The sequence below is a fragment of the Pygocentrus nattereri genome, chromosome 16 (assembly GCF_015220715.1).
Source record: "Pygocentrus nattereri isolate fPygNat1 chromosome 16, fPygNat1.pri, whole genome shotgun sequence".
Lineage (NCBI taxonomy): Eukaryota > Metazoa > Chordata > Actinopteri > Characiformes > Serrasalmidae > Pygocentrus > Pygocentrus nattereri.
Genome location: NC_051226.1, coordinates 23418070 through 23669055, shown reverse-complemented (window position 1 = coordinate 23669055; position 250986 = coordinate 23418070). Strand labels below are relative to the sequence as shown.

Genomic DNA, 250986 nt, shown 5'->3' with positions numbered 1-250986 from the left:
AGCCACGCCCACAACAGCCCAACGGCCAAAGCGCTCAGAGATTTGGAGCGGAGTGAGTAACCCAGTTAGGGACAGGCCGGCCAGCCCAGGCGCTTTGACGTTTTAATGTCTAAAACAGTCCGCGTTGTACTTCTGGCACGACTTATACACTGTTCACGAGCACCGAGGTTAATATAAATATATATATATATATATATATATGAAAGTATGATTAAAAAAACCGGGACACATTTTTCCTGGCGTGGTCTGTCAGGGCACCGAGTCTTTTCTAGTTCGTAGTTTGTTGCGTAACCAAAGGGTGCGGTGAGTGCACTGTTAGCGTACAGTGAGCACTGTGATCTCTCTCTCTCTCTCTCTCTCTCTCTCTCTCTCTCTCACACACACACACACACACACACAAGTCTGGAATTTCTGAGAGAGCACTTTGGCTTGAATGCACAGCTGGTAACGAAGATAAAGATCAGTTCGCATTATAATGGCAGTGGTGGTCCCTCAGGTATTAAAGGGGGATTTGACCGATTTTTAAACATTTATGAATAATTCAACGACTAAGATTTAAACAGAGTTATTCGGAGATGTTTGGTGTCTCTCAGTGTTTGACTTTTTATGAGGTTGACGTCGCTTCTCATCCTCCAGCTTCTCGCTCGAATCGTCCCGTTCCAGAGCTGGACGAAGTGCACAGATCATGTACTTGAGTTAAAGTCGAGCTACCCAAGGTAAAATATTACTCCAGTAAAAGTAGGAGTTCCTCCCTTTAGACCTCCACTTGAGTAAAAGTACACAAGTGTTTGCCTTCAGATGTACTTAAGTTTTGAAAGTAAAAGTACTAAAAGATTAATTCTGGCTCTAATGTCCTGTTATCATTTTTGTAATAAGACTCGCTTCATGAACTCATTTTAGGTGAAAGTCCTCCAGCGTCTCTCTTGGTAAACCAGTCTTTTTATAGAACGTCATTAATTAGTAACGCTGACATCTATTAAAATTATCATAAGCACAAAACACTGAAGGTAAACAGTTTCCATCAGGGAGAACCGAGTGGCTCTGAAATCACTTTTTACAAACAAGCAAAGTTTCAGTTTCAGATTACTTTGTGAATTAGTCATTTTGTTAGTTAAGTTGAATAAAAACTTTCTTTAAACTCAGGTTCACAAATAAGCTTCCTTTTCTATATTGATCTGTAGGCCTCTGTTCATAAACATAAACTAACCAAAACTAATTTACTATAAAATGAAAGTGTTTGTATGAATTTAGAAAAAAAAGAAACATGCCAGTCACGACTGCCTATGTGTACATATTTCTATATTGTGGTCTATTTACACAAAGTTAGGTTAGTTCATCATTTAGGTGACGTATGTGCTCCCAAATTTTTACACTGCTGGACCGTGTGCTTGCACTGGGTTGGTATGACCAACAGGTCAAAACAAGCTCAGAACAAAGTGACCGCTGCGCCCTGATTGGTGCTCTGGCATTGCACTTCTTTTGTTTGACATGTTACATTTTATACACACAAAAACCAAAGGAAAGGCCGATTTCTCAAAGTGTAGTGGAGTAAAAAGTAAGATATTTGATTTTGAAATGTAGTGGAGTGAAAGTAAAAAGTCGCCCAAAATGGAAATACTTAAGTAAAGTACAGATACACGAAAAAACTACTTAAGTACAGTAACAAATTACATTTACTTAGTTACTGTCCACCACTGTCCAGTTTCATCTTAAATTGATTGTACTGCTGCGCCATTTAAGGTGGAACGGGAGAATCGAATGAGAAGCAGAGGAACGTGAAGCTGACTTAAATTTCGCGAGTTGCTGCAGATTAAACGCATCAAATCAGCAAACCAGAGTGATTATAAATGTAAATAAGTCCGTTCGTCTCCAAATGATCGGTGTTCGCTCTCTCTCTCTGCAGCTTCATTCTCTGCGTTGCTGTGTGTCCAGCAGTCTGTGCGTCAGTCTTCAGCCTTAAAGGTTGGTGAATTAGCAGTTATGCGTTAAGTCCAGCGTTTAACACCATTTATTGTGAAAACTGTGTTAGAATTTTGTGTTATAACGATTTTACAGCACAGGAGGATTATTATGTTATTTTACCTGGAAATCTGGTTCTGCTGTGGAGCAGCTCTGCAGCAGTGGAGAGATTATTCAGGCCTGATTCTCACCCCAAACAGAGTCAGAGTCAGTGATGAGGGTTTTGAGGCTGAAGTGTTGCTGAAGTTTAATAAAGACTCTGAATGTGAATGTTTGTACATATGATGATCAGGAATAACATTATGAGCACCTCCTTGTTTCTATGGTCATTGTCCATTTTATCAGCTCCACTTACTGTATAGATCCACTGTGTAGTTCTACAGTTACAGACTGTAGTCCATCTGTTTCTCTGCATACTTTGTTAGACCCCTCTTACTTTGTTCTTTAGTGGTCAGGACCTCCATGGACCCTCAGAGCAGGTATTGTTTGGGTGGTGGATCATTCTCCACACTGCAGTAACACTGATGTGGTGGTGGTGGTGTGTTAGTGCGTGTTGTGCTGGTACAAGTGGATCAGACACCACAGTGGACTTTTAAACACTGTGTCCACTCACTGTCCACTCTATTAGATGCACCTGCATTGATGGTTCACCCTGTAGATGTAAAGCCAGAGACGACATCTCTTGCTGTACAGTATGAGGTAATCATCCTCTAGTCCTTCATCAGTGGTCACAGGACACTGTTGGCAGGACATTTTTGGTTGGTGGACTATTCTCAGTCCAGCAGTGACACTGAGGTGTTTAAAACTCCAGCATCTCTGCTGTGTCTGATCCACTCAGACCAGCACAACATACACGAACACACCATCACCACATCAGCGTTACTGCAGTGCTGAGAATGACCCACCACCCAAATAGTACCTGTTTTGAGTGTCCATGGGGGTCCTGACCACTGAAGAACAGGGTAAAAGGGGGCTAACAAAGTATCAGAGAAACAGATGGACTACAGTCTGTAATTGGAGAACTACACTGTGGACCTGATAAGTGGAGTAAGTGGAGCTGATAAAATGGACAATGAGCGTAGAAACAAGGAGGTGGTCATGATGTTATTCCTGATCAGTGAATCTTGCTCAAATGTTGAAATTGGGCAGTTTTATTTCAACAGTTGACAACACTTTGCATAAAACTCTGGTTTGATTTTTGTTAGGAAAACCAGGAATGACTGACTTTGCTTTTAGTCTTAATGTTTGTTGGATATCACGCCTTTGGCTGTGTCAGTTTGATTGTTGGTTAAACTTTCTGCTGATCTTTTTGTATATTTGTAGCTTTTCAACTGAATGTTTCTTTCTGGCACAGGTTTAAATGCAGTGTCTTGTTCACACTGTCAGTTGGGCCTGTTTGGTGTGTCAGGTGGAGATTCACAAACAAACGTTCTGACAATTGCACTATGAAAGTAGCTAAAAAGTAACACACTACTTATCAAAAAGTAGCTAAAAAGTAGCCACTACTTATCAAAAAGTAGCTAAAAAGTAGTGCACTACTTATCAAAAAGTAGCTAAAAAGTAGTGCACTACTTATCAAAAAGTAGCTAAAAAGTAGTGCACTACTTTTCACAAAGTAGCTTAAAGTAGCCACTACTCTTTCTGGAAAAGTAGCTAAATTGTAGCTAGCTACAAATTTTGGGAAAGTAGCTACAAAGTAGCCAACTACTAATTTTTTAGTAGCTATCCCAGCCCTGCTTACCAAGTCAGTATTGTTCACAGTGGTGGTGATAGGAACCAGATGTCTGGAGAGTTAAATACCTCTAAGTTATCTTACTTACAGATATACTTCCTGATGTCTGAGGCATGTTTTATGATCATTTGGAGATAAAACCTAGTTTGGCCTAAACGTTTTGTGGGGATATTGTAGAGGTACACACAGGGTATTATAAGGAAAAATAGCCCCCAAACAAAATACATTTTGAGACGTTACGCTATTTTACCGTTATCAGAGTTGTATATAAAAAACTCAGAACACGCATGTAGTTGTTTTAAATAGTAAGTAAAATGGCTATATTTGCGTTGTCGACATCCTGACCCCTGGTTCCCATCACCACCACTGTAAAGAAGAATTTTCTCTATGATTTTCTATTGTAATTTTATATCATTAGTCAAAACCTATATTCATAGATGTATTTTAGCCAAGTACTTTTAATCAGAAGTGATTATTGACTGTGTTTATACATGAAAACAGTTTCATTTGAAGTGTGATACTTGTTTGATGGCTATGTTTGAATCGTAAAATCCTAAAAAAAATTGTGTAACTGAATTGGGTTCATGTTTGACTCTCATAGCTTCTTAGTTTTCTTGCTGCTGGTCACGCAGACTGTTTGTGTACCTGTTTTTATTAGACATTACTAGGCCTATTTATTGCACTGTCATACTTCCCATTATCTCTGCTGACCTCAGTTCCTCGGTTCATTGCTTCTGGTTAGAGATATGGGACACAGCCTTACAGCCTGGTGGGAATTCTGTAAAATGAGCAGGCCATTTCTTCTGATTAGAGCTGTTTGCTTTATAGCATGATGTACCAGCACAGACAGTGTGTCTTAGCAGCATTAGAGAGAGAGCTTAGCAGACACATGTGGAGTCACTCACACTGACCTAAGACCTGGCCAAACGGTCAACTGACTTTTCTCATCTCACATACATGAGAAGTGAGGCTCAGAGGCTGAGGAGCAAGTTGTCTGAGGTTGTCATCTTGAAATGTATAATGTTGATTTAGGACTATAGAATAAGTCAGTTGGTTTGCACTGTTTTCCATGTAATTACTGAATAATAAGCCTGATAATGTAAGTAGTGCCAGGGCATTTAGACAAAAGACCTAATTCACACAATTTCTCCCTTACCCTGAATGTTGTCACTCAGCTAAGACATATTCGTTGTCCAAAGTTTGCATCTTTAGTTTCGCACTGGAGCTACGAGGCTTATGTAGCTAACAAGTGATGAAGACTTAAGTAAAGCAGTTATCGTCATGCAAACTGCGTTTCTAAATCCTTGCATATTTGCCTCAAACCACATTAAAGTCTTAAGTGATCTCAGTTAGACTAGTTTATGTGGTTTTGACACTGTACGGCACACTGTCGTCTATAAATGGGCAAAATTATGCTACATAGCAAAAGGTGCTATTTTAAAAACTGAATTTTGTTTGTACATTTTTCTTAATAGCAATATTTACAGAATACAGAAACAACATAATCAAGTCTTCTTGGGATTACTTAACAACCGAAGTGTGCGATGCAGTTTGTATGATGGTAATTGCTGAGATATAATCTTTCATCACTTGTTAGCCTTGTAGCTCCAGCTCAAAACTGAAGAAACTTCAGGCATGTCTTAGTTGATCAGCTACATTTGAGAAATTGTAAATTAGATTTTTTTCCCCCAAACTGTAGCTTTAAGCTGTGGTAGGAGAGTTTGTACTTTCACAGCACTGTCTATGAATGGGGGCTGGCATGGTAACAGTCTGTGATAGGCTGGCAGAAGGGAAAACCCTGGTCAACCAGGAAACACTCAGAGAGTCTTATCCAATCAGTACTGTGCTTGGAAGAGCGTAAGACCTGATCTTGCTCTAGTGCACACACTCTCACACACAGCAATGGTACACATCTGACATGCTCACGTAAGTGTACTCATACGCTAAAAAAACCCAAATGGATGCAGTAATGTATTTTGCACATTGGGTACAGAGACGCCACATGCTGGCTATTCTAAAAATAGGAACTAATAGTCGTTTTGCATTCATGCATTACAGACTTTGTCTTTTTCTCTCTCTCTCTCTCTCGCTCTCTCTCGCTCTCTCTCGCTCTCTCTCGCTCTCTCTCTCTCTCTGTCTATATTTTATATATTATATATTTACAAGGGTTATGTTATATTCTAAAAGCATTAATAGAGATGGTAATAAGCTAAATATATACAAAATCTTAATTTATAGGGTACCGTCTACTGCTAGTTTGATAGGCAGAGCCTTATTTTAGCCACGCTCCTGCATTTTAGAGCAGGAAGCTGATTGCATCCCTGTCCCTCTTGGCCACATGATGAGTTGTTAGATGCCATTGTGTTGTAAAGTAAATGTCTAAAGTAAAAGTGAATGTGCCACAAATTCTGAAAATCAGTATGTAACATTAAGAATGGTCAGTACCAAAACACAGATTTGCTGCAGTAAATAAAGTAAACTTAAATAATCCTATTTGTGTTTTAATAAAATATTATGATTTTGTGTGTGTATGACTGTTTAAAGTTGTGTTTATTAGTCGAGTACTGGGTAACATTTTTTTCTTTAAAATGAGCTAAAATGGTCACTACTAAAACGGTCACTACTGAAACAGTCACAACTGAAACCTTTATGACTGAAACGGTCACTACTGAAACGGTCACTACTAAAACGGTCACTACTGAAACGGTCACTAATGAAACGGTCACTAATGAAACAGTCACAACGGAAACCTTTACGACTGAAACGGTCACTACTGAAATGGTCACTACTGAAACGGTCACTAATGAAACAGTCACAACTGAAACCTTTACGACTGAAACGGTCACTACTGAAACGGTCACTACTGAAACGGTCACTAATGAAACAGTCACAACTGAAACATTTACGACTGAAACGGTCACTAATGAAACATTTGGTAAAGCTTTGTTAGTCTTATGATTGTTTTGGCAGTGACAAAGTGGAATGTTGAATAATTTATTTTAATTAAATAAACATAATTAAGCCACAGGTTAAAGCAAAAGTAATTTAATCCAAGTCCAAGTCGGTTAGAAGTCTGTAATGTGTTTTTAACTGGCTTTTAACCAATCAGACACTGCTGGAGTTTTTAAACACTTTGTCCACTCACTGTCCAATCCAGGTCCGGAAACTTGATCTACGGTCTGTATTTGAAGACCTCTGCTCTATACTGTCATCAGTGGTCAGTTTCTATTCACAGGAAGCTTTCGGCTGGATGTTTTTGCTTCTCAGTCCAGTAGATTCACTGAGTTCTTTAAACACTGCAGTGCTGAGACGATCCACAACCCAAATCATACATGCTCAGGGTGATCCTGTGTGGTTCCTGACCATTGATGAATGAGATTAACAGGACCTAACAAATGTACTACAGTCTGTAATTTTAGAAGTTTAATGTGCACCTATATGGCGAGTAGACTTGATAAATAAAGTGGACAGAGAGTGTATATGCTAGCGATTAGATATTTAGCATCACATAATGGTCTTGAATGGTCTGTATTAATATGTTTGTTGCAAGCATGAGCCTAACCTGCGCTCAAGAACTCCCTCATGTGGTGGAATCCAGTAACTGCCCACAGAGCCTTGTGGCGCATGTTTCACCCAGCCTGGACCAGGACAGTAGTGCTGTAGGTCTGGAATGTATTGACCTGAAATGGTCTGAAATTTCTCAGTGGGCAACCTAGACCTAGATAAAAAAAACAGCAACATATTTAGCAGCGGAATTTAAAATGTGTGTTTTTTTGTTATGTTTTGATTTTGATGCTTTGTAAAGTGACATTGAGCTTTAGAAATGCACTATAAAGTTATTCTTCTTCTTCTTCTTCTTCTTCTTCTTTTTCTTCTTCTTCTTCATATTATTATTATTATTATTATTGAACTGTCCATTGTGTTTCCTGCATTCTGACCAATGACGTCTGGGATGGGCTCCAGTACCTTCTGCGACCCAGAAGGATAAGCAGCTGAGAAAACGTGTGTGTATTATTATTATTATTATTAGTATTATTATTATTGTTGTTGTTGTTGCTCCCTGGAAAGCCTAACCCCATGCTTGCTTTTGTTTCTTTGTAGCTCACATGAGCCAGATAACCAAAGGCTGGGCGCAAGCCTCTTCTATAAGACCTAGACCAAAAAATAAAAATTCAGGTAAGGTAAGCTGGGACCTGGATTGAGATTTCTAGGTTAAGATGCCAATTGGTCAGCAATATAAAAAACATGGCCAAGTACAATGTGCTTCCTTAAGAAACTTCCCAGCCCATTGCATAATGATGAACATGAGCGCTAAAACCCACCTAGTGTGCACTGCAAAACACTACTCTCCGTGTGTCTCTATTTAGTCCTAATAAAACTGGAACACATTTGCTACTAATATTATTACAGAGCTGAGGTGTGTGTGTGTGTGTGTGTGTGTGTGTGTAGTACTACAGTAAAAGCCTGTATACCCCATGGCGCTATGCGAACTGCTGTCATAGCCTGTGGCAGAGTAGATGATGTAATGCAAGTTCTTTGTGCAGAAGACATCCACTAGAGGGAGCACCCTCAAGACTTACAGCTCCTTCCCATGTGTCTTAGCACTACACATGAGGCCTAGAACAGAGGAAATACACATGTGCATAAGTATCCAGACACTAGTGAATTCAGCCAATGGTGTAGTCTTCTAGCCACCCCAATTATTTTAAAGTGGAACAGTCAGTCATCATCAATAAAGTATGAGGTATGCTTTAAGGTAAAAATCTGCCTTGACACTGCATTTAATAATTAGCGTATCTTGCTGTGATGGGCTAATTTCCAGATCAAACAGGGAATTGAATGTGTGCTTGGCCCCTTAATGATTGCTGCTCTGTCTGAGCTACATCATGACGTATGCTATTCAATGGTATGATGTGTTAAGTATGAAAAACTAGTCAGACGTAATCATCTATCATGCTGACTAATTTCTTTTTACAGTTAAATGCATGCATGTATCATAGGTTAGCTTATACAGTGCTGAGTCACATACAATTTGTGGTAAATACAACCTATAACTCATATGACCTGTGTATATGAAATATGCTTTTCTTTAAGTTAACATTGTGCACTGAAAAAAATGATGCATTTAATTTACTCGTTTCCTCATAAATGACTAAAATATGTTACATCAATACATTTTTGTTTTTCACTGTAGTTTTTGTAGTAGTTGTATTGATGTACTGTTTCCTTCATGTGGAAATGGTGGACAGAAAAAACAACAGATCACTTTTTACGTCATTTTAATACAGTAATGCTGTTTTATTATTTTTTTATAGCGGAGTGCTACACTCAAAATGAACCAATGGGGTTGTTTGACTTACAAACTGAAAATATAATCCCTGTTAAGTAAAGGAATTGTGTTGTCTTCAAGGGAGAACTGATTTTTCAAAAGATTTGCATAATTAAATAGTTGAGATGTAAACAAAGTCATTCATAGTGGTTTGGTGTGAAATGCTCTGTTCTAGTGAAACTTGCTGAGTCATCATTTTTCATGGTGGTGGTGATAGAACCCAGACATCCACCTCTGAAAGCTCCTACACAGAATGTTATTTGCGCAAAATGGTTAGACTTGATGGGCTACACAGAGGGTGTTGTAAGGCAAAGAGTCCATAAAGAAGACCTTTTTTTTCAGATTTATGACTATTTTACCGTCAACATTACATATAAAAACTAAAAGACTTCTGTAGGTTCACTGGTAGTTTTGAATAGTAAATAAAATGGCTATGTTTGTGAGCCCTGGTTCCTATCACCACCACTGTAAAAAAACAAACATGAGTCTGTAAGTTTCTCTACAATTAGCCAGTTCATGTCAACCTGCTCTGACTCGTGATTTTGACAAATTGGTGGAATTCCTCTTAAGGTAACAGGTTTATGTAAAATGGACAAAAATATAAGAATATAGGTGCATTTCAATATACAAAAACTGTAAAAATTGATTCAAAGAGACCTTAACGCTAGTGAAACATGAATAATTGCACTGAAAGGTTTCAGTTTTGTTCCTTCAACAACTGAACTTTATGTTGAGGGAACAAAGTCTATATACTGACTGACTAAATCGAAACATGGCGTAATTGAATTAAGTTCTGTTTTTGTGTGTGTGCAGTGAAATCTTTCGGTCTTACCTGGCAACCCCATTCCAAAAGTTCTAGCTAGCCACTCAGCTGTTTCAAGGTGCCCCCATTATTAACACAGGCATTCAATTGCACGCACACAGCTTGTATAATCGCCATAGAGAAGCATTACCAGTAGTAGGTTGCTCTGTACTAACAGTGCATGAGCCTGTATTGCCTTCTCTGGCGTGACAGAGCACCATCCATTACCTTTGGGATGAGTTGGAGTGGCGTTTGTGATCCGGAACAGATCATCAACATCATGTCTTTCCTTAAAACTTGTATTTATCAGAGTAAAAGTGCTGACCTGTAATCAGCTGTCTTGTGAAGAACAAAGCATATCTGAACACTAAAGAGTTTTCTCATATCACTCCCTGAATGAATCAGCTCAACTTCTTGCAGGAGGAAGTCAATAAGAAAGTTCTTTGGGCCTATCTGGAAGATTGGGATCAATGTGCAGTCTTACCGTCTTAATGCAGTCTTGTTTGGTTCTTACCATTAGAAAAGTCAATATTCACACCTGAGATTAAAGCTTTAAAGTGAGTGTAACATCAGAAGGCTTATCACATGAAATGTCTTCATTAGCGTTGAAAGATAGCATTACATCTATAAGCATATCAAAATTAGCACGACATATATAGCAGGAAATCTCCTTTTGTGGCTATAGTCCTCATCTTTATATATTAGGTTCGCTAACACTATAACATCAATTAATGCAGCAACAACAGATGGTAATGTGTAGTAAGTACTGCTCAGCAATGTCGAAATCTTAGAAATAGCTATTTGGGTTTATGAATATGCTGAAGTGCTTAAGAGTAGGGTTTGTATTAGAAATCATAATACAGTTTGTTTTTGTTCTGTGATGCATTTCCAAGTGAAACACGGTATCAGCGAGGGTCTCTGAGCAAGTTAAGCGTTTTGGTAGGTGGAGGTGGAGGGAGGGTGAGGTTAAACATAATATTATTGGTTAATAGTGTAGCGACTCGCAATTGGCATGTGCTGCTGTAAAAGTGGGGAGGCTCTTGGGAGGAGCTGGATGTGTGTAAATAAATAGTTATTGTAGGCTTAGAGATGTGTACGTGTTACTTGGGCTATTCTGTGCTGAGCTATGAGCGTCAGAGAGTTGTATGGCTAGAAGTGACCTGCCCCACTTTCCAGGCCACTCAGTAGTGCTGGGCCACGGTCCCCCCTTGCTGTCTGTTCAATAAAGGAGCATTTTGTTAAAGTGCTATGTTTCTCATGTGTCATTCCCTGCGGACACCACATTGGTGTCAGAAATGGGACAGAAATGTAACTACATGTGTAATTGGGATTAAGTGTATGGTGAGACACAACAAAAATACAACCAGCTTCTAAGACTAAACTTCAGTGCATTTTTTTGACAAACTGAAAGCAAGTCTTCTGAAGAGAAAATAAGCTGTATAAAAGCAAAGGCTGGACACACTAAATATGGAAAAAAATATTTAATTGTTGAGGTAATTATTTATTAAATATGTTTTCTGTTGATGTTCCTGACCCTGGATAAATAATAACTTGTTTAGACTGACAATGAAGTATATGAAAGGTTAAATTTTGGAGTCTACTGTGTAGGCCCGGTATGTGAGAATAACAAATAGCCCCCCATTCTACATGGCATGGTTGACTCTTTGTGTTCAATGCTCTCCAGCCATGCTCTGGGGTGCTGAGGTGAGCTAATGGTCTTTTTCCAACCGCACCGGAATTGTGCTTTGCTTGCTTGTGATGATGTGCACACACACATACAGACACAGTTACTGTTGCCAGGATACAGAGCATTGGAAAGCAGTGGCTGGTGGATAAATGTGTCTGATGCAGTGGGCTGAGATGCATTATTGAGTAACGACCTCAATCCCCCTCTGATTATAGCATGTGCGTTTGTGTGTGCTGTAGAAAATGTCAGTCAGACTGTCTGAAGTATCACAGATCATTTTCTTGATTTTGATCCACATATAGTGGGGCTTGGTTTTAGTTGTGGTTGTTCTTTTGCTACTTTTGTCTAGAATATTGATGCTGGCACTAAATGGAATAATAACATTCCCTTCTGGGCACGATGATGTCTTGTCAGTAGGTGTGGCATGTTCTTACTGGAAGTGGTGTGTATTGACTCCTTCTCTCAACTTGTAAAACAACATTACAGTAAAGAGTGGAAATGGCAAGAAGATGAAAGAAACTAATTCAAAATGTTTATACAAGCACAAAAATGAACTATTAGACTAAATGGTGTTTTTAGATTTCTGGCAGTAATGTCACTTCACACGCCATTTTCATGGGAACTGTTGCTATGATGGAGCTGGGCAAGGATATGTGTGCAACAAGGGGAGGTCAAGGCAGAAATAGCATCACCAATCTGAAAAATCAATGAGCCACATACTGTTGTGCATACAAATACAAACAAGTCTTTTGGTATAAAAGATAAACATGCTTTTGCACATTGCTGAAGGGAAAGCAGGTCTGAGGCTGATCAGGTGATTGGCCTGTCTCACAGTTTCGGGGTGATGGGGCTGCAGCACTCTGCATTTTTCATACCCCACTGTCCCAGATAGCAACTCAGCCTTGCAGCGCTGAGAGACACTCATGTGACCACTCACCCAAATCAAAGCACAGCAGTCTGCATCTCAGCTGGAACCATACAATTTCATTAAGATACATTTGAACTTACAAAATAAGCTGCAACTAATTGTAAAATGTCACCACATCCAATTTTTATAGTTTATGCGAAACCAGGTCTACATTCTGGCCTATGTCTACCATTTAATGTGTTCATTGTATGTATTCTGTAGTACATCATTATATTTCTTTGCCTCATCAGTTTACAAAGTCATTAATTCTGTCAAATTTTAATTTTACTGCATTTTCATTGATCAGTGTTCTCTTACTACGATACCCAGTATGCGATGCCCAAATACATCACACAATCATTTTGAATCCCAACATTGATGAACAAATCCTGACTGCTAGCCACTGATCTAGGATCTGATAGGGTAATAAATCTGTAGCGCTAGTTAGCATTAGTGACAGAAAAAATTTTAAAAAATGCATAAATAAATAAAATAAAGTCTATCCACAAACACTTTCCTTTAAAATGTACTTCCATCAAGACATTAAAAGTGGGTTTCCCAATATTTAAAACAAGACTTTAGAACAGGGATGGCCAACAGTGGTCCTGGGTAGGCTGGTGTTCAGCAGTTTAGTGATTTTCCTTCACCTACTAAAACTTGGCAGTTGGTTCTTCAAGGATTTTTTTACTAAAAGCAACGGCTCTATATAGAACCATTTCATGCTTAAGTAGTCATTTGCCTGGTGAAATGGTTCTTCAGACTGATTGAGAACATGTTGTATATGGTTCTATATAGAGAAAGTGTTCCCCTGTACAAGCAAGATCAATCTTTTAACAACCTTTTTGGTGCTATATAGAACAATTTTCAAAAATGTTCTACAATAGAACCATATACAACACATTCTCCACCAATCTAAAAAAAAAAAAAAAAAAAAAAAAATTTAAGCATAAGCTTTTATTACAAGTAGACTAAAAGACTACAAATCAAACTGAACCCTTCAACGTTGAACCCTTTAACAATAAATGTACATACAAATGGATTGCTTTATATTTACAGTTTTTATTACTCTTAATTATGTTGCAAACAATGACATCCAGATATATTGGAACACAATTTATATTTTGTGAGTGTGTGTGTGCGCATGTGTGTGTGTGTGTGCGCGCGCATGTGTGAGAACAGTGAGATCACAAAAAGCAGAATGAAGTTCTTTACGTCAAGGGGACTTCAGTATATTAACAAGGCATAGAAAGCAAACAACAGAACTTCGAGCTTTACTGGATGCACAAAGCTACTGCACATACAGAGAAGCTCTAATATCCTTTTTCACAACGTCCATTGATACTACATACACAGCTTTGGAATAGCAGTCTACACACCTGCTGTTAGAAACAGTTACAGCTGCGTGCACCACCGACATAACCCCTTAAAGTCTGCTAAACGCTGCCTCACCATCCTATCCTTATGCTGGAGAGGTGTTTTCAATCCACATCGATGTTAAACGGTCCACCTTTTTACCTCCCTCAGTTTTCCAACTCACAAAGGAGGCTTTTTCCTTACAAACGTATTTATAGTGTGCACACAAGACACATACATACCTTTCTGTCAACAGTTAACATAGAGCAGCCTAGAGTTATTGCACTTGTTGATCTACCTGGGAGGCATCTTCCCATTTCCACACACAACCAGACTCTGCAGGTCTGTCAGAGATATTTCATCTGCAAAGTGTCACCAACCTCTCTGATTCGAGAGAGCCTGACTAGATAGCTCATCCAGCACAATGACACAAAGCAGAACCACTGAGAACACGTCAAAAAGCTGTCTTCAATGGCAACACCTTCAGCGGAATCACACAGATAGACCACAGCTATGATCATGCAGTCAACAAATTGTCTAGGAAAGAGGGGCATATAAAAAAAAAAATAAAATCTTGGTGAGTGAATTACTATCTGAAAGTTGCTAAAGCTTTGTGCAGACTACAAAAAAAAAAAAAAAAAAAAAAAACACAAGTTGATGTTCAGGACATGCCTGTTTGTGGTGATGGGAATGAAATGTGGGTGGCTGCTTTTAAACTCTCCAATTTAAAACCTTGGGAGGTGAATGTGCATTAGCCCATTTGCTACAAGCATCTAAACAAAAGAGATGCTCTCTTAACCCTCTAGCTGTGAATCAGGTTGGGACAATCATGGTAAAACAAAAAAGGTGAGGAAAAAGGTGCGTTACAGAAGGTTTTCCATGAATAAAATGGAAAAGAATGAAAGGATCAAAGCATAAATCCAGCACACCATGTACCTCCTTCAACAAGTGCACTTAAACAAGCCAGTTCCAGTCGTACTGTTGATTCGTCTTCTCATTATCTTCTCATCTTGTCTTTTTTTTTTTTCTTCACAAGGCATCTCTTGTCTGATATCACAGACAAAATTTGCTGGCACGTGACTCGGTCCTGAAAAACTTAAGCCAGTCAAGTCAATCTGGAAAGGCAGATTATGCCAAACTTGTCGTTGCTGACCTTGGATCAAAGTCATCTTCAAGGGCTACAGCTCAGGTCAGACTCAAATCCTAAAATTCAGGAAAAAGCTAGAAGACTTCACCAAGGGCATCTGTGCCATATACCTGCGTGGCAAGAGCTAGATAAACATTTAAACGTGAGATTTCCTACATCCATTAAAATGCATCATTATAGATTTTATGACTACAGCATTTAGCACCTAAAAATGCATCATATAGGTAGGTCCTTTGGAGTATGTGAGTGGAGAACAACGTATCCAACCCAGTTCATTTTTGTTGCATTAACTGAAAGCAGGGGGAAAAAAAATAAATTAAAAAAAAGTACATGCAACTACAAGTTATATATAGTAATCCATGAAGCACCAAGCTGTTTAACTGTTTCATGGCAGGCCCAAAAAAATAAAAATAAATAAAACAAGGAACAAAAAAGTGAGACTGGCTGTATTTGAAGTGCCCTATATTTGAATTCCCCAGACAGGATCATTCTGCCTTCTGTAACGAGATGCTTGATGCCAGAGCACCACTGATGCTCTTTTTAACTTTATTGGTAACTTCTACACGATGGTAAGCAAAATTTATTATCTTTTTTTTTTCCTTTTGTTTTTAACAGTATACAAGTTTTGGATTCACCATGCAAGAATACGTTTTTTTCTTTTTTTCTTACTTTTTTCCTCTCCTTATGAGGGTGTCTTGTGTAACATTTAATAAGCTCAAACTACATCCAGAATAATTTACATAAAAGGACAATAGGTATTAGAAGAGAGCTGGATGAGGTGGTAGCCATGGTGATGAGTGCATCCTGAAGGACAAGTGTCAGGGCAGGGAAGAGTGATGGTATAGAGGTGGGGCAAAGGGCAGCAGGGCCTGCCAAAGGGAGATCAGCGGCATTCCCATACTTTAACTGTTTGATCTACGCTTCCTGTCACCACGTAGGGAGAAGTCTTGTGGAAATCTGCGGGGAGAAACAAATCATACTCGTAAGTATGACCAAAAAAAAAAAAAAAAAAAAAAAAAAAAAAAAAAAAAAAAAAAAAAAAAAAACACCAGTATAAACTTCAAGAGAGGTTTTGAAAATACCAATTTCTTCCACTATGCTTTTCTAAGAGGCTCTTACAGTACTACACACACTTACACCAGAAACAAAACCCAAGGTTTGCTGCTAATCATATACTGAGGAATGGTACTGTGAGAGTAATGCTCTACAATTGAGACACCAAAATCATTGATAGACTCAGCCTACAGCTTGTCAATATCAAAGCACTGCTCTATGATTTTTAAACTTATTAGGTGAGGCACAGGGACTGGTGTCGCTAAGCAACAGTGGATTTGCTACCTTACCCAGAGAGGTAACAAAGTGTTCGTGGGCACTCAGGGTCTTCATGCAGCGCTTGTTCTTATAGTCCCAGATGCGCAGGGTCTTATCATCTGCACAGCTCACAATGAACTTTCCTCCTGGGTGGAAAAGCACTCCGCGCACCCAGTTATCATGGCCAACCTGAGACCGGGGTGGGGGGAGGTTGAGTGAGTTCCATCATGCAGAAAATTGACGTTAAGGTATGTCTGGTAAACTCCAGCCTGTTATTAGTAAACAGTCTCTTTTTAAGTTCTTATGTTATTGTAAACAGTCATTTTCTGGGTTGAAATACACAAGAACTAAAAGGTGTCATGGTTAACTCACCAGTGTCATAAGGCACATGCCAGTACTGACATCCCACATCTTAATGGTCTTGTCTCGGGATCCTGAAAGCAGGAAGGGGCCAGGTTTTCCAGACTTCTTGTTCTATGGGAAGCACAGGAAAAGGAAAAACACCATAATTAACAATCAAACTGAGCAACAAGTAATGTTTCCTGTTTGCATAAAGGAAGAAAACAAACAAAATCAAAACAATAAAAAAAGGTATTCTGGGATATTCCTTCACATTAAGAATCATCTTTACTGAATAAACAATGATTAACATGTAGATATTACTTTCCAACCCTATATACAAACTTTGAGGCCCAGCAAAAAAAAAAAAAAAAAAAAAAAAAAAAAAAAAAAAAAAAAACAACACACACACACACACACACACACACAACAACATTACTAAGACATCTGTGACACAGCAAATTTTGCTAAATGGACTAACATTAACACGTTCTGCACTGCTTGTAGGTAACATTATCTACACTTGTGCATTCTTGTAAATGTTATGGCAAAATTCATACATTAGGAAGAAAATCTCATTTCAAACTTGTATACTTAATAAAATGGTATACTTCCCACTACTTCATGAAGGTATTCCTACCACATGCTTTGAGAGAAATGCGCATCATATTGTGCATGAATATTTTATCACACACAAAGAAAAAAAAAAATAATAATACATGCATACAAACCTCAGAGCCAGTGGCCTCCAGTATGGTGGGGTGTGCGCTCTCTGGAGCCCAGGAGATGCACTCCACCACATGCTCATGCTCCCTTAGTTCAGCTTTACACTCCTTAGTGGCAGCCACCCACACACGCACCGTCTGGTCATTGGAGCAGCTGGCCAAGAGTGTGCCGTCCTGGTTGGGCCGCACCATCCTCACCCACTCCCGATGGCCAGTGAATGTCTTCACACAGTAACTATAAATGGAAGACAAGAACAAAGACTCACTGCTACAATGCTGCATTTTAACTCCGCCTTTTTCACTATACCATCATGAAAATGATACAAATGAAGAACCAAAGATTACCAATGTAAACATCAATATGAACTTTTAATTAAGTTGCCAACTTATTAGCAGTGAAAGTCACTGTTAATCATATTCTGTAAAGCGAATAAAGAACGATGCTTGATTTTAGATACTCAGCATCATGACTCAAAAGTAAAAGCAATGGGATCATTCTCTTCTCAGGTGAACTATTCGGTCCATTTCACAATCAGGCCTATATCACAGGCCTAATCAGTGAGTAGCCTTCTTAACTCACCCAGTGGCCACCTCCCACATTTTAATAGTCTTATCCCTCGAGGCAGATACTATATGATCGCCATTGGGCATGATGGCAACTGATGACACGTTGTGGTCATGTCCTAAGAGAGGGGAAGAAAAGGTCCATGAAGAATGCAAAAAGCTAAAACTAAGATTTAAATTTATATTAATCAAATAAAGATGGCTTGTTATATAACACAAAACTGTGGTGTTATTCGATAGGACAGTTTTTCAAGGCAGTGTCTTAAATGCAACTTCACAATGTCAGGTTCCAAACAAATCAGAGGCATTACAAGAGAAGACCTTACATGCTTTATTCAGGTTGCGCATTGTTAAAGTAAATAACCAACCTACTTAAATTGTGAGGAAAAGGAATCCCGGTAATCTAACTGAGAGGATTTAAGCTGTCTCCTTAAGTTTGCTAATCCTGCCCCAAACAAGCTTCAGCTCTATTCACAGACAAGCCGTACAACCCACAGATCTTCATGCAGACACAGAATGTAAAGTATCTTTATTCTGAGATACCTGTAACGAGGAATGCTGTTTTGGATAAGACAACATCCACATGATAATGGTGTCTGTTAAAATGTTAGGGATAACTAAAGAGTACCGATGACTATGTTATGACAGTGTGGTTCTCTCACCATGCATGGTCCTGATGCACTCAAAACCCTGGAAGTCCCAGAGTTTGATGGTCATGTCTGCTGAACAGGAGGCCAGCAGCTTTCCAGTCTGGTCAAAGGAGATGTCCTGCACAGAGTCTGTGTGTCCTTTGAGAGTGCGCTCAAAGTCTCCTGCCTCATAGTCCCACACCTACACACACAAACAAACATGCCAGAGAAGCTGAGTTGCTCATACTGTTGACAATGTCTGTGTTTAACATTAGAAGGAGAGACAAGACTGCCTCATTGAAGGACTCTCTAAAATAATGTTCTCCAGTGCCATGATAGATAGGAGACGTGGCTGGAGATTTGAGCATAGACACTATAAGTGAAGGCCGTTTTATTTCAAGTAATACTTTTCTGTTAATACACATTTTACCACTTCTCATGCAAATGCCTCAGACTGGTTTCCTGGTCAGGGTGACAGAGTTCATAACCAGCCGTTGTTACAATTTTCTATATAAAATTCTGATTTCCTCCAGGGCTGCAGTAACTAGCTGACAAAACTGATTAGCCATCAATAGCATTTATTATGGAAAGAAACTGATGGGTCATTTAATTAAATTTAAATTTAGATCACCTGAAACATTAAGGGTTATATGTTTTCTATTGTTTCGGTGCACCATAAAGAAGCACTTTTCAGAATTTTGAATTACAATGGCACTGTAACAGGGTACAGAGAGGAAATGGCAGAAGGCAAAACAGTTTAGTTATTTGATTACTCAAATAACAGTTCATAGGTTAACCAATTACAAGAATAATCATTAGTTGCAGCCCTAATACGCTAACATTCGGTAATTCTTAGCTTCATCAGATAACTGTATTCCTGAACAGACAGCACTGTATTGGAAACACATGAAAAGGGCCCATATATTTCAAGTATGGTATTCAACCAGATTAATCCAACACATCAGTAAGAGACACAAAATGGGATTACTCTTTTGCATGTGTAGAGCATACAAAAATATCTCTGCTGAATTAATTTCACAGACAAACTGCACTGACTACAGCTCTAGGAGTAGCCATAAAAGTAAGGTGAGATGTGATCTGACAGACTAAAGGTAAAGGTAAACCCATAGCCATGGCAAAAACATTTCCCTAGAATGCCCAACATTCTCTACCCATAACGTTACACATGCAGCTGTGACAGATTACAATCTTAAAGACTCAGAAAGGTCAGGCAGCTTCTCTGTTCATTAGAAGCTGTTCGCAGTGGAATGTCAACAGAGAGAACAGGGAGGTGAAGAAGCCTCTGGCACTACAACACGTGTTCTTATAAAAATAATAATAAATAAATAAAAGATAGCAGCACTGATCTCTTTCCAGTCTTTGGATGAATGGATCCCCAGACAAAAGATGAAAATCAAGAGAAGCAAAGAAACAGAAAACAACAGTGCTTCAATTAAAAAACAGGGAGTAGCACTGATGCTCCGAGAACTGCTGGCTGTGCTGTTGCCCTGGGCAACCAGTGCATCACAGCTTCTCCATGGAGACAGTCAGTGACTCAGCATTAAAGAATGAGCACATTCTTGTAAGAATCAAAACACAGCAAAAGAAGATTACAGAGAAGAAAACAAATCACAAACAAACACTTACTCCAATAGCAGCCCTTCACTCAATTTCCTCATTTATAGAATGAAACCAAACCACACCTTGATAGTGGCATCTTCTGAGGCAGAGACCATAATGCTGAACACAGGGTGGAAGATGACGCGTGTGACGGGACTCCTGTGGCCACTGAGAGCGTACTTCTCTGGGGGGCGTGGGATCCACTCTTTGGGGTCCCTCTTTTGTCCCACAGGGCCTCCTAAAGTGATCTCCTCTTTAGCTTCATTTAACTTGGATTCCAACTCCATCACCTTAGCAAACAATACAACACAAGAAACTTTTGAATGGCAATAGGGTCACAGTAACAGCAAATGTACTGTCCTGATGATTTTATGTTTTTTTGCTACTGAAGAGAGGTCAGTGTGAGTTAAGGTAAACATTGCACTTATTTGTCTTTAAAATCAATTAATTTAATCTGATGCAAATATGACCATGAGTACTTAGAACTTAATTATGTTACATGATACATTTTCAGTGCCAAATTTTGCCTCAACGCAACAGACAGGTACAATACCACTTTTGTCCATCAAGCGCTCTAAAATCATTACTGAACCACTTATGTTTGTCGAAATGAGAAAAACACTACGACAGATTTTAACAAACCCTTATTAGTTGTTTGAAGTATACATCCAAATGTGTAACAGTATTAGACTTATAAATTACATTTTATATTTATACAACATTTAGTTCCAGCCACGCAAGCTGACTGGTTGAGAAGCGTTCTATATGTGTGTCATGTATGAATGTGAAACATCTTCAGTGATTACACTGTAAATGCAGTTACTGTAAACCATGTTTACTAAATACAGACTAACAATGTAGGCCTACTGACCTTCTTTTGTAATCTGATGACTGAGGTCCATTTCTTTTCCAAAAGGCCTGCATACTTCTTATCTAATTCTTCATTCTGCAGAACAAAAAAGGAGAGACTGTTATTACCATGTCAATCTTACATACTTCAAGAGGTAAGCAATCTATTTTAATTTATCCAACAAACTACATTTGGGAAACATTTTCCAGACACAGGTTAAGCAGAGATTTGAATCTTTGTTTGGGAAACTGATCTTACCATATCCAACTCTGCCTCCTTCTTGAAAACAGAGTAGGCCTCTTCATAACCATTAGAACGGAGGTAATCCGCTATCGCTCGGTTTCTGAAATGACAAGAGTTTCTGCTCAGCATACACCAAACAGCATACAGAACATACTAGACTTGTAAGCATTCATATTCATAGCTACACTGATTTTTTCCAGCCATACTGAACAAAAGAAATAATTTCAACTGACTGAATTTACCACAAATACAAGTAAGTGACAAGAGCTGTGACAACTAAGAGTTAACATCCTTAGTAGTGGGGAAAACAAAAGCCAATCTTCATTTTGTACATGTTGCTGCTGACCCAAGCACTGACACAAACTCTCTCAAACCAATGCAACCCAGACAGGGTTCCAACTAGGAATACATTCAAGCAATGCCCTTTATACTCCTGATGCAATAGAAGTTCTATTTAAATAAATAAATAAAAATATATAATATATCCTATCGGTATCCTATCGGCTTATGTTAACGTCTCTGTGTAGGCCAGTCAAGTTCTTTCCATTCCAAACTTGCTCATCCATGTCTTTTATGGCCCTTGCTTCATGCATTGGTGCACAGTCATGTTCGAACAGGAAGTGGCCATCCCCAAAATTTTCCCACAAAGTTGGGAGCAATAAATTGTCCGAAATCTCTTATTCTGCTGAAGCATTAAGAGTTCCTTTCACTGGAACAGTGGCGGCGCGTTACAACACTGCATTCGATGCTTTGCGTCATGCTTGGTGATGTAAGGCTTGGATGCAGCTAGTTGGACATGGAAACCCATTCCATGAAGCTCTCTACGCTGTTCTTGAGCTAATCTAAAGGCCATACAAAGTTTGGAGGTCTGTAGCAATTGACCCTGCAGAAAGTCGGTGACCTCTGCGCACTATGCACCTCAGCATCTACTGACCCCGCACTGTCATTTTACGTGGCCTTCGCAGTGGTGGACAGTAACTAAGTAAATGTAATTAAGTAGTTTTTTCGTGTATCTGTACTTAAGTATTTCCATTTTGGGCGACTTTTTACTTTCACTCCACTACATTTCAAAATCAAATATCTTACTTTTTACTCCACTACACTTTGAGAAATCGGCCTTTCCTTTGGTTTTTGTGTGTATAAAAATGTAACATGTCAAAACAAAAGAAGTGCAATGCCAGAGCACCAATCAGGGCGCAGCGGTCACTTTGTTCTGAGCTTGTTTTGACCTGTTGGTCATACCAACCCAGTGCAAGCACACGGTCCAGCAGTGTAAAAATTTGGGAGCACATACGTCACCTAAATGATGAACTAACCTAACTTTGTGTAAATAGACCACAATATAGAAATATGTACACATAGGCAGTCGTGACTGGCATGTTTCTTTTTTTTCTAAATTCATACAAACACTTTCATTTTATAGTAAATTAGTTTTGGTTAGTTTATGTTTATGAACAGAGGCCTACAGATCAATATAGAAAAGGAAGCTTATTTGTGAACCTGAGTTTAAAGAAAGTTTTTATTCAACTTAACTAACAAAATAACTAATTCACAAAGTAATCTGAAACTGAAACTTTGCTTGTTTGTAAAAAGTGATTTCAGAGCCACTCGGTTCTCCCTGATGGAAACTGTTTACCTTCAGTGTTTTGTGCTTATGATAATTTTAATAGATGTCAGCGTTACTAATTAATGACGTTCTATAAAAAGACTGGTTTACCAAGAGAGACGCTGGAGGACTTTCACCTAAAATGAGTTCATGAAGCGAGTCTTATTACAAAAATGATAACAGGACATTAGAGCCAGAATTAATCTTTTAGTACTTTTACTTTCAAAACTTAAGTACATCTGAAGGCAAACACTTGTGTACTTTTACTCAAGTGGAGGTCTAAAGGGAGGAACTCCTACTTTTACTGGAGTAATATTTTACCTTGGGTAGCTCGACTTTAACTCAAGTACATAATACCACTCTGTTAATACACAATAATACACTCTGTTATAATACCACTGATAGTTGACTGGAATATTTAGTGGTGAGGAAATTTCATGACTGGACTTGTTGCCCAGGTGGCATCCCATCACGGTACCACACTGGAATTCACTGAGGTCCCATTCTTTCACAAATGTTTGTAGATGCAGTTTGAAGGCCTAGGTGCTTGGTTTTATACACCTGTGGCCATGGAAGAGATTGCAACACCTGAATTCAATGATTTAGATGGGCGAGTGAATAGTTTTGGAAACTGTATGTGCGTGCGTGTGTGTGTGTATATATATTTTATATTTTAAAAAAATCTCATTAGAGGAGACATGCGTAGATAGGCTCTGTCCTGTATCAACCTCTCTGATAGAGCCTCTGACAGCTGAAGAGAAAAAATAAATTCAAAAAATACAAATACACAATACAAACTGAACCTTCCATCCCTAAATGAACAAAAAATACAGGGTACACTAGCCAAGCAAAAACAGTCCACTTGTTGTCATAGTTACCATCCCACAGTTAGAGGATGGAAATGTTCTCAAATGACACAGTGGGAAATGCAGCCAAACCTTGGCACTAACCAACGTGGTGAACCAAGCACAGACGGATGGACACATGAAACAAGTGCGCACATACAGGGAAATAGTCTGTCTTCCAGCGTTTCATCATTACGTAAATGAGCTTTTCACTTCTGAGATCGTGGTGAATATTTTATGAGCTGGCCACGTGGCTAAATTTAGCCAGTGAAGTCAGAAGTCTTGCCTTACCCTCATTCACTCTGGTGTTGGTAACTGTAGCTTTGGAGAAACAACTCAGCCATCAGGAAAAGCAGTTAGAGTAACAAGCAGACCACCACAGAACTACACTACAGAATTACAGAACACCAGCAACAAACAGCGTGCTATGAGCAGGCGTTTTTATAAAAAAAATAAATAAATAAAAAATCTGAAAAGAAATGTTACTATATGTAATGCAACCTTTACATTACATGCCCAACAAAAGGTTAAGGCATATTCATTTAAAATCATGCTATACATCATAAACAAGCCAACTTTGTGTGTGTGTGTGTGCACGTGCATATGGGGGAGGGGGGGTCTGTATGTCTTATAGGGATGTCATATGGCCCTTTTTCTTATAGCACACATCTGATTCCACAGGGTTACCAGCCAGAATCTGAAATTAAAGTTCACAGCAGTCCCCTTCACCAGTTGAAGCATGAAGAAAGGACCAGGCTGGTCACGCAATTATCAACGATCCTTATTCCCTCAGTCATATGAAGGTTTATGAAATATTAAAGCTAACTAGCTGCCCTGTGAAGCCCCCCCAAGGACAGTGCTCCTTTGCAAGACAATTCTTTATGTGGACACTTGGCAGGAAGAAATGTGGATACTTCTACCTATTAAAAAGGTACCAATAATAATTAAAAGAAAGGCCATCCAAATTATGAATGAGTGCATAATAACATCTGGACTTGAAATTCAGCAAATATTTAAATTGTATTTAAATCCCCACACATAAATATATGAGCAGAACAATATGAAAAATCAACTACCATATAAAAATATGAAGCCTCAACCACCACCCCCCACCCCTCGGCGTGTTATGCTCGGGTGTGTATGAAGTTCAACTTGTTTTCAGTTTTCTCCAATTTTCTACATTTGCTGCGAACTCACAATTCGTCTCGTTGCCTCTGTGACAGCACCATGGCGGTGGATGTGAAGGGGCGCTGTCTCTGCCCCAGGCAGGGAGCCTTTGGACGGTCTTCAGCACGCTCAGCAGCTCCCCAAAGGAGAGATACAAGAGAAGAGAGATACACAAATGGGGGCAGACGTCACTCCAGCACCTGCAGCCTTCCAATCACAGACTCAGAGCTCACTGTCTCCTTAAGCTAGACACCAGAGCAGAGCTGCAAAGATGACTTTCAACAGTGTGATCTTCCTTTCATCTAGAGAGAGAGAGAGAGAGAGAGAGAGAGAGAGAGAGAGAGAGAGAGAGAGAGAGAGAGAGAGAGAGAGAGAGAGAGAGAGAGAGAGAGAGAGAGAGAGATCAAAAATTAAATCATTATAAATGCTGTTCACCGTTCACCTTTAAGACAACAGATTGCAGACTGAAGTCCACTGTCATACAGCAACAAAAAGATAAGACTCTGGACTTGTTTAATTAGAAGATAAGCCAAGTTTATCTTGTTACAGCAGTCCACTGACTTTCGCTCTCCTGCACAGTTTCTGCTAAAAACTGCAAGACCAGTGTAGCCTTCCAACAGTGCAAATGTAGAGAGCACAGTCCTGCCACCACAACTCCAACTCAGAGCACTGGAGGAGAGAAGAGCATTAAATCCTGTCAGCTAATCTAGAGAAGATGGTGGTCCACTAAAAACAGACCACCAGACAACCAAGGAAAGGAGTCTTGGTGAAGTGGGGTAACAGAGAGGAGGGGTTTAGGAGACAGAGACATGGCTTTTTAATCCCCTCAGTCTCAGCAAGGCTGCAAATATCCTCTCTAATCTGGAGGGTGCTCACTAGAATAGCTTGGTAGAGGTGAAAAATACATAATCTGGCCTGAAGCTGACAGACACAACATAAAAGCCAAGCAGCCATGCTTCCAGACATAGTGAAGGATTTGTAAAGCAATGCAACTTTCTAAAAATTTTGCCCTTCATGTACAAAACCACACAAGCCAACACCTGGAAAAACTGCCCCGAACAAGTGTGGCCAAACCTGGCAGTTTTTTGGACTCGGCATACATCTTCACGTAATAGCGTCACACACACACAGGCTTAAAAAGAAGGTCCCACTCAATGTTTGGTCTCAAATGCAAAATCAACATTATACTAACAAAGATATGACAACAAGTAGATAATTCACTCAAACCCTCAGACGACATCTTTTTTCAGTTTTTACTGAAAGTTCAAGTTTTCTCTTCCAATCCACTTTCAACGCATGCATAAAAGTCAGGGGGGTCCGAAGCACAACCGATGTTACAAAATTGTTCTTCCGCACGTTGTTTTAAATTACACGTCCACCAGAGAGGTTGTACATAGTGTTACTTTAAGGCAGTCTGCACCAATCTTGCTCATAACGCAAAGGTTGGCCAGAAGAGCTGAGCGGTGAAACGGTCCTCACATATATGCCAACTCTGACAACCAGATAACAGGTCATGCCTGAGACAGTGTTGATTTATTTATTTCTATAAATAAATAAATAAATAAATAAAGTGTTATAAATGTGTAGTGTTATAAAGTAAAGTGTTATAAAAGTGTATAAATAAATAAAGTAATAAAGTGGTGTGTGTGTAATATATATATATATATATATATATATACACATATATACATATACACACACATATATACACACACATATATACACACACATATATACACACATACATATACACACCACTTTATAAGGTACACCTTGCTATAAAATGTTGGACTCCCTTTTTCCTTCAGAACTGCCTTAATTCTTCGTGCCATACTTTCAACGAGGTGTTGGAAACATTCCTCAGAAATTTTGCTTGGTTATTTGACTTACTGTTGCCTTTCTATCATCTCGAACCAGTCTGCCCTTTCTCCTCTGACCTCTCACATCAACTAGGCATTTTCGTCCACACAACTGCTGCTCACTGGATATTTTCTCTTTTTCGGGTCATTCTCTGTAAACCCTAGAGATGGTTGTGCATGAAAATCCCAGTAGATCAGCAGTTTCCGAAATACTCAGACCAGCCCGTCTGGCACCAACAACCATGCCACGTTCAAAGTCACTTAAATCACCTTTCTTCCCCATTCTGATGCACTGTCTGCACTTCAGCAAGTTGTCTTAACCACCTCTAAATGCATTGAGTTGCGGCCATGTGATTGGCTGATTAGCTATTTGTGTTAACAAGCAACTGAACCTAATAAAGTGGCCGGTGTGTGTGTGTACACACACACACAGCTCACCCAACATCTACCTTATAAACTTCAATTGACTTAAGTCTCCACAGCTTTGCTCATACCACCTTTAAGTTTACTGCATATGAATGTGAACTTGGAAGCATCTAAATAGTCTGAAAACACATTACATCACTGTTCGCCTGCTGTATATCTTTATTGCTGGTCTTTAATTCCATTAGTGGCACTGGGCTGTGAACTTTGAACATGGCGAATACACTCCTGTCACTATCTAGTACAAGCAAACCAGTGCAGGTTATGCCTGTGGACTGTAACAGCTCTATGATGCAGGCAAATGCAGGCCTTGTTTCTCTATGGCTCATCAGGGGCACTTGGCCTGGGCTGGCCATGATGAGAATCCTAATGTCTCTGAGTCAGTCCGTCAGTGTGAGAGAATGAAGCATCAATGCCCTCTATATTATTTATCTGCCACTATTTGCATGAAGGTGACTTATAGGGAGAGGCCTTTTTTGTAGGGATATGCAGTCATGAACAAAACCTTGAAAACGGGAAGGCATTTAGCATACTTTCCTAGCTTTAACAGAGGACTGAGGAACTAGAACAAGCAGACCATTGTGACTACTGTCTGTGTGAAGTAACACAGGGCTGTACAGTTATAAGATAGTTAGAAAGATGAACAGAAATATGCAGACAGATAAAATAATAGTAAAGTGATCTCAGGAAAGGGTCTCATCACCAGGCATGAGAAGTACACACCCTTTTCCACACATGGAGACGTGAAATGTGTAAATGTTATTAACCATGTTGTCAATGTCCTACCCTTTCACATGCACTCAATACTGGGTCCAATTCAGAAGCTTGGGGTCCCAGGCTAATTATTTGCACATATGTAACATTAGCTGGAATATCATGTCATCTTATAGCCCAATACTTAGCCTAAATATGCACTAAGCCTATCCAGAAAGCCCTCATTTCCACAAACTTAAAACAACTGAATTAAAGCTGTTAAATGTAAGCAAATATGCCTTTCCTATACATAACACAACTGGATGGCATGACTGAAAACCTGACTACATACCATCTATTTTTGTTGCTGTAATTGGATTCAGTGAAGATTTACTACTCAGTACATTTTTGAAACAAGACAAGGTGATGAAGTATACTGAAGATAAACTTGTGTTTATGAAAGTGGCTTTAACTCGTTACAGCAAAAAAAAAAAAAAAAAAAAAAAAAAAAACTTGTGGGTCCCAAGAGATTTGACAAATCAGCAAATAATGATGAGCAAGATAGGACTTTAAATGATCTGAAACCACAGACAGTATGGCTCAGAAGATATGGGCACACCTGTGAACGTGTATGCGCATGTGTTATGATGTAGGCTTATCTACAGACACGTTTATAAGAAACATTACTTGAAATGGGCAACGTCCTGGATAAAAGGAAAGGAGCCAGGATCAATATGCTGATTGTGCATCGCCCCACCTTCACTCTTCATCCAAAAAGGCTCAAGAATCCAGCAAAACAGTTTAGCAAATCCCTCCAACAAAACCTTTTCAAAAGCCAAAAATACCTGACTCATGTATTTTTTGAGAGCAAGTTAAGGCCTTCATTTTGACAGCCAGAAGCACCAATTTCACTGTCTGAAGTGCTCAAGTGGGGTTGAGCGGATTAGGCCTAAAATTGGCTGGGCTTTACTGTGCAAGGTAGGCTAAGCCCAACATAAAAAGGTGTCTTGAATTTTTCTTAAGTGTGCTTGCCTGTAAGGGTAAAGACAGAGACAGACGAGCAGCAAATTAAATAAAGTGGGTCATGGCATAAACCACCATCCATAGAAGAATGAACTCCTAGAGGGACAAACAAACACATACACAAACAACTGATTGCCATCGATAAAAAGCAGGCAATATCAAGTTTCTAATGAGCACTCATCACCTTACAGGCTCTTTACACCTACAACAGGCTAACATACATTCAGGTTAAAGCGCAGGTGTCAAGGTCAACCTGGGGCTTGAAAGAAATTGTAAATAAGCTACAACTGTTAACAGAAAATGACAACGAAAGTGAAAGTTAAATATACGGCCTATGTTGCTTGACATTTATCATGTCATTTTGACCAAATGAGCCCAGTACTGTCAGTATCTGAAGAGTGATAGCATAAATGCAGACAAATTACGTTATGAACTGTGCCGGCTCTGGAGGTACCACAAATGGAGGGACTGGCGAAATTTTCATGTTGACGCACCCCTTAACTTTACATTTAATGATGTCTAGTTCATTCATAACCGAGCTTTGCACAAGGGTGACACCTTCCCACATGGAGTGGTTCTGTCCACTCATTAGTTCTCTACGGTTATTAGTCTGTTGGAAGCGAAAAGGTTACAACCCGAAAAGCAGTCACCAGAGCAGTTAACCTAGCTAGCTAGCGTTAGCTAACCTGGCTAAAATCTACTTATCGCGTTATTATTGACAATTTCTGTGAAAGCTCAGAAATATCAAGCTTTTTTAAATTGCTAGTTAGCAGGCCCTAGTCGTATTTAAGTACAATGTAAATACAACTAAATTCGCTACAGTCGCGGAGCTGGATTAGCCGTAATTTATAAGCAAATTATGAAGCTAACGGACAAACCAGGGATACACGCCCTTGCTTGCTATTTACAGTGCAGGGTGAGCTCCAGTTAGCCAGCCAGCTAGCCTAGCGTTAACGAACAGCGAGAACCAAGCCGGGTACAGAAATCAGACCCACCTTTCAGAAAAAAATCATAGGCACACCCAAAGCACAGCAAAACATACGAGCTGTGCTGGGCCACTAGCCTCTGACATCGTTACTACAGAGGTATGTCAGCGACTGGCCGTGTTAAACCGGAGCCAAGGGAGATAAACACGTAGCCAGGCCTGCGTCCTGTAACATTTTGAACTGGATGACTAGCCGAGCTGCGCTAGCTGGCCAATTAGAGATGCTGCTGTGCTAGCGCGTTAGCTGGTTAGCGAGTACGAACACCCAGCGCTGTCTTACCGAGCCAACGTTACATTAGCCGGACACACCTCAGCGGTGTCGCTCGGTGAAAGCAGAGCCGTCGCTCGGCTGTTTCTGTATCCAGGTGACGGGTCTGTGATGCGGTACTAACGTTACCGGCCTCATTCACTCCCCGCTGTTCTGCTCTAACGGCCTGTCCGCCATTTTGAGGACGGCGCAAACACGTTCGGCCACAAACACCGCCGTTCAGAACGACTCGCTCCCCTCACACCGACCCCACCGAGCCCAGCACTGCTTACCTTGCTACACGGAGCGTCTCTCGTTTTCCAGGAAACGCGAACAGGTAAAATAAAACATATGTAAAAGGAATAAGGGTGAATGTGAGCGGCGAGTCACTTCCGATCCTCCTCCGGCTCGGTCAGCCCGGTTTCTCCTCCCTGATTTCTGCAGCGCTCTCGGCCACGCGCACAGAGCGACGGGAGGCGCGCGCGCCTTGAGGAGCACTGATATTACTCAGCTCTACTGAGTCCGGGGATTTACTACTGAACATCAGCACAGCAGGACGGCGAGCAGCTACATGTGCTCAACTACAGTTAATAGTTACTTCCAGCAGTGTTTTCAAATGATAACAGTCTTACTCAAGTATATATATATATATATATATGAGGAAAACAAGCCCCTTTTTACTCAGTTACATGTTCCATTCAGTTCCAAAAGTTGGGACAGTAGGTGTTAATATCAAGATTAATACATTTTGTTTGACTTGTATTCGATTTAAAAGGGTGAAAGACACATTACTTTGTGCTTTAATTTATGAATACACTGCCCAGCCATAACATTCAAACCACCTCCTTGTTTTTTACAATTATTGTCCACTTTATCAGCTCCACTTACTATATAGGTCCACTTTATAGTTCTACAATTACAGACTGTACACCATCTTTTTCTCTGCATACTTGTTTATCCCTTTTTCACTGTTCAATGTTTTTCAATGGTCAGTACCCCCACATGACCACCACAGACCTGGTATCATTTGGGTGGTGGGTCATTCTCAGCACTGCAGTGACACTGACGTGGTGGTGGTGGTGTGTTAGTGTGTGTTGTGCTGGTCTGAATGGATCAGACACAGCAATGCTGCTGGAGTTTTTAAACACTCACTGTCCACTCTATTAGTCACTCCTACCTTGTCGGTCCACCTTGTAGATGTAAAGTCAGAGACGACAGCTCATCTGCTGCTGCAGTTTGTGTTGGTCATCTTCTAGTCCTTCATCAGTGATCACAGGACGCTGCCCGCAGTACTCTGCTGGCTGGATATTTTCGTTGGTGGACTATTCTCAGTCCAGCAGTGACACTGAGGTGTTTGAAAACTCCAACAGCACTGCTGTGTCTGATCCACTTGTACCAGCACAACACACACTAACACATCACCACCATGTCAGTGGTACTGCAGTGCTGAGAATGATTCAGCACCCAAATAATATCAGCTCTGTGGTGGTCCTGACCATTGAAGTACAAGCAAAAGGGAGCTAACAAAATGTGCAGAGAAACAGATGGACTGCAGTCTGCAATTGTAGAACTACGAAGTGCACCTATATAGTAAAATGGAGCTGATAAAGTGGACAGTGAGTGTAGAAATAAGGAGGTGGTTTTAATGTTACTGGCGGCCGAGCGGTGTGATTGTGGCATTTCCATCACAGCAAGGTGTTTCTGGGTGGTCAGCTCATTCTATAACAGCATAGTTCAACACTGATTCCTGCTTTAATGTTAACAAATATAAAGTAGCATCTCCAATTCTGTGACTGTGTTTTTGCATACACACACACTCAACTGAAAAAATCTGCTGTGGTTCACTGACAATCATAAAGTATCTTTATGACTTTCTCTGTCCTAACTTTCTGGCCACACTGCTGGATCTCCTTAACCATGCAGACTTCTACAATATCATCATGTTGACTTCTCAGCCTCACACATCATCTCACATTATTTACCCACGTTTCATTTATTCTGAGACTGAGTTTAAAATGCTGAATAGTTAATTAATCTTTACATAACCAATATCAAACCTTTCTTTATCCTTTATAATTAAACAGGCTATTACAAGGCTGTTCCTGTACCTTTAAAACTAATATTTGGAAATGATCTTTTTTCTGATTGGCTGCCCTGTTTTATGCCTCTTTAAAAACCAGTCCAGGCTGAAACACTCCTTAAATGTGAATTGGCTGGTTTAAACTGCTGATGGCTGAATGTGCATATACACTACATTGACAAAAGTACTAGGACACCAACACATTACACCTACAGGGAGCTTTTATGACATCCCATTCGAAATCCATAAGCATTAATAGGAAGTTGGTCCCCTCTTTGCAGCTATAACAGCTTCCACTCTTCTGGGAAGCTTTCTACAAGATTCTGGAGGGTGTCTGTTGGGAATTTTTGTCCATTCACCCAAAAAAGTATTTATGAGGTCAGACTGACATTGTACGAGAGGGTCTGGCTCACAATCTCGGTTCTACAGTAGTTCATCCGAAAGGTGTTCGATGGGGTTGAGGTCAGGGCTCTGTGAGGGCCAGTCAAGTTCTTCCATATTAAACTCACCCAGCCATGCCTTTAAGGACCTTGCTTTGTGAACTTTGGCTCAGTGATGCTGGAACAGAAAATATTCTTCGCCAAACCTTTACCAGTTGGAAGCATAAAATTGTCCAAAATGTCTTGGTCTGCTGAAGCATTAAGATTCCCCTTCACTGGAACTTTGTTGGCCAGCCTTGGCTAACACCTGAAAAACAACCCCATATCACTATAACCTCCTCCACTAAACTTTACAGTTGGCACAATGCAGTCAGGCAGGTAATGTTCTCCTGGCATTCATCAAACCCAGACTTGTCTATTAGACTGCCAGAGAGAGAAGCGTGATTCATCAGTCCACAGAATACATCCAGTGGTGGCTTTATGGCGTGATGACTTATTCTACTGCCAGTGTTTGTCTATCAAGACTGCAAGGCTGTTTAATTTTATCCACCTTTTAGCAATGGGTATGGCTAAAACACCGTAACTCAATCATTAGGAGGTGTGTCCAATTACTTTTATCTATATAGTGTATATGCAAATTTTTTGTGACATCACAAAGGTAATTATTAAAAATGGGCTGTTTTTGCAGCTTAGTTTTAAACTGTATGCACTGGGGAAAGGTACGAAAGGTATGTTTGAAGACAAATGTTTACTTACTACATTCTTCATTTCACAAAAGTAAGACAAATGTTTTCAATTACATGAACCCTTAGCCCTATGGCACTTACAGAATTCATGTTTACATACATCATATTGTTTGAAACTATTTTCTCTGACTTTTCCATATTAACATCAGAGTGAACCACGTTTTGCCATGTTTTGTTCAGTTCTTATCCAGTTCCACGTGATATCTGCAATTTGACTCTTTCTTGCTGCTATGCCCTGCTCAATAATGCAAACGTGTGTTGTGATAATATCTCTTATAGAATGTACTACGTAAATTACATTTACTGGAACTGGCATTGTAGCATATTGAAAGTGAATGTTTGCTATGCATATATGGGTTGATACACAATCACTACATACTAGGTCATTTTATTTACTGTATATTTGGAAAGCTTTACGCAATCTTTTGTTAGACTGAGGATGCATATGGCATCATTTCTTAACAAATAACTGCCTTTTATGCTCAAATTAACCATATTTATTTCACAGTACATATAAACTCACTCACTGTACATCTGTGTCCATGTCATCATTTCAAATAACCATTGGCAGGGCAGATTTACCGATTCAACTGCATCCAATTTTATTTATTTTAGAACTTTGCACATTTCACAAAAGCATTTCACACAATGCAGTTAATGGCATTTTCAGGTGCCCAATAAAAGGCAAACAAATTCAGAGTTACATGCATATCCATCCAAAACAAGTACTTTATGTATCCTTACTCTAAACACACAGTTCATTCATACAATAGTTACATATGAAGATAAAAAGTAAGGCATAAGCAGCTACATTGTGGACAAGTGCTGAAAGGTTACATTCACTTCAGTTATGTTTGATTTATAATAAATATTAGTTTTTTGCAAATTCTAAACATTCCAAACATTGCTTTGCTTTAATTTAAAGCTGCACTATGTAAGTTTTTGTTTTGTTAAAATCGAAAGAAGTAGCATTATCGAGTCAAGAAAAAAACAGGCGAAAATATGCTGTGCATGCGCTGTTGCAAGTCAGCCTGTCAAACCTGAAATCTTTATGTATTAATGTCACACGCAGAGGCACAAAAAGAAGGTCTGGCTTGATGTTTAGATCTCAAATGCAAAATTAACATTATGCTGATATGATGACAGTAGTAGATAATTAAGTTACATCCTTGGGAGACACATCCTTCGCCAAGTTATGTCTGAGCGCCCTTTGAATACGCCTTAACGTATTCATCCTCTCGGGGACGGGGACTGAAGTACAATCAGCGAACAACTACGCATTTCCACCAAAGAGGTCTCCAAATCTGCAAATCTTGCAATACTGCAGCTTTAAGGTCCTTTGATGAAGACCAAACATGCAGAAAAGCATTTACAGCATGTCTACAGCTTTGAGCTCAGATCATAAACATGCTGTGGTCAGTGGTTCATACGATTCTCCTTTACTTCCTCATTTATTCATTTATAAACCAAATATGGTCATCTCTTTCCTAACATCATTCTATGAGCTCATCACAGACAACCTACAAATCTCCGCAGATTTTCACTGCTGCACATCCGTCCTCCAAGACATTAGGAGGTGCTCCTGTAGTTTCTGCCTGAGCCAACCTTTGCATTTGCATTTAAGCAGCTGTTTTCTGAGGGTTTACTCTGAGGGTCTCTAGGTCCTTGTTGCTTTACATATAAAGGTGTGTAGAGTAAACAGAGGTTGACATACCAGTGGACCAAGAAGAGAAGAATAACAAACAAAAAGAGAGAATTACAATAAAAAAGTAGAGTCTTCAAAAATGTATTCAGTCATTCACACTTGATTTGTCAGATCTTAAGGTCTGGCCTTTGAATCAAATGAGGCCTCCTGGAATTATAAAAACTCAGCACTTAAATTTTTAATGCTTGTAATTCTTTTAAAAAAATTTATAAAATCAGAGTATGTTTATGACTGGTTATGTGACATTTTGACAAGGTTCCTGCTGGAATCAAGAAAACAACCCAGAGTACAGCTGACTCTGGTTCCCAAATATGGTGAAATCCCCCATTTAATCTGTTTTGTAACAAAGCATTTTAATATGGGCATAAACAAGTGAGAAAAACACCTGAGTAGCCTGTGACTTGTTGCTACCATTACTGCCACTCTCACCAGCTTGCAGCTGCAAACACTTTCGTGAGCCTGGGCAAGCTAGCTAAATTAGCTAGCAAATTCTATGAGCTGCACAGGAGCTCATGATGGAGTAACTAAGAAGTCCCCCCGAAAGGCATCCTTCTGTACACAACAACACTTTCTGTTCACAGCTTACCTGAGTGGAATCAGGACAATGCCAGTCACGAGATTTAGCTGCTCCACAATCCACAGCCGGCTCGGGGCAGTCAGCTACGTTTAGAAGAAAATTAAGACAAGTTTACCACAATTCACTTGTGAAATTGCAAAAAATATACATGACATGTGCTTACTTTGAGAGGTGTAATATTGGCCCCAGAACTGTTTTTGTATATCATATTCATGGTCCTCTGCAGAATCACAGCTTGATTCGTGAGGTGTTTCAGATACTCTGAGCTTTCTCGGGTCTTCTCATGTGCTTCTCCAACCTGTGGTAAACAACAGTCCTAAATATGAAGCCACACTCTCTTCATGCAGGTCGCCCCATTGTTAACTTACTAAACCACATATTCTATTGTATAAGTGTCAAACTGAGTTCTTTCCAGGCTACATCTCTGTAGATACTATCTGACTCATGCTCTAGCAGTTGTGAGTTGTAAATTACTTTATTTTGGTTACTCATTACAGGAGCCATAAAAGGCAATTTCTGCCTGCTTTGGAGGACCATCAGGTGACCTTTTTTACTTCAATAATTTTGATGTATATTTTCTAAGGAAATATGTATGCTTTATAAAACTGGAAGCAAACTGGATTTTTGTCTTCATAGGTAAGTAAGCAGGTCAGCAGGTTTGGTAACACTTTAATTTGGGGCAGTATTCCTAAGACTATATGACACCTACATAAGCTCAGCATCACAGCTGACTTAAACCTACATAAATATTTATCAATATTTATTCTAATAGGCATCATCTGTCATAGACTGTCATAACGATCACACAATTGTTTATGACATTCGGTTGTGTCATGACACTTTTTTGGGTGAAATTACAGCGTGTTGTAACAAGTGACTTTGTATTCTTCGGTATATCACAATGACATAATGCTGATGTGACATCTTAAATCTTATAAATGGCAAAATTAAAGTCACTTCACCAAAGGGCCTCAGAAAAATGCTTGCTTTGGGTTCAACCAGCCTGACTTAGCAAGTGATATTAATAGCATTGTCACTGTGACATTCACTAAGCTACTAACTGAAAAGTCATTTTACCCCAGAAAGTCTCATGACAGAACACAATGTCAGAAAATAATAGTCACCTGACATCAAAGTTGGCAAATGCAACCTTTATGTCATGAAGTCTTTAGGTAGGTGTCATGTAGCCTTGGGAACACTGCCCTAAAATAGTATAAGCACATAGTATAAGGTCACAAAGTGTTTTTACTGTGTTTAAATCCTTTTTTTTACTGTGGCATAATAAAAATGGAGTAGTTGTCTATTTTATAATGGCACAGCTGTCTTTGTGGAGAGATGTGAATAGTTTTCACAGCAGGGGGTTCTCACCCCTCCCCTTTCACTTCTCATTGCTTGCTAGCAGCTCAACGAAGTGCCACATCATTTCACACACAGAGAGCAAACAGTGTCCTAGTTAATCTGATAACAGAAATACGAGAAAAAATATTTGGATTGTATTAATCAAAAACATCCAAGATGATTTCCATTCTGATGCCAGAATAGTCACTTAGGGTGCCTGCAGAATGAGGCCATAGTAATGCATTACATGTAAAGATCCATAATGAAGGCTTGGCCTCTGCTGATGTTGTTAACTGTATTTTCAAAATAACAACAAGCATAGATTCATAGATTCATCATTTAATGATTTGGTGTCTGATGTCAGAAACATTTATTCAATCAGACTAACAAAAAAGAGGAGTCATATATTCCTATGCATTTGTTTGTTTGCTCTAAAATGTAATTAATGACTGTAACCAAATAATGTAATGATGAGAATACCTTAATACATATCATGATGCTGTTTTTTTCTGTTTACCACTCTTTAGTGTTACTCACAGGTTTTACCTCTGCCACGAGGACATGCTTTAGCTAAATGAACCACTCAGTACTTAAGCACTAGAAAACCACCTGGTTCCTGTAAATCATGTAGCGTTCTTTCTCGTGCCTCAGCGCTGAGCGGAAATCTCCTTTGCTCTCATATACCTTTGCCAGCAGGTGATGACTACAAAGAAGAATAGAGAAGTTTTTTTTAGCAGAGGCCAGCAACTGAACATCAGCATATACACAAATAACACCTGAAAGTTGGTGCTATCCATCCTGACTTTCTTTGTTCAGTCATATTTGTGTTGGTTCATTCCTCACCTTTGTGCCACTTTAAGGGAACCGGGCCCCTGATATTTGGAGGTCAAGGCCAGGGCACTCTCCAGAAACCTCAGGGCGAGGTCGCACTCCATCACACCATGCAGTACAAGACCAATTTTACTCTGAACAGACAATCACAAACAAAATCAGTGATGAGCTGACTGCTAGTTACACACAGAAACCACATTCATGTACCAGCAAAGACTAGGCAGAAGGTTTGATCTAAAATTGTTTTCATAGAAAGTAAGTGGTATGTCCTACTGTGCTTGCATAGGATTTAATTAGGAATGTCAAACTCAATCTATGAAAGTGGCATAGTAAAAAATCTCAGAGAACACCTATGTTTTTAGTGACCCAAACTGGCCATTGTTTATTCAAAATATACCAAAACTGTAGCTACATTAGATACAGACAACTGTTAAAACTCTTTTGTCCCCAAGAGGTTTTTAAATCTGCCTACGTGCTTGAACTTGACATCTAAACATGTTTTCTTTTTGTGGTGCTGTCCCATTTCTTGTTGTTTGGGGAATATGGTCGGCGCACATTACACTGATGTGCATGCTGGGGATTGTAGTGTGACGCATTGTGAAACAGGCTAAAAATTAATAGAACATTTTTATAATTTCAGGCCTTGTGTTTGACTCATGGGCTTCAAAAGAATCATATATTACTAGTTGTGAGCGGGACATATCCGCAGCTACCAGACTGAAGTTACCAGTTTTTATTTAGTCATTTCTCAGAGGTGACTCCAGTAATGATGAAAGTAACTGAAATATTTCTTTGAACATGGGAGAAATCACAGAATAGTCCACGAATAGTGCCAAATTCATAGGTTAGAAAGATTCAATTTTCCCTCATAGTATGGTTTAAACTAAGATGAGATAGAAAAGAGCGTGACACTTGCTACCATGTTAGCTTTACTTACATCCAGTAAGGCCATCTCTGGGTGGTCCTCTCCGCACACCACCAGCATGAGGTAGCGGGCACGGTATAGTAGCCGCAGCGCAGTGGCTGCCTGCCCACCCGCAAAACAGTAAAGACCAAGGTGTTTCTATGGAGAAAAAGGGGAAGCTGTTGTAATGACGCACATCAGAGAGAACATGCTTCTCAGTTAGGGCAGACTGAGTACAAGAGTTTTTGTTTCTTGCAATACCCAACAAAAAATGCAAGTGAAAATCATCTGATTTTTCTATATGTTTCTGATTTATCTATCTGATCTAACAAATTTAGGGTCGAAAACAAATGTTCATAGCTCATATTTTCCACAACTGTGGAAAGTGTGTAAAAACACTGAGCCCATTTGTTACAGTTGTCCTCATTCTAAAAAAAAAACTAGTGTACCATCACTTTTTAATAAACTACTGATTCTTTAAACTTCATTTGTAGACTTCTCACTACAGGAAATATTCTAAGCTTCTTTAAGTTCTGTTTTATTTACTATTTTTAAATAATTGCAAAAAAAATATTCAGATGAAAAGTAGCAATAGCGAACAATAAATAAAAATAAATAAAAAATAAATAAAACAATAAAACAACAAATGATAAAATGGTATAACAATATTAACAGTAAATATAAACGACCCAAATTTTAAGGTCAGTGTTGGATAATAATTACAATAAAGTCTGTACATAGAAACACCTGATATTGTAATTTACCAAAAGTACAATAGTAACTCTGTGTGACATTTTTTCAGTAGTCAGATTAATGATCACAACAAAAGATGTTTTATTTCGAGAGTAAGTAAGTGCTGGAATCTACCTAAACTGAGAGAAAGGGAAATTTTCGCTGGTATGTTCACAGCAGTGATGTATACATAGATGAAATTTCTCATATTCAAAAGAGAATGATAATGCATATGCAGCACAAACATGGAACTTCAAGCTTGTAACTCACAGAAAATATTCCACATGTTACTGTCACAACTGTACTCAGACTTCCAGTTACAAATACATGATAATGCTTAATGAAGACACTGAAGAACCCTCCAGCACTCACATATTCCTGTATGGTGTTAGGATGCTCAATCCCCAGCACTCTCTCACTGATCAGTACAGCCCTCTGTTGGTGACTAAGCGCCTGGCAAGATAAAACACAAGCAAAGGTATATTTATGACAAAAGAACAGACAAAATTCAGGCTACAACATTATAGTTACTATTTTCTTAGATATATGACAAACAAACCCAATTCCAGAAAATTTGGTTCACCATCTACAATACATAATATTATTTTAAGATTCAGCAAATGCAGAGAAATATCTGTGTATAAGGGCAAGATCGAAAACCAATTTTGAATGCTGGTGATCAATGATCTCTCAGATGGCACTGTTTTAAACTGAAATGCATCTGTAATGAATATAACCACACAGGCTTGTGAATTCTGTGGGAAACCAGCCATACTTTAACTACATCCAGCAATGCCACTGATTTCTCTGGGCGAAAGCTCATCTGAAAGGGATCGGCACAAAGTGGAAACATGCTGTGGTTTGTTGATTCCAATTTCAAACGGTTTTTAAGAAGAAATGGACATTGTGTTCCACGAGCCAAAGAGGAAACGGACCATCTTTACTGTTACCAATGCAAAGCTCAAAGTCCAGCGTTTGTCATGGTATTGTGGTGTGTTAGTGCCAATGGCATGAGTAACATGGACATCTATGAAGGCACCATTAATGCTGTGGGGTACATACACATTTTGGTGCAACATATGCTGCCATCTAGATGACATCTTTTTCAGGGACGTCTGTGCTTGTTTCAGCAAAACAAGTCACATTCTGCAAGTGGTACAACAGCATGGATTAGTAGAAAGAGAGTGCAGGTACTAGACTGGCCTGCCAGCACTGGCCAGACTGGACTGCACGTCATATCAAGCAAGAATGGGGAAATAATCCACAAATGAAAATAAAATTTCACTACAACTACAACAATGGGGGTCCTAAGTTCTCAAATGATTACTGAACATTATTAAAAGGAAAGATGATGTAACACAGTGGTACACATGTCCCCATACCAAATTTTTGGAACATGTTGCAGTCATCAAATCTAGAATAAGTGTATGTATATATATATATATATATATATATATATATATATAAAAACAGTAAGGTTAATTAATTGATACATTAGCATGTTATACATGTTATTTTGTACTGTTTGCAATTGTATGTTGATAAAAAGAAATGGCCTGCGAATCTGGCTGTCCGTTTGTATTTACTTTTTTCCTACTGTCTCCATTTTTCTGGAAATGGGTTTTATGTATGTGCTTTATATAGATCTTTATAGATAACAGCATGTTACACAGTGTCAGAATACACATAAGCATGTCTATTTAATATTGCAGTGGCCACACACACCCCACGTTTCACAAAGGATCTTTAGAGGCATGCAGAGCTGCACTGCTTCCGGCCCCCCTATGGAAAATGGACATGAAACATTGTTGTTTCGTGTTGTTAATGTTGCTGTTCCTTAGTTTAAAGTTTGGTTATGTGTTCATTTTGTTTTTCTGTGTGAAGGAGTGGGTTTAGTTCGAATGAGTTAATTGTTTACCATGGACTGGAGTTGGACATGACTAGAAGTGACCTTCCCTGTTGTTTGGCCCTGTTTCATGTGCCTTTTCTGTTGGTGTAAATAAAAGAGCTCTTCTTGTGACAGAAACAATGACCTCTCCCAAGTCTACTTCTATGCCGATGTCACTTAACTTGAAGTGATTTGTGATGATTTAGGTATGCAATTTGTGAGATGATACCTGGTTCCCACCAAGTACAAGCTTGTACTACTTTTCTAGTACTAACTACTTTCATCTCACAGCTCAAATACAAAACAAAAAGAAGCAAATTTCTCTTGCCTGATTAACTACCTATTTGAAAAAAAAGTAAAAAATTATATTATTTGATTAAATATTTCTTTAATTTATCAATGCTCAGATGTTTATAGAAACTGCAGGGCAACATTGTGCACGTACTGTATGTAAAGTCTTCCGCAGATGACCTGAAACGGAAGCCTTAATCTATATGATAAAAGTGTACCATACCTCAGAGTAATCTCCCAAGATGTAGTAAATGCGCCCCAGCAGACGGAGACAGGTGCAGACATCGCGGTGTAGAGCCCCATACACATTAGTGAACAGGCCCAAAGCCTGGCTAATCAGCTCACAGCCTTCTTTCAGACAGCCTGAGGAGACATAAAAATAGTGAAATTTAACATTAAGCATTAATAATAATCAATGATTTTGTACAGTTCTATGCAAAAGTCATAGTAACAATCATTACAATGCATCCGTGCTCACTAGTATTACACATAGCTGTAGATCAGGGCCCTCAGGACACTGCAGTACAGCACTGCTGTAACACTGATGTGGTGGTGGTGTGTTATTGTGTGTGTTGCGCTGGTCTGAGTGGATCAGACACAGCAGTGCTGCTGGCGTTTTTAAACACATCTGTGCCACTGCTGGACTGAGAATAGTCCACCAACCAAAAATACCCAGCTGACAGCGTCCTGTGAGCAGCATCCTGTGACCACTGATGAAGGATGGCCAACACAAACTGTGCAGCAGCAGCAGATGAGCTATCGTCTTGACTTTACGTCTACAGGGTGGTGACAGTTGCCAAGACGTAATTTTTTGCTGTGGGGACTGCTGTGCCACTCAAGAGGCCAAACCCTCACCTACTTTACAAATGTGCATCCAAATGTCAATCAAAATACTGAAACTGGACAAATTATGCTCTCTTTGTAATGAAGCATCCTGTTGATGGTATCTGTGATACACTCAAAGGAGCATACTGTTCATCACGATTACAAAATTGATCACGATAATGACAAAATAGTGATTTTATATTTTGGTAAGTGTAAGATCCTTCTGTGCTCACCTTGTTGGACCTTGGCCTGACCACAGTGTAGCAAATAGAGGCCATCACTGGCCCTGGGGCTGATGTGTTTTACTATGGGGAAAATGTTGAGGACATCCTCCTCGGTGAAGACTGGCTTGTGCTTAGCATCAAAGTGGTACTCTCTGATAAGGATCTGACAGGGTGGGGATCAGATGGAGATGGGAGAAGGAGAAAGGTGGGAGAAATATAGAAGAGAGCACTTACCATGCTGCCAAAGAGAGAATATTAAGTGTCAGCAGACTTTGCTGGTTAGGTGGATGCTGTCTTACCTGGATGCCAGTTTTGATGGAAATCTCTCTGAGAAGGGTAATCCTTTGTAGGCCACATTTATCCACTGCCTGTTCTACACTTTCACTGCAGGCACAAACGAGACATTACGTCTGAGTCAGTGACAGAACTATTAATGATTATTATATACACGACAGACCAAAAGTGGAACCTGAACTCACTGTAAAAATATCCATAAAAATCTTTTAAAGACCTAAAAGGCATAATATTATTATCACAGAACAAAGGAGTTAAATGACTGCAGCAATAATGCACAGCTTTTATTGTTAAGTTTTATTTCAGCTCTTATCATTAACACCTGATTGAAGGCTTTATAAACTGGATCAGGTGTGTTAAATATATGAACTTTTAAATAATTAAAAATTGATCAATGTAAGGGACTGTTATCGACATTTGTGACATATGTCAAGGTGAATGCTTTTATGTAATACATTACAGGAGGATAACATCATTGTTTAATAATGGAATTAATTGGAAAACCTCTTTGGTTAAAGCTGCACTATGCAAGTTTTGGGGATTTCAAGACCTTCCTTATGGAAGGTGAAATTGTATGCAACATGCAAAAGAACATTTTCTTATGCCGATTGTGTGTCAGACCCCTTCCCTGAATCTTCAGATTGCAAGTGCTTTGAAAAAGTATTCAAAGGAAACATAGTCAACACTATGTGGAGGACATGTATTACAACAATGTATATGAATTAGCATATCTTCATCAGTATAATGCTGGTTTTGCATTTATGACCTTTTCAAGTCTATTTATGGGTGGTATTAGCACAAACACAGAAAATCTGATCTGACACCTCTGACTTTTGAATTACCCTGGGCCTGGGGTAGACAGTTCCATTATTCCCTCAGCTCTGATGCCCCTCTCTTATACAGAATCTTATGCAGTAATCTTTAGGAACAAACACTTGTTAAATACTTCCTAAAATCTTGTTAGGAGGGTAAAATGTCAAACCAGTGTTCCTCCAGCTCTCACCATGGCAAACAGTAATGGTAGTATTCCAGAGCCTCAGCCTGGACAGTCCTCCAGAGCTCACTGGTGGTCAGGCTGGCCCAGGCTGTCACTGCCCCACCCACTGAGCCCCGGCTCCGCCTCCGCCGGCTCCTACGTCTGGACGCCAGTCTGTCCATCTGCTGTGTCCCTGGCAAATCAGGTGAGGAGCTGAGGAAGCAGTTGAGGAAATGGCTGACTGAGGCAGACAGGGCAGATGGCTCCACAGCCTGATAGCAAAATAGGCAAAAGCAACATTATTGCTCTAAGCTCTGAAATGTCTGCAAGGTATGGCAATAAGACAAATTATGATACAACAAAAAAGATACTGTGCAAAAGTATCAGGCAAGCAATAAAATGCTAATGACTAAAGTTTGGTTCCTGACTTCTCAGTTCAGCCATTGCACGGATTTGCTACATTCCATCAGCAGCACTCCTGATTTCACTTAATGAAGCACATTTGATTTGACACAGTACTGCATATTACCAGTTGTGAAATTCAGAATTGAAATTGATGAAATGTTCGGGCACCTACTAGCAAGTATGTCCTGAAGAGATGTTTTGTGCATCTGGTGATCAGCTCACACAGTGCAATTCTCTACAAGAAAACAAAAGAACACATCACTGACATTCTGCATACATATACACTCACTGGACACTTTTTAGGTATACCTTGCATTGTTTGAGCATTAAAGTCAACAAACCATCAGCAGCACCAACTCACTCCAGCACCCCTCCAGCTCTAGTGTGTTTAAGTTCTACACAAACATGCTTATAGTAACGAGGCAGAATAACTCAGGATAAAAAGAGTAACTAAGGCTTTAATGTTAGAATCGTGATCCAAAACCGTGCTCAGAGAACAGGCAAAGGACAAATCCAGAAATGACAAAAGACAAAAACACAAACATAACCTGGCAACCAGAGTCCAAGGGGCAAAGGCAAAAAAGGCAAAAGTCAAATTAGCAAAACACAGTCAGAACCAGATAAATCACAAAAACAGACGAAGAACGCTCAGTAGCTCTTGGGATAAGAACCAATACCTTGCAACAAACTAATCTAGAAGCCCCGGTTTTAAACTAACACTAATCATATGAAAAGAGGTGTAACAAGTTCATACTCAGGAGACAGAGAGCGGTGATTGGGGAGAGAGATGGAGGGGTTAAGATCACATGAATTCTGGGAAAAATGGAGTCCCTAGAGACCTGTGAGCCCAAGGGATGCATGAGTCATTGTTTTTGTTCATTCGAATTGTGTCGAAAATATGTGAGAATAAATGTAATGAATGTGGGCTTGATAAAATGGACTATGAATAAGAGATACAAGGAAGTATTGGCCAATGAGTGTAAGTCACTGAATAATTTCATGATGGATCATTATGAAAGTCAAAAATGCGACACACTCACATAAACATGATCCAATCTGTGTTTCTGAGAATTCTTCTCAATGCACTCCAGCACTGTACCTAGGTATCGGACATTGATGCCATTTTGATGCAGAGCCTCAGTCAGGGTGACACCATCCATGGGCATTGTGGTGTGATCAAGACAGCTCCTAATCTAAAAGACCACAGGAAAACGCTGTTATTTATCACCCAACCTGTTCTGTTCAGACCAAACATACACACAGACACAAATATGTCTATTTTATTCGCTATCCAAAACCACCAATGATCCTCAGGTGTCTTCTGAATTTTTATGTGTAATGTTAATCATGGTGAAATCTGAAAAAAAATTGGGGTCTACTTTGCCCAGCATGCACCCTCTGTCACAAATGGCTTGTAGAAAAAGTAGAAAAACTTTTAGGGCAAAATTGTATCTCAACTGTAAAATATTTTAGCTTCAGGCAGTGTAATTATAACCATTTCATGCAGTAAATTTTTGATAGAAGGATTTGAGAGAAATTAAACTCGTTAGACGATTAGTTTGATGATGAGACCTATCATGACCAATGTGGACATTTCTGAATCAGTAGGTTTATCTAGAACAGAGCATCTCACATTAAATTACTCTAAATGGCTTAGTTTACATATTAACCATGTTTTATGCAGAGGTTCTGAAAAATAGATAGAATTTTCCTTTAAACACAGATAGATAGACATACAGTGTCAATAAATATTTGATATTAATGTGATTCTGACTAAACTAAAAATACTCACTAAGGCGGGGATTTGGCTGGAAATGAGGAAGGCTGCAGCATCCTTTAAAAGCTGCTTCTGTTCTTGAATATCCTTACAACTTTCCTTTGGGAAACGCACACCTTGAACATGAATACATGCCAAATATAATTGCTATATGTTCATCAAGCCACTGCTATTGCACATTATACTTTGTTGTTATGAGCTGAAACTGACCATGTTTCTTAAGAGTTTGTAGCTGATTCTCATTTCAGTATAGTCATGCTGCCATAGAAACATCAGAATACTAATAAAATTCTGTCATTAGGAGCTTCAAACTAACCAACGCACCTGGTGAGAAAATGTTAGGGTTGAAGCGTATGTCAAAGGAGGAGTTTCTGAAGGAAGAAGGAATACTCTCCCTGGGAGAAGTGTTCTGGATAGCTGTGTCTAGAGTACCACCTATATCCTGGCTGGAAGAGTTTGGAGATGCATTTGGGCTGTGGTTTACCAGAGGAGATGCAGCAGCTTTGATGCAGTTGTCTTCTTGCTCTACGTCTTCAGAGACTGCTTCCATAACTAAGTGATATCTGAAGTGACAAAAAGTGAACAGGTAAATGAAACTCAGACAGTGATAACTGGACAGTTCTCTTATCCCGAGTTACTAAAACATAACAGCAAGGCTTGCTTGTGTTAAATGAGTTAATGGGGAATTAAGACGGTGTTAACATGTAAACAAAATCATTCAGAGTGGTCTCATGTAAAATACTCTAGAAACTTAACAAGTCACAGTGGTGGTGATAAGAACACTGGTTCCTATGACCATCACTGTAAAGTTTCTATGTAATTCAAATCAAAACTTTCTGACCAACTCAATGACTGAATTATGCAAAAATTTTGAAAAATCTGTGGCATTTCTCTTTTAAATGATCTTCTTTTGCAATGTGGCAAAATGATCATTAGGTGTATCAGATTACTGTACCGGTATAAGAAGGTGTTCACCTGTGCTTTACAAAAGCCTCAATCAGCTCTTGCCTCAGACAGGCTAGGCGATGTGGGTGTTGCCGTGGAAAACCGAGCTGTTGACACTCAGGCTTTAGCTCCTCCCCTTCCAAAGGCAGGAAATTGAGGTCAAGCGGAAACGTGAACAGCAGGTCCAGGATGTAGTGGCGGCCATCATTACCCACAATGCCTTTACATTCCACAGAGGAGCACAACTCCACGGCTGTGTCGTCTTTGTTGAGCACTAGGTGGCGCTGCACTCTCAGCTGCTTGCTGGGTTTGTCCAGCAGTTTCAGGTACCTTGGGATGCAAAAAGAGACTTTTATTTTGGGTCTGACAACACAAAGTCCACATGATGAGAATGCCTTCTATTTAGTAGTAGTCTACATACCATGTAGTCTATGGTAGTCTACATATACACTGGAGATCAAAATTAGAGAACGACACACAATTTCCTAAATGTCAAGGTCACTATATAGTCCTATGTGAATTTATCCTAACAGGAGTTAAAGAGGAGTATTTCAAACATATTTCATGAGTTGCATACATTGCAAGGCACAGTATAAAAAACTTAAATGAGGTATTTGAAAAAGAACACTGATCAAAATTAGAGAACACTTTCAGACACCTGCAAGTTGGTGGTGTTAATATGGCACCTGGTGCTAATTTCCTTAATTATCTGACAAACCCTATTTAACTGGCAGCCTAACTTTCCAGTTTTGACTGACTTTGCAAGATGGAAACCCATTCCAAAGTGACTGAAACCCTCCGTCAGCAGGTTGTCAAGATGAAGGCCAAAGGGGTGACCCTATCAGCTATAGCAAGAGAAGTTGGTCGTTCCAAGTCTGTAATTTCCAGAATACTGCATCTTTACAACTCCACAAACTTATTCAAGTCTCCCAAGAAGGCTGGTCGTCCATGAAAGACAAATGCGAGAGAGGACAGGATAATGCGGAGAATCTCCATGGGCAATCGGTTCAACACTGCAGCTGGAATTGCTTGCCAGTTCAGCACTGAACAGGGTAAGGATCTATCTCGTCATACAGTGTCTCGACGTTTAAGAGTGTTTGGACTGAAAGCCCACTCTGCAGTGACCAAACCTCTCATTAGCAGAAAGAATCAAAAGGCTAGATTAACCTTTGCTGAGGAGCATGTTGTGTGGACAGAGGAAACATGGTCCAGAGTTCACTTTAGTGATGAAAGCAAGTTTAATTTTTTTGGGTCTGATGGGAAACATTATGTTCGTTGACAAACTGGGGAAAGACTGAACCCGAGGTGTGTAAAGAAGTCAGTGAAAGGTGGAGGAGGAAATGTCATGGTTTGGGGAATGTTCAGCAGCAGGAGTTGGGCCTCTCATACAGCTACACGGCAGAGTGAATGCAAGTGTGTATCAGAACCTTCTTCAACAATGCGTGGTTCCTTCCTTGCATTTGTCACTCAATCAGCCAGCAATTTTCATGCATGACAATGCCCCCTGTCACACAGCAAAACAGGTAAAGCAGTACCTTGAAATTGAAAACACTGAAACAATGAAATGGCCAGCTCAGAGTCCTGATCTAAACCCAATAGAAAACCTCTGGAAAATCCTTGGTGACAAAGTTATGGCCAAGAAACCCTCTACAGTCACCGAACTGTGGAAGAAATTGCAAGAAGAGTGGACCAAAATCACACCAGAGCAGTGTGAGTGACTAGTGATGTCCTGTGGCCGCAGATGTGCTGAAGTCATTCAAAGCAAAGGCCTGTACACTTCCTACTGACTGGTGACTGTTGTAACCTTCAGAAAATTTAATTGTAATCTTTCTCTATGCTACAGTCATTGCTGTTCTCTAATTTTGATCATTGTGTTTTTTGCAAAATAAAGATTTTTTGTTGAAGTACTTTGGTTATTTTGTTAAACGCTGTTCTAGTGGCATGGTATACCCCTAACAAAAAATCCTTCAAATGTTGACCAATGAAGATGAATGAAAAATGAAAAATCAAGTGTTCTTGAATTGTCCTCTAATTTTGATCTCCAGTATATATGTATATATATATATATATATATATATATATATATATGTGTGTGTGTGTGTGTGTGTGTGTGTGTGTATATATATAGTATATATATATATATATATATATATATATATATATAAAATTCACACAATACTTATTCATTAAACTTACTTTTCATTAGAGTTGACAGTTTTTCCAAAGTCAATGGAACCATACACTACACTCTGTTCCTGACCACGCTCTAGAATGCCTGGAACGATCGACTGGGCGGTGACACGGAAACCTCGATAATCCACCACCACAGTACCAAGCACATACAGGCCATCTGCATCCACCAAGCTATATGCTCTAACACCATTTAGATCAATGGTTGAGGCAGCATGAGCTGCGGCCTCACCACCCAGATCCTGATAGTGTTCTCGCACGTCAAAGCCCAGGCTGAAGAAGATACTGTTCCAGATGAACATCTGATTGCGTGGATCTTCACTAGGGTTAATGGGCATCACATTGCCATCAATCACTGCCATCGCACCTCGTGTAGCAGTGGTCACAAAGTCGCTGTTAGCCTGAAGAGAGTCATTGACATGGTTATTATTCTGTTTCATGTCCCAGCAGTTCCTGGCTGTAAGCAAATATATCATTGCACCCTTCCAAAGGACACAGGTTGCTTCCAAAAGAAGTGGCTGTTGTTTCTTTGCTCCCACACCCCTGAGGATTTCAGGTTGATCTTAACAGTTTGTTCTGTAAATTTCAGCTTGGACTGCAGCCAATTAAAACAGAGACCATTTGCATACATTAATCTTAAAGGCTTAGTAACAAAACACAACCGTTTGTTTAGAGAATAAAGAAAGGTTGCAAAATGGTCATGTTAAAATAAAGTGTGATTGTTTCAGGTGTATTAAACCACTCAAACCTCAAAAGTGAACAAAAAAACCCCCAAAAAAACAAGAGCCCTTTAAAAGACATAGAAAAAGGGGAGGGTGTGTTGACCTCACCTTAAAGATGGCTCTATCTCTCAGTAGACGATCAGTGAGGGTTTTGCGTGGAAGCTCTCTGGTGCTCTGAAGCTCTTCATTCCAGTCACGAATCTGCATTAAACACATTTACAACTGAGTAATGACTTTTCCCATTACGTTTAAATGCACATCTAGTACAGTTTTCCTTTCTCCTTGGAAGTAGTTAACTCTGCTCAGGCGATTCCAAAATTAGCTCTCAATTTTAGAGACCGTGAGACAGATTTACTAATGCTTTGCACTGCTGCAAACCCTAATTTGGTCTTCAATAGTGTCTGTGGAGATTTACTAAATAGGTGCAACATTCCTTTTTCATCCATAAAAGACAATCTTCTTTTCCAAACTGTTAAAAACACATACTGTACATCCTTTGGTTTTGCAAGTGCTGGATTAATACAGTTACTTGTTACCTTGTGCTGTGCATGCTGTGGCTTCTGTTGAAGAAATGTCAGAGGCTCTGATGAACACTTTTCACAATTCTGGCATTTTATGTCAACATGCCTCATTTTCTCTAAATAACGGCTTATTATGTCAAAATGATCATGACAAGAAAGACAATAAGTAACTTTATTGACTTGAGGAGTCATTATTTCTGTACAATAAGCTGTCATTTGAACCAGAATCAGAGAAGAATATCATTTTTTTGGGGGCAGAAATGATTTTCTTACAAATAGTATGTGAGCCAAACAGTGGTTTATATTGAGCTGGTCATATGTTAATTGCAAAGTAGTGCCTGTGTTCATTTACATATAAGCTCTTAGTAAAACGAGAACCCAGTAAAACGGCCAACCCTACCGGCCCAAAGTGTTTGTAAACTATTAGTTATTAATGCCTCTTTTAGTAAATCAGCTCCTATGACAACTGCTTGTAGCTCTTTCTCCACAAAATTCCTGAAAGGCTTTCACCATTAACTTTCGATTAGGCTCAAGCATGTGGTGCTCCTCTCAGTGGACAGATGAAAGTTCTTTGTAAATGAATATTTTAGACTATGTTTTGATTATTATTCAAAATGTAACTCTAGAATATCTGAATATTATCAATATATGAAACTAATATATCAAATCTTGCTTTAGCTTTCAATTCTGAAAGATCAGTAGGCTACCTGTCCAGGCACATGGTCTTCGTAGCCCAGATGGGAGGAGCTGGTATCCTCAGCTCGAACACAGTCCATGGCATGGTCAAGGGCAGGAGCTGTCCAGCCGAACACCTGGAAAGGAGTGGCTATCCTTTCAAAGGGGTGTGTTGATGTTCTGTAAAGCACAGCATGATGCAAAGTACCATTCACAATTAAAAAAATGCCACAACAGTATTAATTATTGCTATTTTCCCAAAGCAAAGCTGCTTTTTATAAGAAGTACCTCTTCTTCAGTAGAGCAATGAAGTTCTTCTTAAAAACTGGACTGATCTGGCTAAGGAGCTCCACCAAAGAATGACTAAGCACACTGGGACTTGCAGGCTTTGGGTTAAAACTGTAAGTAGTGGATCTAGAAAGGGCAGAATAGCAAATCCATATGTATGAGGCCTCAGGTACAAATAAAAAAGCAGGGCAAGGTCATACATAATGCAGTGTTAATCTTTTTCATTCATTTTCATTTCAATGCTCATTTTCAGCATCTCTCATGAGATGCCGTGTTCAAGCATTTTCTAAAGTGGTTACTCACTGATTGATATAAAAGCCCCGTGTTGATGCTGTAACACTGCAGTGTCTGTCCTCCATGGTAACCACGTTCAAGTACATGAGATCACCGTGCATCTTTCTGTTTCCTGGAGGAGGATTCCAGCTACTTGTCGCCAAAACCTTCAGGCACTCAGTAGGCTATTAATACAAGCACCCAGAACATAATAGCTAAGACTGCACATTCGAAGCAAATGTGATCTTTTTTTTTTTACTGAAGTGTACTAATGGCAAATTAAGGGAAATTCCACTGAGCTGAGATGTAAACAAAGTCATTCAGTGTGGTTTGAAGTGAAATGCATTTTAGAGAATCCTGCTGACTCTTTACAACGTGATATGAAACAAGTCTACATGCTTTAAAAAATGTTTAAGAGCAAAACCTTTTCTCTAAGCTATTGTGTCACTATCTAAGTCTCAGACATTAAGGACGTAGTAGCCATTAGTAGCCATGTCATTTAGTAATTTTCTCTGGGGTAGCTTTTATAGACATTAAACACTTGTCTGGTTCATATTACTACAGTTTAGTGATAGTAAAGGTAATAGATTCTCTAGAACAGCATATTATAGTAAAAGTGACTCTAAATCCTAGAAAGTTTTACAGTAAAACTTCCGATATTCTTTTGTTCTCTTCTCACTCAGTCGCTAGCAAAACTGTATTCTGTAGATGAGACTGCAAATGCTTGCATATGCTGTTATACTCAACTATTAGATTTAGCTCCTAAATCTAACATAAAAAATGCAGTTTCACTATTTCACTATTACCTAAATAACCTCACTATTTACCGAAATACGTAAGGTTGTACCTTCAACTTCTCAGTTTGAGGCTGCAACGGTGCCAAAAAACATTCCTTCGTTCCAGGAAGAATGTACTCAGGAGGGCTGCAGCTGAAATGCTTCAGCTCCTCACCTTTCTTCTTCACCTTGCCGCTGTCTAAGAAATTTAAAGGTAGATAAAAATGAAGAAACTGTAAAACCAGTGAACTTAGTCATGCCTTTTAACAGCACACTTTAATACACACAAATCTAAATGCGATCATTTCTTTAAAAGAGAACTATTAAAACATGTACGTATACATATTAGTTAGTCATTAATCTTAAGCCTTATTATTAAGTTCTGCAGTTACGAGAGTGAAACCAAAGCATGAGCCTGTTCTTTTCACCTTCTGTATGTTCTTCAGTGAAGAACCTGAGAAAGGACAGTGAGCTGCCCTCCACTCCATTATAGGCATCCGTGGGGTCCAAACTTTTCAGCAGATCTCTGATGTGACGCAGGTGGATACGAACCTCCCGAATTGTGTATGAGTCTGAAATTTTTGCAAATATCATTCAATCATTTACACCATGCTGGTCATCCTCAGAAAAGGACAGCCAAATCCTGGTATGTTACCAAAGTTTTACAGGTTTGCACCTACTCTAGTTCTTTTTTTCCTATGCTACTTTAATTTCTAACTAAGGTACTTAACTTAATTTCTAACTAAGGTAACTAAGTTTATGTTTATTTTAGTTCTTTATGTTGTTAGAATGAATAATTATTTAAAGATGTAGGTTATGTTAGATGATGTTACATAATGATGTAATGAAGTAATTACATGTAATGAAGTAATTCTGATAATCAATCAGCTCAATTTAATAACGTCAACTTGGCAGTTTAGTCTGTCAGAATATCTGACCCTGGTCAGCATCTGCATTATAATTGATGGTAATAAATGTTTTATATCAATTTTTAAATGTCTTGGGGCAGAGTGACGTTTAACTGAGCAAATATCAGACAATGAGTGATAAGCTAGCAGTAACCTGTGTTCCTTTTGAAACAGCTAATGTGGCTAACTAGCTAGGCTAGACAGCCATTCTAGCACTGCTCCATAGGGAGGAAGGCTAACACTGACTTTTATTTGTTATCTATTCATCTATTAGGTGCTTTGAGGGAGAATGATGATGCTTAAATAAGCAGATCAAATGATGACTGGTAAGTTAGACGGTAATCCATCTTCCTATTTTAGCAACTAAATTAGCTAACTAATCCTTTGTGGCCTCCAGCTGGTCCACCTGATGAAATGCTTGAAAAGCTTAAACCATGAAAAGCTTGAATACCTAGCTAGCTTGATAATAAACACTTAAATACAATAGTGTGTTAAATAAGCTTTCAGAGTTGCAGTAACTAAGTAGTACTTAATGACAACTCCCAGGCCAAGAGACATTTGGGGGAGTAGAGATTGGAGAGAGAAGCGGTCAGAGAATGGGCTAGCTGTAATGGTAAGCAAACCTGCAAGTAGCAAATGCATTCTCTTCTCTTTAGCGTAGTGTAGATCACACACTGAAAGTTACTGAAAGCTCTTTTAGTTCATTGATCCATCATAGTTATATCTAACAGGCATCACCAGTTCTGAAGGCTCTGCATCTTTTTAAATCACAAAGCAAGAAGACTGAAAGGCTTTGTGTACTGTAGGTACCCACAAAAACCATCAAACAATCGTTGTACTGAGAAAGCACAGGAGGTTAATCAATTTAAGCTTATTTCTCACTGGTGAGGTTTTATCCTTTTTTTCTTTTTTTGCTTTGTCTTTGCCCTCTTTTTAAAACAAAGTGATGCCTATGTCTATAGAATATATGTAACACAACTTAAAAGTATTTATTAATTAGCTAACTAATACTAGTTATTTTTCTCATTATTAGAACATGGTGACAACATTGAGTGTAAGAGATAAAATCTTCACTATATTAGATATTCGGGTCTTACCTTCCACAATCCTGAGAAGTGAGCCCTCTTGTAGACCAGCAACTGACCTCAGATGGGCGAAGTTATCCAGTGTGTTTCCATCTAACTGCAGGGAGAAGCAAGTACGGTGGCAAGTCTCCTCGCGGTCCATCAACACTTGCTTGATTTCTTGTACCATGGCTAAAGGTGACACCTGGAAGTCAGGACAGATAGAAGAACAATAGACTGATGAAAAGGGCAGTAGGAAGTGCCCACTCTGTCAAAAAAACCTAATGATGTAATTACAGATGTATTAAAAAGAGGTATGAAAACTTAATTTCATAATATAATATGCACTAAACAGCTACACTGGGGTTTATGCACAGTAAAAAGCCTTTACTTGGAAGTCAGTGGGCTCACTGCCAGGAGCCTGGATCTTGACTGTGAATCCTGTATCTTCAGGGGTGTCTTCGAGAGCAGCAGGGTCATCCTGGTGTTCTTTAGCTCTGTACCTATCCAGCTCTGACAACTCTGCTTGGCCACTGAAGGCATTATCAGTACTTGGTCCTTGAATTAGGTGATAAGGAAAAATGACATACAGTGAGTAGCTTATAATTACTGACAAGAGTTCAGTGGTGTGAACATTTGCTTGTATGATATAATACGACATACCACTGATCCCAAAGTAATGTTACAAAATACCCCATATTTACTAAATCTGTCTTTTTTCAAACGATGACTGTCACGATGGGATGAATCCATGAAGCTAGTGCAGCTAACATGTGCAGCTAAAATGTCATAGAAGCCACACAGTTAGCATTGTGCAAACTGTATTCCTAAAAATGATAGTACAAAGCACAGCTATACCACATAGGAGATACCACAGAAAAGTGCTGATAAACATCAAGCTTGTTTCACAGTACTGGCAAAGATTTAACAGAAGCTTTCAACATCATTTATTGAACTTATTATATTTGGTATGGGCTTATCAGCTTATCAGATCTGATATAACCCTTTACAAAGCTTACTGCTTTCCAGCTAATACATGCAGTGAAATACACCAATCAGGCATAACATTATGAGCACCTCCTTGTTTCTTCATTGTCCATTTTATCATCTCCACTTACTATATAGGAGCACTTTGTAGTTCTACAGTTACAGACTGTAGTCCATCTGTTTCTCTGCATATTTAGCCCCCTTTTACCCTGTTCTTCTGTAGTTAAGACCCCCAGGTTCCCTCACAGCAGTGCTGTTGGAGTTTTAAACAACTGAGTGTCGCTGCTGGACTGAGAATAGTCCACAAACCAAAAACATCCAGCAAACAGCATCCTGTGGGCAGCGTCCTGTGACCACTGATGAAGGACTAGAGGATGACCAACACAAACTGTGCAGCAGCAGATGAGCTACTGTGTCTGACTTTACATCTACAAGGTAGGAGTGTCTAATAGAGTGGACAGTGAGTGGACACAGTGTTTCACTCCAGCAGCGCTGCTGTGTCTGATCCACTCGTACAAGCACAACACAAACTAACACACCACCACCACGTCAGTATTACTGCAGTGCTGAAAATGATCCACCACCCAAATAGTACCTGCCATGCGAGGGTCCATGGTGGTCCTGAACACTGAAGAACAGGGTAAAAGGGGGATAACAAAGTATGCAGAGAAACAGATGGACTACAGTCTGTAACTGTAGAACTACACAGTGGACCTATACAGTAAATGGAGCTGATAAAATGGACAATGAGCGTAGAAGGAGGTGGTCATAATGTTATTCCTGATCAGTATAATTTATGATATGACAAAGTTAGTAGTGTTTGCTTGGAGTTAACAGGTAAGTATCCTGAAGAATTTCCTTTGATCGGCTTTCTTGGTGTTCAAGCCACATCTCACCCACTAGGGCTTTTTTGGCCTGGTCCTGAATTTCATTTAATGAAGTATTAAGACACTGAGCAGTGTTGGAAGTCTGGCTGGAAACGTGCGTAGATGTTGAATGTCTTTGACGGTATGTGCACCTTCATTAAAATCAAATGTTTTCAGTTTCATCTCTATGGGAAAGTTCTTCCAAAACATATTGTTTCTCAAATTTTTCAAATAATGGCTTACAAATTTGAATAGCAAAAGATAACAGGTGTGTTTTTGTGTAATATAATAAAATGCATGTTCATTAAGGTGTCCTGAACGTGCCGGGTTTACCTATCGTCCATAACCCATTAAAATAGAGAATGCATTTATGGAAAGATATTTCTTATGAATTAGCCAGCTGATGTTTTTATGCTCTAATGATGCAAATATAATGTTATCTGTCCATCACTGGTTCAGACGTTTTGCACATTACATCACATGAGTTAGTACCAGGGTAATTAGTTAGCCAACAGCTATGAGAAAGCTTTGATAGTTGCTTACAACACCTAGCAGGGGCACAAGTGCTAGAATTTTCATCCACTTTCTTCATAAATGCAGACAGAATAATTAACCTGTTCCACCCTGTATGTGACATAATAAGCAAACATCTATCATGTAAAAAAGGCAAATTACATACTTGCTATTAATCATTCTCAGCGACTCTTCCAAGGTACATACATCAAAGTTTTTTTTTGACATTTTGAATTAATTGTATGACAATGGACAAACCTGTAATATTCGGGGTGGCCAAGAACAGCTTGTCGACCACAAACAGGGTAAAGCGATCAGTCTCTTCCTTGTCTGTTCCTTGGTCAATAACCATGGCTGTCTGCTCAGGATCCTGCTGTCTTCCAAATGTGTTCTCCTCCTGTTGAATCTGAACCACAACCTCTTTTGTCTGGTCCATATTCTGATCAGCCTCAGCTTCATCTTTTCTCTGCCTTTCTGACCTCTGGTTATGTTGTTCTTCTAAAACAGCTCTTAGCTCCATCCTGTCTTGCTCTTTTGGTAAAACCTCCTGCCCATTCTCAGCAGTATGTTGTTCTATGTGCACTAGTGTTTGGCCCACGGCCTTTACCATCTGTGTAAGGTTCCTTTCTGACTCCTGCTCTAACTTAACCTGTTCTGTCTGTAAGGTCTCCTGTTGATTCTTTTCAACACGCTGCTTAGCCTGCAGTAAATTAAGTACGGGATCCTTTGCAGATAATGGATCATGGTCTTCATCACCATCTGGCTGTGCTATGGTCTCTCTATGATGTGCTTCTCCCTGTTCTGTTTGAATCGGATAATGTTCCACTTGTTGAATTCCCTCCAGATCCAGGGCTACTACACATTCATCTATCTGTGCTACATTTGTATCTGAACATACAACTCTGTTTTTACTCTCACCTGCATTTAGCAGCAGATGTCCTGCTGTCTGTATAACTTCTGGTCCCAGTTGTGCTAAGTTCATGCCCCATTGCACCAAGTTTTGCTCCATCTGTTCTGGAGCAAAACCCTTTGCTAGCTCAGAGGCATCTTGTTCTTTCGGCTCAATATGAGCCCCACCCACTCTCGCTTTAACGGTGTCAAAGTTGTCAAAGTCAGTCTGTGTAGCATCCTTTACAAGTTTTTCCAACAAAGGTGAGTGGCCAGACTGTGGCTCTGAAGAAGTGAGTTGTTGGCTAGTGTTTCCCTGTGCTAGTAACTGCACATCTTGACAGATGGAATTGCTCCAAATTCTTGTTTCCTGTCCATGAGTGTAGATCAGGGTCTGAGAAGTGGAATTAACAGCAGTTGGTTGCTCTGTAGGCCACTGCTGTGAGTATAAGGAAGACAGTAAAGGCCATTCTTTCTCAGTGGCACATAATTGATTCCTGTCCAAATACTGGAGCTCCTGTTGGCTAATGCTTGTGTTTGACATTCTTACTGCATCATCTTCGCCTCCAAAACCCTCATGAGTTTGATCTATTCCATCATTTCTCCCATGTTTTTGCCCTCTCTCTGCTAACACAAGTTCTAATGGCTGGGCTAAGTCTTCTCTGTCCAGGACAGCTCGAAGGTTACTGCTCAGGACTATATCAGGGTAAAGGAGGTGGTCTTGGTCAAGGACAGGAAATGGCAGCACATCAGATGTGCTGGCAGAAGTCTTTGATGGAGAAAGGCTTTCAACATCACTGTTTTGCCTTGACAGAAGAGGAGATTGCTCCTCAGTTTGGCCAGGAACATCCTGACCCCAGATAAAATGAGACACTTGGTAACAGCATTTAAGTATGTTTCCCATTTTGCAAGAGAATTATGGGTAATATTTGCATTCATAGAATCTGTGCTGAAAGAATTCTTGCTACAACTAATCCTGGAATTCTAGTTATCCACAAGTCATTGTAGCCTTTTGCTGGGTGTCCTTGAGTTGTGTTTCCCTTGGTGTGTAGTGATCAGTTGCAGAGCAGACCAGGCTAACAGCTGGTGAAACCGGTTGGAAGCGTGGCACCACGTGGCTGTATGTGGTAGCACAAACATGACATGAACTCTTCTGCAAGAAGAGAGCAAATTCTAGAAGACATAAGCCTGTTTCCATCTAAAAGTGTCATTATTAATTAAATGAAAATGTCTACCTGAATGCGAGAAGTTAATTAAACCTCCAGTTTTTAAGTATTCCAAAGGTAGTAGAAGTTTTGTCCGAACAAATGAAGACAATACTTGCATGAAACACCATAACAGTCTCAAAAAGTTAATCCGGGCCATGGATCAGCATTTTGTCCCATGGCACAGAAACCTACAGAACTGCAGATGCCACTAAACAATGCTATGAGAAAAGAAACCAGTTCTCACCATGCTATCTTCTCCTCAACACAGCTTGAGGTTCATCAACAACAGTTCATGAATTTCTAAGGAAGAATGAGAAAGCAGATCACTATCCAAGGCATAGATTCCCTGTTTTCCCGGCACAGGTTATACAACCTCTGATTCTATCCTCTTCTGCCCTTCATTGTGTGCCTCTCTTGCTATCCCCCTCCTCTCTCTCTCACACACACACACTTTCCCAGGGAGGAGGAGTCTGACTGGGGCCCCCATTGCTCTGTGTAGCCCACTTCTCTTCCCGAGCAGCAAAAAAAAAAAAAAACTCCTAACTCATCTCTCCAGCTCCACATAGAGGCAATTGGTCATCCAATGAATGAATGGATCACGTGACATACATAACTTCCTGGATCCTGTTCAATATATTCATCACGTGCACCTGCTCACTCACTTGGGTCATCTATATAAATAGCTTCGGCAAGTGCTTTACTCCTACATTGTGCTTATCAGGCATAGGGAGAAGGTCTGTGTCAGGCACACCTCTTTTTCTGTCCCCTTTGAATCGACTGCTGGCTCATGGCTGCTCCGGGCTGGTTGCTATGGCAAACTGCTGCAGTAACAGCAGAATGCTGAAGCATTCATTTGTCTGAGAAGGTTCTAAAAAAGCAGTAAGGAAATAAATGTTAACCTAAGCAAAACAATAAGAGCTTAACATAGTCTTTGAATATGTTGCTAACGTGCTGTTATTTCTCTTTGTGCATACGCAGTGACACAAACTTTGACAGTCTGTAATTAATGAGCTGTGCACCACTTAAAGATCAATTGAAAGAAAAAAAAACCTCATTGGGCCAAGGCCTTCTGAACCAAGTCCATTTCCCCTCACAATTCTGTTGGTGAACAGACCAAAGGACCCCTCAAAATGCATTACTTTGCAGTGGGCAATATAAGGAACTGATTCTATGGGGTTTATCTATAAAATTATAGGGGCTTATCTATGAAGTGAATTACATTTTCGAAAATCACCAATTTGTACTGTGTACATTTTCTTCCAAGAGTCGCTGGGTCCTCTCAATTATGTGGTTGTTAAGTATATCTATGCTACACTCCTGCACATTGAAGTGACATCAGATAAAAGTAAGTTTCAACTGTATTCTATAAAAGCAAAAAAACTTTATTCTCTAAAACTATTTAATATGTTGAATTGCTAAACAACCACTTTTGACAAAGCTTGCCTGTTTGCTTCGAGTATCTTTCTCAGGTTGCCAGTCCTGATCAGTTTTATGTCTTAACTTACATGTAGCAAAATTTGTACTTAGGCTACTTAGTGACCTTGTAATTCAGAGGACATTTGAAAAAACAGACAAAAAATTTGAACATTTGTGTCCACTACAAAGCACAATAGAAGCACTATTCATTCTTCCCATGTGCAAAAAAGGCTTAGACCCAGAGGTTTTTATATGGGCATGTCACTGGCTACAAAATGATAACGTGAGTTTAGATATTTATGCTCAATGTGATTTTTGGGCTGTTCGCTGTTCCAAGAAGTGTTGAAAAGCATCAGTATTCATTTCATTGTCAAGGTTTGTCAAAGCAGGATAAAAAGTGATGCAGACAATAAAGCTGACAAAGAAATAACAAATAAGAGTAATTTTATTAACGTGTCTTAGATAACACACCACATTACTTGTTCAGCTTATTAAGCTGGAAAAAAACTGACAGTAAACTTCGACAGTGTGGTTCCAGTTTACAGCATCTATGTGTTTCTGTGACAAGTTTACAAGACCCATAAATATGTCAGTCATCTTAGGTCCTCTTTTAGTCTGTGGTCTTAAAACTATATACACCATATTATGTCTACTGTTAACTAGACAATCAAAAGATCAGCTGCTGTTTGTCTTCATGTGAATGAGTGTGATATTTAAAACTATTTCCTTTATATTAGATTTTAATGCTTATGCAACTCAGTACAACTGAACAGGTTGGTATGCTTGGAGGGAAGCACTGACTACTTAGTTCGTTTGGGCCTATGCTTATTTATTTAATTGGCCAGTATTATTGGACTAACCTACTTCTGGCACCAAATTAGAACACTAGTGGACAACCTCCCCCCCTTTAATGTCCAAATATCAAATTAAAATTTCATCTGGTCCATATATTCTCTAAGCTTGCATAAGCAAAAATCTTTATTTAAATCATCACTTAATTCATCATATTAAATTCAGTCTTTTGGTCACATGATACCAAATCCAACTCTGATTGTGAGTAAAAGTATGAAAATAACAGGTAATCTAACACTCAAGAGGGTACTGTTTATCCAAGGTATAACTACACAAAATGTTATCCCTTTGTTTTGCAGCATTTTTCCATATCATAAATAAAGTTGATATATACGAGTGGGTAATACAAGGTGCAGTAAGTAGTGTATGATTACACATAAATTTGATTTGTTTTCTGGGTTAATCAGGTTGCCATAGATATGGTCGTTGTAGACCGACATTTTAGAACAGACTGGTACTGATAATGTACAACTGAAATATAGTGTAACTCACACGTCTTTTAATAGCAGGATCATTTATCTTAATGTGGCCCTATAATTCTGTAGTCTCTGGTCCAGTATTATCTCTCATTGATCGTGTCCTTAGTCTACCCCTTCGACCATCTGACCTCTCTGTTAGCCCCCCTTCCCTCCAGCGTCCACCCAGTGACGTGTGCAGAGGCAGGAGCCTGTGTCTGAAGGGGTACAGGAATAGAGCAGGGTCGGGCATAGACCGGGGCTCTTCCGGCCCCAGCACTCTTTCACGTGGCACACACTCCCTTGCTCGCTCCGACCTCCTTATCCGCACTGAGGAATGACTGCGGTGTCTCACTTCTGCTCTGATAGGTGAAGCCTGGGGAGAACTACCAGAACAGCCCGGTTCCTGTGCAGAGAGAACAGTGCTTTTTAAGGACAGTGACATATATTAAGTACTGAGAGGAACTATTTCAAAAAGTAAACAGTTTACAGCTAAGATTTTAAAAATATAATGTACAGTGTCACATTACTGTATGTATATTTTCTACATTCATTGTTCATTTTTTCAGCACTACTTACTATACAGATGCACTATACAGAACAGTTCCACAATTACAGACTGTAGTCCATCTCTTTCTCTGCATATTTAGTTAGCCCCCCTTTACCCTATTCTTCAGTGGTCAGAACCCCAATGGACTCTCACAGAGCAGGTACTATTTGGGTGGCAGATCATTCTCAACAATGCAGTAACACTGATGTGGTGGTGGTGTGATGTACTGGTATGAGTGGATCAGACACAGAAGTGCTGCTGGAGTTTTTAAACACTGTCCACTCACTGTCCACTCTATTAGATGCACCTGCGTTGTTGGTCCACCCTGTAGATGTAAAACCAGAGACAACAGCTCATCTCTTGCTGTACAGTATGTGCTAATCATCCTCTAGTCCTTCATCACTGGTCACAGGACATTTTTGGTTGGTGGGCTATTCTCAGTCCACCAGTGACACTGAGGTGTTTAAAAACTCCAGCAGCACTGCTGTGTCTGATCCACTTGTACCAGCACAACACACACTAACACACCACCACCACATCAATATTACTGCAGTGCTGAGAATGATCCATCACTGAAATAGTGCCTGCTGTGAGGGTCCATGGGGGTCCTGACCACTGAAGAACAGGGTAAAAGGGGGATAACAAAGTATGCAGAGAAACAGATGGACTACAGTCTGTAACTGTAGAACTACAAAGTGCACCAATATAGTAAGTGGAGCTGATAAAATGAGTGTAGAAACAAGGAGGTGGTCATAATGTTATTCCTGATTAGTGTAAGTTATGATATGACAAAGTTACTAATTTCTAAAGCAGTTTAACGCTATGGATTATAAACAGCTATGTCTGGCACTATTTTTCGGATTTAAAAAGGGAAATGTGTCTACATTGTCTACAATGTGCCCCTTCAAAGTCTCATTTAACTAACTTCACTTGAAACAATGGAGAGACTCCCTTGAGGGGAAATAACGAAGTGAAATGGACAAGGGCTTCAGGAGGATAGTAAAAGTCCTGCCATACAATGACAAGCTCTGATTCATTTTTGGCTGAACATTACAAGCCTACAAAATCAAATTCAATCAGTTCTCTGTCGTGATATTTCACGGTTCAGATTGTGTAACTGGCCCGTTTCCATGATTAGTGTGAAGAGACATGTGTCTTGAAAGTATCCTCATATACACTTACTCAAAATCAAATGTCACTGCCTGATTAACATGTGTTATAAGTTTATCAGTAGCAATAAAATGAACAACCCTTCACAACAAGCCTTCATTGCAAAGATTATCTGCTCTGGAAGTGCACAGGTTGTCATTGATATGCACAGTAAGTGTGATGCACGGTTGCATTGAAAAGATCTGACTTTAATGGTCACACAGCCCTGAAAAAAATAATCATTTGAACTTTCTCTTACCTGTGTGTCCCCTTCATCCTCCTCCTCCTCATCAGTCTGGTGGTAGAGGCGGAAGCGTGCTGAGTGCAGTTGGAAAGCGAGTTGGGCAGCAATGTCTGTTTGCTTGCGGAGGTCGCGGCTCAGGGCAGTGATTTTGTGACTGCGTCTTTTCAGTTCTTCCAAAAAGCGGCGTTCCTCATCCCGCAGCCGCACCTGCAGCGCCACCGCCTGCGCCCCCTTGTGCTGCAGATTGGCCCTGAGCTCCCTCTGGGAACACTCCTGCTCAGCCAAATGCTGCTCCATCTCAGACAACTGAGCCTGCAGCAACTCCTCTTCGGCTGCTATTTCTGAATAGTACAGGGGATGTTTTGCATCAATACAGTGTTTAGAACAGAGTTGAGTGTGGTTATTCAAATATATGGCTACCTGAACTAATCTCATCATTTGCTCCCTTAGTTGGGTGTTCAATTAAGGCATTGAAATAGCTTGAAATATACTAACGTTCATGTTTTTTATTGAGCATGCAACACAGAATGCCACAGAACATCTGTATTCCAGAAGCTAGGCTGCATCTGAGTCCTTGGTAGGACTCTCCTATGAAAGCTCCTAATTATATTATATAACAAAAAAGGAATAGTACACCAAGGCCACTTGGTCACATCATCAGAAAGGAGTTGAACAGTATTTCCTCTGCAAAATTTAACGGAAAAAAATATTGTTGATGTAAATGATAGTAAGCTGGCAAGCAGAATGCTGATTTATGTAATATGTGGCAGGCAAAACAGTTTCTTTTTAATTCATTTCTGTCCTGCTATCTAAAAACAGTTAAACTGAAAGCAGGTGCATTTCATACCCATGCATTCAATTTACACTCTCTCAAACAGAGACCAACTAAAGAAACAGTGTACTGTGTATGTATGTACTTTACTGACAATGAGTAGTAGCTGATTTCAGCTGCCAGCATTTCTTTTGGACCTTCATGGGGTCAGATGCATGCACAAAAGGGTTATGGGCAACAAAAGACTCTGAAGTATTTTAGTAGTTTCCTTAGGCACCAATTCCTAATCTTTTGATTGGAAAGGCCTTAGATGATGTAACAGTCTAGAAATGCAGCCCACCTGGACCACAGCTACTGTCAGTAAACAATCAGCTGACATTGCATCTCACAATAATTGGTGACATCTAAGTGGAGCTATGTTCAACAAAATATTTCAACAAAAACACAGCAAAACAGTGCAGGCTATGTGTAAACTACTGTTCTGTAGGTCAAATGGTAGTAAATCACACTAAATTACATACACTCAAAGCACATGTTTTGATAAACCTAGCGACATCTGCTGATATGATTCCAATATCATCATGTATCCCTGTTAAAGACAAAAGTCAATATCCCCATCCCTAATGTGAAACTATGTATGTGTGATTGTGTGTGCAAAGGCACTTAGGGGCACACAACTACAGATCTGATCATTATAATAAATAGTCTTTGTAGCAGTTACAAATGGCCTGGCAGAAATATTATTCTGAAGGTTTTACAATGAATAACGCCACGTGTGTAGTAATGAGGCACATCTAAAATGTGTGACTGTTAATCACTGAGCCCTACGATAACAGTCTAACTGGAGTATTTATTGTAATCTCTTCTTGCTTTGCATGTTTCTGTCTGAGACACTTTCATCTCTTTTTCATTTTCTCTGTCAAATCACATTCTTACTCGCTTCCAGCCGTGCCCCCATCTATTTCCTTTAAGCTGATATAATCACATCTTCTCAACATCTCACATTTATGATGTGCCTCTGTGACATTAGAAACATGTCTTGGTGCAGTCTGTAAAGTAGTTAAGACTGGCTTTTGTAGGGCCATCACCTTCACTGCTTCTTCCAGGAGGCCTTTTGCTCAGTTCACAACTCAAATCTGCACAGAAGGAGACAGAGAGCAATAAGACACTATAATAGCACAGCAGCTTTACAAAGTGTCTCCATGTCATTGAGCAGACAGCAAGATACTACAATACATTTCAGATATACTACATAAGGAAACTTTTAAAGGCACCTAGATCGTTGTTTCCAAACTCCAATCTTTCGGACCTCACATGTGCTGCACAAATGAATGTTTTCCATACACTGAATATCACTGAACTCAGAGAGGGCCTGATAATTACCCAGTAATGTTAGAGCTGGTAAAAATGAAACCTCTGAAAATGAAACTGCTAAACCTCTTTTTAATAAAACATGCAGTTGGTCACTCAAAGACCTGACAATACCATTGGCATGATTATAAAAGCTTATGGTAGCATGATTTATCATAATTAAAACATTCTACTGTCATTTAGCACAGTACATGACCAAAAGTGTGTGGATCACATCTATATGTACTTGTTGACCATCTCTTTTCAAAATGGGCATTAATATGTTTTGCTGCTAGAGCAGCCTCCACTCTCCAGGAAAAGGCTTTTTGCTAGATTTGTTTCTATTTAGCCACAACAGCATTAGCAAGTTTAGGCACTGATTGTTGGGTGATAAGGCCTAACTTGAAGTCTTGTAATTCAGGCAAGTCAATTTCTTACACGCTTTGTGCATGACGAGGCAATGTCACACTGAAACCAGAAATGGCCTTTAGTAGATTGCTGCCACATAATTAACCTAGACTGCCTGGTAAATGGTAAAGCACCACTCATAACTCCAGAAAGCGTGTTCATAATGTTTTTTCAAACTAATGTGCTTTACACCACTCCAGCCAACACCTGCAGAGCAACCTGTGTCCATTAAGCCCTACCCCTTAATTTTAAGGGATACTTATTGGTCCCACAAAAGGTGAAATTTCACCTCTGCATTTAACCCATCTGAGAAGTGAAACAACCACATACACACTAGTGAGCACACAGACCTATCCATTGTGCCCAGGGAGCAGTTGGGGGTTAGGTGTCTTGCTCAAGGACACCTCAGATCATGTACTGTCGGCGCTGGGGATCGAACCAGCAAACTTCCGGTCACAGGGCCAGTTCCCTAACCTCCAGCCCACGACTTAACTTTTAATTACTTAACTCTAATACATCTGAACCTGCAAATCAAGGAAGAAGCTGATTAGCTGGAGCAGGTATGGTAAACTGTGGTTGAAACTAGGATGTGCAGGAAGGTAGCTTTCCAGGACCACGGTTGGTTCTAGACGTTCACACAAATAGCACTTACAGTTGACCAAGGCAGCTCTAGCAGGGCAGAAATTTGATTAACTAAATTGCTGGAAAAGTAGCATCCTATGAGACTTACTCTTTAGCACGGCCAATTCTACTGCTAATGTTTGTGAACACACATTAGCGAAAGGCTGAAATACTTAAATCAACTAACTGGAATGGTGTCCACAAACTTCTGGCCATGCAGCGTGCATGAAGCCTGACCCTAACAGATACACCAGCCGAGCCCGATCAAGTGATGTGACAGGAAGTGACAGACCGTTACATCGTTTCTTCAGCTGACGGATTTCCAGGCAGAGCCCGGTCAGGAGGACCTGATGCTCCTTTTGTAGGAACGCAATGTTACGCTCCACATTCTCCACCTGTTGGGCTAGGGTGCTGGTATCCATGGAAACCCCACAGTCGCCCTAGATGAAGGGGCAGAGGGTCTAAGACACGCAAGATATACAAAACAAAGCGTCAGCATGCACTAATAGTCAATAATCACATTTAATTAAACATCCCCACCAAAATGCAGTTCAGTTATATTTCTGTAAACTGGTGAACAGCAGTTTAGTGTTAACATGTAAAAGTTAGCAGTCAACAGAGAACTAAATGAGCTTTATCACGTCTTCTAACTTCTAATTACACTGTAAGTGTAATTCTGCATTAGGCAGGTCACAATCAGGCCATAGTTAAGCATAAACAGGAACTGCGTAACTGCAGTCATTCGTAAACATCGCCATCTAATGTCCTCAAACCTTACACACTCGTTCACACTAAACCAAACGTTCACCAAAGGTTAAAACACCTCATACCTAAATGCTCGGGTTCCTGTGCCGCCCTATAGCTGCTCTGCCGTGTGACTTAACACGTTCTCGTTCTTCTAGAAAGGCTCAGTAGGTGCTCTCCTTTCACGTCTTATCATATACACATTACACTATGGACATGAAACGCTATCGTTAGCCAGCTAAACGGGGGTTAAGTATTCTTTAACACTCTTATTTGGGTGGTTTTAGCGTAACAGCATCACGGCTAACGAGTCTAACTAATAGACCTGCATTCATTCGCTGTCAGTGATGTAATCTCAAATATGTCTTCTTCGCAGTTGACCTCAGACTTACCTCTAAACTGACTGCGAGGCTGAAGTTGGCATCCAATCCGCCAGCTTCTTGTTCGAATTACCCGTTCCACCTTAAATGGTGCGGCGGTTATTATAATAACGCCTCAGGCACCCTAATGCAACTGCTGCACCATTTAAGGTGGAACGGGTAATTGGAACAAGCAGCTGGCGGACGGGAAGCCGACTTTAGCTTCATCTACAAGGCTGAATAATGTAGTCAAATGAAGTAAAACCGCTTTTAAAAACGCTCTGTGGCTGTGAGGGTGAGGAGCGTGAGAAGGGTCAGTGCTGCTTACTGTCCGGCTGAGCTGATGAACGGATGCCAGGCGGCTCCGGAGCGGAGCATCTCTGTCAGGGCGCTTCTCTCACTGCCATGTTGTTCAGCTTCCGAGCGGTTCAGCGACGAGCTGAGGAGACAAACCGGACGGTGTGGTTAATCTCACGGCATTATTTACTCTGACGTACAGGGGGGACTGAACGCCTTCACCTCTGTGCCGCTTTCTGAACTCCTGTTTGAACCTGAAGGGCAGGGCAGGGCAGGACAGGGCAGCCAGTGAGCGGCGTGTGTCCCTGGAGTGGAACAGTTACTGAAACACATTCAGAGAAGCGTTAGGTTACTTTTTCCCTGTGTGGCGTTAATAATGAGTGTTTTGGACAGGAGCACACCGCCCCCTGGTGGTCATGTTTGTGCGCTCTCTCTCTCTCTCTCTCTCTCTCTCTCTCTCTCTCTCTCTCTCTCTCTCTCTCTCTCTCTCTTTCTGTCTCTCTCTCTCTCTCTCTCTCTCTCTCTCTCTGACTAAATATAATCAAATATAACATATTCTTTGTTTCAATCAATGACTTAAACCTGTGTTTGTTCCTACATATATAGATTACCAATGTGGCATGCTTAATGCGCAATCCTTGTAAAGCAGATATCTAACAGGCCCAACCCTGAGTGATCCAGTCACTTGACCTTTTGGACCATGTATATACAAAGTCATTGTGCTGATCAGTTCTTCAGTCAATAGCTTGGGGCACACCATGCTCTCTGTTCCACCACTCACATAGTGGACTGATATGAGTCCATTTCTTTATGTGTGGCCTGGAAGGGCGTCTCCTCAAAGGAGAAGCTTTACACAGCAGCCGTCTTTCATGCAAGATAATGCAGTGTCACACAATTTGCTCTGTGTGTGTGTTTGTGCGTATATGGTCATTGTTGGAAGCTGTTGCTTGGTCAGCCGTTCTCTATTCCCTTGCAATGGCAGAGCTAACTGCACTGAACACTCTGCATATACAGTTCACCCAGTCCCTCCAGCTAATCGAGCTGTACTCTTCATCAGTGGATTTTACCTCATAGAAACTCATATCTTTCTTTATTTTGGAGAGCTTTGGGTAACTATCTTCATGTGCGAGTTCAAGCAGCTCAATGGTGAAATCTCAAAGGGGCTTTTTTGGTCTCCTGGCTTAAGGACATCTGCACTAGCCATGTCAGCAGCCATGAGGGCTTGATTCTGTGAGAACACTATTGTGAAAGAGTTGGTTTTAAAAAGCTGGATAAAGGTTGTCCTCTCGAATTAAACGAATCCTCTGATGTCTGAGAAGAAATCCAGTAAGTAACATGTTTGCCTTTCTTCAATTTGTTCATGTGAACAAAATATTCAAATTTTGTTCCATCTGAGCCTCCTAAAAACAAAAGTTCCTAAATGGTTCTAGGTTTGGACGTATGGCTCTAGGAAAACTGTTTAATTCATAGAGAAATTTTACATAATTAGTTCTTATACTTTTTTTTAAAGCCATCTGTTCTTTAGGGAACTAAAAGTGGTTCCTCAGTGGCACCACAGCAACGAGCCCCTTTTGTCCCCTATTTTAAGAATGTAAACTTAGATGAGTTATCCAAAATCAGACTTTTAAAACAACTTAAGATTAAATTTGGCTGGTTGTAAATGAACTAGCTACATGTAACCTGTTAAAAAGCTGCCCTTCAAGTTCAGTAAATATACTGTAATTCCTTAAGTCTATTAAGAGTGTGTTGTGTACTCAGTTTGGTAGAAAGAAGTGTGTTGTGTTCCCAGAAGCAGCGCGTCATGCTGGCCAACAGGAAGACGAGGAAGAAGCGACTGCGGCTGTGTGTATGGAGTCCGATCTCAAGGATGGAGAGTGAGGCCTATTACGCTTAATGTATTTTTCATAGACTAAGTAAATGCAGTACGAGGGGAAGTGTTCTATCAGTGTGCCATCAGGTCTGAAGAGCTTTGCTTGTTTGTTTTGCCTCATGTTGCCGTTTCATTCATTCTAATATTACAGCCAGCTCCAGTACTAAACTATAGACTATATACACATCCATATAACTTCATCACATATAAGATAGAAGTATATAATTGTGTACAAAAGGAAAGGCATTCTATCTTCTTATAGTGTTTATGTTAATATTTCACATTATCTCACATTTCCTTAGCATGTTATCGCTACATATTGCTGCTGTTAGAACAAAACCTCATATCTCCAGAATGATAACTTTATAGGAGAAGAAAAAAACATACTTTACTTTTAATGTAAGTCAATGGAACCAGAGTTTTTTGCAAGTCATTTTGGGCTGTTTCTTTTGGTCGGGTCATCATAAAAATAACGCACAGTGTAAACGGCAACTAATTATGTAAAACACAGAAAAACGTCAAAAATGGAGATACATGGTTTTGTTCCGACAGCAGCGATATAAATGTTTTACAGTTGATGTTGACTTGCAGTTTGTCATGTTTGTTTGTACACTGATTTATTTGCCCTGTATACATTGCCCTCTATATGTAAATGCTTAGTGTAGCTGAGTTTATTTTTTATGTATTATGTGTGCATTTTATATATTATGCATTTTCTGCCACTGTTGCTATTTATCTATCTGTCTGTCTGTCTGTCTGTCTGTCTGTCTGTCTGTCTATCTATCTATCTATCTATCTATCTATCTAGTGTAACACATATGAAGATTTTGTGTTTACAGGATGTGATATGATATAATGGTGTTCTGATTTGGTACATTTCTGCAGAGGTGGACGAAGTACACAAATCATGTACTTGAGTTAAAGTAGAGATACCCAAGGTAAAATATTACTCCAGTAAAAGTAGAAGTCCTTACTCTAGACCTCAACTTGAGTAAAAGTACAAAAGTATTTGCCTTCAGATGTACTTAAGTATCAAAAGTAAATGTACTAAAAGATTAATTATGGCTCTAATGTCCTGTTATCTTTTTTGTAACAAACCTCGCTTCACTAACTAATTTTAGGTGAAAATACTCCAGTATCTCTCTTGGTAAACCAGTCTTTTAATAGAATGTCATTATTGAGTCTGACACTGATGTCTATTAAAATTATCAGAAGCACAAAACACTGAAGGCAAAAAGTTTCCATCAGGGAGAACCGAGTGGCTCTGAAATCACTTTTTACAAACAAGCAAAGTTTCAGTTTAAGATTTATTTGTAACTTAGTTACAAGTTGAATAAAAACTTGCTTTAAACGCAGTTTTCCTTTACTATATTGATCTGTAGGCCTCTGTCCATAAACATAAACTAACCCAAACTAATTTACTATAAAATGAAAGTGTTTGTATAAATTCAGAAAAGAAACATGCCAGTCACGACTGCATATGTGTACATATTTCTATATTGTGGTCTATTTACACAACGTTAGGTTAGTTCATCATTTAGGTACACTGGGTTGGTATGACCAACAGGTCAAAACAAGCCCAAAACAAACTGCGTGCTGTGCCCTGATTGGTGGCCTTGCTTTGAGCTTCTTTCGCTTTGACATGTTATGTTTTTATGCACACATAAACCAAAAGAAACGACAGATTTCTCAAAATATAGTGGAGTAAAAAGTAAGATATTTGACTTTGAAATGTAGTGGAGTGAAAGTAAAAAGTCGCCCAAAATAGAAATACTTCAGTAAAGTACAGATACACAAAAAAACTACTTAAGTACAGTAACAAATTACATTTACTTAGTTACTGTCCACCACTGCATTTCTGATAATGCTAAGAGTGTGGCTGAAAATGTTACACATTAATATATAAACGTTTCTATTTTCAGTTGTTCCCGCATTTAACTTTATAAAAGTACAATATTTGAAACAAAAGCTGTGCTCTCTAGTGCCCTGACCCAACGTTAAGTTTAGAATCAATGTTTTTAATAACAACATTTTTTGTAAAAATGTATGAAATTATTCTAATACGCTAGTTTAGTATAAAATTTCAAATAATAAACAGCTATTTTTAGTGGTGTTATAATAAAGGTAACATCCAGAATGCCTCATTTGTCAAAAGTGATGATGAGATTTTGAGGGTTTGGTGTCTTATTTATGATATATAAACCTTATTTATGGTATTCAAATCTTACACAAGTTATTACAGGACATAATTTGACAAAAAATGAAAAGTTATTCCAACCTTTGAACAGTAGTTTATCTGTATAAGAATGGTATTGCTGTACAAAAATGTCTGTCTTCTGCATCCCTCAGGATGATGGATGTGGATGTTGGGGACCATAATGTCCTTTTGGTGAGGTGTGATGGGGAATACACTGCCATTGGTAACCAGTGCACCCACTACGGTGCTCCCTTGAGCACAGGTAAGACGTGAAAGACAGAGCGCCCTCTGAACAGTTGTGTTTAATGGCTTATAATGTGTGTGTGGATTGTTGGTCTGACACAATCTTTAAACATTCTCATATAAATACAGGTGCATACATGAGTAGTGATACGTTGGGACTGATCTCTGTTTCTTTGCCAGGAGTGTTGGTGGGTCACAGGGTACGCTGCCCCTGGCATGGTGCCTGCTTCAACGTGAAGACTGGAGATATGGAGGAGTATCCGGCCATGGATAGCCTGACCTGCCACAAGGTATTGTCCGCACTATTCGTGTCATGTTTGTGATCATTTATGATTCAAAAAAGGTCACATTAAGCGTTCCTGGAGGGCTGTTTGTTGGTGGTCAGGGTTTTAGGATTTGAATGGTTTCTAATTATTCTATTAAGATCCTTTAGAGTTTTAGAGGCTAAAGAAAATATAGAATGGTGTTATCGCCTAGCACTACAGAAGTACAGTAGTGATATGTAAATGAAGCAAAGTCATTATATCTATTCTCACAGATGGTATTGGATATCCTGAGTTGTCCGATGTTTTTGATACCTTGGACAAATATAAAGCATCGTGGTTCTTTTCGAGGGATGCTTAATCACTTTAGTAGCTTTATGCTGAACCCCTAATCACATGAACCGCATTAAGAAAAAAGCAACAACAGAAGCCATAATAACGTTTAAAGTAATATCAGCATGCAAGTTTTATTGGAGCCTCTGTTGACTAGCATTTCATTTGACTAGCATATTTATAGCACACATGGCATTTTTATGTTCTTGTGAAAGATCACAAATGTACAAATTATTTCCATCAAAAAATTGTTGAAATTGTTTAATTAATGCAGCAATATACACTCTTAAAAATGATGGTTCTTCAAGGGTTCTAGAGCAGAGAAAATGGTTCTATATAATTGTTATGCTAATGTTACAACATCAAGCTTGTGTACAATAAAATAACTATTTTTGGTGATATTTAAGATTAAGTGACCCTTATTAGTCCCACAACAGGGAAATTTCACCTCTGCATTTAACCCATCCGTGAAGTGAAACACCCCATACACTCTAGTGTGGACACACACACTGGGGGGCTGTGAACACACTTGCCCAGAGTGGTGGGCAGCCCAATCCGCAGCGCCCAGGGAGCAGTTGGGGGTTAGGTGTCTTGCTCAAGGACACCTCAGTCATGTGCTGTCGGCTCTGGGGATCAAACCGGCGAACTCCAGTCACGAGGCTGGTTCCCTAACCTCCAGCCCATGACTGCCCCATATAGAGAACCCTTTTCAAAAAGGTGCTAAATACAACCATCTACAGCACATTCTTCATCAATCTGAAGAACCATTTCACAATGAAAAGAACCCTTTAATCATGCGAAGGGTTCATGGAGCTATATAGAACCACTTCTATACTAGAGGACCCTTGTGTGTAGGTTATATATTAGTTTTCATGTCCCTCTGTAGCCTCTGCATATCCTTTTGCCTTTGTTTAAAGCGCAGATGTTGATAACTGATATTGTGGGAGGCCTCTGATGCCAAGTAAAAGTATGACTTAATAGTTTCTTAATGAAGTTTTTGAAAAACAAGGGCTGTTCTGTGGGCATTATGTTGAAGACTTTCAACCTGGAAGCCATTTTTGTGTGTGTATGTGTGTGTGTATGTGGCTATGGCAAAAGGTAACAACCTCTTTTGGATAAAATGGATCATTAAACTGTCAGAGAATGTCTACGTTTTCATGATCCACAGAGTCATATTCTAACTGATACCAAGCTGTTTTGGCTTTTTGTCTGTTGACAGGTGAAAATTCTGGACAGAAACGTGTATGTGACTGTAAACAAAAAGGTGAGCAGAACTCTTGAGTCTGACAATAAGTAACACTATTTGTGTGAACATGTATGCAGTGTACTCAGTCTGAGGAGCGACTGGATTTAAAACATGTATCAATTTCAGTGTTTAATGTTGTAGTATGTCATCTTAAAATGATATTTGCTTTTTGTAATATGCCAGGGTGATACACTGTAGATTGTAAATGACTTGTGTGCAGGCTCTAGGGCAGGCCAAGAGAGTGAAGAAGATGGGAGCCAGAGATCCCGACGTGAACCACACTGTGATTCTACTAGGAGGAGGTGAGAACAAGAGCAACAATTAAGCGCTACATCCTACCTTTTAAAAATGTTCTACAATAATACAATATAATAATAATAATAATACATTTTATTCATAGCACCTTTTACACGTACTATAGTATATATAGGTTACACACATACCGTGTTTAAAGTGGTTACAGTGTCCTTTATAGAGAGACTGAAAACAAACAAAATGTACAAAACAGGAAAAAGCTGAACACAAAATATAATAAAGGTAAAAAAAATACAAAAATAGTTGATAAACTGGAGTAAAATGCAGAGAGAATAGAGAAAAAAATACTTATCAATGGAACAGTTAACAGCTAAATATTACTTTAAAACAGTTAATGAGGTGATCTTCTGCTCCTAAAGTGATTTATGTCCTATTGTCCAATATAAAACTTGGTATTCTTATGAGGGGATAATCATGCTGAGAGTCTTTTTTTGCTGTCCTCTTTTTTCTGCAGGTTGTGCCTCAGTAATATGTGCAGAGATCCTCAGGCAGGAGAACTATGGGGGAAGAATCATAATGGTGACCAGAGATGACCTCCTTCCATATGACAAAACCAGGCTTAGCAAGGTATGGCTGTGATGTGCTGTTTATGCTGATTACCAGATATGTATGAAAAAAAGCTTTTTCTTCTTGAAATAACTGCTTTAATGCAACATCAAATACGCTCGTCTTTTAACTGCTCAAAGTAAATGAGTCAAACTGGTCACTGTAACACAAAAAGAACGCTTTCAGCGAATCCCCACCACAGAGTGGTGGAAGTAAGGATACACCCTGGACAGGTCACACTCACACCTAGGGTCAATTTAGCATGTCCAATCGGCCTGACTGCATGACAGTCTTTGGACTGTGGGAGGAAACCAGAGAACCCAGAGGAAACCCCACAGATACAGGGAGAATATACAAACTCTGCACAGAAAGGACCCTGGTCGCCTGGCCTGGGAATCGATTATTAATGTAAATAAGTAAATAAATAAACGCTCAGACTCTTAGGCCTCATTCAGCACTATCTTCTTCAGTTTTTTCTTAAATATGTTCTTGAAAAGACCCTAAGGAAAAGTTTACGTCAGATTCATGACGTATGTGTTCCTAAACCACAGAATCGTACACACCCTTGTGCTCTTGAGTGTGTGTAGGTTCTGTTCTCACTTAAGAACAAATCTCAAATAAGAAAACTCTGGTGAGTGTCAGAGTCTTTGTGAAAAAGTGTGTAAGTGGATATTAAGAAGAACTATTTATTTATTTATTTAAACCTGTGGCTTTGCTCGATTTGGTTCCAGGTAATGAATGTTAAGAGTGACAGCATCTTGCTCAGGAGAATGGAATTCTACCAAAAGTACGACATTGAAGTGTGGCTTAAAAAAGAGGTGAGATAAATATACTGCTTCCTCATCTCTTTCATGTTGGGCTGCATGCACCAAACCCTTTCTTCTCCTCACTCTAGGCTTTGTCAATAGACACTGACAGGAAAACAGTGGCATTTGATGATGGCACCACAGAGAGCTATGACCAGCTCCTTGTTGCAACAGGTTGCAGGTGAGTACCTGATGTGATGCAGTAGTAGATGGCCAGTTTTTATCAAATATTCACATGTTAGCTGGCAACTAGCATTTGCTGACAATTTACATTTTTTGTAAACAAACCTACAAACAAAATCTTTCATGTCAATGATCAGAATCAGCAGATTTGTCCTCTAAACACACAGTGACACATTATTTACATCACGACAGTGGTGATTAGAAAGCAAAGGGAATGCACTAGTTTCAAATGTTTACACAGTATGAGCTCTGGGTAAAGAAAAGACCAATAAAAATTGACCAAAAAATCAACCATCGGCTCTTTTTGCTGAAAAGAAACCAGAATTGCAATTGGACATAAAAAAATAATGACCAGTGCACTTTATTTAGTATTTACAGATAAGTAATTCCAAAGCAAAGTATTGTGTAATATAAGTTTTTGTGAGTGAACAGTACTTGTTTCTCAGGGCTAAGGAGCTGGACAGCCCCGGGGCAGAACTGAAGAATGTGTTGATGCTGGAGACACCAGAGGATGCCAACCACATTCATAATGCCTGCATAGGCTGCAGGACAGTCATTGTGGGCACCTCCTTCGTTGGTAAGAAGAACATCTTCAAGCTTTAAAGCAATGTTTCCCAAACCTGGTACTTGAGTACCTCTGTCTTACACATGTTAGTGTTTTCCTTCTCGAACACAACCACTTAAAGTGAGGAGGTACTTGTTAATTAACTGATTATTTGGATCAAGTGGGACCAGTGTTGGGAAACACTGCTATAAAGTCTTATAATTGCCACAAGCTATGTCAAGGAAAGCTGGCTTACAACGTGAATTTGAGAACCTAATGTTGATATGATACAAGGCTATATATTTGTATTTCAACCATTATTTGCATTTCAACCCATTAGGCTCCATTGTATGTCCACATAGTAAGGCTTATTATTCAGTAACAATTGGTCTGTGCACATTTTGAGACAACCTTGACTGCGTTCTCTGATTCTGTAGGCATGGAGGTGGCATCCTATATGATCGATAAAGCTAGCAGCATCACTATCATTGGCTTCAGTGAGCTGCCCTATCTGAAGACGCTAGGGCGAGAGATAGGGAAGTTCACCATGACGGTGAGTGAGAGGTATTTTCCAGTAATGTGTTTTGAGAAAAATTTACTTCAAAAGGGGAGCAAAAGAGAACAGAATACAGATTTGTAGAACCTGATTTCTGTTTACTTTGGTATGTGAATTCATACAGGTGTTGGAAGAGAGGGGTGTGAAGTTTTACATGAATGACAGTGTCACTGAGGTCCGGGGCAAGAACGGAAGGGTAAAAAAAGCTCAAAGTGTCTTAGAAAAATCTTAAGAGAAGAAAAAACAGTTCCCTTTTTTGTATGAGTATAAGCTCAACAAATAAACTAACAAGGCCATATAACGAATATGTTTCAATCTAGTTAGTAATGTAAAACTAAAAGTGTGATATTTCTTTTTATCTTTTTAGGTCAAAGAGGTAGTGCTGAAGAGTGGCACCATTGTGGAAGCTGACGTGTTACTCGTAGGGATCGGTACGTGAAACTTTACAAGCCACAGTAAAGCCAAAGACATTAGTCTAAATATGTGTATTTTTTCTGAAACATGTCGCTGCTGCATCCAGTGATGTTGGAAAATATATTTCTTTTATTTGTCTAACAAGGGATCGTACCTAACTCAGAGTTTCTTAAAGGAAGTGGGATCAAGATGGACTCTAAGAACTATGTCACTGTAGATAAGGTGAGTGTTATGACTTCATTTTATAGTCATACATTAAACTATATAGTACATTTGTCTCAATACAGAAAAAGCTTTGTTTACATATACATGGTGTATACAATAGAGTATTGAGTGTATTGTCATGCAGCCACATGCAGCACTTTATTTATTATTTTTTACATTTTTTTACAGTACATGAGGACCAATGTAAGAGATGTCTATTGTGCAGGAGATTTAACCTGCTTTCCTCTCCAAATGATCAAAGACCAGAGCGTCAGTGTTGCCCACTGGCAAACAGCACAGGCACAAGGTACCTAAAAGCGCATCCTCATTTCTACTGAGCACTGTCAGAAAATGTGAACGAAAGTCTAGTACCTTATCATCAGTAGTGCTGAGCCTGTTAATTGAAGGATTCAGTGAGAAAATACCAATTATGCTTTTTAATATTACATAGACACATTATAACAGTGATAAAAGTCACTCTGACGTTACAGTAAAAATCTAATGGTTTCACTGCTGAATGGTGTGTGATTTATTAGGACGGATTGCTGCTTTGAACATGTTGGGCAAACAAGTCGCTCTGAACACTGTGCCATTCTACTGGACCGTCCTGCTGGGGCAGACCATTCGATACGCAGGTATGTTTAGTCCTTTAGATAAAGACTCAGTTTGATCAAAAACTCTCCCTAAGTGTGACTACTAAAGAAAGACAGATTTCGAGTTAATGCTTTTTGCATAACAGCTAAGTGCCCAAACAGCATGATGTAAATAACAATTAATTAAATAAACAATAACCACCAACATCGTTATTAAAATGAACAGATTTCACTCAGAGATGAGGCTGCTCACTGAGGCATTCACTCATTTTCTATTATATTCTATAACTGCATTTTGCCATTGCTAAAATATTTACTGAAGAAAGTGGGGATGCACTGATCATGAATTTCATGGCCAATTCTGATTCCAGCGTCTTTACAGCTATAATGGCTAATGGCCTAATTTTAATAGCCTTTTTTCATCTGAAGCTCACACTGTTTGGAGTGAATGAGCACATGAAACACAGTAGTCTATTTCCAGTACTTTCTAATACACAAATTTATTATTGACAACATTATTTGCTTTTTAATGGGCCAAGCTGCCATTCTAAGTCTTTCAATTTTAAATCACATGCCTTTTTGAATAACATGATTTAAAGAGCAAAAATAATTGCCTATTTAAATGCCATGCATAATCCTGCCCGAAATTGTTTTCTATAGGTGTAGCAGCAGCATTCAAATACAGTGTGAGTGAATTTACTCACGTAATTTGCATAATTGCAACACAGATCTGCCAAACGAAAAACAATAAACTGGCCGATTGCCACTTTCATGGTTCAGGCAAAAATCTGCTGATTTTGATCACTAGAAGAAAGATAAGAAATGCTTTTGATATAGAATTGTGTCATTTTTATTGAGGTGGACTGATTTTATTTCATGGTAACTGCATTATCCTTCATTATCCAGAAGCCCTCTGTGAATGTAAAGACTGCCTTTGTTTGTTTAAAATCTCATAAGGTTTTTGGAAAGCTGCAGTTATTTCATGCATTTCTTATTATTTGATTCTATGGTTTGTGTCTGTAATGTTCAGGGTACGGAGAAGGATACACTGATTTAGTACTGAAAGGTCGCTTTGAGGACATGAAGTTCTTAGCATTTTACATCAAGTAAGGAGCACAAAATATCAGTTCTCTACATGACTTTTTACAATAAATGGTAATAATACATATTTGATAATAAATATTTTTCCTCATTTCAGAGATGATGAAGTGGTGGCTGCAGCAGGCTTGAACGTTGAACCTGCTGTTTCGGCCGTGGCCGAAAGGTTCGCAGCGGGGAAAGTGATTACGAAGGCGGAAGCAGAGTGAGTGACCCAAGGACACCTACATGGCCAACACATTACAAGACAAAGAGTTTGTACCCAAAAATAGATGTTTGAAACACCACACTGGGCAGTGTTAGATTACAGACATTTACAGTTAGCTTGGGCCAGAGAGAACATAGACAGTACATGGACAGGCACATCATACCCTAGTTTAGGTGATTAGAGGCAAAATCCTCTGCCAGACTGAATCCCATTTTACTCTTTCCTTCTCTTTTAAGGTCAGATGACTTGAGCTGGTTGAAACTGCCGACCAGCAAACAGTGACAGCAACATGAACTTCTTCAGTGCTCTTCTCCTGCTCCTTCTTCAGTTTCTTCAATCCATCATTCATTTGTATCTTCATTCCTTAAGTGGAAACCAATACTCAGAGGACAGCTACACAGAGGGAAGAAGTCTTCTTGAAGTCACTGTGCATTGACAGTTCAGTAGGCAGAATTTAGTGTCTCATCAGGGAGCTTCGTGTATGGATCATACTCTCTTGGTACTCTTACACTCACAGTCAGAGCCATGGATCTGAATGAGAAGGAAGGTATAACTTCGTCATGAAAGAATTGGCACAGCATTGCTGTCAGACATCTGAAGCCACAAACCTTTTAAGAGTTTGAAATTGGAGGCGCATAGATGGTTCCTGAAGGTTGTCAAATTTAAAATTATTTTAGGAACAGTTCATGAGAATAATCAGGGAGAGAGCATATCATCGCTGTCATACGTTGTCATACGGAAGGGTATACATTGTCACCACTAGTTTCTTATAAGATCCACATAATGAACTTTGAATTGAATGACTATAAGAATAAAATAACGAAGAAGTTAATAAGAAGTTTGTTATTGTCCCTAAATGGTCGAGTGGTGGTGTGGCCAACGGATATTGGTCCAGGTTTAAAAAAAAACAAACAAAAAAACTTTTTTCCTCTTCTGTAAAGTTAGTGTTTCATGGTCAAGATTTTCCTATGACAGCAATGATATGGATATTCAATTTCAGTGCACAGTCATTGAGCAGCACCATGAGAATAAGGAATTTCATGGAATCATTGTAAAATATGGAGAAGTCCTTAAGACAAAAACAAGATTAAAAGGGAAAAAGTTTCCACTTAGTTCATAAGTTTGCATTTACTTTCAGCAGCAATACAACACCAGAGATACAAAGTAGAGCACTGGTAGTAGTGGTTGATCAAATATTAAGTACAGTGTCAGTTAAGTAGATTGGACAAATGATGGATCTGGTGTAACTAGATAACCAGTCATCAGGCTCCAAACAGGAGTGTGTACGGTGGAAAAACACAGAGAGACCTCTGACCAGGCCTGTGTTTGGAGTGCCCCACTAGAGCACAGAGGGGGATTAGGTGAACAGTGCGCAATGGGTGGAAAGAGATGCTGACTGCATCGGTGGTCACAAAAGGGGGGTGATAATAGGACTGGACAAACAAGACACAAAAGGGGCTCGTTTAAAAAAGCTTGTTTTACAAAAGAAATGCTGTGCTGCTCTCTCTCATTGCCTCGCTTTACCTCTCTTACTCACAAGCTCACCTTACCTTCAAATCTCTCACTGTCCTTGTGCATTTTTTCTAATGTTTTCATGTAGGAACTGGTATAAACAGTATGCAGGCCATGTAGAGCAGTCAGGAGTCAGTATTTAGGGCAGGGGGTTTTAACCTCATAGCTGTAGGCAGTCCTTTAAAATGTTTAGTGACATTACTATTATATTAGTGAATGATGATATACTTTATAGAGTGATACGGGTCTTGTGTGTTTGTAGAAAGCAGAATTTTCTCTCGTGTACATTTTTAAAAAATCTAAGCAGAAACCAAAGATTGGTCTTAATGGATAAAACAATCGGTCAGATAATGCAAATAGCAAAAATACGCTTTCCAATCGTTGAAGGAATACTCCAGCTTCATAAAACAATCTCTGTCTGCTTCATCTGTATTGTATTTTGAGTTAACATGGTCAGTTTGACACATTTCCCTATACTTAGTAAAAGGACCGAAAGCCCATTGACTTGAAGCTCATTTGTTATAGAAGCCATCGGGCCGTTGCTGAATTCCATGAATAAAAGTTTAAAATATGTGACTGTAACACCACTACTGGTTACCTTTTCTCTTGAAAACTAGGAAAACCTTTTTTGTGAACTCATTAAAGTATTCTACCAAAATATGTTTCACTTAAACTTTTATTGGTGGAATTTACAGTTTCCCATTGGCTTCTATTGCAATGATGTTCTCAAAAGTATTGTCTGTGGTAATCCACTATGTGGTGCACCTGATGGATATCATGTTGAAAAACTCTGGAATAGTCCTTTAAGAGGGTTAAATTTAAAAATGTAGATTTTGTTTTAAACCCCCTTTTTGAATCAGATATCCTGTAGCTGGCAGACAATTGCTATTCAGTTATTTAATGATTATCACTGTGTGGAATTTCTAAATATATATATATATTAAAAAGTAGCAGTGCAAAACTAAGATGAACCATATATTCTAAATGCTTTTAACACAAATGCTCTAGTAGGAATACCAAGTATTCCAAGCAAATGTCCAGTGTGAAGTCCTCAGGCAAAATACCTCTCATGATTACGCTTTATGTTATCCAGTTTTTGCACCAGTGTACTACCGTACTGGCGAGTGTATTGACTTGCAGCAGTGGCGTCCAGTTACAAGGTCCATTTTTCCTTTCCATGAAAACAGCATTCTGCAAAACGTTGTAAAGGTGCACTGTATTTTCAACATGTTACACTTTGCATGGCATATAATCACCATCTACTACAATGCAGTGGTGACTATGTTTCATTTCACAATTTTTCTGTTACTATGGATGTAGCATCACTCCTGTTCATTGCTAGGATGCTGGATGTATTTAAGTGCATTAAAGTAATCACTTAAGATTGTTTTCAATGTCACAACCTGCTGCTAATCAAGTGGGAAAGACCTCACATCTCACACAGTATAATAGCAGTTACAGCCACTATTCCACTATTCATTTATGGTTTTGTACCGACTTTGAAAATAAAGTATTCTGTTGTACAACATGGTTACAAAAAACCAATGCCTTATGACTGTGCCTTAAGTGTCTGTGAGAAAATAAGATTCCTAACAAAGAGATGTTTTTAATCACTCTTCATTCTTCATATATTTATATCCAGTCAAAACAGTGACTTAAGTATTAAGTATAAAGTTATTAATTTTTTCAGGAGATGTTTTGAAGAGATTAGGTATAACATAAAAGGAAGAAATGATAGCAAAACTCGAAATAAAAAGGCGAAATAAAATATTTAAAGATAGAAAGAAATGGAAACTAGAAAGAAAAAAAAACAAAGACAACTAACGGTGATACGAGAGCTGGTAGATCACCAAAACTGTCACTTTGAGTGATAAAAGACAATCAAGCTCCACTCTTGCTTCAGATCTGAAAAAAATGCAGAGGTGTTTCTGTCCATCCTTCCACTGTGAGAAGATAATCAACATCATGAGTGTAAATTAGATGCAAAAAAGAAGAAAATCTGCAAATAAAACAAAGAAGCTGCTGAAAATGCAACCAACTTCTAAGACAAGAACTTTGGAGGTGTGGAAAAATATCCCTGCAGATTTCCTAGAAAAATACTCATATTATATTTAGTTCTTGAGACTTCTGTGTAATTTTCTAGTAAATATACACCTTATTTCCAAAAGTATTCACTCACCCATCTACATCATTGAATTCAGGTGTTCCGATCACTTCCGTGGCCAAATGTGTATAAAACCAAGCACCTAGGCCTGCAGACTGCTTCTACAAACATCTGTGAAATAATGGGTCGCTCTCAGGAGCTCAGTGAATTCCAGCGTGGTATCATGATAGGATGCCACCTGTGCAACAAGTCCAGTCATGAAATTTCCTCACTACTAAATATAATAAATAAAATGACAGAGCGGGATCAGCGGATGCTGACCTCCAAACTTCATGTGGCCTTCAGATTAGCTCAAGAACAGCATAGAGAGCTTCATAGAATGGGCTTCCATGGCCGAGCAGCTGCATCCAAGCCTTACATTACCAAGCGCAATGCAAAGCGTTGAATGCAGTGGTGTAAAGCGCTGCCACTGGACTCTAGAGCAGTGGGGACGTGTTCTCTGGAGTGACCAATCACGCTTCTCAATCAAATAATCCGATGGACAAGTATGGGTTTGGTGGTTTCCAGGAGAACAATACTTGTCTGACTGCATTGTGCCAAGTGTAAAGTTTGGTGGAGGGGGTATTATTGTGTGGGGTTGTTTTTCAGGAGTTGGGCTCGGCCCCTTAGTTCTAGTGAAAGGAACTCTTAATGCTTCAGCAGACCAAGAGATTTTGGACAATTTCATGCTCCCAACTTTGTGTGAACAGTTTGGGGACGGCCCCTTCCTGTTCCAACATGACTGCACATCAGTGCACAAAGCAAGGTCCATAAAGACATTGATGAGCGAGTTTGGAGTGGAAGAACTCGAATGGCCTGCACAAAGTCCTGACCTCAACCCAACAGAACACCCTTGGGATGAATTAGAGTGGTGACCAGGCCTTCTCGTCCAACATCAGTGTCTGACCGAAGAATGGTCAAAAAATCCCATAAACACACTCCTAAACCTTGCAGAAAGCCTTCCCAGAAGAGTTGAAGCTGTTACAGCTGCAAAGGGTGGGCCGACATCATATTAAATCCTGCGGAGTCACTCAAGTTTATATGCATGTGAAGACAGACAAGTGAATACTTTTGGAAATATAGCATATGTTTCCTGATTTTTCCTGATGCTGAAAAGTGTATAACCTGTACTTGTTATTAGTTGTGACTGGACAATAAATAAGGTTGGGTCTCTGACTTTTGCATAGTGCTGTTTGAATAAACAATAATTAAAATTATTTTAAAGTACTGTACTGTTCCAATGCTGCGAAAGATTCATTTGCAGTACTGCTAGTGAAGTCAGATGCATCAACACATAAGCAATAAAGGTCTGTGGGTTAATTATTTGTTTAAATGGAAAATCAACAGCAAATGGCCCAGTAGATACAGTGGGGTAAAAAAGTATTTAGTCAGCCACTGATTGTGCAAGTTCTCCTACTTAGAAAGATGAGAGAGGTCTGTAATTTTCATCACTTCAACTATGAGAGACAATATGAGAAAAAAAAATCCAGGAAATCACATTGTAGGATTTTTAAAGAATTTATTTGTAAATTGTAGACCTGCACCGGGCTGGGAAGAGTGAATCTACAATAGGCAAGCAGGTTGGTGTGAATAAATCAACTGTGGGAGCAATTGTACGAAAATGGAAGACATACAAGACCATTGATAATCTCCCTTAATCTGGGGCCCCACGCAAGATCTCATCCCATGGGGTCAAAATGATCATGAGAATGGTGAGCAAAAATCCCAGAACTACACGGAGGGACCTGATGAATGACCTGCAGAGAGCTGAGACCAAAGTAACAAAGGCTGCCATCAGTAACACACTACACCAAGAGGGACTCAAATCCTGCAGTGCCAGGCGTGTCCCCCTGCTTAAGCCAGTACATGTCCAGGCCCGTCTGAAACGTGCCAGAGAGCATATGGACGATCCAGAAGAGGATTGGGAGAATATCATGTGGTCAGATGAAACCAAAATAGAACTTTTTGGAAAAACTCAACTCGTCGTTTTTGGAGGAAGAAGAATGCTGAGTTGCAGCCCAAGAACACCAAACCTACTGTGAAGCATGGAGGTGGAAACATCAGGCTTTGGAGCTGTTTTTCTGTAAAGGGGACAGGATGACTGATCCGTGTTAAGGGAAGAATGAACGGGGCCATGTATCGTGAGATTTTAAGCCAAAACCTCCTTCCATCAGTGAGAGCATTGAAGATGGAACATGGCTGGGTCTTCCAGCATGACAATGATCCCAAACACACCGCTCGGGCAACGAAGGAGTGGCTCCGTAAAAAGCATTTCAAGGTTCTGCAGTGGCCTAGCCAGTCTCCAGACCTCAACCCCATAGAAAATTTGTGGAGGGAGTTGAAAGTACGTGTGGCCCAGCAACAGCCCCAAAACATCACTGCTCTAGAGGAGATCCGCAGGAGGAATGGGCCAAAATACCAGCTACAGTGTGTGCAAACCTGGTGAAGACTTGCAGGAAACGTTTGACTTCTGTCCTTGCCAACAAAGGTTATGTTACAGAGTATTGAGTTGAACTTTTGTTATTGACCAAATACTTATTTTCCACCATAATTTACAAATAAATTATTTAAAAATCCTACAATGTGATTTCCTGGATTTTTTTTTCTCATATTGTCACTCATAGTTGAAGTGATGAAAATTACAGACCTCTCTCATCTTTCTAAGTAGGAGAACTTGCACAATCAGTGGCTGACTAAATACTTTTTTGCCCCACTGTAGTAGTGACTGTTTAAATACACACATGCCAGTTCACGACTTGTGTGACTTTGGATGTATTTCAGCACCAAGGACATGGATAAGATATTTTAACATCATCAGATTATGTATTTTGAGTGATGCCAGTCATCACTATAGTTCTACCAATAGGCTTTGTATTCTTGAGCTTTGTGCATCAGACAACAAAAACATTTACTAAGAAAATACAAACATATCAGTCAGATTCTCTACCAGATATTTAGTTGCTATGTTACTGACCATCAAAACACCAGACAATAGCAAAACAATGGCAACACATCTGAGAAAGACGCATTGTTTTCAGACAGTCTCACCGCATTGTGAAGCATTGTTTGTAGACTGGTGGGGAGGAATCGCTCCAGGTGTGTTAGTAGAATTAAATGGCAAACTGCCCCTGATTGAAAATCAAGGATGGACATGCCCACTGCACCACTGCTCCTGTCACCACACAAAGGAGCCCAATTAGGCAAGCTGTGGACCAGAGCCCCACTGCTTCATGCATCAAATAGCAATTTAAAGCAATCAATGTAACAGAAGTGCCACAGTGTTAAAGTAGCCCTTACATTGTGTTTACATAATATTTAATTATGGAACAAGATGACAAAATCTGACCCAACACATGCAAACAAGAGGGTGGAGTTATCCAGTGTTCAGAGGCCAAAAACGTGGACTAGAAATGTAAAAATCAATAACAAACCATTTACATTCTTTCAAATATTCCAAAGTGCTTTATTGGAAAATTATCTTTAAAAAGTCTGTATTAAAAATATACAAAATGTTCACTAGTTTCTATGTCTTACTGTAAGAAACATTTCAGGGAAGTTAAAATATGTATTATCACATATAATTGATACCTTTTTAAGTGAGTAACTGAGTCTAATCAAAGAATTGTATCAGCTCTAATGGTAAACAGTTTGAAGCAGTCATGATGGCTCAGTACTGATATAGAACAGAAGTTTACTATTAGTTAATGACAGCCACTAACTGAACTAAAATAAAAAAATCACAGCCAAAATACACAAGCAGTGGATTCTACAAGATCGTTGCTGTAGCACCAGCCTTTTGCACTCTGTTGCCCAGTTTAGAAACATCTGGGTCTGGACCTAACCCCACCCGGATATTTTCTAGAAGCGTCTGCCTGGATGCCATGTAACGTTTGCGACGGTTAGCTCTATAAACCTCCAACCGTTCTGCTTCAGCAGCGGGGTCCTCTAGAACCCCTTCCCACCTCAGGCTCTCCTGTGCCTGGTTGCTCAGTTCTGTTTTGTCCTCTTGAGGTGGAACTGGATCGTCCTCCACAGCAGGCGGAGTTGTTTTGCTTTTCCGGCTCTTCCTGCTGCCCCCCTCTTTGGCATGGCCTTTGGCTTTGTTTGGGTCACCGCTCTTCTCTGCATTTGTCCTCTCTTCTGTGTGGGGCCTCTCTGGAGCACACCAAAACAATGAGCCAGGGCAGATAGATTACAGCTTAAGCCCCCCACTACAAATTAGACAGAATCTGTAAAGTGATGGCGATTGTCATGGATCTTTCTCTTCTAATCAAAGAGAATTTTAAGAAGTCCTCAGAGAAAAGGTTATCATCTTAAGGAACACACACATACTGGGGTTTCACCAGGCCTTGAGGTGTGAAATCCACTCATTTACTGAGCCTCTAAAAGATTAAAGGACTTCACTCAGAAAATCAACAGAACATGTGATTTGACCAGGGGCCCCCAAACATTTGCATACAACTATTATTTAAGAGGTACACTAACTGCTGCATCCGTTCACCTGGTGCCAGATGAAATGCTAAATAAACCATCATGATGGGGGTCTTTAAGCACCTCTTAGGTTGAAACCATGAAGCGGGGAGCTTATGGGCAAGAATGAAAAAAAGAAATATGGGGGCTTTTGATATCAAAACAACAACAGCAACTGTAAAAATAATAACAATAACAATGATAGAGCTGGCAATAGGACTATATTCATCATTAGTATGATAAATTACATCACAATATTTGCATTTCTGAGAATATTGCTGTAAAAAACACTCACCAACTACACGTTTAATTAAAAAGAGAGCATAATTATCCTGTTCTGTCATGTTTAATTGGATATAGTGCATCACAGTTCGCAAAATGTTGAATACAAATAATTGAATTAGTAGTTTGGATAGTATTAGACAGTATTCTTCAAATGGGCCACTAGTTTGTCTGTTCTAACTTATCAAACGTCAGCCAAAATAATGACATTTTGTGTATAATAAAAATAAATATACGAGCCCAGAGCCCAAGGTTTATTATGTCCTGTTTGGCATTTCTACGAGTTGTGCTCATCAGGCTTCTGCTTTCTGTCTGTCCGCTGATCAAAAGTTGAAGACTTAAAATGAGGATAAACCGAAAGCAGACGGAAAAGTGAGCCACCAACCTGAATCGTCAGAGTTTGAAGGCGTGCTGGGATGTCCTCTTTTCTTGACCTCGGAGGTCGATTTGTTTTTCTCTTCGGCTTTGTTTCTCCTCTTCTTTTTACCTTCTTTGGGTATGTGCTGACCTTTCCGAGCGGAGGGGCTCTCCTCACACTCAGACACTTTACTGCGGCCCCAGGTCGCCATGCTGCAGCCTACAGTTAGTTTAAGTTCACGGTCTCAATATATCACCTCATGGTTTTCCCAGCGGTTTAACAGACTCAACCAAAAGCTCACCGCTAGCTGTTTAGAGTAGCTGCGGAAGTAGCTTCAGGCTGCTAAACAGAGGCTTTCTCTGACGGCACAGGGGGGCTCTTTGGCTAAAATGCCCCACGGAAGGTCAGCTGAAGACCTCCGAGCTGTTAAACATTGTTTTCTGATTTAAGGTTGGGAGGTTTGCAGGTCTCCGCAGAGCAGTAACTCACTGTCTGCCTGAAGAGCCGTTCTATCGAAACCTGACTGAGGCTGAAAATCTCTCGGGGTCGAAAGGTTCGATGAGACGCCGACGCGTCCCCATGGAAACCGGGCTCCGCCCTGATGGTGTTGTGGAAGGGTTCGTTTGTTTATTTATTTATTTGATGCAGCATCTCACAAAAAAGAACTTCAGCTACAACTCGAAAAATAGAAAATGTTGATTTTATATATATATATCATCTTAAATCTCACCAGCGTTTTCATCAGCTTAGCTGTTTGTTTTGAGGAAACAATTATAAAAGTCGTCTTTAAATAAGTTGTAATTTTTTCTTTGCAAATTTCATTTTATGAATAAAATATTTACCAAGAAAAATGAACAGATTAGTTAAACAGAGGGTGACCTTATTGCAGTCCTTGCACTACAGAATATCAAAAGGTTCTGTCCTTAATATAAAGTTGATTTTGCTCTGAAAGGTTTAAAGGCTTTATTTTTTTCCACACCCTTTTTAGGTAAGTCTGTCTTGTTTGTACTCAAGCAAGTGAAACTATGAACAATTATTCATTTTTTTAATCTTTCAGAGAGACTCGGCTACATATTTTTGTTGAGTTGATAAAGCACAATAATACCTAGGTCACTAAATCTTAAATTAAGTGAACTAAAGATACTTAATTGAAATTTTAAAAATAATTAAAATAACCTTTTGTAGTTACTTTCACATTAATAAAAAATAAAACATCTTTTTTTATTAACTGTGCATTTTTACGCTGAGGTGGCAGCTTGAATTTGGTGGATCAAATGGAAGATCAAACTCATTATTTAGCACAACAAAAAGCAAGAGAGGGTGAGGCCCTAATTTTGAGCCAGTGGGGGACATTATATAATGTAGCCTCAAGACTATCTATATGTCTCAGGCAAATGGCATTTTAGTTTTTCTGAAGAAAAAAAATCAGTCAGTCATTTAACACCACACTTAATTTTGGCTCAGAGACTGACCCTATACTTAGAACAGGATCATCAGTTCAAGCACTGCACTGGAACATAATTTGTGCCAGGCAACCAAATTTAGCAGGAGTTATAAAGGTTACAGTTGGGCCTACAGACGAAATAAAACTAAGCAGGCAAACAGTAGGAGAAAAGCCAGAAATCATGCCATAAAATGTTATTGACACAGGGGAGGCACTTGACTTCATATTTGTGTGTTTTTGTGCCTCTGGAATCACAAAAGACTCAGTGATAAATCTTTCTGGGTTCCTACCTGATATTGTGTGTTTGTCTTCTTACTTTAAGTGGAGAGTATTAGTTTCTACTGAGCAGTGATATGATCATGTCATATATGAAGTGTCCTTTGCTGCCAAATCCTTTGTAAGCAGAGAGGGGGAAGACATGGGGGCCAAGCCTGCAGGGAATCCAAGGCAAAGGCACAAGCTAATTTTATCCTCACTGAGTTTTGGATGGGGATGCCCCCAATCCAGTTGACCTATCTATGCTCTGACCACAAACGTGTTCTTTTGTAGCAGCATTTGCAAAGCAGGACAAGTTGGCAAAAAATACCAGCTTTCTCTGGACTTGCAGAGTTCTTTACTTAAAGGTACAGTATATAATATTTAGGGGGATCTGTTAGCAGAAATGGAAATAGTATACAAAACCATGTTTTCATTAGTGTATAATCATCTGTAACTATGAATCTTTGTGCTGTTGGTAGTTCAGAATGAGCCCTTCATACCTACATAGGAAGTGAGTCCTCTTCCAACAGAGGCTGCCACGTTGCGTTGCCGTTTTCTACAGTAGCCCAGAATGGACAACCAAACACTGGCTCTAGAGAGTGTCTTTTGTGTTTTTACACTGAACACTTGAATTTGGTGGCACTAAGGCACTGGTAGAAAGAAGAAGAATCAGTGGCTGCAACCATTTTGTGTCAAGAAGTTTGAGAGCCCAAATTTTGACAAATAGAGAATCACACTTATTATTTAGCACAATAAAAAGCCAGGGAGAATGAATCTTCATCAAGAAAGAAGCAAAAACATGATGGCTATTGAAGGTTCTGCTATGCACTTGGAAAGGGAGGGGTGAAGGAGGGATATTCAGTTGGTTGTAATCTGCAACCTCACCGCTAAATCTTACATATCACCTTTAATGTATGCATTACTGAGGATGTACACAAGGCTGTAGGCCTGTCTATCTAGTCTAATCCTACTATTCATCTAGGCTGTAACAGGATCATGTAATCTTTCTGCAAATTTCCAGAAAGTCTGTTTGGGATGCTGACCAGATATTGCTCATGGTATGATCCAACATTCATAGCAAAACAGATGTGATGAATCAGAATCAGAATCCTTTATGACATAAACAAAATGGGAGAAGTTCCAAAAAACAGTGTAATTCACAGAAACACACAGTTCATGTGATGTATAACAGAAAGCTGCATCTGCATCTCTCCCAAAAATGAAATGATACCAACTGAGCGATATTGGAGCTTCAGGCTGTACGGTACACACTTAAACTCTTCAATGGTTCTTTGGTAAGGAAAATGGTTCTAAATAGAACCATGAACACTCAAAGAACCCTTTGCATGATTAAAAGGTTCTTTGATTAAAGTGTTCTTCAGACTGATGAAGAATGTGCTGTAGATGGTTCTATATAGAACCTTTTTAAAGGGGTTCTTTATAGCACCAAACTTCTATTGTTATGATGTCAAGCTTGTATCAATAAAAGAACCCTTTTGGTGGTATATAGAACTCTTTGCAATACATATAAAGTTATATATATAGTTAAGTAAAGAACCATATAGAACACAGTCTCTATCAATCTGAAGAATCCTTTAATCATGCAAAGGGTTCTTTGAGTGTTCATTGTTCTATTTAGAACCACTTTCTTTTCCAAAGAACCTTTGAAGAACCATCTGATGCTGGATCTTGAAGGTGAGAGGAAGTATTGAAAACTACATGTGCCTTGGTATGGATACATGAGGGTGGGCTGGTTGAATTTTTTATTATTTATTTCCCCACTGGCTGACTAATGAATAAGGAAGGCAGATACCACAGCTGTGTTTACTAGCTCCTACCTCAGTAGCTATGTTAGCAGGCGAGATGATGTATTTGCATAATGCATGCTGGGTACTGTAGTGAAAAGACACTGATATGCACAAAAAAAGGAGAAATTGAGGAATCTGTTGAACCCATGGGACTGACAGATACAATGCTGCACCACAGTATATTATATAACACAATGAAGAACTGATTGGTTGATGTCACAGTGTAAAGGATTATATTGTTTTAACAAGCATTCTGGGACTGAAGCATTTGATGGCTTCCTAATGGGATCTAAAGGTATTCTACAGGAATCTAATGGTCTCTAAAGGTAACTATTAAACAAATTCTCATTAGAAAGCAAAACCATCAGGTTTTAATCCTAATGGTTCTCATGGTCTTTTTAAATCTGTGCTTACATAATACTTTACAGATTTTTTATTATAATATACTCATATTGTTGGGAGTGCTTATTGATCAACTTCTCCATTTAAATGAAAAGAATGATAGAAAAAAATTATATATATATATATATATATATATATATATATATATATATATATATATATATATATATATATAGTGTGTGTGTGTGTGTGTGTGTGTGTGTGTGTGTGTACACTTTGTTGAGGCCTTCGCGAAGCAGAACTTTCGTGTCGAGAAACTTTCTCGCCCATCTCATTGGGTAGAAGTGAGGCGTCATTGAAAACAGAGCGTTTTAATCGGTTAACAGTTCATTGTCCCGCCCCATTTCTCTGTAGCGGAGGCTCGTGATTGGCTGAAGCCGGTGTCAGTCAGTCGCTACGGCACTCCGTCGTCACCCGTAACCTTTGACGTTGGAGTACCATTAGCCAGCTGTTACAAATCGCGTCACTCTCTCGCCAGCTGATCGGAGACACCGGCAAGAGTAAGAAACGGCAGAAGAGGAAGAAGAAGCCGCCGCCGCCGCCTGCGAGGTGAGCCTTCCTGTGAAAACAACTTTAATTTACCGCAGTTTTCGGCTCGTCTGACCCACAGCTCGCTGCATCGTTCAGTTTGGAAACGAGAGCGCTCCGCCGCCTCTGGGGAAGGCGAGGCGCTTAACCGAGTCCGGACCGAGCCGACACGGCGAGGTGGGGCGTTGGTTAAAAAGCAGAGGAACAAGAAGCAGAACTGTTCTCAGTAAAAAGCCGGTGCTGGTCTCGTGACCGCGGAGGGTAAAACTAAAGCGTTGGGGCGACCTGCTCTTATCTGAACTAGTTAGAAAACAGCCGGATAATCATTACATAATCTAGACTCTACCTCAGTGACCAAACTTAGAAATAAGCTGGAAAAAGAGGGCGCAGACCGAGCCGGCTCTGCTCAGGAGGGGCTGACCTGCTCAGCTCAGCGGGCACAGTATCGAGGAGCAGCGGGAGAAAGTGTGCGGTAAAGCGGCCGGTTCGGTTCTCGCTCATACATAACGGAGTCGTGACTGAAGCGAAGCCGCTGCTATGAAGTTATCAGGATATTAACGCTGCTTATCGCCGTGTGTGTGTGTGTGTGTGTGTGTTTGCTGCTCACTTGCCAGCGTGTCTGCATGTCTCCTGATTTGGTTCAGCTGAACGGGCTGAGGACGTCCTTATGTAATTCTCAGTCTTACTCGTGCCGGGGACGAATGCCATTTTGTCAGTGCCTTCCAGTCCTAGTCGGTGGGGCCCCCGAACTGTAGCGTTACTTACAGGCGGTGTAAAATGTCGTCTACTAATGTTTAGGTCTTTGTAAATTTGTGGCCGTAGCAAAGTTACAGGGCCGTCAGCGACGAGGCGCCGAATGGAGATCATGGGCGGCGTGTTAACCCTGACATGTTCATTCGTGGCAAACTTTAAACCGTCATCATGTGGCCGCTGTGAACCTCCTGACGCCTGTTTTTTCTCTCTTCATACTCCTCATTCGTATCAGTTTCACCGTTTGCTTGTGGAAGAATCGCATGGAAGCCAAAATAAGCATTTTACACCACGTCTACGTCCATTGGGCTCGCCTGCTCCTCCAAGTAGAGTTTAAACTGAATCCGGATCTTTTACTAACTGCGTTTCTGTTGGCTTCAGCTGTGGAGAAGAGAATTCCTGAAGACCACGCCCTGCTACATGTAGAGCTAGCAAGATCCAGTGGGAGATGCAGCTGTATCAACCTCTGTAACAGCCTCTTTACACCATAGGCCTAAGGTGTGAGGAGCCAGCTTCTGCAGGATTACGACCTTAAATCGGCTATAATCTCCTTTCTTCACTTACTTTTTGTCATAGTCTGTTTTCCAAACGTTAAATGGAGCCACATGGACCAGTAGGTCCTGAGTGTTCACTGTAATAGGAACTCCTTTAGCTAGTTCTCACAACTGAACGCAAACAGGCAAGCCAGTTAATTCTTATTTTATAGAAGTCGTCGGTTGCCAGCTGTCCCTGCTGCTTCACACTTGCTCTATGTCCGTCTGACTTGGGTCACCAGACTGAGCGGACAGGTATTAGACAGTTGCCCAAGCTTCACCTCATAGTAGCCAGTGAAGCCAAGTAGGAACAGGTGGTTCAGGTTTTTGCCAAGAACAACCTGTGCTTCGGAAGGAAGTTTTTAATCGACAGTCCGCTTAAGCTGACTTTAGTTAAAGCAGAAGCAGGGTATGGACTCCTTATGGGTTTCGTTAATTAGCGCGTGCTGAAATCTGGGTACAGCGCGACCTTTTACTCACATACTCAAAGCCACATTAGGGCAGCCTGTGTAGACTTGAGCCTCCTCTTTGCGACGGTATGATGTCTTTTGAACTGAACGGTGTTACTGCATTCCTGCCAGGGTATTAGCATATTCTGCCTTTGCCTTCCTTCACAGAGTCCATGGCGGGTCAACGCTCAGTCACGTCCATGCTCTGATTCAGCCTCTGGCAAGCTGATGCTGTGATCTCTCTCAGACTGCAAAGATTGATGGAGACATCTTGGCCCCCCTCCATTTTTTCTGCCCCTGCACTGGCTCCTTCCTTCCCTCGCTCATTCCCTCACTCTCTCACTCATTCACCCCTTCATGTCTGAAGCAGCAGCATGAGGCCATAGTTCAGGGTGTGGCCATCATGGGTGACTAATTGCTGGCTTAAGACAAGAAACCTTTCAGTGCATTTCTGCATTTGAATACTTTTTTCCTCCTCTTAATGACCACTGAGGTTGCAATGTGAGCTTCCTCATAGCTTCCAGCGAAAGAGTTGCCATTTAGCAGTTAGCTGGCTGACCTGAATGTTTCCTCTTTCAATTTCAGCATTGCAGCTTGTGCGCAGCCATATGCCAGACCAGATCAATAGATCGACTGGTGACAGGAGCAGTGGGACAGAAGGGCACAGTTCAGATATGCAAGCATTTTCAATTTATTCTTTGGGTTTGTGCGGTTTGTACAAACCCATTCCTAGCTAATGTGCTACACTTATACGATCTAGATATGTTTTATGTGGTGATTTAACAAATGCATGCAAAGTTAAGGTGCCCTATAGTAATACGCCTTTCACTCATTTGTAACATATTATTCATATATTTAGACGATTAATTCTTTTCTTTTTTTTTTTCTTGTGTTGACTGTATCGAAGAGACGTTGCAAACATTCTACGGATGTGCTAAAGTACGGATCTTGAAAGGCTTTTCTGGCTCAGCTAGTCAGGAACATATATGACTCAAAGTCATATGAGGATAGAGCGGGTCTATAGAAAGAGTGTGCATCATTCTTTATAATGCTCTGTGTTTTTTCGTAGAGCACAAAGGCACGATGGCGTGTCTGGCTCCCTCGCTGACGCAGCCAGCCTTACCTTGTCCTGTGGCCTTCCTCTGCGTGCCTGCTGATTCATGTCTGTGCTAGCTTCAGAAGGGGTGGGGGAGGGGCAGCCATACAAAGTAGAGAAAGTAGAGCGAGAGAATAGTAGATCATTACCAAATGAACCATCGAGGAGGAAATAAGTTGGGGGCAGGGAGGAATGCCAGTGACCTGGCATGGGCTTTCAGTGTAACATGATTCAGCAGATCCAATTTGTTTTCTTCCATGTACTGATTTGTGTCTGTAAAAGCAAATCACACATTGGATCAAGATGTTCTGCGCTGCAGCTATACAGCCATACAAAGTTCTGAATGTAATGCGTGCTGGCGTTGTAGTCAAGACGGGAAGGTTTTTGTACTCCAGAGAAAAATTGTCTGTCAGAACTTATCCAGCTCTTTCCCCAAGTCCTCAGCAAGACAGCTCGGCAAGAAATACTCCATCGTTATTCCACCTAGACCCAACGTGCTGCATCTGTAGAGTACAGCTGATTACATGGATAGTGATTTTGACATGTTCTTTTCTGAGTAAGTACAAGGGAACAAAAATCCTCTTGACTCCTAATTCACTTCTAACAGAAGTGGTTGCTTCAGTTCCTGTTGTGTGTTCTTTCGTTTTACTTTATCATTATTATTGTTATTGTTAATTGTTATTATTGTTATTATTGATAATAGACTGTAAGCTACAGATGCAGCAGACCAGGATTAGGTGGAAAAATGCTGAAGTATTCCTTTAAACTATTTCAAACCCAATGTGATTGGAGGGGAGGAATATGTGGTCTGAAGGGTGGTGCTGAGGAGTGAAAAACTATTGTAAAAAAAGAGCATAAAAGATATGACGAATGCTGAAGATTTATTGGCAGTTCCTGAAATTAATGCAAGTTCTGAATAAGGAATTGAGTTTAAGGAATTTCTAGCATGTGCAAGAGGAATCTCAGGAATGCAGGGCATTTCAGATCTAGCCATTCGTCTGAGTGGAAGGAAGGAGGGACTCTGTACAGGACATTGAGAGCATTGTACTGGCTTATACAGTCTTTGGCTGCAGCTCGATTCTCCATATATTAAATGTAGGTGATTTGGAAAATTAAAATTGCATTTACAGGGCGTGAGCTATGATAAGAATATCATATCACAGTGTTTAGAGATTTTCATAGTGCACAATATTTTGACACAGACACGGTGCACTATTTAAAAACAGCCATGAAAATCTCTGGATACAGTTTTTTTTATTTTTTTTATTTAGCATTTCATGTGCAGCACTGCTGTAAAATCCAGTCGAACAGGACTAGTTATGCTCTTTTATTAAAAATAAAGAAAGAAAGAAACTTACCATTGGTCAGTGTTCTTTAAGTACTGATGGCATCCACAGTATGCTCAGAGAAGCATATTGTTTAGCATGATACAAAATTGATCAGGATAATGATAAGATATCATATTGCTCACCTCTAGTTTTTACCAGTTTAGGTGTCCATTCACTTGCCAATATGTCCAGTTTGAAATGGTGCAAAATTGAATAGGTGCTGAGAGAGCAGATGTGAAGTAGCTGGAAAGCAGACACTTATGTTTCACTAAATCCTTAGAAGTGTAGTGTTATTGTGCTTTGTAGTCAATTTACACTTTTTTTTTTGTAATTAGAAGGTAAAATAATTATAGTTAGTAGTTAGTTACTAGAGATTTGCCAAATAGAATTGTAGACTGATGCCGATATCCAGTATTTTGCATGGACACATCTGCCTATGCTGTATACACATTTATGCAGTAAAATGCTTTTTTTTTTCCCACATTAGCCCAGTGATGCAAACACTTTGCTGTTTCAAAATACAATAAATGTGATTAAATATCAATTAGAAATATCAATCATTCCTAAACTATTTGATGCTATTTTTTAAAAATCAGTTTTGTTCAGTATGTTCGGTATTGACAGTTTTGAGTCTGATTTTTGCGAAACATGGCAAAAATGAGTTTTTTTTGTCAAACTAAAAATAAACACTGCTTCTTACAAACAAAAACATGGTATTAATTGGAAGTTTAGTATCTGCACTTTTGACAGTTTCTTTGTGCATTTCAGCAAGCTACAAGTGAGGTACATTCACATCGAATTACTTGGTGCTTTTGTTATCTAGGTTAATCACATCATCTAAGCGCTTACTCCTTTTTTTGTCAGTGTTTCAGTCCTCAAGGGAGCCCAGCCTGGCTTTGGTACTGAGGTTTAGAAATAGACCAAAAACTGAGAACTAGTTTGGGTTCCTTAAAAAATCTGGAAGAGGAATCTCTGCAGTGATGCAGTTCTTAAAGCTCTTTTGTCAGAATTGAGAGTTGCACCCATTTGTGTCCATAGCAGTTCAGAATTAAAGCTTGGTTTAATTCAGCAGTGATGTTGATTTATGAAATGAAAAGCTGAGCGACTTTAAGGGTTTTTATAGCAATACATGCACTTTTTTACAAGAAGGATTCAGAAGTGGTGAACAAACCTCATTCTTGCATTCTACAGAATCCCCTGAATCATTCTTCCACTTATTAAACATCAAAGCACTACTCAAATGAGACGGCTGTGAACACACCCCATCAGCCTTTCCCACACACTGGAATGTTAGAGGAAAGCGCTTGACAATAGAATGTAAAGGGAAGAGAAGTGCGGTCACATACCTGTCAGGAACACGCACATGCCCTCATGCATTCTCTTCTCTGTGCGACAGATGCGTCTTTGTGGACAGAACAACTAGTCCTACAGTGTTTTATCATAGTGACGGCTCTGTGCTAAAGAATAGAGAGCTACTGGTCCGAGAGAGAGAGAGATCATGTACGTCATAAGATCAAATAAATATGTATAGAGCAGAATATCCACATACGCAAATAATATACACCGTATATATGGATATAAATGTCTTAAGTCTTTGTCCATGCCACTTTCTGATGGATGCATGGGTTTCGTTAGGTGACAGTAGTTGCCGTTTTCAGCCATAGATAAGTAACTGAAATGACACAGCTCAGTATTATGTGTGCAGATGGTCTAAGTAATGACATTTCCTATTCCTAATAGTACATTAATATAGTCAGTGGTATTATAATTGAGCTCTGAACTTTTAAATGTTATTATAATGACTTTTCTAGCTTCTTACAATTCTGAATGTACAGGAAAATCTCCCTCACTCCCATGCCAGTAAAGCTATTCCTACCAAACACAGGGAATTCCCAAGATGGTTGTGCTTCCTCTGACTCATTTAACAGTTATTCCTGTTGTATGTGTTAATGTGAATGAAGTTTGTGTAACTACAGTGCTGTGCAAAAGTTCATTTAATTTCAGAACAGCCATGAAGTACAAGTTATTTATTTTTCAGATGTCAACACAATTTATTACAGTTTCCATTATTTTCAGAGCACTAGCTTTGGTGGTCTATTAGATCTTTCATGGTCATAGGAGCCCCATTTTCTCTAACTCCACCTGTTGGACGCTCCTGTTTTTTCACTTATTTTCCTTCGACTTTCTTATGGAAGTGCGATGTCCTATCAAATCTCAGAAATATCTCCTGACAAATGAAAAACTTAATGGGTGTTTGGGCTGGAAATGAAATGCATGATGTGCGATCTCTGACTTCTGCACAGTACTGTGTGTAACTGCTGTCTACTTTTTGATTTGTACCGTTTATTGAACGCAATACTATTTCTGTTCCAGGTATGCAGACAGAACTGGGGACATGGAGCATAAGTATTTGCAAATGTTGGCTAACCAACAGCAGTTCTTCTCTGGCAAACTTTATGTTCCTGTCCACATGCTAAAGCTGCCAGCTGAAGAACTGTTGTGGTCAGCTCTGTCCTGCACCAAAAGACTACAACCAGAGGAATTTACCATTTGAGCTATAACTTGTATGTATGCTAGAGTTTTTAAAGCTATAAACCTGAACATTCAACTGTCGTATATCAAATTGAGGTGTCCTGTCTGTCTGTCTGTCTATAAATAAATAAGTGTTTTTATGACAAATATGTGTGGAAGGTCATGTTTTTAGCACAAAATAAAACTTAAATCACGAAAAATGAGTCATGTTCTAGTGTATGCACAATACATTCTTTGTTTAACTGTGGTATTAAAATGAAAGCTACGTGGAAACAGCTACCTTTCATTCATTATAGCTGTCAACTGTGCAGGTGTCCATTTATACCAGCCATAAACCTATAAACTTGTGGCCTGCCTCCTTTGTAATTATTCCTCTGCTCTAATTTTGTTGACATTTCAAGCCTGTTTGAATCTATATGTACTTCACTCACCTGTTACAGCACAAAGGAAGTCGGGCACATAACTAATGACCAGTATGTCCTTTGACGTGTAATCACACATTCACATCAGATCACAGCAAAGAGACGAGGAGAAAGCTATCCAGAATGGCTGGGATTATGTGGGAGCAGGGATTGGAAGACAGTGGTTTGGTAATCTGAGAGCCAGATTTGTGTTAATCCAGGCGAGGTGCTCTGGGTGATCTGACGCTATCCCAGACAGGTACTGTCCAATCTGATTATGCCCTGCTTTGAGCTTACTGAAATGTGCACCAATTTAATGACTTTTCAGTCAAGCAGGTGTGTAAATATCATGGCTTTTAAGCCTTAATTTTATTTATGGTTGGGGTTATTTATGCTTATACACACAGATCAAATCCACCACTGCACGGACTAAACTTAAATATGAAGTATTTATTTGCTCAAATGTACAAATGTAAATTGTAGCAAGTACATGAATTTAGGCACCCTTTGGCTGAAATCACAGCCTCCAAACCTTTCTTGTAATCTGCCAAGTCTCTCACTGATTTAGGATTTTTCTCCACCTTTTTGTATTGCAGAACACAAAGTTCAGTAATATTCATAAGTCGTCTTACATGTTTGAGATCCAAAGATTTTCAGTAATATTTGATCTGGGGACGGTGAGCCTTAAGTAGTTCAATGTTGATTTTATTGTATGTTTTGGATCATTGTTTACTTGTAATTTCCAGCCTCTTCTTCAGTATCTTCGCTGACATTAGGGGATATTAGCTTCCAGTATTTGCTGATATTTTGTAGAATTCTTCTTTAGTTGAACACTTCCTGCGCCACTGGCTGCCACAAACACCCGGAGTAGAATAGAGCCATCTCTATGCTTAACGGCTGGCAAGGTGTTATTTTCTTGAAATGCTTTTTTTTTTTTTCTTCTTCAAACATACCTTTTGGTCATTGTAGCCAGACAGTTCAATTTTTGTTTCATCAGACCACATTATGTTGATGATATGATGTGTACTTCAGGCATTGACTTTAGTGGTGAGATCACAGTTATGTATATTGTCTGATGACCTTTCCATCTAGAGGATGTTTGCACAGTGCATCACTGTTCCTGGGCCAGGCAAATCTTCCTGTGGGTCCTAGGCAGTAATGTGGGGGTTTTGCTTTGCATGTTTCACCAGTCTATGAGCACTTCTATCAGGGATTTTACTTGGTCCTCAAAATCTTGTCTTGATTTCAACAGTTCTCTTTAATGTCCATTTCTTAATGGCATTTTAGACAGTGAAAACTGAAAGCAGGAAGTGTTTAGATGTCTTTTTATACTCCTGCTTTTTAAGAGTCTATTATCTTAAGTTTCAGATCCTCAGTCGAGTGTTTAATAAAGTTTTAAAGGGTCCACAGTTTTGAGCTTTGGAATTGTCAACATTTGACTTGGATCAAGACCTGATGAGTCAAATGAGCTTTAAGTTAAAAAAAAGATACAGTAGTAGAGCAACTGAAAGGGTGTCTAAACATATGCACATGATGTTTTATATTTATTTAATTAGAAAAGAGAATAACAGTCATAATATTGAATGTCATATTTAAATTTGTTCAAAACAAAGTAACCACTGGAAATCAACAACATTACCAAGTGTGTCCAAACATTCACACATAACTGTATAAATAATATTTCTCCCTATCATTGTCTGATAGACAGATAGATAGACAGACATGCAGATAGAAAGATTAATATATAGACATGCACAGATAGCTAAACAGATGTGAGGATTTTGTTGCAGCTGCTCAGAAAACTATATAATGATGTACAGTTCTTGTGCTGATGTTGCTTCCATGGGCTGTTTGGAACTCTGTAGTGAGTGATGCAACAGGATAGATGATTTTTTTGGTGCTACACGCTTCAGCACTCAGCAGCCCTGCTCTATGAGTCTGAGTGGTCTATCGCTTTGTGGCTGAGCTATTGTTGCTCGTAGATGCTACCCTTTCGCAATAATAGCACAATTAATAACAGTTGACTGGATCTAGCGGGGCAGAAATTTCACACACTGACTTGTGGCAAAGACAGCATCCTATGACAGCACCACGTTCAAAATCAGTACGACCCATTCTGCTGCCAGTGTTTGTCTATGGAGATTACATGGCTCTGTGCTTGATTTTATAGGCTGTTAGCAGTGGGTGTGGCTGAAACACCTGAATTATGATGTCCACATACTTTTGAACAAGATGACAAACATAAATGAATTTTATCACAATTAAAAACCACAGATGGTAGCAAGACATTTTATAATAAGGATGGTCTTTAATAAGGACAGTTTGTGTTCTTGTTATCTTTAATTGAGTGTGCAGGGTGAGGCAGTGTCCTGGAGGGGGCACCATTGACTAACAGTCTCAGGAGCAGTATTATGAGCACTAATAATGATTAAAAGCATTATCAAAAACATTGACGTATAGTAAACAGAGCAGTATACTTTAATTATACTGCAAATATGACAAGACACCAGTCCCAGTGTTGGCTGCCATTGTTTATATCTAGCACTTTGTGTATAAAGGCTGATTTGACAGAATGTCTCTCTTGTTTTTTTTACAAATAGTAGGCTCCTCTGACAAATGTTAGTGGTGAGGTCCATTTAATGCCTCAAAGCCCGAACTGCACATTACAGAGAACAATGAGCATCCTGCTGCGCAATGAAGGAAGCCAAGTGGTACACTGATGCTAAGATGTACGGTCATTCAGGTGTTGGGAAAATTTCAATTATGAAAAATTGTGTAATTCCCTTTTGGCGTCTAACCGTGAGTTTCATAGAAATTGTAATCCCAAGGACAAAACCTACAGTGGTCTTCTGACTCCACATGGGTGTTAACTGCGCAACGCAGACATCAGAATTTCAATATAATGCTCATCAGAAAACGAAATGGCAGCCATGTAAGGAACTGGATGCTGCACTGGGCCACACATTAATCAGAACATTTTCCAGTGTTTTATATTGCCTACGTTGACTAGGCTCAACACCCTTGCAGACTGCCAGCTCATAGTCCATCAGCTGTGGTTCTGACCTGGTGATCACAGCGATGCTTCAAGACAATCTGAATGCTACACCTGCCCTTCCAGCTGTACAGGAAATTCCTCATAAGCAGGAGCTGCTATGTTGAATCCTGTAGCAGGGGAAGCAGCACTAGTAAAAAATAGTTCTTGCAAACTTAAATGCAGGGTATCAGTTCCAGGATGAGTAGAAGCAGAGGGAAGGCCTAAAAGTAGCTTCTCTGGCCAGACATGCGCCAGTGCATCCATTCCATTGTGTTCAGCTTCCAGACAGCCACATCTGGAGCTGACAAGGGTGAATGCCATTGCTGTGTACATCATGCCACCTAAAGAAAAGAGAATGTCAGTCAAATGCCCAGCCTTACATGTAAAAGGAGACCAAGGATGTGGGAACACAATTATGGAATGTGACTATAGTGATAGACCTGTGAGCTGGATGGTCTAAGTCAGTATACAGTCCCAAACTTGGCACATGCTCCAGGAAAGTGAATACAGCCACTATGGATTGACTCCTCATTGAGGAATATAAAGACGAACCATCTAGATTTGGAAGAATTCTCATATCCTTTGATCTTCCTGGGAACAGCACAGCCCGCATACACTTGGTGAACACCTTTAGAGCCTGCCATAGCTGAAGGGCAAAACCTTGAACAGACTAGCCTTGCCTTGCCTTGGAATTATGGTCAGCATCCTTTATTTCTATGGACATGAGATTTTGTTTGGGACAATAGCCAAAGAATATGTCACTCACAGCATGTGAAGTCACGTGTCCCTGGGAAGATCTAAGCTTGGGCAAAACCAGGTAGTGTGAATTGCTGTGTGAGGATATTCTAGCAATGAGACTCAAATGCTAGTCTACTTAGCTGTGGGCCCAAACAACTGCCTGGCTAGGAGGGCAGATTTCTCAGAGTACTTTTACACTCCTTAGGGAGAGAGAGATTTTTGTTTTATGCTTCACTGTTAATTCATTTAGTTTAATTTTACTTTCTAATTACTTTAATACAGTTTGTTTCATTATTTCATTGCTCATTAAACATCTGACATTTTGGAAAATATGCTACATGATTATTTACATGACCTACAAATGCTAGCTGCGAGGTTGGCTGGGAGAGATAGGGTAAGCTTAGTTTTACTGGACAGCTATCGGATCCATGGTATTTTTCACATAAGTGTCTATGATACAGGACAAGACAGGATGTATTTCAATGAATGCGTTTCTGCTTTCTTCCTTTATTAGCCTGTTACTGGTAGAGTTAGGAGGGTATGATGGTGATGTGTAATGGTGTATAGTGCCACCTGCTGCTTGTCTCAGGTAGAGTTTCAAAAAAGCAATCTGTCAGTCAGACAGTCAGAGACTCAGTAAGAGACACTGGATCTCATAGGTAATCTTGCAGAAAGTCTCACTGCAGTCACCTCACCAAAGTTTGGCAAACCTGTTACCATCAGGATTCAATCCAGACCCTAGTCACATGAAGTAACCAGGTGTAAACAGGGTCTTTGCTTAATCTCCATGATTATGGCAATATTATGTAAGAATTTTACATTAAAATAACAGCTTTAAAATCATTTTGATGGGACACTGACTCACAATAAGGAGAATGGTGCCTGCTATAGTGCTAAGTAACTTTGGAGGAGTGGGCTTGAAACCTCTCGCAGAGCTGCATAATACTTTATGGTACCATGTCAGGTTTAGCTGTAAAAAGCTGTAAAAAGAAGCTAGCTCAGTTTTCCCAGTCCCTTTTCAGGAGGACACACACCTACCATGGGCTTTTGCATAGCTGTTTGTGTGGCCATGCCTCCCGAGCTCATTAGAACCAGCACCAGCCAGTAGCAGGCTGCTACATAGCACCCCCCTTCAAATATCAGCCGGTCCCTACCAGCTCAAGCCAAGGCCTTGGGTGCATACACAATCCCGGCCAGCACAAACACTGCAGGGCACTTGCTCCTCAACACCAGGCACTCTGAGTCTTCCCACAGGGCCATGGCCCCACTGCCATGGCTCCGCCAGTGTATGGTAGAGCTCCCCACAGCAAACCATGCCAGGTCTTGTGCAGTTGTGGGGGTGATGGCTCCCACACCATCTCCAGCCTCCAGCTTTGCTGTGTTGGTCTCACTGCTGAGCCTCCTTGAGCCAGCCTCGGCCTCCAGCCTTGCCACGCTGGAGTTTGCAACCTCCTGTAATAAAATCCTGTGATTTTACTCTATTTTGTAGGTCGACATGGTTCTTTCTCTTCTGATGTTCTTAGCAGGTGTTTCGCTGGCAGAGTCCGCCTCCCGTTTGCATGTATTTGTGTGACACAAGCATGTGGACGCGACAGATTACATTCACGATTTCCTGTAACCTGTAACTCTCAGCTTGTCAACAAACGCTCGTGTGCCGCTGACCATGTGGCAGACTCAAAGCACGAGTCGTATTTATGACAGTAGCGAAAAGCGAAATACACTCTGCAGCCACAGGGGGACCCCTGAAGGAAAAGGACCCGTTCAGTAATTCGCTTTAAAAGGATAAAAGCAGTTTTTTGTTGTTCTGAAGTGAAAATGCAAACTAGAATAACTAGAAAGGGGCTGACAAAACGTGTTGCAGGATTCGCCAGGGGGGGCGTCTCACCCCCCTCGCTCCCCTATAACTGAGAGTGTGGAGGTGCGCTCGCCCCATTACAAATACGCGTCTTGCTGCGTTTATAACGTCAAATAACGCCTCCAACTCCACCAATTAGGCGCTCCGCTTCACCCTCCGCTCGCAGCCTCTCGCGAATGTGAGTTCTGCCGATGTTCAAATATTGATGAAGCAGCTGGATGTCCAGTCTGTCTCCCACACGAGCTCGACGCTGCAGCCCTCGTGCGCTTCTAACTGGATTAATTCAAATCGTTCCGTCTTATGTTTCATGCAGAAGAGTCGCGATCTGAAAGCGCTGCGCTGCGTTCGTATCACTTCCTCGGTGCCTGAAAGAGATGGCCATCAACACGGACGCCGGTTTGGAGACAGGCATCCTGGGCGAGAGCGGAGCGCCGCAGCCGGGCGATTTTGGAGACACTCAGAAACTTCTTGGCGTCACAGCCACGGAGTCCAAAGAGGGTCTCGGGACTCCTGGGTCTCGGAGGGGCAGCGTGAGGTCCCTAAACGCGGAGCAGAATGGACGGAGGTCACCGTTTAAATCCGGATCTTCGGGAAACATCACTGTCCGAGCTCCATCTCCGCTCAGTCTGATCCGCGTGTCGTCCCCAGCGCTGACCCCAAACGCGCCCGAACCGCAGAGCTTCATGTGGCTGGCAGTGCTGTCCTGCTTCTGTCCGGCCATCCCCTTCAACATGTTAGCGCTCTACTTTGCGCACGCGGTGAGTCTGAGGGCACCTTAAGCTTAAATGAACAACGACGCCCTGAATTTGCCTTAAATGGATCATTTCTGAATAAAATACATCAGCAAACTGCAGCACGGCGAAGAAGATGCTTCTTCAAGGGCTCTTTAGCAAACGATTCTGTGTAGAACTTGCCACGCTTAAATGGTTCTTTGCGTGGTAAAATGGTTCTTCAGACTGATGGAGAACTTGTTGTATGTGGTTGCATAGAACCAGAAAGATTTCTTCTCTTGGCACAGCGTCAAGCTTGAAGAACACAAACAGATATGTATAAGATTCTCCATCAATGCAGAGAAACATTCACCACACAAAGAAGCATTTAAGCTTGACGTCATTCTACATAGAACTTCTTACCTTTACTCTTTCTCAGTGCATGAAAAAACACAGCTCCTGAAAGCGGTTCCTCAAGGGTTCCTGAGTAAAGCAGCAGCTGTAATAGAAGCATAACTCAGATTAACACTGGAATAGGTAAATGGGTCTTTGGTTAAGTGACTCTTCTCTATTAGTTATGTGTCGTCACTTTACGGATCTCCAAAATGGCAAGTTTACAGGAAAAGGCAAACACTATCTTTACTTTCCATGTAAATTAGTGTAAAGAGATTTTATTCCAAGCAGTTGTGGAGCATTTCTATTGGTCCATACTTTATGAAAATGACAAAAATGGAGATGCTTTTTTTTTTTAACAGTGATGGTCCTTTACAGGACTCTTTTCCCAAACGGTATAAATAAGCTTGAAAGACAAAATTGTGTTTTGATTATTTTATTCATGTGGAAATAATCCACACATTTGAATCAGGCACATTCAGTGCACCAGGACTTCTGTTTTGGCTGCCATGTGTGGATTGAGATCTTTTGGACTGCATAAAATCTCTCATTTTTGTCAAATACGCGAGCTGCTCCTTACAGCTTGTCTGTGTGTGTGTGTGTGTGTGTGTGTGTGTGTGTGTGATATTCAGTCACGCTCCATGATCCAGACAAATGACTTTGAGGGAGCAAAAAGACTGGGACGGCGCTCAATGCTCTTCAGTATTATAGCCATGCTGTTGGGTCTGGGTGTGATTCTTTATCTGGCCATCACAGGTAAACATGCATGAATTTGTTTTCATATTTTCGATGATAGAAACCTTTTACTGGATGGCTCTTTAAAGAACCCGTTTTATAAAGAACCTCCACATGATGTTGGTTAACACACTTTTACATACATGCTATCTGTAGGTTGATTATGCAGTGGTCATTTTGTTGTTATAACATCGTTATCATCTTTGTCCACTTATTTTATTCATTGGCCGTGTTCACTGAGCATGCGCTGCTAAAATGATATTTTGGCAAGTGAAATCATCTTAAATCTTGTCAATATATCAAATATATATCAAATATTTCAAGATTGTTGAAAGAATCTTTTAAGATTCTAGATCTAGACATTTTTACTTGTTACTTGTTTTGACATATAGTGGTTACAGAATGAGAAAGTTTATCTGGATAAAAGTAGAAAATCTAGAAATAAGTTAAATACTATTATAATATTCTCACTATAATACCCTCACAACAATCTCTAAATGAGAAATGTTAGATGGTCATTTGCAAAAGTTTGAACACCCCTGATTAAATTATATTTGACTGATTTTCTAAGTGAAAATAGGTGAACTCGTCCTGTAAAGAGAAAAAACTTTTTCTTTTTGTTGCACATTTTCTATGAATTTGCTAAGTTTAATATATTTGAAAACAATTCAACACATATAAAATGTGCTATACCTTTTGCACAGGCCACATGTTATGGTTTTCCCCAACATGTTAAATTCAGCAAATCAGTAACTGCATTAAAACGTGCAGAAGTGTGTTCTCTGTAGAGGAAGTCGTAATGCCTCACTTAGAAAATCAACAAAACATATCATTTGATCAGGGATGCCAAAATGTTTTCATATGGACTTGATCTGAGATTTTTACCTGCTGTCATTTTTTTGCAGTGTATAGTCTTTACCAACTCAAATTTATTCCCTAGACCAGCACATTAAAGCCAAGAACCATTGAAAAAGCTTTACTTATATATATATATATATATATATATATATATATATATATATATATATATATATATATATATATATATATAATATAATTTCTATCACTTTCTCTTTCTTTGTCTGTGCCCTCTAGAGAGCTGATATTCTGTAGTGCAGAACTTCTTTTTATCATGGAGGATCACAGAGGTCACGGTCTTCTGAGGAGAAACGATAGTCCTCAAGAGCTTAAAGGAAAGGAATCAGATAACATGCAGTAAAAAATGAAAACATCATGCATCAAATTATGTTGTGGACAGTGCGTACCATTCATTATTAATATGGATTTCCCATGCATGGTCTGCTCTGTTTATGTTCTCTGAGGCAGCAGCGGAGTTTCTGGATGGGAGGAATTCATTGTCTACTATCACTGACCATCAGTGTCATCAGACTTTACTATGTTACACTCATACAGTGAAATAAATTTAAAATGAAATTTGCCAATCAAGTTCAAAATTAGCTAAGATAGACCATTTTGCACAAGTGCTCAACTGTGTGGAAGCAAAAACTGATTAGTGTAAAAACTGAATAGTATTTATGGACTTTATATGTGAACATTTTATTTCCCTTTATGGTTTTATACTTTATATTTTATATTTAATTTCGCTCTTTTGTAACTACTTCTGCATGGTGCAATAAGCTGAAAAGAACAGCAAAAATGAGAAACAAGAATGAAATAATTCTGTGGACTATTTTTCTTAAAACTGTAGCCTTTTTGAAAAGTGTCAAGGGAAAGATTTTTTTGTCCTGTTATTCTATATGTCCTGTGTGTTTGTCCATGTGTATGCACAGAAGGAACAGTTGGGTACTGCAGTGTTAATGAATTATTTGATTCTTCTGAAACTGTAGTGCAGTGGTGAAACTGAAGGGTCTGTGAGATTAATCTATTTACATATTGTACAAACACAAATAATTATCATAATAATATATGATTATCTATCTTTTATTCATTTAATTCATTGATTGAATTTAACCGAGTTGAAGCACTTGATTTTTTTCAGCAGAGAAAATCATCCATGATGTGGTTTTACGAGAATGCTGAAGAAAGGTGGCTGGTCTGCATTCTGGGCAGAACAGTCATGCACCATTTAGGCAGTCCTTTTTAACAAGGAGCTGAGTGTTGAGTCCTTCAGTCAAGTTTTGATTCACCATTATGTATGCAAATGCTATGTTAATGTTGTATGCAGTGCCGGATAGTTTGAAACGCATGAAAGATTTCGTGTATGTTTCATTTTCATGCATTGTGCAAATGTGACCTGTGCTAACAAGGTGCCATATTATCACACTCCTTGCATGTCTTCTATTAAACATGCCTGGTTAACGGATATCTGTGTATTTTTTTTTAACTTAACATCCCACATTTAAATAACAGTGTCAATGTATATTGGGCACCTACTGTGCATCTATACCAGGGGTGTCCAATCTTATCCACAAAGGGCTGGTGTGGCTGCAGGTTTTCCCTCAAAACAAGCTGGAGAACTCGATTCCTCTTGTTCAGCCAGTTGGTTTCAGTCTTCAAACTGCTGATCTGGGGATCTCTTGCTTTGTTGGAATGAAAACCTTCAGCCACACTGGCCCTTTGTGGATAAGATTGGACACGCCTGACCTACACTAATTTCCTATTTTATCAGATCAGCTTACTGGCTTTTAGTTTTTCTACACCTCCAAAGTTCAGTCTTAGAAGTGGGTTGCATTTTCTGCTTCTCACAATCCAAGTAACCCCAAATACATTCGATTATGTCTAGGTCTGATGTCTGAAAGCTTTAAGTACTGTTTGTCCAACAGTGGCAATTTTGGTGGTCTAGCAAGTCTTGCACGGGTGTTAGGAGTCCCAAGTTCTCTATATATTTTAATAACTTTAATAACAAATAAGTTTTTGAAATGTCTATTTATTCACTAATTTTCCTTTCCTCATGCAAGTGGATTATAGCTCATAAAATTATATCTGTATGAAATCGTTAATTTGACTGGAAATTAAATCAATTAAGGATGATCTCTGACTATGACATGGTACTGTAGGTATGCTTTGTAGGTTTACAATTACTGACTGTAGCACATATTGCAGTGTAATGTATCAGGCGCCAACTACCCTGTTTATCAGCGAGAAGGAATCACCATCAGACCAATATCAATTTGGGTAGTGGATCATTCTTTACTGTGCAGTGAGACCAAGACGGTAGTGGCCTGGTAGTGGTTGAAAGTGATCTTATCATGGTCTTTTTCCCTTGATAAAAGGGGCCTGATAAACTGGGCAATACTAACTCAGGCCAGTCATATTCATTAAAGCAAAAACTGTGAAACGTCCTAAATCACTTTTATTCTAATATGTTTCTCTACACACCCCAGTGAATCCAATCAAATGGGCGTGTGAGCATGAACAGTGGACTAAATGACCTTCTGCTCTTGTATCAATTAGCCATCCAGAGCAGAGGAAAAAGAGAGAGACAGAGAGGCTATGAGAAACACAGAGATCAGAGTAGATGGAGGCAAGTCTAGTAATCAATACGCTGTCTCCATAAGTGCACTCCTTTCATATGTCTGTGCATTTAGTCATTACCAGCTTCAGAGTGAGGTGTGGTGGCATGGCTAAACTGAGTTCTCTCACAGGAAATTAGAAATGTCCTGGCCTCCAGCTGCACACTAGGCCTGCAGGAATATCAGAAAAGTGATCAGTGTGATTATTCTGATGGACGCTGTACTGTTGTGGACATTCTGCTTAGACAAATCATGACCATGATTTAGAGATTGGTCAGTTCACACGCAGTCATGAGTTTATGTGATTCATTATCGAGTGCCTTTTATGATTAAAACACAATGATGAGGATATACCATGGATATACCATGGATATACCATGATATGGATGCATAACAGACCACATCAAAAATGAATGCTAACAATAGTCTGTAAAAAGGCATCTTAAAAGATATCTGGAGATGCTTAATTAGAAATTAGTCTTCAAACTTTGCTTTTTATCTCAGTCCTTTCTGAATACCATCAAACATTCTTCATGACAGAGCAAAATTTCAAAGCAGGTCTTTGTTCCCCAAAAACCACAAAGCTGTTGAGCCACCAATATCCATAAAGAATCTTGTTTTTTCTCTAGCGTCCATGTGGGCAGTGGTAAGTGGGGATAATGATAAAAGCTTCTGCTTCAGTGTAAATGGCTTTGCTGATGGAGTAGCACAGACTGATAATACATGAATGTATCAGGACAAAAATGGACTGTATACCAGCTTGTGTGAAACCAAGACTTTAATTTCAGTTGTCTACAAATTAAGACCAAAGAATATTTATCACTTGGCTTGTATTTACTAATAACTAAGCTAAGAATAGAGAGTTTGTCCCTCTTTTGTGGAATAAACAGACTTTACTCTTATGGGAAGGCTTTACACTTGATGCTAGAACATTACTGTAATGATGTGATTGCATTCAGCAACAAAAACATTAATGTGGTCAGGTAATGATGTTGGACGATCAGTTCTGGATGGCAAACACCACTCCACCTCATCCCAAAGTTACTGAATGAAACTCCATCATTCCAGAGAATGCAGTCCATTACTCTTCAGCCAAGTGTTGGAGGCTTTACGCAGTCATATGCAAATGTTTGAGAACCCCTGGTAAAACGATATGCTTTAACATATCCTCTACTGGGAACATAAATATGGCATTTTTCTTAGTGGGCAGTTCCAAAGAATTTGTTGAGCTGAACGTATTGGAAATGAAATATACCTTATAAAATGTACCTTTTGCACATGCCACATTTCTCCGTGTTCTCTGTAGAGGATGTGTACTTATTTTCACGCCCAAACCTATGCATTGGACATACATTGTATATAAAGTACAGTAATTTGTGCATGTTCCATATGATTTGGATTTATATAGCCTGACAGTCTGCGTGAGATTCATTATCACTGTTTCATTTCAAATGCAATGTGTGAGAGTGTAGAGCCAAAGGATGTCACTGTCTACTTAGTAACAGACTGTACTGTATATCTAGTTTAGTTCTACTTTTGCATACCTTGTATTTGATCCAGTGCAAAGCTTTCACAGAAACTGTCTTACCATCATAAACCAACATTACAGACACACAAGGTTGTATCCCCCCTTGTAAACTTTTGAGACCTATACAAAAAGCTGGCCAAGAAAAGCTATAGGGTATGCACAGAAGTAGATATAACAATGAAGCCTATAATATCTCCCACACAGTTGTGTGGGTGTATTTGGACTTAGGTACCCTCACATTAAGAAAACTGGTAAGACACTGGTTGATGATTTAATCCCCCCATCACTTGCTGTCATCCTCATTTATTTCAAAAGCATGATGTATTCGTTCATCATCAAGTACTGTAAGAAGGAAGAAAAATAACTTCAGGTTTAACTGAACAGTAGATGCAGTAAGTCAGAACCACTTAAACAAACAAAATAAAAAACAATAAATAAATCTGATCCAAGTATATATAATCAAAGAATATTTGTTGTACTCTCCCATTTTATTAACCTAGTCGCATAATATTTACTTCCTAACTACATCATCATGCTAAGCTATGTGTCACTGTATGTTATTACCGAAAACCCAACACCCAGCATCTGAGCCACATGCCTCTGCTTGGAAAAGCTGAGCAGTGCACACTGTTCAGTGCGGATCCTGCTCAAACGAAGTTTAGAAATCAATAGCACTCTGCTCCTCCGACTCATTCGGACTCTTCCCTAGATCAAAGCCTCAGCTGGCCCATGGGAGAATACAGTTCAACATAAATTTGAACGTTCATTCTTCTGATCGTCTGTCATATTACAGTGGCATGCCGCAGTTCATAATTTTGTCAGATAAAACATATCAGACAGAGCAGATTCAAGGATATACTGCCATGACATCACTGGTAAGTAATACTGCAGACTGAATGAGCAAAAGTCTACTTTCATCGTTCAAGCAATTATGTTGACAATACTGATTACTTTCAGAAGATTGCTACAGAAAGCTGTTAGCATATACACATCGATTTGTTTTTTTCACCAGATTGCTGTTGATGCACAACTAGCATAAAAGGCAAAAACTCTAGAAGCGATGTTATTGGGGTTGAGCACAAATGATAAGGGAATTCCAGGAAAATTCTAAAGCACTTTCCCTCTCAGGTCGACCCATCTTTCCATGGATGGGAGAGCAACAGCAGCAATATGTCAATTAGACCAATATACACTACACGTCCAACGCTCATCCAGCGGCTTTTCTAAAATCAAGTTTGCCTCTCTCCTCCCAAAACAGCAAGGTGTCATTGCAGTAACATCCTCTACACTTCTAGGAAGGCTTTACACCAGGCGTTAGAACATTACTGTAATTATTTAATTGCATTAAATTGCATTCAGCCACTAAAATGTGTGTGCTGTAGATCTATAGTACTGTGCACAAGTCAGGCCATAAACCATTATTTATTCACTTCCAGTCAAAACTGCCAATATGTACAAGTTATAATGTTATTAAAAAAAAAGCAGGAAACATAATTTAACAGAAAATTACACAAAAGACTTAACACTAAATATATAGAACCCATCAGCACTTAATTTCGCCACTGTACTTGTATGAACCCTACTGCCCCTTTAAGTTTCAGTTGGTTTTTAGATTGGAAGGCTGGAAAAGTTACTTTTATTAATCCCACAAAATGGGGAAATTCCACCTCCGTGAAGTGAAACACCACTTACACACTAGGGGCACTGCCTGGAGCGGTGGGCAGCCCTATCCACAGCGCCCGGGGAGCAATTGGGAGTTAGGTGTCTTGCTCAAGGACACCTCAGTCACGTGCTGTCGACGCTGGGGATTGAACCGACAATCTATCAGTCACAGGGCCAGTTCCCTAACCTCCAGCCCACGACTGCCACCTAACAAAACTAGTTAAAATTGTTCTCAAAAAGATAACTCTGGTTATCTTCAAAGTAATACCAACATTCACACAAGCAACTATCCAAACATGACTGGTGGTCTCCAATTTTTGTGTTGTACTATATATAAATAACTGCTACATGAAGACACTAGTAATGTCACACATGCACACACATACACCCCTACCCCCTCCCCACTCTTTCCTCATCCTTCACACTTACTGGAAGTGAGCACTACTGGGACTTCCTGCATTACAGAGCCACTCTCCACCCTCCCACCAGCCCAGCCCAGCTCTGCTCTGCTCTGCCCTGCACATACAGAACACAAGTGCATTTTACCCTTTTCTTTTTTTTCCAGTAACAGTATGCAATATATATTGTACAGCAACCTCTTCATCATTTCTTTGGACCATGTATAAAACGGTCCTATACAGTTCAACCAATGTAGGTGCAAGTACTTTCAAATTAAAGCTCACGTTCCATTTAACTACATAATCACCATTTAATTTCACATCAAACATGTTGGAATAAATAGCTGACCAGAGTCACTGTTGACTTCCACATTCAAAAAAACTGAAAATGCAATTTTAAATTTCAATTATTGAAATATGCTGCCATAGATTATGTGAATAAAGTTGTATAATACAGAGGTTTTAGTCAACATACTTCTGGGATATCGCACCTCTCCATTCAGTTAAGTACTACTCTAAGTGAACGCTCCTGTGAATCACTGTATATCATCAATGCACTCTACTTGGAATAACAAGTCTACCTATTAGAAGTTAAGCCAATATGGTTTAGAGGTGCAAAAGCTCCCTAGAGCAAGAGAACAGGAATAAATGACAGCCAGCAAAAAGAGAATATCCACATTAACAAAGCAGTGCAGTTTCTGGCTTAGTGCAGCTCTTTCACCACAGTCTTGAAAGCCTGCAAGAAATCTGATCCTGGGTCAGCACTCCTGTGCTAAGATGCTTTGGAAATGAGGGCCAGTCAGTGAGAGAGATAATACCAACTCTAAACCAGCCATTGATCTGGGTTGGTGATTCATTGCCCCCTGCTGATAAAAGGGAACAGCACTTTTTCAGAGAAATAAGCTGGAAGAAGAATTCACACTGTATCTGAAATGGCATAATAAAATATGCGCATAGAGTTTTTTGGACTCATGTTTGGTAAAAGGACATTAAAAAGAGACAACTGTACAAAAGAAATTTGCTAACTTTATTATTGCATCAAACAACAGAAGAGCAGAAAAAACAAAATAAGGCTTAAACTAACAACTTTAGTTTACATCAGTTAAGATTCATATCAGTGCTGCTCTAGATAGAATGCATCATCCTCACTCTCGCTTTCCTCCAGAAAGACTCCCCGCAGGGGTGACTTCTCAGACACAATGGGGTCCATTTGAAGGTTCTCTTGACGCAACCATCGTACCCCATTAACGAATTTGGCCGAGCGGAAGTGCCAAATCAGGAGGGAGAAAAGCAGGATAGTTATTATAGAAGCTGGGGAAAAAGGGCAAAAAAAAAAAAAAAAGGCACAAGTCAGTCCACATACACTTCATTATCAGAGGTGGGTAGCTACTGGATGCATTTACTCATTTACAGGTTCTTAAGAAAATTTGATTTCTTTGAATGTACTACATCTGAATGTTTTTTTAAATGATAATACTTTGACTTGCATGCCAGTGTATGAATGGAATCTACCCCTCTCTTAGTTCTATTTTCTTTTTTCTGCTGGTTCAATATATGGATTGCACCACTGCTTGCCACATTTCTTCAAGCTTTAAAATGTTAAAGACAAAAAGGAACCCAAAAAGACAATAGCGCTTAAGAAACATCTGTTCCTCAATGGACGTGCTTGAAACTAGTAACTTTTTGACCTGATACGCTTTTACTCATAGCAAGACTTTTTTTTGTTAGACTATGTTTATTTCTAGTTGAATCATCATTTCATTGAAGTTACATCCAGTTGGTGTTCATAACATTTTCTCAGTTTGTTCCACCAAGAAAAATGTTCATATAGATCTTCTGAGGTCATGGCACAAGAAGTGCAACTCTGAGCTTAAATACTAATAGACAATGAAGCTTAATGTATTTGCACTCTAGTTCTCTTACTAGCAGCAGCGAGCACAACTCCCTGGCTGAAGTGAGTACTGTTTTCAGTGAACTCGATCACAAGAGGACTTGCCATTTGATGCGATGACACGTTCACCTGAGGGTCAGGAACAAAAGAACACACAGCACAACAAATCACAATAACATCCACAACATCAGCAGCAGCAAGGAACCTGTACCTGTACTGAAATGCAATAACTGCAGTGAAAAAGTGTTAAATGCAATGCACACCAACATTATTTCCAACAGTGCCATGCAAAACGCAAGCTAAAATGAATCATCTATTATATTGTTTTTATGTCACTTGAATGCTATACTGAAAAACAGCAGTCACATGCGCACATGTGTGCACGGCATTTCACTTTTTTATACTTTTCATTAGAATAAGGCAATCACGTTTGAAGAACTACATGGTAGAAAGCAATTCACTTGTGCACTGATTACATTTCATGTTTCTTGACTGTAGTGACTGCATTTCAATTTGGAAAGAATTCCTCCCTATAGGTATAGCAGTGGAATTTAATAATATTAAATAAAAAAAAAAAAAAAAAAAAAATTTATATATATATATATATATATATATATATATATATATATATATATATATATATATATATATATATATATATATATATATATATATATATATATATATATATATATATATCTCTTATGCTACCATCTGCTGGACAATACAGATAGTGCCCTTACCGTTCAGGAACGGTTACTATCCACACAAAAGTCTAAGAATTTTAGAATTTTAAATGGCTCCTTACACCCTAAATAGTACATTATATAGGACACAGAAAGCCTTGATCTACCTTCCAGAGCTGTTGCTGGAAGCCCTGAGCATGGATCTCTAACTGATGAGTGCCTGGAGGCAAGAGAGTGTGGAAGTAGCCCTGTGTGTCTGAGTGCACCAACACAGAGCCATTTACACGGACCACAGCGTCAGACACAGGCTGGCCTTCCTTGTCTCTCACCACACCACTTAGGCCCTTGTTAACCTGGCAAAAAGGGGGGAAAAAGGGCAACAATCTTCTAGGGCTAAAATTATATATACTTTTTGATAGTAATGTTTTATATTTACACACACACACACACACACACACACACACACACACACACACACACACATACACACACACACACACACACACACACACACATATATATATATATATATATATATATATATATATATATATTTTACTGTCTCTATTCCACTACTGTGTACCAAAACAATCATGGCATATACATGTTGCATAAAATAATTTCCTAAAGAACATGATGTTTACATCATTAACTGTGTGTGATGCATTTCTGGAAAGAACTCTGAGGTCAGCTCAGGAGATATGACATGAAATCCGTTACCTCCAGTAACATGGCAAACAGAGATGTCCTGTGCTCTACCCAGAGCGAGAGCAGCTGCTCAGCAGGTGGGTACAAACAGCAGCCAGTGTACACTGTGATTTCAGGACACAGAGACACATCCATGCTGTAATCCTGGAGCAAATGCAGACATGCAAGCTATTAGATTTGCACCTTACAAAACATTTCCAACTAAATGTTTGTTTTTCCTAACCAGTACATGAGAGATCTGGTGATAAGAAGTGTCTTGTGCTTTCTTCCTAAAAGAAACCAATTTTTTTTTTTATTGGTGTTTTGGAGGTTGGGGTAGGTTGACATGGCAGATATTAAAGCCAAGATTCTGTCTGAGATTTTAAATCGCCTTCATAATTCAATTACTTCTTGACACATGTAATACCTGATGTTTGGTGATTTCAGAAACCTTCATCTAAGAGCTATTGTTACGCACATTACCAGCTATTGTGCCATTGAAGCCTTTGCTGCCAATATTGGAGTGAGGAACAGAACAGTATAAACCAAAAAAAAAAAAAAAAAAAGGGCATCATTATATTTTTTCAAATTTGTTTTAGCATTCCTATTGTCGAGACCCAGTAATAACACAACATGACATAAGAATATGCAACTGATGTACCTTCATGCTGCCAGAGTGATTGCTGAATTCAGCACCTCTCAGAATTCCTCCTGGGACTGACTCTGTTGAAGCACGTTCAGGTTGAGCACAGCACCCAGTGTTCTTCAGGCAACAGCAATGTTCACATTTCACATATTTAAGACAGTCTTGCCTACTTCCACATTCAAACTATGACACAGATACAAAAAGCTGCCTTTCCATTACACTGAATGTTTTCATTCCTACCTGGCCCAATGTGGCACCCAGGATACCCAAAGTGCATGCCAAGGTGGTTGCCAGCATACACCACAGCAAGATATTTCAGTGTTTCTTCATTGTGTGCTACATAGAATAAAGCAAAACAAATACTTTGTCCATCAGCACTTGCTGAAATTTTGGCAACATGGAGTCAGAAGTAACAATTTTTTTTAATTTACCAGGCTGAGTGGTTCGGTCGTAGGGGTATGTGACCAGAAGAGAACCTCCTTCAAGGTTTACAGAGAGAGAGAAGCCTCCTTCTCTTATCAGATCCATCATGGCACGCGTCTCTGGCTGCACAGACAAGCTACCTAAACACATGACAGAATACTGAATAGTATTGGGTATGGCTGTACAATATACTGTTAATTGTTATCACTATATTAGTTTGTGCAATAGTAATATAGTAAGTACAGCAACATGCGAATGTGCCCCACATCAGATCAGTGTTTGTGGTAATTTTGATGACTCAGAGTCACGCCAGTCAACAAAGAAGGGATGCACGATGATACCAGAATCATATGAGCAGGTATTTACTGTAAATAAATAGTTTAGATTTTACTTGATGTTAAACTTATTTTTAATGTTTTTTTTTTATTGGTAGAGTATTTAGGTGACACTGTACTAAAGTATCTGCATTTTATTAAATTTTACTTCATTCGTAACCAACAATAAATACAAGTTACATTTATCTGTAATGCTTAGGTGAAATCAATGTCAATCTAATTGTAGTTTCTATATCATTTAGAAATTATGTATTTGCACAATGCATCCACAGATATGTACACAAAAAATACTGGCTGCATCTGCACAAAATTCTCATACTGGTGCAGCCCTAGAACATATGGAAATGTGGCTCAATCATTAATCTTCTGTCATCAGGTTAATGCTGTTTATTAAAATTGCACAGCCCTACAATCACAACTGATGTATTAGTAAATCTTTCAGTAAATCAACATGTCCACATACTGAAAATAAACTAACAAAGCCTTTGCTGTGACTGACCAGAGAGGAAGTCCGTGTCGAGATCCACACCATGGGCATTGGTTAGCCCTGCAGTGGAGAAACACTTTCCCTCCTGAGCCAACTCTCTCCCATCTGGATTCACACATGGCACAATCACAATCCTGCTTCTGTCGACCAGCTTTAAAAAAAAAAAAAAAAAAAAAAAAAAAAAAAAAAAAAAAAAAAAAAAAAAAAAAAAAACCACACACACAACCCAAACCACACAAAAACATAGGGAACAGGAATTCATTCATTTCTGTTCAACCACATGTACACATGGTTTAATGTGCAGAACACAATTCAACCAAAGATTTTTGCTTAAAGATTTGCAAGAATATGCAAAAAAAGACAGTAAAATAGGAAAATAGCAAGTGAAAAGAAAGCTATTTAGAAAATAGTTGAGAGGAAGCAAACAACAAACAAACCAACCTTGTAGCACCCACCTTGGTGATGGTTGGATTCCCACCATAGTTTATGCAAAGAACAAAAGCAAACTCTAGCAGCAGCTCTGGCCCTACTGCAGCGTTGCCATGGACACCCGCCACGTAGCGCATCTTTGGCTCTGTGGGCTGAGGTGACTCAAGATTGCCTGTGATCTCCAGAGCCCAGATGGTCCTGAATTCCCAGCTATGACCCAAACTGACAATAAAACAAGCAAAGTTTGTGTAATATACTTGTTAGGCTTTCAATATTAAAACCTGTTGATCTTTAGACTCTGTTACCTGTAAAGACGAGTGATCTGAGGAAAGGTGAGTGTAAGCTCTTGCAGGAAGTCAGAACGCTCTCTGTAGGTTCTGTAGTGTAGCATTCCACCTGGAAGGAGGCTCTGGACAAGCTGTTCAAGTCCACTAGTTGAAGACAGGTCCTCCAGCAGCTTCTGGAACTCTTCGCCTTCCAGCTGGCCTTCAGAGTGTGCGAGTGGCTCTGGACTTAGTCCTATATCTACCTGCTCTACTTGAGTCTCCAATACTCTGACCGGCACTACAACTGCACTATATCTGAAGAGAAAGCAGAGCACAGTGATTGATTTGAAACAGAAACAGAAAAATATATCGAATGTCAATGGCTGCTTAACAGCCAAGTTTCTGAAAAGCTCGTCCAGCTCTTTGACCTAAAGGTCCTGATGAATCTTACAACACAGAAAACAAATGTAAACACAGTATGTGAAATAGTAGGGGATTACTACAGCTGGGCCATCATTTGAACACATTTTTATTGCTTAGGCTTTTTTCTTTCTTTCTATTCAATTTGTTATCAAAATAATTCAGTGCATAACCTGATTATATTACTAAATCACAAGGGACAGCTCTAATCCTTATACTTATATCCTGTTCCTTTTCCTCGTTTTAGGTTGAATTCAACAGTGTCCATTTCTCACCCTGGAGCAAAGGCCTGGATTTTGTACGCTCCCGGAGCCAGAGGCCGCCAGTACTGTCCAGACTTGCTTGTGTGGACATGGTGCCTGGAGCCTTCCACTACTATAGTAGAGTTAACAATGCCTTGGCCAGACTGGACATCAGTCACTCTACCCCGTACAGAAAAATGAACCTAACAAGAATCAAAACCATAAAAATATGGAAGATAACGCAAAGCAAAATTACACCTGCATCCTTATATCAGTATGTTATTTCTGCAGCATGATATCACTATTGCTGCACAGCTTTAGCTGGTTATAACAACCATGTGGAGAAAATTATAATTTATACATTAATAAAAGGTTATTTCTATGTACATCAATTAGTTAGGCAAGCAGAGAAAAGAATAAGGGAGGTCAGCAGAGAAGTGCACCTGCTGGATAAACTGCAGCAGAACTACATGATACCGTTTCCAGTAGGTCAGCAGATCTTTTGCTTGTGGATACAGATCACAGCTCAGACCAATGGTAAATCCCAGAGTGCCTGTATTCCGATATGCCCAAGTCTGCATATCAATCCCTGCTAAGGGTGAGAAAGGTGTTATTGTTTTTTTATAATACATTATATTCAGAAAAGCATGTTAAGATATCAAGCGTATAATCAGTACTTCTAAAACATTTTCATGCGTCATGAAAGACAGATTTAGATAATTCATGGTAAGCCTGTGAACATCAATCAATGTATACTAACATAGACCCTATGTGTAGTAGATTCGACTCCTTTGGCTTCTGAAAAAAAGTGTTCATGGAAATGATGTTTTAAAGACTAGGTCTAACCTGGGGCTGAAGGTTTAATGTAATTTCTGTCTTTAGGTCTTGGCAGATCACAGGCCTGGGACAACTGTAGAAATGGGTATTTCTGGAACCAAAACCAAGAACAAGTGCACTAGAAGGTCTGATAGACTGAAATGACATTAACAGCACCAATTTAACACTTACCACAAAACATGCTTCAGCAATTAACTTAAATACATCCTCATCAAGGGAATCAACAGAATTAGGATATTTCACTCCAATCATTCCTAAAGACCAATAAACAAAAAAGTTTAACAAAGAGACTTTCAATGTTGAAACAAATACTTTAAATCTATAGCATACCTCCAAGAACACTAGCAGACAGAACAAACGAGTGAGTTTTGATCCAGGACATAACTGCTGCTTTCTCTGGTTGTACAAAATCCTCTCCATAAGACTGGTCAGGAAAGTTCTTGCTCAAGTCTGTGTTCTGATTACTGCTGTATCTCACACCACCACTGAAATCACTGTTGGTGCCAAAATATTTTTGAGCTAAAAGAGAAAGACAGAATGGATTGGTTTACAGACTTATGTATTATTATACACTACTCTCCTTTACCTATTAATCTTACCTTCAAATACCATTTCGTAACCATCTGGGTTCATGGAAGGCAATATGTGCACTCTTGTGCTGTTAACCAGTCGTGTGACTAAAGCCTCACTGCCGTAATTACTGCACAAGTACTCCACCAAGATCAAGAGCATCTCCTTGCCAACAGCATCACTGCCGTGTAGGTTTCCCACAAAAACGATTTCTGGTTTACCTATTCAAAAGTAACCAATTAGCTGCTTTGGCCATACATTGTTGTGGCTCAAAGACAATGACAATGAGACATGTACATTCTAAAATAACTTACTGAAAATGTTATTGTGGAATTAAAAGCATGTATAAACAGTGATAAAAGTGGAACAAGGCTGTACCTGGCTGATCAATGCCAGCATTAGTGGATATTTCCATGACGTACAGCTCCCTGCCCTGCGCTGACTGGCCAATGGAGTAGAGGTGAGTGATAGAGGAATGAACTGTGTTGATCTGCTGCAAGAACAGCTCCATGTCCAAATAACTGTGGTGACGGATGTCTTGTGGATGGACTAAAGGCTCAGGAGTGGAAGCCCCTTGGTTGTCAAAGATCCGAACAGTTGGAGTGAATGCTGTGCTTGGTACAGGACTGGCCAGAAATCCTGGCATTTGCATCTTCTCACTTGAAGTATTTAAGATGAAGTTCAGTAGAGTGGCTTTGTCTTCGGTTACTGTCACATTATTTACGGTCTTGGGAAGGTACCTGAGACAAATAAAACATTAAAAGGAAATCCCAATTCACACTATGAGATGATTACAGAAAATTTCTAAAGGCTGAAATAATTCCAGATCTTAGATTACAGAGTCACTTTGGACTCCCGCAAAGTAATTGTGTTCTAAAACTCTATTGCACCATGTCGCTTTATAATTGTGAACTAGGCTACAGATCTCTAAATCTCTACAGGTCTCTTGAATGAAGTGACAAACATGACTGTAATATCTACCCAGAAGAGCTGGCTGTAATGTTGTATGTTCCTGGCAGCAGCAGACGGAAGTAATCGCCAAATATCCAGGTTGTGATGTTGTGATTATTTCCAGCTACTGATATGTTTGCACCTGGGAGACCTATTCCTGCACTGGTCATGACATAACCATTGACCCCCATATGAACCTGAAAAAGAGGAAAACACAAAAACACCTAGAAAGACAAACCTCACTCAACAACAAACATTAAAAATGAAACATTTCTTCATTATAAAGCATTCGGTCATTGACCAGAAACTCTTAACTGTCTTTTAGATTACTTTTCCTATAGGCTGTTTAACAATATGGTCAATCATGTGAAAAAGAAAATCAATAATCTCCAAATAATAATTATAATACAGATGTGTCACAAACACTGCACATGAATATGAATGAGATTTACATTTTTGGCTTGATTAAAGAGAACTGAATTGCAAGAGCAGGCAAAAGCATTCATTACCTAATCAACACACAACTGAAACCTGAATGCACAGATATTCTAACTGTGTATAGAGCTGTATGAGAGCACCAGGCTGAAATGTTTTACTTTATCTGCACTCTCACTTTTTCCATGTAGGTCAACAGGGCTTCCCTATTATTCTTCCACTCAGTATGCAATTCTGAGGCAAACGGGTACTTGCAGCAGCTCAGTTCAAAAGTGACTTCAAAGCAGTTTCCTTGAAGGTAACTGAAGTCTTGCATGCCTCCTACAATTTAAATAAACACACAATAACAACATGAAACAAGCATCTATAACTAAATGAACATTGGGAATAAATATGTACTAATGGGGTAGACGCTTGCACTTTACCTGGTACGTCATACCACGCTGCTCCATTTGTAATGCCATCTTTGAAACCCTCATCTGGGTCATAAGGGCACCGAGGTCTACCTTCTTTCATAATGGGGTGGTTTTCAGCATAAGTCTGTGCCAAATAGCGGAAGAGGGCGTCATCAGGAGAATGGCTGTACACCCCTGATGCAATATGGGAGCTGGAGTCATCAAAGGGGTAGCTGGCAACTACGGAGCCTCCATGCAAGTTACCTGAGAGAACAAACCTTGGGACAGGGGCAGATGCACCGTTAGAGGAATTGTGTAAAGAAAACAGTACAAAATATCAACCCAGACACAGTCAAAATCTAATAAGTTAAAGGGCCCCCATCATGGAAAACGTCATTTTCCACACCACTTTAAAATAAAGTCTAACGTAGTATGATAAAAGTTTCAGGACGTACAATTTATCCCCTGGAAACTAACCTGCATTTTACAAAACCCAGCATACTTGCACATATTTACTTACTCAACCTACAGCAGTTTAGCTCTGCCGTTCTCACGGAGGTTATAAGCAGTGCTGCATGACTGCTTTTAGAAAGAGGCACAACGCAGGGCAGCCAATCAGAACACGGCTCGTTTGCATCGATCACCCTGAACCAGTAACAAAACCCGCCTGTTTATTCTAAGAGAGAAAGCAAGGTTGAAAACCGGCCCTTTAAGTAAACGGAGGTCACCACAGCAGTTTATGACTGAATGTTCTTCTGGTCGACACACATCAACACTAACAAAACGCAACGTAAAACCACCTGAAGCAGCGTTGTGCAATGTAGACAGATCATTAAAACACGTTTAAAGAGTGGAGGCTCACTTCTTGTGTAAAATCCAGCTCATAACAGCTGTAACCTCGGGGGCATCACCTTCCAAGACCCGTGGTAACTGGTCGAACTGGTCAGGAAAACCGCGGTTGAGGTCGACGTGTTTGGCGTTTTGTCGAGCCGCGCTGCTGCCCGTGCAGTCCCCCTCTGTGGCCTTCTCAAAGCCGTCAGGGTTCATGCTGGGCATTATGTAAATGTCAGTGCTGTTGACCAGCTCGGTCACTCGAGGGTCAGTTCCGTAACGAGTCAGGAGGTACTCGGTGAGGTAAACCAGCACCTGTCTGGACACCGCCTCGTCTCCGTGCATGTTGCCCACATATCTGAAGCGAGGCTTTCCAGGCTCGTTTCTCTCAGAATGAGCTGTGACCCTCATCACCCAGAGCTCCCGGCCTTCAGCCGACTTCCCGACGCTCTCCAGGCTGCAGATGTGCGGGTACTTCTCCACAAAGCTCCAGAGGCGGCGGGTAAGCCCCGCGTAGTTGTAGTATTTGTTGTATGTTTCCTCACTGTCTGACTCGGGTGTACAGGTAACATAGTGTACAACGTGTAAGATGGCGAAAAGTCGTGATAACGTGAACCAGACGTTTGACATCATCGCTGAACCGCTGAATTCAGTCAGCTCAGGCCTTCATTTAACACACGCGCGCGCCCAAATTTCCCGCCACCTCCAGCGGAAATGTCGCGTGACGTCACAGCACGTACTGGCTAATAAGGGTTGAATAAACTTTTAGGTGCGTCTCAGATGATTTCGTGCTCCCTACATACCGCTATTGTCAAGTGCAAATGGGGTGGAGGAAGAAATCGCCCTGCTGAAAGAGCGCCATCATCAGGATTAAAACCTAATGCTTTTGTCTTCTATTAGGAACAGGCTTAATGGTTTCCAGTACAGACTGCTAGTTTCCTGTAGAACACTTTTCAATTCCATCTGATTAGAGAAAATCAGCCAATGGTCACCTGTTAAACCATTAGGATCCTTCACAGTGTGATCTCAGATAAAACCGAGACCGTTTGACTGTAGCATGACTTAAACCAAAAGACTCCATATTTTGAAATATTTCGCTCTTCGGATGTAGAAGTTGTTATTTAATCTCGTATGATGTGCGCACCGTATAGCAAGGATGGAGTCATTTGAGATTCAGCTTCTATGAATTACTTGGACACCATTGAACATCCACAGATCATTCCCCTCTGAAAGTAGGCCCCATGTGACCAGTCAAAGTAAAACATTGTCATTTTTGATCTTTTATGGAAAGTGGGCTGATTTGATAAAGCGCAGTAAAACTTTGGTAAATGAAAAATGCTATGGTCTGGTTTTATGAACACAGATTAAGCTTAATCCTAGACTACAAACTTTTTTTTCATTGTTAAATCTCAGAAAAAGTTTAGTCCTTAAGTAGGCAAAATCTATTTCCAGGAAACTGACTGTATAGTGTGGTATTAGATCAATTGCGCTGCTAATGGTAAATACTTGGAAATTCTTTTTAGTCTAGGGTTGGGCTTCATCTTGGCCCTGTATGCACATGTCAGAGTGTTGTATGGCACCAGGAAGAGTCTCATAAATCTGCAGTCCAGCTTTAGTTTTCTATCAAGGTTGAATTTATTCAAATGACCAGCAGTGAGCTAGCAACAAGCGACAGGATTGAAATGTGAAATGCTTCTGGCTCTTTTCCATGTTACTTTTTTTTTTTACATTCCTTTGTCTTGTGTGGGTGTACTGACTGCTCTGACTGAACTGTTTGGCAAGACTTGCAACAAAATTATGAATTCTATGCACTGCTGTATCTTATGTTTTTTTGTTTTAGCTGTGACTTTTGAGTAGGTTATGATAAGTGATCATTGAGTTCTGATGGGCTTGAAGTCATTACCTATTCACTTTAGAGGCCATAAAAGAACCACACAACACATGCTTCACTGAAATCCATTGTTCTGTCTCTAGCTCTTTTGCTTGCTTTCTTTATTCATGAAGTCTCATACAGAAGTTGACCATGACAAGCGCAAATGATGGCCGCAATGAAAGAAGAGCAACGTCCCAGGCGTCTCGTAGCACTGCAGCCGACTGGCCGCAGCGCTGAACCTTTCAGGATTTTCGCTTGTCAAATTTCATTCTTGGCTCGTCATTTCCTCTGTCTAGTTTTGTCTTTCTTTCCTCAAGAGATGGGTTAAAAAAGTGCTATGGACATGTTACATTGATGTAGCACCAGTTTGTCAGCCAGCAGTCCTGGGCATTGGGCCGGTCCTGCAAAGCTGGCTACGGAGGGGTGGAGAGATTGGAGGTGGAGGAGGATACTGGAGGGAGGAAGGACACAGACGGTTCTGCTCAGTGCTGGATCCTACGGATGGACTGGATCTGGGGGGTGTGGGCGTGGGTCCCAAATTCCCTGTAGTGTCTGTACTCGCCTCCGTGGCAGTCACACTCCATGATATACTGGTAGCCACGATAACCAGGGTACTGGTAGCACACCCAGCTAGGAGAGAGGAGAAAATGAAGCAGAGTCAGTCAGCACCATCAGCGTAATCAACAGTGCTGCTGTACCTGAGGTGGCTGTAGTAGATTCAATTCTGTGATCAATTATCTATGATCTCACCTTGTTTATAAAGCGATATGTTATCATATCAACAAAAATGTTATGATGCCTTTTGTGAAAATGTCTTTACGTCTTGTGATGTTATATTTTTGCCATATTGCAGACGCTTATGAACAACTAGAGACAAGCAAAAACTCAGTTTGTTAATTCTGTCAATGTTTCTATTATTATAGGTAGTCATTTTTCTAGTTTAGCAGTATGGAGATGATCATTTTCCATTCCTGAGACTGTGTTCAAGAGCCCTGGAATAAAGCAGGAGTGTTTTTGAATTGTGGGCTCCATATATTGCCCATATATTGAAGTTAAGCCCACACATTGCTTCTTTAGTTTCATGAAATTCACACATAAACATATATCTGGCTATTAGGTTACAGTAGCTTAGCTCTTTCCCATCAACATTGGTGTTATAGGGAGTATTTAAAACTGGATGATTGAATGAGGCACTATACATTGCAGCCAGTCAGAACAGAGGTTAGTCAATCTTAAAGCCACAGTAACAAAAACAGTCATGTAAAACCAAACTCATAAAACTGTAACATAAATTCATACAAGTGTTATAAATGGATGTTATGGAATAAATAAAATACACAAACAATGTAGGAAATGGGCCCTTTTATAGTGTTTTTAGTGGAGCTACCCACTGGAGGTACTCACGCGCCACTCTGGACCTGCATGGAGCCAATCTCATTGTTGTGCCAGCCCATAGCCTGCAGGGAGGGGTAGTCATCACACAGGTCCCACTGTCTGCCCATCATGTTCTCACAGTCCCACACACACATGCGGGACTCCTTGTGGTTCTGCTCCAACAGGAAGGAGAGAGAAATTAGGACTGAGTATCTATTTACATTGTGGGCAATGCTTGATCACAATTGAGTCCAGCAAGCATGCAGCCTGTTTCAAGCTGTGTTGGATGTATGATTGATGGTTTGCGTTACATCACTCACAGCGGAAAAGATGGGCCGGAAAGACATCATCCTCTCAACGCGGTAGCCATTACTTCCCATGTAAGCCTCGAAGCAAGGGTAGTCTCCCTTCTCCAGGACAAACTGTTGGCCATTTAAGCTGGTATGCTCATAACCCACCCAGCTGGGTGCCAGAAGAACAAAGAACAAACACAGAGTATGGTATGAGAGGAGCAGATAAGCGCAAAAGAAAGGCTCATTCCAAATTAAGGTGCAGTACATTCATGTCTAAGGTGATGCAGTGAAAGCCTCACAAAGTGTAAAGTCCCCTAGACACTCAGTATGAATTCAGAAGAACTTAGAACTATGATTAACCCAGTTCATTAGGTACACCTTCTTCTACCTTTATACCTTTTAACCAAGTGACCTTAGGAGGTGAAAGCACAGTGTTAATGGTGGCCTGCAACATTTTTTGTGAAATTGGAGTGCACAAGTGGAATAAAACATAAAATATAAATTGTGCAGTAACTTTTGCACAGGCCACATTTTATGTTTTTTTCCCCAATATGTTAAGTTCAGCAAATAAAGAGTAATTGTGCATTAAAGTGTGTAAAAGTGTGTTCTCTGTAGAGAATGTGTTCACATATTTTCACTTAGAAAATCAGCAAAACACATAATTTAACTTGGGCAGCAAAACTTATGACATATGACTGTAAGTAGTATAGACATATGTTTCTCATTGGGTGAACGAGTGGGGTTAGGGTATATTTCTGGTGCACCAAATCAAATGTTCTGACAGGCAAACTTTGGGCAGAGGGCCTATGGCCAGAAACTGACAACTGATGAAGTACTAGAAGTCAACGCACATTGTGCCTGAAGAAGATGTGTCTACTCCTGCACAGTATTCTAACAAGGTAGACGTTGCTTGTAAAATGCTCTGTACGTGTAAAAAGCTGTAGCTACTCACGCTCCACATTCCACCTTCAAGGAGCGAACATTCTCCAAGCCGTACTCCATAACGTTCTTGCAGCAGGAGGTGAACTCCCACCATCTGCCCTGGAAGTACTCCTGGTCATAAACGGTGATCTGGTGGAAAACACAGATGCATGCAATCATACATTAATGTCATTTGAAAAACAAGTTCCCCTTCCTAGAATGCTTATTTTTGGCCTGTAGCAGCCTAGTGGACAGTGGATGCTGAAGCAAAATATGCCCTTGATATGTTTGAGGTCCAGAAGCAGACTTTACCTTCCATGGTCCCATGGGCATGTTCATCTGGTTTGTCAAAGCCATGTCTGATCTCTCAGCTGTGACCTGTGGGTAAGAGGAAGGTTTGTTTGAAGACATATTCCTAGACACAATGCTTTACACAGGAGCCTCAATATCAGGTTCTGTGAAATGTCTATTGGATTAGCTTCCACACAAGTGCACACAAACATTATCTTACTCAAGTCTCACTTACATTAATTTAATTCTTCACTTAATATTTCATGTTGTTACGCCCTTCATAGCAACGATTTTTAGGCCTACATCTGAGTGATAAATGATATTTGTCATATGTCCTCAGTGGACCATATTGAACCACTTTTTACCACGTGAGCAATAAACTGGGGTTGCCTCCTTTTTCACCTTTCACTCTGTTCCACTCAGTTTACATTTCATCATGTTGTTGCCATTTGCGCGTGCCAAGATAATGACTTGGAATTCTAACTTGGAGTGCTCCACATCAGAGAAATATATATCGGTTTGCCTTTTTTATATCACGTGGCTAATTCATTGGAAGGAGAGTCTGGCATGAGACTCTCAGTGCTTAAAAGACTTACCCCAAAGAATGAGCTGTGTGCGCTGGGGGGGTTCCCACCTAGTAGTCTCCTGGCCAGGCGCGTGTGGGGCTATTTATACACGGCTGAGGTGAATGGGGCACCGTAGCTTGTGGACCTGGGCTGCCGTCAGCACTTTGCTTTGGCACCCTTTTGTCTCTAGGCTGAGCTGTGGGCCTTTCATTCTCCCACCTCACTCCTCACAATGAAGCTAGCTCTGCCAATGAAAAACACCGCATCCTGTGGAGCCATACCACAACTTGCCTTCGCGCTTCACTCTCTGTGCTGGTCAGGTTTCACCTGCTGTAGTGGAAGTGCCATGATATTATCCATACATTTTCATTAATATATTAAAGATATTTAAAGTTTAATATATCTCTTATTAGATATTTCAGGCTAAATTATTTCAAAGGCTGCAGAAAGGTTTTAGGGGCAAGTCATATGGATATAGGCAAGGATAATAAATAAACTTTAGTGTAATAAAATTACACTAAATAACTGTGGTAAATACACCAAATGTTTGTATTAGTTGAAGTCAGTGAGGTTACTTTGTAAAAAATGGCTTGTTGATTCAACCTAAAATGACATGTGGTGTAGTGATGTAGTAAGTAAATTAATACACTTTTTGCAACCTAAATAAACATTTGACTGAACGATTCTTTCAATCAAAGTAATTTTTGAATGAGATTAGTTCAATTGCTTTTTACCACATAAACGCAGTTTTTGAAGGTTGAACAGATGAGCCATTTTTCACAGTCTGGGACAAATATGAGGAAAGTAATAATAGACGAACAGGCCTCTTTAAAGGTGTACAGCAAAATAATTGTTTTTCATAAAAGGAATTACTTTTTTATTACTTTTGAGTAATTTTGTTTCAACTGGACACTAGAAATGGTTCGAAATGACCAAGAATAAAACATTTAGTGCACAATCAAGAATGTTATCTTCTCTTAAAAGGTTAATACAGAGTTATGAGATTTTGTTACAACAGCGACAATATGTATCATAATGTTGTGTAACCAATGTTTTATGCCTTTATGTTTTGCTTCTAGCCAACAAACGTATTTGAACATAACCAGGATAAAGTTGTTTTGCTTTTGAAGCTTGGTCTTTTGCTTGTTCTTGCTAGCATATGTGAAAAGGTCTAACTTGTAACTTTATAAAGGCTCTGTACAGTCCATATGCCTCAATAGCTAAATAAACCTGGGACCGTAAAGCAAAGAATGCCCAACTGTGTGGATGCAATGCAAATAAGGTTATTTTGGCCAGTGCTATCATCTTAAATGTACCAATATATCTAACATTTCTCATCACTGTCAGAAAAGTATAAGATTATTCAGGTTATTTTTAGATGTTATGAGTCATTTTTTAACATTTGTTAAAGTGTTATTTCTCCAGATAAAATTATTTAAAACAAGTAAATATCTAGAAATATGTTGTATAATATTCTTACAATGTGTATATGTCATAATGAGAAAGCATAGATATATTCAGTACATTTACGAAGAGTTTACTTGCCAAGATCTTTTTTGGCACTGTAGGTACTTGATCTTAATTTTGACATAACAATACTTGTTTATAATAAACCAGCTGTAAGGTTTATAAGGTTTATATTTGATACTCAACACCTCAATCTTAACCGCTGTCCTGTTTGAACAATAGCTGTACATAGGCTGTCCACTGCAGTCAGCACATTGCTCAGCCCACAGAATGTTCAGAAAGTGTGTGTGTGTGTGTATGCGTGTACGTGTGAAGTCAGTGGGTCTGTGTGTGTGTTCAAATGTAGCTTTGAGTGTGTTTAGAATGTCTGCATGTGTGTGTGTGCACATTTCTGCTGATGAGAGCAGCCACACACTGATGACAAAGAGGGGAGCCAAGTCAGCAGAGATGAAATAACTGTGTGTGTGTGTGTGTGTATGTGTGTGTGTGTGTGTGTGTGTGTGTGTGTGTGTTCTTGACACACTCATGGGCCCTCTTTATATTCTCACTCACCCAGTTCATCTCCTTCTCTACATCCTCACTTCTCCCACCACAGCCCTGATATAGCGACATCCTGCATTTCTTTTATGCCCCCCATATAATGAAGCCCATTGAGCTACTGAATGTAGTGAGCTCCATAGTAACTCATCCACTGCTGTATAAGTTAAACACTCTCACAGGCTATCATGTATTGCCTTTTTTGCCTGTATCATTTCATTTCAGAACTGGAAGTAAATAGCAATCAATTACATTTAGTCACGACAAATGAATTACAGAATGTGCCAGTAAGGCCTTCAGGGTCTAAACTTCAACTAGACCAGGGGTGCCTTAACGTTTTGTTTTAATGGAGGCCAAAGTGCAATGGGCCTCATTCGCCAGTCCGCCAACCAAATGTCTTTCAAATCAAGTGTTTTTTTTAAGTGTGACTTGATATTTTGTGAGAAAAAAACTTCAAAAATACAATATTAGGAGTTTAACCATTTAGGGCAGCTGTGGGCTGGAGGTTAGGGATCCAGCCTCGTGACCGGAAGGTCGCTGGTTCAATCCCCAGAGCCGACAGCACATGACTGAGGTGTCCTTGAGCAAGACACCTAACCCCCAACTTCTCCCCGGGCACTGCGGATTGGGCTGCCCACTGCTCCGGGCAAGTGTGCTTAGTGTGTGTGTGTGCTCACTAGTGTGTATGTGGTGTTTCACTTCATGGATGGGTTAAATGCAGAGGTGAAATTTCCCCGTTGTGGGACTAATAAGGGTCACTTAATCTTATGTAAAACATAAATGTAAGTTCTCTCACTGGATGAGGGAATGAGGTTAAGGGAAACTTTCTGGGGGCTAAATCAAACACCCTCACAGGCCACATATTAGACAGCCCTAAACAAGACAAGTAAGCTTCTTCATAACTGTCTTCAGACCTGTTAATCTAGCTGGGTAGGGAAACCTAGAATTCTTTACTTAGTGTCAATTAAATTAATTTAAAGTTCCAGGGAAAAAGTCTCAGTGCCAACTAAACATTAAAGCTTGGTTTCTAAGCCTAGTCTTGGATTAAATTAGAACATCTGTGATGTTTCAATAATTTGTGTAAATAAAAACATACACATATACACACATTTTCTATGCTGTTTATCCTTCTAGGTCGCAGGGGGAGATGGAGCCTATCCCAGAAACATGTGTGACAGGTCACCAGTCCATCGCAGGGCAGGTGTGTGAATACAGAATACTAAATATCATAAATTACATTATAAACGCTAGTTTTAGGCTGGAATTCTCCTTTAATGAATATGAGGTGGTTTGTATAGTTTTCTATAATTGTCAGGGATTTGGACAGGCACCAGCACCACCACTGCCACTATCAACAACAACAACAACAACAATAATACTACTACTACAAATAATAATAATAAAATCTGATTCTATGTACATGTGACTGCTATTTCTTATTGTAATTATTATCAATATTTTTACATTTTCTTTTCTTTATTTTGTCTTGAATGTCTATTGGACCTTGTTTGTCTGTTTACTCTTGTTGACAAAAATTTTTGATAGCAAAAAAAAATCTGATTATTTTGAATCTGGCTTGTTCAGTTTTTTGTCTTAGGCAGAAGGAAGCCAAATACATATCTGACATTAATTTTCTGTAACTGACAAGGATTTAACAGATGATAATAATAGTAATTATTATTATTAAATAATAATAATAATAATAATTGTTATTGTTATTTTGTATGTCAACACCCAATGTCAGTCTTTAGCGCATGTTGAAATGTCAGACTTTTTTGGATTGTGGCGCCCCCTGGTGGATGATTGTGTCACAACACCAGACTGATGCTTAATATCTCCGTTGTCACTTCACCTGTTGTTACGATCTTATACCACAGCGTAAACTATGGTTGGTTTGTTCAGAAAACAGTTCGCCTTTAAATGTAGTAACACAGAGTTTTTAAACACTCTAACGCATAAAATGCGTTTCAGATCAGCTTATATTTAATTCAGGACATGCCCTTCAAAACTCCGAGCTCGCCGCGGTGTACAGTATTAAACGGTGGAAACGTTGAACCAATTATGCTAATTTCATATAATCGCACCAAAAAACGGGTCGTACCACACACCGGGGGAGGAGGGGTGCACAGAAAGCGCTAATGTCTTAAAAACATCTCTGAAACATCGCTTGCTCGTCCCGGGTGTGCTTGATACTCCAGTACTCAGCAGTTTAAGGGTTCCTATTCGGTGCATATTCGTTGAAACACAAGCAGTTTCGCTCCCATGCAGACTTTCCTCCACTGACTAAACGCTGCCCCGACGACCCCCTACCCCCTCTCCGCTGTGGTCTCCCCTCAGCCTCAGCTTCAGAGTAGAAGGGAAGGAGTGTGTGAATGTGCGAGAAGTGAGGTGAAGTGAAGTGAAGTGAAGTGAAGTGAAGCGAGCCTGGCAGGAGAAAGGATAGAAGAGAGAGAGAGAAAGAGAGAGAGAGGGGGAAGGAAGGAAAGGAGGATTTAAATAAAGCGGACGACCTGCTCAGCCCTTCGGGTGAGGGAGGGTGACTGTTTTGTGTCTTGCTCGACGACGGAGGAGCCGGGGGGAGGAGGGCGACGGATAATGAGCTATTCTTGTACCAGCACAGGCAACAGCCAGGACCCATCGAGCTCTAACAAGTCCGGCGGCGGCGTTAATCCCGGCAGTTGCAGCGGCAGCAGCTCTAGCGGCGTTAGCAGCAGCAACAGCAGCAGCAGCAGCAGCGTTAGCAGCGGCGGCGGCGGCGGCGGCAGCAGCGCTAGCCACAGTGTCCGCGGGGGCAAATCCGACTCGAAACCCGCTTCAGCCGAGGCCATGAAAGTCAAGAAGGGCTGCAACACGACGGACGTGGGGGTCCCCGTAACCACAGAGGAGGAGCTGTTAGCCAACACGATAATAACACCGGAGGACGTGCTGGGGCTACAGAAGATCACTGAAAGTAAGTCTTTCACGGCGCCAGGTTGGATGCCGTCACCAAAACAACACAGTTTACACGGTTTGTTTCAGTTTTTTTGTGCAGCGCAGAACAGCAGCGGTCCTGGGCTCACAGGAGCCGCTCGAAAGCGCCGTGTTTGAGCCTGGACGCTGTTAGGATTGTTTGTTTCTCTGTTTCACCGCCTCTCAGATGCTCAGCTCCTCTAACGCACCCGCTATTGCACATGAATCCGACTATGGCCGTTCAGATGCGTCGTGTGCAAACGGCTGAATGTAAGCGAGAGTGAGAGCAGTGCTAAAAATAAAGAAATGTGTTAAGGAACGATCCCTCTGTCATTCATCCCGCCATCATCTCGATGACGCTCGAGTACCATGTGTATGCAGTCTGGTGCTTCATGCACAGACGCGCGCACACCTTGTTATACAACATCATACAACAGCGCACGAATGTGCTCAGCGCCTGATGTGGCAGTTTATTCCTGCGTCTTCTCCTGTTTGAAGGTTTAATCCTGACCTGTCGCAGGTGAGAACAGCGATGCCAGCCGTCAGTCTGAACAGCAACATGGGCAATTCACGCTGTATCACTTTTGTGCAGTGGATACCGCCACAGAGCTGAGCGGGAATTCTCTAATAAGTAGCCTTCAGTGATCATCACCCACCGAGTTCATGCATCTGACACCTGAGCGGTTTTTAGAGCAGAGTAAATAAGGGCGCCTACAGAGGTCTTAAGAATCAGCTATATTTAGCATTATCAGGTTGTCTAAAGCTCTAAGTATTGTTAGGTAACAGGTGGCAGGCAGGCGCCCCATCACTGTATTTAAAGACGTGCATAAATCCTTATACAACACCTCCTCGCCGTGAGCCTCTAAGCTTTTATCATGTGGAGCCTGAAAATACTGGCCTTCACAGTAGTGTTTAAGAATGGGTATATGTGTCAGGTTTCCTTAATCCGGCCTGTTTCTACTGCGCCTCGCTTCTTCCACTCGTTTATTCACATGTTTCTTGCTCTAAATAAGAGCACCATGTGTACTCATTTATTCACGTTATGTACTATTCCAGCCTAATCCACACCTGGGAGTTCCACCGTACTGTTAGTCACTGTTCCTCAGAAATTTATCACAGGCCTAGATTTCTGCTCAAACTGAGTTTTCCCCCTGGCTTTAGTGTTCAGTGATGTCAGTGTTTATTTACAAAAGCATTCACGTTAGTTCCATCTGATAAACGAATACATGAGTGGCTGAGGGTATCATTTTTGTGGAGTAAAACCATGGATTTGAAGATGTTAACCTGAATATCATAGTTTTGATGTGCTTACAGCAAGAGGACACAAAATAGCGTATAATGGTAAAGATGATGACGGATGATTGTCCACGTATTGATTGAAGGACTGAATATACGTTCAATGTGAGATGGCAGTGGTGGGGCTCACCATTAAAAAACCCAGTGGTGTTTTATGCTGTTTCCTTCTATTACATGCAGAAGTACATAGCCAGTGTAGGGTAATTTACCACAGCATAACTAAGTTTAAATTGAGAAACATGAAAAACATCTATTCATTTCTGTGATGCAGTAGACCCCAAAAATTAAAGACAAGAGGTGTAAAATGTAAATGTATTCTTAAAAAAAAAAAAAGATTCTATATTAAAAATGATTTTAATCTGATTACAGGAGATAATCTAAATCCCTTCACCAGCAGAACCTGAAATACCCAAGTTGCTGTTGGGGAAACTAGCTGACACCTGTAGTGTCTGACCAAGTACTTTATTTTTTAAAGAGGAGCTCATATATTCTCGATCACACTGGGACTAATTATTTAAGTTTAAGATGCAGTCTTTTATTTTATTCTTATTCAGATTGACCAGCATGGGGAGCACCTGTTGCTCACAGTAAGATATTTGGATTCCAATTAACTTTTTACTTGCAGAGATGGAGTAATGTAAGCTGTTTTTAATGATCCAATTTGGTATGATTTTTGCTTTTGACAGTAGTTTAGAAACACGAAAACACCGTTTAGAAATGTGAAGTCTGTGAAGATGATCAGAAAACAAGACTTATGTGATTCAGTTAAGTTTGCTACTCTTTCTGCAAGCACCTAAACTGCTTAAATGTTTCTGTGTGCATTGAAACATCTAGATTTTAATTAGCGTAAGGTAATATTTTACACCTTTTAACATTTTTATAGAGAAGGAAAATTTTATATTTCAAGATTTCTATAAGATTTACATTTCTAAAAGGACTATTAACTGAGGCATATAACTGCACTTCTGTGTGTTATTCAAATGCACTGATGTGTGAATCCCCAGCTAGGCCTGTTTAAATCCCCCAGGCGTGTCAGTTTGTAAACCATGGTAACAGCATCTACTGGTTCAGGGTGGAACCAGAACCGCTCGTCACCATGTTCATTAAGGAGAGTGTTTGGGAGCCCTGGGGTCTTGGGTAGACATCCTCACCGCCACAGGTTATAATAATAACAATAATAGTCTTTAAAGGGAAGTTTCACATTTTTTCCCAAAATATCTGCATAATTAAGTGGTTAAGATATCAGGCATTTAGATCGTTGTGGTGTGGAAATATTGAATTGTAGAGAAACTTGCTGACTCAGATTTCTTTACAGTGGTGTTGATTGCAACACAACTGTAGCCATTTTGTTTACTATCCCAAATAAGTGACTCTATACTTGTCTTCTATAATGTTAATGATAAAATATTGGAAAATCTAAACAAATGTGTTTTCTTTGTGTACTGGTTTGCCTTACAAAACCCTCCATGTACTCCTCCACCGTGGATTTTAAGAAATGTTTTAGGCCAATACCTGATCTCAAAACTAAAGGACAACGATGTTTCAGGCATCAGGCTGTATATTTATAACCATTTCATGCAGTAAATCTGTAAGACAGCTTTTGGAAGCATTCTTTAGATGTCTGGTTCCTATCATCACCACTGTGAACAGTTCTTGCTTGGTAAGTTTCCCTAGAACAGAGCATTTCACGTCACACCACTCTGAATGTTTACATCAGAAATATTTAATTATGCAGACATTTTTAAAGATTGGTAGAATTCTTCTTTACCATAAATGTAGAAAAATAAGCTTGAAATTAACAGTCATGCGAGTTTATTAGTTCATTTGCCTGTCTTGAATGTGTATTACAATCACCCTCTCTTTGTTGACTACTTAGAAGACAACAAACCTGCTGTCATATTAAATGAGTTATGGTGTTATAAATGCCACAGTACTTGTTTTGTATTGCAAAAACAATCCAAACAACAAGCAAACAAACAAAACTAATCCAGTAAAGGGAGAAGGATGTAAAAGAAAATACACATTGACTGTACAAGCCACACAGAAAAACAATTGGCATTTGGCAGTTAGTATGGATACACCAATGTGGTGGTTCTGGGCTGATGCCAGTTTGTTATAAAACCACTGACAGTTGGCTGTGGAATATTTGGTAGTGAGGAAATTTCACGACAGGACTTGTTGCACAGGTAGCATCCTATCATGATACCACGCTGGAATTCACTGAGCTCCTGAGCGCGACCCATTCTTTCACTAATGTTTGTTGAAGCAGTCTGCAGGCCTAGGTGCTTGGTCTTATACACCTGTGGCCATGGAAGTGATTGCAACACCTGAATTCAGTGATTTGAGTGGATGACTGTATACTTTTGGAAATATAGTGTATGAATGTGAGATCATTGTGCATCCCTAGCAGTTCTCCTGAACGGGCTGGTGACTATCACATAAAATCTAAATTTCAAGAAGCCCAGTGTGTCATTATCCTTTGCAGAGGAAATGACTTGCTCCCTATTGTGTTAATATTGAAATGAAACTGTAAATTGGAAAAAAAATCAGAGCTGAGATTCAAGCTGATCCTTAAAAGCTTAATATCTTTTCTCATATAATAATGCAGTTTCAGCTTCTTTGTGAAGCTGACAAAGATAATTTGCAGCCCAGTCCGTCAAGTTCTCTGTGCTATATTATTACACACTTTAAACGATTAATTAAATTATTTTGCAAATACCGTGTTTTGTCTGTGCGCTAGACCTGAGCACCTCCAGCCCTGAGATCTGGAACCTTCCTGCTACATTATAAACTGTCTTAATCTTCCAGAGCCTCTCTGATCTAATCACTGTTATTGGTGGTCCGTGCAGGGCCGGCTGCCATATTTATTTACATTCAGTCCAGCAGATCTTATGGGTCTCATGATCTGTCAGAAAACAGCAGTGGAAGCCGTTTGTTTGTTTAATTTTTCAGAGCGTTTAAAAAGCTGAAGGGGAAGGACATCCACATTATTTTAAGACATGCCTCCTCATAATCACAGAGTAGTTAGTAGTTTCATTGTAAAACTTTATTCTGATGTTGAAAAGTAAAATGTGTCTTTATGAAAGCAGATCTTCTCTCTTGAATTCTCTCTTTAGTTGATAATGATTGGGTGCGTATTATCCCTGGAGGCAATAAGGACATACTTACAATTTTATTTCTTTCCTGTGTGATTCATTTTATTACTATGGTTGAGAAGTTTCTTTAATGATAATTACTCAACTGTAAAAATAGTATGAGCCAGTTTATAAATGCTGTGACAAAAATTAGGGGTGTATGATGTTGGAGTCTGTGGCACGACTGATATTTGCTCATGCTCATGTTGAGTTACTTCTGTTTTACTCTTTATCTGTTTTACTCTACATGTCTTTTAATCTCTTGCCTTCAATAAATAACCGTTCTTCCGTTTTCTCAGCAGAAATGTATCGACATCAGTGTCAGCCCACAATTTCCTTGTTTCTTTTTTGTGTCAATGTCCAGTGCAGGCAGCTGTTCGCTATTGCTTTTTAGAACTTAGCTAGGAAAACAACTTTATTTATGGACTACATTTATTCATGTGTATGCACCATTTTTCTTCTACTCTGGGACCAAGCTGTGAAAAGAACCAAAACGGAATATTCAGACCTTAGGTTAAGCGACCCTTATTACTTCCACATCTGGGAAATTTCACCTCCGCATTTAACCCATCTGTGAAGTGACACACCACACACACTAGGGGGCAGTGAGCACACTTGCCCGGAGCAGTGGGCAGCCTTATCCGCAGTGCCCGGGGAGCAGTTGGGGGTTAGGTGTCTTGTTCAAGGACACCTAAGTCACGTACCCCTACCTCTGGGGATCGAACTGGCGACCCTCCGGTCACAAGGCCGGTTCCGCCGGGCCATGACTGCCCAAACGTGACGTCCTTCGAGCCGGATATGAACCAGCAATTCAGCGAATCAGTGATTCATTGTAGATGTCTACAATGATTGTTATCATCTATTTAAACTTATTATCATAGCAAATGATACTTTAAGTAAAATATTATACCATAAACCATTTAGAGAGTAATTTCCTTTAGGTGATGGCTGACCCAAACCCTAACCCCTAAATTTCGACTTGTGAAAATAATATTTTAATAAATAAAAAAATATATATTTTTTTTATTTATTTATTTTTTTTAATGCTTTTCTAAAAATCCATTAGATTTTTTTTAGATGTAGAAGAGTTTAATTTTTGAATTAAAAACTTAATTAAAATTTACTGTCCCATGTCTTCATTTTATTGCTGAAACACAGTTTTAGTGAAGTTTTAGTTCTTATTTTAGCCACAGGAAATAAGACTGCATCCCTGACCCTCATGGCCACATGGTAAGCAGTTAGATCCCATTGTTTTGAGTAAATGATCAAACCTTTTTGTGTTTTAATAAATATTATGATATATTTATGTGTGTACAACTGCTGTGCTTGATGTACTGGCTTACTGTTTTTGAGTTTTGCTCAAAATCAGCTAAAATTGTTCCTACCAAACAGTTTCTCTTGTGTTCTGATTATTTTGTTTGTGACCGCATGGAATGTCCAATATTCATTTAAATAAAATGAATATAATTAATTTAACAAACATGCTTAATAACAAACATGCTTAAAAATGTATACTTTTTAAATTAAGAAACTAATGCTCTTTTATTAATCCTTATGCTAACTGGGGTCCTAACATAAATTAATAAGTGAGGTCTAAGCTCAATAAAGGGAGGACAGCCTTTGAACAATAATGTTATGGTTTTTCTTGTCTTCTTGAGCCACTGGTCCCCATGACCAGTTAAATTAATAAAACACAATAACAGTATCCTTTCAACTTTTACTGTGCATTCACAAGTCTAGAAAGGCCAGCATTGCACACATAATGCAGCCCCTGTGACACCAAACAACAGGGGCCCTGTCACTGTTACATGGAGTCCAGGCCATGGCTCAATAGATAACAAAGCTTTGATGTAATACCCGCTCTTTATTCACAGATTTATATTCAGTCCTCTGTCAGATACTTCTCTGTTTCACTGCTCAGCTGCACTGGAAGCCCAAAAGAGCACTGCTGTCTGTCATATCAGAATTGAGGAACGGTTTAAATTGGTATCTTATCTTCTGAATGCACAAAGCTGTGTATATGGACACCTGCCCAAGGTTCCCCTGCTCCCTTCAGAGTAGCCAGTGGAATTGTGTGTCACTACACAACCTTTTTTCCCTTTTTTCCCCCCTCTTTTGTATCGCTGTGTTTTATAATGCTTATTTATTTCTCTCTGGAATGTGACCCCATGAATCCTCCAATTCTCTCACTCTCGTTTTCGCACTGGCCATGTCCTCTGATTAGATGGATTTGCTCCCATCCAAATCACTAAACCAGATTAGAGCAGTTGAGCTCCAGTGGGCTGGAATACCTTCCTGCTCTCTCCTGTCTGTTCTAAACAGACACCATTAATTACTGTCCTCTTTGTTTTACTGTAGGCTTTTGTTCGGTTAAGGAATCCATCCAAGTGGTATTGAGAATGTTGGAACCATCAAAAGGTGTTTTTATGAGCTGGCATTAGGTGAGAATCATGTATTAAAAGGTAATTATTCAATTCAAAGTCTTGGTCATCCAAACTGGCTTTTATACTTTGCATTTAAATGTGGCTGAGATGTTTGCTGTGTGTTCAGAACAAGAGAGTAGCAGAACTCTGCAGTATTTAGGTTTTATAATCGAATAGTATATGTTTAGTACTTAATTTCATACTTTCTAGACACTCCTTTCTGGATCTTTTACTCCACTGCTATTACTAGAGATTACATGATCCCACGGACTGATTGGTTTGGCAAGTAATTGAAGATGACGGTCAGTCTGTATTGAAATCAATATCAAGCTTGGGAGAGAAACCACAAATCCAAAGAAAATATTTTTAACTAGAATGGAGGACTCGTTATCCATCCATCCATCCATCCATCCATCCATCCATCCACATGATGTTTTGAATGAAATTTGAATGTCAAGATAAATAATAACTGACTGTATTGATGTTTTTTCACAGCTTGCTTAGGAGACTACATTTGGGAGATAGGACTGTGGGTTGATTGGGACTAGCTGTGATTGCATTTGGTGCCCTAATTAACAAAGTCTGCTCGTTAAAATGTAAAAGATGCAATGTCATCTTTATGGTGCACATTGCACATTTCTGTACTCTTGTGATTTATTGTTACATCATTAGATTGTCTTAATAAAATCTTTAAAATATAATTAAAGATTTTTTTCATTTTACATACTTTAGATAGACTGCCAGATTTACTTACAGTGATGGTTCTGCATGCTTCTTCTAAGACCTGCTGTATCAGCTGTCATCAACATTTTCAAGCCACTATCTTCACAGCATTGTCAGTGATAAGCCATTTTGTGACTACATGGTCACCTAACTTATCAATATGGGAATTCTCAAAGGAGAGATTGTCTCCTACTCTCATCCCTCTCCCCGGCAATACTGCCAGTTGCGTTTCATATTGTGCTTGGCAGAGCTCAGGTTTGATCCTGGCTTTAGGCTGCACCTCTGCTTCACAGCCAGTGTTCACTGTCAGTGTGGCTTTCGTAAGCCACCTGTTCTGTTTTTCCTGCTTGTAAGGTTATATAACACATTACTTGAGTTTCATTTGTATAGTTCTTTTTACAATGGATGTTGTTAAAAAGCAGCTTTATAGAGGTCTGGGTCTAGATCTCTATGGAACAAGTGGGTGAAAGTAAAAGATAAAACTCCCTAGAAGCTTAAGTTAGAAACCCAGAAAGGAACCAAGACTCAAAAGAAGACTCCTCTGGGCAGCACTGAATAGTGGAATTATGATATGAAAGTGAAAACTGATCATACAGGGTAAGAAAAGTGAGTTAAGACTGTTAAGAACTTTGTCAGTAAAGTTGTTTTTTAATCCATGCAGAATAGAAACGAAGGGCAGTGCAGATTAGATTCTTTGAGAATTTGTTTTCACAGTCGGTGTCATTTGTACACTGTGTTGGGACATGCAGAATTCAGACATTAAAAAGACATTTCATAAAACAAAGAACAGATATAAGTGCAGGCCTCCTCCCATAAAACACCAACAGATGGCATATGTAACAATCACTTCCTTTATAAGCATGTAGTGTTAATTTAAAATAGGGCTAATATGGTCAAACCCTAGTTCTATTAAGGACTGGCTGCTTTATTCTGACTGCAATGGACTGGCGGCCTGTCCAGGGTGTATCCTGCCTTCCGCCCGAAGACTGCTGGGATATGCTCCAGCACCCCCCCGCAACCCTGACGGAGAAGCGGCTTAGAAAATGGATGGATGGATGCTTTATTCTGGACTAATTGGCACCTGGTTAAGTGGCTAATGGCACAATCAAACAGCAGTAATTATAGTGATACAAGTCAAAATATGTTAATCCATCATAGATCTCTTTAAAGGGTACTTGTGTTCATTTTGCAAGCAAATGTTCTGGCAGTCCTAACTTTAACAACCTAACTATAAGGTGAGAACCAGAAGATGTTCCATGCATGAGGGCACCCTGAGGCATCAGCACCTCTCCAGTGCATCAGTAAACCTAAGTGGGCATGTGAGAGTGACAACAGATCACCACCAATATCTCTTGTGATTGAACTGGATCTGACAGGTTGTAATAGGCAATAGGTTCAGGACAAGAAGCTTTTCCAGTAACGCTACCTATGTGTATTAAATGAGAGATTAGATTAAGACTTCCTGTCTTTAATGTCCTTTATGCAATGGACAATCCTAAGTTAGTGTTCATCATTTGGTTTGGCTGACACATAGTTGTATCATCAGCATGGCAAAGGAAGCTAATTCCATGTTTACAGATTGCTTCACCCATTGATGGCATGTGATACTGGCCTATAAATGGCCCTAGAACAGAGTCTTGTGGGACACCATATGTTAGTTTTCTGTGTTATGAAAACTCAGCATTTATACTTATGCAGATCTGACTGATTACCACAAAGAAAGTGTCATACCCCTAACTGTAATGAGATTTTCTAGGTTGTGTAGAAGAATATTGTGACATACAGTGAAATGCTGCACTGACCAAGTAGCTCAAGCAACAAAGATTTAGTCCTGGTCAGTATGAGATCATTTTTGAATAAAATAGTGCAGTCTTTGTACTGTGATTAGGCCTATTTCATAACTAAAATATTTCTTGATTTGGAATTTTTTACCTTGAGAAATGTGGGGTCAGCTGCTGAGTTACAGTTTTCTCAAAGATGATTTTAGACTAGCCTTTAATTGGGCATCTTGCAGGAAACAAATTAGGTTTATTGATCAAAGGTTGGTTCAATTTGAGTGTTATTTTATTATTATTGTGTCACCAAGTCTTAAAGATTTTCAGTGGTTAACAATAGCCTGATGATTTTCTGATTGATTCTAGTAGATACATTTGATTACATTTTAAAGGCATTGTATCAAGTATATGAGTGGATGATTCTAAAATGAGAAGTGAATCATTTTGCCTAAATGGGGTAAACAATTTCAGCTGATCTACTGATCCGGTGACAGATGAACTGTGTTTGCAGATTAGTTGAGGTTGATGAAGTCAATCCTTAAGACTTTACTGTTACAGGCTCTAGTTGTCAGGGCTTTAATAGCTTTCTATTTCTAGTTTAGTTAGAAAACAGTGTTTTATGTGTGGGTATGGCACAACTGCCAGAAAATACTAGTGATGGACACTTTACAGTGATAAACGTCTCTCTCCTCAGGTGAAATATGTAATGTAGGTTTGGAAAGTGGGCCCATCAGACCAGCCTGGCCTATGAGCATGCAGAGGCTTCAAAAATACATCAGTGCTGGTCTTTAGATAGTGAAGACAAAGACCATTGTGTTTTCATAGGTTAATCATAGAGATACAAGTTTTGTTGCCAAAATGCTTTTAAATTTTAGTCAAGATTGCAGGTTTCACGAGTTTCATTCCTGGTGTAGTTGTTCATTAGCATATTAGTCCTTTTCCAGATACGATCATAACACTGGAAGTGATCACAGCTTTTGTTAGCATGCAAGCTTGATGTTTGTCACCTTTTCCAATTATTCTGACCTTTTCTTTTTGCCAGAAAAGGCAAAGCTAACAAGTCACCATCCCTGCCTGCTATGACTAATGTCTCTTTATAACAATTAAAGTTAATAGCATTGATAGTTATGCTGTAAGCGTAGGCACTGTAGCTCAAAGAGCACAGTGAAATGGTAGGAGGATTGCAAGTTGAATGATCTTCTAATAATTTAGTTGGTCCTAACATACTTTGGAGAAACATGAATAATATTACTTGAAGTATAAGAAACACTATGTAGATGCCTAACCATCACACTTTTATGAGCTTCTGGGGCATCCCATTCCAAAACCATGGACGTTAGTACTGCCCCCCCCCCCCCCTTTTGCAGCTCTCCTGTAAAGTTAGGTGTGTGTGTGTGTGTGTGTGTGTGTGTGTGTGTTTTTTTTAATGTTTGTATGCTCCCCGCGACCCTGAAAGAGAAGCGGCTTGGAAGATGGATGGATGGATGCTATCGCTTTAACATATACCCTTCACTGAAGCTTGGGGGATAAACCCAGATTCACCCAAAAGTCTACCAGATAGTGAACTGTAATTCATTACTCCAGAGAACACATTTCTACTGCTCCAGAGTCCAGTGTTGGCATGCATTATACCGCTCCAGTCGACGCTTGGCGTTGCATGAAGAGATCTTGTTCAGCTGCTCAGCAATGGAAATCCATTGTATGAAGCTCCTGACACAGTTCTTGTGCTAATGCTGCTTCCAGGGACAGTTTGTAACTCTGTAGTGAGTTATGCACCAGAGCATATGTGATTTTACATGCTTCAGCACTCACACCCTGCTCTGTGAGTTTGTGTGGTCTACCGCATTGTTGCTTTGCTGTTGTTTCACAATAATAGCACTTTCAGTTGACCGGTGCATGAACTGTCTTGTGGCAAAAGTGGAATCCTATGACCGTGACACTTTCACTGTCTCTGAAGTCTTCAATACAACCCATTTATGCCAAAATCTATGAAGATTATGGATGTGCGTGACTTCGCACACCTGTTTGCAATGAGTGTGGCTGAAACATCAAAAATTAAGAGGGCAATCCACATACTTTTGCCCATTTTAGTGTAATTAAGTTTGGTTAATTTAGCAAGTTTTGTTTAATACCTGTAGTCATTTTTTAATCTGTAGGGCAGTATTTGCAATAAAGCAGCCAGTTGAAGTGAAAATAGTAAGAAGAAAATCCCATACCAGTCATTGTACATAATTGCTTTATTGGGTTCACTTAACTGAACTCTGATGTAGCTTGCTCGTCAGAACCGCCAAAGCTTCAAGTTATTACCATACTATCCAAGACACTGTATGACCTTAAGACCCCCATCTGTTATATTCAAAATTTCACCATATTATTACTTTGATTGGAATTACATAAAAAGTGAATCCATTTTAAGGCATCTCTTCTTCCGTATTCTAGCATTAACAGTTTATGATTATGATGGGCCGAATTGGTGTCAGAATAGTTTTGTGTGAAATCTTGGGTTGTTTTGCATGTTGTAGGTTAAGAAGGTTCTCAGCCATATTGTGAAGAAAAGAAAATTTGATAAATGAGGAAGCCTTTTTGTCGATGTCTGCTGTATGTTTGTGGTCTCTCGTGTCCTCTCACTTTGGCTTCCTGTTCTTCTATATCTGCACCTCTTAGCTCCAGATGGCTAATCTACCAGCTTACTGCTCTAAAAATGGCTGCTACTCTTTTGCAACCCAGTGGCCTAAGCACAACCAGACACATCCTTTGGAATACAATAATCTATGATGAATACCATAATGTACATCAGCGCAGACAAATCATACAGATGGAGTAATAGGATTGTAGAGGGGACACTGGATGGCAGAGTATTTTAAGAAACATGCTTTAAAAACAACACTCTTGTCTAATGCATGGACATGCCATTTTCACTTGCCTTATGTAGTCGAAACACCGATGTTTCCCTTTTAATTAATTCCGCTTTAAGGCACCATGGCTGTACTAATGGGGGAAAAAAGACAAATTGTAGGATAAATTAAATATCTTCCATGGAGCAAATTTAAAAACTCTAAATGATCTGTTTAGTCGCTCACTGTTAACATGAGTATTTCTCTGAAAAGTGTAGCAGCTGAAGATTAGATGCTTTAGCTGTGAAGTCGTTTGATTTTGCTGTCTTGGATAAATTGTGACTGGCATGTGGCTGTGTTTACAGTTTATAGTGTAGCTTTGAGTAAATGTCATGATGAAACTGCTGTAAGAGTTTACTAGTGCTGTGCCGCGTATCCTCTGTGATGTAAAGTCCATAAGGAAGCAGTTGCCAGTGTTCTAAACTGGGAGGTGGTCCTGCATTACTAAGCAGTGTACTAGCCAGTTAGGTTCCTGCATTGTCCTGTTTTAGTGTGGACTGCACAGATTTAAGATAGCTTGGACTAAAGAATTGTGGCATCTGTCTTGCAGTTCAACCAGCACACAAGGGTAGTTCATGAGGGCTCGTAACCAAAGTGAAAGTTATAAACCTTTTTGTTAAATCTTGGTTAAAATATTTCATAGCCATGTAAAAAATATTGTTTTTCCAATGTACTTTTAAAATAGGCCTATTACAATCAGAATTACTCCTCCTTTTACTGGAGGACCATTAGGAGGAGGATCCAAACTGAGCAAAATGGACATAAAACACTACAGTGAGCCATTAGCCATGATAAAAGAAGTCTGTGTCCATTGTGGTGACAAGTTCATGTCATACTGTAGGACATTGCTGTCACTCAATTCGACATTTCAGACAGTATTCCAGACGGCCTTGAATTCAATGTTATTAATTTTAAATTTTAAAAAGTGTCAAATCACCATTTTAATGCCAAAGGACTGCATTATTGGTCCCCATTTCTAACAAAACAGGAAATGGTAATATTTCAATAAATGTTTGAACTACAACATTTTTGTTTAGACCTTGTACTAAGGTCTATAAGGTCTTCTGTATGAGAGTCATTTTCAGTAATTGGATGTCTGAATGAAAGCTTGTTTAATATTTATAGAGTGGCAGCACACTGTGGACATCAGTTTTGCAGGCAAAATGTGATCCATCGGGAACATAAAGACATATAGTTTCATAGTGAACATTTTCTTCTAATGTATAATATTAATTTAATAGATTTTTGCTTATTTTTATTGAAATTAAGAGACCCATATTAGTCCCACAATGGGGAAATTTCACCTCTGTACTTAACCCATCCGTGAAGTGAAACACCACATACACTCTAGTGCGCACACACTAGGGGGCAGTGAGCACACTTGCCTAGAGTGGTGGGCAGCCCAATCCACAGCCCCCGGGGAGCAGTTGGGGGTTAGGTGTCTTGCTCAAGGACACCTCAGTCATGTGCTGTTGGCTGTGGGGATCGAACCAGCGACATTCCGGTCACGAGGCTGGTTCCCTAACCTCCAGCCCATGACTGCCCCCATTTACGGTATTTTACTGTGCCATTAACAGCCCCCAAATTACAGGAGTTGAAAGATATTTCTCTGGACAGTGAAGCAGAGTGTCAGGTCATTTGAAATGTATTTTTCAATACTTTTTAAATTAAGCATTTCATAATGTAATTAGCTTGAATAAAATGTACTACAAATCTGTAATTGTCATTGCAAACACAAAAAATGGAACATCAGCTCAGCCACCCACATATTCTTGGATGAATGATGCTGAATAATTAATCATGCTGGTATCTCTTTGCTCTGCCAGTACACAAACTGCTTTTGCAGACAGCAAAAATAGGGTTCCTCTGATCATTATTCTTTATTCTGCTAGACTAGAGTCTCACTTTCACTGGCAAAGTGTCCTGTTTGAAATATAAGAGAACACTGCGAAGTGTAGGAGGAGAGACAGGCAGTGTTTCTCCACCACCTGGTGGCAACTCCAACTAAGGGGATATTGAAGAGCAGATGAGAGGAAGTGACTGTGGAGAAGAATAAGGAAGCTAAATGACTGACATAGAAGAAACAGGTTGCAAGTGGAACATCCTGTGGCTTGTGTGTGTCTGTCAGTGAGCCTCAGAAGTGAATTCCTCAACAGGGCAAAAGGAGAGCCCTTTGAGAATTTCTTTCAAGAACGAGAAGGGTTAAAAGAAAAGAATAAGAAGCTGCCACTCACTATGGTCACCAGTGTGAATTAACTACACAATATTTGTCGTCATACCTGCTTTCTCTGACATTTGCAGACAAGTTGGGAAGGACAAAATGCACCAGCAGAACAGGAGCGCAACTTTTTTATAGAAGACTATTGGAAACCAAGTACAGTTCATGTATTAATTCATTATGTGTTGGCAAAAATAAACTTTTTAAAGAAGGAACTGAAAGGAAAAAATCAAGTAATACTTGTAAGTAACCCAGCAGTATATTTCCAATTCGTTTCCAATTAATCCACCCAAAAAAACTGCTGTTGACTGAGGGGTTAAGTTTACAAGCATGTGCAGCTGTTCATGACTTGAAAGCTAGTTGGTTTAGTTAAGCAGTAGTCGAAATAGTGATGATGAAAACAATTGATTTCAAAGCTCTTTATCTAATTACTAATAATAATATCTCTCTGTTGAATGTAATATTGTAACACTGTGCTTTATTTGTTGTGAGGAAGGCCTTGTCTCTGTAATAGTTCTTGATTCACAAAATACAAGTATCAGAAAAGCTCTGTTTTCTAAGTCGTTTAGGACGAGGCGCTTCGGATATAAGCTATAAAGAGCAACAAATAAGGGTTAGGTTAGAACAAACACTGTATAGCAGCATGAGTCATCACCTCATACGATGCAAATGAGTCATAAACAAGCATGAGTTCACAGTGAGAGGCCGTGGTTGGTGATGGTAGTGTAGGAGTCTGTCACTTTTTTTTCCCTTTTTTTTTGGTTCTGTCTCTGTGACTTTAAAAACAGGAAAAGAGAAATTACACATACATGCATAATCACATGCTGTTAGAGAATCGCAGGCCTGACACATTTAGCACTTCTCGCCATTTAACTCATCATGACATACTAAACACTTGGTACTGCTGGCTGATTGTGGGTTCAGCACTGTGGCCAATTTAGGTTTCTGCTTTTGTTTTCTTTGTGTTCCTAGCTCAGAGTATTTGCAGTGGTTATAGTGCCTTGACGACTAGGAATGAGTATCATCTAAAGTTTTTTGATACTAATACCGAGTCTTTAATACCTTCTTTTAGCGTCTCAGAATGTAGTTTGGGGTAAGTAGGGATACAAATTTTGGAAAATTTTCTTTTGACTAATATCGAACCTTGTATTAGTCAGCAATTAACGGCTAATCTGCAAGCCTAAAATTAAGGACAGGACCCTTCAGAATATCATTTACCAAACGATATACACACAAACTTATGAATGCACAAATTCTGTATTAGTGCTGTGATATTTAAATGTCTCCTTGTCTGTGGTGTGTACTTTAACAAGTGGGGACAGCAAAGCTATACATATGCATATATACATACATGTATGCAGAATAAAAGCACCAGATTTCCAAGATCTTTAAAGTGTTAGGAAAACCATAAAACTGTGCCTAAATAGTGATCGAGATCTTGGTAATAAAGGCCGTTCCCCTTCTGTGGTGATTTTAGGTCTAAATTATGCAGTAATTAGGACAGGACGTTGAGTTGTTCAGTAGTCAAAATATCATGTTAGTTGTGGAAGTAGAGCTGTTCCTGCTGTGGTTTCCTGTGTATGTGTGTCTGTGCTTGTGTAAAAGTGGCACTAACCACAGTGCATAATTAATATACAGTTAGTCCCAGAAATATTTGGACAGTAACACAGTCTTCATGATTTGGGCTCTGCATGCCACCACATTGGATTTGAAATTAAACAACTGAGATGCAATTGAAGTTTAGACTTTTAGGTTTAATTTAAGGGGTTGCACGAAAATGTCCTATGAAATGTTTAGGAATTGCAATCATTTTTCTACAAAGCCTCCTCATTTCAGGGGCTCAAAAGTAATTGGACAAATGAACTTTACCATAAATAAAATGTTCATTTTTAATACTTTGTTGAGAATACTTTGCAGGCAATGACTGCCTGAAGTCTGGAAGTCATGGACATCACCAAATGCTGGGTTCCCTCCTTTGTGATGCTTTGCCAGGCCTTTACTGCAGCTGTCTTCAGTTGTTGTTTGTGGGTCTTTCTGCTTTAAGTTTTATCTTAAGCAAGTGAAATACATGGTCGAATGGGTTGAGATCTGGTGATTGGCTCAACCATTGCAGAATATTCCACTTCTTTGCCTTAAAAAACTCCTGGGTTGCTTTCGCAGTAAGTTTTGGGTCATTGTCCATCTGCACTGTGAAGCGACGTCCAATCAACCTTGCTGCATTTAGTTGAATCTGAGCAGAGAGTATATCCCTGTACATGTCAGAATTCATCCGGCTGCTTCTGTCTTCTGTCACATCATCAGTAAACACTAGTGACCCAGTGCCATTGGAAGCCATGCATGCCCATGCCATCACACTGCCTCCACCATGTTTTACAGACGATGTGCATCTTGTGGTGAACCCTCTGTATTTGCTCTCATGAAGTCTTCTCTTTATTGGTAGACTTAGATAGTGATGCACCTACTTCCTGGAGAGTTTTCTTAGCTTGGGTGGATGTTGTTTTTCTTCACCATGGAAAGGGTTCTGCAGTCATCCATCACTGTTGTCTTCTCTGGATGTCCAGGCCTTTTTGAGTTCCTGAGCTCTTTTTTCTCCAGAATGTACCAAACTGTTGATTTGGCCGCTCCTAACATTTCTGCTATCTCTCTGATGGATTTCTTCTTTTTTTCAGCCTAATGATGGTCTGTTTCACTTCCATTGATGGCTCCTTTGACTGCATGTTGTGGGATCACAGCAACTTCCAAATGAAAATGCCACATCTGGAATCAACTCCAGACCTTTTACTTATCTAATTGATGATGGATTAATGAGGGAATAGCTCATGCAGCACATGAAATAGCTTTTAAGATAATTGTCCAATTACCTCTGGACCCTTGAAAAAGAGGCAGCTACATATTAAATAGCTGTAATTCCTAAACCCTTCCTCCAATTAGGATGTGAATACCCTCAAATTAAAGCAGAGAGTCTGCACTTTAAGCTCACGTTGATTATACAACTGTATCTTTAATGTTTTGGTAAACAGCTAAAATACCAAAACTTGTCACTGTCCAATTATTTCTGGGCTTAACTGTACTTAGAAACAAATTCTGGAAGCGAATGTGACCCCGTAAGTCAATTTAAAGCTGAAAAGAGGCTGGCTTCTACAATAGGACATTGATCTGGACATAATCTGCTTCAAGAAACTAAAGCTGAAGCTTTTGGACCTCACAGTGCCTTGACTTACACATCATTGAAAATCTGGAGACGGATCTTAAATATTTGTGCATGCAAGATGGTCCAGGTGTATCACAGGGCTAGAAGTGTTCGGCAAGGGAGAGTGTGTAGAAATTTGTAATACAAGATCAGAAAGACTCCTAGCTGGATAGAAGAAAAGGTTTGCTAGCTGTGATATCTACAAAAGATTAGATTAGGACATAGTGACATAGTATGTATGTTGCCATGTTGAAATAAACATGGATGTCTTGCATTTGTGGATGCAGTGACAAACAGTGTTTATTGACAATGGTTTTTCAAAGTATTCCTGAACCCCTGTGGTGAAAAGCACTGTTTTTTTAATGCAAACAAAGGTCGTGGATATTCTTTTGTGGGTTTCAGCCCTTCACACACAGAGATTTCCCCATGTTCCCTGAATCTTTTAATGATATTACACATGGTAGAGTGTGAAATAGCTAAAATTCTTGCAGTTGCTTGCTGAGGAACGTTGTTCTTAAACATTTCGGATTATTTGTTGATGCATATTTTTCTATCCATGCTCAAAAAGGATTAGAGCTTCCCTCAGCACTCCTTTTATACCTGACCATGATTGTATCACTTGATTAAAATGTTTTTTAAACATATCATAATGTTTCCAGTCTTAAATTGCCCTGTTGAGCATACATTTATGAAAGGTTGATGATGTAAAACGTCTTTGTTATGTAAATATTTATACAGGGCAAAGTGGATCTGCAAATCACTGCTTTTTATTTATGTGCATTTAACATGCTGGGTATCTGTATGTCTGTCAGATAAAAATATAGAAAGGTGGGTGTCCCTGATGTCCAGGCCTTTGTGAAATCAGATCTTTGAATCATCTATTTTCTGTGTTTGGTGTTAGTGTTACAGTGCTTTAGGCCACACGTTACCTCACTGCCAGCAGATTACACATAGCTTCTTACCTAATACACTTTGTCTGTCTGTCTGTCTGTCTGTCTGTCTGTCTGTCTGTCTATAACGTGTGTGTGTGTGTGTGTGTGTGTGTGTGTGTGTGTGTGTGTGTGTGTGTGTGTGTGTGTGTGTAAATAAATATATATATATAAATAAAATAAATTTATTATTATTATTATTATTTTTTTTTAATGAATGTTTGATGGATGTTTAAAGAATAACTTACTAACAGAAGACACACGAAGGCATTTGGCCCTCTGCTGTGTTGTACGCACATATTTATGCTGTAATTATATAGTTGCGTAGAGATGAAGGTTACTTATCTTGAGTCCAAGATTATGATTAGATGATTAGATCCTATTTATCTAACAGAAAACTGTATATAGAACAAAATTAGTTTATCGGGGGCCTAGACAGAGTCTACAAAACATAAAATAAGTTCCTCCGTCAGTCCTCTTCCTTTAACTGCTTTCAGTCCAGATTTCTTTGGTCCCTTTAAATTGTTTGTTGGGGTCACTTTAAAATGTCTGTGCTACTTAATCTTCGTCATGAAATGACAAATACATAGGTAAAAATGTAAAGGCTGTTTTTTCCACAAAACAGAAGTGTAACAGCTCAGTCAAATTCAAACCCTAGTTAAATTTCTAAATTTTCTAACATTTTTCTGAATTTCGAATTTCTTGGTGTTCAGTGCCACTGTGAATGAATGAAGACACAAATACATAGTCATTTTGGGTAGTGTAGTAGAGTATGAATCAGTGAACAGTGGTGAGAGATAAAAGAAAGACTGGAAATACAGTGTTTAAATGGCAGGCAGTCTCAGTCGAGACCAGAAGCTACATTGGCAAACCAATGGCCAAGACAAGTCCCAAGTACAAATGGTATAGAGTTCAAGTCAAGTCGGAGACAAAAAAGGACTAATACGTCAGCACAGTACTTGTAAACTTATGGTCTGCTCAAGAAATGAACCTCAAACTCTGAATAACTAATATTACATCCTACAGTCAGTGTCTTTAATCCTCACTCAGTTATGTCGACCTCCACATAACGTTTTTATTCCTAACCACACAGTTAGTGCAAAGTATTTGAGTAATAATAAATCTGAGGAACAATTTTCGTTTCTTTGTTCCAGTGGAGTAACGTTTTCTAGCATCATATTTTTTTATTCTCTTTGAGACATTTGTGATGTAGTTGTGCATGTACGTTTATTAACTGTTATTGTGATATTGGCTGTGCAGTACTGATTATTGTCGTGTGTATGCTGAGTACAGGACATACAGTAAATACAGAGAAATACAGTAAAATTCTTGTACTACAGCAGAGTGCTTCTGCCTATAAAAATATAAATAGAACAATAGGGCAGGAAGGTGTTGCATGTACAAGAAGGATATTGCACAGACTAGACAATAAATAAAGGAAAGGCACCAACAGTACAGCTGACTGGCAGTAATGAATAAGGGATGAGCTGGCTATAATGCCATTGCTTTGTGAATATACATTGTAGTAAAGTGTAATACTATGTGTACAGTAGTACAATGTGCAAGACCACGTGTGGGGTAATACGGTATACAGTGAACTATTGAATGCAGTGTAATGCTGCAGTATATGCTGTTAACCAAAATATGGTACAGTAAGAGATGCAGTAAGTACAATTATATCAGTCATATCACAATTGCAATACATTGTAATATAATCAGAATGTAAGTATGGATAATTTTTCCATGTAGTGCAGCCCTAAGTCCTCCATAATCACAAGAACTGCTAGGGTGAAAACTGAAGTGTGTTTAGTCAGAAAAAGGAAAGGGCAATGAGTTCAAACAGGCCTCCGAATTGACAGTTGTGCTGACAAAGCAGTAGCGCTAGAGGCAGTGCAGTTCTTTATCGCACCTTTTACATTAACCCTGAAGTTAAAAATAGATCCACGGGCACTGAAAACTCTTCAGTGCATTCAACACCAGATAAAGACCGTAAAGACAGCATACCATTCCTTCTTTTATTTTCATATTTCTACTGGCATAATTACACATAAACACACATGATATACAAAATACACAAAATATATGTGAGAGTTACGAGGGGTTCATTTAAAAACCTTAGTACATATGTTGAACCGATACGTTTTTAACAGATTATTAAGAGCTGATTTCAGATCAGTGTCGTTTATGCTTTCTTAAAGTCATGTTGTCTCAAATTTATTTATTTTTTTATTTTTTTATTATTATTAAATGAAAAAGTCAAAATGTGGACTGTGCAGCAATTAGGCCTCAGAGAGGCTCCAGCAGAGAACAGTCCACAGAACTTTTCTTCTAAATCCTCTGAATGTGTCCCGGTCCGCCCCTGTGACGCTGAGATGCCATAAGCTGCTTAAGAGCTTTAATCTGGGACCTGGGCTGCAGTGGACAGACAGAGGAGCGCATGCGCCTCATTGCTCATGTGACCTTGGGAAAGCCCACCCCATGCCTCTATTGACAATCATTTCATGGAAATTATATTATGCTAAATGTTACGTCCAGTACTGTTATTTTATTCAATAATTACATGTACAGGTTAAATTGAATTGTAGACACCAGAAGGGGGAAAGTAAATAGGCAAGGCTTCCTATGAATCCTGTATTCATAATGCTTCTTCAGTGCATTTTTAAAGCAATATATTGCGTACAGTGCTATGAGAGACTCTCCTGATTCTGCTAATTTTGCTAATTTATCACATTTAAATGTTTCAGATCATCCAACTAATTTTAGTATAAGTTAAAGACATAAGTAAACATAAAATACAGCTTGAAATGATCAATCCATTTACTGTTAAAGATTTATTCAAAGCCTATATCAGCCATGTAACAAAAAGTAATTGTTCCCTAAACCTAATAGCTGGTTGTGCTACCCTTGTCAGTAACAACTGCAATCGATCATTTGCAATAACTTGCAGCGTGTCTTTTTTACATCACTGTAGAGGAGTTTTCGGTCCACTCTTTTTAGCAGAATTGTTTAAACTCGGCTACATTGGAGGGTTTTCTAGCATGAACTGCCAATTTAAGGTCTTTCCACAGCATCTCAATAAGATTTTAGGCAAGTCTTTGATTTAGCCTTTCCAAAGCCTTGATTTTGTTTCTTTTGAGCCTTCTTTTGAGGTGGACTTGCCTGTGTGCTCCAGATCAATGTCCTGCTGCATAACCTAATGGTGCTTGGGCTTTAGGTCACAAACTGACGGCGAGCTTTCTCCTTCAAGATTTTCTGATAGAGAGCAGAATTCATGGTTCCATCAGTTATGACAGTTGATCCAGGTCCTGCAGAAACAAACCAGCCCAAGACCATCACACTACCAACACCATATTTGACTTGATATGAGGAGCTTCATGGTGGGAGGCAGTTTTAGCTTCATGTGAGATGTAATGGGACTCATGACTTCCAGGAAGTTCCACCTTTGACTCCTCAATCCACAGGATATTATCTCAAAAGTCTTGGGGGACATCTAGATGTTTTTGGCAAATGTGAGACCAGCCTTTGTGGTCCTTTTGGTCAGCTGTGGTTTACTGGAGTTCCCGAGCCTTAGCAATGTTTGTTTCACATCTGTATTTAATCTCCTTAGAGCACAGCATCATGTGCTGCTATTTGAGACCTTCTAGTCTGCTTCACACTTCCAGACAGACTCTGTTTAAGTGATCTTTAGATTCAGCAGGTCTGACAGTAATCATGTCTGTGTCTAGTGTCTAGTGAAACTGAACCCAGTAGTCAGTTTAATTTGGTTAACTGCTTAATTTCATTTCCAAGTGTTTATTTGGGTTATTTTTGCATGATATAAAAGTAGTTTGATGATCTGAAACATTCAAATGTGACAAATACATAACTTCAGACAGGGGCAAATACTTTTTCACAGCACTGTACATGATACTTATGATACTTATAATGTGAGGCTTAAGCTTAAACAGTTCCTCAATTTGAAAGATGGAGCACAGCAAGATATTCACATCGTATGACCTGCATTACCAGTTAGAGTGAAATGACCTCAGTTCACTTAAAGCCTGTAAAGAGCATGTATAATAAGGTGTAATGTACCGAAATGAAATTTCCTCAGCATTTAGAAAATGGTTAAAAAGCCTGTAACAGTCTGGCATAAAGCTCTATAATTTGTTATGGTGCATCGCAGCATTAGTGTCTACAATGTTCTTATGAACAGATAATGTGTTAAGAAACCTTACTTTATGAAGTCTCAAACTCTTGTTTTATGAAGTGTTATACATGTAATTACAACTGCTTAAGACAATTTACAGGCTTATCCTAGGTATTTTAAGGTGTTGTGTATGCTACATTCCACCTCCATAAATGCATTAATTCAGGATTTATAGACGTGTTGGCGATATTTGTATTTGTAAAGCCATGAAAAAAGGTTTGTTACTTCATTTTGGGTGCTGTACAGCCTTTTCAGTTATGTCTTTCATTCTGCACATGACTAAAATTTCTAAACTTCCTACAAATGATTTAAAACCTATGAATTCATATAGCACAAGCATCATAGTACCATTTTTATGCCGTTATTTTATTGGTTTTACATTATTTAAGCATTAGGAGAGAAAGTCAGTACAGTATAATGTTAATGTTTTTGCTTTATAAATAGTATCCTAAGATATTAAGGCCCCTTATTTATTTATTTATTTATTTATTTATTTGCTTGCTTGCTTGCTTGCTTGCTTGCTTGCTTGCTTGCTTGCTTGCTTTACTGTGTTAAGCCCATTGTTAGATAAACAAGTGCCAAAGTGTATTACTTTATTAATAATGTTTCTTTCTGTGGAGAGCAGAGTTTCTGTCAGAGTTGTTAGGAATAGTGAGAGAGGAGGACTAGGTTTAATTACTCATTCATACGGGAATTAGCAGCTATAATGTAACCAAAGCGTGACTGAGTGAGACTTCTAACATTACATTCATCAGTTATTGTAATTTTACGCTGGATAAAAGTATTTAGATTTTCAAGGAGAGTGCTTATTCAATGTTGCTGTCTCTACTTCACAAATAAAAGAATCTGTGTATTAAGTGTGTTGATGTCCTACTTCAAAACACATAAAGGATGCACTACCAGGAGTCCCTCAGTGATTAGCGCAAAGGTGCGGTTTACTTCTGCCATTGCCTTTATTTCAGCTACCATTATTTTCATGGGAGTTGCTTTCAGTTTTTCAAAGAAATCTGTAGGGGTGATTATTTTTATTTTTTATTTTTATTTTTTTCCCTCCTCCTGAAGTTCAGTCTTAGAAATTGGTTGCATTTTCTGCTTCTCACAGTCCAAATAATCTCAAACACATTCAATTATGTTGAGCTCTGGGGTGGTCAGTCCATTGTCCTGAGAACACCAGCAGCTTTTTTGCTTGGATTTCAACTTTTGTTGCTTTTGTCTTCTTTACAAATAAAAGCATCTGCGCATTGGGAGTGTTTAGTTGGTATTGGGCAAGGCCCATTTCATGCCTCATGAAAGATGCAGTACCAAGTCGCTCAGTGATTAGTGCAGAGGTGTGGTTTACCTCTGGGATACATACTGTGGTGTTCAGTGGTCCCTGTGAATTTCGAAAAGGCTTTGTTCTCCTCAAGAGGGAAGGGAGGTGTATCTCTGGAGTCCAGTTTTGACAGAGAAGGCAGATTGCAATGCAACAACAAAGCCTTGCATACAACCATAAAAATAATGTACTTTACTGCATTTCTCAGTGGCCACTGCAGTAAGAAATGCTTATAAATTATACTTGTTAAATCTTATTTAGTTAGGCCACTGTTAATGGCAAGAGAGGCAGCCCATTAGCAAAATTGTAATAAGTAAAATACTGAATCCTCTCTGTCTAGACGAAACCTTGTACCTCCATTTTTAAATTATTATTATTTTTTTTATACACCATTCAAAAAAATATATTAATACTGTGTAGGATTGGGCTCAGAAGTGGGAAGTCAAAGCTCTGAATTGCATCATTTTCAAATTCTGTGCAATAAAGTGAGGGGACAAAAACATGAAATGAAAGTATTGTTAGCAGTGTGCTAGCAAGCTAATTTTACTGATATGAATGATAATTTTAATATTCATGTATTTACCTTTTCAAAGCAGTGAACTTTATCATTGTTGTGTCTGTGTTTACTGATTTAAAGCCAAGGACAAGTGGTTCTTTAGTTGGGGCTGGAACCACCTTAGGAGGTGGGTATTTTTTGTTTGTTTATTTTTTCATTCATTTATTTATTTTTGCCCAAGTTGAATGTGGGATATCCTGGCTTACGAGCTTCAGTCAAACACAGCATTACTTCCATTATAAGTTCAGAATTTTTTTTTTTTACTTTTTCCTGTTTTGGAGATTTTGTTCCATCAGTGATTATGGTGCATCATGGTTTGTTAGCCTTTTCAGTTGGTAGTTAAGTGGTTAAATGTTATGTTATAATAAATCCCTTGTTATTTCAAATCTTTGTTTGTGCTACAATAATTTACTATATAAATACATATTCCATCTTTCTTTCTCTCTCTCTGCCCTTCTTATTCCTTAATTTCCTTTCCTTCTACTTCCTTAATTCTCTCTCTCTCTAATTTCATTAACCAATTTTCATTGATTACACAGAATGTTAATAACATAATTGCTATCTTATAAGTGAATATCTTATAAGTGAATCAGGCTCATACAGCAATATCAAATTATCCACGAGTATAAGTGAGATTTAATTGCTCTGCTGTATGATTATATAAATTTACATTCTGTCCCCTGCCTTTTGAAACATTTGGCTGTGCAGTAAGCAAACACTGACTGGCGGAGTCGTGTCTTAGTGACGTAACAGATTATTGAGGCAAAATTAGCTTAAACTATTAATACATAGTGCAAAGTGAGTATACGTGTAGCCTTTAGATTTAGTGGGGGAGTTATAGAGAGTCGTGAATTTGTAGTAATTATGTAATTGCTAAGACTGGAAGGACTACAGAGTTTGAACATGCGCTATGACTCATTCTTCATGATGTGCTAATTTTATCCTCAGATGGTGCATTGTGTCTTGGTGTGAAATTAAAACAAAAAAAATTGAATGTATTATTTTTCTTTTCCAGATTACTTGTGCAGTCCAGAGGACAACATATACAACATTGACTTTACACGGTTTAAAATCAGAGACATGGAGACGGGGACGGTGCTGTTTGAGATCACAAAGCCTCCAGCAAGTGGTGAGTGCAACCACTGACCCACTTACATACTCAAATGTAGATTATCCTGACTGTAACAACTGAAAGCCAACCAGTGTCTCCTGACCTTATTTTAACTGAAAATCCGTTGGGGTTTCTCATGAAAACCTGTTGATGAAATTCATAGAAGGTGCTGTCTTAAGACATATATTTTCTCTTTTCATAAGACCTACAGTACTGTGCAAACATTAGACCACAATTCACTCACTGATTTTCAGCCTCTTGACAACTACACATCCTATCAGACCTGTAGTGCTGAGTTGTCGTCTCACTTAAGCAAGAGTGGAGCTTATTTTTATTTATCCTTTCTCTCAAATTTGAACACTTAAAATTATTGTTTATCTGATGATGACAGTTTTTGCGGTCTGCCAGGTCTTGCATGGTTGCTAGGAGTCCCGTTTTCTTTACATCTGTTCATTTTTTTTTTTTGAACAGTTATGGGCATTCCTGTTTTATGACTTATGTTCCTTTGACTTTTACTTTCCTTGTGCAAGTGTATTATCTTAGATCTAATTTCCTCATAAACATCTCCTGTGAAATGAGCAACATACACAATAGGCATTTCCCTGGAAATTAGATAAATGAAGGGTGCTCTCTGACTGTGCACAGTATTGTAGTCTGTTGCAATTGATTCTATAGAGGATGTTAACTTTTTTTGTTTCTAATCCTTTAAAATGAAAAAAATGGTGCTTGTATCTTCTGTGTCCAGCCGTATCCACAAAGGGCTGGTGTGACTGTAGGCTTTCGTTCCAATCAAGCACACTTGATTCTACTTGTTATTCAATTGGTCTGCTTTGTTTATGAAAACCTGTGGCCACATTGGCCCTTTGTGGATAAGATCGGACATCCCTGCTCCAGGTTGTTTAATACACGTTTGGTTTTTCCTTAGACAAAGGAGGAGAGAAAAGAGATATTGACCCCAACGCTGGCAGATTTGTGAGATATCAGTTCACGCCAGCATTTCTACGGTTACGTCAGGTTGGAGCTACGTAAGTGAGACTACACTAATGCACAGTATTGTTATTGATGAGTATGAAGGACCTTGATAGAAACTTAAAAGTAATATGTCAGTATTTTTTAACCTGGTCACTTTGTGCCGCACCTGTAGTGTTCACATGGACAAATTCAACATGATCCCCAAATGAATTTTGAAGAATTTGAAGAAATTGAAATGGAAGAATTTTCTGTTCTTTGATAAGTGCAGGCAGTCACATTCAAAAAGTATACAACAGTGCAACACAATTAGAGCAGGTAGAGATTAGGTTTTAAAAAATGGAAATCTTTCTACAGTTTCTTTTTGTTTCAGTTCCTGTCTTTTTTTTTTTTTTTTTTTCTATTGACTTCTCAAGAATAAGATGCTTGTAATGGAAAAGATAGCATTACTTGGACAAGATGTCCTGCTGCCTTTATTAAGAAAAGAAAATCAACACAAAAATGCTGTGAGGGCCGGGATATTCCACAGTGGAGCTCTATTTTCAGACTTCCGGAAGAGACTCTATTATTGAGGTCAGAGTAAATAAGCAGAGATGACCAGTCCACTGAAACAGCATCGTTGCTCTTAATTAGACCTGCCTAGCGAATGCAACTATGAGGCAGAAATTACGACAGATGCAACAAGCTCCTTGTTATAACTAATGAGCATGAATTCTCATATGCCGTGCTTGGGGGGAGGTGGGGGGGAGGGGGTGTGTTCAGCATCTGGAGGAAATGAACCACTTTGAACATTAGTGGTATCTCAGCAAATATGACCTCCAATTTATTTCATAAACATGACCTCTAATGAATTTCAGAAACATGCAAAGGTTCAAAGGACCCGTATTAGAAGTACATTTGACACACATTCATTGTTGTATACTGAAGAGTGCTGGATGATAGATTTATTTCTAAAGCATTTTTTCTATCCTTTGTTGTTCCCTATGGGTTATTTTAGGGTGGAGTTCACTGTGGGCGACATCCCCATCAATAACTTCCGCATGATCGAGAGACACTACTTCCGTGATCAGCTGCTGAAGAGTTTTGACTTTGAGTTTGGCTTTTGCATCCCCAGCAGCAAGAACACCTGTGAGCACATCTACGAGTTTCCCCCACTCTCAGAGGACATCAGTGAGTACTGCACAACAAAAGTGCACCATGTGTCAGTGGCCCTTTTATTATTTGCAGATTTGGACAATTTAATTATCAGTCTGAAAATGGAATTTTATTTTGTTATTATCTGTGTTATGTTAATTACAACCAGTAACTTGGTGGTCCATTTCTGCTCATACCAGCACTGATCCTGTAGTGGGGCTGTATTTCTAAGGGGGGCATTCTAGGGGCTTGTGCCACACCCATATCAATGCAGCATATTAATCATGAAACAGAAATGCTGATTTCCAGGGGACATACAAAAGCCAGTGTAACCTATACATACATACATACATACATACATACATACATACATACATGCATACATACATACATGCATACATACATACATACATACATGCATTACAATAAAACAATCAAAATGAAGTCACATCAACATGTCTCCTCTCTGCTGGTTACTGTAGCTAGCAAGCTATCTCTGTGTAAGTCTCAAAGATGACATTATGTAATATAAAACAAAACTGGATGATGTAAAAGGAGAATTCTTCGGCAAAAGCATTGTTTCCTGATAGGTGTGTTATAGAATGGGTAGGCAGTGGACAGTGTGTTTTAAAAACTCCAGCAACACTGCTGTGTCTGATCCTTTTGTACCACTAACATGTCACTACAGGGTCATTTATCAGACCCATTATCAGCCCACAAATTCCATATTGGTGCGTCCCTGCCAGCAAATCAAGTGACAACAGGAAAATGTTTTTGTTTCCTGTAATCCATCCGTGCAGTGAATCACCACATACACACTAGTGAAGACACGCTAGTTCTGGATCACAAATGCCACTCCAGCTCATCCCAAAGGTATCCATCACTCCTGAGAAGGCAGTTCCACTACTCCACTGCTGGTGGGGGGCTTCATACCCCTCTTACTTACACTTGGCATTGGGCATGGTGAGCTTAGGTTCATGTGTGGCTGCTCCAAATGTGTCCCATTCTATTAAGAATGCTTTTCTAATCAGATTATACAAGCTGTGTCTGAACACCTGTGAGTGTCTGGGTACTTTGGGACATATAGTGAATGTGGACACCCCTTATAACACAAGTCTGTGTTTGCTGTGAAACACAAGCCACCATAATGCTACAGAATATAATGAAATTCTAATTTTGTGGCAGCAGTTTTGGAAAATATATTTTCCGTTTTAGCATACCAACGAACGAAATGTTCTGTAAAGTTTAGTGTGGAAGATCTCAACTGGTCTATTTTTACATCTTTGAACCCTATTTTGCATCTTTGGAATGAACTGGAACACTGACCGCAAGCCTTGGGAGGCTTCTTTTCTCAAATAACCCTATATCTGTAGTTCTTACCATGTGGAACAGCATCCAGTAATGGGCCATTTCAGTCCACCTTAATATGGCGGCCACTGTTGTCTCATGTGTTTTCCTTTTCGTTTCAGTGCGTGAGATGATCCTACACCCCTATGAAACACAGTCTGACAGCTTCTACTTCGTGGACAACAAGCTGGTCATGCACAACAAAGCAGACTACTCTTACAGTGGAGGCCCTTAGCTCACCTGGAGGGGGGAGCTGACCCAGGCCACTAGTTTGACTGGCAGACCTAAGGCCCACCCACATGCGTTTGTGTGCTCCAATCATGCTCTCCCTTCAATCTCTGTCATTGACAACTGCCTGCTGCGCATTAATGCCTGTCTGTGTGAGACCTAGCCAATGATTCGGTCATTTTGACTTCTCACACACATACATATCATAAATACGTTCAACACTGCCATAGTTCACAACACACCAGCAAGAATGGGTACTTAAATATTAAATCTAACAATCATTAGTGAATTCGTTTGGCAGAAGTGAGTTAGGTTCTGTTGTACTCTTTTGTATGGATGGTAATGTCAGTGATTTATAGGGCTATAAGTTTGGGTTAAAGGCTCACCTCATGAGACTGACTGTTGCTTGCTTGTGTCTGCATGAATGTGTGTGTGTGTGTGTGTGTGTGTGTGGGTATAGACCTGAACTAAGAAAGATTAGTCATTTCTGCCCTACATATGATGAATATCTCCTCAGATTGCTCCCTATTAAAATGAGGATATATCAGCTTTAGAATAGAACACGTCTCGACATCATTTTTATGTGGACATGATCTTGATGTGTTCCATTAGACATATTTTGATATGTGATAAACTCGGCACGTAAAAAACAGAGCACATTAACTGAGACCAAAATACAGAACTGTAATATACCATTCGGTCAACTCGGACCAACGTTATTGCTGTAATAATTTGCTGTCATACAAGGAACTTTCCCCTACGTTGTGCAAAATGTCAGTGTAATGTTCTCGCTCACGTCCGCTTTCTACATTGATCATTTGCAAAGGAAAGATAGAAACGGGTCTGTACATAAAATTACATGTACAAGTAAAATTAGGACAGATGAGGGAACATAATGTGATGTGCGTCATAAGCCTTGACATGGTTTCTGGTCTGGTTTATGTGGTCTCTTTTGTACTTTTCAAAAACAGAAGGAAAGAACTGCTTTTTTTTTGTTTTGTTTTCTAAGAAGAAGAAAATCATTAGGTCTACAGTGATAGATATGAGAGGTAGTATTACTTCTAGTCTCTTTCTCCATCAGGCATTCCTTCTCTCTCATATTCTGGTGAGTTAGGCCACTTATGGGTGTTAGAGTATATAGCAGAGAGTAGGTTTAACATTGTATCCATGATCCATTTATTTGTAGTGCAAAAAAGGTGCATTTAGGATAATAATTTAAGAAATGTGTTATTTTTTTGCTTTATGGGTTAAATGGATGCCCTCAAAGACTCGACTCATAAGAGTCAAGGTGGTTGAATTTGAATAATGTTTCTAGTAAAAAAAAAGTGACAGCTTTATTTATGATTGTGATTTACTGTAAATGATTTTGAGAAAAAAATGAAAAAATATGTAAAGTTTTGGACAGTTCAGATGCAAGTCTGGAGAAAAAGGAATAAATGTATATGTGAATTTTTGAAATGGTTGAAGATGTCTTTTCTTTTGTGCACATTTTTAATGTGTTGTATATCAATTATGGTTTGATTGGAGTAGAGGGGAAAAAATGTTCTGTATTCTACCAAAATGCTGAAACCCATGGAGAAGAATCATTTAGGCTAACCCTGCAAAGAACCATGTAAGCCTTCGAATTGCTCTTTCAGATGCTATGGTTCTATATACACAGACAAGCCACAACATTATGACCAGTACACTGATGGCCCTCCATGACCCTCCATTCCTGGCCATCCATGTGATGTACAAAAAACAAACAGAACTCTTCATGCTAGGCAAACTTGTTCCATTGTTCCAAGGTGCCCATTTCAGGCATATTCAACAGTGGAATGGGTTAGCATGGGCACTATGACAGGTCGGCGGATACATGTGCAGCCGGGTGCAATGACTCTGTTGGTTAGCCCATCGTCTGACCGCTGTCGGGAGGCATTCAGCGCTGCTGCCTGGGAGTACCCCACAAGCCCTGCTTTTTAGAGTTGCTCCGAGTAAGTTATCTGACCATAATGATTTGGCCTTTTTCAAACGTCACTCAGGTCTTCACGTCTGTCCTTTTCTCCTCCATCCAACACATGGAGTACTGATTGTTTGCTTCATCTGTGTGGTCATAAAGTTTTGGCTCATCAGTGTAGATCACTACTGCTTTTACTTAAATACCACTTAAATGTACCAATATCTATGCAGATATTACAATTTAATACTTTATAATACAATTTTGGAAACACTACCCAAGAAGATATGACGTAAAAGCTGTAATTGCTCTCTTACAGTAAACAATTTAACTTTTTTCGCCAGTTGCCATTATCCTAAATATAGAACATTGATGCCAAAGGAAGAAGCACAAGGAGACTTGATTTCATTACTTTTTTTTTTTTTTTCTTTGTATCCCCATTTTTGAGGAATTTCCTATTACATTTTCCCTCTCACACTACAGTACCAACATCTTAGGGAATGGGACAGCATGGCATGCATCCTCTGATATCTGTGACACCCCAAACTTCACCATTTGAACTACCAGCCTTGCAGCCTTGTTGAGCATGCTCAAGAAAATCAGCTGCACTCACCAGTTCAGTTCAACTCATCTGAATGTTAAATTCTATATGCTTTTTGAGGCCCTCTAGTTAATCACTTCAGACAAGTAAAGTCCTTTGGTGTTTAAAAAGGCAGGGGAAAGGAATGAATAAAGAAGGTTCGGATTTCTGGTCTATGAATGTTTTTTCACTTGGGCCAGAGGAGCAGGTGGTGCTGGAGACCTGATACATGGTAAATTTACCCTTTTGGACAACATGCATTTTGCTTGTTTTTTGCCTTCCTCTGCCGCCTCATTGCTTCTGTGCTCAATCAGAAGGTTCTGCTGGAAAGCTTGCTCATGGTGCTCCATGCGTGACGTTGGCCCATGAAGGGAAGGTATCGAGCCGGAACATGGCTGTCCCCCATGTGTTGATTCCCAAATTGATGCACAGGATGCCAATAATGTTCAATACGAAGCCTGCCTTTGCCTTTGGAAAGAGGTAGAGAATGCAGTTACCCTCCCACCAACCCACATAAGCATTACAGCAAGAGAGGAATAACACTATTAATGAGAAGATTGGTCACATACTATTCATTAAATGAAATGTTCTGCTTTGATTTGGCTTCTTAAGTGTTAAATAGCTCTTTGTATGAGAGTAGATCTTATATGGTGGAAGACTGCTATCTCTCTAGCCATCGTTTATGTTTATTGAACTTGAAGGTGACGTATCCATGCTCTGCTCACAAATGCCTTCTGTTGAAGCAGCTTTTGCTGGGTTGGACAAGCTTCACAAATTGTTGGTAGTCCCTATGTGAAAAGTAGAGACCTATTTGAAAGTCACTACATAAGTTTCTAATTTAAAATAGACTCCTGAGATTGTGCTTCATTCTACAGTCAATAACATGCCCAAATAAGGAATTCTTGGTCTAAGCCTGTTTTCTGCACACAATAAAAATTAATGGCATTTTTCAGAAACTATGTCTTCATAATTCAGAGAACCCAGTGACATGCACTGGATGAATGTACACAGGACAAAGCATATTGATTTTAGAAAATATTTGTTTATCAGAGGGTCTGACAGCCACGGTTTTCTGATTTTTTTTTTTCCCCCGATAAGCAGCACAGGTCTAGACCTGGTGTTTCTAGTTAGGGCACGTAACTGATGACACAATCTCAGACGAATATACTGTTGTACCAACCTGGACTATGGTGTTGTAGCTAACTGAAACTCACCACCATGTATATCTTGTACCATGCATTTCTTATTTTTGGGTCATTTTGCTGACAATGAAAATATTAACACTGGCCTTGTTAGCTAGGATTATTTAAAATATATTGGGCTTGCTCATAAACTTCTAAATCTCATTGCACAAATGCACATTAATGAATTGAGGCCCATGACACATTTATACATAAAGTACTATGTTCAAGCCAATATAGTACTTTAAATGCTTTTCACCCCTTTTTATACAGTAAATTAAAGCCTAGAAAAAGCCTAGTGCAAGCTGTATATACTCAGTATATATGCTGCATATATTCAACAAAGGACTTCTCTTCACTGCACTTTATTTGTATTTTTCAGTTTTCTGGTTTTTTTAATGTTATAGGACTAGCTGGGCTGCACAACTTGTACTAACGTAATACAGGAAATGTTTAAGTGACTATTTTTGTCATAGATAGATTTTTATATATTGCAACATTTTAATGGAGAAGCTCATTCTGTAAGTATCCTTTTTCTTTGTAAGTATTGTAATACTGCTGGTATAACAATGCTAATTTCAGCTAGCTTTGGGATTCAGTGTCTAACGATTTGCAGTGTCATTAGTGGCAAGTTAGCAGTGCATTCACTTTACCACATAGTGTAACACTGTACCGCTTTAGCTAAAGCACTAACTTTTGGAGCTTTTCAGACATGCATGTAACATAATACAGGGTGGGCCATTTATATGGATACGCCCAAATAAAATGGGAATGGTTGGTGATATTAACACCTGTTTGTGGCACATTAGTTTATGGGAGGGGGAAAACTTTTCAAGATGGGTGGTGACCAAGGCAGCCATTTTGAAGACGGCCATTTTGGATCCAACTTTAGTTTTTTCAATGGGAAGAGGGACCTTGGGGGCCATTCAACTGGCCCACGACAACCAATCCACTTTGGAAGCTGGAACGTTCCCTGAGTTTTTCCAGCAAGATGGTGTACCACCACATTATGGGTGTCAGGTCCGAGCATTCCTAGATGAACAGTTTCCTGGAAAGTGGATTGGTCGTGGTGGGCCAGTTGAACGGCCCCCGAGGTCTCCCGATCTGACTCCCTTAGACTTTCATCTTTGGGGTCATCCGAAGGCAATTGAAACTACGGATACTGGAAGCCTGTGCAAGCATTTCTTCTGCGGGGTTGCTATCAGTGTGTGAAGAGTGGGAGGAGAGGGTTGCATTGACAATCCAACACAATGGGCAGCACTTTGAACACATTTTATAAGTGGCCAGAAACTTGTAAATAACTCATGAAAGAATAAAGTTACGTTAAAACCAAGCACATTGGTTTTCTTGTGAAATTCTCAATAGGTTTGATGTCACACGACCCTCTTCCCATTGAAAAAACTAAAGTTGGATCCAAAATGGCTGCCATGGTCACCACCCATCTTGAAAAGTTTTCCCCCTCCCATAAACTAATGTGCCACAAACAGGAAGTTAATATCACCAACCATTCCCATTTTATTTGGGTGTATCCATATAAATGGCCTACCCTGTGTTTACTTTGTATATTGCAGGGACCGTTTTTCAATTCTCTAGTAAACACTTGAGCTTAAAGACTAACTTTATAATAACTGAGCATTATTAGACAAGCCTGTTAGCTTTTGAAGAAATAGCTACTGAAAAACAATTTACTCTTACATTAGGATTTTTGAGCTTATTTAAATGCATTTATGTAACAGCTGTTCAGCACTTTAGTTTCCTAACGTGTGTGCATACTTAATTTTCAGAAAAGAGGACACTGTTACAAACAGTATTATACTGCTGTCAATATGAAAACATGATGATTACTGTGCTACAGTAGGAGTTCAACCATGACAGTAACTATCTGACAAATCTGCTGCCAGTACATTACTGTAAATTTAGTTTTTTTTTCTCTCTCTACAGTGTAGGATACTCATTTTTACAACTGATATAGAGCAATTGTGGCAGCTGGCATCTTCCAGTAAACTTCCTCAGCAAACCCTTATCCATGAATTGTAGAGAAGGTTTCTTTACCATGTCCACCACTTTGAGAGTGCCATAGGAGAAAGCAATAGCATTGGGTGGAGTGGCCACAGGCAGCATGAAGGCCAGTGAAGCGCAGATAGTGCAGGGCAGCATGACGTACAGTGGATGGAGCTCAATAGCTGTGGCCTGAAGGACAAACACACACATAGTCAGATGAAAGTGTGTACTATGGAGCTACAAGGAAAGACTCCACATTCTTTCCAAAATCACATAATGGTAGTGCACTGAAACTTAGGAAGCAGAACTATTATGAATATTTAAAAACAAATGAATACTAAGATTTTTATCAAACTTAAGTCTATGTAGAAGGTCCATTCTCAGAGGACTGTTCTGATTTAACACTTAGAAGTAGCAGTCAGCACTGGTAACAGAAATGGTCATTTTATGTTATATGTTATGCTTTTACGTAGCTCTTTTAGACAAAATGAGGACATTCTGTTGAAGGTGCAGATTCTAAATTTTCAGTTGAGACCTACCGTATTTGTGTTTCGTAAGCAGAAGAAGAGATATTTGAATATAATTTGAATATGACAAAAAGCTATTGTTGTCCCTGTTGCAGGCTCTGTAATTTTCCACATACTTGTCATTGATAAGTATCAATACAAACAGAAAAAATGTGAGATGTGCAGACTTGACACACAATGCAAACTGGATACACAATCATATGCAAAAGTTTGGGTGCCCCAATCAAATGAAATGTTGTTGATTTTCTAAGTGAAACTTTAGTGCGCATTTTAGTGTTCAATTAGTTTATTTACAGAATTTAACATTTTGGAAATAAACTGTGGCCTATTATATTGCATATTTTAGATTTAGATTTTTTCCCCACAATATGTTAAAATCAGCAAGTAACTAGAAATCGCCAAGTTTCCTGTGTAGTATATATACATTTATTTTACTTTTTCACTTCCAAATATAACTCGATGAATAACTGTCATCTTCTGATTTTTTTATTTTTTGGTCAAAGTCTGTTGACTGATCAAGTAATAAAGCTAAAATAGCTCAAATAATGTATTCATCCCTTTTCAGGCTAGTTTTAAAATACTATGCTGCTGTAAGGTAGTGTTTTAGCACAATCTTACCATGGAAGCGAGGATGGGCAAGAAGAGTGTGGTTGTGGCTGTGTTGCTAGAGCATTCAGTGAAGGTGCCCACCAGCAGGCAGAGCAAGAGAGAGATGGCGAAAGGTGGGATACTCTTCAGGGGAGCCAGACTCTCACCCAACCAGATCGACAACCCAGATACCTACACAACAAAAACATACATGTCACTGTGACCATAGCATCATTTTAGCTTTGATATATCTTGGCTAAACATAATAATAAAGCCAGAGGTCTTGATTTCCAAAGTTTCAGGTGCAAATCTGACCTATTCTAACCATGTGTGATGTGCAAATTCTGCAGAAAATGTCTGTCAGTATTGGACACGTGGTTGGTTACATATTCCACAAAATTTGAGCAACTAGACAAAAGGTTTGTGCCTCAAACACATGCTGGAAGAATATTTAGCAACAAAATAACAGTAAAAGTATTCTCAAGATCATATGTGTGAGAAGACACAGCATCTTTAAAGACCCAGAATCTTTTAAACTTTTCAAATGTGCATTAAAATGTAACAGGTTTTCACTACTAATAGTAATAATTTAGTAATAAGACATTTGTTTTCTAATTCCCTCTTCCAGTACTTAAATTACTACAAAAAAGATGCAAACGGTCTAAATGATAATAGTTCAAGACAAAAAAACACACAAGTAGCTGTGCAGAACCAGAATAAAACAAAATTATATTTATTACAATTATAAGTGTGAAGAATTATTTGACTTCATGTAATATGATGAGGAGTGTTCATGTTTTTGCATATGACTGTACTAAACTGTCCTTGAGGCCCAACTGGAACACTGCATTTATAATAGCTTAAATGCTTAGCTCTTGCGAAATAGAAAAGTAATCAACCTGACGTCACTATCAGAAGACAGCGTTCATGCAGGTGATGCAACTAAAAATTCCAACAGAATATGGTGCAATTATGTTCTGTAACTAAAGGTGCTGAACATGCCAAACCCCAGCAACAAGGAGGTACCACCTAGGTGACATTTTAGTACCTTTTTTTGGAATGGAAATTCATTTTGTCTGGACAAGCTAAGAGGTCCAATCAGTGTAGAAGTACCCTTAAGATACCGAAATGATCCATAGGGTTTCATAAATTAGGCTTTTCCAGAACAGTACATATTTGTACCTTGTCATAACTAAGTCAATTAAACTTGACTTACAACCCCAATTCAAAAGAAGTTATGTAAAACATAAATAAAAACAGAATATGATGATTTGCAAATCCTTTTCAACCTATATTCAATTGAATACACTACAAAGACAAGATATTTAATCTTCAAACAGATAAACTTTAGTTTTTTGCAAATATTCACTCATTTTGAATTTGATGCCTGTAACACGTTCCAAAGAAGTTGGGACAGGGGCAACAAAAGACTGGGAAAGTTGAGGGATGCTCAAAAAACACCTGTTTGGAACATTCCACAGGTGAACAGGTTCATTGGAAACAGGTGTCATGATTGGGTATAAAGGCAGCATCCCTGAAAGGCTGGGTCGTTCACAAGCAAGGATGTGAACAACTGTGTGAACAAATAGTCCCACAGTTTAAGAACAATGCTTCTCAACATGCAGTTGCAAGGAATTTAGGCATTTTATCATCTACAGTCCATAATATCATCAAAAGATTCAGAGATCTGGAGAAATCTCTGCAAATAAGTGGCAAGGTAGAAAACCAACATTGAATGCCCGTGACCTTCGACCCCTCAGGCGGCTCTGCATTAAAAATCGACATCATTCTGTAACGGATGTCACCACATGGGCTCAGGAACACTTCAGAAAACCATTGTCAGTGAACACAGTTCGTCGCTCCATCTACAAGTGCAAGTTAAAACTCTGCCATGTAAAGCGAAAGCCATATATCAACAACACCCAGAAACGCTGCCGGCTTCTCTGGGCCCGAGCTCATCTGAGACGAACTGACGCAAAGTGGAAAAGTGTCCTGTGGTCTGACATTTCAAATTGTTTTTGGACGTCATGGACGTCGTGTCCTGCGGGCCAAAGAGGAAAAGGACTGTCTGGATTGTTATCAGCGCAAAGTTCAAAAGCCAGCATCTCTGATTGTCTGGATGTGTGTTAGATGGATAACTTACACATCTGTGAAGGCACCATTAATGCTGAAAGGTACATACAGGTTTTGGAACAACATATGCTGCCATCCAAGCAACGTCTTTTTCAGGGACGTCCTGCTTATTTCAGCAAGACAATGCCAAGCCACATTCTGCACGTGTTACAACAGCGTGGCTTCGTAGTAAAAGAATGCGGGTACTAGACTGACCTGCCTGCAGTCCAGACCTGTCTCCCATTGAAAATGTGTGGCACATTATGAAGCGCAAAATACGACAACGGAGACCCCGGACTGTTGAGCAGCTGAAGTTGTACATCAAGCAAGAATGGAAAGAATTCCACCTACAGAGCTTCAACAATTAGTGTCCTCAGTTCTCAAATGCTTACTGAGTGTTGTTAAAAGGAAAGGTGATGTAACACAGTGGTAAACATGCCCCTGTCCCAACTTCTTTGGAATGTGTTGCAGGCATCAAATTCAAAATGAGTGAATATTTGCAAAAAACAATAAAGTTTATCTGTTTGAACATTAAATATCTTGTCTTTATAGTGTATTCAATTGAATATAGGTTGAAAAGGATTTGCAAATCATCGTATTCTGTTTTTATTTATGTTTTGCACAACATCCCAACTTCACTGGAATTGGGGTTGTAGTTTAATTAAAAAGTAATGAAATTGTAATGAAATTATGTTCCCTAACTAAATGTACTGAAGATGTACCTTTGAGATGTACCACCCCAGTGATAGTGTTTGTACCCCAAAAGGTAAAAGTTAGCACCTTCTCTCTGAGAGTGCACTATGTATCTCTCACTGTGTCATTTTCCAGCTGAATACCTCACTGCCGCTAGCCAGGGCGAATCCTCCCCCCAGCAGCAGGACGATGTTCCAAGGCATGCGCTCATGAACCACCTTCCAGTTCAGCAAAGCTTCTGGAGCCTTCAGCTTCCTCTCTGTCTGCCTTGTGTTGTTTTCTCCTGCTAAAGACAAGACAACCTCAGACTGTAAACTGGTTGTGAATCATAGAGAACCTACAGGAAGTCCTATATAATGATCTCATCTCTTTGATCTATTAATTCATTACCATCATCTTGATCATCCTCAGCGTTGTAGGAGGAGATGCATGGCAGCTGAGAAGGGATGATGAACAACAGAGTTGACATAAGAATGGCAACAGTGCCATCAGTCACGAACCTATAACAGAGCGACAAAGTATTTAGGGAACAAAAATGGAACGATGCCAAAAAAGATGTAGCTGTAAAAACTGACAAGAACAGACAGATAGTGTCATACCACACCCATACCACTTGAGGGAGCACTGACTCTATAGGCCCCATATGTCAAACACATTACCTGTGGGCCAGATCAGGCCTGCAGCACAATATGGCCAGTGAAATTATTTAGTTTTTCTATTAATATTAGCCCATTTCACAGTGAGTTGTACTACAGTCCACAGCATACTGTAATAATGTGTGCTCCCACCCCACTCCCCCAACAATAATCAATGGAACAGAGGTTTCACCGCAATTCCACCTAAGACATATCACCAAGCAAACTAGCTGTGTTTCAGCTGCAGTTCAGCTAATATAAATGCTTAGCAGCTCAGAAATTGATCCCAAGAATGAATGGACTTGCAGCAAGGAAGCCAGATGTCTAGATCAAGCACATAGGGGACATTTAAAGAGGTTTAACAGTTATCTGTGGCTAATGTAGCCTATTGCTTAAGCATAAAGAAACAGGCTATTGTTTAAATATAAACAATTCTTTATTATGACCCTTTTATTGGTTGAGTTTGACACCCCTGCTTTAGGCCTAACAATTCTCTTTAGACCTTAGAAGGAGAGCAGTATGATGGGTTTGGAATGTGTTGGAAATGTAAATTTTCTCCCTTTCCTAATAGAGAAAGTGTAATGTTCAACTCAAATCCTTCACTGCTGTGTTTTTTGGTGCTGCTTGTGTTTAAGTGAAACCATGATGAACACAGAGGCACATTATATGTCTAAAGGTTTGTAGGAACCTGTTCTTCTAACGTTTCTGAAATCAAAGGTATGTTTTCCAACATTTCAGCATGGTTAAATGGTTATGATGTAAACACATAAATAATGGTCTTTCAGAGTGGTTTGATATGAAATGCTCTGTTCTAGAGAAAGTTAGTCAGAAGTGTTCACAGTGGTGGTGATAGGAACCAGACATCTGAAGAGTTTACGCTCCCTCACAGAAAACATTTACACAAAATGGTTATGAATGCATTGACTGTTGTCTGAGACATTATTTCACAATAGTTTTAAGATAGGATTTTGGTCCTACAAACTGCAGTTGTTATTGTATGGCTTTGTTAGTTCTATTGTCATTGATTTTGTTCTTGTACGTGCACATTTGTTGATGTTGTGGTCCCTGTCCTTGATGGGTAGATTCAAAGTCCATAACAGCTTTAGATAAATCAAATTAGATACCTTCCTAAAGCATTTAAATGTCATATTTACACTTACTGTCCATTCCTGTTTAGCTCGCTGGCCCAGCCTGGCATGAAGCCTGGTTCTCTGCTGAACCACAACACCACCAACAACACGAAGATTGTGAGAATCCCGACCTCAGCAAATTTCATGTTGCCCAGCTTCTTATATTCTTCTTTCATTACTTTATAAGCCTCTCTGTCCATTTCAGTGTTCAAGCCACAGCCAAATGACTTCTTAAAACTGAGGACACAACAGCAGAACATTGAGTACAGTGTACTGTGGTAATGCATTGAAAGGTATAACTTTTTCTTTTAAAGTAAGATGTGGCACATACATGACTTCCATTGAACAACATTCCTAAATGATATGTACATCTAGACATTGCTTCTCCAATATATTACCATTTCTACCATTTCTAAAAGCAGTTTTGCATTTTGCAGTTTCATTTTGTTGCGCATATGACATCCCAGCTTATTTAAAGGGACACTTTGGTCAAATAAATATACACATATATATATATATATATATGTATATATATATATATACATATATATATATATATATATATATATATATATATATATATATATATATATATATATATTGCTAACTATGGCTACATCTGCTGTAAACAAGCCTACTAGCCACCTGCAGTGGTGCTACAGTAGCACAGTTCAATTTTCTGATTATGTATCTTGAAACTGGTAAGAACGTTTGAAAAACTGCAACTACTAATCGGATGGATTGTTTGACAGACTGTCTGATTTTTTTCTTGCTAGCTCAGTTTTTCCCAACCTTGTTCCTGGAGGCCAACTGCCCTGCACATTTAGTGCTTTTTCTTCTTTAATACACCCACTTTAACTTAATAATGGTCTGTTCATGAGCTAAAGACTTGGCTGAAAAACACTGTCCTAGCTAGTGAATGCAGAAGGATGCCAGACAGCTAACATTACTGCTAAGAAGCCAGATATCTTATTATAGCCTTATAACTGCCTTAACTGTCTTGAAATCATCATTACAATAGAGAGAGCAAATTACTCAAATGACAGAAATGAATCATCAGATGTGAAGGACAACAAGCTAATAGTTTTAGTTCGTAAGGTTAGCAGCTTGGTTCCTGATCTCTGACTGAAGGTAAAAAACATGTCTCTAGCTTCATCTGCTGTACATCTCTGGCTGAATAAAGGTAGAATCATCATTTTCTTTACATTTCTGCTTGACAGTTGAGGTAAAAGTAACACTAATGTTGTCATTGTATTTATTAGCCTTTAGCTCATTGGCTAGCAGTCAGAATTGGTTGACACCACAGGGATTTTCAATGGTTGCATGATGTTCGCTGGGTATTGTAGTGAAAGAACATCGATGAATGAAAACACAAGTGATATAAAATTGTAAATTCTATCTGCTGAGGCTGAGGGATATGATGCTTCGTTAGAGAATGCTGCGTAACACACCAAAACATATGAAACATTTAGGCCAGAATGCCCTTTGATAATAATACATTTCCCAAGAGACACTAAACCTGCTGAAATCTGGAAATGTTTTATTGAAGGAAGACTTTAAACTATTCCTATAAGCATTAATAGCATATGATGTTGAAGGTGACAATCCAAGGGCAAAATTAAAGCTGAAGGAAACTCACTTAAGGCCCAGATACATGCACTGCAGCCACAGCCAGGAGAGGACAAGCATCAGCACCATGTTGGGGAAGGCAAAGCCAAACCAGCTGGCAAAATTGATCACATCACCGTTTTCTGGGAAGATACTGTGAAGATGAACATGCTGGTTAGGAAACACGTTTTTGAATATACAGAATTTTATTGCTGCCTTTATCTGAGATTTTTTGCTTATACCATCTATGATCTGTGAACATGAGAAAGGCTTAATAATACATGTAAACTTTACAATTTGATGTCTCAGCTGATCTAAACTTTTATAAAGTGCATTATGATTCTTCAACATTAAACTGTTTAGTTCTCATTAAGATTTCAGAGAATGTGTCCCTTTTCACAGAGGTGAAGAAACCCCAAGTCGAGATTGGCTAAAGAGTCTTACTCATCCATCTGGCCTTTAAGGATGAGGTTTGGTGTGGTGCCTGTAAGGGTAGCAGTGCCACCAATGCTAGCGGAGTAGCACACGCTCAGGCTCATGCCTTTATTCAGCAGGAGATACTTCGCCTCCCGATCCTTCCTCCTCTGCTCTAAGGCTAAATCGTATCCGCTCTCTGGATCTTGACCTGCAAGGATACAGAACATAAGAAATTTGAAATGACATTTTGAATGTTTCTTCTCTTCTACTACACATGGCCAGTGTTTAATCATCCAGGTTTTGCAATGACCCTGCCCTGTGTAGTGTTATTTTGCCTGCTCTAATACAGGGAAAACTTTCTTTATATGATGCGCAGTGCAGAAGAACTCTAGTGATTGAACACTGCACCACATCTATGGTTCTCACTATTTTTGAGCTGTGACCTGCAATATATCGGTCAGGGTTTGCAATCCCCTCCCTCTCCACAATAGATGCAACTATGGGGAGGCTTTGGATTGTCAGCTAGCCAAAACTAAAGTTAGAAGGCTATGGAACCTTGAGAAAAGTGAAAATGGAAAAACATTCTGATAATCGCTGCAGCATGCAGGGACATCACAGAACCCAGAAAAAAACAGTTTTCTGCATGTGTAAATTTGACCTCATGTCAGTGAATTCAGAATTTTTAATCAATTTCTCCATTTTCTTATATGATCTGCTCAGAAACGTACAGGAGACAACAGTAATACAAAGTGATTTTCCTGGTAATGTATAAGAACTTTGATAGTAAATTACAGAAATGAATCAAAGTTGACTGAAATACTCTGTAGCTGCACCTTAAATATTGAGGGTTTAATTAGCATTTTCTCCCCAATTTAGCGGTGTCCAATTCAACCCACTATGTCTCTCCTTGTCACATGAAACTACCAGTGCCAGAAGGGTGAAAGCTAGTGCATTATTTCCGCCGAGTCATGTAAAACCATATCAAACTATTGTATCATATACTATAGTATAGCTCAACTTGCTTGGAGGAGAACACTAACTACTAGTTCTATTATGTCTGTACTGGCTAGGATAACATTGAGTTATCTCCACATTTCTGGCACAGCAGTCCAGTACTGTTAGAAACACATGCTGCATTGCTCTGCTGCAATTCGAGGTTGAGAACAACACAAAGCTAATTGGTACTGCATCTGCATGGTGCCATCTACAAATATGAATCATTAAAGTTGTCAAGAAAAAGCTTGTCAAAAAAGAATGTCAATAAAGGGTCCTGCTAAACAAGAGCCATATGTTATTTGATTTACTTTGTTGTTTGGTGAAATTATCCAAGGGCAGTTTGGTGGTGGTGACTTCAGCCATCTCAAAGGCCTGGTTATCTCTGCCTTCCCTCAGCTCTCTCTCATCCCTCTCCGCCTCCGTGTTGCTGAGCTGCTCCAGCACAGCCTGAGCTATGGGCACCATCATAGCAGTAGTAGCTGTGTTACTGATCCACATGGAGAGAAAGGCTGTTACGCTCATGAAGCCTAGCATCAGCCTAGAGGAAACCCGAAGAAAGCAAGGAAAATGGATGACACTGAAAGGAAATGCATAAAAAACATGAGTCCTGCTGCGTTATGTAATGGGTTGCTTTCGGTCCATTAGGACATTCTCTTACAGAGCAGGTCGAACTCCTACTATCAGCAGGACCTTCAGGGCGATACGCTTGTGTAAGTTCCAGTGTTCCACAGCTATAGCCACCAGCAGCCCACCAATGAAAAGCATGTTAGAGTCCTTCAGGTACAGCACACACACCTGTGACAACCAAAAATGTTATGAAGCTCTGAACTATGGATTACTGCTGTTCAACTTCTAGTTTCTAAGGTAGAATAAAGCATTAGTATTACAAGGGCCTCTGTGAGTAACATAATATAAAGTAATATATTCTTATATCATGTGTCAGTTACAGCAACAGGTACAGGAAAAATGCTTCATCAGCTCTTTCATCTGATATTTATAATAAAACAATAGCCTAGAAGAACCACATTTATTTCCCTGATGAATTATTCACTGAATAATTTAGTGTAAATAAGATGAGGGTAAATAACTTTTTTTTAACTTTTTTTCTGTCCAATTTAGTCTTTGCCAATTCCACTATAAAGCTAGGTCTCCCCAATCAAAAGATACTGCCATGCTGTGAGGATGAGGCCTGACATAAGCTTCCTCCGAGACATGTGAAAACAGCTACCAAATCTTACGCAACATCACTGGGCAGCTCAACACACTTGGAGGAGAACCCTAATTGTCAGTTCTTTCCTGGCAGCTGTTTGACTCCCAGGTTGGTTTTTATTGCACTGGGTTATGGGGGAGAGGGAGTGTCATCCCCAGAGATAGCAAGACCAGCTATATGCACTAAGACTTCCAGCCACTAATGGCTGTGGCATCTCACAATCTCCTGATGATAGGGCCATCGCCATGGCGGTAGAAGAACCGAAATGCATCCCTACTTATAATTATAATTTTCATCATTTACTTTCCAAAATAATCCATATATCTCAATAACAACAGCTGCATACAAGTTGCACACAGCAACATATTCGATTACTGTACTAGTCAGCCAAATCAGTCTGTTCATTTTAGTTTATACCTCAGACCTCACCTCATCTTATAGTATGATAAGCATTCTGTAGCTGAGACAGACTTTGAAGTGATTACTCCATGTATAAAAAAACTTGTATGAGGTATTAAATGAAATCTCATGAATCATCGCATATGATGAGATTGTAAAAAGAACTCTGTCTATCATTTAGTCCGTTAGCAGCATTTCTTGCACATGTGCCATAAAATTGCAGCTGTTAAATTGGCTCGCTATCTTTACTTCATCTGAACTGAGAACTTGCGTCATTCTACTTCATCTGTGCTTTTGTAATTGTGGGAAGTAACACTGTATTCTCATTTTAGATGAATTGTTATACTATCTTAAAAATAAAGAATGGTGCCAAAAAGTGGTTTGGACCAAAGCCTTTCCTTAAAGAGCCTTTCGGTTGAGCGGTGTCAATTGTGCTCTTTAAAGAATTGTTCATTAAAATGTTCTTTAAAAAACTGAATGTGTTTCTTCTATGGCATTGCTCCAAAGAGCCCTTTCTAGACTGTTCTTGTTGATGAGATAAATACTAATTATGGGTAAAACACCTGAGTCACCCTGCTTCTTCTTAGAGACTTCCAGGCAAATTCTCTCTGACCTCTGAAATCCAAAATGCTCCAGTTTAAAAACATTGGTCAGTTGGAGCTGGTGTGTTTTAAGATAGGAAGGTGGATCTCCAGGAGCTGGCTTGGTGACCACTGGACTAGAAGGTTCATCACTAATTACCTTTCCAGACTCCATGATGCCCAGCAGTGGGAAGAGGATGACTGGCAGCAGTGCAGTGGCAGCCAGTGGCATGCACTCCGTACACCAATACAGGGCCATCACAATGATGATGTAGCCACATTTTGCTTCCTGCAAAAAAGGATCAAATCTGTTCTATTAAGAATCCTGAGAAAGCAAGATAAGAGCAAAGTAATGTTAAACTGGCAGGAAACATTTAATACTCAGAACAGCTCGTTGGTTTCAGCTTATTACTGACTGTTCAGTTTATTACTGACTGTTCAGTTTATTAGTGACTGTTCAGTTTATCACTGACTGTTCAGTTTATCACTGACTGTTCAGTTTATTAGTGATTGTTCAGTTTATCACTGACTGTTCAGCTTCCTACGGACCGTTCAGCTTATTACTGACTGTCCCTTTATTTCTGATTTTTCAGTTTATTACCAGCTGAACATTCAGCTAATTATTGACTTCACTTTATTACTGACTGTTCAGATTACTAATGACTGGACATGTTAACATATTTACTAAAAATATCAATTAAATGTCAATAAATTTGTTGTGTTCACAGTTTTGTATATAATGAAAAATGTCTGAAATGGCTGAAAATTATTATACATTTCTTACAACAACCATATAAATAGACGTAGTAATATTTTTGTAGTGAAGATAGCTAGAATTACACAAACATATCTGTAAGTGAGTCTGTTTAAAGCTCTTTATGTCTTTAATATCTGCTATCTTGAACATATTGATAATAGTAACCCTTGGCCACAGATGGCCATAATTATCTATTTTTTTCATGCATTTTTATCTTTCATCGTGGGATCACTGGTTCTTATGACCTCAAAAGAGCTATGACAACATATCAATACATTTTTCTGACCCTACACGCTATTCAGTAATTTTACATGAAGCACTGAAACTAGTGTTGATTAGCAAGTATTGCTGGACTAATCCAGCTGTGATTTCTAGCTTCTCGTATGATATAAAATAAACGACTGACTGTAAAACTCACTTTCTTAAGTGAAACAACATTAGTTCTGTCATGTTCACAGCACTATTATTTTTCTTGTTGCAATTCAATAAAAAAATTGCTCACAAAAGGGTCTTAGGTCAAAAGGGTCTTGGTGGGGGATATCGTGTTCCTTGAAACCATTTTCATGAAATATGACTTTTTTGATGAGTTGGAACAGAAAAAAAGAACCAACAATGCCACAGGACTAATTATTCACTCTGTAATAAAACATGCAGTTGTTCAGTGTTCTTTAAATATGAATATTATCCATGATATACTCAGAAAACTGCATTGTGGCATAAATTATCACAATAACAATAAAATATCATCATATTACCAACCCCTAATTTAAAGGTAGGATTAGGCATATATAAATACCTGCAAACCGTCTAACAGATCAAGTGATAAAGTAACAGATAAAGCATAAGCCTACAATTTATTAAATATTTAAATACCAATTATATTGTTTGTACGGTCCACTAGAATTTGAAAATGCCAGCTTACATTGTATCACAATTTTATAGTAAACAGACCAGTAGAAATGCTCCAAAATGACTTTTATACAAATAAGATGATTTTTGGTCATATGTAGTTTTGGTCTAACAGCAATATCATAGATGTAAATTTGAAAAGCCTTCACACTGTAATTTGTTTTAAATATTATTTAAAAACACCAGCAGATGTTTGAATATTAAATTTCAATTATTTTACACCTTTTTACACATCATTAACACTTTTTCCCTTCCCCTCCCCTACAAAATTTTGGTGGAACAGCGCTGATATATGAACAATTGCAGGTTTCCCGATCACATCTGCACTCTCATATTGCTGAAGTCGAGCTCTTACCGAGGTAGGGATGATGACTGGCAGGGGGAGGAAGACGAGAGGGGTGATGAAGATGATCAAGTAGTTACGGTAGGTCCACAGAAATCTTCCAGTTTCTTTTATCAGACGGCAGAACACGCTGTTGTTGGGCATGTTGTGTGGTGGATGGAAAGTACACAGGCAGAGTGACAAGAAGAGAATGTAAGAGAAGGGGTACTATCAATTTAGTGCTTATAAGCTTTATCACACCAGGAAAATTAAACTTTAACTTTGAGAGAGAAGGGAGGGGGAGAGGGGTGGTTAGGCAAAGAGAAAGTGAACTCTAAGTGAGCTGGAGAGGAAGATGAGTGTGAGAAGGAGAGCGGTGAAGGAAAATAAGAGCATTGGTCTGGTATCATTAGAGGTAAAGAGAAATAAAGAGCATTGGTCAGGTATAAAACTTTCAATTAAACTTTTAAAAACCTCATGATCCTTCACATTGCTATTGCCTCACACTGAAATCGCCCAGCTGCTGCCATTCCATCTGACAGTAAAGCGTATCATGGGCAACCTTGTAGGAGTCATCCTGATAAGCATCTACTTCTGCTGATGATGCTGGCTAATCTTTACTACTTCAAAAACGTTCAGCGGCATGAAGAGTGTCATTGTAGTAGAGAATCACTGTGTTTCCAATTGTTAAAGAAAAAAGATAAAAAAAAAACACTTTAAAGAATCCCAATCAAATCAAAGCCAAAGGACTTCTTTAGGGCAAAGCCATAGCAGAAACAGCTTTGGTTCCCTGATGAACCTTTGAATAGACGGTTCTTTAAAGGCACATGATTGTCAATGGGGTATTCAAGTGATAGGAGACTCTTTAAAAGTGTGAAGGTTCTGCACCAGATAATTATTCTTTTTTCTCCTGTGCATCAAAGCTAAGAAGCATTTAGGAAATTGTTTAATATTATTTTTAAGAATGTATGCTGGCCGCCTATGAAAACGACATGATGAAATTATGTAATTTATAACAATGAATATCTATATCACAGTCTTTACTTCCTCCTCTGGAGAAAAAGGTTGAATCTTAGTGTCTCAGTGTCCACACTTTGCTGGTAAGCTGTTCTGTGGAAATATCTCTGTGATGAACCTCTTGGTCAAAATAAGCTCATAGTTCCATAAAGGTGTCAAGGTTGCTGTAATCATGCTTGGATGCAAAAGGAACTTTTAAAGGCCTAATTCCTTTATGAGGGAGGATGGGTCGAGACTTGCCCAAAATACACCAGCAAAAAATCCAACAGTTTAAAAATAGCATTCCTCAGTGAGCAGTTGCAGAGTTTTTAAGCATTTCACTCTATATGGAGCATGAAACATCTTTCAGGGAATCCAGAGAAATCTCTGTGTGTAAAAGCAGGGCCAAATGAATGCTCATGACCCTTGACTCCTTGGATGGTACTACATAAAAAATTGACGTGATTCTGTGGTGGGTATCACCACACAGGTGCAGAAGAAACCGACAAACAGTGATCAATAAACACTGTTCATCCCTGCATCCACAAATGCAAGTCAAGACAATACTATACACAGTGGACGTCACATCAACAGCATCAAGCATTGAGCTCATCTGAAGTGGACAGGTGCACAGTGGTAACATGATTATGGAAATAATGGATGTTGTGTTTTCCAGGCCAAAGAAAATAAAGTTGATGCTGAACACAAGTTAGAGCAACATATGCTGCCTTTTTCAAGGATGTCAACATTCAGCCACATTCTGCATGTTACAGCAGCATGGTTGGGTGATCAGATAGTGTGGGTGCTAGACTGGCCTTCCTCCAGTCCAGTACTGTCCCTCACTGAAAATGTGTTTTATTATGCTCAAAACACGGCAAAAAAGCCCTGTACAGTTGCACAGCCAAAGACTATAACAGAAGAATGGCAAAAAATCCTCATTCAAAACTAGATCAGTCTTCAGTCCCACCTGGAGTTTAACTTGCCTCTCTTTTGTTGAATAAGAGAGGAATATATCGATGAATGGATGGATAGATTCACAAGATGGTGCAAAAGAACATCTGATAAAGCCATTTCTATATAGTTGAGAAGACTTAAGGAGATCAGCCTAATGGACCCAAGTTGCCATTAATGCTCTGAGTGCCACTCAAGGTGCCAGTTGCCCTGTATATCTTCCGGTCTTGAACTTGCTCTCCTATATTCTGTCCAACAACCAAGCCTCATTCTCCACAGTACCATCAACTTATGTTCTTCATTCAAGCAGGTAACTTGGAGCTGAATGTTGCTTCCAGTTGTCCTTGCCTCCCTGCCTGTGATTACAAAGCTTGCCACGTCAGCCTATCAGCGTCAACAATTCTCCAGGGTTTTAACCCTACTGTGATGATGAATGACTTGAAATAAAAAAGATTGCAGAGAGGCACTGTTGAGATGCCACCAGGCTATTGAAGATGGGGCTCTTACTAGTCTGACCAGTGACAGCATGAGGTGCTTTGTTCCCCAAGGTGGCTTCCAGCTTCCATATCCTACAGCACATGCACCATTATCTCACTATGTGGCATCAATCTAACATGACAGTGGTAGGTAGCACAACTGCTGTGGAATAGCTTGGTCTGCTGTTGATCTCTTCTCAAGGAAGCCCAGAATTATTTACAGTTATCATTCAATACATGATAGTGACTTCTTACAATCTGTAAATATAAACTGATACGGAAACATTGGCGTTCAGGATTTCACACGTTATATTACGACGCAACCACATAACGTGTTTATTTGTCCTTGTGTATGTTGTTTGTTTTTGCTATAAATGCTCTGTACATTTGTCTTGAACATGTGTTTTGGGTGAGGGGGTTGTCCAGGAGGAGATATTGTTGTATTCTTCTCAACTGATTGATCTATTTTTATTTTATATGAGAAAATCTGGACCATACAATGTAAATAAATCATGAAAGTCATATTTTAATGTGTTGAAATAAAGTGTCTTAGACAGCTAATTATCTTGTCATTATAGCAGACATGCACAAAAATAATAAATGATACATTTTTTTGCTTATATACATTTTTTAAAGCATGTGTTTCTAAACTGCTGGTGAATGAGACTGATATACAGTGTCTCACCTGAAGAACTTTGAGATAAGACACCATATGTGCATCAATAAAAGCATAAAAGGCTCTAAAGTTCCAAGGGCTTTTTTAATAGCACTCTGTTGCGATATGCCTCTAATAAAGTTTGCCGAGTTACGACTGAAAGATATACAAGAGCATAAAAATTTGTCTGACGTGTCAACACATTTTCCCTGTATTTCTAAGGGTTTTCAGTTCAGACTGTAATTACAGAGCTCACAGACTGATTAGATCATTTATATATCAGTGCTAATTACCCAGTGCAGACTTCCTGATCATCTGAACTGGAGCCATCATGTGTTCCAACCTTTATCTCCTAAAATGTTCATACAGCTTTTTCATTCTCCTGGTAGAGAACATCTGAACCCCTTTTTGTTTCTACAGCCCCCCTAGTGGCCATTCTGCCTGCATGAAAGGTGGATATTTTTATTTAATATAATACTATAAAATATTTTTTTCCATGGCTGGTATCGGATGAACTAGGACCCTGTTGACTCCCTGTCTGAATTGCTGTGATGTTGAGCTGCTAGTGAGCAATGAGTGATCAATGAGTGGTCTCCACAAAGATGGCTTTGCTATATAAGATAATAAAACATAAAAAAATATAAGAAAAGATAGAACAACTACAGCTTTCTTCAAATCAAGCAAAACATAAATGGTATTTGAACAATAAAACACCCTAGTTTGCTTCCAGTGTTGTAAAGCATTTCCTTCTACATATTTCCTTCAACCTTAGTGAGGAAAGTAAAGGACATTTCATCTGATGGACCTCCTCCAAAGCGGAAGGAAATTGCATTTTATATGCAGAGAGGGGCTAAGTCACTGATTTTGTCCTCTAAGATAAAGTTTATTTTGAAGATGCAAAGTTCAACATTTTCATGCTCTAAAGTTTCTATTGTGTCTATCAACACGGTCAAAACCTCATAAAATCCGTTTCCGGTTTTTATTTTTTACAACATTTACAAAGGCCAGATGCCCTTTGTGAACCTTTTAGAACCAATCAAGGAACAGTCCAAAGTTACCTGAAAAAAATGATCTCTTTAGATTAACATACATTTAAATGTACTCGTTTCTTCCTCCTATAAAGTTTCCACACTGGGGACAGAACATTGTGTTATGACAGCTGCTATATGCTAATCATTAAGCATGTTTAAAGCTCTTTAAAAGTCTAACAGACATTGTACTTTTTATGCACAGTTCTGGGTCTTCTGAAATTTCTTTTGGTGACACAATCAAATTTGATTGCTAGATTTCAGTATTTATGAGAAGTGAACCTTTAAACCTTACAAAACTTACAGCATATCATCAAGTCAAGTCAAGTTTATTTATATAGTGCTTTTTACAGCAGGTATTTTCACAAAGCAGCTTTACAGAAAAATCCAGTCCCCCATGAGCATTGCCAGTGGCAACAGTGGCAAGGAAAAACTCCATAAGAGCAGGAGGAAGAAACTTTGAGAGGAACCAAGACTCAAAAGGGGAACCCGTCTTCCTCTGGTCGATACCAGATAGTAAACAGCATTAATATAAAATACATTACAAAATGGGGAAAACAGGCAGAGCTATTTTTAATTAGATTTGTTTTAGTTTCTGCAGCAGCAGCATCATCAGGAGGGTCAGTTCATGATGGTAAGGTTTTCACAGCATTGTACAGCATGAAACTCAATGGTGGTCAAACCAGTCTAAAAGGCTGTTGAGCAGTGGACACCTGATCAAGGCAGAAGAAGCAACAGAAGCAGCAGCATTAGACCACGCAGGATGGACAGCTGTTCAACTCAGCAAAGAAAAGGAAAACACGCAGAGTTAGATCTGTACATAGTGACTGATCACAGACTAGAGTATTAACAGTATTAACAGAGGGCAGCACAGATTCCTGCAGGTCTAGTTATTACAGCCTAACAAAAAGGGAGAGACCAGAAAGGTAACAGAGATATGAGGGCTCCCTGAGATGTCAGCAACACTTCCAGTTTACCATGATCCTCTATGTCCATGAACCCCCAGATCTGCACCTTTTGTCTAATAGGAAAGACTAATTACCAAAGGCTTGACTAAACAAGTAAATTTTTAGCCTAGACTGAGGCTGTGTCTGAGTCCCAAACACTGACTGGAAGATTATTCCGAAGTTTGGAGCTTTGTATAAGAAGGCTCTCCACCTGATGTAACGTGATTAATTCTAGGTACTAATAATAAGCCAGCACCTTGTGATCTAAGTAGACATGCTGGTTCATAGTATCATCACATTATCTGCGTGATTGTTTCTTATGTACTATGACGATATGATCATAAGACTGTTGTCCTGTTAACATAGTTCATAAGGGGGACTCTGTTGTCTGATTTCCTGAACAGATATCTCAAGCAATTCCAGGCAGTTGCATTTTTTAATTACATGTCTTTCACAATTAATAATGATGGTCTTCGCTTCAGTAAACCTGTTATACTCCCAGGCTTATTACATACAAAGGCTTATTATTCAGTGAGTACAGGGACTTCAGTACAAACTGGTTAAGCTTTTCTTAGGTTATAGAAGTCTGTAATAAATCTTTGGGCACACCGATGGTTCCTGCACATGTAAGGGGTTTTAATACTCGTAAGATGTGGTTTTAAAACAAATTCTAATATTAATGTGAGGGTCAGGTGTTTTAAGTTTATGATGGTTTATTAAAACATAAACATTAATTGTCACAGTACTTTCCTACAAGGTTCTTGACGGGGCTTTAGGTTTCCCTGTAGCTCTGAAATCTGACTGGCTGAGCCATGTACAAAATGATTAGGCCATACAACACTTGTTATGTCCACTCAAGGCCAGATGAGCATATTGTGGCCGCAACACAACATATTTTGAGCTTTGATGCATATTTTACATTCCTTCTGCATGTGGCTTGAGGCTCCATCTGAATGCTCTTTCTACCGTGATTGTCAAAGTACTCTTACTTGCAAAGGGCCAGTGTAGCTCAGATTATCCAACAATCCAATCCAGACAATCAAAACATGCAGCAGCACACCTGCTTCGACTTTGATCAAATGGTCTCAGTCTTCAGACTGTCTTAATACATGAGGCCCTCAGTACACACTTCAGTATAACTGAGTTCTGTATTAATACGGCAATTTATCATTGTGCTGCTTGTAGAATAATGTTTGGTCATTGGTTGCGAGGCATCCATAGCCCACTGTTAACAAATTACAATACTTGTTGGATGTTTTATAAAAGCAATAAGTCACCGCAGACTGTAATTTTACAACCAACATTCATAATTCAGGTGAAGGTATGGCATTTAATACTCCAAAGGCAAATAACTGTATTAAATATTAAAACAACTGCATCTCTTACTGTTAAGAACAGCAGTATAGTGGTTGAATTCTCCACATTCATCACCACAAGACTGTGGCTTCACACCTCTTCATGGCGCAATGAGTACAGTTCAAACATGCTTGCCCAACTTTTGATGAAAAGATGATATGGCACGGATGGCTATTTCTGTTCTTATTTTTACCACCAAATGATGCTACCTGGGGATTGGATATTCAATATCTTCAATATCCATCTCCATAACCCAAAACATTGTACTGTATTTCACACAACAGTAGGAGTTTTAGTAAAAGCCTCTTCACAGTAAGACTGCCATTATAAGGCATCTATTAATGGTCATCAATTAGGTCATGGACAACTTAAAAATCATTTGTAGGCTGTTATAACTTACAGAAAAAGGTCAACAGTGACCTGATGCTTCCAAAGAGTGACCCCACATACATCTACACTGTTAAATCTCAGTCTTCACTGGTTTCCTATCTTACTTTGTTTATCTGACACTCAGCATTAAACCGGTCAGCTTCTTCAGATATTCAGGTTCATCAGATATAGCAGACCTCTGTTGCTCGTTTTATAACAGTTAACTGCTTATTGCTTAATGATTTTTATGACTTCATTCATAAGCATTAATAAACTTGCTTTAAGCCACTCATAAATACTTTGTAAGGCGTGGTAGCAAGAACTGTATGAAGTGTAGTTACACAGCATCTGTGTTTACCAAAATGTAAAAGAACACAGTATCAATGGCACAGCTACAATATTATGAGCTGCAATGAGAAAAGGATAAGTCCCCATTTGAAAATTCCTTTCAATGAATAAAAGTGTAATTTGCCTGTTTACTCATTACTGTTACGTATACAAGTTGATGCACTCAGATCCGATGATGCACTCATCCCACTAGCATGTAACATTCACCTAAAAGTTCACATTAGATGACCTACTTTGGGCTTTAGAATTATAAATAATGAATGTCATGTTGCAGGTTGCAAAAGATCTATTTTACATGGGTAAGATGTATTATGAATACGCGATAATTAGACATTGGGGCTGTCTGGTGAAGTATGTTGTTAAATAACTGGATCTTTCTGAGTGAGTTATGAGTCATGGGCCCCCACCCCTCTAGTGGTTATACCACTGCTCCAGATTTAGTTCACATTTAAGATGGTTCTGTTTCTGCTTTATGAATCACTTTTGCTGTTAAGTCTGAATTCTAGCTTACGGAGTGAAAGTTTTTTCCTCTGCAGCTCAAGATTTCATTGTTATCTTTACTGAGATTTTATCTGGAATTATAATGTATTAATAAATTACTCAGAGATCTTGAACATTTACAGTTAACAATGATACTGTGTTGCCAGAACTGTTCTGCTGTGGTGCATTAAAACTTTTTCCATTATGATCTTGTTATGGTGTGGAACTGATAAATTGTTTACAGACCAGGGCGATTGATTCCCAGGACTATAAAATTGGTGCAGTTAAACTAATACAAATGATGGTTCCTTTGTGGTGTGTTTGGACGTATGGTATTAAGAAAATGCATTAACTGTCCTAGAACCTTTGCAGTATGTAGAGGCTCTTTAACCCTTTAAAACCCCAGGCATATTACATACTAAAGGTTAATGCACCCTATGAATGGAATGAGATAGGAGACATAAACTAACACAGGGTTAAATGAAATATGGATATTTAATGTACACTGTAAAAAATGTCTGAAAAACAATGTTTTAAATATGTGTGGGGAAATACTGTTAAATAGTAAACAAAAACTAATTAAAACATGGGAATTTACATTAAAGTACTTCTTTCATTATAAATGTTTTTATTGTTTGCTGATGTGTGTGTGTAAGTCACAAAATTCTATCAATATTGTTTTAATCACTCTCTTAGTGGCTGTAATATAGTACAGTTTGAGACATATAAACAACTCACAGTAAGAAAACCCAAGCTAAACTGCAGTCTTACAACTAAGCCTCCCAAATCTATGTGTTCCCTATATTAATTCAAAACAGTTCATGTTTGGATGTTTTTATGCAGATATTTATAAAAAACAAGCTTTATATACAGTAAGATGGAATTATAATATCCATCATAACTGAAAGAGGCCTCTCCATGTTTTCTGTATTTTACAGAGGGGTATTTGCAGAAGGCCAGTGTCTGCAGATCTAAGCATATCTGAAAGCCTATATAAGTCACGTAAAAATATATTTCACTTTCCACTTCAATCATATTTATTGTGATGAGTTTATTTTGTATGCTTTAAGCTGAAAAGCTTGCCTAATTCAGACAACTTAAACCTGTACTGCACTGTGTTTTGCATCACTTCACCAGACTTTTTTGTGACCTTTGCAACCAGCCCCATCATCTGTCCCAGTGAGGTCACTATGGAGTTCGGTGGCACTCACTCTACTTTAATGTGTATGTTTGATGTGTAGGTTCACTATGTGAAAGACACTAATCTTGCTCAAGTGCTTCTGAAGTCACATACGGAAAGAGAGAGAAAGACAATAAAAAAGAAAGAGAAAAACAGAATCTTTTCTGGTTTGAGAGGGTTAAGCTTGTTTTTCTCTGTTATGTGTTATGTAAACAGTACTGATAGTTGACCACAGTTCAAGGTCTGAGCAGCAGAGTGACTGGCAAGCAGGTCAAACAAGGCTCAGCCAATAAACTCTGTTCACAGAATACACCTTTCATAGTTCGGCCAAATGACAGAATATTGTGTAAATATATCACTTTATATAAGGTTTTACTGTTGTAAAAATGTCCCAGTGCAGCCACTTCTCTGCTAAAATGAAATGAAATCTTCGTATAGATCAGCGCAAGCATTTAGTTGCAACATAATGTGGTTTTACTGTCCATATAATCGCAGCGCACTTGCAGCACTTTCATAGAGTGATTCAAAACATTGGTCAGTGCCCACTAAACATTTAACATGTGCATAGAAGGATGACTAGAGCTGTAGATGGTTATGAAATGACTGAGGTGTAACACTGCGTATAATACTGAAAATGAACATGCAGGTAACATATCAAGGAATTACTGTGAATAAATAATTACAACATATTATGTATCATGTAATAACCTTTTTTTTAATAAGTTCATGTTCCAAAAAAAAAATAAAATTGAACACATGAATAAAACAACTTGAAACACCTCCCTGGTGCTTAGCTTATAGTATTTCAGTCTACACTGTATAAGTTATAGAAGTTGAATAATATAACAGTATAATAATTTTTAGTACTACAAGTATTTTCAAAACCATTTCTAATACTACTTCCCAGAGTTAGCGTCCAGTATTGTAATGCTTAAGTTCTTGCCTTACAGCTACATAGCTTTCTTGAACCTGTTAAAACAAAGTTATAAATCTGTTAATCTGTTTTGTTCACATAAAATGTTTTCCTCTCATTCTTATGAGTGCTGTGCTACAGCAAACACCTTGTTTACGCTGGTTTTTCATCCACAAACTGTGCCAGAGGTGAAAAGTTGTGAGCCACACTTTTCTGGTAGGTTTCCTTGCTCAACAAGCCCAAGAACCACCTACTTTAACAAGAATGATCAGTTTGAGTGACATTCAAAATAACCATTCACATAGCATTTGTCATTTTTGTGTTTCCAGTCAAAGTGTAACTGACTGATCCCCTCGCCCCAAAAGTTCATACTTTCTATGTCCTTGTGTGTGCAGTAACAATTTAACATATACAGACTTCTACACTATACACATGTGGTCTTAGAGAGCGCAATGGCACAATTTTGCTAAATTTAGACAGTAGTTGTTTACTTAATCAAAACCACAAACCATAAGTATGGACTTTGGGACAGACCAAAAATCCGAGCAGTTCACCAGCCTAGCATGCCATAGAGATTAAGTTGTAGGCTACTCAGAACAAGAAGCTCATTAATAACCAGTAAGAGATTCAAATGAATGTTTCTGTTCTGGAACAGTTTACATTTTTTTCCTAGTAAAATACCATTGCTTTGCATTTATCATTTTAGTTCCCCAAACAGATTCAGATCTATTCTGTTTACAATGTTATTTGTTGTTTCTTTCTATTTAAAAATGCTTTATAAAAGTTAAAAGTCAACGTTGACTATCATAACAGTGGGAACACTGTCAATGAGGTGGAAACAGTGAACAGGCACTGAGGTCAGCTGTGGCCAGTGGCCGCTGAATACTCATTTATATGGTGGCAATTGTCCAGATTAAGTTTATATTGTTTGTTTAAATTAAAATATTCTATTGAGTCTGTTAAGAGAGCTGTCAGTGCAGTAGTTGGTACGTTTTTATTTCACTCTTACAAAAGCAAATCAATGACTGCTCCAGTAAAGCACACTAAACAAACAATGTGGTGGACGACTTTTGAATCGATCTGCTGAGCACATCACTGTCCCAGACTGACCGTATTGAGAGAGCTAAATAACTCAACACACAGCACACAACCCAAGAGAGCCGGCACATGAGCGTCCCAACATGAAAGCAGTCTTGTTGCTTTTACTTGGATTAGCGACAGCGTTTGCTGCAGAGGGTAAGTGGCGCAAGCAGGACTTTGGTGTACTTTTAACAGAAGAAAAATTCTGCATGTGTGACATTCAGGCAGACAGTTTGATCTGTGGCAGACATTCTTTTACCCACTGATTCAAAGTACACTTATAGTGAAAGCCAGTGCCGACACTGAGTCAACAGGTTCACTGTTCTTTTGCTAGGAAAATGCATCAAAATGATTGTTTATGGTAAACCACCCTGTACCAAAGATATGTCAGGAGGGGATTAGGTTACGAAATGCTGGAATATTGAAGACCTTACACTTTATAATGGAGTTTTTGAAAATTGTGGAATTTCTATAGAATCAGGCCAAGATGCTACTTTAAGGCTCTATGAAATGTGTGTAACCTAAACAACCTAAAAGCATTGAAGAACCTTTAATAATTGTAGTGAGGACGTATGAATATGTATAAAGTAGTGAGGATGATGTCAGGGTTAAAAGCATCATATTGATAACCAGTGCTGAAGTTCTCTGAGCAAATGGGACACCAAACAATGACTTTTGACCACTGGACAGTTGCAGTTATTAACTCTCTACTGCACTCATCCACTGAGTTTTGCTGGAAAGCCCTTAATTTAAAGCTAGTAACAAAGATTTCAGATGGAAAGAGAGGTTTCTATTACCCCCTTAAAAACCTTTTAATCTTGATCTGGTGGGGGGAGCAGAAATTTCTGCCATTAAATGCACTCTTCCCATTTAATCACATGAGATTTCAACCCTGTTGTTGCATCTATTTTAATGACCTGCTAAAGCTGAAAAGCATCAATTATTTTATGCTACACACAATTTTGAACAAGAAACATATTTCAAACTTCAGTTGTCTTTTATGGTTTTTCACTCTGATAACTCAATCAATAGTAAACCCTTATTTACGTGAACTACATTCTGAATGTGTGCTTTATAGAACCCTATGGGACGCTGTAAAATCATAGAGAAGAATCATTTAGCCACACAAAAAACATTCAAATGGTTCTTTATATAACCACTGACTTTGAAAAATCCTGTTTAAGAGTGTTTGGTAGGGTTAAAGAACCACAGAGGGTTCTCCTTGAGGTTTGGTAAGACATGGTCATTGTTCGTTATGTGAAAATAATGACTAGAGGGTGGAGGGGGGGCAAAGAAGGGCACCGTGGCACCTTCTGTCCACAAAGGGATCCTTAAATGCAAAAGGTTTTAGAAATGTTGCTTTAAAGAACCATCCTTTGGAAGTTTCTTTAGGGAACCAACAGTGGTTCTTTTTTATCAATAGAAACAAACTTTTTTTTTTTTTTTTACTTTTTTTGGGAGCTGTTACCATTAAAATGTGCTTCTCTGCTGCTGCTCAGAAACGTGTGCTGGACGTTGTCAGAATGGCTTCGATCCTACAAAGAAATGTCAGTGTGACTCCATGTGCAAGTACTACGGAAGCTGCTGTCCAGATTTTGAGACATCATGCAAATCTAAAAGTAAGTACTGTATATCTAAGAGCTACTCGATTGTTTATTGTCTACAGCCTTCATCAAAGAAAGATACTGCCGGCATAAAATGAATATACATTTAATCTACAGCCCGAGGAGATGTGTTTGACTTTACTGAAGAAGATCTGAACACTACAGTGATCCCAACTGCAGTGATGAATACAACAACAGCCGCTCCCAGTCCCACCCCTGTATCCACTGTATCTCCCGACCCAGAGGCGGTCACCTGCAGTGGACGCTCATTTGATGCTTTCCTGCAGTTAAAGAATGGATCCATTTATGCTTTTAGAGGTGACCTTTTTGACTAGGATTAGATCCTTACTCACTCCACAATACTAAGCCTATTACTTTACGTAAAACCATGCCCTTAAATGTGTGTCCTAGGTGATTACTTCTTTGAGATGGATGAGCGGTCAGTGATGCCAGGCTATCCCAAACTCATCAAAGATGTGTGGGGCATCTCTGGTCCCATCGATGCTGCTTTTAGCCGAATCAACTGCCAGGGAAAGACTTACATATTCAAGGTATAAAGGGTGCAGCCTTAAGAACAATCATGTTCTTACAAATAAACCACAATATATTAAGTTGGCTTGACAAACTGTTGCTTTTTGTACAGTTTTTTTTACTGTTTATAAACTGTTATAGAACATATTATAGCGTCTATACAGAAATATTGTGCTTTTATATTTTAGATATTGTGAGACTGATCAGATGTACAGTTTTCGGACAGCATCCATTCAAACTTGATTTTGTCACACACACCCCCCCCCCATTTCAATTTCCTATATATTAACATACTAGCAGCTACCTGGGATGCCATAGCAACTGCTTTTTCAAGCCAAATTATATAATTCTCATGGATATTTTTTCATGGATATTCTGGCATGAAAATATTGTTGAAATAAATTAAATAAGCTTTATTAATTAGATGTAAACCATAGATGCTGAACCTTCCAATTTTTGAATACATATTCATTCTAAAGAATTATCTAGAACGCTGGTTCTCAACTTCAGTCCTGTGGCGCCCACTGACGCAACTCATGAAGGACTTCATGATTACCTGATGAGCTGGGTCAGGTGTGTTGGAGCAGAGATGACCTGAAACTGTTTAGGGATGTGGGTTTCTGTGACTGGAGTTGAGAATCACTAGTCTAGAGGACCCTGTATGGTTCTTCACAGATATGCACCTTCAAAGCACTAAAATACATTTAGGAACATTTCTATTAAACGGAGAATTGTAAAGCCTTCTTCTGCTTTCTTCTTCTTCTGTATTAACCACTTCTGTGCATGACACCGCTCAGGGTAACAAGTACTGGCGTTTTGATACAGACGTCCTGGATGACGATTACCCCCGAGATATCTCAGTGGGGTTTGAGAAGATTCCAGATGATGTTGATGCTGCATTTGCTATTCCTGCCCCAGGTCACCACGGGAAGGAGAAAGTGTATTTCTTTAAAGGTGTGTGGACGAAGGACAGCACATTTAAATTATTTGCAGATGCTACGTCCTGGAAACCAAAATTGCTGTACTTTTTTCAAAATAAAAGTTGCACATCTATGTAAATATTGTTAAAGTACCACTCGCTCCCTGTGTATACAATGTGTTCGACTTTATTTTGAATTCCATTTTGATTTCAACATGGACATGATGTGACCACCCATTCATCCTACAGCAGTTTAACCTGCTTGTTCACACTGAAGTGATGTTAGTGAGAACAGTCTGAGATCTTTTTATGCCTACTATCTTCTCTGTGCTTGCAGGTGACCAGTATTACCAGTATGAATTCAAGCACCAGCCGTCACACGAAGAATGCATTGAAATGACCAAGATGTCCCCCTCCGTTCTCTTCACAAGCTACACTAACCTGTACTGTGATCATGACTGGGACAATCTGTTCACCTTGCTCTTCCAAGGCTGTAAGTGTGTGCATAACAAAAGACAAAGCATAAGTCAAAGCTTATGGTGGGGCTGCACAGTACATTGCGTTATCATGAGCTTGATAACCCAAAAAATAAATCATTTTGGTGAAAATAAGCCAGGCTACTATCTTGGCCTCCTCTGTCCTTTTTCTCTCACTCCAGTAGAGGGACATCACAGAGGCCCCCGCTTCATTGCCAAAGATTGGGTGGGCATCAAGCCTCCAATAGACGCAGCGATGGTGGGCAGGCTGTATGAGGGATCCAAACCCTCTACCTCACCAACGTCCTCCACAGATGCAGTTGTAGTTCCCAGCAGGAGGCGATCCTCCCGCAGGAGAAAACACAAGGGCAAAGGATCTAAGATCCAGAGTCGCTCGCTCTTCTGGGAAGATTATGGTTTGGATTATGAGGAGAGGTATAATCTAGTCTCAATCAGAATCATATTTTGTTTTATCTTTTTTTTAAAGCAGCACTATGTTGGTCAACAAAAAAGGTGTTCACTGTCATTCATAACAGCTCTTTCAGCTAGTTGCATATTCTGTCCATCCAGCCATCTTCAACCAGATGACTATGGGTTCAAATATCAGGACAGCCTGGGTATTCCTGGCTGTGTGTTGTTTGGTTGGGCAAAGCACCTAACCCACCACTGCCCCAGGCAATGCTGTGTTGTTGCCATATGGCGCATAATTAGGCAGCATAATGACACATCTACCCTGTAGGGTCAATAACACAAAATGTATAACAACAAAACCACACCAATTTTTTAATGAATATTTTAGATATCACAGTGTAACTTGCAACAGCACAAGGACACAATAGCATGCTTTTTGACTCAGTAATGCTACTGCCTCAATACTGACAGCTTCTTTCATCCAATAAGCAATTGTATGTGCTCACTGATAAGTGTTGGAGTGATCAAGAGTAGTTTTACAAATCGATGTTTAAGCACCAGTGGTAACATCTTAAACTCTTTGGCCCCATCAGCATCCACACATGAGTTCATTACATTCATAGGTGAATATTTACATAGTCGTTTCTTTGTAGGGTAAAAACTTAATACTAAGGCTAGAATTTAAGGTTAAGTCTAGGATGCAATAGCACACTCAGTCCATATTTTGTTGTTAGTCTTTTTCTACAAAGATATATATTTGTTTTCCCAATAATGATAGACTTCTGGATTTGACATAACATTGCCTTTCAATCATACTGAGATATCATATAAATCATAGTTTATAAAACATGTCATATTTATGTAACAACTGTAATGACACAACATACACAGATTCCTTATGAGCAGGTAAATTGACTGTGACAATGACTATTAAGTATAAATAAGTATATGTTTATTTTGGGAAGGTATTTTGGAGCAGAAAGGCGAGGCAAAGATCAGAGGAAAGGCCGCGGTAGACGTCCATCTCTCGATGACTACAGCTATGACCTCACTGATTACACTGACCTGGAAATAGTGCAGGAGAAAACAATGCCAGTGCAAAACGTCTACTTCTTCAAAAAAGGTACCCACCGCTGACTAACTTGTATGGCTGTATACTGAGGCAGCGGTTGCCGACTGAAAGATGGTGTTGAAATGTTTTACAAAAACATCCAGAAGACTTTATTTCACATGAAACCAGAAAGTGCAACAATATACAGAATGTTTTTCTTTTGCTTTCTGTAATCGAGTAAGATTTTGTGAGTATTTGTGTAATATTATTGATGTAATAATTGTTCTCATGTGGATGTCTTCCTCCATTTATTTAGATAAATACTACAGAGTGGATCTGCAGACCAAACGGGTTGACTATGCTAACCCTCCTTACCCGAGATCCATCGGCAAGTACTGGCTGGGATGTAAAGAGAAGGATTTAGCAGAGAAAAGATAAACATCTCTACAGAAAATCCTGCTAGTAGCCATTGCTTTATTAGCCTTACTTTAATTAAGATTTTGTTTGGAAAGACCATGCAAACACTGACAATGAATAACAATTGGTGACCTATTGCTGTCTAAGTAATAAACTTGCTACTTTGTAATATACAACTGAAATGAATATTCCAGTACTTCCAAAATCTGTTGCATCCAGTGCTGGGCAGGTATATTTACTCAACTACATGTATATTTAGGATAATCTACTTTATTACTCAGTTGATTTTAGGCTTTAACATGTAGTTTTTAATTCATTTTTTCTCTTTAAATTCAACATGCAGTAATGTTGGTGACAGCCTCAGTACTTTTATTTTTCATTAAGTAATTATTCCATAGAGGTGACAACACATTCACCAGAGTATGAGTTCAGGCTACTCTACCCACCCCTGCCTGCATTTGTAATGTACTATTAGCACAGAAAGTATTTCCAATACATGTACCAGAACTCTGGGCTGAAAATGATGAATATTATATAGTATATGCACCATAGTTGTTTACTGAGCTCATTTACTGAACTTGAAAAATGCTAGTTTGATTTTTTTTAATTGGTGTACTGATCAATTATTTCTCAGTGTGTCAAATTTGATGGATGGATAATGGAAAATTACTCTCCACATGTCCAGTCATCAAAATCCAAAGGTCAGATAATATATCCAAAAGGGCAAGAGCAAAAATCAGTCCAAAGAGCAGGCAACAGGCCGAAACACCCACAAAAAAAACACAAGGGAATAAAAAAGGCTTGGTAAGGCAGACATTGAGGAACTGGCAATACTTCACAAAGTGCCAATGCAACTGAGAGGTTTTATAACAGAGCAGAGTAAAGAGGAAATGAGGATCAGGTGGAGCTCATTAGGGTTGTCATTAGAACTCAGGAGAGGAAGACCTCTGGTGGCTAGAAGGGGGGATTGCTGACAACTAGATGTTCAAAAGCTTGAGCTTGTGTTTCCTATATCATGGAGGATTTTGAGGCATGTTTTGGATCATTGTCCTATTATAGAGGTTTTTGTTTTGTTTCCAGAATTTGCTTCAATTTAGTAGAATTCATTCTTCAACTTGTGCAATGTTTCCTGGGCCACTGCCTGCCACACTGGCTTGGCCTGGTTTGTTTGTGAGTGGCTAAATACTTCTATGCCTGTACCTGCACTGAACCCTAAACTGAAGCAAGAGAGTACTCTTTTAATTTTTCTTAGGAAGTACAATACAATACACACAATACAAAGACTTTCACTAAGCTCCTGAAAATAAAGTTTCCTAAATGGTCCCTGGTGTAGATACATGGTTCAAATGGAAAAAAGCATAAATTGGTACACAACCTTCACATTAAGTGGATGTTCTTTACACTTTAAAAAGGTTCTTTACACTCAGACATCTCATTTTATAAAGAACATCCTTCAAAAGGTTCTATAGGGAGTCAAAAGTACTTTTTTCTATGGTATTGTTTTTGCCAGCTCTTTCTGGCAATATTTTTACTTTCTGGCACCTTAATTTTAAGGATAGTTGAGGACAACAGAGAACATATTTCAATACACCCACATCAGGGTGAAGCACAGTACTAAGGCTAAATATCTAGGGTTGAAATATCTATCAGCTGAAAATTTTTTTTTTTTTTACTGAAAATCCCTAACATTGAACAAAGACTTTAAAGTGGGTCAACCAAAAACATAAATGTACACAGTTTTTCCCTTATTCCAAATGCAGTCTCTCAGCCATGTTATATGTCCTGACTTTGTTTTTTTAATTTTGCAGTGGAGCATGTAACAACTGCTTACTGGAGCATGTAACAACCCCTCCTCCCTTCCCTCCTTGTCCCCCACAGTAAAAACCAAAATGCCTGCACGTTTGATTAGTTCTGGCCACAGCTCTGGATTAAATTACCTTCAGCTTTGGAAGTGTGCTACATAAAACATGAGAGGTATATTATTATCTTCCTTCTGAGCAGACTTAATTGTTCCAGGCTCCAATGTATTGGGCTAATCTGGCCAATCCTATCCAGGACTCCAGATAGCAGAAAGACAGCCCTTTTAGCTGCGCTGGTTATATAGGCTCTTTCAATGGCTAAGCTAGCCTAAAGCACTGAAATTCCCAGTTTCAAGTACAAGTTTCAAGTTTATTAATCATTTGCACAAAATGTGAGGACATTCATACATTGAAATGCTTGTGGTGAGGTGTGGTTTCTTTAGTAGCGATGCTGTGAAGGTGTAGGAACAAACTCTTCGGTGACACCCGTCTCTTGCATATAAAGATGTTTATCAGCATTGAGAGGTCAAAGTCACAAACAAGCCTTCGCGAAACAGCTTGGAGAGAACAGCCAATAGTCTCTGACACATACATTCCAGCTCCTGGTTTTATACCCGCTGTGGACGTATAGCCCAAATCTGGTTTCTATTAAGACAGCCTCAGTCCGATGTATGGCCCCTCTCAAGCCAAATTAGGTATAAACATACATTCTTCTCCAGAGTAGCCCTAGTCGCCTAACTCCCATATATAGGCATTGTTGACGTTCAGGGGGCCCCTATCCTGTCCAGATGGTTCCTGCATCAGCTACTACCATTTCAGTCAGAGGGCCACAGGATAAACTCAACCAGAATCTACACAGTAATAACCAATATGATAGAAATTAATGTTACGACTATAGAATTAATAAGATCAAATTCACCACAGAGGCTAAGGTAATCAGTCTACAGCAGGCAGCATTATATAAACTACATACTAAAAAAAGTGCAGACAAAGCAAAGTAAAAATATGTAAACGGAAATACTTACTAAAACTGAAACAATCCAGGTCTTTATGGACCTCACTTTGTGCCCAGGGGCACAGTCATGCTGGAACAGGAAACATCTTACCTAGACTGCTGCCAAAAAGTTGGAACCATACAGTTCTCTAGAATGACAATGTGTGCAGGTAATGTTAATATTTCCCATCACTGGAACTAAACCATGGAAAATAGTCGTAGACCATTATTCCTTCTACCAAATGTTGCAGTCAGCACTTTGCATTTAGACAGGCAGTGTTCTTCATCCATCACGCTGCCCCAGAAGTGAAACTTAATTCATCTCTCCACAAAGTGCATCTCCACTGCTTCAGAGTCAAATAGCGGTGTGCATTACACCACTCCACCTAATGCTTGGCATTGCCAATGGTGATCTTAGGCTTGTGTGCAGCTGCTGCTCTTCAAACTTGTGCTTAAAGAGCTCTGGTGTTGTTCAACTGTAGTGCAACCACAGCAGTAATGCAGTGAAAAACCAATAGATTCCTCATGAAATCATTTCAAGAGCCATGCAGGTATGGGATCTAGCCTTGGGCTGGTCTTAATTCAATTAAATTGATATTAATTACATTGATTTAGAGGATTTCAGTATAATACACTGCTCAAAAAAATAAAGGGAACACTCAAATAACACATCCTAGATCTGAATGAATGAAATATTCTCATTGAATACTTTGTTCTGTACAAAGTTAAATGTGCTGACAACAAAATCACACAAAAATCATCAATGGAAATCAAATTTATTAACCAATGAAGGCCTGGATTTGGAGTCACACACAAAATTAAAGTGGAAAAACACACTACAGGCTGATCCAACTTTGATGTGATGTCCTTAAAACAAATCAAAATGCGGCTCAGTATTGTGTGTGGCCTCCACGTACCTGTATGACCTCCCTACAACGCCTGGGCATGCTCCTGATGAGGTGGCGGATGGTCTCCTGAGGGATATTCTCACTGCTGACACACTCCAGCCACATCAGGTCTAGCATTGTCCTGGATTAGGAGGAACCCAGGGCCAACCGCACCAGCATATGGTCTCACAAGGGGTCTGAGGATCTCATCTCGGTACCTAATGACAGTCAGGCTACCTCTGGCGAGCACATGGAGGACTGTGCAGCCTTCCAAAGACATGCCACCCCACACCATTACTGACCTGCTTTCATCTGTGAAGAGCACAGGGCGCCAGTGGCGAATTTGCCAATCCTGGTCTTCTCTGGCAAATGCCAAGCGTCCTGCATGGTGTTGGGCTGTGAGCACAACGCTCATCTGTGGATGTCGGGCCCTCATACCATCCTCATGGAGTCTGCTGGAGGTCATTTTGCAGGGCTCTGGCAATGCTCCTCCTGTTCCTCCTTGCACAAAGGCGGAGGTAGCGGTCCTGCTGCTGGGTTGTTGCCCTCCTACGGCCTCCTCCACATCTCCTGGTGTACTGGCCTGTCTCCTGGTAGCGCCTCCAGCCTCTGGAAACTACGCTGACAGACACAGCAAACCTTCTTGCCACAGCTCGTATTGATGTGTCATCCTTGATGAGCTGCAATACCTGAGCCACTTGTGTGGGTTGTAGAGTCCGTCTCATGCTACCACGAGTGTGAAAGCACCACCAACATTCAAAAGTGACCAAAACATCAGCCAGAAAGCAGAAAGGTACTGAGAAGTGGTCTGTGGTCCCCACCTGCAGAACCACACCTTTATTGAGTGTGTCTTGCTAATTGCCAATAATTTCCACCTGTTGTCTATTCCATTTGCACAACAGCTGTGAAATTGATTGTCAATCAGTGTCGCTTCCTAAGTGGACAGAAGTTTGATTTACTTGGAGTTATATTGTGTTGTTTAAGTGTTCCCTTTATTTTTTTGAGCAGTGTATAACCGACTGTAAGGATGGCTTTGATAGACACAGCGGAAAGTGGTGCAGATAAACCAAGCATCACACATGTACCTAAATTGCTGCTGCTGGTGCTAACAGCACTTGATAAAAGAATAGAAAACACCGTGACTCAAAACTCACTTATAGAATGTAATGATCAGTGGTTTCAAAGGTTCTTTTCTAAGTACATAGAATTACTCTGAAAATATATGTCTATGGTAACCAGCCATACTTCACAGATGCACTAGAAAAATGATGGACAATTCCATTAACTCTCAGAAGAGTTTAGCAGCAGTGTGATGCAAAGACATGACAGCCAGATCATGCATGCGGTGTTGGATTGTGAAACAAAAAGCACTCAGTAGGAAGCCCAGAAACACATTGTTGTATCAAATGACTGTTATTACCTCTCCAAGTCTTCGAGTTCACATTTCCGCCTGATGGTGCAGGCAGGATGGAGTGGGTGGAGATGGGTGTCAGGGCTGATGTGTGACAGAAGGATAGCAGCAAGAGTGAAAGGGATGGTTTACAAGACAGTAGTGCCTCCTGCTATGATGTATGGTTTGGAGACTGTGGCTCTGTCTAAAAGACAGGAGGCTGAGCTGGAGGTGGCAGAGATGAAGATGCTGAGATTTTCGTTGGGAGTGACAAGGATGGACAAGATTAGAAATGAGCAGATCAGAGGGACAGTGAAGGTGGAGCAGTATGAAGATAAAGCCAGAGAGGCCAGGTTGAGATGGTTTGGACATGTGTTGAGGAGGAATAGTGGATATATTGGGCAAAGAATGTTGGAGATGGAGCTGCCAGGCAGAAGGAGAAGAGGTAGACCTCAGAGGTTTATGGATGTAGTGAAGGTGGACATGGAGATGGTTGGTGTAAAAGTAGAAGAGGCAGAGGATAGGCCAAGATGGAGACAGATGATCCGCTGTGGCGACCCCTAAAGGGAGCAGCCGAAAGAAGAAGAAGAAGAAGTTATCCTGAGACAGCTGCTCCCTCTGCTGGCTGAGAGATATCAGTTGTTAAGCAACAACAGTGATTGCTTTATTCTAAATTGCTGGAGCTACTTTTTGTCAGAAGAAATCGCCAATATTAATGACATACAGTATCTCACAAAAGTGAGTACACACCTCACATTTCTGCAAATATTTTATTATATCTTTTCATGGGACAACACTATAGAAATGAAACTTGGATATAACTTAAAGCAGTCAGTGTTAGGGGGGTTCTGGAGCCTATCCCAGTAGTCATCGGGCAGAAGGCAGGATACACTGAGGGAGAAGCGGCTTAGAAAATGAATGGATGGATGGGACATCCTCAGAGAGTTCTGGTGCCATGTTGAATATCCAGTTGCCAGTATGAGCGAATTGTACCCAAAACACCAAATTTAACAGCCCTGCTCCCCATTCACACCTGGAACCTTGTAGCTTATAACAAGTCACATGACAGCAGGGAGGCACAACGACACAATTGGGCAGAAATTGGACATGTTCACTATGAGGTGTACTCACTTGTGTTGTGTGTATGTGTGTATTTCACATCAATGACATTTTACATTTACATTTACAGCATTTAGCAGACGCTCTTATCCAGAGCTACTTACAAGTAGTGCTTTATCTAGTTATCTGTCAAAAGTATCTTTGATAGTTACCAATAGGTTAGAGAAAAAGACAGTTCTGAGCTCAGATACTGCTAGAAACAAAAGTCACTGTAGATACAGAGAAAAAAAGAAACAGAGTTGAACACAGAACTCTGTGCTGTACAATGCAGTACAATACAATACAATACCAGTAAACTACAATACACAGTGCATCCAACAATAAAGTAAACTACAATACACAGTGCATCCAACAATAAAGTAAACTACAATACACAGTGCATCCAACAATAAAGTAAACTACAATACACAGTGCAATACAATAATAATAATAATAATAATAAACACATTGTGTCCCTGTTGTAAAGAAAAATGTAGTTACCTGATTTCTATCTGTGCCTCATGTACATTAAAGACGTCAGTGTGTGTGCCAATGAGCTGAGCATCTCACCAAGCTATCAGCACTCAGTAGCAGTGATGGTAGTGTACAATACCGAGCCTTTGGTTTTAATAAAATTCTTCTACTTTCCAAAATTAAATTTTTCATTTTCCATTTAGCTCCATTCACCCTCATTACTGAAGAACCACTTGCCCACTGCCATTTTTCTGCCATATTCCTGATATCCACCTTATTTCTGCACCCCATGATGCTTTTGTGGTTCATGGGCAGAACTTCATGTTAAATATGGTAAATGCTAATAGCATCTTACCCTGAAAGAAATGTGGGAATAAACATTTATATGTAATTTTTAATGTTGGCAGGCTTAAATGCTTTTGTGTCAATTATTGTAATTGATCTGTCAACGAAAATCGGAACCTGCATGAGACTCTCTGTGAGCTCTGTTAACAGCTTGTACCATTTACTGACGCTTAATTTGCTAAAGATTTTTTAAACCAGTGCTAAGATAATGCTCCTTGTATGGTATGTTAGCACCAATCTAGCAGGGTTAGCTCAGCATTCTGTTGGATTTTGACAGCTCTAGTTTAAATAAAGACATTTTAAGATTGTGACAGACCCACAAATAAAAACAGTTTACTTTGTGTCCACTGAGTTTTATTTATTTTTATTTTTGGAGCATTATTCTCTTTATACAGAGAATATAAAGTGTAAAAGAGGAGTCTGTCAGCAGCATCCTGTGATGTTCAGCTAGCACTCACTCAGCTGAAGCGACAGCAGCAAAGGCATGTTGTCCCAGAATGTTCAGAGATAATTAATGCGATCACACCTAGAAAGTAAGAACTTTCCTCGACTCCCTCTGTCACAGTATAGAAGGACTACTGATGCATGTTGACTTTAGAATCAAGAGAGCCCTTAACGTTTTTGTGTTATTGCTAACAATACCGCTCTTAGCCAGCTTGTACATATACAGCGATCAGGCATAACATTATAACCATTATAACCTCCTTGTTTCACGCACTTTGTAGATCTACAATTAAAGACTGTAGTCCATCTGTTTCTCTCCATACTTTGTTAGCCCCCTTTTACCCCGTTCTTCAGTGCTCAGGACCCCATGGACCCTCACAGAGCAGGTATTTGTGTGGTAGATCATTCTCAGCAATGCAGTGTGGTGGTGGGGTGGGGTGGAGGGGTCCTGCCTGACTATATTATGCCTATAGCTGTATGGGGCAATAGTACGAAAGCCAAACATAGAGGCATATCATTTATACTGATCTTATGTGGTCTGATGCTCTTACACATGGTAATACTACTATGTTGTTAGGGGAAATAAGGTATTATGCCTTTCTGTGTGATTTATTCCCCATTCTGATCGTCGTAATGGCCACACTCTTGTTTGTGAAAAACAGAAGATGCTTCCTGTTATCTTTGTGTCCAGTCATTTCTGTGTGTTCCAAGGGCAGAGCATTCCAGATAAGACAAACACACACACACACACACACACACACACACACACAGCGTCCTGCTGAGAGAACAAAGGCTACGGTGTCAGTAACTAATTGGCTCCGCTCCAGTAGCGGGGCAGATGTGAGTCCTTTAATTCCTCTGCACAGGTGGAACATTATTTGCTGCAAGGCTCTCAGTAAATCTTTCTTTATTTCACCTTCATTGTCTCGTTGGGTCGCATCTTTTGAATTTCCACTAACTCCAAACCTGGAGTTAGACAAAACTGTGTGAAAGTGTTAGAATTTCTTTTGTTTATTTTCTAAGTTAGACTACAGCTTGAGTTCAGGGTTACTCCGGTGTAGTATTTCAGAGTTTATTCGCCAGGTGTTGAGTAGCCTGATTCAATCCTCCTGGTGTTGATTCACCTTTAATCCTACTGCTTTGTTGCCGCTCAATCACGCTTCAATTAGCTGTGAGGAGGGTGAGAGCGCCGTTTTACTTGTACACATTTCATGCATTGAGTTCATATTTTATCCGTATAACTTCTGCTTATGTGTGTATTATCCAGTTTCTAGTTCTAGCAACACGTTTACTGAACTTGCATTGTTTACTTTCGAGTAAGCGATTGCACGGTTAGGACGGTTAATGGGCACAACACGACAGGAAATGTTAGCTAGGTTCGCTTCTTGTTGATGTTTGGAGCAGAGACTGCTTCCAGGTTTCTGGAAAAATGAAACATCAGTTTCAAAGACAAGATCATCCGAGAGGCCAGGGTCCTCAAAGAAACACACATATTTTCTAAGCCTCTTCTCCCTCAGGGGGGTGCCCAGCTGTCAACAGGCAGAAGGCAGGATATACCCTGGACAGGTCGCCAGTCCATTGTAGGATTCAAATAAACACCCCTTCTAAAACAAAAGCATCTGAAATCTGCCCTGAATGAACAATCTGACGCTGTTGAAGAGCCAGGTAGTATTACAGCATCCTTTGTTACTTCACTACTTCATTATGTGGTGAATTTGATCTTATTAATTCTATAGTCATAACATTAATTTCTATCATATTGGTTATACTGAGTAGATCCTGGTTGGAGTTTATCCTGTGGGCCCCAGACTGAAATGGGAGTGGGATCTCAAGGTACTAGTGGCAGTTGAGAGGGTCCATTGGACAGGAGGGAGGCCCCCTGAATGTAAACAATGCCTATATATGGTATTAGGTGATCAGGGCCATTATGGAGGGAAAGGTATTTGGCTTGAAGAAGACCCATACATTGAAGGCTATCTTAATAGAAACCAGATGTGGGCTATATGTCCTCACAAACATATAAAAGCCCTGAGTTGGGAACGTATGTCAGAGAGGAATTTGGCTCTTCTCTCCAAGCTGATTCGCGAAGGCTTGTCTGTGACTTCGACCTCTCAATGCTAATAAACATCTTTATATGCAAGAGACGAGTGTCACCGAAGAGTTTGTTCCTACACCTTTACAGCATCGCTACTAAAGAAACCACAGTTATCAAAAAACATACTATCATCCTTTAGTTGTCAAAAACATTCAGATGAAAAGCATTTTTGTTATTTCTGTGAAGATCTTTGTGCTTCTATTTAATAATAAAGGGCTGTTAACACAACATTTAAATAACACATGCACATTTAATTTTGAATACCAAAAAGGGTGACTAAATGTGGCTTCAGCTGGCCTTTAGCAAACAGTTTGACAGTTGTTTTTGACAGTGTCCTCTACATTCTGCATGCTGTGTATCATGCTGGAGCTCCTCATTGAGGCTTTATGTTTCTACAATGTGATATTTTACAGTTTGATGTTGTGAACTCAATTTTATGATTATGTTGTTTATTAAAGAGGAAGAAGTCTACATAATCAGCACAAGTTTGGAATGACTGGCCCACTCTGAGCAGTAAGGTTTAAGAATTAGTTTGTCCACCACAAGGTAGAAACATACAGACATTCTTGAGTAAATTGTATTACTCAATGTCTCATTGTATTACTCATGTCTGCAGAGTGGGACAGCGACATGGCTTCTCTTCTTGTCTTGATGCATCTTAACCCCACAACCAGCTGGAAGGAAACAGCCCAAGATTAGCGTTGAAGAGGCAATAGATCATCTGGTGAAATTTCGCAAGGTTTGTTAAACAATATGATCCTATTCCACATATTGTGGTTTATGCAACATATTTGAAGTACTGGCTTATTGGGAGATTCTTTTTTTGTCATGTTATATCATCTTTGTGTTTCAGTCTTGCCACAGCCTGGAGTATCACCTCATGAGCATTGAAGGAAACTCCCAGCCATATCTTCTGGCCACAGCGACTTCGAAAGCACAGGTTTCCAGCTTCTACATAGTCTTGGATAGAAAGCTTCTTCCATGTCAGTCATGTACATCCTTAGGCGCATTTGATGAGTTGTTCAAGTCCCACTTCGTTTTCAGTGTAAAATATGACGATACTTTGTCCAGTCTGTACACGTTTTTGCAGACTACTGTGTTCAATGTTGATATAGTCACAACACAGGAAACTCCAAAAGTTTGAGAGTTGAGAGCAAAGCTGTTGAATAAGCAGTAATTAGTTTCTTCAGTAAAAATGTTTAGATGTTTCCTTTGTGCTTCATTCTTTATACAGCCTTACTTTTGTTTAGGCACCTCAAACTAATTCATGGAATATATCCTGGGAAAAATTTAAGACTGAAATGTGATCAATTAGGATATTGCTTGCAATTCTTCAAGTTATTCGGTATTTAGAAGACATTTAATTAAGATACATCCTCCTACTGACAATGTGTTTGTTTCATGAAACCCCTTCCAACCTTGACTCCCAACAGCACAACATTTCTCTGTGCTTAAATGAAGCACCTTCTACTTCAAACCAGTGCCAGAATGCTGACACAGACTCCTCAGCAACTCATAGCAAAGATATGTGTGCCTCCGTTATAGACAAACTTTTAGCAAGTCTACCAAATACTATAGTTCTTTCTACAATTGAGAATTTAGAGGAATTTATGGGTGATGTGCAGGCAAATATTCAGGACCAAGTATTGAACTTGCTCCCTGCTGACAATCCCTCCAGCTCAACCATAGAAGAGTTGTTTAAAAGTATGGACAACCCTTTAAGCCATTTGAATTCTAATAGCAAATGGAAAAAGTATTTCAGGAAAAAATGGAATATAGTCCAGCCAGTTGAACTGTGTCTTGGAGTAAGGTCTGATACCAGACGAAATAGCAGAACTGGAACCTATGAGCAAATTCCAGTGATTGACAAATTCGTATATATTCCTGTACTGGAGAATTTGTGATATGATGCAAACATGTACTCAGTCTGACAAATATGAGGACTTCTGTGATGGAAGCTACTTCAAAAATCATTCTTTGTTTACAAGTAATAAGTTTGCTCTCCAAATCCAATTGTACTATGATGAGTTTGAGTGTGCAAATCTTCTAGGTTCAAGAAAAGGTATACATAAAGTTGGCTGCCTTCACTTCATCCTTAGAAATCTTCCTCCCAGGGTGAATTCTGCGTTAATGAACATTCATCTGGTATCATTGTTCCATTCACAAGATGCTAAGAAATATGGAATTGATGAAATACTGCAAACCCTTTGTGAGGGACTTGAAAATATTAGAGACTACTGGGGTTGCTGTTCCATTTGCCAAGGTTCCTGTACATGGCACTCATGCACAAATTACTGCTGATAATGATTACTGCTTACTGATAGTAATGATTAATAATAATAATAATAATGATTACAAATTACTGCTGCATAGCATTCTTAGGTATTTGGAATTATTTAGTGCAAATTATTTTTGTAGATTTTGCTTAATTGATAAATCTTTGGCTCAGTCAGTTTTCTCAGAAGATGACCCACGTTTGACTTTAAGATCAGTTCTGAATGAACAATATTATACTAATTTGGTGAATGATCCAGCATTAACTTCATTTGGCATCAAAAGAAAGAGCATACTTAATACACTGCAACATTTTACTATTGCAGAAAATTATGCTGTTGACATCATGCATTGATATTTTGGAAGGGGTTGGTCAGTATGAGGTATTTCATTTCTAAAGAAGGCTTGTTAAATAGGATATATGCTTTTAATTATGGCTATCTGGAAAAGAAAAACAAACCAACAAATATTAATCTTGAATCTAGAGGACATGGACTAGGGTTAACTGCATCACAAACACTGTGTTTGATCACAAACATTCTTTTGATAGTTGATGACCTGGTAGTGGAGGATGATTTGCACTGGCATTTGTTGCTCTTGTTGCCAAACATTATAAACATTGTGTTTTCACACTCCATCATCGAAGGAGTGACTGTGTATTTAAAGCACCTTGTTATTGAACATCACCAGCTTTTCAAAGAGCTTTACCCATCAAACAACTTGATTCCAAAACATCATTTCATGGTCCACTATGCAAGGTGTGTTCAAAACATTGGACCACTCATTCATATCTGGACTATGAGATTCGAAACCAAACACAATTTTTTCAAAGATTGTGTGAAGAACTACAAGAACTTGACAGTATCACTTGCAAGAAAACATCAGTTTGCAGTAGCTTATCATTGGGATTGCTTGACTATAAAAACAGTCCTGTCTGGTCCAGTCAAACAAAGTTTACTTGAAACACTTGAATATAAAGAAGAGATCTCTTTGTATCTTCACATTGATTCACAGGCCACTATCAGCCTCACAAATTGGGTAAAGTGTGGAGTTGAATATCGTGTTGGCCTCTTTGTCTGCACAGGCACTGAAGAAAACATGCCGGTTTTCAGCAAAATGATCACTATAATTTTACATGATGGTGCATTTGTTTTGGTTGTGCATGAAACATGTTCATGACCATTTCTATGCTTTCCAAGTAAGTGAAAGCATTTCTAGAAAGCTACTGATTCCAGAAAGGGATAAAATTATTAAAATTGTGTGATGCCCAAATGTCCTATGGGTGTGATTCACATTTTTATGTTGTGTCAGAGAGTTGGATTATTTAACTTGTCAACAGTGTTTACTTTAAGGGAATATATATGGACTTAATACTTGCTTATTTCCACTGATGAACCACAACATTAAAACTAGCTCCTTATTTCTACTTATGTTGTCCAACTGATCAACTCCACGGCTACACTTTGTAGTTTTACAATTATAGTCTGTCTGTTTCTCTGAATACTTTGTTAGTCCCCTTTACTTTGTTATTTAATGGTCAGGACCACCAGAGCAGGTACTATGTGGGAGGTGAATCTTTCTCGGCACTGTAATGTGTTATGTGTGTGGTGCTGGTATGAGTGGAACAGACACAGCAGTGCTGCTGGAGTTTTTAAACACCTCACTTGGACTGAAAATAGCCCACCGACCAAAATTGTCCAGCTGCTGCCAGCCTCCCGTGAGTGCTGATGAAAGGCTAGGGGATTGCTAACAAGCAACAGTGTCACTGCAGTATTGACAGTGATCCGCCACCCAAATCCATGCAGCATGGATTTGTTAAATAAAAAATATTAATCAGCAAAGGTGTCATTTTCTTCTGAACGTTTGTGTTTTGAAATATTAAATCAATAATTAAAACCCCTTTAAGCATTAATTTATTAACTCTGTGAACGAGAATGAACTCAAACTGCGTATTGTAATTTACTCTAGATGGGATGCGTTTTTTAACTCCCACAAGTGTTCAGTTTTAACTCCTGAAGAGAGTTAAGAGATCAACTCCACTCCCAGAAGAGAGTTACTTTAATTCTGCCCTAGAGTGTATTCGATGGTCATGCATACACTCAAAATGAGTTGATTTGAACTCACAGGGAGTTTATTCCAAAAGGCAGAATTTGCTGTGCAGGAAGTGTGTAGCTCTGTGTAATGGATCCTCTGTCTCTTTTTCCTCTGAGGGCACAGCGCCGGCACACAGGTGCTAATGACGTGACACAGCCGTTGAGCTTCCCCCCACTCCATAACATGCAAACACCTGAATCCTGCGCTCTGTTTGATGTGGAAACACACACAATACATTCTGTCAGCCTGTGGAGAAATCTCAAAGAGGGCTGCCAGCTCTCAGGATTTAGGGGGACGGTGCTAGCAGAGAGAATTTTTGATACAGGCCCAAAATTATGCCAAGAGAATCCGACTGAAAGAGGCCCAACAGCTATGATAGATTGTGCACAAATTTGTGTCAAGTATGTGTTTGAATAGCTGTGTTTGGGTTTTGGATGAATTGCTTTTTCAGTGCTGGTGAGGTAAGAAACTAAACCTATTTCAACATTTATAGCTATACCTTTTGAAAGAAACATCAAAACAACAATAAAAGCTACAAAAAATCTATTGCTCATAAGTGCTATTTCTGGATTTGCTAAATAATGCCCACTGCACTAAAAAGGGTATTTTCACTGTCAAAGTAAATGCATGTAAAGAAATTATACATTTACTGAACACTTGTTGTTAATCTACAGAAATTGCTTATAAATTCACAAAAACAAATGGTCACTTTCAATTTCAAAGATATTTGCATTTATTTTAATGGTTGTTACTTTTGTTATTATGGTAAAACACTTCACAATATCTAGCTAAACTAGTGAATTGCAGTAAAAGGCAGTTTTCTGAAAGCTGCTGTAATTTTACAGATTTGTACCATCATTGACAAAACATGCAGCTTAACTTAAAATTATTAGTTAATTGATTACATTGCTTTTGAGGACCCTGCAGTTCACCCAACTCAAGTGTCTTAGTTTAGTCAAAAGTTATCCTATCACTCATTCATAGTGATCTTCTTTCTATCACACAATCAGACTAAGCATTTTTCTTTTGTGGGTTTCAAGATATGGACAGCTGTGGGGCTGGGATTCAAACTCACAGTTTCCACTGTGTCACATGTTACTATGCTATTTTTACAAATTAAAACAGAATTTTTTACATACAGTAATCTTACTTTCTGGAGCTTGTGACTGATGCAATGGACTTTCACCCCACCAGGAGGGTGTGAGTTTGAACCCCAGTGATGCCTTAGCTGAAAATTTCTGGGGGGATTGTCTGATGGAAAGAGTCCCAGCTAGTGAGGAAATTGAGTAAAAGCCATACTTTCTATATTATTTGCATAACTGAGATGAACAGCTAAAATGAGAGTCAGGAAAATATTTGACTGAACTGAGAAGTCTGATTTGGGTTATCTCTGGTGTCCTCAGGTTGTGTTAACTCTAGGAAAGTAGTATAATCAGTTACCTTAAGTTACTAATTCATTTTGAATTGACTTTTATTTTTAACAGTGTAATTTCATCATTAATTAACAGGTTTTGCCTGGCATTCTTACTGCCGGACTTTTTACAAGTTGTCTGCATTTCTTTTTTTACAGTGAACTGCAATAAGACTTCAAAGCTCTAATTGAATCTAAAATTGAATCTAAAATTACACAGTTCTCACCTTTACCCCCAAATCTACTCAACCAGCCACCAAACACGCAACGTCCAGTGTTCACTTTATTAGTTTTGCATCGGAGCTACAAGGCTAATGTAGCAAAGAAGTAATGGAAGCTTATAATGTCTCAGTTATCATTGTGCAAACTGCTTGCCTGGCTTCAAGCCATGTTGAGTTGGCATCTCAAACAGACTTTAAGTTAAACTTTTCAATTTAGTCAAGTATTATCCCAACTTTCATTTTTAGTTGTTTATCTCAGTTACATAAACAATGTAGAAAGTATGGCTTTTACTCAATTTCTCCACTAGCTGGGACTTTAGACTTTATTAACAACAAATAAAAGCTTGGAGAATGAATAAATACCATTATTGTTATATTGACATATTAGGTAGGATAACTGAGACCAGACCAGTCAAAACAAGAAGCCCAAGCCCTCCAATTTGGCAAACAACAGTATTTCATGATCAAGAAAACAAACAGACCCAGATCAATGTCTAACAAGGCAAGGCTGAAAGCCAACAATAAGCCTACACCATAAGCTAACAGTCCAGAACAAAGGACTGTGGCTTGTCTGTTATTCAAATGCATAAATAGTTCAAAAGTGCTGCCATAGTAAAATATCTGGGGTAGTAGTAGACATGCTAGAATTTTATCACCCTCCACACATCAGCACAACACCAGCTCACGACACCTGCAGATGCTCCCTGAAGTTTCTCTTGTAGTGCATTCACAAAAGAGATAGGTCAGAGTACAAGAGGCCGGTGGAGGACTTATGGTGCAGGGAAAATCCAAAGCATTTTAACATCAGTAATACAAAAGATCTGGTGACTCTACCATTCAGATGTGAAGGGGATTTACAACCCCAATTCCAATGAAGTTGGGACGTTGTGTAAAACATAAACAGAAATAAAAACAGAATATGATGATTTGCAAATCCTTTTCAACCTATATTCAATTGAATACACTAAAAAGACAAGATATTTATTGTTCAAACAGATCAACTTTATTGTTTTTGCAAATATTCACTCATTTTGAATTTGATGCCTGCAACACGCTCCAAAGAAGTTGGGACAGTGCTCAAAAAAATGCTCAAAAAACACCTGTTTGGAACATTCCACAGGTGAACAGGTTCATTGGAAACAGGTGAGTGTCATGATTGGGTTTAAAGGGAGCATTCCTGAAAGGCTCAGTCATTCACAAGCAAGGATGTGAACAACTGCATGAGCAAATAGTCAGTTTAAGAACAACAGTTTAAGAACAATGTTTCTCAACATGCAATTGCAAGGAATTTAGGGATTTCATCATCTACAGTCCATAATATCATCAAAAGATTCAGAGAATCTGGAGAAATCTCTGCAAGTAAGCGGCAAGGCAGAAAACCATTGATCCCTCAGGCGGCACTGCATTAAAAACTGACATCATTCTGTAACGGATATCACCACATGGGCTCAGGAACACTTCAGAAAACTATTGTCAGTGAACACAGTTCGCTGCTCCATCTACAAGTGCAAGTTAAAACTCTGCCATGTAAAGCGAAAGCCACATATCAACAACACCCAGAAACACTGCCGGCTTCTCTGGGCCCGAGCTCATCTAAGATGGACTGACGCAAAGTGCAAAAGTGTCCTGTGGTCTGACGCGTCCACATTTCAAATGGTTTTTCAAAATCATGGACGTCGTGTCCTCCAGGCCAAAGAGGGAAAGCACTGTCCGGATTGTTATCAGCGCAAAGTTCAAAAGCCAGCATCTCTGATGGTATGGGGGTGTGTTAGTGCCCATGGCATGGGTAACTTGCACATCTGTGAAGCCACCATTAATGCTGAAAGGTACATACAGGTTTTGGAGCAACATATGCTGCCATCCAAGCAACGTCTTTTTCAGGGGTGTCCCTGCTTATTTCAGCAAGACAATGCCAAGCCACATTCTGCACATGTTACAACAGCATGGCTTCGTAGTAAAAGAGTGCAGGTACTAGACTGGCCTGCCTGCAGTCCAGACCTGTCTCCTATTGAAAATGCGTGGCGCATTATGAAGCGCAAAATACGACAACGGAGACCCCGGACTGTTGAGCAGCTGAAGTTGTACATCAAGCAAGAATGGGAAAGAATTCCACCTACAGAGCTTCAACAATTAGTGTCCTCAGTTCTCAAACGCTTACTGAGTGTTGTTAAAAGGAAGGGTGATGTAACACAGTGGTAAACATGCCCCTGTCCCAACTTCTTTGGAACATGTTGCTGGCATCAAATTCAAAATGAGTGAATATTTGCAAAAAACAATAAAGTTTATCCATTTGAACATTAAATATCTTGTCTTTGTAGTGTATTCAACTGAATATAGGTTGAAAAGGATTTGCAAATCATGGTATTCTGTTTTTATTTATGTTTTACACAACATCCCAACTTCATTGGAATTGGAGTTGTAGTTTAACTAATATCAGACTGGACTGCAGATAACAGCATGCGATGTACAGGAAAGGCCAGAAAACGTTCCTCTTTCTACAGAACCTCTGGTTTTTCAATGTGTGCAGAAGGTTGAAGGTTGTTGAGGTTGTAGCAGTCTTTGTTCTGCAGTGGTCTGCTGATTGAGCAACACCTCTACAGGAGATGACAAATGTATCAATAGGCTAACCAGCAAAGCCATCACAGGACCACCTCTGGACTCACTGGGGTAATGGACCATAGGGAAGAGGACTGTAGCAAAATTGGGACATTTTGAACAGTTCTGTCCCTATCTCTTTTCCCGCATGATATGCAGGATCATGTTCAGTCAACAACTCATTCCACCAAAGTAGCTGCTAGTGTGGATCTTTTCTGGTGACTGCTATCTGCTGTTGGGCTCCACAGTCCACAGTCCACAGCAGTGCATGTTACTTGACTCCAGCTGTTAAGAACACACAATCACACAGAACTTTTCTCAAAGACAGAAATCCTTATAGACTGGTGCAAAGAGTGAATTATTACTCATTTCTCAAACAAAGGACACTAGAGGAGATGTGTAAGATCTCAATTACTGTGTGGAAGAGCCCACTGCCAAATAGGAAAGGGCCTTTCCAAAAGAAGCATTGTTGAGCCAAACTTGTTTGTGTCATTGAAGCTGTAGTAGCAGTGCTGCTCTGGCAAGTACTGTAGGATGTTAGCTGGAGTATGGGACACCCCCAAATACCAAGGAGTATTTTGCACATTGGCATACCTATTAAATGTTTTGCAGACTTAATGTCTTTACTCTAATCCACAGTACCCCATATCTTCACACTATTCAGCTGATGTTCCATCCAATCATTACAATTAGACTAGTTCTTGTATTAATAAAGTAATAACAGTAAATTACCAGCAATTGGTTTTACTTTACATCTAATATTTAAATATTCAATATTTAATATAACGGTCACACTACTCAGTGTTTTTGACTTTTAAAAATTGTGCCTTTATGTCAGTTCACACTTCTACCCTTCATTCCTATAACTACATAACAGGTGTAGCATATTAAAGATATCATCACTGATATATTACAAAATATGATTAAATAAAGGAAGAAGGCAAAATGTTCTTAACATTTAATGTAAGTGTAAAGAGATTTTATTCCAAGTAATTTTGGAGCATTTCTATTGGTCCATTCATCAAAATGGAATGAAATTAAAATTTTAAAATTTCACACAATGTAAAGGGCAGTTGCCATATTCAAATGATATAAAAAAGTACAAATAAATTTATATAGCATATTAGTTACACAGTAGTTACCAAACAATAGTCGTAATTACTGCATAATAAGCCTATAGATTAGTAACATGGGGGTGTGTTAGTGCCCTGTGTACTGTGAAGGCACCATTAATGCTGAAAGGTACATACAGGTTTTGGAGCAACATATGCTGCCATCCAAGCAACGTCTTTTTCAGGGACGTCCTGCTTATTTCAGCAAGACAATGCCAAGCCACATTCTGCACGTGTTACAACAGCGTGGCTTCGTAGTAAAAGAGTGCAGGTACTAGACTGTACAAATAAATACTAACTAATAGCATATTAGTTACACAGTAGTTACCAAACAATAGTCGTAATTACTGCATAATAAGCCTATAGATTAGTAACAGAGCAATAAACCTACAGTTTTGACTGTGACCCTCACAGTGACACTACTGCCAGACCGCTCGTGTTGTGGTGACCACTGTCAGTCTGCAGTGGCAGCTTTGTCCTGCCCAGTCCATCACAAATGAGTGACGTGCGGAAGAACCAATCAAAACGATCCGGTCCAACAAAATGGCCTTCCGTGGCCACGTCGGGAGAGCGTAGATCACTGAGGTCCAACAACTGGCGGAGGACTGAGCTTCGCGCCTCTGCCTTCACACGTGATTTAAAACTGTGCAGTAGCTCTGAACAATAAATAACAAGCATCCTTATATGTTCCTTAAAAGATTCTCTCTTTCTCTTTTCCGCTCATTTCACGTTACTGGCGACAACGTCGTTTCATATATGAATACAAAACTGACGTTTTGACAGATGTTAGCTTTTTCGGGTTTGATTCCTGTCCACGAAGATACGCATCCTATGAAATACACGTATCCCTGTGCACGTGTGGCCAGGATGTACCTAAATGCCCTAAGCTGGTGTCGTATGTACGGCCTCGGTCCATCCCTCATTCACATCTGCCCTCCCCCTCTCCGCACTGTTAACGGGACTGTAATGCAGTCTGTTTTTGGTTGCTAAGAGCATTCACCCTGAGAGGAGGGTCAGGGTCAGCATCTAGATCAGGACCAGAATCTCTCCCGAGAGCACCAGCAGGAACAGCACTGAGGTAAAGTGCAGCTCCAGCCGTTACTGTTTACTTTACAGAGGACGCGATGTAGACTGCCAGCAACTTATCTGCAGCTGAAGATGGGAAACGTTAAATCCTCCCTCTCACAGCCCCAGTCTGCCGAAATTTCCAGGCTCAAAGCGAACAGTTTTCCTGGTTATTCTCGCTACTTTTATTGTGGAGGAGATAAACAGACCCAGAGCTAACCTTAGGTACTGTCTTCCGCTTCTCTGGCTGCAGCTATTTGTCCGCTATGTCTTGCACAGCTACTAAGAGCTGCTAACCCAAACTGAGTCACATGACAGACTTCTGAACAGCGCCTTTAGCCACATTTAGTGAGTGATTGGAGAAAGCTGGAGGATTTGGACAGACTGACAGTTCGCTGCTGATTCAGAAACTCCGCCTGAGAAGCTCTGCAGCTCTCACTTCTCGGCTGGCTGTTGTGCTCAGTTGTTGCGACACGTTTGGCTTTTGCCCATGATATGACTAATCTGACAGTTGTTTTACCATTTCTAGCCTTAAACAGCAGTTTTCCCTTCGACCCTTGGCTCAGTCAGGCTAAGCAGATCCATGCTGGTGGACTACATACGCATTTCCCAGACTCTCACTGGCCAAGAGTCACCTTTCTCAACCTTCTGACTTGAATGGAGCACAAACATATTTGGACAGTGTAACCATTTAACTATTGGTGAACTGTAATGAAGTTGTTTAAATGACTATATAAACTATATTTCAAATAGAAATACTGATGGGAGGCTTTTTGCATGGAGAAAGCCTGGAGAACAATTCCATCTAGAATTCAAGTACTAAGGTTTCTGTACAGCACAGAGGAGGAACCGAAACGTGTGTTTGAATGAAAACAGTCTGAAACAAACCAGCTGCCTTTTGAAAGCATACTGGGCCAATTTGAAAATTCCAGTCTTGGAATGGTCTGATAATAATGCAACTTGGTTTGACATTGTGTTTCACATTTTTAAGTAAGGCGCAAATGTCCAAATGCGTTTTGGCGCCAGTGCAATAAACTGCACCATAGTTTGGTGCTTGTGTGAAATATTGATTTTTAGAAATCCCTCCAGAAGGCTATCTTCTCCATGTATCAGAAGAATGTAATCAGCTCAGACGTGACCAATGTAGAAGTGCAGTGAAATAAACAACCTTCTCTTTCACAGGATGTCTCGAGAGCAGAAGGCCGTGGAGCGTGCCAGGAAGGCCTTTGCAACAGGCCGCACCAAATCGCTGGAGTACCGCATCAATCAACTGAAGAGTCTGCAGCGCCTCATCGAGGAGAGGCAGAAGGAAATAGCAGATGCTCTCAAGAAGGACCTCAGTAGGGTAGGATGCTCCTGAATGTTGTTTACAAGAATGTAACTAAGAAGTGTAGAGAAGTGTGCACAGTATCAGTTAAATGTATAAGATTCTCATATGTCTTTGCGCTGATGATCACTGTGGGTTCCTCCGTTGGCAGAGTGAGGTTGGCACCTCGCTTTATGAAACCGTGGGTCTGGAAGGAGAGATCCAACAGGTCATAAGGAATCTGGCAAAGTGGGCTGCCCCTCGGCCTGCAGCTAAAAACCTGTTGACCCTTTCGGATCAGGTGTACATTCAGCCACAGCCTCTGGGAGTGATCCTCATTATTGGAGCCTGGAACTACCCCTGGGCTGTCACCATCCAGCCCCTGATAGGAGCCATTGCAGCAGGTGCACTATTTTCTTATGGCAGTGCTAGTTTTGCATAGTGTGTAAACCTGAGAAGATGCTAGGGGCAGCCAGACATGAGAAAAAGTACAGAGCTCTCTAAAATACAAAATACACTGTGTATTTTTAAAAATGATTAGATGCTGGGATGTGTAATTGGCTTTCCAAGCAGCACTGTGAGTGTTTTCGTTCCTGCTTTGTCTGATATCTCTATTAGAATGCCATTTATTAGTGGCCACCCTTTGCAAACACAAACTATTTCGCTGTGCCAGCATTCGTGTCATACATAATATATGTTTATTCAACTTCTGTGCAACATTACAAAGAGTAAGGATGAAAAATACTAAGAAAGAAGTAACATTGCAGTATTTACCTTTCCCTGTGTCACTGTCACTTTCCTAATATGCTTTGAAAATAACAGCTAATTACTCCAACATTTTGACTTCTTTGACAAGAAGCTATCTCCTGTATACACCATTTAGCATCAGCAATCAGTTGTAATTAAGTAATACAAAAGGTTACTGCAGCAGTTCTGCTGTAAGTTTACATCTGTTCTTTGCCATGTGGAGCTAAATATCAATCTAGTAATAGAAACGGTGTGATAAAGAGGGAATTAAAGTGGAATTCCATTGATTTTCTGAATTTATAAATTCAGATATAAATTATTAAGACATAAACAAAGATGCTTACTTCTAGAAAATCTTAGAGTCAGAATTGTTCACAGCGGTGGTGATAGGAACCAGACGTCCGAAGCAGTTAATGCCTCTAAAAGCTACAACATAACATTATTACATGAAATAGTTATGAATAATAGTCTTGATGTTGTTTTACCATAGTTTTGTGGTAAGACTTAAGACTAAAATAGATTATGTTAAATGCATTAATGGTGGAAGAGTACATGCAAGTCATTGTAAGGCAAACAGATTGAACAGATTTGCAGAAACTCAGAACACACATGTAAGTTCAGAATGTAAGTTCAGTGGATGTTTTGCGAGTAAAATCACTATATTTGTAGTAGTATGGGCATCGCGACCCCTGCTTCCTAACAACACCACTATAAAGAAATCCAAGTCAGTAAGTTCTACTTTGATGGGCCATTTCACATCAAAACAACCTGAAGAACTTTGTTTACGTGTCAATGACTGAATTTTGTAAAATTCATTCAATAAAAATAGGCAATAGGATGCAAACAATGGCAGTCAGAATGTGTTGATGTTAAAATGTTGAGTTGTAGAGAATGTAAAAATTGTAGAGAAACTTAGCAACAGCAGTTCTAGTGGGAACCAGAGGTCACAATTTCTACAACATGAATATAGCCATTTTATTTACTATCCAAAACTACCAGTAAATCTACATGTGTCTTCTCGGTTTTTGTATGTTTGTAACGAGGAGCGAGGAAATGGATGCATATAGGGAGATAAGCAAGGTTTATTTCGGGCAAATCTAGGGTTGTGGTCATGACAGTCCAGGTTCACAAAGCCAATACAGAGAGATTGGGGTTCAGACATGATGAAAGAAACACTGAATCAAATAACACCAGCAAACAATCAGAACATATCAAACAAAGACCAGCGAAAATAAAGGGAAAACACAGGGCTTAAATACATGAGGGTAAATGAGGGACAGGTGGAAACACAGGTGGAGACAGTCAGGGGTAAAGTCATGAAACAAGAGGGCAGGACTGGAAACCAAAACAAAAGCACACGGACAAGACTGGGAAGTAAACACAAAAGGAGCACATGGAGGAGTGGGAGGAGCCAAGCGTGACAAAGTTGTGCTGATAATTGTAAAATAATGATAAATCTAAATTGATATGTTTAGAAAATACATGCTAGACTAAATGATTATCTCTAAACTCTTAAAAAAATCTCAGCCACTAGCCAACAGAGTAGCTTTTAGAGGGATTAAAGGAAAAGGAATTATAAGGAACAGTCTATTGTGTAGCCCTTACAAGCAAATAGTCTTCACTGGTAGGCATGGTGAAATGTGAAGTAGTGTTTGCTATTAAAAGCCCAAAACCCCATAATTACTGATGACAATTATAATCAGTCCGAGCCTAAAAGAGACTAGAGAGAGGTTAGCATGATATTTCACCTCTAATACACTGAGAAACAAAAGTAAATTGGTTGGGAAGGTTTTTTGATTCTGTGTGGTACTGCACTTTGTCCCAAGCCTGCAAGAAAGCTATGTGCAAATAGATAATAGCATACGGTAGATTCCCTCCCCAACTGTTATCACAAACCTTGCTTAGTAATCTCTGTATGTATGCTAAGGTGCACAGTGATATTGGCTTTAAGCCTTTTTCAGTTCATCTGTCGGTCTATCTGAGATTAATCTAAGATGGACTTCCACTGACTAGCCTACAGCTTCTATATTATTCATGGTTGTTTAATGGCCCTTAAAGAATGGCTTAAAGAATGGCTTAAAGAATTAAAGAATGGGTTTTAGTGCCTTACATTAGCATCTGTAAGCTGGACGGGCTTTGCATAAATGATTATAATGCATAAGCAATTTGCCTTACCTTGAACACTTGTACTGTGACACAATCAGCACTTAAAGGTAGTGCCTTTTATAAGTGAGAGGTCGTCTCTCTGTTCATATCAGTAAGCACTCCTTACCCTGTAATTATCCTATCAAGTAGTTCAAAGCCAACTCAATATTCTATGGCACTAAAGTTTTAGTGCAAACCTGAAACAGCTTTAAAGCAAGAGTTCACCTAAAAATCAATTGTACACTACTTTCCCTCTTACCCCAAATGTAGTTAATCAAATAAGACATGTTTGGCATCTGATATTTGTTTCTTCAGTTTTTAAGCTATGAGGCTTATGTGTCTAACACGTAGCTTGCAGTCACCAAATTAGTCTCATGGGGTCAGATGTGGTCTCGTAATCTCGTAACCTCCAAATTACATTAGTCTGTACTTTTAACACCCGCTGTACGATCTAATACCACAAGCACAATAAGCTAGTCAGTGAATTACTAACTTGCAGAACTGTTTTCCCTTGAAAATGGTGTTAATTTAACCCCGTGTAATGTGTTCATCTGCTGTACATGTGGGAGCATTTTTCATAACCATTTCATGTAGAAACTTTTGGTGAGAGCTTTTGGAGACATTAAATTCTTCAGACATCTTGTTCCTAACACATCTACTGTTTTCTGCAGAAAGTTTGAGAAAGCTGTGGAATTCCCCTTTTAATTGGACTTTTTAGTTGGAATTTATCAACCATATTAACTTATGTTACATCCAGTGGCTAATGACATCCGTCATCACAATTTTGAGCTCCCCTTTCATGAAGTTTTGCATTGGTTTAAATATTTCACACTCAGCTTTGTTATATGTTTAAATTTATTGTATTTAATTGTTCACAGGTAATGCTGCTGTTATTAAACCTTCTGAAGTGTCTGTTCACACTTCAAAAGTGATGGAGGAACTCCTGCCATTGTACATCGACAAGGTTAGTTATCATTTATCACTGGAGAAGTGTTACTCTCTTTTGTGAAAAACTAGAGGTTGAACCATTTGGAATTCTTCATCTTATCATGACAATCAATTTTGACCTTTTATTAGTAGCTCAAACGATTAAGAGTCAATCCAGCAGAGAAACTCCTTTTGGCATTTGATTGCTGTTTTGTCATGGTTATCCAGACAGGCCTAAGGAACTCCAAGAAGCAATAAGCTTAAAAATATAGCTAAAATAAAAGTTGCTGGAACTACCACTAATAGTTATCTTCAACTGGGTTAAGTTGCCTGTGTCAGTGCAAAGCACTGAGCATTATGTTTGATTCTGTATTTATTTCAGGAGATGTACCCTGTTGTTACTGGTGGAGTTTCAGAGACTCAGGAGCTCCTGAAGCAGCGTTTTGATCACATATTCTACACTGGCAACTGTGCGGTCGGCAAGTTGATCATGGAGGCAGCCTCTAAATACTTAACCCCTGTTACTTTGGAGCTGGGTGGAAAGAGCCCTTGTTACATCGATAAAAACTGTGATCTTACCATTGCCTGCCGGTGAGTCCCTTCAGACCAGGAGGATCAAATGACCAGATCTAAGACCTTCCATGCACTGTTATACTCCTAGTAAACGACAAGGGGTGTAACAGTGCATTATGACGTTGTGGCAGCGTGCATCATGAATGTGTAATGAGACATTCTACTAATTATCCCATTAAATGCCATTGTTTTGTGTCAGCAACAAAACTTGCAAACGACCAGCACTCCTCCTGCCTCCCAGCTGTAGCATCACAACAACGTGATTACAGTCATATGCAAAAATATGAACACCCAGATTAAATTGGATGTTTTGAGGATTTTGTAAGTAAAAATTATGTACCTGTCCGCTAAAGGAATTAAACCAAAATATGGTATTTTTTTGCAAATGTAGTTCAGAATTTCTGTTTATTTACCCATCCATATAACATACTTTAACCAGGGGTGCCCAGACCTTTGCATATGACTTTACTTGTAGTCATTTGACATTGACAAGTAGTTATTGTAACACATTTACAGCTGAATTCTGACTTGGAATATTTTTGCAGTTTGATATAAATACATCCTTTGTAGGTTGTATAATTTGTGATCTAAAAAGAAATACAAAAACTAGTAAATAAAGTGAATGACATTTCTCTTACACTGCAGGCGTATTGCTTGGGGAAAGTACTCAAACTGTGGTCAGACTTGCATCGCCCCAGACTACGTCCTCTGCGACCCCAGCATCCAAGATAGAGTTATTGAAGAGATCAGAAAATGTGTGAAGGTAATGTTGACTTCAACTCCACAGCAATGCATTGAGTCACTCGACTTGTCAGCTGATTGGAGTTTTGAAACGATTTAAGCGAATATCCTCTTCATTTTGGTGGATTTAATTTTCTTCCAGGAATTCTACACAGATGATCCCAAAAGCTGCCCAGACTATGGGCGCATCATCAACCAGCGCCACTTCAAGAGAGTGATGGCACTGCTGCAGGACAGCACCTTGGCTGTAGGAGGAGAAAATGATGAATCACAGTGCTACATTGGTAAGTGTATTTAGCTGTAATGCTAGCACATTGTAGACTTAGACTTAGTACACTGAGGCTTTTGTATCTATATGTTTAACCCAAAGCCCAAAGTTCCTACTGTCATTTTGCTGTACCTTTAAAATGTAATAATGTAATGACATATGTAATGACGTAGCTATGCAGTTGATTACATTTATATTCATTCTGCATTCAAGTTGGCAAGACAATCACTTTTCATCAAATTCAATTAATAATTTACAATAATTATATAATATATATAATATATTGCACAATATCATATTCATATAATTTTATAATTTATTCTTTATAATTTATGTATAATAATTAGAATCTTCATAGAACATTCATAGAACATTCCCTTCCTTTGAAGGGAAATTAATGTAAAAAGATTTTTTTCTGAGTCATTTATATTGATCCATTATCATGAAATTTTAACACAATGTAAAGGTATAAGTATGTATTTTCAAACTATGCAAAAATGAAAAACAACAAAAGTGGAAATACAATGTTTTTTTTACAACAGTTACTGGCAGTGATAACAGGGATTTCTACAGTTTACTTGGAATGTCAATTAGTCTTAATTAATAAGTAAATAATTGTGGTATAATGGTAGAAATACTCAGAGTTTTTGTTTTAAGTGTAGTAAATTAGTTATATTTTGTGTCAGATGTACACTGTAGGTCCTAACTGAACAACGCTGATTGTAATGTGTTTTTGCCACACAGCCCCCACGGTCCTCAAGGATGTAAAGCCAGAGGCGAAAGTGATGCAAGAGGAAATCTTCGGGCCTCTGCTGCCCATCATCAATGTCAGCAGTGTGGACGAAGCCATCAAATTCATCAATGAAAGAGAGAAACCCCTGGCCCTCTACATCTTCACTTCAGACAACAAGGTAAAATCTTCCTTTACCATCAAGTGAAACACCAAAGACTAACACATTGGCACAGATTCTGGGAATAACTTTCCATTGAATATCCTAGTGCACAGAAAGATCCCTGGATTTAGGGCCATGTTTTCTTTTTAAATTTCATAGAATGTACTACAAATACATTGAACTCTTAGACATTTAGTGTTACTAGTGTCATTTTGCCCTACTATTCAAATGTAATTATTTCATTACAAATCAAAAGCGTGGTATAATTTGAAAGCTTGCAATTTGCATTTTCAACAGAATTCTGAGAAATAATTTATCACTTAAATTCCCAGTTTTGTTACATTGTAAGTCTTAGAATTCAGTAATTGCATGAAAACAATGCAAATTGGCTGAGTTATTATTGAGTTTTATAAGTGAGGAATGAAAGCCTGGTAGTTTGAGATGTTCAGGTAAATTACACAATACTTTTATTAATGCTGTTGATAACTGCCACTTAAGGTTTTAAAGCTTAAACACTCCATTTAAATGCCTTAACAAATTTACAGTTCCTAATTGTGGCTTTATATTAGTGTATAACATAGGTGGATCAGTCTGTAGTCATTATTGATTTTAAAACTGAGCATTTCCTTTCCTGGTTTAGCTGATCCAACGTATGATCTCAGAGACTTCCAGTGGTGGGGTATTGGCCAATGACTGCCTGGTCCACTACTCAGTCAGCTCTCTGCCTTTTGGTGGTGTTGGTGAGTAAAAGCCCCATAAACTTCAAATCACTTACAATTACACCAAACCTCAATGCAGGTTATCCACGATATATAATTCTAACTACTAAACATACTTTATGGCTATACTTTATAAACGTTCACTACACATGAAAAGTAGGCGTGATTCGGCCTGTTGCCAGAGAATAGTTAATGACATGAGCTGTGTTTTTATGTCTGTGTTATTTTTCTGTGATGTTCCTGCTGGTGCTTAGCATTAAAGCATATGTTTGTGGCTCCCCCTGCAGGCAACAGTGGGATGGGCAGCTACCATGGAAAGTTCAGCTTTGACCATCTGAGTCACCTGAAAGGCTGCCTAATCAAGCAGCTGAAAATGGAGGGGGCAAACCAGATGCGCTACGCTCCACACACGGCCAAGAAGTTAAGCTGGGCTCGCTTCTTCATGCTCAAAGAGGCTCAGCTGAGCAAGCTAGGCCGCTTGGCTCTACTGGGCATGCTGGCTGTCATTGCTGCAGTTATAATACAGGTAAAAAGATTTACCTACTAGGAGAAAATCACTGACCTCAGAATAAGTTGTTCTGTAGAAAATGCATCATAAAATCTCCACAATTTGATGATTCAGTTACAAAAAAAAAATCTTTTGTTTAAAATTTATACAGTAATGTAAAAACAGGAAAATAAAAACAGTGTACTATTTTTTTATTTTGGCAAAAACATCTGTGTTTTTTATATTATTATAACCAGTTATAATCAATTCTAACATCCCAAAATCAATTGTGATTAATTCTAATATTCCACGATCAGTATAATATATACACAATATAATCAGATCTTAGATTGCAAAATCATGTATAATCAGTTCTAACAATCCCAAATAAAGTTTAATCAATTTTAAGATTACAAAGTCAAACAATCAGTTTCCAAAGAATTCATAATTAATTCCAACATTCCAAAATCAATACAAATTGCCACCGTAATGATTTGTGTATACATTTTTATAACCATTAATACCTGATGTTTGATAATAAACATATTGTAATGCTGTTGATATGATTTCATGATTTTATGCACCATTGAAGCTTCTGTAAAAGACTCTATGATCTTCTTGAATATGTAAACAAAAGTATTGAGGCTTATAGATGTGTGATGACTGAAACACTGATATCTTCTTTACAGGGATACTTTGCTGACTAAGGAAAGTCCCAGTTTACACCAGAGTTTGAGGAAAACAGGATTTTGGTCACATAGTGGTCTGTATCCCTGCTTAAGTGCTGCTCCACTCCCCTGCCTTAATCTGAAAGGGTCTTGAACCCAGCCATTGTAAATCATTTCTCATAACAATGCTGCATCTAATGAAGGCTAAATTAGCTTCATACTAATTGATAACAGTTTCCTAATGTGATGTTTGTTAATAGTCATAGCACTTTACTCTGTGATTAATTTGCTATATCTATTAGCTCTGACTGAAGTACATTTATTTTTCCTGTTTTCAAAAAGAAATACTTTTTTAATGAAGGAAGAGAAACATTTCACAATGATTTAGTACTATTATTGCACCATACTATCTATCTCAGTATATCTTGCTATATCTCACTTTAGTAATGATTATAACATCATTTTTTGGTTAAAAATGCACATTTCAAGAAGGTTTTTTGAGAGTATGCTCAAACAAGGGTCAGAAACACTGACATTCTGCTGCTTGCAGTGCAGGGAGATAATTGTAGATTGGGTTCAGAATACTTTATATGAATTATGTGCTGATTGTTAGTTGAAAATATTCTAGAAATTGAAATGTTGAAAGAATGCAATTACATAACTTCAAAACAGAGATGAGTTTTTCCGAAAGCAGATGGTTAAAGCACTTGCACATTTTGGTGTTTCTCTCTGATGACTGAGTGAGTTTCTCAGCTAATTATAAGCCCTCAGTAAGATTTAAGTGAGTCTTTAAATGAATTAGTTGCAATAAATCAGTGGAAACTCTAAATTGTGCAGTGCTGTAGTCTTCATCTGCAGCTGCTGAAAGGGATGTCCTGATCTGAGCTGAAAGACTGTTATCAAAGCCAATCAACAATATTGGCTGTATCAATATAAATCACAATTGGCTGTATTAATATGGATCGGTATGGGCTGTATTAATATGGATCGGTATTGGCTGTATTAATATGGATTGATATGGGCTGTATTAATATGGATTGGTATTGGCTGTATTAATATGGATCGGTATTGGCTGTATTAATATGGACCGGTATTGGCTGTATTAATATGGATTGATATGGGCTGTATTAATATGGATCGGTATTGGCTGTATTAATATGGATCGGTATTGGCTGTATTAATATGGATTGATATGGGCTGTATTAATATGGATCGGTATTGGCTGTATTAATATGGATTGCTGTTGGTTATATTAATATGGATCGCTATTGGTTAAAGCTGTTTTACACCATTGCGCACTGTTAACACCATTGTTGTATAAGAGATATAAACTGACTTTATCCACAGCATATGACAGTGAGGTATTTGAGGTTTGAAATTTGAAGAATGTGGCTATTACACACTTAGCATAGATATTAGAGCAACTTGAAATATGAAGGTGGCTTATTTACAGCACTATAAAATGTATGAAATTATCACATCTTTTACTGCAGCATTTTAAAGTGGTGATCTAGCATATCTTACCTAATGCATATGAAATGTGCACTGTGTTGCTGTTATATACAAAAATACAAAGATCAGATCAAACTCTATAACAAAAAATGCTTAACACTGAAGGACACAGATTGAGGCGAAAGAACTGAACATCCCTAGTAAAGTTTATGTAGTAGAGTGCAGATGTAATGCTTATTGCTTTGGATTGCTGCTTACCGATGTAGCAGACTTATTAAGCATTTCGTTCACAATATTGATTGTTCTTACATTTCAACTTTTGTTAATTCAGTTGGATTAATGATTTGAATTAAAAAGTGAATTTTATGAAGTCATGAAAACATTTTATCTGTAAAATAAACACATTTTTAAAGAGATATAGTTTTTTGATTCGTTTTTGGTCTTGTGTTGAATTGTGCATGTAAAATCATGGTTTAGTTAAGCGTTTATGTGATGAAATTTGCTCCGTGTGTGCTTTCTAAAAAGCATTCTTTTGGCAAAGTTTCAGCACTGCTAATACAACCAACATGTTATTATGATGAGTGATGCTTCATTGTTATGTTTAACCCCTAAAGTTCTCAGATTTGGTCTGTTCTGAGGCTTATTATTTTAAGGAAAACAGTTCAAACTGACTGGTTTGTTGTTGAGTTATGAGTGAGGAGTGGAAGCCTGACCATTTAAACAATAAAAGAAAATATGCACTATATGTTATGAACACGGTGGCGTGGTGGGTAGCACTGTCGCCTCACAGCAAGGAGGGCCTGGATTTGATTCCCCGGCTGGGCGACTGGGGTCCTCTATATGAAGTTTGCATGTTCTCCCCGTGTCTGCGTGGGTTTCCACTGGGTTCTCCGGTTTCCTCCCACAGTCCAAAGACATGCAGTCAGGCCAATTGGACATGTTACATTGCCCCTCGGTGTGAGTGTGTGAGTGACTGTCTGTGTCTGTCTGTCTGAATTGTGATGGACTGGCGGCCTGTCCAGGGTGTATCCTGCCTTCCGCCCGATGACAGCTAAGATAGGCTCCAGCAAAGCCCTCTCCCACCCCCCCCGCGACCCTGAAAGAGAAGCGGCTTAGAAAATGTGTGTGTGTGTGTGTGTGTGTGTGTGTGTGTATGTTATGAACATTTCACTGTTATATGCAATGTTCAGTCTTCTCACTTCAGCTGAAGTTCTATGCAAAAAAGTGACAAAATAAGTTAATAATCTTCTGCAGAGAACACACTTTTGGCTTATTTTGGCACATTTTAATACACAATTACTGTTTATTTATGGAATTTAACATATTGTGGAAAAAAACAAACATGAAATGTGGCCTCTGCAAAAGTTATGGCACATTTTATATTTTTATGGCAAATAAATAGACGCTCTGCAGAAAAATACCATATATACATATATACGTTCTGTGTAAAGAATGTGTTAACTTATTTCAAAATCAACCAAACATGTAATTTGACCAGGGGCGCTCAAACTGTTGCAGAAAAAAATGCATCTTCCAAAGAACTCAGTAACCTTTTCAAAAATGGTGCACATGGATGAGTCATTGCAATGATGCTTGCTGTGCACCATATTAACTTGTTCCTCAACAAAGTCAATAAGTCCTTGGTTTGTTTATTGTTGGTTTGGATTTCCTCTCTTCTCCCATGTTATATAACTCATTAAAAAAAAAAGATCTGCAGGAATTTTCAAGAGGATTGACATGAATCATAGTAAATTTGGATCAAGTATTGGTTTAGTATGGGGCACTACACAAGTCCTATACATCAGATTAACAGTATTGTGGGAATACTCTAGGGGTCAAAAACACTATTATACAGCACTGTAGATATCTTCTGATATTACTTTGGACTTTTGTAAGTAACTGTTTGGATAAAAATGTTTTTTCTGTGCATGTGCTATTCATAGCACTGTGTCTTTTTCTTGTGTCATAAGTGGAGCACAGTGCATTGAGGCTGAGGTCAAACCACATATTCATGGGAGGAATTAGGAAGTAGAACTGGTCCTGCAAGCTCAGACTCGTTTCGATGAAACCGGTAATCAAAGCTGCCGAGCCGTAGTGCGCCAAGAGTCCATATTTATGCACACTGTGTAAACTCTGAGAAAGTCAAGTACTTTCAGTAATAAACTCAGTCTTCCCTGTGGAAGCCATTCTCTTGTTTTTATGAGGAATAAAAAGCTACATGTGTATCTGCATTGGCAGAAGCAAAAAGATTTATATTTAGCAAGTAGGATAGTTGCCTGACTGCATGTCTTTGGACTGTGGGAGGAAACCCACGCAGACATGGGGAGTCCACACAGACTCGGTCACCCGGCCGGGGAATCGAACCCAGGCCCTCCTTGCTGTGAGGCGACAGCGCTACCCACCACGCCACCGTGCCGCCCTTGGGCATATTGTATAAACAACATATTGTATAAAGTTTTATTATGCCACACTATTTCCACTTAGTCAAATCGAGCTGAGTCACATATACCTACACATTAAGTACAATGATTTTAATGTCAGCATATTTATGGAAGTCAAACTGATTAAATGGTTCATTTTTCTGAATGAAGATTCCTCTCAACAGCTCCATATTAACCCATTCATGTCCAACAACTACATTTAATATACCTAGGAACATTGCTGTGAGGATTTGATCGCTTGAAGTGAGGTCGGCTACTGATGTTAGATAGTTAGTTCTGGTTCACATCTGCCACTCCAGCTTATGCCAAATGTCTTGGATGGAGCTCTGTCACTCAAGAGAACTGAGAGAAGAGAGCTGAGGGGCTTTATACCTGTCTAGCCAACACTTGGCATTGGGATGGCGACCTAAAGTATGGCCCACGTGCAGCTGCTCCAGAGCGTCCCATTCTGTTCACACTGCTTGAGATTAACAAGCTGTAAAAGCCTGTGTCAGCAGCTGAATTCACTAATTAGAAGGGGCATCTGGATACTTTTGGACCTGCGGTGCTCCTTGGATGAACATGTAACAGCATCTACCCATTTGAATTTGTCGTTTTCATAGTTTTATTCAGAATCGAATTTTGATCTGGATCTGACCGTTTTTGGTCTCGTGTGACCAAAAGACTAGATTACATATAATAAATGAAGTAGTCGTTTTTTCAAATGAATCATCAGATTTGGGCTCAGACAAGCTCAGAGAACAAATGGATCAAAAGTATTAGTTTAAGGTCAAGTAATTAGTATCTACACTCCTAAAAAAGACGGTTCTTCAAAAAGGGATGATTCTATTTAGAACCATGAGTTCTATGTAGAACTGTTTCACGCTAAAATGATTCTTTGTATGGTGTAATAGTTCTTCAGAGTTTTGCAAATGGTTCATCATAGCACCAAAAAGGGTTCTGCTAGTGTTATGATCTCAAGCTAGTGACAATAGAAGAACCCTTTTGGTACTATGTAGAACCATTATAGAACCAAATCTGAAGACCCACTGCACCATGCAAAGCATTTGAGCATGAAGTGTTTCTATATAGAACCCTATAGAACTATATAGAACTCTAACTAAATAACCCTTGAACCATCTTCTTTAGGAGTGTGGAGTCAGAGCTGGATTGATGAATTTAGCCCCGCCCCCTGCTGTGGGAGGGTCGTAGCGGTTTGAAGGCGGGAGTCGAGTTACAGAAGCCCTCGCTGAGGTACCTGGATTCCGGAAATGTCACACAGCAACAAAGCGTGAAGTGGGAGGCTGGCTGGGCGCTGAAACGAGCGTTAGCAGCTTGTTCGTTCATTTAGCTGTTTTGTTCCACAGGTACGAAGGTATCGCGGTCTGTAAAGCAACTCGCAGCGCTCAAGCCGTCATGCCAGGCTTGGATTACAGGTTTATGGAGCGGCCGCGGAAGCGCTTTCTGTGTCCTTTGTGCAAGAAGCCCATGAGGGAGCCTGTCCAGGTGTCCACCTGCGGCCACAGGTTCTGTGATACCTGCCTGCAGGAATTTCTCAGGTACTGCTCTTCACTCACTGACCTACAAGCCAAACCTGTCTAAAACCTTTACTTAAGCCTTTTTCGTAGGTGGATATAGTATATAGCTATTATACCTCCTCATTTTTCTTGTTTGGGTCACCTTTTCCATGTCACTGTGACCTTAAAGGGGGAGTCCACCCATATTTGAAATAATTCAGTCCATAAGATATAAACAGTCATTTGGAGTGGTTTAATTTGAAGTGGTTGATTGTAGAGAAACTTACAGACTCAGATTTTCTTTACAGTGATAGGAACCAGGGGTCGGCATTTACTAGCCAAAACCACCAGTGAACCTGCATGTGTCTTCTGAGTCTTTATATAATAAAATAGTCATAAATCTGAAGTTTCTTTGGGAACTGTTGTGCTTTACCACGCCCTGCATGTAGCCCTCCACCACGAATTGATTAAAATAAACAGATAACAATACATTTTAAGACCAAATGTTATCTTAAAATGACCGTAAAACGATGTGTCCAACATCAGGCAGCATATATCTACCAGCTTCGTCTAATCATTTTCTGTGAAGGAGATTGTAGAGGCATTAAACTCTTTAGACAGGAGTTCCTATCACCACTGCTGTGAAATCTGACATGGACTGTTTCCCTAGAACAATAACTCTGAATCTCCAAATAACTTTGTTTACATCTCAACCTTTTAATTATGTAAATTTCTCTTTTGAAAAATTGGTGGAGTTTCCCTTTAAAAATATAAACTTAAGTTCCCAATAAACGTTCCCACTTTCAGTCATACTCAGAGAAAATATGGTTAAACATCAATACTAATGTCTTTTGATGAGGTAATTAGTATCTAGTCATGCTAATAAGTGCCATTTGTGGTGGATTAATAGGTGTAAACATTACATTTACTGCTCTTATATCAACCAGCATTACCTTTTAGTGTGTGATTTGGTCAAAAAACTTTAGAAGAAAACAATGCAGGCCTATATTAGCAATTGACTGGTTGCTATGCAGTGTTTATTTTGGTAAATCTTCATATGCTGAAAAGGTTGAGCACCGAATGTACTTGATTCAAATATGTACACGGTTGCCAATTAAATATATTACACCAACACAGCTGCCCAAAGTAAGTACTGGAAGACATAATTTCCCAAAGTGGAGATGATGTACATATTTCAACAGAATAAGTCAAATGCATCTCAGCAAATGAGTGACAAAAACATACAGTAGGTTCTTAACCCCCACTTCCAAATTTGACCCACAAGGATCAGTTACGAGGGGACAAAGCAGCACTATAGTGAATTATGGCTAAACAGGTCTAGCAAGATGTCAGATATTTTAAAGAGAGCACAAGAAAAGGTGTACATTTCTTGCATTGACTTTAAAGAATAACTACCTCCTTTTACCAAGCCAAGTGGACCGATACAGTGGTAGTTTTTATAACTCTGTCTATCATTGCTGGTGTTTTTGTCACTTATGGAACAAAAGTGCACGCTTTATTTCTTGATTCCTCGAGCTTAATTTACAAAGCCTTATCAACAAAGCAAATAGTTTAAGGTCCAAATGATTTTTATCATTCCAGTTGTTCAGGTTGATGATATGGTCCTAAAACATTTTGTTTTCAGTCACTGATCTTTGCTGTAGTGTCACAAAAAGACACTGTTTTTTTTTTTCCCTTTTAACAGTGACACTCTTTGTTGAAGGTGTGCTGCAGATCTCATCGCTCTGATAAGGGACAGTTTCACTCATCAGTCGAGCACATGTTGTGCGCTCACTAACTTGTTTGTGCTGTAGTGAAGGATCAGGCTTGTTTTTACAGTGGTTGTTCAGTTGTGTGTAGTATTAGTTTCATTTTCAACGTGGATGTTTTCTGAAAAGAGAAGAATTTGTAGATCTGTATTTAACAAAAGGCCTCTATTTTTCTTAGGTTCTCTCTTTTTTCTTCAGTTCTCTTTCATACAACAAGATACAAACACTATTTGTCTGTGTCATAAAGGCATCATTTGGAATGCATTGGATGGTACAAGCTACAACATGATGTTTTGGTTTGGTGTCCTCCTACTGCCTACTGCCGAACTTCATGACCGTACTTAACATAAGACATGTTTGATAGACCTGTGGAATGTCTATAGAGTGGAAAACATGCAATGGAAAGAGCCTGTCTTGGAGGGATTTGGGGATGTTTTTCAGTCCATGTGGTTCATTTCCTTGTGTTTGGTTCTTATTTACTGCCACAAATGTTACCCACTTGAACTATTCACTGTTAAAATAAAGGCCAAAGGGGATTCCTTTGGTTCCTTGAACATACTGAGATAGGTGGATGAACCCTTTTAAAGGGTCCATTTAGGAACGTTTATTTTGACCCATGGAACACACCTTACAGTGCACAAACACTGCGACTGTGGTGGTACTGTGAAGGGTACATATTCAGTTCCTTTACTAAGGGAACATAAATGTGCCAAATTCCATTGTAATTAAATAACTTAAGTTGCATCGACACCTTACACTCACTCAGTCTGGACACCAAGGTTTTTATTTTATTTTCCTGATTTAAAAATTAGGAAAATGTACAGATATACACATTTTTCCTTTGGAAAGTCAAAATAATGTACCTTTAAAACTTACTTGAAGGATACCGTTCAACTGTAAGAACCATGTTGTATGTTTTTTAAATTTACATTATTTGTTTAGGAGGCAAATGAGCCCTAGTCTTATTGTTTGATAGGACTATTCAGTAATTTCTATGTAACTGCTATGAATTATTCAGATAAATTAAAACAGTGACTACTATGTGAGTTTGTAAGTTATGTAGTTGGGTAGAGTGAGAAATTGAAGTGTAGATGCATATAAAGGCCCTCATGAGTTTAAGGGGTTAAATGCAAAGCCTTAGTATTCAGTTATTAATCCTAAAACCTATAACTACCTATAAATGATTACCTACATATTATTTAGTAACTACTATGATATATATATATATATATATATATATATATATATATATATATATATATATATATATATATATATATATATATATATATATACGTTATGTAGACCTTCTTAATTAGTTACTAAGTTGAATCAAGTGTGCGAGATGAAGGGCAGCACTAAAAAGAGCATAGTGTGGCGTCCCTGGGACTGACTTTGGTAAATCCTGGGTTGTTGTGCTGGATGTACCCACTGCTGTGAGTATCAGTAGAGTCAGCAAAATTCCGAAGTGCCTCGTGATCAGTTTTAGACAAGTTGTGCCATGAATGCCACTACGTCAAGGCTGCTTTTAGAAGCAGATCACGACACGTCACTTCAAGGAAAAAATCTTGCTCCAGTCAGAAAATCACAGTGTCAAAATGAAAGCAAACACAATTAGTCACATGTGTCATTCAGGGCTCAGTATTAGTGGTACTGCACATCCAAACATATGACGAATGGCATCTCATCAACCTAGAGTATAGACATTTCCCTCATAGTTACCTTTTAAGCATACTGGGCATTGGTTGTACTGTAAATGATAGTTTGGAGATACTGGTTTTTATTTTTTTATCACTATTTTAACATTTTGCATTAGTACAATATATCCACCTTAGTTTTCATGTGGCCACTGTGTTTCAGGATTATGGTTAAAATATCCAGTTAGGGAGAGGAAGTGTCGTTCGTTACTGTTTTAGTGAAGTCAAAAAATCTGTACTTTACACATTATACTCTCTTTATAATTGGATATATTAATTGGATATATATATAGCTAAAAGGCATACTTCAAGTTCTAACCTTAAAACAAGTGTTATTTAAAAACGGAGACATACAAAGTAAAGAATGTTACTTGCATGTCTGTTACAAGTTTAAAAATGCCTATATTTAAAATAGAGCTGACATAAAAATCCCATATAGCTTGATGCTTCATGATAGCTTGATGTTCATATAGCTAGCTAGCATTGTGAATATTTAATCAGCATGATAAAGCTGGATTTAAAGAGAGTGCCTGACTCTCAGTGGAAACACAATTAAAAGGTTGTGATAAAATCACTTTATTAGACTGAATAATTTGTCTAGGCTAAAAATGGAATTTAAAGCCTTTTGAAGTGTTTCTGTTGTCAGATTGATTAAGCTACAAACCTTGGCACACAAGTATTCGAGCATCCTGACAAGAGCGATTATTGATACTTTTATTTAGTCCCACATTTTTATCATGAAAATATGTTATAAGCATTCAGTGTATTGTCTGTGTATGCGTCAGACGTTTCAGATAACAGATTGGCATTCACGGTGCAAAAGCCTACAGATACATTATGAATAATTATCAATAAAGTGAGAAGTTGTCTCAGCCCGTAACATATAGTTTCTTAATGGATGTATGGTGTACAGCTATGTATCATGTACATATGCACAGTCAAATCAACTGAATCCAATTCATTACTTTTTGTAAAACGTTCAACACTTACGCTCTAAACCTCTTAATTTGCCAGGACCACCGGCAGGTCCAAACTTCTGTTAAACTTTTTTGAACCTAAAAATAACTCAGCTGGTTGTAGTTCTTGTAGTTACTGAATAGTAAGCCTTAGGATGTTTAATCCTGAGAAATGAAGGGGTTAAACAAAAACGCTTTAAGTATGGGGCACATGGATGTGCACCAACAACATGTAAGATTTAATTAGGCTGACAGATTAGCACACACTAATCAGCTTTATGTTTGTTTTGGGGGGCTTTTATGATTCGAGGCAGATGCTCCTAGGCATCAGCTGACCCAGAAAGTATTACAGCACAAACATATGCACACAGTAGTGAATACAGTACAGCAAACAAGCCACTGATGTTTACTGATGCAACATTCAAATAGTAAATCCACAAGAAATGCAATGTGGCTTTAACCCACTGAACCCAGACTTATTATTCAGTAATTTATCTTTAGACTGATTATTCAGTAACTACTTTAAATGTTATAAAATAGCATGTACATCCTTTGAGTTTCTTTACCCTTATAACTGTGTATTAGGTCTCTCGAACTTGTTTACATCTTCTTTGTGTTTTCTTCAGTGAGGGAATATTCAAATGCCCAGAAGATCAGCTGCCTCTGGACTATGCTAAAGTAAGTACCACACTATCGGCATCAGAGCCCTGCAGTAGGATTCATTAGACCTTACAAAGTTCAACTTATCCGTAGATCATGTAGTTTATCGTTGATGTCAAAAGAAAAACATGGATCTTCAAAATAGTAGCTTTACAGGATATGATAAAAGATCTTAACTTTTAATGTAAGTCCATGTAAACAACATGTTTAACAGCTTTACATTTGTGTTGTGCTGTTGGGACATTGCACATTTCTCTTATTTGTAATACTGCTGCCTGGATGCGAGCACTCTAATACTTAAGAGCAGTGTGTTTTTCTTTTAGTGTATTATTGGAATGCTCTATTCTGTTTGATGTACCAGCCATTTTATTAAGCACATCTGCTGACCAATGTAACCAGTGTAACTATGAATTGAGAGCAGTCTACCGACGAAAAATAGCCAGTCAACAGTGTCCTGTGGGCATCCCATCAGTGTCACTGCAGTGCTGAGAATGATCCACCAGCCAAATGATACTTGCTCTGTGGTGGTCCTGTGGGGGTCCTTACCATTGAAATACTGGGTGAAAGTGGGCTTACAAAATAAGTATATGGTAAGTGGAGCTGATAAAATGGACAAAGCCTGTAGATAAAAGGATGTGAACTTAATGAAGTGGCTGGTTTAGGTATATTGTGTGCCCTTATAAGCCGAAATAATGTATGGATTATTATTTAGATTTTTCCAGATGTGGAGCTGGAGCAGCAGATTCTGGCTCTGCCCATTCTCTGCATCCACAGTGAGGAGGGCTGCCGCTGGATAGCACAGAATAAACAACTTCAGGTAAGACCCACGTCCAAAGACACATGCATTCAGGCACTTAACAAACATCCGTGTGCATAGCTATAATAACAAATCCAACTGAATTCTGTGAAGGGAAATAGAGCACTGCGCAAAGCACTTAAACACATCATTTAAAACTATTTATTTGGGCAACATGTGATTAGAATAGATGGAAGTAAACATAAATACAGTAAAAAGTGAAAGAGAAATTTTTTTTGAAGCAGTGAACATTTTAGAGCTTGATGTTTTAGAGCTTGAGATTTCTCCTCAGCCTCTCGCGCTATAGCATAGATTTGTAAATTCCACCACCAGCACACCTGATTTAACATACTGAAGGACTGAGTAGAACCAGGTCACTCCTTATTGTATTGCAATTGTTTGTATTTATTGTGGAAAAGTGTGAGCAAATAAATGCTTATTGACTGGCACAAAAATATTGTGTCTAAAGCTTTTGCACAGTACTGCACTTTCCCCATATTGAACACTATTGCCTAATTTTAAAAAGCCTGACTCAGATCTAAACATGGCTTTACTTGGGTCAGCAGTTTATTACTACTTAACTGAGTCATCTCTAACCTTTAGAAGCTACAATTATTGCTGGCAATAATCAAAGCATGCTGTGATTTAATATAAATTATACATACAAATAAGTTTTTCCTCAGGAAAAAATGCAGAAAGTGCAACAGGACCTATAGAATGGAAAGAAAATTAATATTTAATCTAAATAGGTAGATAAACAATAATAATAACTATACACTTCTAAGAATGAATTAAAATATATTTAGATGTATAAGATGTATATTAGATGTATTTTGTGGTTTTGATCCATTTCTACTGATTCATTTGTCATACATTTTACACTATATAAAGGACAGCTGGGATTTTCAATTAATTAAAGTGAAAAAGGATGAAATGTTACTGTTGTTCAGTCTGACAGTTAAATAGTTATAGCTCAAATGTTTTTTGTAATTTCTGAGCTGTTGTTTACAGATGGTTTCAGTGATGGGGATCATGCTTTTATTATCCTCATGTTTAGGATACTGCCCAAGAAATACATTGGGCATTGGGTAGTGTACTAAAATGTAAGCTGCACTTATTTTATTGTACTGCACTGTGTATTGTAGTTTATTGTATTGTATTGTATCTTATTGTTATTGTATTGCATTGAATGGCACAGAGTTCTGCGTTCAACTCTTTCTTTTTCTCTTGGTGTCTGCAGTGACATCTTGTTTCTAGCAGTATCTGAGCTCAGGACGGTCTTTTTCTCTAAGCTATTGGTAACTAGCAAGATACTTTCTCTAGACAGATAAAGCACTTCTTGTAAGTCGCTCTGGATAAGAGCATCTGCTAAATGCTGTAAATGTAAATGTAGAGCACGTTCAGCACAGAGTGATAGCAGTTCCTCTTTTTTCCTTCTTTAGGGCCACCTACAGGTATGTGCCTATAATGTGGTGCCGTGTCCAAACCGTTGCTCTGTCAAGCTGCCGCGACGAAACCTCCCCGAGCACCTGCAGCACGACTGCTCTAAGAGGAAGCTCCGCTGTGACCACTGCTCCCAAGAGTTCACTGGAGAAGCACATGAGGTCAGCCAGAACACTCCAAACCCTCATTTCTACTGTCTGTGGTTTGGATTTATTGTAAAAAGATGGAAGATTAATACATAAGGATGACGAATCTGTGATGGCTTAAAATGTGCTGCTACAACAAAAAGATCTCAAAAAGAATTCCTGGGATTTGTTAAGGATGCAGAAATTTAAAAACGAGAAATTGGATTTGAAGCAGTGTATCGAGTAAACTGTTTTTGCCTTCTTGAAAATGATTCTATACAGCACCAAAAAGGGTTCTTTTATTGTTATGATGACAAGCTTGTAACAATAGAAGAACCCTATTCGGTACTATATAGAACCCTTTTTAAAAAATGTTCTATATGGAACCATGTACACCACATTATTTATCAATCTGAAAAACAATTTGACAATGCAGAGAACACTTACGTATGCAAATGGTTCTTTGAATGTTCATGGTTCTATGCAGAACCATTGTGTTTACTAACCCTTGAAGGGCTTTCCTTTGCTCTCAAAACAGCCTTCCTTCTTTATGGCTTGGTTCCACAAGATGGTCCTTGGAAACGCTGGGTCCATGTTTACATGATTGCATCATGCAAATCCAGTGAATTTTTCAGGTGCACCCCAAATCCCAAATGTGTTCTATTGGATTCAGATGCAGTGACTGGGAAGTCCACTGAAGAACACAGAACTTATTGTCATGTTCATAAAACCAGTTTGAGATTTGTAACATGGTGCATTATCATAATGGAAGTGGCCATGGTGCAAACATTAACAACCTAAGATTAACATATGAACACAAAACCGTCTTCAGGCACTTGAATATTGGAAAATGTATCATATTGAGATGCTGCCTTGTAGTTTTTCCCAATTTTCTCCCCAATTTAGTGTAATTCCACCCATTAGTTAGGACTCACCCAATCACACAATACCACCAGCATAAGGAGGGCAAAGGCAAGCACATGCTTCCTTCGACTGATGTAAAGTGCACTACTACATCTTTTTGAACTGCTGCTAATGCAGCGTCTTTGTGCTTGAAGGAGAACAGTAACCTCCAATTCTGTTACATCAGCTAACAGACACCTGCGCTGGCTAGAATCGCATTGAGTGATGTAGAGAGAGGGAGGGTCAAATTGCACTCTCTTGTACTCCCAGCCATGGATGGATGTAGCATCACAGGGCCAATGCTTAGATGGTTGCATCACTTGGGTCTAATATCCCTGGAGTCTACATGAAAGAAAAAAAAAGTAAACAAAAAACTTTATGCATGATAACACACAAAATGGTACAGATTAAAAAGCATTAATAGAACTGTTATAAAAGGACTATGTATATTACAAAATATCAGCAGTTGCACTGAAAGAACTCATGACTGATCAAAATATCACACTTATCGTGCTGTCAGATGTAACCTTACTATTGATTTACTAGTTAATTGTACAATAGATGAAGGTTAAGTATTTCATGTGTTTGTTACCTTATATATTACAGCTCATCAAAAATATGTTGTTTACTCTAGAAGGACCTGACAATCAGTTCCATGTCTGGCAGTGTAAATGTGTGATATTTTTGATGTTTCTAACACCTCTATTTAAGAATATTATGAGGATGAATAGATCATAAATGTTTTACACTCTTTATTCTCCCACAGAGACACCAGGACATGTGTCCAGAGGAGAGCATTTACTGTGAGAATAAATGTGGGGCTCGTATGGTGCGCAGACTGCTGACTCAGCACACTATGTCTGAATGCCCCAAGCGCAAACTGTCCTGCAAGTATTGTGGCAAGGAGTTCCTGTGTGACACTATTCAGGTCTACCTTATGAAACCTTTGTCTTACTTAATACACAGCAGTTAATGCTGTGTTCATCATCATCACCATTCATCATCATTACTAATGTGTTTTCCTTTGTCTTAAAACTTTTTCTTTTTTTAAAACAGCATCACCAGAAACAGTGCCCACGCTTCCCAGTGCAGTGCCCCAACAAATGTGGCACACTTGGCATCGCCCGAGAGGATTTAATGGCTCACGTTAAGGAAACTTGTGGGACTTCCATAGTGTTTTGCCCATTTAAAGAGGCTGGCTGCAAATACAGAGTAAGTATGGATGTTTCACTTGCCATCAGGAATGATGCATCAGTTGCCTAGTCATATCAGCTGATGTTGAAGATTTACCAGCAAACTGATGTTAAGCACCTTACGTTATAATGAACAAATGTATGTAGGCAGAAAAATCGAGACTATTAATCTGATGGTCACCACATGCTTCTTTTAAAGTAACACAGGCTGAAATGTTAAGTTTGAATACAAAGCGTCATCATGGTTTAAACAACAAAAAGTGTAAAATGCATCTAAATCTATCCTTTAGTATGAGTAAAGCATGTTATAGCACACACAAGCTCTGACCCCTGTGCTGTCATACACTGTATGTCCAAAAATATCAAGGCACTCCTTCTAATTAGTGACTACAGCTACTATAAGGTTCACTTATTGACTCATTGTCAATAGAATTGGACAGTCCCATACCCAAAGCCATGCATTGCCTAGAGGGATATAAAGCCACTTGGCACTGGGCTGTGAAGCAATGGAGCTGGAGTGGCATTTGTAATCCAAAACTAACCATGCAACATCTGTTCCTGACCTCACTAATGCTCTTGTGGCTGAATGTAGTCAAATCCTCACAGCAATGCTCCAACATCTAGTGCAGGGGCCAGCAACCTAGATGTTAAGAAGAGCCATTTTTTTCCTTTCAACAAAAATCAAACCACATACAGCTGGAGTGATCATAAATGCAAATAAGTCCATTCATCTCCAAATTATGGATGTCCTTCTTTCTCTTTGCCTTTTCATTAGCTACTAGCTAGGCCAAATTGTGGTCTGTGTTGTTGTGACCAGCAGTCTGCGTGCCAGTCTTTAGGGTTAAAGGGTGAATTAGCAGATATAGGCTAAAAATTGAATTCATCTGTGGAGCTGCAACATGGCAGCAAAATAGCTGCATGCTGCTCTGGAGCCACGTGTTGCTGACCCCTGATCTAGTGTAAAGCCTTCGTATAGTTTTTTGTATTTGTATTTTTTTAGCTTTTGTATAGCTTATTTATTTATTTCTTCTCATTCTTCTCTTTCTGTCAGTGCTCCAAGCCTGCAGTGGCCAATCATCTAGAAGAGGCCACTCAGTCCCATCTCTCTTTATTGTGTGGAGTGGTAAATCGGCAAAGACTTGAGCTGAGGGAGCTGCGGCGTCGTGTGGAGGAACTCTCTGGAAGCCAAGACGGCACTCTGCTCTGGAAAGTCTGTGACTACAGCCGCCATCTGCAAGAGGCCAGGACCCGGACCAGTGGTAGCTTGGAGCTCTTCAGTCCTGCATTCTATTCACATCGCCATGGTTACCGCCTCCAAGTCTCCGCCTTTCCCAATGGCAACGGCAGTGGTGAGGGCTCCTACCTGTCCATTTACATCAGAATTCTGCCGGGAGAGTACGATGGTCTGCTGGAGTGGCCTTTTCCTTACCGTGTCACCTTCTCACTGCTGGACCAGAGTGACCCTGCTCTCTCCAAACCCCAGCACATCTTAGAGAGCTTCAATCCAGATCCCAACTGGAAGAACTTCCAGCGACCTCAGCCTGGGGCGATGGGGAGTGTCCGTGGAGGTTGCCTGGATGAGAGCATGCTAGGCTTTGGCTACCCCAAATTCATCTCCCATGAGCAAATGAGGAAAAGGAACTACATCAGGGATAATGCTATCTTCATCAAAGCCTCCATAGATGTGGTCCAAAGGATAATCAACTGAACTCAACATGAGATATAGGATTCAATGAGTTTGACTGCTTTTTACTGGCATTAACTGTAAAAAGTGACTGGAGAGAAAAAGAAGGTTGATAGCAAAATAATAATGGACCAGGAGAGGGACAGATTTGAGTTAGCAAGAAGGAAAAACTCATCTCAGTACAGAGCTACCCATCAAGTTCACTTGGGCAATATTAGGATGAAGTGATATTCTTTAAACTTTTCCAACCTGCATTTAAAATAAATTTGCTTACTATTTTACACTGTATATGATTTAATCTGAAAAAAATAGCCTAGTGTTTTGTTTCTTTCACATTGCCCCTACAGGGTCAACAGTTCTAATAACTCAGCACTCATCAGAACCTCTAAAGACACAGCTATGCTGGCTGCTACGTCACCTCAGCTTCCCTATTGCCTTATACTTTTCCATACAGCACATAGTTCCTGCCATGCACCAGTGCTTGAATGTTTTTTGTACCTTAATCCAGCAATTTATTACCATATTTCAGTTCTAGAAAAACTGAAATTCAGGTTGCTTTTGAAGACTGTGCATATATTTACAGATAATCAATAATTCTGTTATCGCACTTTCTCTTTATGGAAGCAGCAAGTACTTTACATTAAAGCCCATTCTCTAAATATTACCTCCTGTGGTACTTTTTACACAGAGTAAATATATAGTTCATACTTAATGTACCAACCCAAAACTAAACAGTAAAAATGTACAGTAGATTTTTTTTATATTCCTCCTAAAATTACTTTTGTAACAAACACTATGGAAGGGATATGATTTATAAGGATTTGAAGGTTAGGACAGTTAAATAACTAAGCACAGCATATATTGTCTGTGTTTCTGAGGTTCATGATTCAGGGTTTAGGATTTTATACACATTTGAAGTTATTGCATTGGAATTCATGTTACACCAGGTTGCTAAATGTGAAGTCATTTAAATAAAAGGTGTTTTTTTTATTGAAACAGTTTTCATGTTGTGTTTTCATGTCATACCATAAACATTACTGTTTACCATCGACTGAATAGGCCTGGCATGCAGGCAACGCTGAGCCATATTTTTTTGTTTATGATTGCCAGTGTTCTGCACCAGAACGGTATTGTAAATTGTAATGAAACATAGAGATCTTACTTAATACAGGAACATTTAAAAAGCATTTAAACTGATCCTCACTGCACATTTTAAATCCCATGTTTATCAGGATGATGATAAACCACTGTAGTTTTAATAGATGGCTCTGTGAGGAATCTCAATAATGTTGAACATTTATTAGAAATACATGCATCATTTTACTGTGCTGTCCTGTATGACTTTCTGTAATCTCAACAAATGTTACCTTACCTGAGGTGTAAGAAGGACTTCTGTAATCAGAATCATTAATACTACTCAAGCTTCTTTATTATTAAATTACAAAAAGATTTCAAACTGCCAAAAAAAAGTTAACATTTACATCGATATAGTACAGTAATCTGTCTTCTTGTCTTGCCTCTGTGGATCACATAACCAATGTAATAGGTACTGTTGAGCAGCAAAAAAAAATCTAGAAGAAATGAACAGTATTTTACAGAACCCGATCAAAAAACATGCAAATCTGCTCCAGAGTAAAAACTACATTTGAAAGTGTGGATAACATGATAACATTATTTTGTTGATCTACACAGAATTATGACCGCAGTACTTGTTTACTCAGTAAACTACACCCGTTTCCGCTGAGTGTCCCTTCAGCAGAGTCGGAGCACACAGCAGGCACTGTCACACTTTATTTGAAGCAAGCGTGGACAAGATGTGCTAACTTTCCAAAATTACTCAGCTTTAATCGCTTGTCATGTTAACTGATACCTTTTACAGATGTGTTCTCGTTCACCTCAATCTTATGCTGTGCTACACAAATAACAATACAACATACATACATTACTAAAATAACATAATATATAAATATTAATAGTAAACACATTCAATGTCCAGTGTACTGGACATTTGGACTTTGGTGCATGAAATGCAGATTTTGAAAAAAAAAAAGTAAGATTTTGATAGTTTGTTAGTATAAGATGTTCTTTTTTTGATGAAACATTGACTGTATTTGGAGTATCTGACTTGAAATGTTAGAATTATTATTTGTTTATTTATTTATTTTACAAAATAGTATATAGAGGTACATTAAAGTATATCATTTTTGTATTTTTGTAGTGTTTGTGTATGAAAGAGCTTTGGTAATATGAGTATTCAATTTCTTCAATAAATACAGTCACATTAAATGTAAATGAAAAATAAATACATTTATGACAAAAAGAGTTCCTTGTTAAGGGGTGACACCAGTGACAAATCAACTAAAACTTTGTTTGGAATTAACCTCCTTTTTTGCACACATGTAGATGTTAATGGACATATTAAGATTGTTTGGTTGGGAATTTTCAAGAAAACGTATCCACCTGAATTCCCACTCCAAGTGGAGAATGACTTATAGAGAAGGGGTGTCATGAATTTGGCACATGTGAGTTCAGGTCCAGCTTTGGCAGGTAGCCTGATCTCTCCAGTGCACTGTCCACTTTTACGCTAATAAACAGCACCATTTTAGTTTATTTTGTTTTTCTTTTTTTACAAGGCTACGAAAAGATTTAAAAGTGCCTAAAGGGAGTCAAAATGGACATTAAGCAAACCTCTAATTAGAAGAATTACAATATTAGAACGTTTACTCTTTAGGTCCAGCTTTCATTTCTACCCATCAGCACAAAGCTGTCTTCTGTCTTCACACACATATGAACTTGAGTGACATCCCATTCTTAATTTATAGGGTTTAATATGATGTTGGCCCACCCTTTGCAGCTATAACAGCTTCAACTCTTCTGGGAAGGCTTTCCACAAGGTTTAGGAGTGAGTTTATGGGAATTTTTGACCATTCTTCCAGAAGCACATTTGTGAGGTCAGACATTGATGTTGGACGTGAAGGCCTGGATTGTAGTCTCTATTGGTGTTCTATTGGGTTGAGGTCAGGACTCTGTGCAGGCCAGTCAAGTTCTTCCACACCAAACCTGTTAATCCATGTCTTTATGGATCTTGCTTTGTGCACTGGTGTGCAGTCATGCGGGAACAGGAAGGGGACAAACTATTCCCACAAAGTTGGGAGCATGAGATTGTCCAAAATCAGCTGCTCGGCCATGGAAACCCATTCCATGAAGCTCTCTACGCTGTTCTTGAGCTAATCTGAAGGCCACAAGAAATTTGAATCCACTGACCTATATAGAACCATCTACAACACATTCCCCATCAGTCTGAAGAACGCTTTCATGATGCACAGTACCTTTTAATCATCTTTGGTGTCTTTGAGTGTTCATGGTTCTATATACAACCTTTTATTTACTGAAGAACCCTGAAGAACAGTGTACCTAAAACATTAATTTGATAAAATGTTAATAACAGTCAGTTACTAGGGCTAAAAGCTAGTTTATCTATGGGTGGTTGTGCTTGCTTTCAGGAACTTAGAAACTACAAGATATATGCATGATTTGCTCTGCTTAGTAAATTATGATGGTATAACATTTCACTTGTTCATAGAGACTTTTTCATCTAATCATGCTAATCTCACTCCCCAAATACTTTTTTATATCACAGTGTTGTGGCCAGAGTGAGCATCATACTCCTGTGTCTCCTTTGTTCTAGAAACACTTGCCAATTGATTAACTGTATGGAACCTTCTTGGAAATGCTTCTATAGCACCAAATGGGCTTTACAATCTTGGCAATGTAACAATAGAAGAACCCTTTTGGTGCTATATAGAGCGATTTTAAAAATAATCTTTATATAGAGCCATTTAAGCATGAAATAGTTCAATATAGAACTATTGGGTAAATAGAACCATTCCCTTTCCTTTTTTAAGAGCGTACTTTAGAGTAGACATTATTAACCCATAGACATTATTAACAGTAATGTTTGTGTCATACTGTTTTTCAGCCTAAGCATCCCTGCAGATCTCTCAGAACCAAGTGCAAACTGGGACTCATTGTGACTTCCACAGTCCTGTGTTACAGAATGCGACTCTTGAAAAAAAAGTTTTCCACCTAATTCATATAATTAAGCATAACCAAGAGATGAATAAATAATTATAGAGGCTGTAAAGGGGAACATATTGAATTGTAACCCACAGGTTTACTTTACAGACAATGATTAAGAAAAGGCACAGTGCTGTGGAAGGGTTTTATTATAAATGTAATACAATAATGAAATGCAGTTGAGTAACTGAATGAACCCGAAACGATTCAAAAACAGAGACTGAAATGAGAAGACGTTAATTAATTTTTGGTGTTGTGGTGATGGTCTCACAGCTGCCCCAGTACTTCTGTCAGTTGAGTGTTTTAGGAAAGGAATGATAGAAAACTGCATTAAGACCACTGCAATAAATTAAGTCTATATGGCACAGAAACCATTTGAAATGAACAAAAAATTAAATTCTAAAGGGCTTTACAACGTTCACATCACTGAAACCCCTCCACTTTCAGGCGCATTAGAAGGACAGAGGAAATGATTGGTTGCCGAACACCACTTCTCCACCCAGCCCCTCTGGATCCTCCTTGCACTCAACTGAAAGCTGAAACAAGTAAGAAGAGGGTCTTAGTTTTTGAAAATCAGAATTAAGATCGTAAAAGAAGGAAATGATGAATTATCTCTTACTTGTTACCTTGGTGCCATGATCAGTCAGATGTTCCTTCTCAACATCCATGGCATCTGGAACTTCTTCCATTACACTTTGATCACAGAGTAGAGAAAGACTCCTATAACTTTCAAAATAATATACGAAGGGCATTAATTACAATGACTTTTCACTAATCAGCTATTTGTGATTGTGAACAGTTCAGGACACTACTTAGTTAGTCATTAAGAATAAAACTTACAAGCTGAGATTTTGAGCATCCAGAACTCCTTCATGATCAAACACCTGAAAACATAATATGATTGAATTGTGAGGCAAAGAAAGTATTAAGTGAACAAGAGCGTCTAGCTATACAGTTTAAACCTGAAGTAAACGCCACTTTGATTCAGGTGTGTCACGATGGGCTCCTCCCACTCTTCCACATG

General features: G+C 39.1%; 13 protein-coding genes and 2 long non-coding RNA genes across 29 annotated transcripts; 7 read left to right on the top strand and 8 right to left on the bottom strand.

Moving 5' to 3' along the window:
- Window positions 1-13459: 13459 nt before the first annotated feature.
- Window positions 13460-30505, bottom strand: pafah1b1b (platelet-activating factor acetylhydrolase 1b, regulatory subunit 1b). 2 transcript variants are annotated; one of them, XM_017704357.2, is made up of 11 exons: window positions 30339-30505; window positions 24846-25117; window positions 21213-21297; window positions 20976-21050; window positions 20188-20394; window positions 18518-18686; window positions 17872-17974; window positions 17298-17526; window positions 16600-16701; window positions 16260-16416; window positions 13460-15873 (listed from the first exon to the last, which is right to left on the bottom strand). In XM_017704357.2, the coding sequence occupies exons 2-11, from the start codon at window positions 24875-24877 to the stop codon at window positions 15800-15802; spliced, it is 1233 nt and encodes a 410-aa protein (XP_017559846.1). In that variant the 5' UTR covers window positions 24878-25117; window positions 30339-30505; the 3' UTR covers window positions 13460-15799. The 2 variants fall into 2 exon arrangements, with proteins under 2 accessions (XP_017559846.1, XP_037402009.1); XM_037546112.1 differs by lacking the exon at window positions 30339-30505 and adding an exon at window positions 30079-30230.
- A 3323-nt stretch (window positions 30506-33828) lies between these two features.
- On the bottom strand, window positions 33829-59320 carry LOC108431307 (clustered mitochondria protein homolog). Of its 4 annotated transcripts, none has more exons than XM_017704358.2 (27): window positions 59087-59320; window positions 57005-58787; window positions 54772-54938; window positions 54414-54585; window positions 52837-52980; window positions 52480-52607; window positions 51663-51817; window positions 51360-51485; window positions 51104-51251; window positions 49984-50076; window positions 49160-49554; window positions 46994-47293; window positions 46343-46581; window positions 46034-46134; window positions 45282-45434; window positions 44414-44476; window positions 43864-44108; window positions 42866-42950; window positions 42576-42729; window positions 41741-41880; window positions 39711-39791; window positions 38640-38765; window positions 37715-37836; window positions 37481-37574; window positions 35697-35831; window positions 35543-35616; window positions 33829-34922 (listed from the first exon to the last, which is right to left on the bottom strand). In XM_017704358.2, the coding sequence occupies exons 2-27, from the start codon at window positions 58536-58538 to the stop codon at window positions 34871-34873; spliced, it is 5226 nt and encodes a 1741-aa protein (XP_017559847.1). In that variant the 5' UTR covers window positions 58539-58787; window positions 59087-59320; the 3' UTR covers window positions 33829-34870. The 4 variants fall into 4 exon arrangements, with proteins under 4 accessions (XP_017559847.1, XP_017559849.1, XP_017559851.1 ...); XM_017704360.2 differs by having other exon boundaries at window positions 57005-58752; XM_017704362.2 differs by having other exon boundaries at window positions 57005-57152; window positions 59087-59317.
- Window positions 59321-60674: 1354 nt separating this feature from the next.
- si:ch211-274p24.4 (coiled-coil domain-containing protein 92) lies at window positions 60675-68432 on the bottom strand. 6 transcript variants are annotated; one of them, XM_017704364.2, is made up of 6 exons: window positions 68282-68432; window positions 68091-68201; window positions 66952-67120; window positions 65369-65416; window positions 63524-63849; window positions 60675-61971 (listed from the first exon to the last, which is right to left on the bottom strand). In XM_017704364.2, exons 3-6 carry the CDS (start codon window positions 67079-67081, stop codon window positions 61642-61644), a joined length of 834 nt encoding a protein of 277 aa, XP_017559853.1. In that variant the 5' UTR covers window positions 67082-67120; window positions 68091-68201; window positions 68282-68432; the 3' UTR covers window positions 60675-61641. The 6 variants fall into 6 exon arrangements, with proteins under 6 accessions (XP_017559853.1, XP_017559855.1, XP_017559854.1 ...); XM_017704366.2 differs by having other exon boundaries at window positions 66952-67099; XM_017704365.2 differs by having other exon boundaries at window positions 68091-68412.
- A 936-nt stretch (window positions 68433-69368) lies between these two features.
- Window positions 69369-82851, top strand: LOC108431227 (apoptosis-inducing factor 3). Its single transcript, XM_017704247.2, has 18 exons — window positions 69369-69933; window positions 72279-72388; window positions 72550-72659; window positions 74185-74229; window positions 74432-74513; window positions 74981-75093; window positions 75804-75890; window positions 75968-76059; window positions 76508-76638; window positions 77043-77158; window positions 77286-77357; window positions 77529-77592; window positions 77721-77797; window positions 77969-78086; window positions 78316-78414; window positions 79403-79478; window positions 79571-79675; window positions 79915-82851. The coding sequence occupies exons 1-18, from the start codon at window positions 69908-69910 to the stop codon at window positions 79958-79960; spliced, it is 1569 nt and encodes a 522-aa protein (XP_017559736.2). The 5' UTR covers window positions 69369-69907; the 3' UTR covers window positions 79961-82851.
- Window positions 82852-83097: 246 nt separating this feature from the next.
- LOC119265378 lies at window positions 83098-93946 on the bottom strand. The gene is made up of 3 exons (XR_005131612.1): window positions 93491-93946; window positions 86382-86505; window positions 83098-83133 (listed from the first exon to the last, which is right to left on the bottom strand). It is a non-coding gene; the product is annotated as an uncharacterized LOC119265378 (long non-coding RNA).
- On the bottom strand, window positions 86828-89552 carry c16h17orf97 (chromosome 16 C17orf97 homolog). The gene is made up of 2 exons (XM_017704371.2): window positions 88471-89552; window positions 86828-87488 (listed from the first exon to the last, which is right to left on the bottom strand). Exons 1-2 carry the CDS (start codon window positions 88652-88654, stop codon window positions 87100-87102), a joined length of 573 nt encoding a protein of 190 aa, XP_017559860.1. The 5' UTR covers window positions 88655-89552; the 3' UTR covers window positions 86828-87099.
- On the top strand, window positions 92818-99774 carry LOC108431310. Its single transcript, XR_001858144.2, has 2 exons — window positions 92818-92904; window positions 99413-99774. It is a non-coding gene; the product is annotated as an uncharacterized LOC108431310 (long non-coding RNA).
- Window positions 99775-105745: 5971 nt separating this feature from the next.
- On the top strand, window positions 105746-109756 carry trarg1b (trafficking regulator of GLUT4 (SLC2A4) 1b). Its single transcript, XM_017704248.2, has 3 exons — window positions 105746-106357; window positions 107335-107458; window positions 108533-109756. Exons 1-3 carry the CDS (start codon window positions 105974-105976, stop codon window positions 108538-108540), a joined length of 516 nt encoding a protein of 171 aa, XP_017559737.1. The 5' UTR covers window positions 105746-105973; the 3' UTR covers window positions 108541-109756.
- A 5748-nt stretch (window positions 109757-115504) lies between these two features.
- On the bottom strand, window positions 115505-125732 carry cpdb (carboxypeptidase D, b). 3 transcript variants are annotated; one of them, XM_017704372.1, is made up of 21 exons: window positions 125061-125732; window positions 124229-124476; window positions 123982-124124; window positions 123399-123565; window positions 122796-123157; window positions 122447-122638; window positions 122178-122366; window positions 122019-122101; window positions 121857-121938; window positions 121454-121602; window positions 121044-121213; window positions 120388-120663; window positions 120109-120304; window positions 119666-119804; window positions 118840-118971; window positions 118649-118744; window positions 118424-118485; window positions 117796-117927; window positions 117243-117428; window positions 116422-116518; window positions 115505-115809 (listed from the first exon to the last, which is right to left on the bottom strand). In XM_017704372.1, exons 1-21 carry the CDS (start codon window positions 125660-125662, stop codon window positions 115613-115615), a joined length of 3900 nt encoding a protein of 1299 aa, XP_017559861.1. In that variant the 5' UTR covers window positions 125663-125732; the 3' UTR covers window positions 115505-115612. The 3 variants fall into 3 exon arrangements, with proteins under 3 accessions (XP_017559861.1, XP_017559862.1, XP_037401702.1); XM_017704373.1 differs by having other exon boundaries at window positions 121454-121599; XM_037545805.1 differs by lacking the exons at window positions 115505-115809; window positions 116422-116518; window positions 117243-117428; window positions 117796-117927 and having other exon boundaries at window positions 118457-118525.
- A 1162-nt stretch (window positions 125733-126894) lies between these two features.
- Window positions 126895-134995, bottom strand: cryba1b (crystallin, beta A1b). 3 transcript variants are annotated; one of them, XM_017704375.2, is made up of 7 exons: window positions 134862-134992; window positions 130378-130677; window positions 129803-129868; window positions 129522-129640; window positions 128597-128738; window positions 128307-128449; window positions 127385-127532 (listed from the first exon to the last, which is right to left on the bottom strand). In XM_017704375.2, the coding sequence occupies exons 3-7, from the start codon at window positions 129845-129847 to the stop codon at window positions 127385-127387; spliced, it is 597 nt and encodes a 198-aa protein (XP_017559864.1). In that variant the 5' UTR covers window positions 129848-129868; window positions 130378-130677; window positions 134862-134992. The 3 variants fall into 3 exon arrangements, with proteins under 3 accessions (XP_037401761.1, XP_017559864.1, XP_017559865.1); XM_017704376.2 differs by lacking the exon at window positions 130378-130677 and having other exon boundaries at window positions 134862-134995; XM_037545864.1 differs by lacking the exons at window positions 130378-130677; window positions 134862-134992 and having other exon boundaries at window positions 126895-127532; window positions 129803-129847.
- unc119b (unc-119 homolog b (C. elegans)) lies at window positions 134918-166186 on the top strand. Its single transcript, XM_017704374.2, has 5 exons — window positions 134918-135301; window positions 160955-161068; window positions 161976-162075; window positions 163017-163189; window positions 164623-166186. The coding sequence occupies exons 1-5, from the start codon at window positions 134947-134949 to the stop codon at window positions 164733-164735; spliced, it is 855 nt and encodes a 284-aa protein (XP_017559863.1). The 5' UTR covers window positions 134918-134946; the 3' UTR covers window positions 164736-166186.
- Window positions 166187-167076: 890 nt separating this feature from the next.
- Window positions 167077-183533, bottom strand: slc13a2 (solute carrier family 13 member 2). 2 transcript variants are annotated; one of them, XM_017704267.2, is made up of 12 exons: window positions 183344-183533; window positions 181483-181611; window positions 179791-179927; window positions 179441-179670; window positions 178164-178344; window positions 177751-177873; window positions 176142-176348; window positions 174737-174846; window positions 174490-174632; window positions 171572-171733; window positions 170478-170615; window positions 167077-167712 (listed from the first exon to the last, which is right to left on the bottom strand). In XM_017704267.2, the coding sequence occupies exons 1-12, from the start codon at window positions 183473-183475 to the stop codon at window positions 167581-167583; spliced, it is 1824 nt and encodes a 607-aa protein (XP_017559756.1). In that variant the 5' UTR covers window positions 183476-183533; the 3' UTR covers window positions 167077-167580. The 2 variants fall into 2 exon arrangements, with proteins under 2 accessions (XP_017559756.1, XP_017559757.1); XM_017704268.2 differs by having other exon boundaries at window positions 174490-174629.
- Window positions 183534-194094: 10561 nt separating this feature from the next.
- On the top strand, window positions 194095-200820 carry vtnb (vitronectin b). The gene is made up of 9 exons (XM_017704377.2): window positions 194095-194245; window positions 195589-195708; window positions 195811-196011; window positions 196105-196244; window positions 197022-197178; window positions 197481-197636; window positions 197802-198054; window positions 198996-199153; window positions 199398-200820. The coding sequence occupies exons 1-9, from the start codon at window positions 194191-194193 to the stop codon at window positions 199517-199519; spliced, it is 1362 nt and encodes a 453-aa protein (XP_017559866.1). The 5' UTR covers window positions 194095-194190; the 3' UTR covers window positions 199520-200820.
- An 18851-nt stretch (window positions 200821-219671) lies between these two features.
- On the top strand, window positions 219672-231138 carry aldh3a2b (aldehyde dehydrogenase 3 family, member A2b). Its single transcript, XM_017704378.2, has 11 exons — window positions 219672-219809; window positions 220979-221141; window positions 221275-221506; window positions 224873-224958; window positions 225304-225512; window positions 226140-226257; window positions 226378-226519; window positions 227248-227414; window positions 228037-228136; window positions 228403-228641; window positions 229292-231138. The coding sequence occupies exons 2-11, from the start codon at window positions 220980-220982 to the stop codon at window positions 229307-229309; spliced, it is 1473 nt and encodes a 490-aa protein (XP_017559867.1). The 5' UTR covers window positions 219672-219809; window position 220979; the 3' UTR covers window positions 229310-231138.
- Window positions 231139-234342: 3204 nt separating this feature from the next.
- Window positions 234343-246881, top strand: traf4b (tnf receptor-associated factor 4b). Its single transcript, XM_017704379.2, has 7 exons — window positions 234343-234701; window positions 239708-239759; window positions 240454-240558; window positions 241980-242141; window positions 243775-243936; window positions 244065-244220; window positions 245253-246881. The coding sequence occupies exons 1-7, from the start codon at window positions 234559-234561 to the stop codon at window positions 245907-245909; spliced, it is 1437 nt and encodes a 478-aa protein (XP_017559868.1). The 5' UTR covers window positions 234343-234558; the 3' UTR covers window positions 245910-246881.
- The last annotated feature ends 4105 nt before the right edge of the window (window positions 246882-250986 follow it).

Coding starts and splice junctions, on each gene's coding strand:
- pafah1b1b (XM_017704357.2), bottom strand. CDS start 24,877: ATGGTGCTGTCACAGAGGCAACGAGACGAATT. Junction 21,051..21,212: donor AGGAGGCAGAGTTGGATATG/GTAAGATCAGTT, acceptor TTTGTTCTGCAG/AATGAAGAATTAGATAAGAA. Junction 15,874..16,259: donor ACACTTTGTTACCTCTCTGG/GTAAGGTAGCAA, acceptor TTCTCCCCGCAG/ATTTCCACAAGACTTCTCCC.
- LOC108431307 (XM_017704358.2), bottom strand. CDS start 58,538: ATGGGAAACATACTTAAATGCTGTTACCAAGTGTCTCATTTTATCTGG. Junction 44,109..44,413: donor TCTTCAGGACATACTTGCTA/GTAGGTGCCCGA, acceptor TTTTGCTATCAG/GCTGTGGAGCCATCTGCCCT. Junction 42,951..43,863: donor TACCATTACTGTTTGCCATG/GTGAGAGCTGGA, acceptor TTGTGCCTGCAG/TGAAAGTGTAGAACAGGCAG.
- si:ch211-274p24.4 (XM_017704364.2), bottom strand. CDS start 67,081: ATGGATACCAGCACCCTAGCCCAACAGGTGGAGAATGTGGAGCGTAAC. Junction 63,850..65,368: donor TCCTGGAAGAAGCAGTGAAG/GTGATGGCCCTA, acceptor TGTACTATTCAG/AAATAGCAGCCGAAGAGGAG. Junction 61,972..63,523: donor AGGATGAAGGGGACACACAG/GTAAGAGAAAGT, acceptor CTCTCTGCACAG/GAACCGGGCTGTTCTGGTAG.
- LOC108431227 (XM_017704247.2), top strand. CDS start 69,908: ATGGAGTCCGATCTCAAGGATGGAGA. Junction 69,934..72,278: donor TCCGATCTCAAGGATGGAGA/GTGAGGCCTATT, acceptor TGCATCCCTCAG/GATGATGGATGTGGATGTTG. Junction 72,660..74,184: donor ATAGCCTGACCTGCCACAAG/GTATTGTCCGCA, acceptor GTCTGTTGACAG/GTGAAAATTCTGGACAGAAA.
- c16h17orf97 (XM_017704371.2), bottom strand. CDS start 88,654: ATGGCGACCTGGGGCCGCAGTAAAGTGTCTGAGTGTGAGGAGAGCCCC. Junction 87,489..88,470: donor TTCAAACTCTGACGATTCAG/GTTGGTGGCTCA, acceptor GGTGTGCTCCAG/AGAGGCCCCACACAGAAGAG.
- trarg1b (XM_017704248.2), top strand. CDS start 105,974: ATGGCCATCAACACGGACGCCGGTTTGGAGACAGGCATCCTGGGCGAG. Junction 106,358..107,334: donor CGCTCTACTTTGCGCACGCG/GTGAGTCTGAGG, acceptor TGTGATATTCAG/TCACGCTCCATGATCCAGAC.
- cpdb (XM_017704372.1), bottom strand. CDS start 125,662: ATGATGTCAAACGTCTGGTTCACGTTATCACGACTTTTCGCCATCTTA. Junction 121,603..121,856: donor CATTAAACCTTCAGCCCCAG/GTTAGACCTAGT, acceptor TCTCACCCTTAG/CAGGGATTGATATGCAGACT. Junction 118,745..118,839: donor CGACCGAACCACTCAGCCTG/GTAAATTAAAAA, acceptor TATTCTATGTAG/CACACAATGAAGAAACACTG.
- cryba1b (XM_017704376.2), bottom strand. CDS start 129,847: ATGGCTTTGACAAACCAGATGAACATGCCCATGGGACCATGGAAG. Junction 128,450..128,596: donor TCCGGCCCATCTTTTCCGCT/GTGAGTGATGTA, acceptor CTGTTGGAGCAG/AACCACAAGGAGTCCCGCAT. Junction 127,533..128,306: donor ATGCAGGTCCAGAGTGGCGC/GTGAGTACCTCC, acceptor CCTCTCTCCTAG/CTGGGTGTGCTACCAGTACC.
- unc119b (XM_017704374.2), top strand. CDS start 134,947: ATGAGCTATTCTTGTACCAGCACAGGCAACAGCCAGGACCCATCGAGC. Junction 135,302..160,954: donor GCTACAGAAGATCACTGAAA/GTAAGTCTTTCA, acceptor TTTCTTTTCCAG/ATTACTTGTGCAGTCCAGAG. Junction 161,069..161,975: donor CACAAAGCCTCCAGCAAGTG/GTGAGTGCAACC, acceptor GTTTTTCCTTAG/ACAAAGGAGGAGAGAAAAGA.
- slc13a2 (XM_017704267.2), bottom strand. CDS start 183,475: ATGCCCAACAACAGCGTGTTCTGCCGTCTGATAAAAGAAACTGGAAGA. Junction 179,928..181,482: donor GCATCATGGAGTCTGGAAAG/GTAATTAGTGAT, acceptor TGGTTGTCACAG/GTGTGTGTGCTGTACCTGAA. Junction 174,847..176,141: donor GAGCTAAACAGGAATGGACA/GTAAGTGTAAAT, acceptor GCTCTGTTATAG/GTTCGTGACTGATGGCACTG.
- vtnb (XM_017704377.2), top strand. CDS start 194,191: ATGAAAGCAGTCTTGTTGCTTTTACTTGGATTAGCGACAGCGTTTGCT. Junction 195,709..195,810: donor GACATCATGCAAATCTAAAA/GTAAGTACTGTA, acceptor TTTAATCTACAG/CCCGAGGAGATGTGTTTGAC. Junction 199,154..199,397: donor CGTCTACTTCTTCAAAAAAG/GTACCCACCGCT, acceptor CCATTTATTTAG/ATAAATACTACAGAGTGGAT.
- aldh3a2b (XM_017704378.2), top strand. CDS start 220,980: ATGTCTCGAGAGCAGAAGGCCGTGGAGCGTGCCAGGAAGGCCTTTGCA. Junction 226,258..226,377: donor AGATCAGAAAATGTGTGAAG/GTAATGTTGACT, acceptor ATTTTCTTCCAG/GAATTCTACACAGATGATCC. Junction 226,520..227,247: donor TGAATCACAGTGCTACATTG/GTAAGTGTATTT, acceptor TTTGCCACACAG/CCCCCACGGTCCTCAAGGAT.
- traf4b (XM_017704379.2), top strand. CDS start 234,559: ATGCCAGGCTTGGATTACAGGTTTATGGAGCGGCCGCGGAAGCGCTTT. Junction 240,559..241,979: donor CACAGAATAAACAACTTCAG/GTAAGACCCACG, acceptor TTCCTTCTTTAG/GGCCACCTACAGGTATGTGC. Junction 244,221..245,252: donor AGGCTGGCTGCAAATACAGA/GTAAGTATGGAT, acceptor TCTTTCTGTCAG/TGCTCCAAGCCTGCAGTGGC.